Source organism: Megalops cyprinoides, chromosome 10 (genome assembly GCF_013368585.1).
Source record: "Megalops cyprinoides isolate fMegCyp1 chromosome 10, fMegCyp1.pri, whole genome shotgun sequence".
Classification (NCBI taxonomy): Eukaryota; Metazoa; Chordata; class Actinopteri; order Elopiformes; family Megalopidae; genus Megalops; species Megalops cyprinoides.
Genome location: NC_050592.1, coordinates 25,014,111 through 25,275,245, shown reverse-complemented (window position 1 = coordinate 25,275,245; position 261,135 = coordinate 25,014,111). Strand labels below are relative to the sequence as shown.

Genomic DNA, 261,135 nt, shown 5'->3' with positions numbered 1-261,135 from the left:
GACGTACGTGAAAAGTAAACCTTGAAGATCTGGAAACATCTAAGTAATTTGCATTCGTCATGACTGCAGTTCTCGACGGAGCCAGCAGACAAGAATGACCACATATTCCTCTCGTCCAACATCCCCCACCAGCACACACACCCCACCAACAAAAAAGAAAAAATAATAAAAATGCATTACAGTCTGTAATGTGCATTTGTTTCCCACATGATCAAATCATTGGAATGTATTAATGTGTCAAGGAGGAACCTACAAGTCAGAAAAGGAGGCATTATTGTCAGATGGGAAGAATGCAGGATGAAATGGCAATGTGCTCTCAGAGGTGAGGGTTAAATCACCACTCTGCAGGCCCACAGAGGATCCTGAATGTGTGCATAGCACAACATGGATAAAGACCCGGGGAGCGACAGGGAGAAAGACAGGGAGGCACAGACAGGATGAGAGAGACAGGTACAGACAAGTGAGACAGTGAGAGGCGGGTAGATAGAGAAACAAAGAGGCAGGTAGAGAAAGAGAGGGGAGATGAAAGAGTGAGCCACAGCCAGGAAGAGACAGAGCGAAGAGGCGGTGAGAAATCCGTCCCTGTTTTATTTTAACTGCAGCGCTGTTGGTCACATCTTAGCACCTAATGAAACACACCACTGTTCAATTACAAACCGATCATCGGTCACACTGCAAAGAGGTTGTGCTGTTCACACAAACCACAACTCAGACAATGCAAGCCACCCTTCATTCCTCAGACAGCCAAGTCAGAGAAGGAGAAAGATGGAAAGAGGGACAGACAGACACAGGGAGAGATGTTCAAATTAAGTTGCATGATCAGTTACCAGCTTTTGTTGTATGGTAATTCCGAATGCAACTGTTGTTATTACTGTATTATTGTTCATGCCATTTCTGCCGATGAATTGTAAACAGTGTGGTGTAGTGTAGGCAGCAGGATTCATGTATTAACTTCACCAGTGTGATTCTTGTGTGGTGCATTGCTCTTGTTACCTTTGGTACAAGCACATTTGTTTTAACAACTTACTAAGTTTAGCAAAGCTTTAACATGTAAAATCACACCAGAGGACAGGTGAGAGACATAGGGTCAGGGGCAGAAACTATGAGAAACAGGGTGACAGGCAGAGGTAGTGAGAGACAGAGAGACAGGCAAAGACAGGGAGAGAGAGAGACAGAGTGAGGCCGGGAGACGGACAGAGAGACAGCGAGGAAAGCTGGCCCCGTAGTGCCCTCACCTGGTTTGTTGGTGAATCCTGCCTCTCACAGGGCAGTTACCTTCCCATCCTGTGCCCAAACACTCACCTGACCCTCCACTTTCTGTCCTGGGCCAGCTGGGGGCAGACACCACACTGAATCGAAAAACTGGAACTCACGTCTGTGAAGCTGTGTGTGAGATGTGCAATACAGCCAGTGTCTCTGGGGTTGGGTGTCTTTGGTATCAGAGAGGGCTCTGAAGCACTTGGCAACTAAGAAACATAAGAACGGGTCAGCCATTGTGCAGTTGGGTTACTATGACCAGACTCTAGTCTTCAGCAGTTGTGTCTCTCAATCTAGGGTGGAGCATTCAGCTGTATGAATTTGAATGCAACATGTAAAATTGTAATTTGTCCTGCATAATGATGTCTACCGAGCAATTAAATAACGTAAGTCAATCGTAGCCCCATACCTGTGCAGTGAGCAGTCAAACGCACAGGAGTGTGAAATGGAAGTCAGAGCACTACGCTGAATCCCAGAGGGTTGTGGGTTTTAGAGCATGGTAGAACATAACTATGTTTCCCAGAATTCCTCCCATTAAAAGGCTATGCAAAAAGGCAGTATCTTAGATGGTGCATGTGAAGTGAACATTGGAACGCAGTCTGATTCCAGGAGTTCCGTCCAAACAAGCACACTGAAAGCAATAGAACCTTGCCTGCAAAAGGATGTTGACAGAAGAAGCTAACAGCTCAGCCTTTGCAATATGAACATGATAAGTACAAAGCACATCCATTTCTCTCTATCTGAAACATCACTGTGATTATAGAGAAGAAAATGGGTACTCCAAAGCAGCCAGGCCTGGTGCATTGTGGGTGATCATTTTTTGAGGCTGCTGTGTGAAGGCAGCAATCACAGAGGTGAATGATGCCATGCAAACCTTTCCCTTCACGTACTGCTGCTGGCCCGGCCTACTGTCCTCTCTGTGGTTGATGAGGCTGCTGGTGGTGGCAATGCTGTTATCGTTTAATCTGTTTCAGCATTCATCAAGAATGCAACCTTGGTGGTTCACTTCAACTAAACATGTTTTAAGTATGCATATATACACATACTATACATGTATGCAATGAAAAATGCAGCAAAAAAAAATCCTTTTCCTTATTTGTGGGGGACAATAAGCTGTGCTGCCAGTACTGCACATCTCAGGTCCTCTCCAAGGAAGGCAATATGCCTATGCCCCATGGGACAGGAAACTGAGGACTGGGAGGATGTGTCTCTTAATTCCCCTTAGTTTTAATGTAATAAAGTGCATTATTTTATATAGCACATTTTACAAGGTGTGTTTCTGTCTTGACCTCATATAAATTTCAGTGTGATCACAGCTGGACCCCGGGTCTATCTGTGCTGGCCCTTCCCTACTTCATCACTATTTGTACCTGCTGAAGATCTTTCACAGCTGACAGCTGATACTCCATGATTTTTAAGGGCCTAGTAGCACTCAGGTTTGCCTTAGTGCTATTTTGTGTGTGTGTTCCATTGGATGATGTCATTTTGTGGTAGTTGTTATTTAAACTGATGCAGATACTGTACTTAGTGCTCCGATGGCTGTTGCTTCAAGCTATGTAGCATCAGTGGGGATGAGTGTAGCTAGCCTCAGGACTAACCTGCAGACTTAAATACATATTCAAATTTATATGTGCTTTATTCACCAAAGTTGATCGTCAATTAAGGGTAATATACATTCATTTAAAACAAAAGAACAAAAACATGAATAATATAACAATCAATTCAGGTCGTCTACATACATAGACGTGTACACCGTATGTACATTGTGTTAGGGCGTCTACCCACTGGCCCTCACCCTGTGGCAGGCAGACACATATGTGATAGGTTACCACTATCATCATCTTTTGGGAGAAAGGTTTAGGAATTTATGGCAGTCTGGGAGGACATGCAATCGTGGCATCAGGTTCATGACATCATTCGTGTATGCCTCTCTGCATTTTGGGCAGGGAATCTGGAAGTGCAGCTGGTCCTTGTGAAGCTACAGTTCATAAGTCCTGCACAGGCATTTCTCATTGCGAATGGTTTTCATACGTCCTCAATTTTCTATTACTAGGCTGCGTGTACCTGATCTGCGCCTTGTTAAGTTTTACCTGTCCTTTGAGTTTCTCATTTTTAGACATTGCCAATTTAATGTTTCTGTTTAGGGCCTGATACGACCAAAGTTTGTTTGGGGATTTTGTTTCATTTGAGGTCAATTGTAAATATAGTTGTTCTCAAAATTGTTTTGTTATTGATTAAATTCTGAGGTCCAATGTGGTTTTGTGGTGTCAATGTGGTTTTGTCCAGTAAGCCTTTGAATCAATTGTCCCTCTAACTCCCTGTCTCTCTCTCTCTCTCTCTCTCTCTCTCTCTCTCTCTCTCTCTCTCTCTCTCTCTCTCTCTCTCTCCCCCTCTCACAATCAGCTTCAATGTGTTTTGTGCATAATATTTTGAGTGTGTGTGTTTTACCTAAAATGTCTCAGCTTTACAAACATTCCGATACAGCCTTGAAGTCATCATGGAGGCGTCACAACATTCACACAAAATACAGGTAGCTGTCCCCCATAATATGTATGATTACCACATACACAATACATCTCAGTAGTCTGGATTCATTCAACAAGTGCTTTCTGAATATGATCTTCTATTTCAATAATCACACTGTTGAGATTACAATCTAAAGAAAAGCTGCTTTTCTCTCAGTCTGAGTAATGTCATTCAAAATGGTGATGTCAGTGGTCATTTAACTACAGTTGCTCTGCTGAATATTGTGATATCACTGCAGCGCTCATTTAGATATTACAATCACTATTATTCTCACCTGAACATTGTGACAAATAGAATCTAATTGGAATGCAATAAATTTCAGATAAATCAAGTTTCTGTCTTTCTTGTCATGGGGAGCATGTGCCCATGCATTGCTTACATTTGAAAATGTCACCAGAAGCTGATATGGAATCACATTTTGACAAAATGGTATAATGTAGATGGATGAAACTATCCGAGCAGCAAACTTACTTTCATAAAACACAATGAAAGTACAGAAGTTTGTATAGACATAACATTCCTGCTAAACAGAGATTTAGATTGAGGCTATGAAATTGTTCCACAAACTCAGCATCTTTTATGGCTTTCATATGAATAAGCATCATTAATATTTCCCCGGGAACATCTGTCATCTATTGTGTGTCTGCAAAGAAAAATCTCTGACATTACTACTGTGATTTAGTACAAAAACAAGCAAATGGGATGTAACTATATTCTCAGCACTTGCTTGGAAAGGAGCAGATATTCTTAACATAAGGACCGTTAAGTGCCGTACTAATCAAATCAATTAATTGGCCATTTGGTGGTAAGGATGAGTGGAGCCCTTCTAGCTGTGAATCTTTGGAATTTGTTATAGCAGGCTGAACATAACATTTATAACTGAAAGATGCATGCTATGTAGTTGCTGGGGTTGTCATGCCAAGTGCTGTATATCACGCTATCTGTGTAATCAAAGCCAGTCGCACTTCACACAAATTGTGTATTCCTAAATCTTTGATGAGGCATGTATAATGCTTTATCTGACATGAAGTTACTTTTTTATAAATCATTTACAGGAAAAAGCAATGCTTCGTGAAGGACTGCATTCCTTGCGGTGTGTGAAACGCTATTCTGTAATGTGACATAACACATAAAAGCCACTTGACATACATAATTACTGCACAAATGCATATGAATGATTTATAAAGACGTTACGCTATGGTAATGAAGGCATTATGTATGCTTTATTAACACTTTAGGAATACATACTGGTAACCGTAAACTCCTGACCTTGACTTGTGAGAATGTATGCCTTTTTTGTAAGGCCTCGTTGCGCAGATGGAAACCCATCCTCTGTCTTTGTCTCTGTCGGTCTCTCTTTCTTGCCGTTTCTCCCCGATATTATACTGAAGACACAGCGGACACCTCTCCACATCCTAGCACAGCCACACCCAGATCAAAGTTAAGTTTTAATGGGTGTTAATTGCATTCTGCTGTTCTGAATCCTTTAAGAATATCAGAACGGAATAATATCAAGACGTTCCAATTAACACTGTGCACCCGGGAGTCAGCTTTCAAGGCCATTAAGGTAACTAGGAGGCCATAACACTGAGGAAAACTGAAAGGAGTAGATTGTGTCGAACGCAAGTTTATTATTCGTCCCTGCTCCTCTTATTTAAATGGAAACTGTGGAATGTAAACAGATGTGATTTCTATGAGTGTTCCCTGCCATTTTTTTTCAACATCAATCTTTGCAAATCTTGAAATGTTCCTGATTTATACAGTAAGTACTGTATATATGTATACAACCATATAAAAATATAGTTTTCATTTTGTAGTCTTTTGTTCGTGCCACTGCGAATGAATTCATCTTGACACAACTGGAACATTACCCAGCATCCTTACAGACAGCTGTGCTAAAAAGAAAAAAAAAAACCTGGGAACCTAAGCCTGACAACCTGGCAACCTCAAAAATGCCGGTAGGGATGCAAAGGATCTGGGTTTGCTGCCATGAAATTCCAGCACTGTGCTGAAAATTCACCGCCGCAGCTCCAGCACCTGTGAAGCAGCATTGGGTTAATGAAAGCTACATCATAATTCCATTTTTATTTGAGAAACAGTAGATGATCATTGCATGTCATTGAGTGCTTTCTGTTACTAGCTCTGTACGTGGTCTTTATCCTGCATTAACATAACCTCACAGTGCTAGAGTCATTTTATTTGGTGAATTTTATCATATTAGTATGACCTAGATGTTACATTTCATCTCAGCTGCTTCCATTTGACAATAATTGGTGGTAGCTAATTGTTTTTGAAAGCCAAACCCTGACAAAACAGCTATTAGTATATACCTCCCACATTCACACTTTATCAGATGTTAAAGTTCTAAAACACAAAGTGTGAAACTTGCAATTTAAACAAACAAAAAGCCTGTCTGTATCCCAAAGAGAAGCATTACTGCTACATTGTGTCCAAAATAAAACTTCAGTATGAAGTATGAATACCTCCTGACATTCAAAACACCCTGCTTTGTGCTCCGCTTACATTCTTTATAAATTCTTTAGATAGGTATTTTCACGGCTCTTTGGTGTTCCTGACGTATTCAGGTACAACTATTCATCCCTCAATAAGACTCTCATAATATCACTTCACACTTTGTCTTTGTCAGAGCCAGATCATCTGTTTAGTGTCTGTGTTGTTGCGGTGTCTTGTCTGACTAGGAAAGGATTGGCTTTCAACTCATCTCATCAATGCGTTTGTCATTATGACCCCCAGCTTCACCCTTTATGCTTTTGTAACTGGCCAAATGAGCAACAGGTAAATGTGTGCATATGACTGGATGTGTTGCCAGGAGTATGTTGTGGCAACCTCTAACCATACTCTGAGCGTGCACCCACGGAGGCAAGCTAGCTAGCTACTGCTGACCACGGAAACAAGGGGGTAGATATGGCGGTGTGTTTTATGTTTGATTTGAGTGCTACCCGAGGCTGTTGACTGAGCCCTTTGTCTCACGCGTACAGACACATACACACACTCACATACACAGTTACTACTGTGTTATGCATAAGGCGTTCTAACTCCAACACTGGCTGAACCAATGTTCTTTTCCCTACCGACACTCTCAACCCAATCCAAACCCCAGTTTAACAGCGCAGTAAAAATATACAGAATATTTGTCTCACCTTGTCAAATACCCAATGGCACTATCCTCCAAAAAAAAGAACATTGCTTATTTTGGTTGTTACACAAAAACAAGGCAGTCACCCTCAGATAATACAGATGGGGACAGAGATACAAATAGTTGCTATATGTCATAATAATTGTGGGCATTGGGCATTTTATGATAATAATCTCATACTGATCTTTCTAAGATATTGTCAAAGTGAATTTCTGGTACAAGGCTTAGCCTGCTCAATCATTTAGTTATACTATGGAATTATGGAGACGTTGGGTTTATGTTGTTGGCCATTTTTTTTTTTTTGGTCAAGACTAAGAACATATTCATATATTTAAATTGATAGGATGGGAGAGTTAAGATGCATTTTCAAGTTGACCAATATTTGTTAATATGACCCTCTAAAGTAGTCAAACTACAGAGGGTTTGTTTTGCCTAAACACTGGCACGTAGCAATGCAGTGAAGGATTGTTGGTAATGTCCCTCTGGTCAGGTGGTGTCCTGTCAAGGGGTCCTGCTAGTACAACAACCCTCGAAACAGGACCTTCTTGCCGGCTGGAACACAGCCTCCGCAGGTAGAGTGTCAGAGGATGTCCCAGGCTCAAAGCAGAGGAACACACTTGCTGTACATAATTAAAATGAACATGTCTGCCTACAGTTAAAAGCCACACAACAGACTGATGATGGACCACTACATTTAGTCACGTGGCTTTGAGCATTCCCAGGATGCATCTGTGCCTGTTCATTTCATCACATTACCACTCTGTCATCAACTCAGAAGGCCACCAACACAACCTGTCAGCTGTCATTTTCTCTGGCAGTAATAAGCATTGTTAGACACCCGCCATCAGTGGGGGAAAAAAACAGGATTATAGGGAGTGAAAGGGAAGGAAATTGCCTCAAAGAAAAAAAAGTTGAAAGGTTTCCCCTACCCTCCCTCTTCATATCCCCCCCAATAATTACAAGGAATTGCCAGTGGAGGAAAGTACACCTTGACCACTGATTGCAGACTGAGGCTTTGCAGAGTTTGTTTCTATGTAATTGCAGTTCCCTGAAGACTTTTATTCCAGTTTAATAATCACAACAACAAGAAGGTTTGGTAGACATTTAACCTCATGAATCACTACTCATAAATACTGTGTCAGACATAAACACAACAATGACAAACTAACACTTCCTCCACTGCCTGCGCTGGCATATGAAACAAGGGGAAGCTCCATGGCAACTAATGTGATAATTACATCGGTCACATTGCACACAGGGATAGACGTCAGCATTCCAGACAAGACCATAGCAGTGATAATCATTCGTTAAAATGACTTCTGATCTCTGGTTAGCGTACCTCCGGCATGGACATGTCTTTAAAGAGAGTGTCTCTCAAAATATTACTGTCCTCCTCGCCTTCAGAGTTGTGTCTCATCTGGTAAGGGCACCTTACCACATGAGACACCTGAGTAGCTCAGTAAGCAAGGTGCTTGTCTTGAGTGTGGGCTGACTCCTACAGACTGGTATACAGCTGGATACTTACTGAGGCAACTGTGGGTTAAGCACCTTGCCTGAGGGAACAACAGCAATGTGTCAGTAGGCATTGAAACCTGCGAACGTTTGTTTACAGGCCATGCTCCGTACCACTGTGCCACACTGCTTTGCTGGCTGGGTTGCTTGGTCACTGCACTCTCTGGCACCCTGTGAGTCATCAGGCACCTATGGGCCGCTTATATGAGCTCAGTGGAGCCACGCCTATCCTCCAACTTGTGCTTACTGCTGTGGGACTTACATTAAGAAAAGCATCTTTGGCGAGTGCATCAAAGGATTGCATTTGTCTTGCCTCAATGCCCCTGCACAAGTGCAGAGGTCACAGTGAGGAAAATCTAACATGGCGATTCCTCGAGTTGCAGTGGATTGAGTGGGGGGAAGAAGGAAGCAGTGGCATTCCCATTGGCCATGCAAACAACAGAAAAGCAGAGTGTAGATTAATGTTGATGAGATTGAGATTGATGGTGATGGTGATGGTGCTAGGCTGTACACTGAAAGCGTAGGCTTTGTCTTGCACTGCACCTCAACGACCTCAGACCTCTTAGCCGTGTGGGAGTGAGTTGGATGGCAGAATGAGCGACCCGCTTCCATCTATTGTGGTCAGGTCCTGCTCTTCACCACACCTTCAGGGTCTTTAAATTTCGCAGTCCGCTCACTCCTTACCATACCCTTGGGACGTTACAGTGGTACAGTCCGCTCATTCTTTATTGAACCCACAGAATTCTCTCTCTGATGATGACCTTTGCTCCCTCCATTCTGGCGCCAAAGGCCACTGGGGCCACGCAAGCAAACAAAGGTGCAGCGCTAGCCAATGAGAAGCCCAGTCGAGGAGGGGTGTTGGGGGTGGCATGACAAGGCAGGACAGGATTGGCCGCGCGTTCTCCGCCGGAAAAGCAAGCCCTCGGGCCACCCGGCTACAGCTCGCCTTTTGCGAAACAAATGAAAGAGGCCTAATTATTTAAAACATCCATGTGCGAGGGTGAAAATAAATGATGTGAGCCCTGGGCAGCTTTAATAAGTGTGTGCCGGCTGCGACTGAACAATAAAACAACAATTAACCTCCTGTTATTTACGACTTGTCATTGCCGTAAGTCTTCCATGGGAATATAAGCGGAGAGGTCACCGCAGACCGAGGCAGGGAACACTGTGTTTCTCTCGTATGGGGGTTCACTCTGAAAACAGACTTAATAATTCAATTTTCTGCAATAACTGCAACTTGTGCATGGTAATGATACTCTGGGAAACAAATCAGACATACCAGGCAATTCGCGGAGTAGTCAGACTTCATTACAAAACCGCGGGCTGCTTGATTGGGTCTTCAAATCCAATTGTGGGATGCGTTTTCTTCAGGGTCACCTCGCTCTCCTTGTTTCGTGAAGCCATTGAACCCAGAGATATACTTTGTTTGGACACATCATGCATTTTTTAATCAAAAGACATTTTAAATGTTTGTAGCACATTACAGTGCTGTTAAAATAACTGAGCCCCCCTGTGCTCCTGATTACCGATTACCGTATAGAATTGTTGCCAAAAACATGAGGATCATTGTATGTGCCACATTGCGTGTGAGAACGTTTTTTTTCCTCAGCTCTTCCTCTGGAGCAGGTCTTTAGGAAGGGGGCGACTCTTTGGTCCAGTCTAACCCCAGGCACTGCTGTGCCTCAGATGAGGAGTCTGGTTTGTTTTAATGAGAGCAAGGGCCGTGCCCCGAGGCTTTGACGTAATTTCTTTAAATACCAGCACAGATCAGCTGCAGGGCCACTGCCTCTGTCTCTGTCTGTGACAATAAATGAGAGCAGTCCACACAGAGCCCCCTCCCCTCCCCTCCCCTCTCTCTCTCCCCCTCTGTCTCTGTTATGTGAAATTAAAGGTTTCTTCACAGTCTATAATTAGTCGACCCTGACAGTAATTAGGATTGCTCTGCACAGTGCCACTTCAGATTAGAGCTGATGGAATATTTTCTTTAATATTGTGACTGTGTGGAGAGCTGAGCGATCGCCCAGCTGAACAACACGAGGGCGCTGTAAAGAGGTGCCAGGCGGGCACTCCTGGGCGAATTTGCCACAGAGAGATAATGAAGCAAACGCAATCCCCAGTAGCTATACGGGCACAGACAGGCTGAATAGAGAAACACACAGCCAGCAAATCACAACCTGAAACAGTGTAGGAAGTGGGGTCAAGGGTGTGGCTGAGGACTTCTCATCCACCCTTAAATATTGAGCTCCATTCCCTCATTCTGGGTGACGGAGAGCCACTTGCAACCAGAAAACGTCACATCCAACAGAAGCCTTGGAAGCTTCTTCTCATGAAAGAGATGAATAGTTACATACATGCATGGATAGATTGATGGATCGAAGGATGAAGGGATGGAAAGATGGATTAAAGTTTGCGTGCATGAGGAATGGATGGAGAGATGATGTGATGTATGGCTGCAGAGATATATTATTATATGGATGGATGCAAAAAGGGATGCAAGCTTGCATCCATGGAGGAATGAAACAATAAGAAGGGACAAGGACGAATGGGTGAACTAAAACATGGATGGATTACTGATTGACATGACAGGATAGAAAGTGTGTTGATGGACATAATCATAATTATACACACACAAAAAAGAAATATTTTTTAGTGGGAGTCATAGTAAACAGAATCAGGAAAATTCATACCAGACCACCAGAGCTCTTATAGCACTTTTAACAAGTTGTCCTGCAAGCATTGCTGTACCGACTTTGCTAACTATAAATGGGTGAACTTCAGAAAGCAAGCGTTCACCAGAAGGATTTTTTTTCCGAATGTGAAATGTATTTTTGGGTATAATATTCAAGGTCTTTTTCCTTTAACAATATCTATTTGAGTTAAATATGTTAACTCTGTTATCAACATGTCTCATAATGTGTCCTAATTTACGCACTGATCAAGGCTTCATGTCATGATTGCTGGTATGACTTTATGAAATATATTTAAAATGACCGATGGAATACATGGCTTTAATGCTTCCTCTGGCAGATTAGGCAGACTCTGACATATTGGTTAGTATCTGGCTTGATTCATCCCTAGCAATGACTTATGTGGGAAATAAATCATAACAAACCGTGCAATTGACTAAAAATAAGCTATGACAAGGTGGGCTGATGGCGGAGCACGCAGGCATCTCTGTATCGGCGCAGTATCATTTTCACTGGGAGCGCACGGAGAACCGTTGTTATACTGTTTATAGACTGTCTGGAGCTTGTGCCGAGGTAAGAAATATTGACTGAATTGGTGTTGAGACACCTGAGAAATGTTTCCCCAGAAACAATGGAGTCTGGCTAGTTTACTCCTAACAGCACGGAGCTGTAGACCACAGGGGAAGACACGGGACTCCGGGATTCGCAGATAAAACCATGAAGCCGTGCGCTAATCAGAATTTCATCCGTCGTCACATTTGTTTAAACTGATTTGTACAGAAATATGTAGTTGAAATCCCAACCTTTGGAGAATCTCAGAAAAAAAACCCACACAAAGGCATATTCATTAAGATTTGAGCTGACAGACAGAAACCTTTAAAAAGCTTCTTTTTATGTTATGTTGCACACTAATGCAGCCTGCACACACTTTACCTCTATGAAATTTTCAAATACAAATTTACTGAATTTTGTTACAGTTTGATCCTGCTGTGCTTATGTCACTGTCATTATTTTACATATAGCTCTAAATGAACATGACAGCCCTTTTATTTAGCTTTTGAAATGCACACATGCTAATAGGTTATTATCATAGATACTGGTAAAAAAAAGAAAAAGGTGTTTAAAGGAACAACAATGAGGGGGAAAAAGATGCTTCTGGGCCGACACTGCTGTTAACTGGGACACAAGGGATCGTGGCACATAATCATTAATGCAATCATAAAACTGTGATGGCTGTCTAGAAGAACAGACCGCTATCACTGCATGAAAGCCGTAGCGCATGTATGTCTGCTAATCAGTAAGTATTTTATGAAGCAGTACAAATAGCATCACACTTTCTGGAATTTGAACTTAGTAGACAATATCCACTCCATCAAACTGTAATATGCCTGTGCTGCAGTAGCCTAGCAACTCACGCAATGAAACCATACCTCTGTTCACATTCCTCAAACTGTACAGTTCTCCTGTTTGTTGATGGCTGTGTAAAATCTGATGATATCATTATGGCAGTCGAGCGTACCAAAAAGGATGAATGCATGTATTATGCACATTCTGACTAATTCATAAATTGTCCTTTATTGATTCCAAGCACAGCAAATATCTTGAACGAGATTTTATGTTTTTATATGCCAAATATTTCCGTGGCTAGCACATTTATTTAAAATCTAATCTTGTCTAATCCAAAGGATATCCATTTAATGTAAACCTTTATTTATGGCTGTTGTATTAAATGATACACTGTCCTGCATGAACTATCTTCCAGCTCCAATGTCAATGGGATTGTCTATATTTATTAATAATAATAATTAAATAATGAGCTTGAACAATAATGTGCTTGAGGCTAGCACCACAGCAAGAGTTTTGACAGCTGAGATCAGATATTTATAAGTCTCAAAACTTTAGAATATGGGAGGGGGGTTCTCAAGAAGAATCCTTTCCCGACAAGGAGAAAATTACACAGAATAGATGAGAGGAGAAGTCGCCAAAAAGGTATGAGGGAGTGGGGGGGAGGAGGGATGGGGCGGAGATTGAGAAAGAGAGAGAAAGTATTTAGCTGGACAAAATGAACAAGTAGAGAAGGAGTTGGGGGAGAGGTATTAAAAGGCTATCGATCGAGCTCGGCAATTGCTCTCACATTATATGAAGCCATGTTTAATTCAGGCCTACACAGTGGAGAGGTGGTGAGGGAGGGGGGAGAGACAGCTTGTCCTAATCTATCTCTGCACTGTATACATCTGGAGATCTCTTTCCCCTCCGCAGAACTCCACACACACCTCCTAACGCTATGATCTCCCATCTCTGTCGGAGGCTCCTTTACAAATCTCTTGCAGAGCATGCCTGCGGTTCCTGGGAAACACTTCAGGTTGTATAGCTTTATCATTTCAAAGGTTTCAAAAGGTGCCTATTGATCATGAACAGACTTGTGGAAAGTGACAGTAAATGGCAACGACCAACACAATATATTCTGAACATCCAAAGAAATGCACCACTCTATGCATGTTCAGACAACTTAAGTGTTATGACATGATTATGGTGAAATGCAGCTGGTGGTGAAAATCGTTCACGAAGATGGGGCATGGTGACATCTCAAATGTGACCAGGGGCTGTGACTTGTGGGCTCTCAGACCATGGCCTGCTGCATCATTGACTCTGTATAGCTGTAATGTCTTGAGAAGGAAGAAATTTCTGTTTTTGAACACCCCCAATGGCCAATAATGTAAGGGCTCAGGCAGGGACTCAGTCGCAGACCAAGAGAGCTCCAGGTTGCAGGTGGGATTATAAATGACGGCAGGAAAGTTGCAAAACAAAAGCAGGCAGGGTCGAAAAACCAGAAGGCAGTCCGTGGACAAAAACAGGGTCGAATAACAGAAGCAGGCAGGATCAGGAACCAGGCAGGCAAACGATCAGGCAAAGGGACAAAACGGCAGGCAGAAAACGAAGACGAAGGGCAGGCAGAGTCAGGCACGGAGAATACGGAAATCCAAAAAATTGCGGGAACGAAACAGGTACGAAAACACTGAGACGAACTGGCAAACAAGACAGGAACAAGCAGGGTAGAAATAGGGCTGGGCTGATGAAGAGATGAGATGCAGGTGGGCAGGCAGGCAGGTGAAGGTAATGGGGCAATCAGGTGGGCGGGGACCAGGCGGGGAGCGGGGCGGGGCTGGAACACAAGGAAAAACAAAAAGCACATGGACAGGGAAAAACAAAAACACCACAGCTAGGGGGGCGGAGCCCTGACAAATAAGTCCAGTCCTCAACACATTGATGACACAAAAAAGTTTTTTTTTTAAGAAGTGGGGTATATTTTCTGTGCCTTTTCTTTAGACTTTCTCCAAGCTTGATACTCAACAAGTTATATGGCCTGAGTCTAAACCTCGCTCAGTCAAGCAAGGTAATGGTTATACGACACTCAAAGTCATCCTACACTATACAATGTCCATCTGTCATATTCTTTACATAACCTATATTCCTTATTCTTCATACATGCATAAATAGAGCGATAAATTTGTTTTGATGCCCAGCATAAAATCAGCACAGTCTTAAATTCACGGGACATATGTCATACAGCAAAGTGTTGTGGATTTCGCTTTGATTAAAACTGCTGATTGAGCGTGGACGAAGAACGATGGGGTTGAGTTTGAAGAAGTGGATTTGTGGTCCACGCATGGCTTACCAAAGTGCCGCCGCAGTTGTGCCTGTGGTCGGGCCTCTGGTCAGAACAGATGACCCAATTGTCAAGTGTTGGCATTCGCCTGGGGCGAAGAATGCTGGCTCGCGCAAATCGGTCAGTTTTGTTTTTTGTGGTCCGGAGCCGGGTCTGCACGTCCTCATCGCTGTCTTGCAGATGTCACTGAGGACAGAGGCTGAACCGCTGGGGCAACGTGTAACCCAGACATTACTCATATTTGGAGACTTTCCTGACAGGGCCCTCTCACAAAGCTAGCCTGTATTTTAGCCCCAAACATCCCTCTACCCATCTCTGGGTCTTTCCATGATCTCATCTGCATTCACAATTCAACCAAAGAGCGCATTATTCAAGCCTATTTTACCTTGAGGGCCTGTTCATATAAAACTATTATTAAATAATTAAATAAATAAATAATTAAATAGTTGTAGCTCATTAAGTATTACTAACAAATCAAGCAAGCAAGCAAGTGGCCAATAGGTACTGTGAGTTCCGCTTTCATTTCAATTTCATTTCATTGTTAGAAAATTCCTAAGTATTTCATTTTAAATATCATGATCAGACCCTGACATTAATTCCAAATAACACATCTGAAAATACAAGATCTATTTCTATAAAGAAGCAATCTCAAAGTAATATTTGTTCACTCTTTTATCAATTTTATCACTACAGTGCCTTATCAGTTCACTCTATGTTAGCTCATCCTATCAAGCGGCATTGGAATAAAATATAAAGTGATCTTTGTGAAAGATTGACAGATTTGCCCAACCCTTTCAGTGAATACCGTTTAGATGGGTAATGTAAGAGGTGATTTGGAAAGCAACAGCGTAGAACAAAAAAAGAGCATGGCATTTGATGCATTCATTTACTAAAAGTAAGGGGGAAATCCACCGTGGTGCATTGTCCTTAACTTTGAGTAATACATCTGAGCAGGTGCTACATTTTCTCCAATTGCGCATCATCACAAGTTTGGAAGCCTCTGAGAGAAATGAAAAAATATTGGGTATTTAGGCATTGGTATTGGTAAAAATTGGGTATGATTGGGCATGAGCAAGTGTTTTCTTGCTTAAATGTGTTACTTTAGATTTAATAATGATCACACACCTGCTTGATTCAATGACCTCTGGCCCCAAAACTTTGGCACAGTGACTCTTCTGTTTCCTTCCTGTGGACACTGGAACCAAACATGCTGTGTGACTAAATGTGACGATGTGTGAGACCGTGCAATGTGCAGCTCTGTGCCCGTAGACAAACCAAACTTCAGTATGTATTATGCAGGCTGTCTGAGAAAGGCTCGAGTGACCCCCCTGGCTTTCCTTTGGTGGAGAAGTCTTCACGCCTCTCATTCGCTTCAGTGCCTTCACCAAGGGCCTCACAGCTGAAACTCTACTAATGTAATGTGGTGTCGTAAATTGGCTCAATTTGGATTCAATAAAACATTCATGCGGAATCAGCCATTTCAAGTGCAATATTAGTCTTTAGCCAAATGCGGTTCGCCACTGTGCATGTGAATAAAAAATTGAAGAAACCCTCACCCAAACGGCAAAACATTAATTTTTCTGTCAAAGGAGAAGGAAAAACAACAAACTGAGAGAGTATGAGCCGATGAGGTATTAGCCTATTAAAAAGAATGTTCGAAAAATGGTACTGACTATTATGTCTGTTATGACAGTTTCTATTTAATATTACACAAAAATAAATATCATTTAAAGTGTGTCAGATATCAAGATGGAGCGTTTTTATATGGATATGTGTTTGCATGGTTGTCCTTGTGCACATGTGAGTATATGTGTATAGTTTATATGTGCTCTGTTGCAGTTCCTGTTTACCTTCAGTCCACAATATTTTCTGAGACATCTCTTGGAGTGAAGGAATTCCAGTAAAATGACTAAATGGTACAAAATGATTTTGAACAGAAGTATCACAGCAAAGTTCTGGGAAGTGCTAATATATGTTAAACAAAATACAAAAAAAGGTTGAAGAAACTTTTCAATATTCTCACCCAAGAAAAAAAAGTCGATGTCATAACAGTAGCTTACGGGGAATAGCTCATAGTTTATTTGCTTAGTTGCATTCTGTTTACTGAAATGAAAACTTGCTGTGACAATTGGTGTGTGACAATTGCAATGCAAAACTTTATCAGCTTAAAATAAAGCAGGAAAATTGCTCGCACACACCGAGTCTTTTGAATATGTATGGATGCCTACAGTAATATTTCTATGAGTTCAGATATTGTTCTTTCCGAGCAATAAACAGACAGCGGGATTAAAGCACTTATGAAACAATGTCCAGAAAGAAAACATCATATCAGTTGTGTCAATCAGCAATGGCCGAAAAGTCATCAATAACTTCTAGGTGCGCATGCAAAATTGGAAGGAAAAATGATACTTTCAATGCTGCTGAAAGAAACTCATACTTTATTCTTAACAGGTTGTCAATGTTTTGGTCTCATAGCCTTGGTTCAAGTGAAGAGACAGTGTGCTGAGGTCCACTGTTTGTTCAGTCTGGGGCTGCATTATCTTTTTAACATGCCTGCAGCTCTCTTTACCAAGTATGCAAACACACATGAAGTGAACCTTGATGAGGTGTATAAACATACATGAAATTGCCTTTTACAAGGTAGGCAAATATTCCTGCAATCATTCCTGGGTAGGCAAAGCTCGCCTGAAATTAACATTTATGAAGTGCACAAACACACCTAAAATGAATTCCATCACATGCGTGAATGCATCCGAAACCAGCTATTACAGGGTGTGCCATCACACCCAATATTGTTAGATTAATTGATTAGGTATGCTTTGATTACATGTTGCCATTCAATGAACGTAAAAGTTATAGTCAACATGGACAAATTATAGTCCTTTATGGACAAATTTCACACGCTTAGCTATGGTTATACATAACTTGCACATTCACCAAATGTGTGTGTGTGTGACACCAACATGAAAGGATAAAGACTGCGCTCAGTGTTAAGGGATGCTTCAGCCATCATCATGGAAAGAAAGTGCACTCGCCTCTGTGCGCCAACAGGCCCCTGAGACAGGAAGTGGGACAGAGAAGAGTTCATTTCGCCGCACATGGTCATTTCTCCCGCCGCCAGGATATGAAGCGTTCTCTGTCCCTACAGGCGACTCTTACGACACAGGTGGCTAATTCTCATTTGAGGCGAGTCTTACTGTGTAGTCCCCAGTTTTTGAGTTGATGGAGTGATTCTCACCTGCGCCGCGCTTGAGAAGCTGTTGTTCCCGTGATGGATGGAGCTCCATAGAACAGTGGGTCTGGCTGCTGGAGGTTCAGATCAATCTGTTCATTTGTGTCTCAATGGATTGAGCGCCTGGAGCCGCAGGCAGGCCTTGTCCGGGGAGACGAGCTCCCCAAGGGCCCCTGGGCGCGTTTTCGCTAGCAGGTCTTTTCTGCCATTACAGTGAGAACCCAGCAAAGAAAGAACACCGTCTCAAAAGCATGAAATAGGCGGGTTTTGTAGTTTGCAGATACACACAGTGTGTCATCCTCAGCAGATTTTTCATGGCACCAACAAATGAATAAATATATAGCCTTAAGGTTGCAGCCACTCAGAGCACTTTCATGGCTGCCGACACTGAGCTGTGGTCATGGGTAAATCTAGAGAGAATGGGGTAAATACAAAAATATTTACTGTAATATTAAGCCTGACAGAAATGCTGATACTGCTATTAGCAGTGCATGAAAGGCACACACTTTGTAGACAGACATTGATCCAAATACCCCTATTTCTGATTTGTACATCATTAAATTGATGCATAAAGGGACACAGCAATAATATAGCAATTGAGCATCTAGTCATGCCTTGCTGTAATCTATGTTAGAAATGTGTTTGGAAGCCACATACACTGAGAAACATGACCAAAATAACTGGCTTTCAGCGATTCTAATTTGAAAGCGTAATGTGACAAAATTGGAAGGAACTGCTAGAAAGGCAATGCCTTCTCTGTGTGGATTAAACATGCTCTTACCCCGGGGACATCTCACGTCTGTCTGTCTATCATCCATGGTGCAGCACTGACTTCAGAGAGGGAGATTCTGATGAGTGAGACTTATCAGACATGTGACTGGTTGTGAGAAGAATGACCCTCAGGAATGTGTGTTGCTTTAAGCCTTTGAGCTGCTCCCAAAACACTCCCCTCTTATACACACACACACACCTTGGTGAGCATGCCTCTTGTGCATTTATGTGCATATGTGTGTGGTTATGTGCATCTTTGTACACATGTATGTGCATGTGTCCTAGTACGCATGTATGTGTGCACCTGTGTGGATGTGCTGTTGGTTTCAGAGGCAGATTTCATCCTGAGCTATTGGAGTAGCTGTTCTGGTCCAGTAATGGTGGCCACCTCAGATGCCTCTCCAGCCCCCTCCCCCCCCCCCCCCCCCCCCCCCAGGTCTCTTGCTGAAGGTTAATCTGTTTCAGCCCGGGTCATCCTCTGCGCTGATTGCGGCTGCTATCTGATGGAGAGGCAGCAGGTCTGTTAAATGGAATGTCAGGTGCTCTCCTGGCCACCCTCCCTCAACACCAAAATTACTCAGCGGTCACACAGAATCACCCAGTGTAGAATCAAACAGCATTTTATGAAAATCTCAATCTTTTCTGAAGTGCGGCCCGTAGAAGTGCAAGAGGTGTTCTTCTCTTCCTCCTCTGTTGGTAAAACTAGGTGAGAGTGGCAGACGTGCCTGGCACATGTGACCACAGAGGTAGATGTGTCTCTCATCAGCGTGGTGCTGTTAGACTTATCAATGTCTTATTATGGTCTACATGCACTTGAGAAGATGCGTTAAAAAAGATAAGTAAAAAAGTAGCCATACTCTCTATTGTTTCATTTTATCTATTTGTATATAAACATTTTCTGGTGTACATTGCCTGGCCATTTAGTGTGTGTGTGTGTGTGTTTCTTAATGCTTGAGTGTGAGTGAGTGTTTTTTTTTTTGGGAGGGGTGCTTTGTTTTTGTTTGTGCCCAAGAAGCGTCGGTCATTGACAGGGTGATCTTGATTTTCCTTATCAGCTCTGTCTGATGCTGTGTGCTTGATGACCGATGATAGGGACGGTCACTGTGTGATTTCTGGAATGAGAGGGACAATGTCACCCCAGCTCACTGTGGCCGAATAAGTGAAACCAATGGCCAACAACGAGGCCCAATATTTAGTTTGATTACATATTTCTAATATAATATTCAATTAAATAAACTTTGAAATGCACTCCACTCAGTGATTAAGGTGTAATGCTTGTATGCTTGGAATTGTTTTTATCAGCAAATAACACACATATTTTGTTTTTCTGAAATATTGTTCTTAGTCCAGAACTGTTTCATTCAGGAGCCAAATTTAAACGTAAATGAAAACGCTGAGGCTGTGAAATAAATAAAATAGATTAATAAATAAGATTAAAAAGGAAAAAAAAAATAAGATTGATTAGTCTCTTTCGAGAAAGGGCACCAGATATACAGGCGATGCGTGCAAGAAGATCTCAGTGTGTAAACCCGGGTTAGCGCTTTGTGCGGCCGTTTGAGAATACACTGGGATGCAGAGTGCAACACGTACAGTCTGCTAGAGCGCAAAAGGGGCAGATTGGATGCGGTTTTCGGAGGTGAGTTATTAAGATGTATCCGATCCCAGTTGGTCGGCCGGATAAGGCTTCGCCACGCAGTGTGCTTTACAATGTGAATAATTGGAACGAGTATTCGCCGCCGCGGAGATGGTTAGCGCAACGCATTCTGGAACCACATTAGCAGAGTTTCCAGCAGCATGTCGACACAAACAAATGACCCACCCGCTCTGCGCGGCTGATAGCAAAGTTCCACAGAGAACAGAGAGAATTCCATCTGTCAGCTCCTGCACAGGAGCGAGCCGGGAGTGCGCTGAATATTAACCAGTTATCATTCCATGTACAGAATGGTATGTTTTCCGTGGATAATGGGGTGGAATTCAAGTGTCAGTACACGAAAATGAAAAGAATAAAAACGATATTACACAGTGCACCGATGCTTTCTCTTTTCCCCAGAGCTATTTTAAGACCCATTGCAACTTGGATGATTAATTCTCATTACTGACGTTACGTTGAAAGCACAAACAAAACATAAAAAGAACGGGGGGATGGTACAGAATGTCCAATGTGTTGAAAATAGTGCCAGTGTGTTCACATTTAGGGCAACAGCCTCAGATCTGTTTCCTTGGATGTGCCTTGTGAAATATGTTTTGTCTTTGTATTACGAATTCAATGTCAATGCTGAATACAAGAAGGATATAAACTATATGGCCAAGATTATGTGGACACCCCTCCTAATTATTGAGGTCAGCCACGCCGATTGTTAACAAGTGCATAAAATCAAGCACATAGCCATGCAATCTCCATAGACAAACCTTAGAAGTAGAATGAGTCGTACTGGAGAGCTCAATGACTTTAAACGTGGCACTGTCATAGGATGCCATCTTTGCCACAATTCAGTTGTGAAAATTTCTGCCCTGCTAGATCTGCCCCAGTCAAAAGTGCTATTATTGGCAAGTGGAAGTGTCTATGAGCAACAACATCTCAGCCACGAAGCGGTAGACCTCGCAAACTTACAGAGCGGGGTCACCAAGTGCTGAAGCCCATAGCAAGTAAAAACTGCCTATCGTCTGTTGAATCACTCACTACAGAGTTCCAAACTGTCTCTGGCTGCAACATCAGCACAAGAACTGTGCGTCGGGAGCTTCATGAAATGGGTTTCCATGGCCGAGCAGCTTCACACAAGCCCAACATCACTATGTGCAATGCCAAGCGACGGCTGGAGTGGTGCAAAGCACGCTGCCACTCGACTCTGGAGCAGGACCAGCTCGCTTCACTATCTGGCAGTCTGATGGACGAATCTGGGTTTGGCGGATGCCAGGAGAGCACTACCTATTGGAATGCACAGTGCCTACTGTAAAGTTTGGTGGAGGAGGGATAATGGCCTGGGGCTGATTTTCAGGATTTGGGCTAGGCCCCTTAGCTCCAGTGAAGGGTAACATTAATGCTACAGCATACAAAGACATTTTAGACAATTGTACGTTTCCAACTTTGTGGCAATAGTTTGGGGAAGGACCTTTCCTGTTCCAGCATGACTATGCTCCTGTGCACAAAGCAACATCTATAAAGACATGGTTTGATGAGTTTGGTGTGGAGTAACTCCAGTGGCCTGCACCTCTGAGCCCTGACCTCAACCCCACTGAACACATTTGGGATGAATTAGAATGCCGATTGTGAGCCGGGCCTTGTCCAACATCAGTGCCTGACCTCACAAATGCTCTTTTGGCTGAATGGGCACAAATTCCCACAGACACGAAAGCCTTCCCAGAAAAGTGGAGGCTGTTATGGCTGTAAAAGAGGGGGGGGGGCAACTCCACATTAATGTCCATGGTTTTGGAATGGGATGTCCAATAAGCTCATATAGGTGAGATGATCAGGTGTACACATACTTTTGGCCATATAGCGTACAATTACATGCAACACCTAAATCTTGACAATACCAAAATCAGTGTCCAAGCCATCATTGAGCAAAAGGAAGTCTCCATACCGGAATCTTTTAGGTGAATGTTTATTCCAGTGTTAGTGATGTCCCTGGCACAATCAGCAAACACGAATATGTATCTAATCCCTTAAAATGTGGTGACAACCTAAAATTCTTATACAGGATGGCAGGAATTTTCAAGGGAAACAAATATTTACTAATAATTTACTAAAAGATATAGTGTAACGTATGATTTCAAGATATATTGTTTATTTCAAATAATTACTCATTGTTCTTTAATATGAAATCAGTGTCATTTTTTTTAGATAAGAGACCAATCGTTTTAACTGTATGTGCCAAATAGCTGGTAAAAGAGTGAAGAAATTTGCTGGGATAGTCCACCTGTGATCTAGCAAGCTAAGATGGCTGCAAAAACACCTTATAGCAATCCAGCAGATAGATGTCACAATCAGCTAAAAACTAATACAGTATTTGTTTTATGGCCTTATGTGTTTCCCTCCTGTTTCACTCACATAGACAGTCTCATTTGATTCCTCTGCAGAGTTTTTGGATACTTGTTTAGAAACCTAACAAAGTAACATAGCCTATTCTCACCCTCTCTCATAGTCTCATCAATGAAAGGCTCATATCGCTGAAGCTTTAAATAATGTAGTAGTATAGTGTACACAGTATATATAATATAGTAATAAACATACGTGATTTCTGTTGCATTGCCGGAGTATAGAATCTAGAAACTGTTACAAACTACAGTTATGCTTTGAATGCTTTGAAAAGTGCTATTGCTGGTTATGAGATCCTTTTGAGCAGCTGTTCATTGCATAATATGATTACACACATAAAATATGTCTATTTTAACCACTACAACTATTTAAATGTTTCTCACACATTCGTTGCACATGGTATTTCACTGCAAAGGGTACATTCTGTATTTTAGATGAAAACTGTATCAGTGTTTCTCACCTACTGAAAGGAAAATTATGTTTGCGATGATTATTTCCTCCTTTTTCAAGATGCTATTTAAAAAATTGCAGAACCTTTTTAGGTTTACAAAATGACGGGCCCTGTTGACAGGTTTTTTGAGTGGTTAATGAATAAAACATGATGTTTCATTGTAGTGGAGGAGGAAGTTGTCACAGAGTGCATTAAAGTTTTTTTTTGCCATCGGAATAAGGTCCATTGTGTGCCACCATGGAACACAGGATAAGTCATTTAAGAGCAAAAGCCCTTCATTGTGAGGGCTTCATTCATATTAAAATGATGATGGCAGGCTTTAGAGGATATAGACCACAGACAAGCATTTGCATAATAAAATATCAACAATTTAGACTAAATAAGATGAGCACTGAGTTAATTTAAGGCTGACGAGAACAATGTCAGCGCATCTGTACAGTGGCCAGCCTTTTCTCGGACACTGGGGGTGGGGGAAGTGCACTTCTGGAAGTGGGCAAGGGTTTTTTTTTCATTGAGTAAGGCCATGATTTTATGAAATGCCTTTTGTCCTTGTGGTACCTGTCCACTCTTAAGATATTGCACTGTGCAATGGGGACAAGGAACTGTCTGGGCCATGACAGTTGCCATTGAAATGCCGATTTGGCAGTTAGGATACCTTAGGCCAGCACCCAGAAAGCGCCTCAAACAGCAGATTTCACTCATAGGGTCCACTTTAATGAAGGGTTAGCTCTCAGCGGGCCTCCATTTAAGTGGGATTGAAGTCCACTCCTTTGTGCATTTTCAGGCCAAGTCAATGCTGTCCCAGGTTTTTTGAGTTACTCATGCTCACATACACACAGGTGTGTCTGACAGCTCAGCTGGATGAAACACGGGCAAAACTGGATCCACACTGACTGTGATTTCATACCACCAAACACAAGGGTTTGAACTGCACAAGAAAAGCAGGATGTGAACATGTGCTAATGTTGATTCAGCCAGACTGCATGCCACCTGCAAAATGCAACAGGGGCCTGATACCAAAAACAGTCTTGGGACCATACTGTCATCAGTAATTGCCATCTCTGCCCTGAATTTGGAATTGCACATAGTGAGGAATATTCAGCTATACTTCAAACGAATTTAAGAAAGCAAAAAAAAAAAAGAATATGACCTCAATCGCACTCTCAATAACATCAGTTGTACAGCTGACACAGAGATAGATAAGAGAACTGTACTGGATGACTCGGTATATTGTACTGGGTAGCACACTGAGCAGACAATCGGATCTCAGTATAATTTTTCTGTTATCCTCTCTTGACCTCATGCGTTTCTCTGAGCCAGACACCAGTACTTCACCACTCCCTTGCGCCAACCCCCTTCCACGCTTTTAAGCAAGATGATCCCAGGAGTTCCTAGGTGTCTTGGCAAAATTCCAAAACTGACGCTCAAGATGTGGTCATCAAGGTGCTGCGCCCTGGGGGCAGTTGAGGTGACTCACCCCACCCCATCCCCCACCCCTTCACCGCAAACTGCCTGGGGACCCATAGAATGTGCTGCACTAATGCAACCCATAATTATTATAGCCATCACTGAATGGAGACTTTATGCAGAGTTCACTGCTGCGACTGTTGCCACTATGACAACAGAAGCAGTAGCAATGACAGAGAAGTGAAGCTCAAGTGTGAAATTACTGAGAAGAGACTTGAAACAAAAAAAGGAAAAAAAAAAAAACAGCAACATTTTGCTCACAAGAACCACCAGAACAGCAACAGTAAAGAGCTGGACTGCTTATCTCATTTTTTTTTCAGCAAAACTGCGACAAGGACAAATACAGTGTGGCAACAGCATGTGACAACAATCCCTGCAGCCGTTATAACTATGTTTGTTTGTGCCATTCTTGTGCTGAGACTCGAATGAATCAGTTTTTTTTTTTTGCTCAGTGTAGTGTACGTATGGCCTTCCCTAGGACATCCTTTGTAACAGTCACAAACATCCTTATTGACAAAGAACAAGTCACCCTTCATTGTGATGAAGTCCATCTAAGGGCGCACATAAACAGCTTCCCAGCAGCCTGCCCTCTGAAATGCCAGTCTGAGGCTGGGGGAAATTGTCCGTTCCTTGAATTTGAATGACACTGCCTTTCTAGTCTGTCTGAGAAGTAATGAGCATGAGATTAGCTGGTCACGGCGGAGCATATTTCGTGTTTTCCAGGGTCACGGGCATTTCCGAATAAAGAACCCTCCTCCACCGGTGTCAAGCAGGGACGTGTCGTTCTCCGCGCCGCTTACAACACATCGCGGCGCTCAAAGTCACAGCCGAATTTGGCCTCCGAGACACGTGCTGCACGTCCACTCAAATGTCTGCATTTATTCCATTTGAGGTGTGACGTGTGCCACAGTCTGGCTCTCCCCTCTAGTGACATTTAAACCCCTCTTCAAATAAAGCTAATGTGAGTCAAAAGCTGCAACAGCTTTGTGTGTGGGGGGACGGTGTGGAGGGGGTGGGCAATCACAATGAAACCTTCACACAGCAACATCTGGGGAGACGGCAGTTTTAAATTAATGAGGAAGCGCTATTGCCAGGTTTTCATGTCTGGAGATAATTGTCATATTTTCAGAGTTCTTGAAATGGAACCCTTGGAAGCACCTTTTTGAAATGAGGTCTTTGAGATCTGGGACCACAAGGTCTCAGAGGGCAAAAGGTGTGTCCCTGCCAATTTTCTACCTGCCCCTCCCTCCATGCAAATCTAAAAATGCCCCCAAAATTAATAAAATGTGCACCGAAGTGATAAATTATTGAGGTACGTGTCATTTAGTCTGGACCGTCTCCTGGCTAAGCCTGAGATATCAGCACCCGGGTGATGGAAGGAGAGCTCTACCTCTATATTCCCTGTATTTCACAGCTTTGTTTTCACAGACACTGAGAGAGAGAGAGAGGGATTAGTTACCTCCCGCCAAAATGACTTTGCCTGTGGTAAAGTCGACGCCTCTGGCCCTCACTTAGAATTAGGTTAGCGTTAAAAACATGTGGATACGTACTGACATCCCTCACATAAGTTATTCTGCCATGAGAAGAAAATGCAAAAACATTCTAGAGTATGATTAGGTCTGAGCCATGCCCCTAACCTGGACCGAGGACATGCGCACGCACAGACACACACACAGACACACACACACACACACACACACACACACACACACATTTACAAACACACACACACACATATTCACAAACACACACACAAGCACAGCCACACGTGCACACACACACACACACACACACACACACACACACACACACACACTGTGTTTGTGTATAACGATGTGTTATAATACACAAAATGTATTTTTCCTTTTTCTGTTCATTTTTTCAAAACATTTCAAAAAATTACACTGTCTTAAAATCATTTAAGTAATTTTCTCCTTGGGTCATACAGTGCACAGTTAATTTGAACAGAACAGGTGATTGGCTATGGTGCCATCGTGCCTCTCTCTCACTCCCCCACTCTTTGTACAATTCTTTTTCTCTGTCTCATCAAATTTGTAATAGATTATACCAAAATGGCAATTTACAAAAAGCAGAAAGGATAAAAAGAAAGAAAGAGTGAAAATCTATTTACCTACAAGTGCGTAGAAAGGGATAAAATGTGTTGCTTCTCTATCCGCAAAGTGCTCATTTCCAGTGTTTTCTCGTGCTTTGTATTTATTATATACAACTTGCAATGGTCTTCCATGGTTTGACTAAATGAAATCACTTGAAAACAAACAAAACTTTGTCTCTGAGCTTCTTTCTGTCTTTCCCTTTCTCTCTCTGTCAGTACTCTTTCACTATCTCCTCAGCTTTCTTTTTCATGCTCTCTCTCTAATGTCAAACGTACAGGATGCACCCACCAACAATTTGACCTGAGGAATGGGTGACAACTCAGATAATGGTGAACGAATTGAATTTATGCCTGATACTTTTCATCCCCTTAATCCCCTCTAAAACAAACAACCCACACAAACGTCAACCGGTTTTGTTCTCTGCAAGTGTAATGTACCCGTGTCTCAAATTAATGCTAATTTTTGTTCCAATTTTCTCCTTGCAAGACTACTGAACAGCCCCATATTTTATAACTGGGTTAATGTATTGGCTGATCTCTGCCATATTCTCAAGGGGGAAGTATAGTGCTTACATGTATGCATATTAACTGGTAGAGTGTCATTAGGAACAGTTAAAGAACCACAGGAACCCTCCCTTATATTATGATTCCATGGTTGGGATTAGGATTAGCAGCAGCCTGGATTAGCCTGCAGTTTAGATCAAAGATCAATGGAGAGATTTAAATGTATGACGCCACTATACACCGTCCCCATCAGGCTTATTAATCTATCAGGGCCTGCCTTTCCATTACATTAAACACAGTTTAAGTACAATGTACTGTATATTAAAGAAACAGGGTGAAATTTAACCAGACCTGATTAAGAATATTTAAAATATAGAAAACACATAGAAAAAGGATAATACTGTGTAACTTGCATATGATTATCACACCATCATGCATCAGTCCACAAAGTTTGTGCCTAGACAGACAAGCGGTCACTGACTCCAGGAGTCTGAACTCAGCAGTTCAGTTTGGAACATTTTGGTCACAGATGGTCTCGGGCATAATGGTATTATATACCAACTGAACACCTCCAGATATGCCATGTGAATGATATCACATTTCATACAGTATTATTTAATAAATTCACACATTTCTCATTTCAAGAGCAGGACTGTAGTCACACAGCTGTACATTTTAGTGAGGACTTGGTCAGAGAAATATTTCTGGTGTCATTCGTACAGTTTTTAAACTCTGAAAAAAAAAGAATGTGCTGAATAAAACAGGCCATTTTGTAAATTACTCAAGTTATTTATTCCAATTCTTCTTTTTAAGTGAAATCAGCAGGCACAATAAGCACACCAGAAAAACTGACTCCTGTTTTAATGCCATAATAAGGATAGGAGAAGGATATTTCTTGATATTATTATCTAAAATATAGGCATGCTGTGCTTACTGATTCTTCTTGCTGTCAAGATTCATGTAAAGAAAGTCGTACTAGATTAATCTGGGTTTGTGTAGTGTTACATAAATGTGCAAATCTCCAGCACTGAGGTGCTATACTCTAAACTGACTCCAATATTTATATTTGCAAACAGTATGCCAAAACAGCACAAAGCAATGTAACACCAAGAGGCTGCAATTAGCCTTCTCCTTGTCCATGTGCATGACCTTCTTCCCAGCGTTCTTCAGTCTTCCTCTGAGATCTCAGTCAACATCATGGGGATTCCTTGAATAATAAAACCAAGAAATAGAGTCAGGACAAAGATCTGCAGGGCTGCAGGGTTGTTCATTTTATGGTTACATGCAAATCTTGTCTTTGGTTATGTTCTAGCCTTGCATCTATACCATCACTATAAGCATATGCAAGTGATTATTTACTGTGGTGAAATCCTGGAATTGCCACAGGAGAGAATGCATATGATCTTTTCTCAATCATTAATTCATGTTTTGTTTTGAAGTTTGCTTCTTTTTAAATTAAAAGGTGTTAAAATATTTCAATATTTATTTTAATTTGGTTTGCAAATATGTTCCTAAGAAAAGGAAAGCAAACACAAAATATAGAAGGCTTAATTACATGAAGGCTACCGTACATGTTGTAATTGAAATAAGTGACATTGACCCTTTGCTGCTTCACACAGTGACGCTAAATTATATTGTTCTGGTAAGTGTCATTACATTTACTTTAAAATATTTTATATGAATAAATAACATACAAACCCCTTATCTATGGCACTGAGTAAGATGATCGCCCTGCAGAGGTGAAACCCGTCACTCTTCAACGCCAACACATCTGAAGTGGTTAGCAGGAAAACATTTGCATAGGTCTTCATACGACTACTTACTAATATCTGTAACTGATACAAGGAACCAAAACTGTAGTTGAGATGTTTCGAAAATGCGCGCAGTTACTTGGATATCCAATTACCCCACTTTATGCGCATGACAGCCAAGTTTCGATAATCGATTAACATTGTCTTACACGTTTACCCGCACTCTTCCGCCTTCTTTCTTTTTTGCCTGGATAGTGTAGTCATTTTATGCATTTTGTGCAGTGTGGAAGCATGGTAGAGCTTCGGATAGAGAAATACAATTCCCATGCAGCCCGGGGTTGTCAGCCGCCTGTGTTTGGACTCATGAATTGCCACTGAGTGAATGCTGGGCTGACTGTGAGTTTCAATATAATAATGAAAACCACATTTTATGCTACTTTATCAATTTTATATATTACATTTATTGTTGTGCAAAGTATGCTAATGTCAGGAGAAAACGAGCCCGGGTAGTTTTAGTTTCTACGCTTCCATGGCAACTTTGACGAGCAGAGAAAAATGAAATCAGCTCTGCCTTGGCTAGTGCATTTCCCTGATGTTAGCTAGCTAGTTAGGTAATACTGTAATCACGCTATCTGTTGAACATAGCTAGCGCATCCCTGTCCGTATGAAACTTTGTATGATCTGTTATCGTTTTACAGATGTTGGTAGTTTTATGTGATTTCCTCAGCCGGAGGCCTCTACTGTATCATATCAGCGAAAGCACAACTATGTTTACTAGCTATCGAGTGGCTAACTAGCTACTGTTGTAACTTTGCTAACTAATCATGGCAGATTGCTCACCACTTTCATAAGATTTATCAAGAAATATGTCAAGCGTAAAGCAAAAGCTCGCCATCTAGCCAAGCAACTTGATATTTGAAAGACAACCAATTCTGTTTTATATTGTCTTATGTTATATGTCTCTTAGGTTGCTAACAGCTAGTGCTAGCCAGATAAGACATGCTGCCTGACTGACGTTTGCTAGCGACCAGTAGCGACCATGATGCGAATCAGTTACATATGCGCAAAACGTGTGATGTGGCAGGAAAAGTTACCGAGATTAATAGGCAGTTAAAACCCGTATTTAGTTAGTCTTGTGTTGGACTAGCTGTTTGCTCGTATTTGACTTTTTGCTGTTTTGAAACTTCTCGATGAAAGATGAATTGACAAAACACAGTTTGGCTGGCAAGCCACAATATCTTAGTCGTAAAGCTGTGAGCTTTGTGTTACTTTATAGCTAATGACGTGTAACTACCCGATCACTTAAAATCTGCTAGCTACTGCTGGGATTCAAATTGAGTTGCTCTTGCATTAGGTTTCATGTTCTAGCCATGAAACTGACAGGTGTTTCTCCCTATTTCAGATTCGGCTGACATTGGCGAAACACACGATTCTTCAAATCCTATGGATCACTGAGAGACGGACCAATGTCTCCACCCAGGCTCACCGGCGCGCTGCGCTCATTCTCAAATGTCAGCAAGCATGACGATTACACAGTAGATGTCTACGATTTAAAGGTGAGCACCACGTTATTAGCAAGTTATAACAATTATTTTGTGGAGTGAAACTGTAGAACAATAGGCTACGGTAAGATGTGTTGAGATTGAACTTGGGATAATGAATACAGTCGATTCACTTAAGGTAAAGGTCGTTCAAAATAATTAATGATGTCCTCATTTGATTTCATGAGTGCACAACGGTGATTTTATTAAGCCTGAAACTAAAGATCTGGGCCACTTGCCCGTACGCTCTCGAAAATTCATTCTCAGCACTTGATAAAGGTAACTAGGCCTACGTTGTTGCAAATTTGTCCAAAAGATTTTAAAATTTAAAAACATCAGACTAACAAGGATCGCCTTTATGTAATGCAGTGTTTAAGTTTATTCTCGATGATTGGTGATGTTCCTCTTTAGCCCCAAGCTGGCGCATGCTGCATGTACATAATGCATTTAGCAGATGCTCTCATCCAGAGAGACGTACAAAGCCAAAACAAACAGCAAAAAAGACAGTGCTTTGCAAGTCCTCTGTGGGATTTTGACTTGTCCCATCAGTTTTTCCACAGCTTCAGGTAGCCGTGTTGGCCAGTACCTCACCAGTCAAATCTTTTTCCCTTGAAAGGTGCTCTTGCATTGCCGTCCACTTTCTGGAGCTATGCTCTAGATATTGATATTGGTTTGTTGTCCAACCTGCACAAATGTCAGGCCATGTGAAAATCTCAAAAAAAAAATCTCAGCCCCTCTGTGCTTAGCTTCTACTCTGCCCATATACTTACATTTTCCTAACTCAAAGCTATTCTCTTTGCCTTAATTTTTTTTGCCGCCTCTGCAAGTGTTGCCAGTTTTGTCCAGGATCTATGAGGTTTTGCCATCACTTACGGCAGACAGAAATAGATCTGTCCGCTGCTTCCATTGTATATTGTATAGGGCAGTGTGAAAGCATGCTGTGATTCATTGCTGATGATGGTGCTCTTTCAGGTGCACATTCTCTAAAGGGACTGTAGTCTGCTTATGCTAGCAAAAGTGTCCTCATGGCCTCCAGTCACCTGTTACTCGTATTACACTGAGATGTGTTTATTTGTGATCCAGTCGCACTGTAACTATGAGTGTGTCGAGGCCTCTAGCAGAAACGTATCTTGAGAAAACCGCACCAGCGTGGATGTGTGTGGTTGCAGGTGATCATTGGGTGACTTGACTTGAATTCCAGGGAGTCCATCCTCTGTGCCACTTAGATGCTAACATGGTCTGAAAGCAGTTGGTCACAGCTGGCATCGGTGTGGCCAGAGCTCGAACACAATCCCAGCTGCTAGCTGTAAGGTGTCCCTAGAGACAACAAAATTGAGAGACGACGCTGACCACCTTGGTCCATTTCTGGCCTTCTAATCAGCCGAATTTATTGTGTGTCTGAAATGGTGCAGGAGAAGTCAGCATACTGAGTTCTGCAGGCAAACTCGCAGTGAATGTTTGTCTATATTCATTGATTCACTGTGGGATTAGAGACATTGATGACCGTGTAAATCACAAAGCCTTGTCTGCTTAAAAGCTTTCATAAAGTACACTGTAAATGCAGACTGATAATGTTACAAAACATTGTTAATTGGCTTAGGAAATGCTGATGCACAACGTGACTAACATAGCTTACAATTTAATGCCGCCCACATTTATATAACTTGATGTTCGCTGAAGTTGTTCAGGTTAATTACCATCTATTGCTCGCGGGCACAAAAGCATTGTCGCACCCAAGATTCAGATCAGCCTCGCTCTGGTCATGTGGCCAGTTTGCTATCCAACAGAAGGGTCCTCCTCAAAGTCTCCGATGTGGTGCCTTTTTTTCTTCCGTGCTTTTTTACCCTTTATGCAACTCAGTTTTTGGAATAACCAGTTGTACACTAGGCTCGGCTCACCACAGCCTTTGTAATTTCTCAGCAGCAGTGAAACGAGATGAATGCACAAGTCACACAGCACACTGCAGTGGGATGGGTGCTTATTTTTAGGATAGGAGCTCTCCGCTGACATTATCTGTGCAACTCGCAGGCGTCGAGTCACCAAGTGCCATGTCCGGCCTCGAACCCAGGCTATCAGGCCCAGCACAAGAGGCCGCAAATCCCTCTCTTTTTTTAAACACTTATCTTACATGTTTGATATGTGCATCCAAAGTTTCCAGTTGAAATGCCTAATTTGCTTCTAACGCCCTTTGGTGTTTGAGGCACTGCGGGTGTAAACCCATTGCTCACATTGTGATTGATTACTCATTTTCAGTAGTGCTTGTCAGTCAGTCAGCATTTCTGGTCTTGATGCTTTCGTGGGTCTGTAATTTGCTGTCCATTCATAACACAGTTTCTTTGCTTAGCTGTTTTTAGGGTGATGTGAAATGTTGATTTTTAATCCTGTGCATGCTGTGTGGGTGATTCCATTTCCTGAGATGCAGTGCTAATGTAACTATTGAGGTGAAGTTCACTGCTCAGTGGTACACTGCAGTGTTCCACATGACTTGAAGGTCCAAAGTCTAAGAGCTTTGATCTCTACACCACGGTAGTTAGGGCGCTGGAGCCTGTACCTGGGGATTGCAGTTTTAAATTTCAGGTGCAATACTATATGTTATACCCATGACACGTTGTCCTTTTTTCCTCGATTTTGTACAGATCCTATAGTTATGGGTTATGAATCATGTATAAAAGCGAGGAATGTGCATTCATGAATAAAAAAGCACAGAGAAGGGCAACAAGGTTAGTTCCTTGTGTGCCATTTTCTGCATCTAGATTACATATCAAGAAAAATTAGATGGATACTGTTGAGGCTCAGGCACAGGTGGAAATGAGCCGAGCGTAAATTTCCACTGAGGCGCTAACATAAATATTTCTTTGCGTGGATGGTAGAAGAGCATGGAATGAGCTGCTGAAATTTGTAGTGAAATCCGTGAACCGAGGGTTACCCAAGGCCAAACCGGACAACGGTGATAGATGTCGGCTTAGATGCTTAGGCGAAACGACAAACCCAAGATGAGCTGAATGGCCCGTTCTTGTCACCGCGTTTCGTTATTATGTTGTTCTGTTCTTAAAGCAGGATGTTGTTCTGGCCAAGGGCGTCTGCTAAGCAGATAAATAATGTACCGTAATGTGCAGCGGGGGGATAGGTAGGAGACAAATAAGATAAAGGAAGAGTTTCTTCCTTGAACTGTGGTGTCAGTTTTTCAATTAGCAGTGCAATTGTGGTTCAGTCACACCGAGCGCTCTGTGAAAAGTCGCGGAGAAAGGGAGGGAGTCTGAGCGAGGCAGGGAGCATTTTATTTTATTTTATTTTATTTATCTCTCTCGTCCTGTTACTGCTACAATGAGGTCAGGCCTGTTTCCCGATATAAAGCCAACACTCAATTTCTCTCCAGAGGTCTTCTCCTTCTACAACCTTGACAGCGTTCTCATAAATCACGCTTGCATACATTTCCGTCCTGTGTCCCGCTCCCCGAGCCGGAGCTGTCCTTCCACCCCCCCCCCCCCCGTGCTTACTCTGCACAGGTTGCTCCACTTCTGAGCCCCCGACGCACACTCAAAGTGTGGGTTCGTTCAGGCCTCTCCCAACTTTTGCAGAAAGTTTGGGGTTGCCTCATTAAAGCGGTTTAGACCCCCCCTCCCCCCAACACCTCCCAGCACCAACAGTTTAATCCTCCTATCAAAGATATTTCGCTGTTCAAAGGAAAAAAACGACCCTGTATTTTAACACTCTGAGTCAGATTAACCAGGCTTATTAAAAAATTTGCAAAGTTTATAGGAACGTGAAAAGCCCTGATTAAATTTAAGTACAGTTTTTAATATTGCTATGCCCTGTGTGGCCCTCCGACACTCTCTGAACTGTAGTCAATTGATATTCCTCTCAGAGGTGAGCAATGTGACTATGTTACTGTGTCTCCCTCCCTCCCTTCCTGCCTCAGATTTGTCAAAATCTTGCAGTCAGCTCCTTTGTGCTTTGCACTCAGTGAGCTGGAAAATAGAGATGAACAGGAGGAAAAGGATGCTCTTTTGTCCCCTCTGCGTGTGCGTATGTGCGCGTGTGTGTGTGTGTGTGTGTGTGTGTGTGTGTGTGTGTGTGTGTGTGTGTGTGAGTGAGAGGGATCCCATTTCAATTCCACGCACCCTGTAGGTGTTTCGGACCCTGCTTCCTGTCTTACTGAACTTTGCTTGGGAGTAAAGCGTCTCTCGGGAAAAAGGAGCTGTTCAAAAGCTGCTGAGGGTTTGCTTTCTGTGGAACAAATATTTGAGCGTACGCTAAATGTGAAGATGTCTGTGCATACATGAGTTTGTTTCCTTGTCAGGTCTGATTGTATTATTTTAACTCTTAAATCCTTTCTCCCTCTAGGCTAAAAGGTTGAAGAGACAGGAGCTGTTTTCCAAGGAGGGCCTGACATGGCAGAAAATCACGCAGTTTTTCAACCAGCACTTGGAGAAGGGAGAGCAACAGGCTGCTGCAGAAGAGCTGAAGAAGATCCTGCAGGCAGCCAAGCAAATAGGTAATCAACTACTTTTCCCTCAGACACTAACCAAATTCTCCAAGGCAGCCTGCCAAGTGACAGACATTTAGTTTCAGGTTGACGGCTCATCACTGTACTTCTGTCACGACCTTTGGAGCGGGGTTAAAGCTTCTTGAGTCCTTCCTGCACCTTTTCTAGCAGCTTTTTTTAAAACCATTGAACCTTATCAAAGTTAAAAGCATTTATACAACTGCTGATGGTTTTTAGCATTTCATACAATAGAGCAATGCCATGTGTCAGACCGCTTTAGCACAAAAGAGTTCAATTTAGTCATGCAGAGTCAGTCTTCAGTGTGCGCTGAGCTGGAAGTTAGCGCTGGATCTCGGAGCCCTCAGAGCAACTTTATTCAGTCTGTGATGATAGGTGGTTGACTCAGGCTCCTGGCGAAACAAGCAGCAGCTCTTCAAATCCCCTTGTCTGTAGTAGTTTGAAGGGCGTCCAGGCCATGAGTGGTGATGTTTGCTCAAACCAAACATGGCCTGGAAGCCAACTCGGAGGCTACTGTTACATCTCGGTGTTGAGCCCCCCTGAAGCCAAGCACAGAGCACGGAAACTGGACACGGGATGCCATTCTGTCAGGGTCGTCGTGCCAAACTTCACTGTCAGTTGCAAAGCAATGGGGTAGCATTCTTTGTCGCTGGAGATTGAACCTGCAGAGTGTCCAGGGAAACACTTCTGTTAAAGAAATCATTGGGTTGGCGTTTCTTGTGTGGAGTATAACATCAGAACTGACCTCTCAAACCGGAATTGTCTTAAACGACAAGATTTAGAAGAAAGGGGTCAGAGTCGAATGCATTTAGACGTTAAATATTGCGCATCTCAACTGAATCCCTGGTATGTTTCTCTTAGAATATTAGTGTGTTATGTCTCCCCAAGTGACTCAGTTGGTAAGGTACTCGTCTTGAGTGCAAACTGAGCCCTACAACCGAGGTTCAGAACAGGCTAAATCCTCTACCAACAGCGACACAGTGGCGGAGCGCTGTGGGTGCATAGGTGGGTCAGGGTTTCCTCATCTCCCTGCTCTCGCCTCCCTACGCTGGCTCGTCAGGTACACCCATCCTCCATTTAGAGCTCACCTCGCTGTGGTGCCCGGTGTGACCTCTAGTGCAAGAAATTACCCTGAACGTGACTGTATAGGAGGATTGCATTTGTCTGACCTCAGCCCTCCTGCACAAGAGCAAAAGTTGTCACGGTGAGATGAGCCTAACACGTTTACATTTACATTTATCTATTTAGCAGACGCTTTTATCCAAAGCGACGTACAAAAGTGCATACAGTAAGTATAGCGATAGTACGGGGTCTGGATGTGTACAGTTCCACAATGAGACGGTAGTTCTCAGCTGAGAGGAAAGTCTGTTTGAGGACACAGTACTAGCTAATTTATACAACTACAGGATATAGGGCAACTAACAAGATCCAACTTCAGAACAGCGCAATGAGTGCCAGAGTAAAGGCAGTAAAAACAGTAAAGCACTGATCCAGATGGGGAGCTGAAAGATGAAAGCAGGCAGGAGTGGGGGGGGGGGGTGGGGGGTAATTGTGTGATAGGTCAGTCCAGGTAGAGTCTGAAGAGACGTGGTCTTTAGACCACATCTGAAGGATTGAAGTGACAGAGCTGCCTGTAGCGGGACAGGGAGTTCGTTCCACCACTGGGGAGCGATGTAGGAGAAACATCGTTGCCTTGCAGAGCGAGAACCTCCCGCTTTGTCTGTGCAGGGAGCAAGACATCCAGTTGCTGCTGAGCGTAGGGGCTGGGCAGGTGTGTAGGGCTGGATCAGGTCTTGGAGGTAGGTAGGGGCTGTCCTGTTGACTGCAAAGAAGGAGAGGATCAGCGTTTTGAATCTGATCCTGGCTGTGACAGGAAGCCAGTGGAGGGATTTAAGCAGGGGAGTAACATGGGAGAATTTGGGGAGGTTGAAGATCACACACTTGGAGATTCCAGTAATAGGAAAAAGCAATTAAAAAAACACTACTGAACCTTCCCAACCCTGTTTTCAGGCATCCATTCAAATACATGGCATCCGTGTGTCACACTGAGGCAAACCTGATGACAAACCTGTCTCTCGCACAGAAGCGACAGCATAGTCCTGTGGTCCACCTCGTCAGAGCACGCGTCATTACACGCGTCTAGTGAGGTGACGACATCCGTCATCAGCACCCACCTCTGTGGCGCCACGCAGTTCTGACATGCCAAATGATTGGGATTGGCGTAAATCCCCCATAATGCAATGCCACTCATACACAGGCACAAGATAGACCCCTCTCAAGTGGAGCACTTGTTGGAATTGTAATTGTGTTATCGGGTGGTGGGCTGTTGGGCTGGGTGTGTGTGTGTGTATGTGTGTATCTGTGTGTGTGTGTGTGTGTTTGTGAGACAGCTGAAGTATCATGGTGTATAGCATGTGTGTTGGTGTGTGAGTGGGAGAAAGGAGAGCAGAGATCGTAAAGTGGCGGGATTCCTGACGCTGTGCATAATCTCCGCGCGTCCCGCACAGTGTCGCCGGCATCCTGCTCCCTGGGAAGGGGAGGGCGTAATGTGAGCGGAACAGTGATGGCGTAATGTGAGCGGAACAGTGATGGCGTAATGTGAGCGGAACAGTGATGCCTGGCGCCTCATCCAGGAGCCATGCACATGCTAGAACAAAGGCCACCGACGCAACGCGGGCCAATCTGATCTTTGCTGTCCTTTGTTAAACGCCGATGTCGATCGGCGGTGGCGCTCCGCTGGGCTGAACGTTGCAGCTTTTGGCTTTCAGCTTTCAGCTTTCGGCTTTCAGCTCTCACAGTGAGAAACATGAGTAAAGCTCACCCTCTCATGAGAGATGTGACCCTCAAGTACCATTTCATCTGTAAAGAAGTTTTAACGAAGTTCCTGCCGTTTCTACATTTCTACTAGGGGAATGTAGATCAAGTGAGTGTAAATAAATCCTCTTGTCCCCTAACTTGAAATCTGAGAACCGCTAAGAAAAAAATGAACATAAAATGTCATTTGCCTAAGAGGAGAAATTTGTAATGGTGATGTTTTCCTCGCTAGTTCATCCTTGGACGGATGCTTTTTCTCAGCGGAGATGCTGAGATTAACACGCATTCGCCAGAGCCTTCTTGTCTGACTCACTCTGCCCCATTCCCTGAATTCAGCAAAGTAGAAGCTTCGATTCAAACGCAATGAGATGTATCAAAATTAACCATCATGCCCCAACAAAGGCACCGCGGCGGAGACAAGCGGCGAGGAGCGAGATAGTTTCAGCCGATTTTAATTGGTTTAAATCCTTTTCATCTGTTTCTGCTTTCCCTTTACTTATCCTCTCTGTCTTTGACATTTTCTCCACTAATTGGACAATTAGCCCTGAGTCTCATTATTACGCTGCGTCAGTATTGGTAGTGGATGAAATATTGGCTAAATGAGCTACAGAGAGAACAAGTTTTTAATTTTTTTTCGTCGAAGAAAATGGTCATTTTGTTCGTGGTCTTCGTCACTGATGTCTGATGAGGATGGACATGGCCGTTTTGGCTGTCACTGTAGCAGAATGGCACAAGTTCTCTCAGGGAGTGTCTTCTGTGAGGGATGGTGACGTGGCAGCATTTTGGCTCTGTGTGCAGTGCGTCCATTCTGAGAAGCATGCACTTGTACTGTTCACCAGATATGATTTGGGAAATGCGCTGTGACCTTTGATGTGATGCCTGTGAAGCCTTTCTGATGGTCCCCTATCCTCTGGATTATATAGTGCAAATGGATAGGGAGTGAAGAAGATGCAGATTTTTAGGTACAGAGGACTTGGTTCTACCGCCTTTGTCATTTGTGTGTTTTTCCATAACAGTGACACACATGTGAAGAAGTGGTGATGGCTGGGAGATTGGGGCTTAACAAACCCCAGAATGGGTGGTGCTATCACGCGTAATGACGGACTCACTGATTTAAATTAATTATAGTAGCTATGGTGAAAAGAATCTTGTGATTCGCTCATACAAGGCAGAGATTGGCTGCACTGATTGGTAGCTTCATGAAGCCCCGCTCTCCCATTACTGGTAATTACAATACATTACATTACAGTCATTTAGCAGATACCCTTATAATTACATAGGTTACCCAGGTTACATTTTTTACATGTTATCCAATTATAACGCTGCGTATTTACTGAGGCAACTCTGGGTTAAGTACCTAACCCAAGAGTACAGCAGTGGTGCTCCAGTGGGGAATCGAACCGGCAACCTTTCAGTTACGAGCCCTGGTCCTTTCATTACATTACATTACATTCACTGGTAACTGTGTTGACCCTTAAACTGGCGACGGAAGCAGTCGTGAGCATGGCTGTTAACTCAATGTGTTCTCTCCTGCAGTCGGCACGGAGTTCGGACAGGCAGCAATCGAGAGCGCCGCCGTTTTCCTCTTCAGGACCTTCTACAACACAGACCAGGTGGGCCATGAGGAGACCCGCGCCATCAAGCACATGTTCGGGCCCTTCCCGTCCTCGGCGGCCGACACGTCCTGCGCCGCCGTGGGCCGGCTCGTGGCCCCCGTCGACGGCGACCAGGTGGAGGCCTTCGTCAGGGCCGAGAGCTCCCGCCGGCTCCCAGACCGCGGCACCGCCTTCGGCCGCAACATCGCCTTCTCCTTCGACGCCTACGCGCTGGACTACCTGGAGAGCCTGCCCTGGGGCGAGGAGGGCGTCCACTCGGGCTTCAGCCTGGACTACGACAAGTTCCTCAACAACCAGCAGGGACAGAAGGGGCAGAGGGGGGCTGCGGACGACAGCGCCCCCTGCAGGCCGGCCCAGAACACAGGCGACGGGGCACTGCTCAGAAACGAGGTGGAGCAGTACCTGTCCAACGGGAACATGGACTCATCCAGCGCGGAGGACCTCTGCACCTCCCTGTTCGAGATGCTGGCGTCCCACAAGAGCGACGACGAGCTGCAGAACGAGGTGAGCTTTGATTTATTCATTCATTTATTCAGTGTGCTTTATTATTTATTAATGTCTGTTTGGACCATAGATTTGAAGTAGCTGGTTTGTTGAATGGAGAAACAATAAACTCCCATGAGGTGAAATTACTGATGGCACTCAATATGAGTTCATAATCAGAAGAACCATGATGCTTTGCGTGGTTATTCCTTAATGCAAAACAGCCGTTTTGTTTCCTCCGAATTTCCTTCATTTTTTTTTTTGACAAGTCAGACTGACAGTGGAGGGTAGAGGTATTTACCACGGCTATGATTTTTCAGCTTTTCAGGTGAGCTCGCGCTATAATTTGGAGTCATGTCATGTCCTAATACTACCTGTACAACAGGCCTCTCTGACCTTACCTCCTTGCCAGCACCAGGCAGCCTGTGCTTTTATGTCATTGCAGAATGTTGACTAGCACCACGTCTCCCAGAGTATCATAGCCCTGACCTTTGGTGAAAACGGAGCATACTGTTGTATAATTCATACATCGCCGTCCCGCTGAAGGTGAATGACAGGGCGCAGCTCCGGAGCGCAAACGCCTCGATAGGATCTCCAGATGTCCACTTCGCTAAAGGGCGCCTATTGTTATCTGGAGGAGAGAAACGTGATACCCAGGGAAAGCGTTCGGTTGGACTTGCACGTTAGAGCCATCTACTTGGTGTCCACCCAGTCCTTTGATTCAGGCTGTGCTGGTGCTTAACAGTTTTTTCCTAGGGTTTCGTTTTCACGCAGTAATTAATTTCAGAAAAACCTAAACGCTCCCGTTTCAAAATCATGATTTTGTCTGTTGCTGACGTAGACAACGCTTATATGTAAGGAGCAATCAGAAAAAGAAGCCAAAAAGCCGTAGCACTTTAACTTCTTTGCTGAAAGCGTGTTGGGAGTTAGGTGAAATCTGTGGATGTGAGATTGAAATGCAAAGTATTGACAGTTTTTGAAGAACACCCAAGGTGCCCTCATGTAGGTAACGATTTAGTGCGCCGCGCATTATGATCCTGTGAGTGACAAAAAGTAGCAAGGCATTGATATTGATCTACAGGGCTGACAGAAAGATGGCCTTTTAACAGTCTTGCTTGGTGGAAGGCAAAAAAAAAAAAAACCCTCACTGTAAGTCGCGGCTGCCAAGATTCCGGGCAGAGGCGAGTCTCCTGATGACGGACCGGGCAAATCTCCCATCCGATATTCACAGGTACTTAATCCAGCCCGTCCCGCTACCACAGAGCCCCAAACCAAGGTTGCCGCGTCTCTTAATTAATATAATTTATAAAGAGCTGACTGTTTGTTCCCTCTATCCGGCGATTCCGGTGCAGTAAAGAAGAAAGATAGGTTTTGGAAAGCTGCAACGGTGCGGGTTTTTTGGGGTAAAGCGGTGGTCGGTGGGGCTGCTGTTCGTGACTCTCGCCTCTTCGGCGGGTTCTTGGCTTTCTGCCTGTCGGATGCTGACGGAGCCGTATGTGGTTGAAGTCGGGCTTTCAGTTTGAGCCTACTCCATGAGGTCACAGGATAGCCTGGCTGATCTCTTTTGTTGGGTCCCTTAATTTGGTCCCTGGTTCAGCCCGTGTTGCGACCGTGGGGGTGGGCGGTCACACTGCGGTCAATGCACAGTTTGTCTAGTCTGGAAATTTCCACATCTTTGTCCTGAAACCTGTATTGTTGGTGCGTCTGGCTGCCATTATCATTTACACTTATGAGCCCTCATGCCCTCATCACCATCACCACTGTTACCAACACTACCATCACCATCACCACTGTTACCAACACTACCAGCACCATCACCACCATCACAAGTGCAGCACTAGCACCTTGTTTAATTATTTCACCATTAAAGTAATTTGAAATAATTTGGATAAAAGGAACCTTGTTTGACACATCGGAATGGGCAAACATGTACAGCGTCATGCAGCTGTGTGGAGTGTAGGATTTTGATATTCGTGTGTTCATAAGCTGAAAGCCCTCTTCCCTGTCTTTCTCTGCTCCTCTCCCTTTCCTGGCTTCCTGTGTCTCCGGTTCCTCTCTCCCTCCATCCCTCCCCCCTCCTCCTCCCCTCGGAACGGGAATTGTAGCACCTGAGATACAGTGTGTTTTAATGTTCTTCACGTACTTGGCATTTGGAAGCGAACTCTCCCACTGACATCCTTAGATGTAGGATGCCCTTTGTGTGCCGCTCGCTACACGACTCTTCTAGCATGCGACTCCAAAGTCAACAGCAAAGTTTAAAGGTGCTCTACTTTTCTGACATCTCTGCCATTAAGCTTGACAAAAAAAGGGGTAAAAAAAACACAATCATTTTAATATTTCAGACTTTGTTCTCCAGGTATGATGACATTTGCTGCAATATCAAATGTCCACTGTAATTTTTCAGAAGCCACAGAGAGAGGGAGGCGGGAGAGATGGGGAGAGGGTGTAGCCTGATAATGTAACACACTGGAAGACAGCGCGGAACAGAATGTAATTTTAAATCATTTACAGGGGTTTGCCAAAAGGGAATTGTCTCTCTATTAAAGAACCCCTGATATCCTCGTACGAAAATACCTTGAATAATGTGTGTGACAAAATTTTTCTTTGGTAATAATTCAGACTTTGATACGCGCCGTGAGCGGTGTTTCACAAAACAGTTCCACGACACACCGTTCTACATTAAGTCAGTATGCAGTGTGTTAATGTAATAATCATGGCACTGACCCTTTTAGGCATGAACAGGAAACATATTGATGTAATCAAAGCATGGGTATGGCCGTGTTGTTGATTGAAAAACAAATGGTCCTTGGTGGTTAGCTCTGCCGCTCTGCTTTTCTTTCAGATTCAATCGATGACATGTAAGCCGCTACGCACAGTCCCCTTTCACCTGATTGATAGTTCAAAGCCTTTAACTTATTGTTTTATGACAACTGCTGTTTGTCAGAACGTATAGGTCCTGCATACGCCACTGCCACCGTTCCTGCGTTGGCAAAACGCTGTTAATGATCCATCGGGGAAGTCCCATTTCCTGTGTGTAATATGTTTTCTTGGTGTGTATTAGCGAGCAGTTCCGGTGTGTGGATTCCGGGTCCTTCGGAGAGAGGCTCACCGGCGCCCGCCGCCGTTTGGCTTTTTTTTGGCACGAGTTGCAAGCGCAGGTCAACAGCGCTTTCCTTTCTGATCGATTGAGATTGCGAGCCCCCCCACCCCCCCCCCCCCCCCCCGCACAGTGGGGTGTGTGTTGTTGTGAGCATGTGGCCTCAGGCGGGAGAAATCTGCACTCTCTCGCGCCAAGTTCAGCTTGGGGCGTGGGGGTGCACCAGTTGCCCCCACGCCCCCCCAACCACCCACCCACCCTTTGGCTTTCTGAATCAGTGGGGACTGAGAAACAAGAGTAAAACTGTTTCCTCTCATGAGATTCAAGCTGCATAAAAATAGGGCATGGGTTCACTAAGGGTTTCCTGTCTCTCCCACCCTCTTGCGCAAGAAAACCTTGGACTAACTTGTTCAGCTATGCATTTTGAATTTTAACAAGATGGTACAGTAAGTACATTCAGTAGCACTTAATTACAGACACCCAGGAGAGAGCCCATACAGTGTGGTATGTTAATGCGGAACAAAATATTCCCATGGAAGAAGCATGAAGAGCCATAACTCAGGGGAGAGGTTCAATTGATTGCCGCTGAAGAGCGCGCTCGCTGGAGCCGGTGTGCTGCGATTGGGAGTGTTTCAGTGTGGGGTGATATTTTAACGGCATGTATTTATTTTAGCTTCAGCTGCAGATGCACAGATTCATGCCTTTGTTCCGGCGTTAGGTGTGATTTCAGCCTACCTCAGGTGTGATGTCAGAGGGTTGATCATGCATACCTTTGTTCTGGCATTGGGAATTTTTTTTAGAGGTACTCTTTCTTTCTGGCGTGTAGGATATTATTTTAGAGTCGTACTTTTGTTCTGCTGTGGGCCATTACTTTAGAGGTGGACGTTCGTTGCAGGGCGGGGTATTATTTTAGAGATGTGCCTTTGTTCATGGGCAGGGAATTATTTTAGAGTTGTGCCTTTATTAAGGGGTGGGACATAATTTTAGAGGCGTTCCTGTTTTCAGGGGTAGGGCATTATTTTAGAGATGTGCCTTTATTTAGGGGTGGAGCATTATTTGAGAGGTGTTCCTGTTTTCAGGAGTAGGGCATTATTTTAGAGGTGTGTCTTTATTCAGGGGTGGGCCATTATTTTAGCGGCGTACCTTAATTCGGGGGTGGGGCACCTTTTTAGTATGGTGTGTTGACTGCTACTCTTCTTTGCTTCATCAGTGGGTGGTATTTTAATGACTTGTGTTTAGAGAATTGTTTCAATAAGTTAGAACCTTTCTTTTCCATTAGGCGTTGTCTTAATGACACTCGTAGCTGTAGCGCAGATAACGCGAGGTAACGCAGAGAGTTATTTTAATGATGTGCTCTTTTGTATCGGAGTAGTTTTTTTAATTTTTTTAATGATGCTTACCTTCGTTCCGGCACGAGGTGTCATTTTAACGACATGCGTCTTAGTTTCAGCGTGGCGGGCTGTTTTAATGACACACACCTTCATTACCAGCCCTTAGTGTCGCTTAAATGACACCCTTCTCCATTTTAGCACCGGTGTTATTTTAATGACTCACACCTTCTCTCCCAACAGCATGAGTTACTCTAATGACACCCTCCTCGCATGCGGCATGGGGTGTTATTTTAATGACTCACACCTTCATTCCAGCAGCACCGGTTACTCTAATGACACCTTCCCTATATTAAGCGTGGGGTGTTATTTTAATGATGGACCCCTTTGTTGTGGCACGAGGTGCAGTTTTTTTTTTTAACGTAGGGATGTGACAACACTCTTCCTGCTCCCTGACACCAACTGCTGTCGGACTTTGGTTACTTCACAGTGTTTTACCGGGACGCCAGGCGGGGAATTCATGCAGATGTCTTTCACCTGTTTGATCTCCTTAGCAACGCACAAAGACAGGCCCCTGTGAGATGATCTTATGTCAGAAGCATTGAGTGCCATCTTTCTGAGAAAGAGTTTGGCATCGAAAGAACTTATGCCATTGTTATTTATTTGCAAAGCCATCATTCAGAAAAGGATCTTGAATTCATCGTAGGTTCTCTGTCCACACAATACATTAACTGTGCCTTAGAGCATATTGTTTGTGCTGAAAGCAGAGAGAGGGGTATCTTGTTTTGGCAAGCTGGCTCTACCCCAGATTCATGTGCCAACTGGATACTGTGCCTCCTGGGTGTGGCTCTGAGTCTTGGTTTGTTATCATAACACTCCAGTTTGAACAATTTCATTCCAGATTGGAATAATGCATTTAGAGTACAATTATTACATGCGCAAGTAATGGTACTTAATTAAAATTTGTATATGTGTGGTGTTCTGTATGAGAAAGATAAATGACAAAATGCCCTCAGTGTACCTCTTAATTATCTTAATCAAAATGTCATTTTAACTCCCAAAATATGATATTTGATTAAGATGATTACGTGGCACAACAGTGTTTTATTTAAGTAAGTGATCTTTACAAGCCGACCTGTTCAAAGATGGAAGAATTCACAGTATATATAAGGGAAATATTTCAATAGAATAAAAAAGCTTAGCTTAAAACGTGTTTTTTTTTTGAGCACTTCTTTGCCTGCTCCCTATTTCTCCAATAAAAACTTGTGTATTGTGTATTGTTCATTCAAATGTGGGACGTAGCCCATTGAAATTGTATCAAGCTCATTGAATTTGGCTGCACATTTGTAGTTCTTATAAAGTCAGTTTGCTGCAAAATATTTGGACAATGACTTGGACAGCTTTGTTTCAACATAGGACGGAATTTTAGGACAGGACTTTTCAAAGGACAGAATTTTACAACCATCCTTGCAGCAGTGAAGAATGTCAAAAGTACATTTATTTATTATATTGTAAATATTACTGTAAGATCTAAAACAATTACACTACAAAATAATGAATACTGTAAATTTTAGTTAAATGTTGCTCATTTGACTTGAATGGATTCTTATGTTCTGTTGTGCTGGCAGTTGCTCTGGATAAGGCCGTCTGCTAAATGAACATAATGTTATGTAAAATTAAACATATGTATGTTACCTGTAAAGCATACTTTGCATTCTTCTGAATAAATACCACAGCTGGAAGCAGAACCTTCCGTATTGGGAATGCATCGTTACATTAAGCGGCTTTCGGCAGTTTTCGATAGGCCGGGTTTGTGTGTTGGCGATGACTGGCTTTGTTTACAGTGGAAAAATGAATGCGCATTTCCTTTTTAATTTCCCGCTTGGTCTGTATTGAGTGTCACTCATTACAGTTGATTGTTGTGCTGTCTGCTCACTCTTGCAAGTGCTTGCTTTGATGCATCCATTTTAATATTGACTCAGCTGACTGGTCACTTGTGACTCCTCTAACAGGTTCAACTGTCACACGCAAACTTTGAAGTAGTTTGTATCTGACACTCTACTGAACAGTATAAAGTTGTTCTTGATAATTATTTGATTAATGTAGGAGCTATCATGGGGGCAAAACTGGCAGATTTTCAGTGTGGCATTTTCGAGATATGTAGTTTAGCAACTTTCACAGAATGGCTTTGTTTTGCTCAGAACATTCTTGATTGCATTGTACAGCTTGTTACACTGATCTAGTTAACAAGTGAGACAATTTAAATTCCCAGCTGGCAAAGGTATGAAGATATACGTTCAAATTGTATTTTTCAACAAGGATGTAACTTTGTATATGCATGTGACACTAGTAATGATAATTTTATGTAACATTCAAATTTGTGTAAATTGCGATTGCTTCTTAAGGTGTTAAAACACTCTGCTGGTTGATATATCTAGAAATACCTTGATTTTCCAGCTGTATAATGAAATTGTCAGCTTTGTGGTCCAGCAGACAATACATTGAGTATGGTGCCGTACATCCATTATTACATGGATGTTTACAATTTAAAAATAGTTCCATGACTGTTTTTGGTGTACATGGCTAATCTGACACTTGGGAGTGGACACGGTGTTGCAGGAGTGTACTTTTTCCTCTGTGTCCTGTATTCCAGGGGTTATGTCCATCGCCTGCCTTTTAGGATGTTAAAGAAGTGTAAGCATGGGGAATTTTGCACCTGTATGTTTTTTGGATGAGAGTGCAGGTGAAGCCGGATGTCGGGCTGTTGTTTTTGTGACACTGTTGAATGCTGTATGTCTGAGCGTTTCTCCCAGAAAGGTGACGTGCGTGTGATGTGGCCCGTTCGTTTCAGCTGTTCGAGCTGCTGGGTCCCGAGGGCTTCGAGATGATCGAGAGGCTGCTGCAGCGGAGGGCCCGCATCGTCGACTCGCTCCTCGCCTCCGTGCCGGACCCCAGGCTCAGCTATCCGCCGGGTGAGTTTCGGGCGAGGCCGGGTAACGGGTGAGTCGCGTAGCAACCGGGTGAGCGGGTGAGCAGGTGAGCAGGTGAGCAGCGTGGCGGTGAGGCGGTGAGGTTGTGAGGGAGAGACGCAGGAAGCCCGAAGCGAGTTCAGCTCAATTACTGAAAAGTGGGCAGCGATTAGCAAAGCAGAACGCCGCTAACTCTGCTAGGCGGAAGCTTTGAGAAGGGTTTTTGGTTTCTTCCTGTTTGCTCATTCACCCTCCCACTTATGTAATTCAGTCGAATTTCAGCAGATGTAGAAATGCAAGGACACGTTTATCAGTGGAGTTGCCATCGGGGATGACAGGGTGACGAGGTGGGGATCAGATAAAGCTGCACGAGCTGCCAGGGGCGATGCCCGAGCAGGACGACCTCACACCCCCCGTTCCTGTCAGGCGCGACCGGGGGCGGCGTGGCTCCCCGCGGCCGCGTCACTGGGCGGGGCATGTGGACGTCGAGTGTCAGCTGCACTTTTCTTGGCAAACAAACCCAGCGCCTGTGACCTCACTAATGCATCTGAGACATTTTAATACAGTACAGTTGCATTTAAGGCACACGCCTACACCGCTTCCATCATTACGGCACACACCTGCATTGTGCTGTCGGCGCTGACACCCGGAACATGGGGTTTGGGGGGGTGATTCCAGCTCTCCGTCAACACAAACGGTCTTGCAGGAAAAATATGCAGACTTTATTAATAGCTCCCAGCTAACCCTGTTATGATTTGAGCGAAAATGACTAATGGCTTTAAGTCTAATTCCCATTTTTTGCTAAAGCGATCATCAAGTAATAATCTGCCAATTCACGGTATAATTTTGAGCATCATTACAAGGCAGATGGTGCGGATGCTGTCCTGCCTCTGTCGCCTCCGATGTTTTAGTACAAGCAGCACGTCCATTTTCTCTTTCTGGTGCTGTGACACTGTCATGCCATCGCAGTGATGTTGTGACAATGTTCGTTTTGTGATAGCAGGCTCGCAAAATCCACACGCGTATTGTGTAGACTTGTTTTGTGTAGAGGTGGAAAACCCTCTTGCTGCGTTGTGTATTTCACTCCACAACCACCCCCCACCCCCCCCACCCTCAGCAACCCGCAGCCGTTTGAGAATTCTGTCTTGTTTTCTTCATTATTGTCAAATGACTCAATACGTTGAAAGACCATTAAGAAAAGATGGTCTATTGGGTGCAGCTCAATTCTTCATTATCTCTCTAGTGCCAAAAAAAGGAGTGGAAAAAAAAAAGCTGGCGAGATTTGCAACTCATACCAAGTGGTCCAGGAAAACTGCATTAGCACTTTCCCACTTTTCTCTCCTTCCACTGTCTTAATCGAAATAACAGCAAAGCTAACAAAGTAAAACACACATTAAGTTCTGTGGTCGGGACAATTATAATGTAGTGCTCAATGATGCCATTGTGAGGTGCCCAGCAATTGAACCTGGTTTTATTATGGTGGTTTTGCTTTATATCCTCTGTAGCCTGGTGGCTGTGTTTATTATTATGGACACAGAGCCCCATGCTGTGCTCACAGTATCTGTCTCTGTCTCTCTTCTCTCCCTCTTTTGGAAATCACTTGCTTGAAGGCTGATTTTTACTCCTTAAATGTGAACGGAGCTGTGAAGAGTCAGAGATATCTTTGGAAAGATAAGGATGAATAATTTGTCATCGCTGGAGTCGGGCTTCATGCTTTTCTCTTCAGCGGTTATGAAAGGCTCAGAAAAAAAAGGAAAGTTTTTTTTAAAGTCCCCAGAAAAAGCCGTGTCTCGGAGACTCACTCCCCTTTTATGTTTATTGTTGAGATTCCAGCGTTTAGGTCACTTTGCGCCTGCTTTTCTTGGTAATTGCCTTCAGCATACCATACTGCTGTTTAGTCCGTTACGTGTGAAGTTTTTATATGGCATTTAGCTGCTCGCAGTTTTCTTTTGTTGGAAGTAAGTGTTTGCCATTTTTACTGTCAGTTTAAGCGTTTGCAATATTGGTGTCCCAAAAACGTAGAACTCCTCATCATTAACCAAAGAACAGATGTTTGCCTCTTCAAAAGTGTGCGTGGAATTGATTTGGCAAAATCGTGCGCTCGCGAAAGAGATCCGGTTTCACAGCGTAGCAGGCAGCTGCCGAATTTCGAGCTGCCAAATTTAAACCGGCGCTTGCCTGCGTTTTCCCATGCGCGCATCTGGGATCGGGTTCGCCGCGTTCCTATTCCTGCGCCGCCGCTGATTGTCTGATAGTGATATGCGGAGCCTCGGCTTACACTCTGCCCGACGGCTTTTAATGTAATCAATCAGTGTTAATAATAAATCAGTCCGTATCGATTTCCTCACGGATGGGATCAAGTGTGAGATCAACTGCGCCGAGGGCCGAGGAATTAAAAACCCAGCCAGGGAATCGACGATGCGGGCCCGACCTGCGTCAGAACTGAAGCTGGGGCGCCTCTCCTGTCTGGACGCTCCATGTGGTCCAGACCAGAATTTCAAACTGCTGTATGTTCTTTGTGCTTGGGGGTCAGATGCTTGTTGCTCAGAGGATAGCTCATTTATGATAATAAGTATCATTGTATCATTGTATCACTTGGCTTCCGTTGACTAGTCAGATTGCACAAGTTAACTTGAGGTAGGGCTTCAGTAGCGTTATGCTCACACTCACTGGTCTGGGAGTGTTGTTAGCCTGGTGTGACGCTGTTGCTCATTTAACTTGAATGGATACACTTCTGTTCTGTTGTGCTGGAAGTTGCTCTGGATAAGAGCATCTGCTAAATGAATGTGTTGTAATGTAATGATGGGGGAGGGTGGGGGTGGGGATGGAGATGCAGCTCACATCTGAGTTGTAAAACTCTGTAGCCTGGAACATTCCTTCATGTGCCATTTTCATGGACCACTTGACCAAAACGGCCCATGGTTTTAGAGTTTGCTGGACCCTGCTGCATTAAACAGTCAGCCTTGGTCTCTGCAGTTCTGATACCGAGTTCTCCCCAGGACAACTCACTGAGGTCACTTCCTTCTCCTAAAATGTAACAATGTTCAGGATTGATGAGCTGAAGGTTAATTGTTCATTTTTAAAGACTCTGAATTTCTGCAAGAAGGATGCTCTTGTTCTAGGGGCAGGGAGGGAGGGGTGGTCTGTAAAACTTTAAAGAGCTTAAGGGGTAATTGCCCTAGTTAAAGTACTTACACTTAACGTTGGTGTCTCAGCACAGCATAAGGAAAAAAGAAGTACTGGAAAAGTTTTTTTTTTTAATTGTAATTATCCAGGATGTCTTTCTCGTTGCTTCTGTCAATTCGCGGATCATGTTAGCGGGACTCGGGAAAGCGAAACGGCTCGCTCAGCAGTCTAAAAGTTCACCTGCCAGAAAGCTTTGAGATTAGGGTTACCATGGCAACCAGCAGAAGAGGTCAGGGATGGGGCTAAAAGCTGATGATTTAATTTCCCACTCTGCATTCAATGAAGATTAGAGCGGCGTTACTGGGGCGTATCTTCATATTGCCGACAACTTCACAGAGTGGTCGTTTTAACCTGCCTTGTTTGCGAATGCTAGTGTTTTTTTGCCTTCGGCTCCTCTGCCGCAGAGTCTTGAAACTTCCAGTGCTTTGAGGCCTTGGAGGGGCTTGTTGTGGGGGGTGAGACATTCTGATGCGCCATGTCTTACCAGGAAATGCACCGCGGATATTTTTGCGAAACGATGACCGTCAATAACAGCTAAAATTTCCCCTAGAAAAACAACCTGCAAACTACAAAGACTGTTATCTGAGATGCCCAGAGTGAATTGTATTGGTAGCCGTAAACAGTGCCCCCCCTGGCTGAACAGTATGATAAATTAATTCCTGTCGGAGCAAAGCGCGGTCTCGTCGAGAGGGAGATTTCATTGGAAGTTTTACTTTTCATGTCCTCGGCTTTGTCTCCCGGGATCGAAACGCGGGAGCCGGCCACTAGGCCTCTGATGCTATTTGCATTGCATGGAAAATAATTCATTGTGACAGAAATTCATTTGTTTTGGAGAGGAATCATCTCTGACAAAGTGAAAAGTGCCATCATGAGATTTCATTTGTTTTCCACAGACAGTGTGTTTTTTTTTTTTTCTTTTTAATCCACCACAACTCCGGAGGACTCTGGAGAGATAAAGAATAATAATAGAAACTTTTTGAGAATCCTTCAGAGTCTGCTAGCAGATTTGTTTCTGGATATATGCACCTTCGGTTGGCTGTTGTAAAGAGACTACCGTGAGAGAAACGGAGGCAGTGGAGACTGTTTCTCAGCGGGTTTTGTCAGAAGTCGGGGCTAAATCTCTTATCAAGTCATGACAGGTGAAATCTCATCGAGTCATCGTTGGCGAGTTCTCATTGAATCATGACAGGTGAATTCTCTGCTAGCTTTGATCTCAGAGTCACCCTTTGCAATGTATTTCAGACACCTATTCAACTACAGATTCACTGCAGCCTCTGGACTGAAGTCTTCTACAGGCTGCCCATGTGATGTTCTTTTCTGGTGAAAGCTGCAGATTATACGACTTAAAATTCATTGGAAAAAGTTTTCATTACCAAGTTCATTGGTGTGCATATACAGTATAATGGGTCCCACTGGAGGTGTGATGGCAGGATTATGACTTCGTTTATATTGATTATGGGGATATGTCTTAAGTAATAAACAAATTCATTGAATTAGAGTGTATTATGCAGATAAATTAAAACAAACTAACAAAATACTTTATGAGCCCACCATCCAATTTTTGTATTTATTTCAGTGTAGACTTGTGAGATAATAATTAATTTGGAATATGTTTGCTTTCACTAAAGAGTGAAATGTTGCAAGAAGTCCATTGAACAATTATTATTTATGAACTGCTGATTTTAGCGCTGGATGTTGTGCAGATATCTTGGGCTTTGCGTTTTTGACATTTTCACTTGTTACAGATGACAGGCGTCTGCTCCTCATGGGCCCATATCCACTCATATGAAGCGAGGAGCTGAATAAACTTTGGGCTTTTTGGGGTAACAGTGTGGAGCAGTGATTAGAGCAGCAGTGTGGAGCAGTGATCAGGGCAGCAGTGTGGAACAGTGGTCAGAGCAGCAGTGCGGAGCAGTGGTCAGGGCAGCAGTGTGGAGGAGTGGTCTGAGCAGCAGTGTGGAGCAGTGGTCAGGGCTGCAGTGTGGAGGAGTGGTCTGAGCAGCAGTATGGAGCAGTGATCTGAGCAGCAGCGTGGAGCAGTGGTCTGAGCAGCAGTGTGGAGGCAGTTGTCAGGGCAGCAGTGTGGAACAGTGGTCTGAGCAGCAGTTTGGAGCAGTGGTCTGAGCAGCAGTGTGGAGGCAGTTGTCAGGGCAGCCAGACTAAATAAATCATCATGGAAAATGCATTTTTCTGGAAAGGCATTCCTCTCTTTGCCCCCTTACAGCTCTGTAGATTATTATAATTACCATTTCACCTGATATGCTGGTATGTGTCTGTCTTGTGACAGCGGTTTCCACACATCAATACTTGAGGCACAAACTGCAGAAATGAGATATATGCTTCCTAGTAACAGGAAAAAATAGCATACAGATTTTGAACAAACAAATACATGTCCAACTGTGGGTAATAGAGGTGGAAGACCGCTATTGGTGAATTGTAAAGAAGTTCTGTGACACGTAAAATAAAAACTATGGTTGACAGACCTGTGGTTGGTGAGGTGAGAGACTCTGGTACTGAATGATGACTGCTATTGCACTCCAGAAACCAAGTAAGTTCTATTGCTACAATACCATTCACCAGGTGTCTGTCAGTGGATGCTTGGATATTCAGAACTGTCACTGTTTTTTTTTTCACCACACTTTGCTATTTGTTTGTTTTAGCCTCTGTGATCATGAATTAATCTTTTTCTTTTTTTGTGCAGCCTCTGTTTATACACGATAGCCAGTGAAAAATGTGCCTGGAGACAGACAGACAGCTTTTCCGAATTTGGCTGGCAGTCCACATAGTTTTCCGTGCAAAACACAGTGACAGTCGAAATCTGTGAGTGATGAGGCAACGGTATCAGGGTTAGGATCACCTCATTTCCGTCGAGCCGAAATGACTTGTTTATATTTGGTGTCCCGGGACTGACAAAGTTATCCTACTCTCTACTTGCAAATTCCATCAAAAAATATGGTCCTCCTTTATCACTCTCGGGTCGTTGATACAACGATAGATGTGACTAGTTCGCCGCATGCCGGAGCTTTTCCAGCGTGTGGTTACCATGGCTCCCAGTTCACACCCACCTCATGAACCCTGCAGTGCAGTGGCTGTTCTCATAGGACAACAAAATCCAAACTCTCTGCGAGCTCTCAGTGAAGTACCTCTGTGTACTCAAGAGCCGAGTTTGGTGTCGCATTTCTGAATGCCAGTGGTGGTCTCCAGGAAAACATATGCGGTTTCCTTTAGGGCTGGAGCTTATTGAACTTGTAATTGGAAAGGAAAGACATTCACAGAAGTCTTGTGTCTTGTAGCTGGAGACCCAAGTTTGAGTAATGGAGTGGCTGAATTCTCCATGCATGGCAACGGGAAAAAAAAGGAGCATAGGAGTGAAAAACAAATCAATGAACTCAAGCTATCAAAGTCTGGGTCTTGCCTCCACACCAGAAGAATAGTCAGACTATGAAACTGCATACAAAATGAAGCAAAACAAACAAACAAAAAAAAAAAATTCTGGTTTGAAGACCGAAAATCCAGACAGTGGCATTGTGGGTGTAATTTTTGGGCTCATACATTGATTTCAAACATAGAAACACAGCTTTAACACAGCTTTAACAAAAACACAACTAGCTCTCAAACCAGGATAAAATACAGTTCACACAGAGACACAAACAGCAGTTACATAGACAAAAAGACAACTGTCATACAGACACAAATACAAGCCTAGAAGAGACACAAACACAGCTCCTACAGGGTAACAGTCTCTTTTTTTAGCAGGTTTTGTGTTGGTGTGACAGAGTGTGTTTAATTGTTTGAGAAGTGTTCCACATATATTTACACAGCTTGTGAAAACACATTGTGTTTTTTTTTCCCCTCTATCTTCTTTCTGAACTGAATGGAGGGTAAAAAAAAAAAAATCACGGAGGTTTTTGAAATGCAGTGCAGCGTTGCGTCTGCGAAGCATCGTGAATGTTTTGTGTAAATAAGAGGATGACATCAATGCGGAGTGCGGGGTGGGAATATGTTATGGGAGGGGATGGTGTGCTTATGAAGTCCTTTTTTTTGAAGGGGGGATGACCATGTCTTGAAAATGCCGTGTCTCTTCTCCTTGCTGTGGAAAAGGCAAAGATGCCTTTGAGATGGAAATCACTGGAAAGACAGTGAGGGCGTGAGGCAGGATGAAAAATTCAAAAGAGCCTCTTCAGCTTTGGTGGGCAGTCGTGGGGAGTGAATTGATGGATGTATAAAAAAAACCATCAAAAGTTGAACAAATGCAAAGCAAGGCTTTTTTTTTTCAGGGAGAACCGATCAGAACCAGAGCGAGACCAGACAAAGACAAACTCAGTCATACACAGAGCAGTCGTCATTTGGAACATTAGCTGTTTATTGTAGTGGTAATGATGATAATAATAATAACTACAAAAAATAATATGAACAGCATTAATGACAGTAATTGAACTCTTGAACTGTTTGATGGAGAGTCTTGAAACTTGGCATTGGTGTTCTTCTGCTCAGCAGGAACAATTTTGCCACAAAAGCCCATAAATGCATTTATATTTTTAAAACACTTAAACATGAGCTCCTCACAAACCCTTCAGCCTATAATATGGTCGCTGTGTTCCCTGCACCCGGATAATCTAAATTACAGAGGAATCTTTGCTACATGGAAAGAAATGGCTGCCAGAAGATAGTCAATTTGTGACATTTACAAAGAAACATATTAATAACCTAATCTTATTCAACATTATGAAATTAACCATACATGCAAAGTGGATTGAACTCTAAGAGTCAGGGTTGGGGTGACTTCCATAAAATTCACTTCATTTCAATTCAATTCTCTCTCACATTCCATCAGTTCAGTTCTGATTCCGGGCCACTTCTTTTGATTCAGAGTCAGTTCAGTTCCTCCCAATTTACATTTTAAGTCAATTAAAATATCCTAATTGAAATAAATAAAAAATAAGTCAGTTAAAACAATTCCCAATTCAGTATTCTCCCACAACACTTTCCTCAACTCAGTTCCCCCTCTAGACTAATTAAATTCCTCGGTTTAATTTCCACCTCATCTCTTAACTTGAAGACAATCCCACAATGATTCCACAATCACTCACATTGCCTTTACATTACCATTACAAAAGTGATGAAAAATGGGCTGAATTAATCTCCTGTGTATGAAAATGTTCAACAGAACTCAGCCCTTAGCTCTTCATTGCAAAATTTAAAAAAAGTGACATGCAATAATGTATACATTTATGATTATGTATGTTATATTTGATGGAATAAAAAGGTTAAGAGTTGAAAGTCCCCTGTCCATAGCCAAGCAGTCAATAGTTTGGAATCCTCTAGAACACGTGGCATGTGACTTAAATATGTTGAAACTTCAACAGAGATGTCTTTGCTGGCCACATTCCTACACCTTCCACTAGAGTGGTCAGTCAGAACTGACTCACTGATTGTGTTTTATTTATTAAAACATTATTCATTATTAATCCCTGCTCAATTCAAAATTAGTCATCACCCAGTCTTAAATTGGGATGATTCCTTTTTTTGAATGTCAGGCTGATCACATTCCTAAACAAATGTTCACTCTCGCACACACGTTATAAGCCTAATCCATATTTACGCAGCACATATAACACCACTAGAAAATAACCTGATGCCTTTTCCATGTTGTCAGGTTCCACAGTTTTCCAGGAGTCAACCACCTTTTCCAAGGATCAGAAAATAACTGATACAATTTTTTTCCAGCTAGCGCTGGGTTTTCTTTTTTTTATTATTCTGTGTACGAAATGTGCTATGCTACGTAATCAGTGCTGTGTGATAGTTTTGACTGTAAAATATGTTCTCTAAATAAAATTGGATTCAATGATTGAAATGCATCTACATGCATTGAGCAGGTGTTAAGAAATGACCATATTAGGACACATTTAGATGAAGTAAATTGTCACTGAATCTGCTAAGTAATACCAAAAGTTTTGCTTGATTATAACTAGTGTATACTGTGCGTGTAATATCATTTCAGGTAGCCCAGGTAAAATGTATGCAGTTTATGCAATTTTAAATGGAAACTGCTTTAATTCCATTCAACTGGAAATGTATACAGTATGCACAGTTCTAATTCAGTTCAAGTTCTGATGTATATGACATGATGATCATGATAATTCCTTCTTTTGCTGTATGTCTGTTTCATGTAAAAATTGGAGCATAGGATCTTTGGGATCCAGTCAAGGACTTGTCGGGAGCCAAGAAAAAATGGATTCTTCCAAAAACATAGCCGCCCTTGGGCAAGCAGTATGAAGCATTGATATGCATTGTAAACCATGTTTTAATTTGGTAAAAAAATGCATGATGTTGTCATGCAAAATTTGGTGGATACTGTTTACATTTCTTACAGAAGCAAATTAGGTATGTGTAGGTAATGATAGTGGCAAGACCTGTTTTACTCATTACACTTACAGTTTATTACCAGTTATAACTGGAGGTCATTTTCTGCTTGGCCTTCATGCATTACTACTTGCTGTTGTATTTATAGAAATAGCAATTGTTATAAAGAAGATTAATTCTGTTATTAACTAATATAGGAGATGTGTCACCCACATACAGGGCCTACTCAAAAACAAATGTATGCTAGTTAGCCTGACATCTAAAAAAGATAATATTTTACTGGTAAACCAATACCTACACAGTTCATTTTTTTGTATTATTCATAATTTTGATATTTGGTTGCAACGAGAACTATATTTCAAGCATTTAGCTTAGTAGATCCCTGGCTTTCATTTTAGATATGTATCAATTTATGCAGCTCAAACAATTTAAGTGAAGCACCTTCCTCGACAATACAACTGCAGTGCCACGCTGGGGAGTTGAACCTGCATCCCCGTGTTTTCAAGCACAGCTCCCTAACCATCCTGCCACACTGCCGCAGGAGCCATCCTCTCTGTCATGCTCGCTAGACGCGGAGAAAGGGCCGGGGCAGAATGGGAGGGTGTCACCTCTCGCCGAGCGCGATCTCGGCTCGGTGAGGCTTGGTACACGAGGCGGAATTTGCATCTCGGAGAAAGGTTTCGCTTCTCCCCCTCCAATGGGGCGTCTCGCCCGGGCGGCGAGAGGAGCGCTCGATATCTCAATTGAAATGTCATCGACAGCGGGGATGGGCCAGAGTCTCGCCTGACTCCGCCGTGCGTGACCGCGGCGTGATTGGGAGGAACGATATCGGGAGCATGCCTTGAACGGCTTCCTCCCTCCCCTCCCTGCTTTGGCTGTTTATTTATCTGCTGGAAAGGAGGAGGAGGCTGTTGGGGAGCATGGGGGAATGAAGAGGAAGAGAATGAAGGAGGAAAAACGAGGGAGAGAGAAAGGAAAGGTAGCAGCAGTTGAACCGCGATTGTGACCGAGTGCGAAAGTACCGAAGAATGGGGAGCGTGACAGCTAATTAGCAAAGGAGCTACCTTGTTCTTGCAAAAGGGAACATTCATTGGACATTAAAATAGCACAGGGCTTCACAAAGCTATTATCAAGTCCTCACATACCGGTCACAGAACAATACAGAATAGCTTATGTCTGTACTCAGTTGTGAGTAGTGTGGTACAACATTGGCCTTTCTCATGTAGCATTAAAAGCTAATGTAGGAACATGTCGCACGCACCTTATGCGGATGTAAGCCATTTTGCTCTGCTGTCTGAATTGCTTTAAGTGCTTTGTTTCAGCTCACTGAGGCTCAGTGCCGTACGTGTGTGTGAAACAAGGAAGGTTCTCTCCTCTGTGTATGATGGGCAGCAGAGTAGCATAGTGGTAAGGAGCAGGGCTCGTAACTGAAAGGTTGCAAGTTCGATTCGCTGGGGCACTGCTGGTGTATTCTTGGGCGTGGTATTTAAGCCATAACTGCCTCAGTAAATATACAGCCATATAATTGAACAGCATGTTAAAACTGTAACCTATGCAGGTCGCCTCGGATAAGAGCGTCTGCTAAACGACAGTGATGTAATGTAATGATAGTTTTGGAGTTTGGTGCTTGCATGCATGCTGTGTCGTTGGACCAGTGGCGGCGTGTACAGGAAGCCTCTGCTGCGAGGTCTCCACATGGGTTTTTTTGTACACCGTGTAATTTTGGATAGGGGTTCCACGCAGTGTCCACAGCTCCTCAGCTTTCGGGTCCCCAGGCCTTTCAATCAGCCAGCGCCTTTCAGCTTCAGAGGACCTGATAGGGCCTGATAACACGCGCTGTGTTACACACCTCGCGCGGGGCGCCGTGACGCACGGACGGCGGTAAGAAGATGAAAGCATTTTCACTTTTGTTTAATTTTATTACAAGTGAGTTAAAAACGCCCGCTCTCTCTCACTCATGCTAATTTCTCTGGAATATGTCAGGCGGCTGTCGTCAGTGTCTCTTCGGGGAGACGATAGGGAGCACAGCTTTTCCTCGCTAATGGATTTTTTAGGACGTTAAATACGGGGGGGATGATTACAGGAGAGGAAGCGCACGGCTCCATTTGCGTCCGAGGCCTCCGCATCCCTCTGTTCCCTCCTCTCGGAAGAACACACACATCTGCTGTTTATCTCTCCCTCTCTCCCTCGCTCTTTCCCTCTTCCCCTCTTTGTGTGGCTGCCGTCTCTTTCCCCTCTCGCTCTCTCTCGCTGTCTCCCTCTCCTATCTTGCCCTGGCATTCTTTCTCTCATACTCGTGCTGTTTCTCCTCCGCAGTAAAGAAGTGCAGATAATTAGCATTTTCGCTGCTTAATTTGGGATTGGGGCACAGGTCAGTTTTGGCTGTCCGTTGCGGGCCTGAGCCCGCCTGCCTTCCCCCCTCGTGAAGCCCGCGCCGGCCCCTGCACTCTGCTCCGACGTGGCAGGCAGTTTAACCTCCGGCGGTGTGGGTGTCAATGCGATTAAGGATTAGAAATCCTGTCCATTTCCAAGATTTTCCACAGTTCAGAACATCCATCCCTGCCCCCAGCCCCCCCCCCCCCAACACACACACACACAGCTTCTCCAAAGTGAGAGTGTCAGCACATCCGGCAAGTATTTTTTCTTTTTTTTTTTTTAACTAATTTAGGGGCAGGAAAAAAAAGTAGAAATGAGATTGGGTTTAACACCTGTGAGTCCATTTAATTTCACACTTGTATCTGCTCTCTCCTGTTATATTGGATTAATTTATACTCCATGCTAACATATATGGTAAACATCTGAATATCTGTTTGTGTGTGTGTGTGTCAGTTTTGGTGATGTTGCATGCACGTGAGTTTTGGCTTGTAAGTGCATAGCTCCTGTTCCTCCTCTATTAAAATGGCCAAGTGTGGGGTTCCAGGTTCCTCTAATTCACCAGCACGTTCATCTCCCTTCCTTTTGTTGTATTTCAGGTGAGATTAAAGCAGCTGACACAGCTCCGTGTGTGTGACAGCATCAGGGCAAAGAGACCAGTGTTTAGCGGGGGTCCGCGGTGTCCTCTCTCTCGGTGCGGGTGCAGGGGGGGCGGGAAGATCAGCCAGTCAGGGGGGCGCAGGTGCCAATTAAGTGTGCCCCCTGCATAATTAACTGGGACGCTTTTGTACCTCTGATAACGAGGAAATCGCTAATTAGTTCCTTCCAGATCGGCCCGGTAATAACGCGGTGGGGCGGGGGAAGCCGAGCTTGCGTCGCGTAACCCGAGACGTCTGCAGCGGGCGGCGGGCCGCCAGGGCTAGCCTACAGGCGCGACTCACCCAGCGTGATGCTACTCCCCGCATCCTAGCTTTGCCCTGCTGCCTCTTGCTCAGATACGGGATCCTGGGTGTAACAGGAAACCGTGGACAGTTAGCTCTCACCCCTGACCTGCGCTAGGCATGTGTCAGCAGCCAGCAGGGGTTGGTATTTCAAGTGATATAAGTTTATGGCCTGTAACAAGGGCTTTTCCCTCTAAATAATGGGGAGAAGAAACGGCAAGAAGATTGAAGAAATGAGCACTGGATCTGAACTGCTGTTTCATGTCCCTATTATTTAGAGGAAAAGCCCTTGTTATAAGCCATAAACATGTCACTTAAAATTCCATATGAGGATCAATGTGTCGAGGCAGGTTTTGAGGTGTAGCTGTTTTAATAAATTGTGCTTTACTTAGTGATTTAACCATTCATTTATTAAGAGAGAACCAAATAAATAAAACATTTTTTGTATAAATGCATATTTTACATTTTATCTTGATTTAATAACAACACTTTTTCCTCGGAGCATCCTGTTGATAGAGAGGAATATGTAGTCGAAAGAAGGCAATCTTTTAAATGGTGTGTGCAAGATGGCTGGGCTGGGAACATCTGCAGTCCTTTTAGAGAGAAGGGCGAGATCGCTGATCTCCTGGTTCACCTGTTTGGGCTTTAATTGATCTGTTGTATTGGCTGCTGGGGTTGAGGGGGCGGGGGGGGGGGGGGGTGGACTGCGTGCAGGACCAGGCCCGGAGCGTCTGATGGGTTTATTCAGCGCCAGCCTGTCAGTCAGGGAGGAGGAGACGGGGGGAGGGTGGGGGAGAGGATGGGGGGGCGAGGAGTCACGGCGGGTTAGACCTTTTAGGAGAGATAAAAAAGAAGTCATTCAGACAGTCAGGGGAGGCCTTGGTGCAATCATCAGATCTCATCTGTTTTCAAGAGCAATTCTGCTCTTTATTGAGCTGTGGAGGCTAAGACGGGGAGACGGGTTAACCCCTGCTGTTCTGCACTCTCCGCCGCGGTCTGCGGAAGAGATGCCCTGGCTCTGCTTTTGCTTTCTGGCTCTCTGGGATTAAATCTGAGAGGCTTTAGTGAATAATTCAGGCTAGTCAGTTTTGTATCCAATTTGTGCTTTTTCAGAGGGCCCCTAGGGCCACACTGCCCTGCCAGTTTTGTAGAGAGAGTGTTTGGATGGAACTACCAGCCAAACATGCCTCTGCTTACAGAGATTATGTCTGGTGTTATATTACATATGTGCACGTTAAAAGATAATAGTGTCATCAACCATTGGGAATGTGTTATTTTCAAGACAGAAAAGGTTCCAAGGTCGTATTTTATTAGGTCTTTTTTTATTAACCGCTGTAGCTTGGGGTCAGTCCTGTTCTGTCCTTGCTGAGAGTTTATCAGCGGCATCATTATGGTTTTAATTATTAATGTATGCCTGCGTTTATTCCGCCACAGAGGGGACCCGCAAGGGGAGCGGGGATGCCAACAAGCCGGCTTACGGCTGCCAGGTGACCATCCAGTCGGAGCAGGAGAAGCAGCTGATGAAGCAGTACCGGCGGGAGGAGAAGCGTGAGAGGAAGAGGGAGAGGCGCGGCGAAGACAGCGAGCCCTCCTCCTCCGACGCCTCCTTCCTCTTCGACCCTAAGGAGCTGCGCCTGCAAAGGTAACGTGAGGGGGAGATGGTGAGGAGCCCCTTCGCCGGCTCCCACCCGCTGAGCTCCTCTCATCGGAGGAGGGGAGCTCAGCGGGTTATCGTGGGTCCCTCCCTCCCCAGTCCTCCCACCAGTAAATAGGGGGGTTAAAAAAAAAAAAAAAAAAAACTTTTTCTGGAAAGAAAAAAGATCTATCAAGCATCTGGTCACGTTTTTTAAATTTATTATTTAATTTTTTATTAAAGGATTTTCTCTCCGAAAGTTTAATTTCGCGGGATAAAAAAAGCGCAGCGATCTGTTTAATTAAAATTTGCTTGGTTAAATCCGTCAGGGCGAGTGGAAGAGATTAGGGAGGAGGTGAGCCGCGCTCTCGGGGAGCGAGCATCGTATTCGTCCCCCCCCCCACACTCATTTACAGCCTCAACAGCGCCCCCCCTCCACCTCTCCGCTCCCGAGGGCAGCTGACCTTTATCTCCCCTGTGAATCTGCGGCCCGCTCTGGCGGCAGCGGGTCGCCAGCGCAGGCCGTTCTACACAGCGCAAAACCCGCTGCCCCTGCCACACCCCACCGCTCTAGGGAGGGTAATATTAATGGCGCACCTGCAAAAGCATCCTTACCTGGGGTGTGGTGTCATTTGTTACCTCTTAATTGGTTGGCAAATAGCGGAGGGAGAGGGCTCGGTTTCCTGCTGTCTTCCCCCGGCGTGAAAAATCACGCGCTTGGTATAAGGTGCGTGCGCATGTGGTGCGCGTGGTGACGGATTCGCGGATTCGCGGATTCACCACGCCGTTTGTGTTCCTTGCCTCCCTTTCCGCTAGCCTCGTCGACAGGGCCCGCTGATGAATTTGGCATCCTTTAAGGGATCTCTCTCTCTCCCTCTCTCTCTCTCTCTCTCTCTGTCTTCCCGCTTCCTAAAGACGTAATGAAGCCGGCGAGAGGGAACGGAGAACCTCAGACCCCCGCAACCGTGGAGAATTACAGAGCCGTATCTAATTGCATCTGGTTTAGAGTTCTGTCAAGGACCTCTACCTTCTAATGAAACGGAAGAGGGGGGGGAAGCATCCGGCAGTCGTTTTTAATTGGTCCGGGGATCTCGCTGAGGTTTTGACGTGGTGGAGGGCCGCACCGTTGCACATCCATACCTCTGAAATAAAACAAACCCAGGAAAAAAAACAACTTGGAGAAATAGCCCTACTCTACCTGTGTGGCTCCACAGCTGATAATGTACTGTTCCCAAGATGGGGGCAAATGCTGAATGTTGAACATGGTAGAGCTGCATTAGAACTGAGGACATCTGTAATATAGGATTTGCACTGTCAGTATACAACCAGAATTGAAATGAACGTCAAATAAGAACCCATCAATAAACGAGTTATTTTGGACCTGATGATCAAAGTGGCCTTTTATTTATGAAGAGGCTTTTTGGCATTTGCTTCTGTGTATGAAGTGATGTTGCGTTAAAAATGCTGTTCGTGTTTGAATCTGACCCAGCCTGTTCATCTTTGAATCAGATGTAATCTGATGTCCTCGTGATGACTGTGTGCCAGCTGCTACTCTGTGTTCTCAGTGTGATGGTCCTGCTGCACATACTGGTTGTGACTCCTGTGATGTCTTTGTGGAATTCTGGGAGTAATTGTGATAATAATGTAATTGATTTGTTAATCGGCCACAGAGAGCAGGCTCTCCTGACGGCTCGGCGGTCACCGGTGCTGGGGCGGCAGCGGGAATACGAGCGGATCCGATACCCACACGTGTACGACGCCTACGCCGAGGCCACCAAGACCTCTGCCTTCGTGGGCGGAGCCAAGGTCAGGCGCGTGGGCGTGTGTGTGAGTGTGTGTGTGTGTGTGTGTGTGTGTGTGTGTGTGTGTGTGTATGCGTGTGTATGCACACGTGAAACTGTTCTCTCTCACCACCTCTTCATCCTTTTCCCTGCCATTTTGAAGAGCTGTATAAGCGGATATTCCAGCTTGTCTTTCTCCTTCCTGCCTGTAATGAATGCATTATGGGTAATTTTGTTTGGGCATTGAGAGTGTCTCCCAGCTGGCGGAGAGGGCACTTCAGAGTGTAAGGCAACACAGCATTCAGCTTTGTTCCGTGCGGAACACCTGCACAATAATAATAATGATTAGGCTATATGTATGCATATATATATCACTGTAAATGGTGAATTTTACCCTGCACACGCATTTTTCTCAGTCCTTTTCTCCAAAATATCATAACAACGAGAGTAAATTGTTTATGAAACAATTTTTCTTCATAGCAAGGGGAGGTCTCACCTTCTTGCTGTTGTCTTTATAACAAACGTTCTGGTGTAAAATAAAAGAGTTTGACTAGTGACACCGTTTCTTGAGCCTTACGAGGCTGTGTAGCACAAGCAGGAAGAGCACGCCCTGGAGTTAAACTGGAGGCCAGTTCAGAAAGTGGACCGCTTTATTCACTGAAACCCATGTTAGTCTGCTCCATCCTCACCGTTGCTCCAGAGATTTCAAAGCTTTTGTTTTTAATCCAATTTTTATGATATCTTAATTTTTTTAATCCCGGCGCTGTGTGTGTGTGTGTACACGCGTGTGTATTCTGCTTGAGGTTGATTTGCATAAACTCATTTAGGTTGTTTTTCGTGTGCTTTCCTGCAGGAAGCAGGTGGATTAGCAGAAGCAGTGGCGCTCCGATCAGCCCCCACTCTGTTTGTTGATGTTTACTGAATCTCCCTCCCAGTTCAGGAAATGGCGTCTGCCGCCGTAGTTGCCAAGTTGTCGATGTGGTTTTATTTGCCGATTATTCCTCGTAATTTCTTGAAAGGCTTTGCGAAGGGTCCCGTAATGGGAGGCCGTGTGGCGTAGCGGTTAAGAGGCAAGGCTTGTCAACGAAGTGTCAAAGGTTAACTCCCCTGGTATGGCACTGTCGTATTAGCAATGATGTTGATAGTGTTGGTGAAGATGACAATGACAGTGAAAGGTGTAACGGCCTTTGTGAATGTGATTTTTTTTGTGTGTCGAATTAAAAAATGACAGTGCTTAATTCATGAAAACCCATCCCAAATGTCTGCCTGGACCAAATTAAACTGAAACAGCAGTCCAGACAGTCAGTGGGCAGAATAGAGGGCTGGGGCAGTTTTGGACTTGTCCTGGATGCTTAATCCTCAAGTAACGTACAAAACTGATGAGCTGTAATTCAAATGTTCTCATGATGTGCTTATAGAGTAATGTGTAAGGAAACATCAGTACTCACAAGTACTCATTTCTAAGAAAGAAAACGTATACACAGACCAGCCCTGCCACTTAAATTGCTCTGATTTCGTTTAATAGTTGTAAAAGCCGTTTGTGAGAATTGTGGCAGAGCTGGCATCAGATGCGGAAATTAAGCTGCGTTTTAAGTTATTGTTATTGACTCTCCAACGTTTCTACTCTTGGCCAAAGATGCTGCTCCCAGAGGGAATCAAGCGAGAAAACAACAAGATGTTTGAGGAGGTGGTGATCCCGCCCAACGAACCCATGCCCATCGGCTTTGAGGAGAAACCTGTCTACATCGCCGAGCTGGACGAGGTCAGTGTCCCTCGCAGAGCTGACTCTGACATCTCTCTGGCAGTATCTGCAATGGAGGACAAAGAGCCAGCGATTTCCCCTCTCTCTCTGCTGTTACTCTCTCTCTTCCTTTCTTCAACTCTCTGTCTCTCTCCCCTTCCCCATCAGTCTCACTACCCCTCCTCTCTTCTTTCTCTCTCTCCTCCCTCCCTGACTTCCTGTCTTTTTCTCTGATTGGTCAGAACGTTTTGGGCGTGTCTCGCTAGGTCAGGTCTGAGCAGCGCTAGCGCTACAAGAAAGCCTTTTATGTTGGTTGTCTTTGATGCCATTGCGTGTGACGTGCTAGCATGGAAGAAAGCTAATGATATTGTTTTCCTCCGCCTGGACCAGCACTGTGTCTGTGCGTATGTTTCTGCTTTAGCATATTTTTTTCCCCTGTTGCACGCAGCAGGGCTTTGTCTCTCCTGGCGGAAAAAGGCTGGGATTCACCCTAGAGAAATTAGGCACAATTATAATAACAATAATAATAATAATAATGATACAGTTTATATAAAATGTTTGTATAGTGCCTTTCAAGCGTATCAAAGTGCTTTATTGTGACTGAGCCGCCACTGATGTGTAGCGCCGGCCTGGGTGAGGCAGAGCAGCCTCACCGCACAGAGGGACCTGGATCTACCCCAATTAATCCACTGTAGCTGAGTCTCTGCTGTCACGGTGCCAGGCCCCGGTGCCTCACTGCCACAAAGCTGCATTGTCCTGGAGGAGTGACAGCCTCTCAGGCACTGCACTTCCAGGTGGAGCGGAGACACCGAGGTTGCAGAGACTTTGTGTGTGTGTGTGCGTGTGTGTGTGCGCGTGTGTGTGCGCGTGTGTGTGCGCGTGTGTGTGCGCGTGTGTGTGTGTGTGTGTGCGTGTGTGTGTGTGTGTGTGTGTGCGTGTGTGTGCGCCCGGCGTGGAGTTGACAGTGTTTCAGATCGTTCTTTGGGCTGGGCTTGCTCAGAACAAAACCACCTCCATCTCTCCTTATATGCCCCTTTACTGGGTGTTCCCTCTGATTTGCTGTACCTTCTTTAGTTACGTTGTGTCTGACTGCGGTGTCACGGAGTGTTGGGTTCCCTCCTTTTGTGATGTTAGCAGACTAGGATCTCTCTCTGGGTGATATCAATGTTTTGACTTCTCCCCCCGCGCTGTATCATATTTTTCACACCTGTAATGTCGCGGTGTATCGAGTTCTCTGCTTCTGTGGTGGCAATTTTTTTTTTACTTCACTGCTCATTATTGGAAATGAACCTGTAGCCTCGACTACTAGCCTTCTTTCAGGCCTGACAACACAACAGGTGTCACCTGTGCTGTAAACTAGTCTATAAACAAAGGCTGAGCTATCGAAATCAGCGGGTGTAGCCCCTGCTCTGTTGGCACACAGATAGCATTTCTCATGACATAATTGACAGATGGGTAAACAAGCAACATTCTTCCCTTGTGGTCCATGCGCACTCCCCTCAGTTAAGGACAGTGTTGTCACCAGATGTTTGTGGAGCCGACTGAAGCATGCAAATGTGGCTAGAGGGTCCAAACTGACTTCTTAATTTTATGTAATTGAACTAAAAGGCGTAATATTGGTTTGAATGATCAGGCTTGATTTGATTGGCTTGGTACTGGCTGGAATTAGATCAATAGTCACTTTTCCTCAAGGGCGCAATGTGGTTATTTATTTGTTCAAATGCCAGTTTTAATCTTACAAATAGGCTGTGGTATTACGTGATGATGTGTGCATATGCACATTCCAGATATTTTTTTGGGGGGCAGCAGACTGAAAGGAGTAGACATTCATGGGGTCCTGGCTGCATGGTGCACCAGTGGAAACCTGTTCCTTCACCTGCCTCTGCCATCTGATTCAGAAGCGCTTGCTTCCATTGTAATTCAATGAGCAACTCGCTAATGGGCCCTTTCGGAGCAGCCCGTACTGTAATGTGGGTACATTAGCACATATTTCCTCTGTTCTCCTCTGAGATGTTTTGAGTGCTCTGCTAAATGCATCCCCCCCCCCGCTCCCCTGTTGAATATCTGATGTCTGTCTTTGCTACATGTCAGACAATATCTTGTTGAAATTCCTGATCTCCTGTGATGTGAGGGCAGAGCTAGGCAGCAGTGGAAATAGACACGTAACCCGGAGGTTGCCAGCTCTGCTCCTCTGTGGGGGCACTGCTCTTGTACCCTTGGACAAGGTACTTAACCCACATTGTCTCAGTAAATATCCATCTGTGCAGAAAAAGCGGAAAAAAATCGCAAGCTGTTTAAAGTCCGGATGAAAGCATCTGCATAGCAATTGTAATGCGGTGTAACTTCCAGGGCACTGCGCGTGCAAATGTGTCCTGTGCTCTCCACAGAGCTCCCAAAGCCCCCTGGATAACATCCGCCAGTCCCAACTGGAAAAGGCTTAGGCCAGCCAGCGGCCAGGTGCTGCACTATGAGACCATATGCTCAGTGCCCGTGGCCTTTGTGTTTTGCATTCGGCCAGGGCCGTCCGCCTTAAATGAGCTCCTCTCCACATGTCGATGTGGTCGAAACATCACCTAAGCTGAAATTGATTTCTGCACCGTGGCTGATGAATGCTTATTGAATATTTTTGAGTGTAATGCTTGAGACGATGATGACGGCTACATTACTGGGGCTTAAGGAGTTTGTACTCTCTCATTGTTTTAGGTCTCCGTCAAAAGGATGGGGGCAATCAATGTGGTTGCCAGGGTGGAAGGCAGAGGGCAATAAATGAGATCTTTAATTATGAGAAGAAACACAATTTAATTAATAAAACCGCGAATGGCCATGGGCATTAAACACTACCTCTCACCCTGCCAAAATTTACAAAAATAATGATTAAGTGACTTCACTATAAACAGAAAGAAACTGTGGGACTTTGCAGTCTGAAAGCCTAAAGCTGGCTGTAATGCTTAGCTACCATAAGGTGCACTAAATCTGACAGTAGTGCTATCATCCTAAATTGGCTAACCACCTAAACTCCACTCCCCCACCCTGAAACATGTCCACACATATTTTACCCACAATCCTCCAACAATTAAAAACATTTGAATACAACTCCAGAGGTGGCATGCACAAATGTTACGTAGATACTATTTTCCATAAATAATAAGAGAAACCATCTAATGTAACACCTACGTCATAACTGTAAACTGGCATACTCTGTTGCAAAAATTAAACAGAGGGAACTTTGGATTGAAATTTGCCTGAAATTGAAATTTAATGGCACTTAATTAAATTTAATTTACTCTGGAACATCCAGTTGTCCCCATACGGAATAATTCTGCACAAGACATCTATTTTTCACATAGCAGTGAATGTGAAGATTCCTGTCAATAACAATCCAAGGATTTAACTCAAAAGGTTACCACTTGCCACACCTGAAGCACTGCATACATGCACATGTATGTGGGTTAACGGCCAGGCGACGTTAAAATGTGTTTTATTTTGCTCCTGCCCCTCTCTCTCCTAATTTTCTACTTACCAGCATTAACCACGTTGGAAACCCTGTGCTTTTGGCCCGTCATTCAAACATGTAATGTGGAACGTTATCACGGTGTTCATATAATGTTGTCAAGCATTTTAAATGTCCTCCTGGGCATTGTCAATTTGATTAAAAGAAAAGAAAAAAGGTACCAGCCTGCTATGAGTAGCACTGTGGTAGTTTAAGTTCGGACCGGGATTGAAGCTTGGGAAGTAGTAATGGCTTATGTACTTCGTCTTCATTGTGGTTCGCCCTGTAACATGTAATGGACAGAAGAGATTGTCTGCTACCGTCTGTGTGCTGATGCATTTTTCTCTAAACACTTTCTCTTAACACTTATCCTCAACAGAATAGCTTGATATCATATGCCATGTTAGTGGGGAATAACAGAGGAAGTAGCCATGAGTTTGTATCGCGACCTCCTTATAGCACTGTTTTACATGTGTATCTAATTGAAACTTGGTTTAATTCAATTTCTCCCTGGATACAAAAGTGAGCAAGTATTTATTGGCGAAACCCAAGCATAACTGGACATATTAATCACTCTGGGGAAGTGGCCTTTCGTAAGACTGTTTTAAACGTGCTTTGGTTTGTCCGTCTCTGGGTTTGATGTTTTCAGAGCATTTCGTGTGTGTTACCTACAGCAGGCAACGGTCATGGAAGAACTCTGTCAAATCAATGGCCTATAACACATGCTGTGCTGACATTTTTGCATGATTATTATTGATTTGTATAAGTATTTGTTTAGCACGCACCCTCAGTGAGGGTGACGTGTGCCTCTGCCTTTGCGTGTTGTCAATGCCGTTTTGAGCTGAGGCTGCAGGTTGTGCGTGTTGACACGTTTCCTCGAGGTGACCGTGTAATCGCGGATCTCTGTGGTTCTTTTATCACACGGCAGACCGGCCCCGGGGGCGGCCCCCGTGCCACGCTTGCACCGGCGATCCGAGGGGGGAGAACGGATTGATCGGTGACGTCTGCGCGCAGGGAGGATCGATTGGTCACGCCTTGCGCCGTCGTTCCGCCGCGTGTCGGGCGGGGGGCTCAGCTGTGCGCGCGCGCAGAGGGGACGAGGGGGTCGACATGCTGCCTGTCAGCCTGGATCTAGCTCTACGCCGACCCTGCCACGGCGTTCACCCGGAGTCCCCCGTCCCCCCCCCCCCACCCCCCGCATCAGGCTCTACCATATGCACTCTGTCGCACGGAGATTTCCGAGGTGCAGCTTCATAAAATTAGATCCGCATTAGATCCTGCCTTATCCCTCATTTGCCGTACTTCATTAAATTTCTCCCTCTCTCCCACCTGTTTCTGGAAACACCTCCCTCGCTCCTCAGTCAGTCTCGTTGACATTGAAAGAATTGTTATGATGCTTTGGCTAAACATGACCCCGTCCCCACTTTGCCGGCAGTTCGTTTGACCCACAAAGTTGCCGGTAATGATGGGCTGCAGTACTTCTGTTTGGTCCCAACCCGCACGGGCCTTTCAGTATTTCAGCTGCCCTAATTCTTAGCTAAGCAGTCCCAGAACACATGGAGCTGAACTCCAGATGGGTGCTTACCTGGAAGCAGTGGCTTTTAGGGCCTGACACATGCTTCAAAGGTAATAACAGTGTTCTGGAGCAGGGAAGCGGTGTGCGGAGTTCGGGTGCCACAGTGCCTGATGGCGTAATAGATTGTTTTTTCCTTTGGGACACATTGACTTCAGAGGGAAGTTTTTTGCCACTCCGTGGACAGGGCAGACGTACGTTACAGGGCAGCGGGCCCTTCTTTGGTTCAAGGGCAATCCCAGGCTTTTTTTTCTGGGTGCTAAAAGGCATCGTGGGTATTCCTCTAAGCACCCCACTACTGTAACCACTCATCGCACGCTGGAACATCTAAGCGGAGCTTAGCACAAGAGGGGCTTAGATGGAGAAATTCCTTGTAGTGAACCTGGAAATAAAAGGGCGTTTGAGATCCTCGATCTTCAAATTGACTAATGGGCGCTTCGTGCGCCTCTGGAGGAGGCAGGGAGGATTTATTTGTCTTTTGTAAGTCTCATTTCCTGTTTTTTCTTCTTCTTTTTTTTTAACAGAAAGCAATTAATTACCCCTGCTTTTGGACAGGGGGTTTGCCCAGCACCAGCCTAAGGAGTGAGTGTGAAATCAATGAAACCTTGTTTCCTTTTCATTTTTTGTTTTTGTTCAGTATTTTTTTTTGCCATTTTCATTCCATGTGTCCTCTATGATTATAAAAAAAGGAAAAAAATCAGAAATGGGGCCAGACATTAAATCCACGCAATTTCCTCAGTTCGTTTTTTTTTCCCCCCTCCGTTTTAAAAGCTTTATCATTTCGCCTCCGTATTTCCGCCCGCAGCCAGAGCAAATCCTTCCCCTTTTGAAACTCTTTGTGACAGAAATAGATTGATATCGAGCTACTTTATCTGAGTGATGCGAATTAGCCGAAGTAGCGGCTCTATTCATTAGGTAAAGCTTCTGGAATTCTAAAACAAAGTGCCTCCCTCTTATAAAACAGCGGAGTGTAACGGCTAATAAGTCTTTACGCACTGTTAGGGGGGTTTGGAAAGGCAAGCGAAAAAGCCTGCCTGCTTTTTTTAATGCACAAATTGTCATTTATTGAAAGCTGTAATGGGCAACAAGGACATGCTGGCTGGCGTGCCTTTAATAGCTTTGTGAAACATTAAAAGTGGGGAATTTATTAGCGACCCTTTTAACTAATGAATCACAAGGCTTGTGTCCTGCGTTATTCTTGCTGGTAAAAGCCTTCTTAATCCCTCAGTGTATACACACACACACACACACACTCTCACACACACACACACACACACACACACTGAGACACACACAGTCAGACTCATATATAGGAGCTACAGTGAAACTCTTTATAACAGTCAGCACCTCAAAGCCTAACCTGAAGTAAATTATCAAAATCTAGAGCTCTTCCCCCCCCGTCCCTGGCAGCCATTACTGCTACTCTCGTGCTCCCTTTTTCTGTTAATTGCACATTACAGGTGAACCCCATTCGTCTGAGCCGCATTACGGCCGAACCTGTGAGAAATGTGTGTGGCGTGCGTTGTACGTCACATCCCAGAAGGTTTTCGCAGGTCCGAGGCTTGGGTGAGATAGCAGCTGTTGTACCCTTGGGTGAAGTACTTCACCTCAGTCGCTCTGGTAAAAAAAGAGCAAGAGCTGTCCAAGTAGTCTGTGGTAAAAGTAAAATGAAAGTCAGAGGCAACTGATGAAACTGTCAGGTGCGGAAATAATTTATAATTGATATCTACACCGGTTTGATCACAGCTCCTCCAAGAGTTCCAGGAAGGCCAAGGTGGTCGACCACCTGCAGGTGCAGCCACAGCCTGTCGCCCTCTTGTGGTGAGACTCCTGTAATTGCCATTCTGATTTTCTGTACATCACTCCATGCCTCACTTTTGGTTGTAGTCCACTCCTCTCGTATGTTTGTGGATACAAGAGGAAAGCCCAGTGCAAACGATGCATCAGATACCATGTTTATAAGACCCCCCTGTTTTAGATAACAGATTGAGGAAAAAAATGCAATGAAATGTACTAAGATGTGTTATTCCATCCTGCCTTTGTAGATTCACGCTTAAGATGATAGAGCACATTACATTTCTGGTTTAGCAGTCATTATATTCATATTATTTTTAATTTTCTTCTTTTTCAAAAGTAATCATGCTGGAACAGAGTTAAACAGCTAAATGCTCAGGTTAGCTCATTTCTGGTCCCAAAAGGTTTGGGGGTCCTTTGTACTGCCTGCTTAAACGCTAAGCAAGTCATCAGGAACATCCTATGTCGGTGCTAGTATAGGGCTGACTGTGGGGCAGGTGGACTGTAAGACCAGGTATCTGGCTGTCCGTGGGGTAAAAGGCTTGTAGGACTAGGCATGGGGCTGTCTGTAGGGCCATTGGACAGTAGGGCCAGATGTGGGGCTGTTCATGGGGGTGCTGGACAGCTGAACCAACTGAGGTCACCCTGAATCGCGTTACTATCTGAGCTGCGCCCATTCGCTCGTGTAATCATTGAGGACAAAGGACCAGGTCATTGAACCTGAAGCAAAGTTAACAAGTTTGAAACAAGTCCTTGGCCTGACATTACACTACACGAACGGGCAACAGTGCAGGAAAGTGGATAGCGAATTTATTTATTTTTTTTACCAGGACGGTTGCGGTACTGATCACAGATGAAGCTCTCTGATGGCACCACTGGGTTAAGTACTTAAACTGGATTCTTTCTGCGAATGTCCAGCTATATACATTGACTGCTTGGAATTAAGTTATGCCTGCTAAGAAAGCACTCCATCCCACAAAGCAGAGGCCTGCACAGGCCCCCCAGGTGTTGTATTTGACTCCTCAGCGTGACAGCTGAGGTACGTGGCGTCGGATTGGTCGGTGGGATTAAGAGCAGGTTTAACCGCAGGACTCAGATAATAGTGTTGACTCTGACTGCCTTTCTCCCCAAACACCATGCCCACCTGTGCCCCCCCCATTCCTCCTTGGACCTGAGGGGCCACTTCCTGCTAAGTGGAAGATGTATTTGCCCCCCCCCCACCTTACGATTGGATATCGAATACTTATCTCTTTGATTAATTTTGCATAATGACGTTCCCAAGGCAGGCTAGGTTTGATTGACGGGTTACTTTCCTGTGCGCAGGTTGTCGTGGAGATGGAGTTATATTGACACAGGTGTTGGAGTAGAAGGCTGGCCTTTTCTGTTCCTCCACCTGGGCTGCCTCTGTTCATTACATTATATTACATAATGGGCATTTAGTAGATGCTCTTATCCAGAGCGATTTACATAGGTTACAGTTTTTATGCTATCCATTTATAGAGCTGGATATTTACTGAGGCAGCTCTGGGTTAGGCACCTTGCCTAAAGGTAAAGCAGCAGTGCCGCAGCGCGGAATTGAACCAGCAGCCTTTTGGTTACAAGCCCTGCTCCTTATCGCTATGCTACACTACCACCCTGACAGTGTAGCAAGTTCGGGGTCTCACCTGTCAACAGCATCGTCTGTGATGGCATCACCAGTCTTGTGTTTTACGTGAAGTTACTGAAAGATTTGTCTGTGTGGTACACAAGTGGCTAGACTGAAAGATTGACAGGAAGGAAGCGTTAGCGTAATGAAGAGAGAGCTTTATTGTTGCGCACCTGCGTGAGCGCGTCTGAGGGTGTGTGTTTGTGCGCGTGTGCGTTTGCGTCCCTGCACGCACGCGCATCTGCGTGTCATCTGGACCCATGTGCACGCCCCGAAGTGCGGAAACCTGCCCCGGTAATCCGCCGAATCATATCTCCGCTCCGTGACGGCGGTCCGGAGCAGTTTCGGGAAGGGGTTATCTGCACCTCTCACCTGTCAGACGTCAGGAGGACGGGGACGGAACGGGGCTCTGCTGCGCACACGTGCCTTAACAAGCGCCGGGGCGCTAACGAGGCTTCAGCGAAGCGCGCATCCATCCATAATTAATCCTCCCTGATTGAGTTTTCTAATCCTGTTTATGTTTGCCTTTTTTTTAATTTATACAGTTTTCAAATTTAAAAAAATGTGTTTGTGGTGTGTTTGTTTAGACTTGCAAAGCAGGTGTGGGGAGGTGACAGAAAGAGCACTTACATGAAGGGATTTGTTTTTTTCTTTTTTGCTCGGCGAAGGAAGTCAGATGCTTAAGTTGAAAGAAGTCATTGTGAATTAAAGTGTTTGGATGACATTTCTGACATCGTCGTCAGGTTTTAACCGTGCAGCCTGTTCACTCCCCTTCTCCAGTCTATGTGTGATACACACAGAGGGAGGAAGCAGGGTACATGTGTGTCAGAGGAGGATGTAGATGCAATCTGGCCCCAGGCGCTGATCCCTGCATCCACATTTATTTTCCAGAATTGTTTCTGGCGAGGATTAAGGCAAGGTAAGATGATACCGGGTGTTCTGTTTTAAAATAAAACACCCAGAGGCAGGGTAGAGCAGTGTGATGCTGGAGCAGAGGAAGCAGAAGAGAGACCAGGAAGAGGTGGGAGGAGTTTGAGTTATAGGGGTGGAAGGGGTAGAGAGGAGTTTGAGTTATAGGGGTGGAAGGGGTAGAGAGGAGTTTGAGGTGGGGAGAAGGAAAAAAAGGAGTTAGAGGTTCAGAGCAGGAGAAAGAGGAGGTGTGATGGGGTATGGAGGAGAAGGACAGAAGGATACAGAATGGAGAAGGAAGAGGCAGGAGGAATCAGAGCTATGGAGGAGGAGGAGGAGGAAGATAAGGGTTGCTGGCTTATGGAGGAGAGAGGAGTTAGAGGAATGTAGGAGGAAAATAGGAAGGAGAAGTTAGACGTGTGGAAGAAGAGGAGGGAGGAGTTAGAGTTATAGAGGAGGAGGTGGAGGAGGGGTGATGGCTATGAAGGAGGAGGTGGCGGAGGAGGTGGAGGAGGGGTGATAGGGTATGGAGGAGGTGGAGGAGGAGGGATTATTGGGTATAGAGGAAGAGGTGGAGGAGGGGTCGACTGGGTATGGAGGGGGCGGCGGAGAACAGGTGATTGGGTGTTGAGGAGGAGGTGGAGGAGGGGTGATCGGGTATGGATGAAGAGGAGGAGCAGGGCTGACTGGGTATGGGGTGAACGGAGCGGCAGGGCTCCCTGCACTCGGCGGGGTCCCCTCGCTCCCAGACAGATGCCTTGGGGCGTGTGATGTATTACCCCTCTTCCCCTCCACACCCCGGAGATCTCTCTGTCCGCCATGCGGGAAATTAATGGGCTTCCTGTGCTGCATCTGCATTTCTCTCTCAGTCAGACTCCATTATACATCTGGTGTCTGTACACAAGCGCACACACACACTCAATAGTATGCAGAGCCTAAAGAGAGTGAAATGGGGAAGAAGAGAAGGAGAGAAAGTGGGAGGCGGTGGGAGAAAGGTGGATGAGAGAGAGTGGGAGGGAGGGGGAGTGAGGAAAGAAAAAGGGAGAAAAGGAGAGTGGGGAGAGAGTTTTTAGCTGTGTGGCTGCTGCGTCAATTGAACTATTGTCTTCCATGCCGCCTGCCCTTGGTAACACAAAAACTATGAAGGGAGCAGGGGAAAAAAACTCCACCTACATCACTGTAGTGACAGCCAGTAGGTAGAAAGTATGAAACACCAGCCTAACATGTTTCATTTCAGGTGTGATGATATTATTGATGACAAATTATTTTCTGCCTTAAGAAAGTCTATATTTGGTGCAATGTCATAGAAGATGTGTCATATTACAGCTAAGGGAAAAAAAGGGGAAAAAAGCGTTATGTTCTGTAAGTGTGTCTCCGTTCTCTGAAGAGTGTGTGCTGGGAACATAGCAGAAAAATGTGATAGCACAATGAAACCAGCCCGGGGGGAAGGGATGGAGTGTTTATTTCTGAGTGGAGCAGCGGCACTTAATGGACTTAATGGATGAATCTAGGCCAGGGAGCTGGCTGAGTTGGATGTTCTGATTTGCATGTGTGGATCTGATGAATGACTGGCCCTCCCCTGAGGTTCTGGTGGGGGGTTATGAATTGGGCTATCTGCAGGGCTGAGGGGTGACAGGACGCTTCCCTAATAATCGTGAGACAAAGACTGGATGGAGCAGCTGGAACTTATGGGTCCCGTCTAAACACGCCCATTTTACCTGTGCCCCATAAACACACACCTTCCTCGACTGTCTCCCATAAACACAACGCACTCACCTGTCTTCCCTAAAATTACTCTTCTCACCTGTCTCACTGAACTGCTCTCATTCATTTGACCAAACACACCGGTCTCACCTTTCTGCCCTCAAGTACACCCCTCTTACCCTTCACCGAAACTTTTCTCTCTTAACTGTCCCCTGTAAACACTCCCCTCCTCTGTGCCCTCCTACCCTACTCTCACATTTCCCCTAAACACATCCCTTTCACTCTCCCTTAAAAAAAAACAGTCTCACATTTCCCCTAAACACATCCCTTTCACTCTCCCTCAAAGCAAACCAATCTCACTTTTCCCCTAAACACATCCCTTTCACTCTCCATTAAAGCAAACCAATCTCACTTTTCCCCTAAATACATCCCTTTCACTCTCCCTTAAAGCAAACCAGTCTCACTTTTCCCCTAAACACATCCCTTTCACTCTCCATTAAAGCAAACCAATCTCACTTTCCCCCTAAACACATCCCTTTCACTCTCCCTCAAAGCAAACCAATCTCACTTTTCCCCTAAACACATCCCTTTCACTCTCCCTCAAAGCAAACCAATCTCACTTTTCCCCTAAACACATCCCTTTCACTCTCCATTAAAGAAAACCAGTCTCACATTTCCCCTAAACACATCTCTCTCTGTCCCAGGAAATCTTTTCCTCCAGCGATCTTGCCTTTCTTGCGGTAACTACTGACTTAAAACTAAATTAAATTAAACTTTTTCCTTTAATGTGGAAAGTAGAAGTGTATCTCTGGGCTTTGATGCAGTATATGTGTGTTAGCACACATCTGTTTGTGTTTATGAACGTCTGTGTGAATTTTTTTGGCCAGGTCATTTTCTGTATTGCCAGCTTGGAGCTGACAGATAAGCTGTGAACTTAAGCTCGCAATTAAATTGATCAAGCCGTCAATTCAAACGGAATGAAATGGAACCGAAAAGTAATTAAAACGATACCACACAAACGACAGCAATTATATCTTTTAGTTTTCTATTACCAATGCAGAGAATTTAATTAGCGTGGTACAGTTTTTCCCTTTTTTTCCAGCCCACAGTCAGGACACACATCCTGGGTATCATTTTTCTGCAGCGTGTTTGGATTGCGCGGAGATTTACCCGCTTTAAATTTCAGGGGGGGATGCGCAGGACAGAAATGCAAATTGGTGGAGGCGCTCTCAGTATTTAAATGTTGTTTTAAACACTCCCAGAGTCAAACCATTAAACAAATCCATGTGGGTCCAATTAGCATGTGTTGTGTTGCTTGCGGATTCGCATGTATACCCCTCTGTATCCCCCCGGCCGGCGCATATGGCCATCGACTCGGTGCCCGTCGCGTTAATTAGCCTTTCAGTTGCAATTACAGTCAGAGAGGGCAGCCTGGATTGGGGGCAGGAGTAAGATGGACCCTCCCTCCGCACGGCAGGTCCGCTTTTGGTCTGGACAGGTCTCGCGGCAGTACAGCTGCGGCTGTTGGCGGGGGGTGGGTGGGGGGTGGGTTGGCGTTTGCTGTGGAAGGATTCAGCATCATTTACAGGAGTTTAGGATCTCCTGTCATGCTGCTACTTTGAGGGTTTAACGAAGGCTGGGAGCCGTCTTTGGCTTGCTTCATCCTGCCAGAATCTCGTTTTTAGTCTGATGACGTGCGGAGCATTGTAGGATGTTTCAAGTCTGAGACAGTACTGAAGGTGGTGGTGGTGATGATGATGATATTGAAGAATCCTGAAACTGAGATTGGAAGAGGTGTCAGTTTGTAGTGAAGTCGTGAGGATCAAGGAGCAGATTAGCTTGTTAGCAGAGGTTAGCAGAGTTAGTTTTCATGCATGGGTGTGGTTAACCTGGCCGCATGGGTGTGGTTCGCCAGGCTGGTGCAGTGGATGTGAGCTGACTGAAAGACCTGCCAACACATTGCGTGCACCACGCATGTCTCTTTAGGTCAAAATACGAGGATATGAGAATCAGCACATAATGGCAGATGCCATAGGTTAGATGAGCAATTGAAAGAACTGTTTGCTCATGTCTTCCCTGTAATGAACACGGACTGGCCATCTCATGTTACAGCGTACTGGAGAGGAAAATCCTTTTATCTTTTGAGTTTTGTTTGTACCTGCTTTCTTAATTAGCATTGCCACTAGCGACTCCCTGGCTGTTAAAAATGAATAGAAATGCTACTTTCTACCCGTTACATCAGATCTAAGCTCACTTGCCCACCCTAATCCTTACCGCATCCACTAAGGGCAAAAAGGTGGATGCAGTGTTAAGATTAGTTGCTAGAGTTTTCTATATCAGTGGTCAATATGGCGGTGGTTTGAAATCTTATTGTTAGCAGTTCTCAATAAAAATGGCGCTAGTGGCACAAGCATAAGGTTTGCTTCTGTGTCTGTGGGTTACTACCTGTCCAGCTATTCCGTTATCTGCAGTAATTGCTTTCCAAGAGAAACCAGCTTCCTTGTTTGAAGAAGAAATCGGTGTCAGCCAGTTAATAAATGGCTCCCTCGTTAACAATGGAGAAAACAACAAGAAGCTACTGAGGGTGCTGCTGGGTGGTGTGTGCCGTTTGTCGTTCTTGGTGTGATAGGAGCCCACGAACAGCGCCTCTCAAAGTCTGTGTTCTGAGGGGACCTCAGATGTAGGGGACAGTTTGATTAGCTGTCTGAGGATATGCCTGCATATATTTGCATGACAAGTAGAGGAACAAGTTTTTTTAAAAAAAAAGACGCTAAACAAAACTGTGAGATTGTTAAATGATGGCAACTTCATATTTATAACATGTATGCATTACCTCAAGGTGAATATTGGGGCATGCATACATCTGCATTTATTTGCATGCTTAATGAGCGCGGGGACACCGGCGCCTCGTTATAAAACGACAAAGTCCATAAATCACGATGAGAGGAAAAACCGGCGAAAGTGAACGCGGCGGTTTTTGTCGCCACGACGACAGAGCAAAGCACCCGCGCGGAAGGAGAGAGGGGTTGAAACTACTTCTGCCTCTAATTTGGAAATGAATATTTATAAGTTTGTGCTCTCAGGATTTAAGGGGAAGCAATCCTAAAAGCTTTGCCTTGAGGGAAATAATTGGGTCTGCATGCAGAGCCCTACACACTCAGCATGGCTAAGGAAGTGCAGAGAATTCAGCGCCGCACTCATTTACTGAAAAGAAGAAGAAGGGGAAAACGCATTTCTAATATTTCTTTAAATGCTGTTTTAGAAACGTGAAAAATGACACTGGCATAGTCTAAATTAAGCATTTATCTTTTTTGGTTGTCAAGGCTTTTTAATCCTTTTACAAACAACACTGCCGACGGAAATTCATAATTCGGTTCTCCCTATGTGTACGCACGCACGCATGCACGTACGAACACACACACACACACACACACACACGCTTTGCTTGCTATTGTGCATAATAACACTACTGAAGGGCAGTCGAGTCAGGATATCATATAAAATATGACCCTCATGCAGTTTTCCCAAACAGACAATTAAGTCATAATAGACTTTCAGCAATTAACTTGAAAGTGGAAGCATAAATTGCACACCACCATGGTGTAGCATGGTGAAAATATTTGAGTGTTAAATGAAAACAAATTGATATTGATGAGCACGGTTGCACCAAGCAAACTATCCATCTAACAGATTAGCTTGTCAGCTGACTACTCTGCTAGCTAAGGAGGTAGTTGGTTGTTTGGGTGTGGCTCACTTGAACGCCCCCAGCTTCCCTGCTTTCACCGACAGAGGCGTGGACACAGCACAGGAAGCAGTGGGATCAGAGTGCGCTGTGAGTGTGGCTTTCCCGCCGGACTCTGAGAAACGCCGTGGATCTACAGCCCTTCTCCGCTCTCTGTCCAGTCTGCAACAGGGCGTGTGACCGCCCGCCTGCCTGGTACACGCCCATACGGTGTCACATCCCCTCGGCCCCCTGCCACCTTCCACGCGGAACAGCGGAACCGAGCCCTTTCCACACCGTTCGCTCATCGCTAGGCTCACGCCACCGCTGACAGGACTGGAAGACCCACTCCGGTAGTTCTGCAGCCAGCGTGAGAAGTCCATCTCTCCCCGCACCCCCCCGCCCTCCTTCCCGGGGCCGTTCTGTCGATAGCTGATGTGTTTGGGAGATTTGGGACAGCGCGTGTCGAGTGGTGCATTGATTTTCTGCAGATATTTCAGAGCACCTCTCCTGCTCCGGTCTCAGGGAACAGGAGTAATCCCCTCAGTGCTGCTGTCCTCTGTGGCCCCAGCACACAGCACGGCCAAAGGGACAGGGTGCGCTAGTGTAACTCTCTCCGTTCACTGCAGCTCACCTTCAACCTTGTGTTTGAGTCAGAATGACGTGTTGACATAAATGGGTGCACGCATCATCTCTCGCACATGACAGCACATATCCTCAATCCGATGCTCACATAAATCTGACACACACACACAACATTACATTACATTACATTATTGGCATTTAGCAGATGGGTTTATCCACAGCAACTTATTTATAGGTTACAATTTTTCAAAGCTGTCCATTCATACAGCTGGATATTTGCTGAGGCAATTCTGCGTTAAGAGCCTTGCCCAAGGGTACAACAGCAGCGCCCCGGTGGGGAATGGAACTAGCAACCTTTCGGTTACAAGCCCTGCTCCTTACCACTATGCTACACTGCCGCCCCACACAGATACACACATACACAAACACACGCACGCACACACACATTCTCTGACACAATGTCACCCAGACGGACATTTTTACCCACATGTTCTCTCACACAAACGCACTCACTCGCTCGCTCACACACACTTCTTGCCCAGACTCAGGTTGGCTTCAATTACTAACAATTGCCTGTCATCCGGTCTCACTCTGTCATTTACTGCGCTGCTAAAATCGCCCGTGTCCTTCAACTTCGCCAGCTTAAGTGGACTCTAATAAACCTGCTCTGCGATGCATTAATAACCTTCCATCCGCTCCTCATTTCTGCCTTTCATTTCTGAGGTGCAAACTGCCGTCTGAAAGTGGCCAGTGCAGTTCACCTCCCCGGGTAAAAAGTATACAGTTTGACTCTTTGATTTTTCATAATAGCCTGGGCAAAGTAGAGACTTGTAGAGGAGTCCTTCTGAATTATTCCTGAGCTTCAAAAGTAAACAGGATTCTGGCAGCCTCTTTCTGTTTGGCTCAGTTTGTCTCTTTCTCAGTGGCTCTTTCTCTCAGAGGCAGAGTCTCTTCACGACCCTTCCTGCAGCAGTTAGCAGGGGGTTTCCTCAGGCTATGCTAATGATGGTATAGTGTGTGCAGTCCTGCAAAGTCCTGCTGGTTCTCTCCATCCTTCTCAGTGCAGGAGTCGGGGTTGATACAGAACGTAGTAGACAGAAGTTGAGGGCGAGGCGAGGGGGTGGGGTTTATGCAGGAGGCGGGGCTTAGGAGGTGAGCTTTAATCAGGACGCAGGCTGAAGCAGGGTTTGCTGGTAGGAAGAGACTGCGTTCTGTAGCCTGAGCCAAAGACTATTATCATTGATGGCACACAGATAATCACTGAGCCAGACAGCTGCTGGCCTTATAACATTAAATGAGAGCGCACTTTTCATTGTGACGCCTGTGTGACTTTGGTTGATTTATTCACTAATGTCATTTTGCGTTGCCTGATTTGCTTTATTGAGAGTAAAAGGGGGGGAAAAAAGAAACACAGCTGCATGCATTAAAAAGAAGAAAACCTTGCTTGAAATTAATGGCAGAGAGAGAGAGAGAGAGAGGGAGAGAGAGGGAGGGAGAGAGTGTATAAAGGTGCCTTTTTTCCAGGTGGGAGGTTGCCAGTTACTGGTGTTAAACCCCCTGGACTAAGAGCAAGAGTGAGAGCTGTAATGCCACCGTGTGACTACCTGTAATGATGATGATGGTGATGCTGGCCGTATGGGTGGGATGGGTGGAAACATGTCAATGCCCTGTCATGTTACCCATGACCCACAGCCGCTGTGTGTTCGGGGGAGTTTCAGTTTCCGGGGGGGATATGTATTTTCTCTACTGTCAGCAGATCATTTTGAGCAGGCCTGGGGAGAACAGCAGAGCCGATACTGCAGTCACAGGTGAACCCCTAAACTGCCACCTCTTTTAAATGGACCCTTTTGAATCGGTTCTTCTGTTTTTTTTCTCTCTCTCTTTGAGATCACATGACATGTAGGTGTAAATGTGGAAAGAAAGTCTGGTAACACCGGAGCCCAGACATGGCTGATACTGTATGTCCTGCCACCAACATGACGTTACAGTGCAGCAGTTTGCACCGGCTCCGCTTCAACCGCGGAGGGCTGTCGGAACAATCCGACGGGCGCGAGCGCCTGCTTGAGCATTCTGCGTCTGTCGTAGTGAAATTACCCACCCCTTCTGCCGCGGCGGCGGCGTGTAATCTCCTCATCTGATGAGCAATGCCAGACATTTTCCAGGTGCGGAGCTGCGCCATCGATCCTGGGCGGAAATTCCTGTAACGACTCCCGCCGCGTGGCGGCTGATTACTTCCGAGCTACGTGACGAGCCGCCGGGAAGCGGCGGCGTGATCCGACAGGCATCCGGCATCTTTTTTTGGGACGCCCCCGAGTTTGGGTCTTCCTGGATTGCAGTTTGCCAAAGTAGAGCGCGAGATACCGGTGAACTAGAATGACTTAGTTACTTTTTTAGTGGTAGCTGAGCCGCGGCTCCTACACATGCAGGTTATTTCTGCCCTGCAGCGTAGCCAGTGGTGGGAACACTGCGCCGGCAAGTGTTCCATCTCATCCAGCTCCAGACCTCCCCGTCCCTCGCCGTTGCACCTCGACATCTTTGTTCCGAACCGGCTGCTTCCCCCCTCAGGCCCGGGATGAGGCGAGGAACACGGTTCTACACTTAGACCCCCCCCCCCCAGAAGGACTTACTGAATATTCAACTTTGGGGAGGCTTCACAAACTTAAAAATGCCCCCCACCCATAATGCAGTCTGAGTGACACAGTAGAGTGTTCACTGGATGGTGGCAGAAATTATTTTTGGATAGTGGAGTGGAGGCGATGGGCGCAGTGAATTTGTGTGTCATGAGCGGACGTTCGGGAAAGCTTTGTTTTCTCGGTTAGGTGTTTCAGGTCAGCGTGAACGACCACTAAAGCTGCCCACACAGGCGGTCGGGAACGCTGTCAGTCACTGAAACATGCAGTGCCTTTTTAAAGGCTTTGTGATTAGAGTGCCCTGACACCAGGGAGTGAAGTATTATTATGGAGCCCTGGCATATCAGTTTCTTTTCCTGTAAATCCCAGAAAATAGGTATCACACAGACTTTTAGTAAGAAGGTTTAATTTCAAGCGTAGGATTGTGCTGTCTGTAAGTGCCTCTCTCTCCCTCCTCTTCCCTCTCCTCTGTACTCTGTTCCTTTCTCTCTCTCACCCTCTCTTTCCCTGTGTCTCGTTCTTTCTCTCTCACCCCTCCCTCCCCCCCAGATCGGACAGCTGGTGTTTACAGGAATGAAGCGTCTGAACAGGATCCAGTCCATCGTGTTTGAGACGGCCTACAACACCAACGAGAACATGCTGATCTGCGCCCCCACGGGGGCCGGCAAGACCAACATCGCCATGCTGACCGTCCTGCACGAGATCCGCCAGCACCTGCAGCCGGGGGGCGTCATCCGCAAGGACGAGTTCAAGGTACGGGGTCCTTGACGACGGGTCGACGACCAACACGACCGAGTCGGAATTCGCTCCGAGCTCACAGCAGCACATAATGCCTTTAACGGCCTCTACAGCACACAGAGGCCAGTGCAGACACAGGTCGTATCTGCACATGTGAGCTGCATTGCCAGGGTGGGCTCAGCACAGCTCTGGCCGGTGGCTGAATCCTAAGGAATCTGCAGAGGTGAACTTTGCGAGGTGCGCAGCTGTGCGGGGATGGTATAGAGCCGGAAAACCAGCACCGCTTTAAACCAGTTCTGTCACCTCCACCTGTCAGCGTTCCTGCCCAAGGTGCTGCCCTGTGCCATGCCACCTCTGTCTCCCCTGCACCTGATTGGCAGATTAGTTTGCTCAAGTGAAGCAAATGAGTCAAACCAAGAGGAAGAAGGGGAGCAGCTCTGACACGTGCTGATTTACTGCGCCCCGAGTCTTTTTCTGTTCAGAGGTGTAAACAAATCCATTGTCCTTTAAACCCCCCTCCCTCGACTCCGCACATCTCCAACCCCATTGCAGCCAACGATGATAACCACTTTTCATACATCACCATTAAACTTTTTCATTCTAAGTGGCCTCCTTCATATTTCACAATAAATTGTGATTTGTACTGGTTGCCAGGGAACAAATGACACTATGGTGTTTACTCATTTATCATGTCTGTGTCCTCTCTCCTTCTCTCCCCCCCCTTCACTCTCCTGCTCTCTCTCTCACACTCCGTCTTTTTCTCCCCCCACCCTCTCTTTACCTGTCTCTCTGTGTTTTCCTTCTCCCTCTCTCTACTGTTCCTCTTTGTCACCATGTGTGCCTCTCTTTCTCTCCTCCTCTGATATTCCCTTTTTCTCCTTCCTCTTGCTGTACCCGTCTCTCTATTTTTCTTTCTCCCTCTTTCCCTTTTTTTCTCTACACACACCCTCCATATCTGTTTTTCTCTCTTCCTGTTATTCTCTTTTCCTTCCTCTCTCTCTCTCTCTCCCCCCCCCCCCCTTTTGCTCTTTCTCTCTACCCTTCCCCTTTCTCTCCATGTCTCCCTCCCTTTCTCTCTCTTGCTCTCTGTCATCCTTTGCAGATTGTGTACGTTGCCCCCATGAAGGCCCTGGCTGCTGAAATGACAAATTACTTCAGCAAGCGGCTGGAACCGCTGGGCATCGTCGTCAGGGAGCTGACGGGGGACATGCAGCTGACCAAGGGCGAGATCCTCCGGACACAGGTATGACACTTTCACACACACACACACACACACACACACACACACACACACAGAGGTAGTTACAGAGAAACATACCAGCAGACACACCCAAGCACAGTTTTAAGTGCAGGTAAAGAGGAGCCTTTAAAGTGGAGTGTGTACTGAGGTCACTGGTTAAAAATGAGGCCACAGTGTTAACACATGTACAGGTAAGTTACCTCTCTTTAAATGAAGTTCTCACTGTGGTGTCTTTAAGGGCCTATCCAGCACACAGGGCAGTGCAGACACAGGTGATATCTGCACACGTGAGCTGCATTGCCACGTTGCAGCAATTGCAGAAGGGAACTTCGTGAGGTGCACAGCTGGGCAGAGATGAGATGGAGCTGCTTTAAACCAGTTCTGTCATCTCCACCAATCACCATTCACTGTGCAGCAAACCCATCTGAGATTACAGCAAGATACCCCTGCGTGCACATGCGTACACCTGCACACTCGCACATCGCCCTCCCAGTCTTGTTCTCCTGAGGGGAGCGACGAGTGTACGTCACCCAGTGCGGACTCCCTCCCAGCGGAGCCTGTTTGATCTTGCAGCCAGCTTGTGCTCTCAGAGTGGGGGATTCTGGGAAGCGCACTGTGGACTTTGCCATCTCTTCTGTGTTACAAAGCGGGGAGACAAAAAAAGAAATGTCGTTTTGAATGACAGGGCCAAATAACCTAATGAAACAAAACTCTTGTAATCATCGATGCTGGGATGCACCTTTGGGTGTGGCTGCTCAGTCCCTCGCTCCCTCTTCGGCCTCGCAAACCCCCCCCCCCCCCACACCACTGCCCCCCACCCCCCATTGCAGCTCCATCAGGCTCAGCACCGGTCCGTAATGAAGCCGCGGGGTGAGCGACACGGGGCAGATGAGAGAAGACAGCGAGCTCTCCGCCTGGTGAAGAGATCGCTTACGACTCAATTGCAGCTGTGATGAGGCCTGTGATTCTCCTTCAGTAATGGGAACCTGGCCAGCTCCCCCAAACCTGGCTTTCCTGAAGTTCAGAAGTACCCCCCCCCCCCCCAGCTCCACCCCAATTGGACAAAAAGCAGTTCAGATGCAAGGTGGGAGGATTTAAGTGGAAGTCAGAGTGTTTTCGAGTTGCTTCCAAAGCGGGGGCTCTGTGGGGAGCCAGGCCTGTCTCTCAGAATAGAAGTGTTTCACTGCGAAAATCAGCAGGGAGATGATACACAGATATATTATTTTTTGAATAGATATCCGGCCCGTTGTTATTAACATTGACAATTATGTCTTTATGATTAGTGAAGCTAAAAGCTTCAGAGAGAGAAGCACTCAAGCCCTGATTTGTTATTTTGTTATGAATGTTCATTGCAAAGACGGACTGTCCACAGGTGGCACACAAACACATAGAGCACCTGTGGAGAATACAGACAAGTTGACAACTACAAATTGACAGTTAACAATTAAGCAATTAAACAATTAACCTGTTTTGCACTTCAGTTGGTTGCCAAGAGCTCAGTTATTGACAAGGCTGACAATTGAAAGATGCTCAAGCACATTTAAACAGCTGCAGAATTATACATTTGACAAAACAGTCAGTACTGGGGACAGGTGGAGGGTCTCCTTCACAGCACGGCCTAGAATCTCCTAAATTAGGGAGGACAGAAGCAACACGGAAGCGGTCATGTATCTGGTGACAGGACAGGAATTGTGTTTATTTTATTGTTTGAACAAGGACTCTCTCTTTTGAATTGTTCTGCAGACTTTGAGACAACAGAGTAACACAATATGATGTTGCACAATGATACAATACTGGTGGGTAAATGAGCACGTCAAACTTCTGGCCAATCAGACGGGCGCAACCCCACCTGGTAGATGCTCAAACCAATCAGCCGGCCGGGAAAAGCACCCTCGCCAATCAGGCTCCGGATCAGTCCTTGAGAGTGGAGTAAGGGATCTCATTGCCACGGTTACTGTCTCTTTGAAGCTAGGTGCTGCTCTCCTCGTCGCCCGTTGTATCCGGAGGCCGTTTAATTAGTCATTAGAGTAGAGGCCACTGTGCTCCTGTGGACCGCCGGCTTTGTGCTGGGGGGACGAGTCCCGCCTAGAGAATTTCCTTGACATTTTTGTGAATGACAGAAGGAATCTCAACAAAAGGCCGTACAAAGGCCTCGGCTCCCGCGGCGCCGGCCTGCGCAGCGGTCGGCTGTCTGTTCCTCTCCCTCCTCCTTTCTCGCCCCGCGTTTCTCGTTGTTGTGTGAAACATGAAGAATGCTAACAAGAGGCAGACATGGCATTCAGAGGGGCCTTTCTGTGTCCAGGCTTATGTTCTTCTTCTTTTTCCTTGGTTTTGTTTTGTTTTGTTATTTTTTTTTTTTCACCGAAATGAGTTGTCAGCTTTAATGCGCTTTTTTCCCCTGGAGGTGCAGCATTTCCCGTTTGCCGGGCGCCACTTACCTGAGGCAAGCGCGAGCGGGCGTGAATGTTAAGATGCCCTGGCGGGAATGGGACGCTGGCGAGGCCCGCAGTAAACTGCAAGGCGGGGGACGCCGGACGCAATAAATCACAGGGCTACGTTCCGGATATTATCAGCTTTTATAAATTGTGAGAAGAAAGCAAAAAAAAAAGTAATAAGAGGCGGAGTGTGGCTGCGTGATAAGGAGTGTTGACATGCGGGGAGGGAGCGTGTCAGAGAGGAGATACTGCTGCGCCGACCTGCACCGCATGCTGGGGACCGGTGAACGAGCCTACAACACCGTGCTCAGTCAGGAAAAGCAATCTATAGCGGAGAGAGGGAGAGAGAGAGCATGAGAGGGAGTGTGTTGAACTGTCTGCCATTATTTCCTACGTCCTTCTTCAAAAAAAAAAAAACAAATAAAGAAAAGGGGTTGAGACTTTGCCTATACTCAGAGCACTTTAAAAGGTGGGAGAGACAGAACTAGATGGATAGACAGAGAGAGAGAGAGAGAGAGAGAGAGAGCTGGTTCTCCCAAAGAAAGACTGTCATGGAGCCCAGAGGCGTAGATCAAATTGGTTAATGGAGGAAATCGATAGAGTCGTCCTCCTCCCTTCCTCTCTGACTGCTTCGAGGCTTAAGTAACACCAAGCCACGGTTGCTCTGTGAGGCACGCTCCGGTGATCTGCCACACCGTCGCACTGGAGTATTACACACTGTGTGGACTTCAGATGCCCAATACTGAAGCAGGTAACACTCATCTATGAGGTGTAATGCAGTCATACGCTCCGATGGCCATTTTATTTCACTCAGTAAGTGAAATTCTGCTTGTTGGCAGGAAGGAAACTGCAGTTTTACTTTAAAGAGCATGGAGGGCTAATGTACAAAAAAACAGGTAATAATAACAAAAAGAAGAAAGGGAGTTATGAAATGGCTGTGCAGCCGCTCGGCAGGAAAGCCGAAGGGGGTGGATGGAGGGAAGGTAATGGGAGAGGAGGAGAGGAGGAGAGTGACGTGAGCAGAGGGCTTCGGGGCCTCCTCGCGATAGAGGGCCGATCGGATAGGCAGGGCCGGCTAATTAAGAGCGCCGCTGAGGACGGGGGTTTTTTTTAGGCAGGGCCTTTGCGGCGGGGCTCTTTGATCAGGTGAATCTAACCCTGGCTCTTTCTCTCTCTCTCTCACTCTCCTCTCGCTGCACACACACACACACACACACACACACACACACACACACTCTCGCAGAACGCTCACAGAATAGTTTTTCCTCTGCCTCCTACCTCACAGGGCGAAGAAATCCAGCGCCTGATGTGGTAATTATGGGAGCTGTTATTCGCAGGACAGATAATGCAGGTTCTTATCTCGCCAACACCCCCCCCCCCCACCCTCAACGCCACCCTCCCCACCACACACACGCACACACTCACACTCCTCTCTCCCCCCCTCTCTCTCTCTGTGCTGTCTTTGCGTTGACAGCCCAGGCTGGGGCGGATAGAGAAAGCATCCTGCCCTTATAAAAGCGAAATGAAATATGGCTGTTTTTCCACCCGCGGCTAATGCCCACCTCCACTGCGGCGTGCTTCCCCCGGCATCGGCTTCCATCTTCATCTCGCCGTGATTTCATCCTCTTGTAAATAGTAGCGCTTTATGATGGTGCCGCACAGAGCGATACAGAAATACGGTCAGCGCGGGACCGGGCCCCCCAACCCCCGCCCACCCGCCCGCGCGCATAATGGGGCGGACAGATTTGATCCGGAGCGCAAGATTGGACACGGAGGCGTGTGAAAACGTGTTGCTTGACTTCCATCGCCCGTTGTGGATTGGTGCGACTCGCCCAGGCGGAAAGCACCGTTTTCATCTTTCACCCTGTCTTAGACCGGCGTGTGGCTCGGAGCCTGTCAGCAGTCTGTGCCCCCCCCCCCCCCCCAAATTCGCGTGGCCAAAATTACCCACAATGCACGGAGGCACCGAGTATGATATTGTCACGACTCGGCGGAGGATCGAACCCGCGACCACCTGGTGTCAGGGCGGCCCTCCCCAACCAGAGAAGTAAGCACGAGTGGGCACCAAAGAGTGCGGCGGAAAGGCGCCGTGATTATCGCACGAGGGCTGTGCGGATTATAAACTTAAAAAGCCAGGCATGGAGCGTTTGCAATGCTTAATTACCCAGAAGGGCATCTCTCCATCATCTCAATCTCCGGGTGTCATCTTATCAAAGCCCGCAAGATGTGCGTTATCTGTTGATCAGCAGACATTCCTCTAGGAATGATCACAGGCCGCAGCGGTTGCGGAGCGGAGGGGCCGAGTTGCGGCCCGTCCCCCCCCCTCGATCGTGTCTGCCCCCCTCTCCCTCCCTCCCTCCCTCCCTCCCGCTGGCAAAGCCTCCCGCTTATCTCCATCGCTCTCTGAGCGCTCTGCCGGCACCGGCTGCTTGCCAGGCCCGCGGTTCTCCTCCCTTATTTGTAGTTGCCGTGGCAACCGCTGTTACGCCGTAGTGTGCCGGCGTGTTGAATGCATTCCTTTACAAAACGCTGTTTATTGTGCGCCACGTTGAAGATGTCGAAAGCGTTGTCTGTATTTAAATGGAGAGGGAGGGAGAGAGAAAAGGAACGAGGGAGGGAGAGAGGGAGGGAGGGAGGGAGGGAGTGTGGGCTTGAGTGCGGATTTACAATACAGGGCTTTTTTTAGCCTGTGAATGTAGTACTGTAGTACTACTATTGGATATATGTCGCACAGCACTGTCCAATGAGATTGCTCAGTTTGCTAAAGTATACCTCTTTATAGGAATGGCCAGAAAGTTGTGATTTTTACCCCCTTCATTCACTTAACTAATCTCAGTTTAACCTATTAAAAGGATCAAATGGTGACATTATTGACAAGGCGTGGTGCTGTAACACACTGAATGAATAAAGGCTGACACATGCCCTTGCAGTTTATCCCTTTCTGAAGCTATTACAGCTAAGTGCAGCATTTACACTTTCAGCTCCATTCGTGCACAGTGTAAAGGGGGTTAAAGTTGTGTTGCACCTAGTCTCAGCGAACATCAGGTTTTCTTCGTTTGAAACTTCCTTTGAGAAGCTCCTTAGTTACTTTAAATTTTGGTCGCAGTCTTCGGTTACCTCAGTCAGCATCCTAGAGTAGTATGTGATTATAAAATTATTAAATGTCCCTCAATCTATATTTATTAGATATCTGTGCTTAGGACCTATTTATGTTGTTAGAAACCCTACTGTTCTAAATATTAAACAAGCATTGATAAGCTAGTTAATGTGTCATAAGCACTCAATTGATATTTGCAATTAAATACAAATTTAGTCACTTCCTAAGAAAAGCGGTATGCCTGTAACCAAACTAGAAATCTTATTACACAATGACAACAAATTTACTCTGTTTGAATGTTAAAAAAAAAAATAATAATAATTCAAATTTAAGTAGTGACACATTTTCTAACGGTGTAAACAGGCCCTTAAACTGAAGTGTGGTGAGTGGATTCAGTAATTTTGTCAAGCGGCAATTTCTGGTGCCGATTAAATAGTTGGAACGGGCTGTGCGCCCTGGCGCTCACACGCCTCTCTGTGATTTCAAGCTCACAGAGTCTCCCATGGGGATGTTTATGAAGGAGGCAGCCGAGAGCCCCTCCCCTCAGCGCAAGGCCATTCCAAGGTAGCACTGTGCTTTAGTGTTAAGCAGTAGTGCTTGTAAGCCCAACGGGTCACTGGTCCAATTCTCTGCATATCTAGCTGACAGTTCTTCAGTTATCTGGCTGTGTAAAATAGATCAAATGTAAGCTACTTATCCAGCTGTATAAATGGACCATATGTAAAATTGTAACCTTATGTAAGTCGCTCTGGATAAGAGCATCTGCTTAATGACAGTGACGTAAATGTAAATACTTAGACACAGAGGTCTCCGAAGCAAATAGTATAATGTGTAACTCACCAGTTCATAATTACTTTTGATTTTAAAACATAATTTAAAATCAAAAATAAAGATTGCTGACCCTGTCCCGTTCAGCAAATTACACATAGCTTTGACCTTATATTATATAGCCTTCTCCTTTCTCATCGACTGTTTGAATTCTTCTTTTTTTTTTTTTACTTTTTTACTTACTTTTGTGTTGTTACATGCATTTAGTTTAAAAATATCCCCCATGGAAAATTTTGGGACTGCTTGTTATTTTTTCAGGCTTTATTTTGCTTAAGATGTCTTTTTGAAATAAGCGTCCAGCTCAATCCACCCTCCCTGGGGCAGGCGTGGTGCCGGATGCATATTTAATGTTCAGCCCCTGAATAAATGATACCTGGGAAAGTTCACCAAGGCCCAGGAGTCACCAGGTGAGTCACTCCTGCTCCTCGGCATCCCTCCCCTCCTTTCCGGCAACCTGCGTGACATTTGATGGTTGACGGTTGAATGAATCGAAAACCTTGGCTGTTGTCTAAATGGATTTCATAATTTGCATTTCTGGCTGGCTGTCACGCCAAGTGCTGTAATACAAATACTAATTTTTTATTTGTGAAAGGAGTGTTGTGATTCAATGGCTGTGACCTCACTGCTCTCCACGCCAGAGAACTGCTGTGATTGGAGGGTGTTTCCAGTTAGAATTGTGAGGCGTTTTGAGTCTGGATGGGAGGGTGTTTCCAGCCTGGCGAGTCCCGGGGCGCTTTGAGTCTGAACTGGCAGATGTTATCAGTCAGAAGTTACCAGGGAGGTGGTGTCAGCCAGAAAAGTGTTTTTGGTTTGAATGGTGAGGTGTTTTTAGCGAGAGTCTGGTTTTGGCGATTCTAAAGTGATTTGTTAAAGTTTTATTTAGAGTTTATTTAGAGCATTTGAATTGGATGGTGTCTCCGATTCTAGAACTGGGGGTGGTTTTATAAATCCAGATATGTTTTGAGTCTTGATTTAATTGGAGGGAGTGTATTGAGACTTAATCAGGAGCTTTTCCCAGCTTTTGTGTGTGTGTGTGTGTGTGTGTGTGTGTGTGTGTGTGTGTGGCGGGGGATTACTTTTCGGTATTCCTGGGAGAGAGGAGGAATTCTCGATGCTCCGGACTTGTGTGCTGCTTGGTCTTCTCCGATTCTGAAGCTCGGCGGACCCTGTGCTTCATGACGTGGAGAAGATTACACTTGATTAATGGGGCTGGCGACGATAGAGCCAAGGCTTGAATGTGCGCGACTGTGTGTGTGTGTGAGTGTGTGTGTGTGTGTGTGAGTGTGTGTGTGAGTGTGTGTGTGTGTGTGAGTGTGAGTGTGAGTGTGAGAGCGTGTGTGTGTGAGTGTGAGTGTGTGAGTGTGAGTGTGAGTGTGTGAGCGTGTGTGTGAGCGTGAGAGTGAGTGTGTGTGTGAGAGTGAGTGTGTGTGTGAGAGCGTGTGTGTGTGTGTGTGAGTGTGTGAGTGTGTGAGTGTGTGAGAGTGAGTGTGTGTGTGAGAGCGTGTGTGTGTGTGTGTGAGTGTGTGAGAGTGTGTGTGAGAGTGTGTGTGAGAGTGTGAGTGTGAGTGTGTGTGAGCGTGAGTGTGTGTGAGTGTGAGTGTGAGCGTGAGAGTGTGTGTGTGTGTGTGTGTGCGTGTGAGCGTGTGAGCGTGTGTGTGTGAGAGCGTGTGTGTGAGTGTGTGAGTGTGTGCGCGTGTGAGTGTGTGTGTGTGTGTGTGTGTGTGTGTGAGTGTGTGAGTGTGCGTGCGTGTGTGTGTGTGTGTGTGAGTGTGCGTGCGTGTGTGTGTGTGTGTGTGGTGGGAGGGGCCCGGTGGTAAGGCAGTCGGAGCAGGCCCTCGCACTTGCGAGGGAGAGGAAGAGCGCTATCTCTGGGAGATACAGATGAAAGCGCTGATGGATTGTGTCAGCTGATGGACTCTGAGGAGGAGGAGAGCAGTGTGGCGGCTGGACTCTGCGCCTGCCAAACTCACTCCACTCTGCAGTGGGGGTTGATCCGTTTCCCATTCACTGTATTTTCAGAAGGACTCCCCTCTCTCGCTCTCTCTCTCTCTCTCTCTGAGGGAGGTGTACAGTACAGTGAGTGTGAGGGAGAGACCTGGCCTGGTTTTCTCTCCCCCCAGTACACAGTGCCAAGGTGACAAAGAACAAGAATAGAATACAGATAATTACTTTTGCATTAAAAACACACTGAATAATTAACAGTAATAATAAGAACTGTGAGTTCCTCACCCTGTAAAATGGATGATTTGTCCATTTCTGATGTGACCAAAGATAGAAAAACATTTTTGTTTTGCTTCTTTTTTGTCCCAAATACATGTGCCTTTACAGCAGTGCAGAGGAGAATGCCCCTCTGTCTCACAGTGGCTGCTCTCCGTCTCAGTTCAGTTTAAATTTGCTTTTTGTGTAATCAATTACATACATTGGCAAATTTTGCCAAAGCATATAATATGAACACACACACACATATGTATATGTACATATTAATGTGTGTGTATGTGTGTGTTTTTCCTTTCACAATACATAAAAAAGAAAAGAACAGGAAATAAAGAGGGGGGGGGAACAAAAACATTAATAATGGCTGCAAATTGGAAGTAATGAATATATAATGATTAAACTGGTTGTAGTTAAATATACATTAGTCTCACAGGAGGTCTGTGTGCCTTTTTCTCTCTGATCAGATCAGTAGCGCCCTGTGTGCAAACTCCGGGCTCCCCAGAGGCCAGACTGAGCACGGAGCAACCGTGTGGCACAGAGTGTGCAAAACTGCACCTCTGGCTCAGATGGCGGGGTCTAAACCGCCACTGCTGTGTGCCTGAGCTCCCAACTGCGCGTGGCATTCAGGGTGGGAAAGCAGCGGCTTTGGAGGCTGTGGTTATAAGTTTTTATTCGTTTTTTTGTGATGCGGCAAAAAGCAACAACGACTTCATTCTCGCATCATTCAAGACCATTGGCGTGCCTCACCTTTAGCGCCGCGGCTGAGTCGGTTGTGTCAGTTTTCGGGTAAGCTTTTTATAAAACTTCTACGGCCCGGCGCGGGGCGGCCTTGCCGTAATGGCTGCCGGCGGCTGCCCCGCGCTCGGGTCACTCTCTCAAGCCGCTCCGCGGCCCACGCCCGGCTCCCCGTTCTCCCTGGCGTTCGTCAGATGCATTATCCCGCCGTAAACGGGGGACTTTGCATAATTCGGCTCGAAGGAGCGTGTGATTTATCTCGCTTCGGAAAGGGGGCTATCTTATCGCCGCTGCCCGTTAGCTTCCCAGCTCTGCGGCTCGGGCGCGAGGGCAGTTATAAGCCACTTAGTGGAGTCAGGGTAATTCACACCCTCTGAAAAAGCCACACAAATGTTACTTTAACGTTCATAGGTGTCAAATGGCAGGATATTAGAGGGTTAGGAATACAGAGTACCCTGTGAAAAAGCTCCACATACTGTGTGACGGACTTGTGTGGTCAGTGATGTAGTGTATCCAAACTAGCTTTCTGTTGTTTGAATATGCGTCAGTAGAGGCATGTTGGCATGAGATAGGGGAGGTTAAAACGCAGCGTTAAACTGAAACTGCAACTGTCCAGAAACTGCATATAATTGTTTTTCCGTACTTAAGAGCTTATGGAAGAATCTCATCTCATCCCATCCACAGCTGTTTCCTCTCTATTTAATCAAATATCATGACATTTGTACTCTTCACTTCAGGAGAACATTTCGTAACATAAACTTGGGAGTTCAAGACCAGTCTTTTTTTAAACTAAAATGATTTAGTGTAACAAATTATTTTGTAATGGTATGTAATATTAAGCACACACGTAGTGCTAGTGAAGGAAATATAAAAATATCTCCCAATCTCTGACCGGAACATAAGTGCAACCTTACTGAAGCATTCGCTGGTGTCCTCCCATGAATTCTGAACAAAGCCCATGTTTGTGTTTTACATATTCATAACAGAAAGAATAGCTGTGGGTGGAGAGAGAGGGAGAGAGGGAGAGAGAGAGAGAGAGAGAGAGAGAGAGAGAGAGAGAGAGAGAGAGAGAGAGGGGGGGGGGGAGGGAGGGAGAGAGAGAGGGAGAGAGAGAGAGAGAGAGAGGGGGGGAGGGAGGGAGAGAGAGAGAGAGAGAGAGAGAGAGTGGTGTGGAGAGGGAGAGGGAGAGGGAGGTAGGGATGGGGAGAGAAAGAGAGAGAGATTTGAAATGAGGCCAACCTCAGGTAATCTTGAAAGAGGTGTATTAAAATGTAAATTTTATCAGGTATGAGGGGAGGAGGGGGGGAAGGGGGTTGAAAAAAGAAAGAAAGAAAGAAAGAAAAGAAATGAAAATCATTTTCTGACAGACTATTTTTTACAATAAGAATACGAAATGATACAGTCTTTTTCTCTGTGAGCGCTATTCTGCGCATGGAGAATGGGTTCTAATTAGTTTCAAAGAGAACCTCCCGCACGTAACCTTTGCTTACTTTTTGTTTCACGCTCCCCCTTTCATCTGCGGCCCCTGCTGTTGTCTCCTGCTGTATGTCTGTGGGGAAGATTGTTAAGCGCCCCCAGACTGATTTTCCCAACAACAAAGGCAGGCGAGCATAATCTCCCCTCCCCCGCCACGCCATGAGTGTGTGTTTCTGATCACACCTGCAAGGTTAGCGTGGCTGTGTCACTCATCCGCTGCCGGCAGAAGAGGGGGGGGGGGGGGGGGGGTGGCGGGGCAGGGCCAGACCCTGGACTCTGCTTAAAAACATGCCAGAGAACTACACGATTTGCTGAGTCAACCCGTACGGGGAAATGTAGCTACTGCAAGATTTTTCATCGCGTATTGGAGGGAAAAATAAGCTCCATGTGAACTTTCCTGGTAATCCGTGAATGGACTTCGCATCTGTCCTCGAACACCGCAGTTTGCCTCTCTGCATCATTATCAACGGATGGAAACATCTTTTCAGTTCATTTTTCATGATTTCCCTGAATGTGATTTTCTGTATCTTCTAACCAGGAAAACAGTCTTTTTATATTTTTTACTTTTAAGTACCAACTTTGTTATTTTGATGTCTTATTCCTATTATCGGATAAGATCCACCTTATGAAGGGAGGAGCTTTGAAAGTGGAGGGGTGCGGGGGTGTATTTTGGTGCGCCTGCATTTTCAGGGCCTACTAACAGGATATTTAATGGCTGTTGTGTCACTGAGTTTATGTTGCATCTTGGGATATTTTTGCAAGGAGCGGACGGGGCTGTGAATCTGATTGGCTGAGCGGTGTTTCGCTGCTTCTGCTTCGGATTTGGGGCTTGTTTAGAAACACTCTCCTGAGTCTCTCCTCGGATGTTAGTGGCGTCAGTAATCTCACTTCAAAGCCGCTTGCCTCGTGGTGTTCGAGTCCTCTGTCTGACTCTGCTTCACACAAACGGACCCTCTGTTGGAGGTTTAAAGACTCTTAACGAGCCCAATGAGTTTTTCTACATATATAAATATATATAAATATATATATATATATATATATATATCTTTCATGTTTCTTTTTCTTCCAGATTAGGCTAGCTCTCCTGCAGCTTTGTCAAAGTCGAGCTCTTTTAGGTGAACGTGAGAAGTGAGAAGCCCGAAGCAGGTGCTCACCTAAAATGCAGAGACTCTTGCAACCTGAGCTGAAACAGCATGATGGAGGTTTTAGACAGAAACCCACCCCCAGCCCCCAACCCCCTTGCAAAAAACCTCCTGAGCTGCCAACACTGAGCTGCCGCCTTGAGAGCTTTTCATCCTTCGTACATCCATCACAGCTGTAAAAGAAAGAGCGTGTGTGCGTGTGTGTGTGTGTGTGTGTTCGTGTGTGTGGATATGTGTTTGTAGTGGAATCGCAGTGTACCAAACGCTGGACCGCTGCAGACTGCAAGGCCTGAGATTATGGGGAAAAAAAGAAAATAAACATCAACAGTGTTGGGATTTCTCTGTGGAGGTTCGCCATCTCCATCCTGTTCATAGCTTTCTTATTTTCTTGGATCACGTATGTTATGCATATGTGTTAAGTATTCAGTGCATTTCAATGCACAGCTCACTCATTGCAGGAAAAAAAAAATCTTTCTTAGGCTCTCTGCTGAGATGAAGCAGTCTTTAGTGTGCATGTGCAGCTGTGTGTTATGATCCAGCATAGTTCAAATGGAAGCTGCTGCAGAGTGGAACCGTGGAGCAAGAATCACCCCCTTGCTCATCAGCGGCATTCAAGGAACGGAGATGGATATTATAATTTATAATCATTCAAATTTATTGTAATTTTTTTCCGCTGAGGCTACGGTCGAGTCATGGCCCGCGTTGCAGTGTCGGTCTCATCCTTGTGGATCAGTGAGTCGTTTGAATGCCATGTGCTGGTCGGGTTGAGTCCGGAGTCCTGGGAGAGATCCGACGTTTTCCCGAACCCGTTTCCTCGGCTGGATGTCTCCAGCGTTTCTCGGGGTGTCTCGCTACCTTGAGTTAACCAGCTCTCCCCACAGCAACCCCCAGGTGCTCCACCGAGACTGGGGGGGGGGGGGGTCACGTGGGGCATCAAGAGGGGTGGAGAATGAACGAAAATAGTCAGGAGTAAAATTAGGATTCCTGCCTTCAAAATAAAAAAAGGGGAGAGGAAGGAAGAAAAGTGTGGTGAAAATGAGAAAAAGCGATTTTAAAGGCAGATTGCAGGGCTTAATGAGCTGAGAAAGGGCTGTAATTTATGTTGCTGGGAGCTAATTTTCCTTATCTGGAATTTGACTTTAAACATAAAGTTACAGGAACTTTAAATGACGTGGATGGCAGGGGGAACCATTTTATACTTCAACTCAAGGGCGAAATGTAAGAGCTGTTAAATGAAGCCATTTGGTTTATTGTTGGATTAGTTACTCTGAAGCTTGCATTCCAGATATATTTGTTTAATTAGAAGTTAAATTTTAATTCTGAAAATTTTCTCTTCCTTTTTTTTTTAAAGTTTTATTTTCTGTTATGGCTTGCAATTATGAGAAATGTTTAACATTTTGTTGAAAAATTAAATTATGCAGGTTTTCCTTGAATCCAGGTTTTGATATATTATAAAATATGGTGTTGATGAAAAATTAAATCTGGAAGTTGGGGCGGAGTGAGTAAGTTCTGAGTCTCTGAGTCTCTGAGAAGAAAAATTTCTCAAGAAATTTAACCTCATGTGCTCTTACTTTTTTCCCCTATATTTTTCTTGTTTTGTTTAAAACGTCCATAAACTGCATACGGTGCAACTTTCAGTCATCCAAAACCGTGTTTGGCAAAGAGCAGGCTGCAGATGCTCCTGTGCACGGACTCATTTGCTTCTGGAAAACCAAACTGGGCACGCGCTCGACGAAGCTCTCCTCCGGGCACTGCCAGCGAGCCATTAATTGGGTTTCCTCGTCAGCAACCGAAAGCGTTGACCTGCACGAGCTCTCAGTTTATGACGGATATTTATGGACGCGAGCAGCGGAACCGTTCACAGAACCCGCTGGCAGGTGTTTCTGACACCTGAACCCTTCCTGGGTTTTTTTTTCCCCCCCTCCAGGTTGTGGTAAAGGGAAACGAGAGGACAGATGCCGGAGTGGTTATTGGGCGTGAGAGCGAGGGCTGGCGTTCAAACTGGGCCCCCTGTCCTTCCAGCCTCACTACCCAAGCACGTCCTCTAGTTTGTATTTCCGCAAATAGCTGCACTCAGACTGGCACGGGGCCTAATAATAATTCCTGTTGTACTGCCAAAAAATCCCATTTACTCTGCAGGAGGCTTGTGGGGTGGGGTGGGGGGAATAGGGGGGAGCGGGGGGAGGGGGGGGGGCGAGGATGGCTCTGCAGTTAACCCATTTGAGCCTCTCCGCCTGGTGATGGCGCTGGCAGATTGGAGCTCCCCCGCGCAAGCTTCAATCTATTAAGCAAATGTGACATTTTGTTTTGCCAAACAATTCTTTTGTGGCGAGCGGCGGGGATTGGGAAAATTGCAGAGCAAATGAAAATGTACGCTCCAGCGTAATGCAGTCTCTGTTTCAGGTGGGGGGGGGTGGAGAGGGAAACATATTTCGCTGAAGTCTCTTTTTTTTCGCGTGCGCGCTTGCCGAACTTTTTTTGTTGAGCAGATGGAGGGAGATCTGTCGTATCAGCATGGCCGCTTTGACAGCCTGAAGGCCGATTTGTAAATACAACTCTTCTCCCTGATTCTAATACCGCGAGGTGCCTCTTATCCAATAAAAGCCTGAAAATCTGTCTCTCTCTGACACCTCTCTGACTGAAAAATGCCAAGAATGAGAATAAGAATAAGACTGCAAAAAAAAACGGTTTGTTGAGATTTTTTTTGCTTTGAAAAAGTGTTCTGGGAATTTGCCCGGATCCTCGTTCTCCTGTATGCAGGCATGGGAAACTTTGTTGAGTGTGGGCGCGGGTCCGTCGTGTTAAAACTCAGTCTTTGTGATTAACATTTGACTGTGGTGATTGGTAGCATTGGGAATGTAAGGCTTCACAAACGCTGTGATGGGCAGGGCAATCCCTGACCCATATGAACCAACCAGAGGGCTTTGTTCTCCATAGCAAAAAAATGTTATAATTGGATTAGACTGGTCACTGATAACATAAGGTTTCACCATTTACATGGGGGTGGAGGAAGCCTAACCCCCATCACTTGCTGATTGCATTGCATGTGATGATGCATCTGAAACTTTGGGTTTTTTACTGCGATGAGCTCCCCTGCCTTTTGCTCTGCATCGTTGAAGGTGATGTTCCGGCTAAGGGTGTGTGCACAGAACATCGTCTTCTTTGAATCGCAGCTTGGATGTGTAGCGATTTTGTTGCAAAATCACCTCTCCTCTCACCACGCTCTGGTACTATAAGTTTGATAAAAAAAGAACCTTAACTCTAGCTGTGATCCCTGTCAAGCATTAACACTGTGGCTCAGTGGTAAGGAGCAGGGCTTGTAAACAAAAGGTTGCCGGTTCAATTCCCAACTGGGACACTGCTGTGGTACCCTTGGGTACTTAACCCACAATTGTCTCAGTACATATCCAGCTATATAAATGGATAAAATTGTAAATAACTCTGGATAAGAGCTAAATGACAATAATATTATGTAATGTAATAATCACAACACGTCTTTTGAAAGCTATGAATGAAGCTTACATAAATATGTGTGTATATGCATTGGTTCATCATCTCTTTTTGCATCTGTTCCCATGATGCATTAGGTGACTGGAGAAGCCTTAGGTTCTTTGGAAGCTGTGTTGGCACATGCTTATTTATTGTGTTTCTGTCTCTCTTTTGTTCTCACCTCACAAGCGAATTAAGATGTTAGTTTAGTGAGGTAGCCTAGACACCTGTGTAAAAATAACTGGTCTTCATTTGCATCCGGATTAAGTCCAGTCGTAATTTCTGGTTTACTCTGTTGTACCCTGGAAAATGTTACAGGAAGAACAGTATTGTTCTCTGCTTTCATGAAATTTATTGGAATGCTTCTCCCTTTAACATCTGGGTATGTGCACACACACAAACACACACACACACACACACACACACACACACACACACACACACACACACACACACGCATACATACACAGGAAAAGTTTGGATCGTGGGTTTGCATTCCTCGGCGTTGTCTTGACAAGCCATCACTCAGATGCCTCTCAGAATTCAGCGAGCGCTCTCCGTGGCGACGATAGTAACCATGGCGACCGGCGACAAGCTCCTGCTAGTGAGAGAGACACGGCGTTGACAGCATTGCGATGATGCTTCACAAGACATCCAAGTTTTTTTTTTTTTCTTTTTCTTCCTCTGGAAAGTCAGTAAATATTTGCTTATTTAGCGAAGGAAAAAAGCGACTGCCCCCACCCATGACGCCGCCTTCGGAGCACACAGTGGCGTAGTAATTACGCGATAAGTTATGGTGCGGGGGAGACCTTGGCGGAACCCGGTCATTAAGGTTTTTGTGAAGCGTTCCGCACGGTAGCGCACGTTGCGGCCTCCGCTCTGGTGAGAGTTTTCCCCGCAGAGCGTTGTCAACCTGCTTTCCCTCGCGGAAGAAAGCGGAAACGAGAAGTAGTCCTGGTTATCTGCATAGCGTGTTTCTGCCTCCAAAAACGGTGCTGATGAGTTTTCAAGCCCCCCCCCCCCCCCCCGCCCCAAAAAAAAAATCTTCCTGGTAGGCATGCATCCTCTTAGTGTTTTATTTTCCACAGAATGCTGGTTTGTTCTTCATTGCAATTGCTTCAGTGATCAAATAGATCATAAAACGACTCAAAAACCTACATTAGACATGACCAGAAATTGTGTTTACTAATAATTTTAAAGTAACAGATTCAGTTTTTTTTTTTTTTTTTTTTGTTCAGTAATTAAAGAAAGCACTTTGGCCGGCCACCAGAAAGGCAGAACTTCCATTTAGATTACCAGCCGTCTAATTAACACCACACGCTTATTTTCTGTAAAAGTGCTGGTCTCTAATGGCGCTGTAGATTGATTTAAATGCAAACTAGAGAGGATTTAATGAACTGCTTTTACAGAAAGTGTTTAACAGGAATTTCCCCGCTCACAGACAGGTTGGGAAACAGCACTCAGACCATTCATTATTCATTGTTGTATTTTCTCTCCAAACGGGTGCCTAATTGCTTTAAAACATCTAAAGAGGAGCCCATAAGCAGCAGGCACATCGTTGCAGAAGTGGGAACAGGTGAGGTAGAGCACTGAGAGCAGATACTTGTGAGGTAGAGGAGTATGAACAGAAGCAGATGAAGTAGAAGACTGTGAATAGATACAGGTAAGGCAGAGGCCTGTGAACAGATACAGGTGAGGCAGAAGACTGTGAACAGATATAGGTGAGGCACTTCCTCTCTCTGTGGTGAGGACTGATAGCCTGTGTTTGGTAGTGAAGCCTCTGTGTGTGCTCACTTGTACACCCTCGGTTCACTGCCGTTCTGTCAGGATTCAGCAGTTTGCCTTCACTCTTGTTCTTGTCTATGTCCAGTATTGCCAGCTCTCACAGGGACTGTGTTCAGTGCATGCTTACTGGCATTCAGGGACTGTTCAGTAGCGTGGACTAGCCGCCTCTCTGTCTGTGTTAGGTTGTGTGGGCTCACTGCCTCTCTGTCTGTGTTAGGTTGTGTGGGCTCACTGCCCCTCTGTCTGTGTTAGGTTGTGTGGGCTCACTGCCCCTCTGTCTGTGTTAGGTTGTGTGGGCTCACTGCCTCTCTGTGTTAGGTTGTGTGGGCTCACTGCCTCTCTGTGTTAGGTTGTGTGGGCTCACTGCCTCTCTGTGTTAGGTTGTGTGGGCTCACTGCCCCTCTGTCTGTGTTAGGTTGTGTGGGCTCACTGCCTCTCTGTCTGTGTTAGGTTGTGTGGGCTCACTGCCTCTCTGTCTGTGTTAGGTTGTGTGGGCTCACTGCCTCTCTGTGTTAGGTTGTGTGGGCTCACTGCCTCTCTGTCTGTGTTAGGTTGTGTGGGCTCACTGCCTCTCTGTGTTAGGTTGTGTGGGCTCACTGCCTCTCTGTGTTAGGTTGTGTGGGCTCACTGCCTCTCTGTCTGTGTTAGGTTGTGTGGGCTCACTGCCTCTCTGTCTGTGTTAGGTTGTGTGGGCTCACTGCCTCTCTGTGTTAGGTTGTGTGGGCTCACTGCCTCTCTGTCTGTGTTAGGTTGTGTGGGCTCACTGCCTCTCTGTGTTAGGTTGTGTGGGCTCACTGCCTCTCTGTGTTAGGTTGTGTGGGCTCACTGCCTCTCTGTGTTAGGTTGTGTGGGCTCACTGCCTCTCTGTGTTAGGTAGGCTGGATTCACTGCCTCTCTGTGTTAGGTAGGCTGGATTCACTGCCTCTCTGTGTTAGGTAGGCTGGATTCACTGCCTCTCTGTGTTAGGTAGGCTGGATTCACTGCCTCTATCTGTGTTCTGTAGTGTGCGTTTATATGTTCAGTAATCGAAACACTCAGAAACTGAACCCAGTGCAGAAACTGAACCCAGTCCGAGAACAAGTGACAGTCCTGTGTAGAGCTCCCTCTCCTCTCTTTATTTACACAAAAACTCACTACTTTATCCAGAGCCCAGCCAAGACGCAAACCACAGTCTCCCCTCTTTTATACATATACTCACCACATCTTGTGCATTTTGCACTGTAAAACTCTGTCTCTCATCTCTCTCGATGTGTCTCTGTGTGTGTGTGCTTTGCTGTTTCATTTCATAGTAGTGTCACATACTAAACTAACATTAAGACTATATAAATAATACTCTCCCCCTGGCTGTTGAATTACCCACTCACCCATGTTCTCAGTGGAGCATAGCAGCAAATAAACAAACCACATTCACAGACCTCCTCTGCATGGTTACATACAAACCACATTCACAGACCTCCTCTGCATGGTTATATACAAACCACATTCACAGACCTCCTCTGCATGGTTATATACAAACCACATTCACAGACCTCCTCTGCATGGTTATATACAAACCACATTCACAGACCTCCTCCACATGGTTACATACAAACCACATTCACAGACCTCCTCCACATGGTTACATACAAACCACATTCACAGACCTCCTCCACATGGTTACATACAAACCACAATCACAAACCTCCACATGGTTACATACAAACCACATTCACAGACCTCCTCTGCATGGATATATACAAACCACAATCACAAACCTCCTCCACATGGTTATATACAATCCACATTCACAGACCTCTGTCACAGACTTTATTGAAAGCTCCTGCTACAGTTTTCACACAAACCATATCCATATCTTAACACGGAAACCACGTTCACACAGAGCTCATTCCCTGGTACAACACAAACATCCTCTGTGCAGTCATAGCCAGTCTGAATTGTTCATATTTACATTTTGCCTGGGTTTCCATTCCGCTCATGTGGGCTTCAGTGTGATGAACGTAATTTTTCACCAGCGCGGTGATGCAGCTCCCCCAAATTCCTCCAGCCACCCCCAAGCCCCACCCTTGCAGTCTAAATGACCCCCCCCCCCGATTAAATGAGCCTTTGGTACTGAACATGTCCTTGCCTATGTGTATGCACATTGTGTACATGCGTGTATAGGTCATTGTGCGTGCACATTCGTGGGGGTGTACGTGCTTTGTGCGCACGCCTTAAAGGTCTGCAGGTACCGCGCCATCACCGTCGATTGATTCCGCGGCACCGGGGCTGTTAACGCTGCTCTCGGAGCAGCTCTGCAGAAGCCGCGCGGATTCAATCAGCCGGGGGGCCCCTCGAGAAGAATTTCCATGCTAATGCCACGAGCCAATCCTATCTGCAGAGCCCTGCTTTTTCATCAACACAGAGATGAACCCCCCCCCCCCTCGCCGCGCCACTGCCGTATTGATCTCATCGAGAGCCGTAGTGATCAAAGTGTGAATAAATACATCTATAAGGACGGCTGTGTGGAAGCGGCGCCGGTGCCGGCGAAGCAGGTGCTGAGCGGGACAGAGCCCCGTGCGGCGGTGAGGTGTGGTGGAGCTAGCGGGCCGCTCAGCCTGGATGGAGAGCGGTAATGCGGTTAGCAGGAGCGCGTTAGTGAGAGCTAGCACTGCCGCTAGCTTTACGCTTCAGAATGGTGGACCCTCTGTGGGTGGCACGGGATCTGCGGAGGGCAGGGTGCCTCGTATCGGTGCATGTCACAGCCAGATCCGCCCTGGGTCACCCTCAACACGGTCACCCGTCCCCCCCAAAGGGCATCATTTCCACTCGCCTGCTAAAGTTCACATTCACCTGTTTTCCTGGGAAATTGCAATCAATTTCAAGCTCCAAGAGTACGTTTGTACCCATCATATTTTACAGATTGTAGTTCATTATATCGGGACAATCTGAATTTTCTCTGTAAAATGCTATCAAGAAATATAACATAAAAAAGCAGAAAAAGGATATAGTATGGAAATTGTTTCTTTTATAGCACTTTTCTCGCTCCTGTTTTGCCAGGAGTTTGAATGAACATTGAAGGCATTATGGGTGTGTGTGTGTGTGTGTGTGTGGGTGTGTGTGTGTGTGTGTGTGTGGGGGGGGTTGTGCTTTAATGGCAATGCATGGCATTGTTAAAACAGATTCACTTTCCCCAACACACCCTAGAGAGCTGTGTCTCTCCAATCACAGGACGGATGAAATTTCACACAAACGCTGCAGTCACATAGTGTCCGGGGAATTACTTACAGTGGTGCTCGAGTTGTCCTGGTAATGAATTGTTTCGCAAGATGAAACGCGGGAAATAAATCGCTAACGTCCAAAAGGAGAATTTGTGCCGGCGCTGTGCAATTTGAAATTGATTTCATTGTCTGCCGTACTTACATGTAGAGTAATTTTCAGCACATTTTAAAAGTAGCAGTCTTTGTCAGGGCCTACGGATTTAGTAATCCCAGTTGTTGATGCGTTTTCAGTGCTTGTACTACATCTTGCAAAGTACTGATGCCGCTTGCTGTTTGATAGATTGTCCATCCCTTTGTGTGGCTGTCAGTGTGGAGATGAACTGAATGATCAGGCTATTTTCGGTGCCTGATCCTCTCAATGACTCTTGCCGAAATCATTCCAGACGCCCCACACAACACTCTGAACTGCCTCCTCTGACTTTGTGAAAGGCCTTAGTCTCCGTCTATCGGTTTGGCTGTCCAAGCATTTGTGACCCTCTGATTGACCTCTCTGACACTTACGCTGAACCCTTTCCCCTTCTGCCCCCCCCCTTTCTTTGCAGATGCTGGTCACCACCCCGGAGAAGTGGGATGTGGTGACCCGGAAGAGCGTGGGGGATGTGGCGCTGTCCCAGATAGTGCGTCTGCTGATCCTGGACGAGGTGCACCTCCTTCACGAGGACCGAGGGCCCGTCCTGGAGAGCCTGGTGGCCAGGACGCTACGTCAGGTCAGTCACCTGGGGCAGCCCCTTTCATACACTCTGTACCACCATCATCAAGCACGTCACATGGGCCACGTCATTCATAGCACTTTTATGCATATACAGGTACACATGCACTCTGCAGATATAAATATCTCACAGTTCAATTTCTGGAAGGAAATAGCTGAACTATAACTATGTTTCGCAGAGTGTGGTACTTAATAAACCACCCCTCCCTCCTCCCGTAGTCTGTTCTGTGTTCATTTCTAGAAACTTCTCAGCTGTTGCCGGTGTGTGTGTGGGGGGAGCGGCGTGATTGCGGAGTTTGGTTGGGATCTCTTCCGCGAGCGGAAATCTCCTGTTTAGCATGCGGCGGCGGGGACAATTACGGCGAGGCACGGCTGCCGGAGGCAGCATGCCCCTGATGAGGATTGGCAGCCGCCCCTCGCCGGAATCAGCCGGGGCATTTCGGATATTAGTGTGATTATGCAAATCCCGCCGCCACGCCGAGTGATCGGAGCCCGCCGCCTCCCCGAGAATCCCCGCGTACCTGTTAGCCGCGGTGACGAGTCGCAGTCAGCTGTCAGTCACGCAAAGCGAGGAAAAAAAATGAGGAAAATTGAATTGCATTGAGGGAAAGATGCACGTTCGAAGCGTGACCGATATAGGTTGGATCTGCAGTGTCCTAAGCAGTGGCGATTTTTTTTGTTTTGTTATTTGTGTTCATCTCGCATCTCACATCCCGCACACACACACGCACACACACACGGACACACACTCTCTGCCCTTGGTAATGGCATGCGCTGGCACTCCGGCTGGCCAGCTGCAGATGCCCCTTTTTCACAGCTGTCATAATGAATATAGTGAAGAGTGATGAGCTTTTAGAGCGGCCGTTTGTGCACATTGTTATTCATCACAGGCAGTGGGAATTATGGACAGCGGTAACTGCGCATTAAAGGCTTCTGATGCTTTTCGGCGCCCGGCTTCACCTCCTAACCTTGGCGTTCAGGTCTCTCTGTGTTTTTTTTTCCGAAAACTGCGGCCGACCGAGCTAAGAGGACGACAGGGATGTCGGATCGCGGCCGGCTGAATGCAGCGGCGGCCGCGTGTTTCATGTAGCTTTGTTCTGGGTTGGAAGCTTTTGAAACGCGAGTTCACGCCGCAAATGTTACTCACGGTGGAGAGGGCATCTTGCCGTGGAGCGGCGGCCCTCGAAAAGCCCAACTGAAAGCCGGCACGCGAAACGGAACAAGTGTCAACAGCGTTCCGTAGGCGAGGCTCCAGAGGTGTTTCGCGCTGCATTCATCAGCATGGTAGGGAAAAGAGGAGGAGTGAATAAAATATAGACGGGGAGGAAAAAGAGGGGACAGGTGGTCGACGAGGGCAGTTCTTTTCTGAGGCACGCGGCCCTTTCCCAAGGGTTAACCAAGCGGTAATTGAAAAGCGGTCTCAACGTGTGACCGCTGTTTACTTGGTTCACAGCCTATTTGTGTGGAGCCTTAACTGATATCTTTTCAAAAAAAAAAAAAAAAGAGTCGAGGCCTCTCCAACCCCACAGAGAGAGAGAGAGACAGACAGAGGGAGATGCACTCCCTGTTATCCTGCTGAAAAACCACAAGTGCAAGAGAGTTTTTTCTTTTTTTTCTTTTTTCCCTGTGAATTTGAGGTCTGGGTAGCCTAATTTAATGCCTTCTCGGAGTACGTTCACATCCCCAGCCTTCTGTTAGCGGCTGGACTGAAGGAACTCCTGGCAGCTGGGTATGGTTCTGCCTGCCACGGCCTAAGCACCAGAGGTTAGACATCCCGAAGCTACACCACCAACATCCCTGTCTGGATATTCTGTTCCTTATTTCATTTTTTTTTATTTTCAGTATTTTCCTTCTATTTTTTTCTGTTTTTTAATCAGGTAATCATCGTTCTTAAACTACAGTTTATATAGTATACTATATAATGTAGTATAATACAGCAGTTTGTTCCCTCTGTTTTTTTTCTTTTTTTTTTTATTCAGGTAGTTATTGTTCTTGCACTAATATTTATGTAGTTTAGTATATAGTATAGTATGATATAGCAGTAAACTGTTCTTGCAATTTTTGTAGCGATTATTGCATCCTAAATTTCACATCTGTAAACCTGCCTCGGCATTAGTGTGGGCCACATTAAGCCGTGCTGATAAAGCACAATTTAAATTTGGAGATGAGAGAGAGGGAGACAGGAAAAGACAGAGTATGCCCTCATTTAAGCATTCTGTTCAGCAGCTTTCAGATTGATCTAGAATAAGCAAATGCTTGTTTTATTCTCCCCCCCCCCCAGCCATGTGAATGGATCCTCGCTGCCGCTGATGTCGTTGTTCCCCTGTCTTTGCGTTGTCACCCTGGCCACCAGCTAGCTGCCCCCTGTGACCTAGTTTCTATCCGCAGGGTAGAGCACAACTGTAGGCATATCGTCAGCTTCATTAAGTTCTGCCGTCTCTTAAATTGTCTCTCGCCGGATTATTTTTAAGTATGAGCATCCTGTCTGTTTTTCTTCCTCTGCTGATTTGCGCGTAATCTGAATGTGCCGCTTTGGGGGATGAACGGTGTGCGGTACTGCAGGGGCCGATGCACCAAAACAGAGACTGACCTGGAGCGTCCGTGCTACTGCTGGTGGATACACTTGCAGAGAATTTCCTTTCTCGTCTTTCAGAGGCAGAGGACTCCCGCCCTACAGGGGTGAGGGGCAGAAGAAGAAAAAAGGGGAGAAAATGGGCTCAGTGCGTTTCAAGGTTGCATCAGGCCTCGGCCATCACCGCAGTGCACAACAGCAAAACACCACAAAAAAAATCTGTTAAATGGACTTAAGAAATGGCCATGAGGCTTGCTCTGTTGTGCCGCTTGAGGTGGAGACAGCGTGTGCTGTCCCGGAATGGCTGCGCTCAAATCGCAGTTTTTGCTTTTTCCTCTGCCCTTTGCCTTTTTCACCGAAACATGCGTGTTTCTTCATATGTGGCACACGCCTCCACTAAAAAAAAAGCCTGAAAAAGCCTCTTTAAGAATGGATTTGCTGGGTTCATTGAATAGTGCTTTTCTTTGATCTGGGAAGTTTGGCTGCAGGAGCCGCAGGGAGAGGGCCAGGGTGCATGGGCCTCCCCAGGAAGGTCCTCCTTTGTGTCTTTCTGCTGTCTGTATGAAAAATATGTGCAAAAATAAGATATCAAACGTATGAAGAACTGGGAAATAGAATTTTTATATATATAAATAAAATATGTATGGTTGCCACCTGTGTGCAGTTCTGTGAGATGTACTATTGCAGTATATTCGTCCATATATGGTGACACTTTGGCGATAATGTATGTTTTAGTAAATAGCGTTAAACGTGTTGAATATGGGTTCATGTAGAGTGATGGCGGCAAAAAGAGCACAGCGTGGAGGGAACTTCTAAATTCAGTGGATAACATGAAGAAAGTTGCTTGTCTTCCCCCTCAGAGGAAAACAGCTAAAGCACTTCTTTACTTAAAGCCTGAGAACAACAGCAAAGCAGAAATGGCTTTCCTATGTTCTCCAGTTTAATTAAGGTGCATATGCAAAGTAGCGGGTCAGACAGCCACACTTTTTTTTTTTTAGGTTTTCATGCCTTTAAAAGAGTTTGCATTATTGATTGGCGCACAGTAAGCAAGAATGCAACCTCTGGAGGTCGAGGGAAAAAAAAACAACAACCTAAAAACCATGGAAGTCATCAATAAAATATGGAGTTAATGCTGGAGGAGAGCTGTTCCTGAAGGGAAACATTTTCCCTCATAATACAAACCCAGTGCAAGCTCCCTCACACCAGCCAAAATAAATTAGTTGATTAATGTTGTCTTGTTATTTTAATTAATCAGTGTGAACACTCCTGTATTTGATTGGCGGTATTAAAACTGTAATCTAACTGATGCATTTAAATACATTGTTTAAATAATAACTGATGGACTGTTTAATGCAATCCACATAATAGCCAAGGTAAGGGGTCTGAAGCACTCAAGTCTGTCAACGTGGAACCATCAGTGCAGGGGCCTGAAAGTTTGCTTTTGTGCCAATTGTACCGTTCAGTTTCCGGCAGCGTGCTGCTAGCCTCAGGAAAAAGGTGCTTTGCAGGTAGATTATGCTCCAAGACTCATCTTACCCCCCAGGAAGTCAAAATAAAGGATTTGGCATTCAAACTAGTGGAAAAAATTGTATTAAAGAAGTTTTTTTTTTCCTTTACCTGCAGGGATGTAAAAAACAGGCTTCGGGTTGCACTGTTTCACAGCAGAGCAGAGCATTTTGCAGTTTTAACAATGAGCAGCTGCACACCTATTCATCTGAATAGAGGCGCACACACTGTCCCCCCTGAGATGCGCAGTGCGCGGCGGCATTGTGGTTGATCTGCAGATCTCCACGGCAACTGCGGTGCCATCAGAGAGGAGTGCGGCGCGGCCCGGATGCGGCAGGGAGAATGAGGCTCTGCTCGGCAGGTCCGGCGCTTTGGATTGGCATGAGTGAAGCCGCTCCTGGAGATTCGCTTCCGTGCTGTTGTATTTACACCGTTCCCGTCAGGGGGAGAGGAGAGTGGATTTGGCGTTGGCGTGAATCACGTCTCACAGATGATGGGCGTGACTCACTTTGTGTTTATTATTCATAAATATTAATACTTACCTGAAACCCAGAATGCGTTACAAATTTCCTTTAATCTAAATGTAGTGATATAGCTGTAAGATTGATCATAGGAGCCGAGCAACAATCAAAGCAGCATGTACTGTTACGCCCTACCCTCTGCACTGTTACGCCCTGTACTCTGACATGTTACGCCCTACCCTCTGCACTGTTACGCCCTGTACTCTGACAGGTTACACACTGCCCTCTGCACTGTTACGCCCTGTACTCTGACATGTTACGCCCTACCCTCTGCACTGTTACGCCCTGTACTCTGACAGGTTACACACTGCCCTCTGCACTGTTACGCCCTGTACTCTGATAGGTTACACACTGCCCTCTGCCCTGTTACGCCCTGTACTCTGACAGGTTACACACTGCCCTCTGCACTGTTACGCCCTGTACTCTGATAGGTTACACACTGCCCTCTGCCCTGTTACGCACTGCACTCTGCACTGTTACGCACTGCAGTCTGCCCTGTTACGCCCTGTACTCTGACATGTTACGCACTGCCCTCAGCACTGTTACGCCCTGCCCTCTGCACTGGTACGCCCTGTCCTCTGCCCTGTTACGCACTGCAGTCTGCCCTGTTACGCCCTGTACTCTGACATGTTACGCACTGCCCTCAGCACTGTTACGCCCTGCCCTCTGCACTGGTACGCCCTGTCCTCTGCCCTGTTACGCACTGCCCTCTGCACTGTTACGCACTGCCCTCTGCCCTGTTACGCACTGCCCTCTGCCCTGTTACGCACTGCCCTCTGCCCTGTTACGCACTGCCCTCTGCACTGTTACACACTGCACCCTGCACCGTTACGCACTACTTTGGGCCATGTTATGCTTCACAGTATTATTGGCTACAGTCTGATGCTGCATGGCTGCGTTCTGACTCACTGCAGTGACCTGCACTGCACTGTTACGCACTGCACTCCACACTAATATGCCCTGCGGCATTACAGGACGCTTTCTGACGCACCGCGTTGCGACGGGGCGCGGTCTCAACTGCCGCGGCGCTCTGACGCCCCTCGACAGCACCGGTTGCGCGCACAGCGAACGTTTTGGGGTAAGTGCTCTCCCCAGATCCGCAGCGCTCCGTCCAGCGGCTGTTTATAGATCTCTAATTAAGACAACAGCTCAATTACCGTGACGGGCCGGGCTAGCGGAGGGGTTCATTAGGAGAGTGGGGCTGCGAGCTCGCCCCGGCACGGCGGATCCTCCCGGGCTGATGTTTCCACAGTACCTCATCCTTCCCATGCCTCAGTGACTCCTTTCTCCTCCGGCGTCTGTTCCGAAAAAGCAGAAGCTGTTCTGCTGCCCACACACTTGACCTAATCACAGTAATGACGCACATTTGTCGGGGTTAAACTGCACGGCAGACCAAAGAAGAGCCCGCGTCTACCGGCCCGCGTCTCGGGGATGAACCGGTGACGGGTTTGTTTTGACAATTCTGACAGCGCGGCTGCATCGGCAGCACACGCGCGCACAGTCTTAATTGGCTGAGTTCATGTCTGAGGAGAGGCAGCGTTTCTGTTTAAAACGCAATATTGACTTCTTGTTTAAATAATAGATTGGTTTCGCTTTTATCTTTTGAGGTAGAGAGCTTGAGAGACCAAACATTGCAGCAATATGCATATGTTTGTGTGTGAGTGTGTGCGTGTGTCTGTCTGTCTGTCTGTGGTGCCAGAGCAGGCTGAACTAAGGTACGTTTGAGCAGTGTAAAAAGTGCTCCACACTACACACACCCCCACCGTTTCAATCACATGAAGAGCAACGTCTGCCACAGTCAGTATTAGCAGGCAGAGTGTAAGCACTGCTTCCTGCTCAGTGAAAACTAGTAATCATAACAAATAGAACAACCATGGATAACAAAAATAAAACAGGACACGATGCTTCATAATTGCTCCTATTTATTTCAATGGAAATACAGATTGAAAAAAAAAATACTAGCTTCATTTGATTTTGCCGAATCAGTTCACAGCAGATTTTTGGAGCAACAGATGTGTACAGTTTTGGTTATGGCACTGTTGGTAACTGATGATAAATTAATAGGTTTTACTGCCTGATGATTACGATCACTTTTATTAGCTGTAAAAATGGCAAACATTACTCGGCAGTCTTCATTGGTGGTTTCGAAATATCCCAGCATGCTCTGGGAAGGAGACAGGTAAAAAACAAAGTAAAAAAAACAAAAAAAAAAAAAAAAAGTGGTTACGAAAGCGCCATGTTCCCGCTGCATGTACCTGGGTGGATGAATGCATGGTCCATAAAATAAATGGTGAATGAGGCTGGGGGGAAGGGGGGAAGGGGGGAGGGGGGTTGTACAGGCCATTTTTAAATGGCACTAAGAAATGGACAGGATTAGGTGCTTCCACCCAGTGATAATTACTGGTTCCTTTCAGCTGTAAAAGTGCACTCAGTGTAAATGAGTGCACTTAAAGAAGACGGGCAGTAAAAGATGCCTACGCCTTGGACCACTCTCAGGTGTGCTGGATGATGCTGTCCCCCCCTTTAAACAAAAACGGGGGGGGCGGATACAGAGAACAAAGAGGTGTCAGGATAACCATGCCCGTTCTTTATTTTATTCACCATTAACTATATCTGTGGTAATCGCTGCCATTACCCAGAGAAGAAATAAGAAGCAGGAAAAAAGCAAGGTGTAAAAAGATAACTGTTGAAGGCTTGTAGGCTTGGGATGAATGCACGTGGTCATTTTTTAATATTATACAGAAATCAGATTATGCTCGCTGCAGAGAAGGTGGCTTTGGGGGGGGAGGGGTAAGAAATCAGCCATGTGCCTGGCGTTTATGGGCTGTCCCATTAATTCTCATTAAGCTTGTCAGTCCCTGGTATCTGCACTCTGCTAAACATGATGCGCACCTTTGCGTGCGTGTTAAACCCTCTGTTTACCCACAATGCACCTGGAGGAACAGAGGCCCCGGTCCCAAGTTCCAGCCTGTTTCCCCGCTCCCCCTCCCAATTACAGATATACTTGACAGATCGGCTTAATTAACACGCGGAGGGGGATTATGAGTCGCGCCCCTAACGAGGATGTCTTAAGTTTAAATCTTTAGCATTTGAATATGGAAATTAACGTTCTCTTCATAAAGTGGTTGCAGTAAATTATTTACTTTTTTAATTTACGTTTTGCATCGAAGTGCCGTTTTTTTCCCCCCTCTTTTTTCTTATGGCTGAATTGTTTTGACGAGTTTAATACAAGCAATGCATCATATTTAAGGGTAAACATTTATTTATGAGCATTTAAAGACTGTTGATTGCACGGAGCTGTTCTCAGCCTGGGGTGCTGCTCTTTGCCTGACTGGTAGCTGTAAGTGCAGCTGACATGCTGGTGTGGAGAAAGGCACCCTGATTTGAGACCAGCAATGAGGGGAGTGGTGGGAATTCGGAACGCCAAGACATACTCCTGAACATTCTTTTTCTCACTGGTTGAATGGATGAGACTGTCAAGTCTCTGAAAGTTGATTGGTTCTAGGGTTGGGGGCGGGGATCTCTCCTGCTGTTGACAGTGGGTGGAATGGCCTGATTGGTTAAGAGGGATCATCTGTGCAAGTTGCAAGGGCCTGTGATCTCACATTAAGCGTAATCTTTCTCCTAAAAAGGCTTTACTGTCCCTATGAGTGTAGTGCCCTTTCAGAATCACCAGGATAGCAACACAGACCAATCAGTGAAAATCCTATTTCAAATGTCAAATCAGGGGAATGATGTTGTCCTGGAGAGGTTTGTCATAGAAATAGATAGGAAGTGTATCTGTTATTTAAAATATAAAATCCCGTTGAAAAATGTGCTATAAAACAGTTAAAATCGATTGCCTCGTTGGCTACCTACCTTTTACTACTAGTACTAGGTACTAGTCCTAGTACCAGTATACTGGATGCAATACTGGACTCATAATTGCCCAATATGCCTTAAAGGATTTGGCTTCATAGGTTGGCCTCAGCTGCCTCCCGGTGCTGTTAGATTACCATCCGTTCCCTCAAAGTGATGCAGGAACGGTTAGCTAGCTCCGGGAGAGACAGCTGTGAACAATGTGTCCCCAAACACTGTACATCTTGCCATCATTTAACGGTTGCAGTCATGAAGTTGTTTAGCAATCAAACTGCCTGTGTGCAACATGTTTGTATTCCAGTTTTTACTTTGTTTAATACTACTTGTTAAATACTTAGTACACCATGGTCAAACACGTTTGTTTCCAATATTAGCAGGCTAAGTAAGTTCTATAGGTAGCCTTAACTGGCACATGACTGTGGCTGTTGCAGATTTTGTTCCGTTGATAAATGTTACATAGAGACACGGAAAAGCAAGAGATGTGTCTTAAGAGAAGGAAACGTTGTTATGTAGAGAACAGCTTGTTTTTATTCAAATGAACTTTAATTGTGGTAAATTCTCTCCTTCATCTAGAAGTAATAATAAAATGCAAATCTTGTGTTGGCAGGTAAAAGCTCGGTACATTTATAATTCATGCCGAACTCATGATTCAAATCTTCAAATAGTCCTAAGCTGAAAAATCAGTCATTAACATGCTAATGGAAAATGTGTTTCTGTTCAAGCCCAAATAAATAATCAAGTGTGTGTGTGTATATATATATATAGTAGTTACTTTTTTAGTAAATGATGTCGTATCTCAAAAATCAAAGTATGGTCACGTTTTGACTTTATTATGAACATTTTCAAGCCAGAAAAGGCACCAGAATTTAGTCAGATTTCTAAATAAAAAAATGTAGAAACTTTCCATCGTCAGGAGGCTTCAACACAGTGAAACTCCCCCTTCAGCCATAAGGCTTGACTGTCTGAGTGAAGGACAGTGCAGACAGGCTCTCCTGGCAGGGTGAAATGACACCTGCCACAGCCAAATCACATCTTCAAGGGGAGAGGAAGCTCCGTCCCGCACACCATCCCCTCCCTCCCTCCCTCTGCCGTCTCCTGCCATCTCCCATCTTCCCTCCTCGGAGCCCGGGCTCCGGTCCGGCAGACTGCCTCCATAAACGGCGGGCTCATAAAGAATTCGATGCAGGTGTCCCTTTTACACGCGGTGTCATCATCACCTTGCCTGGTTTACAGTGCGGGCGCGCTGCCCCTGCTTGTTTACGGCGCCTTAAAGAAAGAGATTGCTAGCGCTCGGGATACGCTAGCGTTCCTCCGGACGCTCACTCTCACTCCCATAAGGAGGTGTTTGTGTCGACTCGCGGTTCCACGCGGTTTCACTTCACGATCCCCTCCTGTGTAAATTGATGGGGAGAGGAACGTCATAACAGCAAGTACATCTCTGGGACACACTGCCACTTTTTTTTACTAGAATTCACTCCGTTTTTGCCTTGCCCCCCTGTAACCCGCCTCCATTCTTCACCCGGCAGGCGTTTTCTGTGTGTCCTTTTCTTAAGATGGTGTCACCTCGGTGATGTCAGAGACGACAGCAGGACTCAGCCCGTTTTGAGCGCTCACTGCTTGATTCACAGCTTGCTCTATAGCCGCTGGCATGAAAGCAGGTTCCTTTTTTTTTTCTTCAGGAAAGGAACTTCGGTAGAGGGAAGAAAGAACAGTCAGCAGCTAAATATTGTAGAATTAATGTGGCCCACCTTTCAAATGGACAGCTGGAGTTCACATCTCTCACCAGCAGATGAGCACACATTCAGAGAATATTCACAGGGAAAACAGCAAAAAAAAAAAAAAAAAACCTAACAGGAAAGGGAAAAAAACAACACTAAGAGTATATACTGATCTATTTATACAGCATTAAGTAGGGCACTTGGTATTCCACACCTGCTGGAGCTATTAGCAATGCTGTTTCAAGCTTTCAGGTGTAATTACAGTCAATTGATCTGCCGTTTCGTTTGAAAAACTTTTTTCTGTAGCCTGTGTTGCGGTGGTGGGGATTTGTGGTCTGGCTGCATGCATTTAAATCAGATATGAAATGATTGCGAGATTACGCAGACATGCATTGTGGCCCCTTCCCTGTTTTTCTTCATTTGAGACGGAACCGGGTTTATAAATGTCGCGTTGGCATGCCGCTTTCTTTCCTGGATTTGAGCAGTTTATTTTTTTCGTGTAGAAAATGGAAAGATATTCTTGTCATCGTTTCTCGGAAGGAATTTGGTCCGCATTATTGCATTTTGTCAAAATCCAAGAGCTTTAGAGCTAAACTGCTCCGGAAACAAACAGATTCTTTTTCTGGATCCTCTCTTCAAGCTGATCTTCGATTGGTCGAGTGCCATGGCTGAGGTCGATGGGGGTGCTCTCCATTCAGTTGTTGTGTATTGTCAGAAAGAATTCTTTTTATATAAATGATCACAGTCAGTAATTTTTTTTAGTATTACTGAATTTCATTTAGAAAAACAACCCGCGTTCAGTATCTCTCCCAGCCAGCAGCCGTGTAAGTGTAAAACAAGGGCTCGCAATTCACTTCGATTTACGATGATAAAGGGGAGATGGAAGGAGGGAGGGAGGGATGGGGAAGGGAAGTCAGGGAGAAGGAGGAGGAGAGGGTGAGTGAGAGGACAGGGGTTGGAAGGATATCTGCGTTCCTCTCACAGGTGTGGCCAGCTCAGGTCTCTCATTTGAATGCTAAGTGCCCTTTGGAGACCTGTCTGTATCTATGTGCCCCTGTTCACCATCTTAGACAAGTGTCATACGAGCCCCTGCTGTTTGTCAGTCGTTTTCAGCAAAATTAGACAGAGTGGAATGGCCTGTGAGCAATAGCAGGGGCGATTATGGTCAGCTATGGTCAGATTATGTCTGTGTATATGTGTTAATAGCAGCTTGTATTGCTACTCTGGGTGTGTTAAACCCATACTCAGCATGGCTCCTTACTTGCACTGCCTCAGCTGTGAAGCACAGAAGGCTTCCTTGTGCAAGCACATCTTTGCACACAAAGCAAAGAATGAATATTAATACTGAAATAAATGTTGAACAGAAGAGTCATGCTAATGCTGCCTTCAAGCACTTTAATTAGTGTGGTCATTACCATGAAATGGTAAAGTTTTTCTGACTGCTGGTGATTACAGTGACTGCAGGTCATTGCAAACAATGAGGGGGCACCATCCCAGTGCATCATGGGAGTAGAATACCAGTCACAGGGCAGCTTCTCTCGGCTAGTTTTCTCTTTCCCGACCGGATGTACTAATGATGTCGCGTGTGTCCCTAAGCAGGCCCTGTGGGTTTTCTTTTTTTTTATTTATTCGCTCTGGTCATTATCAGCTCGGCCAGTTTCAGGTAAAAAGGCGGCTTTCCCCTTCACAGTCTGCCAGGGCTCTGTTTGCAGTGTGCAGTTTATTTATTTTTCATGGTTCAGACAGGTCGGCAGGTGTACAGGCAAGGCGAGCTGGCAGGCAGGCGGGCATTCTCGGGCGCCCTTCGGGCCAACAGATGACCGGTGTGAGATCGCCTAGAGGAAGGACACGCCCCCTGTCAGCTCTCCCAAAACTTGCAGATCGCCTGGCGCATTGACTGGGTTTCGGCGGACTCCCTGAGGGCAAATTACGGGGCCTATTTTTTTTTTTTTTGCACCCCCCTTTATACAGCCCTAATTTGGAATCACTAATTTTACACTAGGCTTGTCTCACCACAACAGCATTCGCACAAAAGCACTGAGGTGAGACAAATGCAGTCCTCCAGTATACTTGCCTGCATAACTGTAACAGAAAAATGATACACAAAGCAGGAAATGAAATGTGTTGGACTGATCATTTTATACAAGGTAAACTGTACGTAAAATAATAATATTTAATAATACATAAAATAACAGACAAAAATATAATTGGTGTTTACTGAAAATATTTATGACAATTGTATATAACAAATTGGCCTACAGTATTTATGCCATTAAACCTATCTGAACTATTTAGATCCCCCCATTCTTGCAATGTAGAGTGCTCCCTTTGTACCTCAGGCTGTATATCATATCAGATCACTGCGGGCCTCTCTCCTAGCACGACTGACATGTTTTCTTCAGCATGTTTGCGAAAAGGAGAGGGCAGCTATCTTTTTCAAGAATATTTCCCTTCGTCTGGGAGTGAGTGAATCTCTGGCCCCACCTATCCTGTTTCGCACTGATCACAGAGCCTGCCGTCTCTGGCTTTCCAGGTTTGCCTGTGCCGGCCCTTTTTAACAGTCGAGCGGTCATCTCTGAGGTGATATTTGGTCAGAACCCGCCGTTTTTGTGTTTTAGACAGCAGTCTGGCTTTCTGCCAGTGTGTGCTTTCTGCGTAGGGCCCGATAGCCGTCCATTTTGTTTTGTTTTTTAGCGTTTATGTCCCAGCGGTGCTGATAAGAGTGTTTGAGATGTTTTATAATTTGGCTTGCTCTGACAGAAAGTGTATTTGCAGTGTTTGGAGGCTGACTGATGGTGATTCTCTGCTCAGGGAGCTTCTGGGCTCAGGTCTCGGTGTTGCAGGGCTTTATGGTGGAATGAGTTTGGATTGCTGTGTTTCAGCTGAATCCAGAATTTCAGTGCTCTTTTCTGCGTGTTAATATTTAATGGCTGAAGGTCCTGCATTCCTGCATTTAAAAAAAAAAAAGTTTTCAGCAGAACTCTACAAGCAGGGCGTCGATGGGGTGCTCGTCCTTTTGTGTGGAACCCTTGTTTGCGACAGGACCCCACAAAGCAGTAATTCTCTCCCTCTTGCTCTGTCTTTACATGAAAATATGGAAATAATTGGGACATTTGTGTGTGCTGGAGCTGGAAATGTATGTCTAGCAGAGTCACAGTCTTGTCATCCAAATAGTTTGTCCTGATATACTTAAAATATGGCTGGTGCTGGTGACATCTTCATGTCTTCCCAGCTTCTCTTAAGCACTTCTGAGCGGGTGCCTCCTATCGTTTGTGACAATGCTGTTTGAGGAAAAACAAAAAACAGAAAATGCAAAAAAAAAAAAAAAACCAAGGAGGGACACGTGAATCTCAGCGTGAGCAGGGAGAAAGGCTTCTTTCCCTCTGACAGTGACTGAACTCTCCTTATATGTGTCTTGTCAAGCAGCTCATTTTGAATGGACTCCCATTCATCAAAAGCAGCACATTAATAATCCAGGAGAATACTGCGCGGTGGCCCTGAGACGCGGGGGGGGAACCGAGGGGGAGCGACGTGCCACGCCGCCGCACAATAACGAGGCGGCGGCCTGTTGTCGTCCCCTATTAATGATGTAATGGGCGCCCTCGGCTGCTATTGTGCGGGTTTACAACCTGTCGCGCGGGGCGAGACAAAGGAGGTGTCACGCCGAATGAGAGTCGGCGGCGGGAACATGCTGTCGACGTCTCTCTCTCTGTCTGTGCAGAGCGGGAAGAATCGTGCGCTTCACCTACACGCACTTCGGGACCTGTGGCACGGAGACGGAACAAGGCTGGGTGCCAGGCGCCACCTTCTGTAGGCGCGTGCTACACGGAGGGAGGGAGAGAGAGAGAGGAGGAGGGAGGGGGTACAGAGGGAGGTGTATATAGAGAAATGTATCGAGAAGAGAGAGTTATAGAGAGAGAGAAATAGAGGAAAAGAGAAAGAGGGATACAGATACAGGCAGAGAGGTATTATACGTAGAGAAATGTACAGAGAAGGGGAGAGTTACAGTGACAGAGATACTGATAGAGGGAGAGAGAAAGAGAGGGGGACAGAGAGAGATGTATATAGAGAGGGTCACTGAAACGGGGGGGGGGGGGGGGGGTAGAAAGAAGGAGAGAGGTATTATATGTAGAGAAAGGGACAGAGATGGAGAGAGTTACAGGGACAGAGAGATAGTGATGGAGGGAGAGAGAGAGGGAGAGGGAGATTCCAGGAACTGAGCCCAAAGAAGAGCCTGTCCTTTAGGCTCACAGCACCGTCAGCTACCCACACTAATCAGCCTCCAGACAGTAGAACAGGACAGCAGAAACTTATCAGACAGCTGCATCGCTGGTTGGAAAGTTCTAACTAAATTCCAAAGTGAAACCGCATGCTACCATATCTGGCCCTAAAAATCGCACCACGACGGACCACCTGACCATGGTAATTAAAAAAAAAAACTGCAATTAAAAGACCATTGAGGAGAGAGGGAGCTGGTGGGCAAAGCCTTGCTACAGAGGGGTTTCCATTATGTGCACTTGCTTCAGTAACCTTCGAGCTGTATAAGTATATAATTTGTAAATCCTGGTCTGCGAAAGGCCTCCTGGAGGGCCGGTGGGGGTGGAGGAATCGACTATTAAAACAGGCCACTACTTTTAATGAACCTTGCGCACATTATTAGTATAATCACCCTCTTTCGCATTCAGTGCCTAATGGCAACTTTTTTAAATGGGTTGTGTGGCCCCCGCACCCCCCTCTCAGCGGTAATCGCGGTGAGGTGTGGAGGTAGTGCGTGCGCAAACGGTGCGCTGCATCACGTTAAAGGCCTTACCAATCTTTGCTGTCAGCGCGGCTGCAGGATGTGCGGAGATAGTCCTGTCTAATGCCCGTGACACTTCCCGGAGCGTCGAGCTCAGATGCGGTGTGTGCTTTAGAGGGGGTACGTTTTAATCCCGAAAAGGGCAACAACAAAAATAGATTAGAGGAAGTGGATTTTGTTTGGAGCTCCTGGTCAAAATTTTGGACACACCTACTCATAGAAGGGTTTTTCTTCATTATTCCTATTTTCCACATTTTAGAATAATAGTAAAGACATCAGAACTATGAAATACCACAAAAGGAATTAAGCAGTGACCGAAATATTGTTGAACAAATAAAAAACACATTTATGCACACATATTTTAGACTCTTCAAAATGGCCAAAAATAGTTTTTAAAAATATATTTTTTGGATAGAAATTCATACATAGGCATCAACCTTCACTGTTTATATTTGTTTAAGAAACAAATTTCAAAGCATACGTGTTTAGATCAAAATGTCTTTGAATGCATGTTACCCATTATCTTAATCAGGTGTGTCCAGACTTATGGCTAATACTGTGTTTCTTAAGATGCAGATGACTGGTTAGCAGGTCTCAGCTAAGCAAGCTGTAGGGCAGGCAGGCAGGACTGGCACATGGTTAAAAGCAAGGCCGCAGTCTGCTCTGCTCACAGTCGCCTGTGACGGCGGTGTGGTGAGCTGTGAGGTAACGCCAGGGTGTGATTTCACCGCTCTCCTGCAGGTGGAGTCCACACAGAGCATGATCCGAATCCTGGGCCTCTCCGCCACGCTGCCCAACTACCTGGATGTGGCATCCTTCCTGCACGTCAACCCCTACATCGGCCTCTTCTACTTCGACAGCCGCTTCCGCCCCGTGCCCCTGGGCCAGAGCTTCGTGGGCGTCAAGACCACCAACAAGGTGAGTCTGACCGCTCAAGGACAGCGCACCAGCTGACCACAGGTGGGGTTAGTCGTGGTGTCCACAGACAAGGTGAGTCTGACCGCTCAATGACCACACACTAGCTGACCATAGTTGGGGTTAGTCGTAGTATCCACAGACAAGGTGAGTCTGACCGCTCAGTGACCACACACTAGCTGACCATAGTTGGGGTTAGTCGTAGTATCCGCAGACAAGGTGAGTCTGACTGCTCAGCGACCACACATTAGCTGACCATAGTTGGGGTTAGTCGTAGTATCCGCAGACAAGGTGAGTCTGACTGCTCAGCGACCACACACCAGCCAACCGTGGGGTTAGTCTGCGTGCTCACAGAGAAGGTGAGTCTGAGGCCTTCCCATACCTCCAGGTGTTTTATTTTAATGTAAATGTAACTCATATAAATAATTGCATGAGGTCATTAATTGTAATATTATAATATTATGATAGTCATGGTCATAATTCATAGTGCAATGATTATTATTGGAACATGTAGCGACGCTGATCATCACACTGTTATGAATTCTAATCATGACCTGCACAGAAGTGTGTTGTGATGAAGAGTATAATACCAGCGGCAGTTTAGCCGAAGCACTGACACTGCCGATGGTCCCTTTTCATCCGGATTTACATACCGCTATTGGCGAACCGCGCATGGGCTCGCCGACAAGGAAACTCTCGAGCGAGGCCATCTTCCAACGTGTGTCAGCAGTGGCATGTTTTTTTCCCTCCCTTCCAAAGAGGACCTTGTATCACAACCTTCGGCTGAGAATAAAGACCCACTCCCAAGGCTACTGCAGAACGCGCTGTAGAACAACGAATAGCAATGTGCCGCCCTCTGAAAAGCGACTCGGAGGAACATTAAGGGGTTTGTTTTGTTGTGCAAATACCTTGTAGTGCCGCTCCTGCTACTTTATGCCCGCACAATAGTCCAGTCAAGGCTGCGGGTCCGCGGTCATTGAGAAATAAAATCGCTCTTTTTCCCTCGTATTTAGAAGATTACTTTTTCCTACTGCAGTTATTACCTGCGGTACTATGGTGGCTAAAATGAAAAAGGGCTAGCTGCGTGCTGAGAGCAGATTTAGTATTGCTTCTTTTATTTGAGAAATGCCTGCCATTATTATCCTCTGCTCACTGGAGCAGTGCTGCTTTCCCCCCTAGACGAATATATGCTGCTCAAAGCCGTTGTGCTTCAAGGGCGGTGGTCGCTAAAAAGGTAGAAATTAAACAGGAGGACAGCGTTTGGTTGACCGTACAGAGCGCACGTCCAGAGGGTGGCCCTTACCAGGCTGATCGATACTTGCTTGTCTCGTCCAGCCTGGCCCTCTCCTTGGTTTTGTTTCCTTATCAGCGCCCGTTTCCAGAAGCTGCGTGCACGCATGTGCACGCACTGCCAGTCGGTGGTTTCTCGTCGCCCTGCTGCCAGTCCTGTCCCTTGTGTTTCGGGCGGTTAATGATTATTGATCGCCGACGTGCTGTCGTTACCGAGGGAAAGGCAGGCAAAACGATCAGAGGGAGCTCAGGGTTACCTCAGCTACAGAAACAGGAACCGCACACCGTTTCATACTAAGCACATCACCTGGCATAAAGCACGCAATACCACACAGGCTACATGCGTTACCTCACGTTCCGCAAGCATTGCCGTATCATCTATTATTGCCTCACATGCTGCATACATTACTGCACATATACACTACTGCACACAGTAGGACTGCATACTTGCACAGCTAAACTTACCTCACATGATTCTATGCAAGACTTAACTACGCAGTATTTGGACATCTGCATTGTTAAACCCTTGCCAGCAGTCAGCTTTGTTATTCTCATTGCTTCAAAGAAGCAAACTGCAATGAGTGAGTGAAATGAGCTTTGTAACCGGAATGGAGTGCTTTGCTACAGGGTCAGGAGCCCTTTGTGAAGCAGTGGCTGCAGGTTTCTGGTCATTAACCACACTCTTCTCCTCTTTTGTAACGGCCCTCTAGGTCCAGCAGCTGCACGACATGGAGGAGGTCTGCTACGAGAAGGTGCTGGAGCAGATCCGAGCCGGACACCAGGTATAACCTCCCAAACGCTGCGGATCCGGGGCGGGCGGGGAGCTCACTGGGTGGCTGGTGGGGGAAGGTTTGTTGCTTGCTGTCTGTTGAATTATTCGGCGGACATAAAGAGAGGGCCTTCAGACGTGTGCGCGGCGAGGGACTGAACATGGGACGGATGAAAGGGGTGTCACCTCATTAGATATGGCTGTTTATTCCCACAGTCCCCCAGCCTCCGCTCCCAGGTTTTACCCCCGCACATGGCAGCGTTGATGAAAACACAAACAGAGGGTGTCCTCCCTCCCTTCATCTCCACAAGAAACAAATTATTTTTGAAGAACAAATCCGTTTCCCCTTGTTTTGTTTAGTTATGCATTTTTTTCGTTTTTTTTAATGTTATTGTTTTGCAGACTTACGCTTTCGTCTCCCGTCTGGGGACATCGTCGGCACGCCTCACTGAGAGAGAGAGGGAGAGAGACGTCTCTGCCAAATTGAAACGATCTCTTCATAGCAGACAAAACAAGGTCTCGCGGATCAAAAATTCATATGCGCGTCTTCCTTTCCACCCTCTGATAACCCTAATGAGCGAGTTTGTTCTTCCCGGCTGCGAATGCGCTGGTGAAAGTGCCGGTAAAGATGGTTGCCATATCAGCAAGCGACGGGGTCCCACGTGGTTTCCTGTGACTGTCATTTTCAGAAGGAATGCTTCTGTGTGACGCTGACAGCTATATTCTTACACTACTTGCTTTGCCTAAATGCAGTCATTTTGTAAGTGCCTCTGGAATGCCTCGCTGTGTGCATCATGGGATATTTGCACCGGCTATAAACACCCCGGCTGTCCTCCGCCCGCTCGGGGTGTTTAAACATGGATTTTACCCCTCGAAAGCCTGATGCAACAGAACTTAAAGTGAAAATATCAGTATGCCTGTATTGTTACAAACGCTTCTAATGAATCCACCAGCCAGAGTACACTTTATCTCCTTAGCCAAGGAAACCTAAAAACTCTGCTGGCTTAGTGAAGTCTATAGTGTAGTGTAGTGTGAAGGCTTAACGTACATGTATGTTGTGGGTAAATGGCCAAAAAAATTTTGCTTCAAGAAGAGTTGTATGGAGAAGATCGGTGTTGCCTTCAAGGGGAGAGGCAGGTGTTTTCAGTCAGAGACCAATCCGGCAAACAGAGTATGGTCAACATGTGGCTGGAGTAATGGGTTAATGAGTTGGTCTCAAACAATACGATACACACAGTTGCCGTAAGTTGCCACTGAATTCTCTCTCAAGTGCAAATTCACTGCTGTACATATTGTCCTCTTTTTCTAGTGGAAGAGTCCACTTTTATCACCAGGGGGGAGTGGAGGGGAGGGGGGTCTTAATAGGTGATGATATGAGCAGCACATGCCAACTCAGAGAAACAAATAGATAAACCAAACCAAAAAGAACATGCGCAAAGTGTGTGTAGTCCTAATCCTCAAACACTGTCCATATAAGGAAGCTGATAGTTGAGTTTGTAGGTATACATAAGGCACCTAGTCTATACCACTAGGTAATTTAGTGGTTGAAAGCTTTTTAGAGATTATTCTCCAAAATTGTGGAACAGCAGGTGCTTCCAGTTACCCTCCATTACGCAGCTCCGCTTAGCTAATCGAGAGCCGAGTGGGACCGGAGCCTGGAAACGCATGGCGCCGTGCTGGATACGGCTCGCCTGATTGTTGACATTTTAAAAGTGCTGCTTAAGTGGGCTCCTGAGTGGAGCAGTCAGGGAGCCGCTCGTCTTGAGTGCTCTGTGGCCCGGGTTCAACCGCAGCCGTGTCATCAGCTGGCAGATACCCCCCGAGGGTTAGGTGTGTGGCCGCGGTGTCCTCGTCTCACCGCTCTCAGGCACCCCGCGGTTCACCGGGCGTCTGCAAGGTGCTTGGGTGACATAGAAGCAGAGTGGCGCGTGTCCTTATCGGTGCCTGCTGCACTGCAGGGGTCTTCCTATGAAAAACAGCTGCTGGCTGTGTGCTCGAGTGTTGAAGGATTGCGTTCGTCTTTGCTTAATAGCACTCCTGCACGACCGCGGTGAGGTGAGCCTAATTAGCAATTGGCGATTTCAAAATAGGGGTTGCACAGAGGGAAAAAAAGAATAAAAAATACAAATAAAAAAGACTTCCAGTGGATAAACCATCCCGCTGTCTCAGAGGACAAAGAGAGTGCACTTGGACAGCCTGCAGGAGATTCCCCTTCGTGGAGCAGTTTCTGTAAATGCTCTTGTGTTGTTATTTCATAACAGTCCTTTCGCTAATACCCTGGCCTTAGAGTCTAGTGCGCGTTGTGACATCGCTGCGAGCCGGCTTTCATCCAAAAAGGCCGTGCTTAATGCGTGGGGCCCAGCACTTCTGGGCCAAAACAGCGTGGAAATGGCAACAGAGTGGTTATGCGAGGTCAGGACCGCGTAGGCCGTATCAAGTCTGCATGTATTTATAGGATACGCGGAAAACTGTTAAAGATTATGCCCCCCCCCCCCCCCCCCCCCACCCCCGGTCACCACAGAGGGAATGAAGCAGAACTTAATCCTCAGCGGGCGTATGGCCTCCTAAAGCCCCCCGGGGACAGGCGCGCGGTAGCGTGGAAGCGCCACTCAGACACCGCCGAGACAGAGGCCCGTCTCGCGCCGCCGACAGCTACAGTCACCCGATGCTGCTTTGCATCGGGAGAAATACAATTAAGCACTCGAGGCCATGCGCCGGCTTAAATATAACACAGCGCTCTCCCGTGGCACTGGGAAACTCAGCAGAATGAAAGTTTTAACTAAAAAAAGTACCGCCAGAGTTGCAGCGGGGTGACGGTGACTTGGTTATTTGTGCGCTTCTGAATATCGCGCGGAGAGGTTTTGTATTAAGGGAAAGAAATAGTACTGTGGACGAGGGGGGGGGTGGGGGCGCCGGGATCTGAAGCGTCTCCGTTGGAGGTTCACGGGTCAGAATGGGATATTAATCAGAACAAAGTTTCCGCTTTATTTCAAGTTGTGGAATTCGCGCCGGTGAAGGTCAGCTCTGCCTCCTCGCCACCGTAGCAATTTGTGCCGCCGACGCTCTCCCCTGAACTCAATTTCCAAATCCCATAAATCATAAAACAACACCACAATAAATACCGAACCCGTGCTCAGCAGAGAGAGATTTCTGCGATACGCTTCCCGCCGCTGCGCCTTCCCGCTTCCCTCCCGCCCTCGTCGCGCGCGCTGCTCGGTCCGGCCAATCACTGTAGCGGCCACAGCTAAAAGCGGCCGAAAGTTAAAGGCGGTTGGTTTGACTGACAGGGTCACGTCGACTGTTGGGGAACTCGGTGAAGAGTTCCTGTGTCAGTCAGACTTAATGTTTTCTGTTATTATTTTCTTTGTTTGTCTGTTTAAACTATAGTAGTGCTCACAGCAGGACACAGAGCTACTTTCTGGAGAGCAGCACGGAGTTGATTACCGGGACCGAGTCTCGGCTGCGATTGAGCTGCTGATTGTCAAATGTGGGAAATCTCTCTAACTCCACTGGTGATCTCGTGGTGAGGTCGGAAACACACGGAAGTTGTCCCATTTAATGGCTGGATCAGGTAGCTGTCATTATCAGCAGAGGGGGTGGGAACGACCGATGGGATATTGGACATTTGTCGGCCCCCCCAGGGGAGGCAGAGGGTGGAGGGGCTGTGAGTAATTTGGGGTTAACGCTGACAGTCAGGTTCGCGGGTTGGAGACCAGTGAGCGGGACAAGCGGGTTAAACGGTGGAAGCTGGAGGAGAGACTCATAAATTATGGCGGTGATTGTAATGTTTGTAACCATAAATAATGCACAGTTTATTTGACTCAGGGTACTCGAGTCCTCCAAAGATGGGCACTCCCTCCCCCCCCCCCCCCCCCCCGCTGCTTCCTTACTGATTCCAGGGCAGTGCTTCTGCGGATAACGTTTGCGCGCAGCCTCATGTGGATACGCTGAAGGAGTATCAACCCTCGTGGTGAGGCCCCCACAGACGCCGGTGAGCGGGTTCCAGGGAGCGTGCTTCAGGAGAAATGAGTTATTTAGCCGTGTCTTAACAAGATGAATGTTTATTCTAACCTATTAAGCCTGGAACGTTGGAAGGCGAGAAAAAAATACGTCCTCAGCACAACAAAAAAAAAAGGGTACTAAAGTGCTGAGAGTTTGGGTTTGCGTGTTTGTGTGTGCGTGTGTGCGCGTGTGTGTGTGTGTGTTTCGAGTGGGGGGTGGGTTCCTACTTATGGCTGAGGGGTTGGGGGAGTGAATATCTCAGCCTCAGGATCTGGGTGTTTTATGTTAGTTTTAACCTTGAGCGGAGTCTCCGGGCCTCGGCTCCGATCACGCGGCCGAAATGAGCTGTCAGATGCCTCCCCAGCGCCACGCCTCTGTCCCGCACAGATGGGCATGATAGGAGTGCGGCTTTGCAGGCTTTTGAGGGCGCGGGTGGGATGGGGGGGGGGGGGGGGTTGGCTTAGGCCTGCTCACCATCCCTGTGTCAGAACGAGCAACACCGCTCCTATAAGCAGGGCAAGTCCTTGCATACTTATCTCGGTCAAACACACAGTTGCCACTGGACACTTTTGAGGGCAGCAGTGTAGCATAGAGGGAAGCGGCACGACTCATAACTGAAAGGTTGCTGGTTTGATTCCCTGCTGGGGCGCTGCTGTTATACCCTTGGGCAAGGTACTTAACCCAGAAATGCCTTATTAAATAATCAGCTGTATAAATGGGTAACGTAAAAAAAATTGTAACCTATGTAAGTTGCTCTGGATAAGAGCTTCTACTAAATACCAATAATATAATGTAACATAGCAAGGCTGACTTGTATTTTGGGGGGGGGGGGTAAAGGAAGTAATAGGTAGGGGGGGAAGTGGGCCTGAGGGGATCCAGTGGGGGCACTCAGAAAAGTGGGGTTGATGTAGAAATGGAGGAGTTTGGGGTTGAGTATAGATGGAGAAGAGAGAAGGGGAGAGACAGAGGAAAGAGTAGGGGGGGTAAGATGGAGGGAAATGATTTAGGGGGCGGGGAGGAAGGTGAAGGCGGAGGGTGTACTAGGCGGTGGTCGGGGAGGGGGGGGGGGGGGGTTTGCTGTGAGATGAAGGGTGAGATTCTTCTCAGCGGGTTTAATAGATAACCCCCTGTAGCTGAAGCACGCGGAGCATGAACAACAGCGGGGGTCACGTGATCCAAACAGCATGCATTATGCATGGGCATCACTGTCTGCGCTGAGAGGCTGACAGCCGCTTTAATCGCTCCTGATTCTAATCTGCCTACTTGTGAAGGAAGAGCCAGCGTGTACAAACGCGGGATGCTTGTGTTCTGTGTGCTCTGTGTGTGTGTGTGTGAGCGCGTGTGCATCTCTGTGTCTGGGCGCCTGTGTGTGTTTGTGTGCATGTGTGCGTCTGCGTTTCTGTGTGTGCGTGTTTGTGCGCGTGTGCCCTGTATGTGGGCTTGTGTCTTGTGTGAGCATGTGTGTTTGTGCACTGGTGTGTCGTCGCATGTGTGTGAGTATGTGTGCGCGCCTATGTTCTGTTCTGCAGTTGTGTGTTCCGGTTAGCGAGCGTGCTCTGTTGGCCCGAGAGGAGTGTGGGAGAGAGGGGAGATTGGAACAGACAGCGGCGATGCTTTATTTGCATACCTTCCTTAGCTTTTCATTTTGCCGCAGATTTGTCGGTTTTCCCTCCTCTCGCCCGAGACCCGTGCTTGATTTCATTCGCCGCTCACGCGTGTATTACAGGCCTGATCAGTAGTGATCAGTGCCCGGCCTCTTTGCCGACACGCGGGGCCGAGGAAACGGTGGACGCGAAGGCAGGTGACACGCCGTCTCCAAAGCCTCCATGCGCATTACAGTGCGTTTCATTATTTCACAGCCAGTAAGCCCGTGTAGCGCAGTTAGCGCGTGAAGCCGCAGAGGCCGGGCCAGAACACGGCCGCTCTCCGAGCTGCAGCATTTTTTTGCTCGGTTGACGCTCTCATCCAGGGTGACTTTCAAAGCTGGTAATTTTACGCATCACTCACTTGCACAAAATGGATATTTACCAAAGCAAGTCTGAGAGGGTTTTTGTTGTGGGGGGTGGATTTTCTGGCTGAATAAGGGGATATCTATAAAATGCCGCCCCTGGCGAGACGTGGGGTCGACCGAGGGCAGTTGTGGGTACAGAGCACTGCTCGGATGGACGTCTGCCTTAGCGCTTTAGAAGCAGACCGGAGATGTGGCCAGTGAGAAGCCGGGAGATGTCTGTGTGTTTTCGGCTTGACTGCGGCCGTTTCCCGTCTGTCAGTCAGGAGGGCGAGCCGGACCATACGCTGGTTCACACGGGCGGCGTGCACCCGGCTGCGGAGCCAGGTTTTTCGGCAGGGGCCGACAGATGGAGGAGGTCCACCTCCTGCGCGGGCGCCCTCGACACCCCCACACCGCTCCTCCCCGAACCGCTCGGACTTCTGGGAAATTTAAAGTTGGTGATTCATCCCTTTAGATTGTGGATCCATCTGTTCGAGCTAATGAGCTCAAAATGCCTGCCTCCGTACTCTGCTTAAAGTGAACAGCGAAGAGCCCATTCTGGAGCCCCCCCCCCCCCCCCCCCCCCCAGAATATGGACAAACCCCTGGATGTGATCCTCATTCCGATCTCACCCCCCTCACCCAACAGAGGGAGACAAGTTCCGGCAAGGTCCTAAGTAAATGATATAACTCGGCTAATGGAGTAAACCCTGACTTCAGCTCTCTGTCTGTCCCCATCCCTCTCTCTCTCTCTCTCTCTCTCTTGTTACTTTACTTCATTACTTTCCATTTACTGTATTTGCATAGCAGCTGCCCTCATTCAGATTGTTACAAAATGAGTGTTAATACAGCTGGGTAGCTACTGCGGCTGTTCAATAATTGGCTTAATAACCCTGGTAGAGGGGTGAAGGGTAGAGCATCGGTGCACAGCTCCACTGCCCCACCCAGGGTTGGATCATGCATTTACAAATGCACTCCCCTCTGCTGCTGTAAGCATCTCTCCCTCTCTGTCTGTCTGTCTATCTCCCTTTCATTATTTCCCTCCCTCCCTCTCTCTCTCCTTCCCTCCCTCCCTCCCTCCCTCCCTCTCTCTCCCTCCCTCCCTCTCTCTCCCTCCCTCCCTCTCTCTCTCTCCTTCCCTCTCTCTCTCTCCTTCCCTCCCTCTCTCTCCTTCCCTCCCTCTCTCTCTCTCCTTCCCTCTCTCTCTCTCCCTCCCTCCCTCCCTCCCTTTCTCTCTCCCTCCCTCCCTCTCTCTCTCCTTCCATCCCTCTCTCTCCCTCTCTCTCTCCTTCCCTCCCTCTCTCTCCCGCCTGCTCCGAGCTGAGCAGGATGAGAATGCAGACGGCTTTGTTCATTGGAGTGGCAGATGATGAGAGAGAAGCAGGCTGGACGGCAGATCCTGTGGATCTGCATCGCTGATGGGAGCGGCTGGCCGGTCGGAAACGTCGCCGTCCGAGCGCGAGCGAATAAACGGCGAGAGGCCGAGTCTCCGCCGACCCCAGGAAATGCCTGGGTCGAGGGTCGCGTCCCACTTAGCTGTCCCTGTTTGCTTTTCGCTCACACCGTGAAGAGGACGCCTGGCTGTGTGAAGGGCCATTACATTATCTTACATTATCGCCATTTAGCAGACGCTCATATCCAGAGCGACTTGCATGGGTTTCAGTTTTTAACTTGTTATCCATTTATACAGCGGGCTATTTATTGAGGCAGTTGTGGGTTAGGTAGCTTTCCCAAGGGTTACAACAGCAGTGCCCCGGCGGGGAACCGAACCAGCAACCTGTCAGTTACAAGCCCCGCTTCTTACCACTACGCTACACATTAGATATATTCACTGCGTAATGTTACCAGTGGGACCCAGCAGAACCATACTGCTGGGAAAAAAAGAACTGTTTGTCTCTAATCACCATGCCTGTGCATGCTCTCGGCCCTCACTCACAGTTTTGTAGATGTCAGTATTTGTCTGTATTAATGTTATTTAATATGAGTATTCCTCGTGTGCTGGTTGGTGGCGAGTAGGCGGGTGTTGTCAGGTGATGCGCCTGTTACACACACACACACACACGCACACACACACGTGCGCGCAATTGCACACGCAGTAACAAAGCGCACAGCAGAGGCATTACAGCGGGGATCCTTCTCTCAGAGCGCAATATTAAATTGTCAGAAGTGGCTCTGACAGATATTAATTTCATCTGCGATTTTGATGGATGGAATCCCTTTATGACCCGCCCCCCCCCCCCCCCCCCCCCCCCAACACACACACACACACACACACACACACACACACACACCTCAGCTGGGTCTCAGGATGGCAGGCAGAAGGCAGACGGAACTTTAATAAGCTTAGGAGCCAGCGGTAACCGTCGACAGCGCTTTCCGCCGCGGCGTTCTCTCTCTCCCTCAGATAAAAACGATTTAATAAATAACATTTGCTGGGGAAGTCTCGGCGGGTCCTTGTGGAGAGAGAGAGGAGAGAATAGCGCGCTTCATAACTCCGGGCTGTGTAATCTGCAGTCCGGAGTCGCACGGCGCAGCACTTCCTGGTTTCCAGACATTTATCACGCTACTTGGCGCCCGGGGCAACAGAGGGAGGGGGCGGGGGGGGGAACGAATTAATTAATTAATAGCAAATCACCACATTTTTTTCTTTTTTTGTCCCTTTCTCTTCTTTTGAATCGGGCACTGCGGGAAGTGACCAGAGCAGGGTGGCGGCGGGTGCTTGTACGGGGAGGGGGGGGGGAGTATCACACGCCTCTCAGCGGAGGTTCTTTGGGCCTGCTCGCGTGTCAGCCCAGGGGCTGTTCTTCACGGAGGCGAGCTCAGCCCGTTTTTGATCCTTCTACAAGCAGCGCCGCTTATCCCCAGCGGACGGCGAGCATGCCAAGAGGCTGCAAACGTAGGAAACGCTTCCACCGCCATATTTCCACGCGGGTGCGAGTCCGCTCGGAGAGGTCACGTCCGTTTCTCCTAATTCCAGTGCGCCCCTGTTCGATCTGTTTATAGATTTTTTTTGTTTGTTTGTTGGTTTTTACGCAACCTGGCTGCGTTTTGCTTGGTGAAATTCACAGTGGAAATGTGGTGTAGCTCCACGTTAGACTCCGGGGATTAGCCGTTTGGAGGTCTCACTTGCGCGGCTTGCCCCACATCCTTCAGAGGGCTGGCTGTGCGCTGGAGTTTCTGTCGCTGTGTTCGACGTTGTGGTCCTCTGTGATGAATGAGCGGGTGGCCGCACGTGCCATCCCTTGAGCGTATGGGACCCCCCATGGCTTCACCCGCTGTGCAATTAAACGCGCTCCGTTTCGAGCACCAAAGGTGAAGCTGATACATGTTCTCCAGACCTGTCCAGGGCACGACCCTGGCCTGACCTCTCTCACCCTGCACTAAGTGACCATTAGGCCACATGTCATTGTTATCGTTACACACTTTACATTGCAGTGCATTTACCTTGCACTGGTATGCGTGTAATTAATTATTGTGCAAATACTACTTAAGCGCACCTTTGAAGTTGCAATGTGCTGTGAGTTTTTCATATAGTAAGTGATGTGTATCACAGTGTACATTTACATACGTTATTGTAAAGATTCTCATCCATTGTAATGTAAACTGTTACGAAAGCCAAACTCTCTCATCCTGCTCTTTTCCTTTGACAGGTTGTACTCACATGTGTTTGGAATTCATGGGACTTCATATAATTATACTGCTGTTGATGTTACCAGGCTGCACACGTGACCTTCCTCCAAGGCTCCTGTTACCCTCCTGTAGACTTACTACACTAGTATTAGTATTCCTGTCCAGTTGTTATCTTATTGACAAGATTATGTAAGTAGACTGAAGTACCTTCATTTATATTTGAATTGACAGAACTGGCATTATTTGGTTAATTATTTTAAATAGTTCGGCTTGCTTTTAATTAGTCTGCTGTTAATTGGTAATTAGGAAGAGGCGCATACATATGTGGTGCATTGCTGCAAAAGAGCTGGTAAAGGAGGAGTGCCGATTGCGCGGGCCGGGGCTCCTTCCCCTCTGTGCGCAGACATGTAGAGGTGCGGTTGCTTGGACGCGCTGATGCGCAGACGTGCAGACACGAACGTCGGCTCTGTTACACACGAAGCCGCGGCATGCGGGCCTTGTCAGCAGAGGGAGGCACTGGTTTTGCCTCAGCAACGCAGGAGAACATGTTTCAATTTGAAACGGAAACAGAGAAAGAGAGAGAGAGATGAGCGTGTACGTTCACATGTATATTCACCTTTGTATTTCACACATAATACTCTCACAACACTACAAGTGATTCCTGCCCTGCTAAAACATTCAATCTGAGAGGACAAGGAGAGAAACAGAAATAAAGAGAGAGACATAGGGGTGTGTTTTGAGAGCTGTGACAACATTTGAGAGCCGATCTGGCCGTCATGCGTTCGTGGGATCTCTGACGCTCGATCGATGCCACGCTCGTCCCCAGGGGACGGGTTGGGAAGAGGGGTTGAGATGGCCTTTCAGTTAGATGTGAGAGTAGCCCCCTCCTCATGACTCAGGGGCCACTGCTGTGTGTCAGACCCTTTATGCTATATCTCACTCAGTGTAAGAGGTGTTCCAGTAGGACATCGGGTTCATTATACTTCGGGGATTCCATTTCTGCCGGCTTGGGTGATTTTTATTCTGCTCCTACAGCGTCGTCGCTATTTCTCTCATTTACATCTGTTGTAAATGGAGTTGTTTCATGCTACAGCTACATGTGGCATTCTGTGCTACACGTTTGTGGTGCTTGAGGTGAGCCGCCCTCCCCCTCTTCAGTCTAAAGCGCTTTGAGATTCTTGAAAGGGGGATGAAAGACTGTGTACACAGCTAATTCCTCGAAAGGCACATTTTCATTGGCTATTCCAACCCAGCTGTCTCTGCGTTTTGTGGAGATACGAGTCTCTGTGGATCGGAGCACCTGCGATCCCCCCCCCCCACGAAGGGTATATCATTTGATGTTTGACCTGACGGTTACCGTGCTGCTTCACTGTACGCTTTTGATTCACCTGTGGTGATGAAATATTCTCATTCATTCCCATATAGACAGGTGGGTGGCAGCCTCTAGTGACTCACACCACTAAGGATAACTGCAACAATAAATAGAAGGATAAAATGCGCTAATTGAAGTCGGAATGGACCGAGCCAGTCAGACCACAATGATGTGTATAAAAAACGACTTTGAACGATAACTGTGGCAATCATTTGGATCTCTTTCACAAGGTTTTTTTTTGTATACATCATTCCAATGAAAAGGCTTTGGCCTAGTCATTGCATTAATAAAAAACAGAAATGGATTACTTGAAAGTTGTGATTGACAGACATTGAAGGAAAAACTTTATCTTGTTTTGGTTTATAGCAACATGGTTGTGGTTATGGTTTGTGGTTAACGATGTACACGTGACTGGGTGTTAACTCCTGGCTGTACAGTACAGCTCGTGCACCTGTTGCTGAGAGATCGCTGCTGGTGTGTTTCCTGCAGGGGGCAGCCTGGGACACAGAAGGGGAACAGGGGGAGAGGCAGCCGCCTCATGGCAGGCCGTAGTAACTGAGGAGAAATGCGTGTGGTCGGGCGTGAGGGAGAACGTGCCAACAGTCAGTGTGAGAGTATGTAAATCATAACCAAACCCTGCTGGTGTGCACATGCTGGGTGAGAATAACCCGAGAGAGCAGGGAGACAGGCATTGAGTCAAAGTGCCACTATTGCTCATTGGAATAATGTTGCCATATCGATCGCAGGGGGGGTAATTATGGACAGAACTCATCAGGTCAGAGTGCTGGTGTGGGGGGGGTGTTGGGCGTCCGATTTTGAGTCGCTGTCGAGAGCTGGAGAGTGGTGCATTCGCACGTGACGGATCGCCTCCAGAATTCTCTCCTCTGATTCTTGAACTAACAAGGGAGGCTATTATCCATCAGTAGCCGCCACCCCCCCCCCCCCCCCCCCCCCCCCCCCCCCCCCCCCCCCCCCCCCACCCCCCACCCCCCACCAGAAGGAGATAGCGGTCGCAGATTTAGCCCTCGAACTCCAGAAAGCAAACCGCAGATTCATTCACTCCCATGCAGATAAGCACCTCTCAACAAAAACTCCATTTAGACAAATAAATTCCTGTATGGCTGTTTATCGATCGGGCGGAGGCGGCCCTCTCCTGGCGCGATGGATGGGCTGTTGTGTTTTCACTCGGTGATGGATAGATCTGTGGCGCCGCCGAGCGTGATCGGGGTTTCTCACTTTTCTGTGATCTGATCTGATTCACGAATAAAACCGAAAAAGCAATCGTGTAAACCTGTACTGTTACCTGTCGACACAAACAATGAAGCGGAAAAATAACTTCACCTGTGCAATTTGTGGCCGTAATTGTTTGACTGTGGGTGTAGTCAGTCCAGTGGCCGTCTCCAGACGCAGTTTTTGTGACCACTTTGCTAAATTAATGATATATTTTAAGTGGCAGATTTGGTCTGAGGTGGGAGCCACACTGCAAAAATTGAACAGGCAGTTCTGTACTGGTCTGTGTAGTCAGTGAAATGTTTTCATGGTGGTGATTTCCTAGAGGCCTGTGTTGAAAATATGGGTTCTGCCCAGCTGAACAGGCATTCACAGGTACCAGTCAAAAGCACCCCACCATTGAAAATAGCATTGAGGTATAGCTGACCAATTACGATTGGTTGGTTGGTTTATTGATTGATTGATTGATTGATTGATTGATTGAGTGATTGATTTTTTTATTGATTGAGTGATTGATTTTTTTTAATTTAGCTATCTTGCACACCATGGTATCAGCCCACAGGGGTTTATAAGACGCTATTAATCTGAAGTGCATTCATTAGGACATTAGGATACTCTGGATACTAAAAAATGCAGCTCTGGTAACAGCGGATAGAAGCATCTCTCCGGCATTGAGTGAGCTGATGAAATGAACTGCCAGCTCCTGTAGTCTCACTGGCGAGGTGGTTGCTGTGAAACCGCAGCTCTGATTAATGCGGTGTTGGAAATGGGTTTGCTATTTATACGGTCAGCAGGATGAGAGATGCTGTTATTTGTGCGGGTCGGAAACAGGTTTGGTTCCGGTGCGGTCAGAGCAGGGTCAGGAGTACGGCCCCGGCTGTTAGGCCAGAGACAGCGAGCTAATGGGTGGCAGATGAGGCTGAAGAGGTAGCAGATGTTTACCCAAACGGGGTGAGCACACCCCCCCCCCCCCCTGCCAACCCTCATGGAGCTGTAGTGGACTGCACAGCTGGCTTCAGGACTGAGGTTCGCCCCCCCAACCCAAATAACCTCAACTCACCACAGATGTTCATTAAAGCGTTTGCCATCGAATCTGTGCGTATGTCTCGAACCTGCTTCCAGGGAATGACGGCCAAGCCAGCATCCCGATCCCAGCCAGAGTGTTGCGTGGCTACTGTTCAGGGAACAAACCCAGGCTGACAGACTGGGCCAGACACTCCTCCCGCTCATTAACAGAAAGGAACAGAAAAGCACTCTTTCCCCCTCTGCATCTTCTTTTACTTCCTCTAGCACCACACAGTGTGGTTTGGGAGTTATCTCAGGCTCCGCAAGCTGACTGGGCCTCCTTTCTGTTGAGGGTGTTTCTTAATTTCTTTTAATTGCGACTGGTTCATATTCCTAGTGCTCTGTGGGTCTTTTGCATTGGAGCTGGTGTCTTGTGTGTGTGTATGTATGTGTGTGGTGAGTGCGTGCGTGTATGCACGTATGGATGTTTAGACCGTGTAGACCCTACGTGTGTGTGTGTATGTGTGCGCGTGTGCGTGTATGTGTGTGTGGTGTGCTGTGCTGTGATGTGGTGTGCGTGTGTGCTGTACTTGTGTGTGTCGTGCGTGTGCATGTGCGTGTGTGTGGTGTGCGTGCATGCTGTAGTTGTGCGTTTCGTGTGTCTGTCTGAGGGTTCAGCTTGCGTGCGTGCGTGCGTGCGTGTGTGTATTTGGGGGGCGGTAGGTGTTGCGCCTGGCCCCGCAGCAGTATTATAAACTCAGTGTTTGAGATGCAGAGACGAGCTCTAATTACACAGCCTGTGAGTGTGGAACCTCTTCTCCCGATTCCAAATGACTTTCTCCTTTCTCATCTGCATAATTTAACATGCATAGGTGGGCCGCTGAAATACACGACTCCACCACAGTGCAAATTAACCCTCTTAAGACTGATCAGCTCCCGCGCGCTCGGCCACCAGCACGCTAATTGCCTCCTGGATTTGTCTAATGAAAAATAACACACTTTGCCCAGTTTAGAGGCATGACCTTTCATCAAAGGCCCCTATTTCTCCCTTCATACGAGGCTATTTGCAATCTTCGGTCACATCGGATATTAATTGCGTGGCGTTCAGCTCGCCTTATTCTAATAGAAATGGGCTGATCCCGGGTCCTTGTTATCTACTGGACAATAACGGAGGGGGAATGGCGTTTGTCACTCCTTCTACATAAGGCTTTGTTTCATTGCCGTCTCTGTATGATTTGCAGCCTGATTGAATGTTCATGTTATACGCACTGCTATGCTGCTGTGTGTGTGCGTGCATGCATGCATGTGTGTGAATATGCATGCATGTGAGTGTGTGTGTGTGTGTGTGTGTGTGTGTGTGTGTGTGTATGCATGCGCACCTGCATGGGTTTATACTGCTGAAACTCCTTCCCTGAAAGCATTAGTGAGATAATGAGCATTTGCGATGAAGCACAGGTATTCAGAACTCTTTCGGCAAACATGCCTCGTCCCATCAGGCCAGAGCGGCGCTTGCATCATCCCACCTGCCATCTGCATGGAGGAAATGAAGTTCTGTGGTAAGCAGTGAAAAGGGACACATCTGCACCCACCTCGCGGAACAAACAGCTATTGGCGGGCGGAGCAGGTTTTTGTGGATACCTGAAGTTAAGCACAGGTCCCTCCCCCACAAAGCTGCTGCGTGCGGGTACACGATTATGAGGCCAAGAAACAGGCCTCATCCGCCAGGACTGCTGTCAGCAGTCAGTGACATCATCAGTGCCCGACCCCTGACGGTCCCGCTGCGGCTGGCGGGGCGCAGCGCAGTTCTTCCTTTTCGGGAACGAGGCCGCGGTTACCCCTTCCTGGTTTCACTCCACCACATTTCCTATAATGGAAGTGCAGGAGGCGCCAACAGCCTGGATCTGCAGAGCACAAGGCAGCTGTGAGAGATTCTCCCGCAGAATCGGCGAGAGTTTCTCGTCCCTGATTCACAGGGAGACCCAGACCGCCGCTGTCACCTCGGTTAGACCCTGCTGGCAGACACTCAAGGACGCGTGCGTTTTTCAAGGCTGTCTCCAGACTCACAGCCATGAATTAATTAGCCACTAATTATCTGTGGACCCGAAACGATTGTGATAAACGCCTCTAGTTATTGTGTTTCTAGGTAACAACAGAAGAGACAAAACAAAACAAAACATCAGACCTTTTTTTCCCCCAGATTAGCAGTTTGCAAAATCATGTGAATGTAGCAAATCTGAGGATTAAGCTCCTGGGACTAATCCCTGCTCACCAGGGGGTTGTGTGTTTTATCGCCCCTGACTAGAGGGGTTACCCTGACACCCTGTTGGTGAGCTTCTACGCTTCGATTGATCCAGAGAGCGAGTGCAGTCGTATGCATCGGGCCCAGAAGTCGGACGTGTTTTGATGCCGTAGCTGACATTATTGCGTAGGGGATGTGAGGTTTTATTGATTGTCTACCATCTCTCTGATGTGTACATGTTGTCTTCCCACTCTTTCACTCTGTGCCTAGTGTGGGTCATTGATTGATGCAGAGCTGGAGGAGTCTGCATTGTCTGGTGTTTCATCTCGTGCGTTAATATAAATGTTATGAAATCTGCGTTGATATATAGTACAGCATGAGTGGAACGTTTCCTGGGTCACACATTATGCATGTTGTTTCTTAACCTTCGGAAGGATCTCATTTTTTAAGTCTTGGCACTGAGCAAATGAAACTATCAAGTTGCTGTTGGCAAAAAAAAAAAAAATAAAAAAAATCGTGAATCCTTAAAAATTGAGCTGCAAACAAATTGCTGAACCGTTGCATTTTTTGTGCAATTGTTTTTTGTTTTTTTTTTTTAATTTATTGTGACAGGTTGAGGCACCAGGTTTAGCAATTTGATATATTAACACCATATATGATTAAGTATGTGAAGAACATTTAACTGCACAGATCTGGAGCCAGTAGATCTAGGCCCATTCTGTGTGTGGCTACTTTGTAGATCTGGAGTCAGTCCAGGCTGACTCACAATTGCGTGTAAGAGTGCAGGGCTCCTCAACGAGCTAGTTCTCGCACGCCCGCTCGCCCACGCGCACAGCGCGCGTAATTTTTAAAGCCCTGACCTTTCGCCATCAGATGATATTAATCTCATTGAACTCTCCATATCCCTGTTAAATCCCTATTAATTTCCAGGGCCGTGCCTCATCAGTTATCCAGAGCCGCACTGATTATTACAAACCTGTGTAAACCATGATAAATGTGTGCGATTGCGCCCGTCCACATGCTCCCGTAATACAGGGATTCGTCCTCCTCGGCTTCATCTGCGCTCAGCCAGCATCAAACCTGCAAACACAACCAGGAGCTGGGACAAGTGAGCTGTTAAAAGATGCATCTACACGCTGAATTCAGCTCTTGCATTTTCTTTTTACATTATTACATTACATTATTGTCATTTAGCAGACGCTGTTACCCAGAGCGACTTCCAGAGCAATAGAACTTAAGTGTATCCATTCAAGATGAATGAGCAACAGTGTCAGACCAGGCTAACAACGCTCCCAGTCCAGTGAGTGTGAGGATAACACTATTAAAGCTCTAACACAAGTTAATTTGTGTGTTAACAACCTGACTAGACAAGGGAAGCCAAGTATACCACCATACATAGTCTACCATAGTTCCTAGATCATTGAATCCAAAACACATTGCAATGCTGCACATAAAATAAACAGCAGGTACTACAAGCAGCAGGTGTTGGGGGGCAGGGATGGAGGTGGAAACCGAGAAGCAGTCTGAAGAGGTGGGTCTTCAGTCTGTGTCGGAAGATGGCCAGTGATTCCGCTTTTTAGGCTTCCTCTCCTCCGTGACGGAGCCCGTAAGCGTGTGAGCGAGCGATTCTGTTTTTATTTGTGTCTTTTTATCGAGCGGGATCAGCAGGTGGGGTTAGCAGGTGACGCACTGCGAGAGGCGGTTTTTAGGCTCCGCGGTGCAGGGAAGCACAGAGAACAGTGCCGGGGGGGAGGCGGCGGCTGCTCTCTCTCCCACAAAATAAACGCAATCAATTGTGGCACGTCGGCCGTTTGCAAAGTGCCCTCTGTGCCTACCACAAAGGTTGAAGGAGAGAGGGAGAGAGAGAGAGAGACAACCTGAGGGAACATGTGACCGCATGCAGGACCCCTCTCTTTTGCGTTGGTCTCTCCCTCTCTATCTATCTCTCTCCCTCTCTCTCCCCACGCCCCCGCTGTCTGTACAATTACCTTACAGCACTTAGATAGGACGAGAGAGAGAGAGGGAGAGCTCCTTTTCTTTCATCTCATAACTGTCTTATATTTCTGCTATCGATTGTTTTTGTCTGAGTATTGACTGTTTTGCAAGGTCGGCCTTGCCTCGCTGTAATAGGAAAATTGCTCCCCTTTCTAGCACGAATCCTCTATCAGATTTGCACTGGAGGGCCTGCAGTGACCTTCCGCAGTGATGACAGGAGGGAATTAGCCACCAGGGGGTGGGGGCCTATTATGTTAAGGAAGGGTGTGGGTAACCAGAAGCTCTGAGGGTCAGATCCCCTAGGGGGCCGCCAGCGTTGTGCTGTCGAGCAATGTGCTCAACTGGAATCGTTTCATTAAATATACTCAGCTGTATGAATGGGCACAGTGTAAAACAGGCTGTGGGAAAGGGCATTTGGTAAAAGGCTGAGTACTTGGTATCTGCTCAGTGTGACAGGCAGTGGTGTTTGAGTGTTTAATATTCGCATGGTTCTGCTGATGATGGTATCCCTCACTGGGATGATCAGGTGATGTTTGCTCCTTGCTGAGTGTTCGGTATCCCCCCCCGTGTTGCAGGTGATGGTGTTTGTGCATGCCCGCAATTCCACGGTGAGGACCGCCATGAGCCTGATCGAGATGGCCAAGAACCGTGGAGAGTCAATGCTCTTCCTGCCGGACCAGGGCCCCGACTATGGCCAGTGTGAGAAGCAGGTAAGGACGAGCTGCGTGCTTTGAATGCTCGTGTGTGCTGGACATTTCAGCTGCAGCTGGAAAGTGCTGGGGGCAGGTGTGTTCAGTCACAGATAGTATAGTATAATATAGACAGATTATAGACAGGTATGTTCAGTCACAAGTAGAATGTGTAATATAGATGGGTGTGTATCGTCAGGAGTGATAAGGTAGTACGTCTTATGTTAGATGCCGTTTCCTTTGAATATGATAGGTATGTACACACCTGGGTCCATAATTCAGTCCCTTAGTTGTTAGGTAGAGGGCTCGTAGGCGAATAGCACATGTTTCTGTCTGTAATGTTACAGTAATGGGGATTGAACCTCGTGACATATCAGCATTCCTTCACTACCAGCCAGTTCACTGAACCATGCCTCAGCGTGAAGACCACACTGACGGGGGAGACTCCGATGGTAACACACCAGCCCTCTCCGCAGACTGAATTTTTTTCCACGAGGTTTGCGCAGAACGCTAACTTAATATCGTGTCTTAATATCATAGGGCACGTCGCCGCGGAGCCTTTCGCCTCTCGATCCCGCAAACCCACGCCCCCCCGCGCACCCCGGCTCCGGGGCAGCCACGCGGCATTATTTAGGAGCGTTTATTCATGAGATTTAAAGGAGAGGGAAGGCAGAGAAATTGAGGTCAGTCACCTTCTTAAAGCCCGTTCCTCGGGGGAGCCGGTAAACAAAGTGAGGAAGCGCGGGGGCCAGGCCCGCCGAGGAGAGACACACACCGCAGGAAATTACAGACCTAAGTATCGGACCAACTCCCCGCCAGCTTCCGCGGCTGGCGGGTAAAATATTATCGACCATCTCCGAGCAATTATAAATGCTCGACGTCAATGAGCAATATAGTGTTTTCTTTTTTTTAACCTTGCTTTTCATCCTCAGGGACAATGCTCTCGTTCACATACCAGAAACCGGAGTGTTCCTACGCATCCGGACAGAGCTAATGGGTGCTGTCTGGTGTGTCCCTGCTAGCGCTAACGGTTATCTTTCACCATAACCGGCATTGAGCTCTTTGGGTTGGAAATGACCGCCATACCTTTGAGCAGGGGTCCTTGCTCATTTTACTGCGGTGAAACCAGTGCCCGACGCTGCTCTTTTCCCAGCGGGAAGTGTGTGTTAGCGGTAAAAAAAGTGGGATTTAAATGAATAATAATAGGTGAGGACAGCGGACTGGCGGCGCTGCCTGTAGTGATATCCGTCGGCTGTCACAACAGAGCGGCGGCACAGCACTGTTGGACCAGCACACTCGCGCTCTCTCTGTCTGCATCATTAGCCATCGGCTTCAAGTCTGTAAGCAGAGCCGTGACACTTTACATCACACTGAGCGCAAAATCACCCTCTAACAGGGACGCATCTTCTAGCTCAGCAGACGGCGATTTTTTAAAGTCTCGCTAAACCAGTGAAACCGTTCTTGTCGTTTGGGCCATTTTGCCTGTCTGTCGTAGCCTAGAAGGAGTATCCCGGTAAGCTGAGAAACGCCTTGGGATGCATTTTGTTTGGAAGGGGTAGCTGCGGATTTGAGCCCCACATGTGGCCGTCCTTCGTTCCATTGACCGGGTTCTGAAACCTCTGAGTTGTTTGTGTAATGCTGGACCCTTTGCCCAATCATGGTGAGTATGACCTCCAAAGAAAGAGTGGGCGTCTGGTCCATCCGCCGGTCCGGTCTGGTCCGGTCCGCTCTGGCCTAAATGCAGCTCGTTAGTTACTGTCCAACCTAGCGGCGCGTGACACCTCCGTCGCCGGTCAATACAGCTGGATGATTGATATTATTTATCCGTACATGATACTCTGAGACGGGGATCGATAACGAGCCTCAGAGACACGTCTGAGGCTTGCTCTGTCGTCCCACTGTCCTTTGTGAAATCCCCCCCCCCCACCCCATGAGGTCATTACCGCGCGGCGAAGCCTTCTGCCGTATTCGGCGGCCGCTCATTAACAGCCTGACAGCCCTCCGCTCCTCATCTTCCTCAACCCTAACATCGAGGCCCCCGCGAGCGTGTCAATGTGTGCTCGCATTTGTCTGTCCTTTCTTCCTCTTCCTGCCCTGTCTTCCGTCTTTCCCTGCCTTCGTTCTTCCTCTTCTTCCTTCCAAACCTTCTACCCCCCCCCCCCCCATCCGCCCCCCACTCCCTCCCCAGCTCTCGCTCCTTCCATCCTTTCTTTTACCTATAGCCTTTCATCTCGCGTGAGCGGCTCCTAGTAGAGGAGTTGCATCAGCCGGCGTTCAAAGCCCGTTGTTACCCGCTGTCACTGCCGGCGTCTTGATCATCGGCAGCGCTCGTGAGTGACACCTCGAGTGAAGATTGCCGGAAAGTTGCGGGGCTTTAAAGGGGGACGCTGTGTCGGTGGAGGAAGGGTGGCGTGTCGGTGGACAGCGCGCGAGAGCGCGGAGAATGGGCCTCCTCAGTATTCCGCCCGACACTCGACGTGATTGAGAGGTACTTCACACGTAATTACGAGTTGTCAGCTCGCGATCTCGTCAACAGGCAGATCAAAGGAACGTGTCGTCTGAGAGATGAGCATTACTTAGGCTACATTAATATCTGCAAAGCAGCCGGATCTCTGTCACAAAACGAATTGAATGTAATCAAAATAGTATTTGAAATGCATCTCTGTTTCAGATCTTTCAAAGTTTTCCTGTAGAGAGGTGGGGAAGGAGGAAAAAAAATCTTCAAACAGAAACACTCCAACAGGGACAGAGTAGTGCTCTTTAAATGATGTTTTCTGCTAATGTGGGATGTGCAGTGTACAAAATCGCAAATTCTTTGATGCAGCCTTCTCTGTTTTTTATTAAAAGAACACTTCATGCGGGAAAAATAATCTTTCCCAGAATTCCATCCGACAGATTCTTTCTGTTTGATCCCAGAATTTGATTCCCCAGGTTCTTTGTTAGTCTTTTTTTTGTCCTCCCAGAATCCCCTTTTCTGGGTTCTACACATTTTATCCTCCAATTACATTCAGGTTCAAGGTGTTTGGTTCTCAGAATCCCTCTAACTAACAGTCAGCATGAGCAAAGCCGATTTGAAAAGCCGAATGAAAGCTGAGGTGACCAGGCCTTCAACCCTTTATTGTCATTGCTGTGTTGCTTCATAACTGAGCTTTAACGCACGGAACATGAGACACAGGTTATGCCCCGCAGGGTCGACCAGCTCTATCCATAAAGCCTTGCTCTTGGCCTGCCCCTTCACTCGGGGTCATTCCGGCTCCATGTTACCATGGCAAAATTTAAATGCTCAGTCCTTTTACATACTCTTTCTGTTGTTTTTGTTGCTGTTTTTTTTTTTTTTGGTTGTTGTTTTTTTTTTTTCCTTCAGGCTAGTCAGTAAGTTTGACTCCCAAATACAGTGAATTTCTTCCCTAGCTGTAGAAAACATAAATTGAATTTGTTTTATGTTGCTAGACACCGTAACCTCACTCGCACTGATATGCTTGCAGGGATGATAACAGGCACTGTTCTCAAACATGGTCAAATAAATTCTGAAGCAAAGGGGGTAGTGAAACTCTTTTAAAAAAAATCAGTATGAAGTTTTAAATCCATAGAGAAATAAAGCTGTGTGTATATATTTATTTAGGAATGATGTATAAATTGAAATGTATTTTTGTAGCAGCTTGCACAGTGTAATAATGCTGAGAGTGAACTTGAGTGTGTGCAAGTGTGGGGTGCACAGTTTCAGAACATGAGGTGCTTTATTGACCTAGGGAGTAGGTGGGTTTGGGAGATGCGTGGGTCTCTGTCTATTTTGAGTTCTATTTCCATATTTAAATTTCGCCAACAGCTTGATTTTGATAAATTTAGTAACCTTTCAGCACTATTCCCTGGTGCACTGCCAAGATTAATGCCTGCCTCGGTGCCCTCCGTAATCTTATTCTATTTATGAGAGATTTATATAAATATAAAGATCAATTCATTCTCTCCACTTTAAAAAGCAAAGACAGAAAAAAAAAGAAATGCGCACAAGAGATTATGCTGCATCTAAAAATAATATTACGTTTGGGTCTCCAGAGGAAAAGGGAGGCAATAAATAAATGAACAAATGCTGGTGCGCCAGTCAAATGACCTGCATGTCAGTTGATGGGGGCTTGCGTCACCGAGGCGGTGATTGACAGGTCGTGACACTGTCCAGCACCACACTCTTCATTCAGTAATTTTCCACTGGGACTTGCCATCTACTTCTGACTTCATCCGTCTGCTGTAGGAGGACATATGGGGGCATATGCAATATGTATATGTACATGTGTGTATTATGCTGCGCACAGAGAAAGGCATTAAAGCCGGAATGCATCTGGGTAGCAATGTTGACGGAAGAAAAATGAAGCTATTGAAAGAATACAAAAATAATTCAAATGTTGCGCAATGACTGATTTGCGGATGACTTGGACCGTACCATGCAATTTCATGTTAATTCTTCATAGAAGTCTGTGTGACATCTTTTTCTTGTTTATGGTATTCTGAAGACACAATATCTGATATATATATATATATATATAGATATTTTATATTTAAATAATCAAACCGCATACTCTGTGCATGTACAGTAGTCATCTGAAATGACCTTCGGTGTACTAATGAATATATGGTTGTATGCCAAATCTTTGAAAAGGTAATAAAATGCAATCAATTTGTCACATTTCATTCACGGGTTTGAAGGCCCCAGAGTCATTTAGGAGACATGATTTCACAAGAGCCAGTGTATGCTATAACACAGTGATTAGGTCCGTAATTGAATGGAAATGCAGTTTGATGATAAAAGCCGAAAGTGTACTTTTAACTTTAAATGAGTGTCAGTAGCTTTCTTACAATATGTGGATTAGACTTTTCTTCAAACGGATGTGCTGTTTGGATCTGAAGAACAAGCATTCTTCCATTTCACATGCTTTCGCTGTAAAAATCCATCTAGAAGCACCAAATCATCCAAAGCATTAGATCTAATAATCACTTTTCAGTCATCATTACGGAGATGATGATGATGATGGTGGTGGTGGTGATGATGGTGATGATGAAGGTAAAAGAAAATTGGGCTTATTTGTTGGTTCATTGTCATGAATCGTGGTTTAGTGATAGTCGTTTCAGTGTGCCTCGACAAATTTCATTGTATATTATCTATATTATATCCAGTATGAGATATGAAATATGTGCCATTGTATATTAAATGACAGATGAAAAAGATAATAAAAGCAAAATAGGAGAAGCAGGCATATCTTGTAAGTATTGTTTGTACACTAATACTATGGAAATACCAGTGAAATACAAAGAACTTTTGGAACTGCATTACTAACTGTCATGCCTCTGAGTTTCCCTCTGTCTCTTAATGTGAGTTCTTTCAGCCTTTGATTTGTTGGAGGAGCACTGATCATTTCCTCTGTGATATTCGACAGGTTGGGATATGAGTGAGGAGAACATCTTTTGAGGCTGTCAAATTGAATCTTTCAGGTGCATGTTACGCCATATCGCTTTCACTTTGTACTCTTGGACACAGAAAGGGAGTTTCTTCCAACTCAGATACATTTTTATGTACATTTTTGGGCGGCAAGGTAGCATAGTGGTTAGGAGCAGGGCTTATAACTGAAAGGTTGCCAGTTCAGGTCCCTGCTGGGGCACTGCTGTTGTACCCGTGGGAAAGATACTTAACCCGGAGTTGCCTCAGGATAAATTGCTCTGGATAAGATTGTCTGCTAAATGACAATAAGGTAATGTAATTTTTTTTCTGTTACTTCATCGGCTAAGAACAGCATTCCATGGTTTGGTCGTCAAGTGACAGCATTGTCATTCCACTGGCTTGCACGCCACATTGCGTGTTTTTTCACATTATTAGGAACTGTAGGACTTTCCCATTTCCATGGCAGACAAATTAAAGTGACACCACGCAACAGGTGTGAAAGGGTCTCATACATCACAGCCATCACGGGCGTACTGGCGTTATTGCAGTGCAGACGCAAAGCCGACGAACATCACCATACACCTGCGCTCTCAAAGACAGCTCCGTTTAAAAAAAAAAAAAAAAAGTTTCAAAGTTGTTATTAAAAAGCCCTTGATTGATGTGACGGAGCGGATTAGCGGAGGTTTTTTTCTCTTTTTTTTTTTTTTCTTTCGGTCCTAATTATCCCGCTGCTTTCCTGCTGCGCCGGGGTGGGCACGGATGAAAGGGCCTCTCACCTCTCCCTGTTTGTTTGTTTCTCTCTCTCTCTCTCTCCATCCCCCCGTCGTGGCTTTCGGAGCGGAGGCGCTGTACTGCGGAGGCGCCGGCCGCGAACCTCCCTCCAGCCCAGAGATCACCACCCACCGCCTACGGAGAACGATAATGCATCGCTCATTTGTGTATGGAAATTGCCGGCACATTAATATTTATGGCCGTTTTAATCTCCCTTTCGCATATGTACTGAATTGCGGCACCTATAAGGTCAATTATATAATTTAGCATTATTTATCCTACTTAGAAGTCACAAGTGATTCCTCTACACAATTTTTTGCCGATAATCGCTAATATGTTTTACCTCTCGTTTTTTGAAGCGGCTGTCCATCAAGCTCGCATATCATAATGCACCCCATTTGAATAATTGACAGTGAAAAATAACAAGAGCAACGCGTGTTTATTAATCTCTTATCCTCTTCAGCTTTAGATGAATTGCGCCGGCTTGCAGAAGTGTCCGTCCACCGAAAGGTTTGAAATGTAAGATAAGTGGCGAGCCGCGTGAGCTTTCTGATTGCTATCGATTGTTTCTAGGTTTTTTTAGCGCTGCGTGTCAGATGGCGTTTTGCGTTTACCTGCGGCTTGTACAGATTGGGGCGTTTGTAACTTTGACGAGGTGTCGGTGACGGGTTTTTTGGGTAGTTTTGGGCCGTTTTTGGCGCAGCTTTGTTCAGAATGTTTACTTTTTGAAAAGGGGCTGTTTGGGTTGTGTTGAATGTTTGTGTATGGTATTTCAGCGTGAGTATATAGAGTTGAGGGAGTGTTTGTGTTGTGTCCAGGTGTTTGTGTGGGTGCTGATTAAGGGTTGTTTGTCTGTGTAGGGATCAAGCCGGGGCACCTGACAGGTGATTTGAGGGGTGTGAGGTCATATCCCAGCAGGGATCCAATTTAAAATTGATGTGGTTATGAATAAAATGTTTTCCCCTCTATTACAGTAAAAAAAGAAACCACAGTCAAAATGGCTTTGTGAATGAGTTTGCAATTTTGAGCTGAGTGCCGTGATATTTTTAGAGTTTTCCCTCAATATGTTCCTCACAGAAATGGCAGGAATTGGCAATGTGTTGAGCCTCATTACACCGTGGTTTGGGAGGAGGTCAGAGGTCAGATCCACCCTGTTGCTGGATCATTGCTGTCGTGTCGAGGCCCTGTCTGAAACATTCAGGGCTGATTGCTTGGCCTGGCCGTTATTGTATTGCCTACAGTATAATGATGTTCTTAATGACCGTTTTTGAATGTAGAACAGGAAGCTGGCTTGCGTAGTTTAGATTCCAGGTAGGTTTCCATTATCCTTTTTTTTGTTACTCTGACGTGTGTGCTCAGTTACAAGGGCTGATCGACTTACATGCAAGCCCACACACTGTCAGTGTTGCTGAAGAGTGAGCAGCAAAAAAAAAAAAAAAATGGAAAGAAAAAAGTGTGAAAGGAGTACATGCCATCTCCGAAAACGGTGAACAACCAGCCTTACTTTTTTATTTCACATTCTTGGGGGGGAAACCAAAAGTTAATGGCAAGCGAACTAAGTCCAAATAAAATTTGCAGTATGAAACTGAGATTTCCACTCTGCATCTCGTAGCAAGTGGACTATAGAAATGAATTTGAATTTACTGAAGTTGTTGGAAGAGGAGGTGGCTGCTTGTTGCTGTGAGCTTAATCACTTATGCAGATACACACACTCACATGAGCATATACACCCGGGCATGCATGCATAGCCACCGATAAAGTAGGATATGTTCTATGATCGCCTGCACAGGAGTTATATCACTGTCAAGGGATGCCTGTTATAGGTGTGTTACCTTGAAAACTGGCTGCAGCCAGGGGAAGGGATTCAATTGGGAACTGGGTTAGACAGGAAGAAAGGAAGAAAGAAAAGAAAGAGAACAGAAGAGTGCACAGTATACAGAAGAGGGCGTATAGAGGAGAGTGAGGTAGTCTTGTAGCAGCACAAGCAATTACGAATGAGAGAGCAAGTGATTCATATTAATTACGCATATTTATTTGTTTTTACTTTTTGCAGACATCTATACAAAGGGCAGAAAAGTGGAGTAAAAGCCACATTTGTGAGAGCGGGTTTGTTCGGTAGAGCCCTGAAGCGGGTGAGTGGGCGACCAGAATCCCCATCATCCCCCGGTCCGCTCGAGCTCAGGCCCCAGTTCCCTGCTCCCCTGACGCCGGGCTCCGCTGCCCAGCGAGCATGCAGGAAGAGAGCTCTCTCCCATTCTCCCTCTCTCCCACTCTCTTCCTAGCACTCTGGCTCTCTGTCTCTCTCAAGAGAGAGTGGGAGGAAGCAAGGGAGGGAGAGAGAGGGACAGTGAGAGTGTGAAAGAGTGGGAGCGGGGGAGTGACGGGGCAAGCGAGAGAGGAAGAGCTTTCGGGGGGCGCACGGTGAAACAGTCGGAGGGTTATTGCGGGAGAAGGGAAATGGGATCAGTGTATGGGTGATGGATGGATGGATGGATTAATAACTGAATACAGGACAGTCTTACACGGTGTTGCTATTTAAGGGGACTGTGTGCTCTCTGTCCAAGGTTGAACGGCTCCATCGTTTTTGTTTTACATAAATGTGTGTGTGTATGTGTGTGTGTGGGTGTGTGTGCTTGTGTGTGTGTGCTTGTGTGTGTGTGTGTATTTGTATGCATGTGTGAGTGATGAGAGGACTGCGGTGTATATATCATGAAAAGGGCTCCACAGACATGGAGCACTCACACAGACAGTCTCATCTCAGTCTGCTGTTGGACGCATGCTCTTGGCCAGCAGCCTGTGATTCTCACATGTAAAACACTGAGATAATGCCAGTTACTATGCCAGCAGACATGTCAGTGACCTGGTATTCTCCTTCTACCCTCCATTTTTCCCTTCCTTCTTTCTCTCTGAGCTCTCTCTCTCTTTCTTTTTGAACTGTGCCTGCTTGGGGTGCATTCTGCCAAACCTTTTAGCCACAGATGACCCCTCCCACCGGGGTGTGTCCGTCCCAGGCATCCCTACAGCGTTGCCTAACCTGGACGTCTGTCCCTCCAAACGGCTTTGATAAATACCCAAGACCTGCCATCGTGCAATTTTACCTTGGATGGATTTCAAGAGCTGCACCTCGCAGTGGAGATAACTTACTGCTTTCACTGGTCTACAGAGGAGAAGAACATCCCTCCTTTTCAGCAGAATACCTGTCCGCGCTCTGAAATCTCACCGTCTTTTCATCTTGTTTTTAATCTCTTCTGCATCTGAGCTTTGTGACCGAACGCACTATGGTGGACTTGAAGAGACACCCAGTGGTGAGGGTGGTGTACTGCAGATGGTGTGCCGTTGGACCGAAGTAACGCAGTAGTGTTACTCCATGCTTCTCGGTATTTTATAACGGCCATGTCCCTTTCAGTTGCCTGGTTTGTTGTGCGTACCACCTCAATAACAAAAGGCATCCTTGTGAAAATATACCAGCTGACTTGTGAAAGACATTCTTATGCAAAGGAATAAATGATTTGCCTTTATTTGGAAAGCACACATGAAAAATGTAGGTGTGCAGCAGCGCCTGAATTGTGACGTGAACTGTTGCGTGCAGGAGACACACCGAGCATGCTCAGAGAGGAGCTGCATGGGCACAGTGATCCCAGGTGCCTCATTTTAAAAGTGAAAAGGAAGAAAAACAAAACACATACACATTGTTTGTCTGAGAGGAACAACACCCCAAAGAGAAGCCCTTTAGCTGGGCTTTAACACCAGAGTGACAACACACCAAAGGCCTTTTAATCAGCCCACGATTATACGACATCTCCCACCCCTACAGCATACACACTGCTCTGCTGCAAAAGGGTCCTTCTCACACACACACACACAGATCTGCACGCCCCACAGACGCACACACACATACACACACATGTATCCGCACACCCCACAGAAGCTCTCTCACACACACACACACACACACACACACACACACACACACACAAACACACACGCACACGCACACACATATATCTGCACACCCCACAGAAGCTCTCACACACACACACACACACACACACATATATCTGCACACCCCACAGAAGCACACACACACGCACACACAGACACAGACACACACACAATAAATGCATGAGCAGTCTGTCGTACCGTGAGCGTGTTTGCACTGTGGGTCTGCACCCGCCTCAGTATGACGGTAAATGAACTGTTTCTGTCAGAGAGATGGGATTCAGTGGAAGACTCAGACATACGCCAGCACTTCAAAAGCTCCGGGGAGCACTTTTCAATAAGGCAGCTCATTTGGATTTATTAAGTGCTGTGTATATTTTGGACAGGATTTTGCATTATATTCAGAAATGCCCCAAAGGCTCTGTAAAGCACGTGTGACAATCTTTAGGTTGTCTGTCTGCAAGGTCTTTTTTGGCCATAAGGGGCATTTTATACAATTACTGACATCTGTAAGCAGAATTCAGATAGCCAGATACTGAAGCCCTGTGAAGCTTTTTTTTATTTTTTTTTTGCAAATGGAAATAGTGTGGGCTTTCTGGGATTATAGGGGGCAGTAATCACTGGGGATGCTATTTCAACACAAGTCATTTCATTAATTCCATATTCATTTTAATATATTTTGCATTTCTGAGGGAGCCATCGAGAGTCGATACTCACACATTCCCATCTGAGTGGGGTGACGTACTCATGCTTTTGAGAATGAAAACTCTTATACACACACACACACACACGCATACGGGCACGCACATGCTCATGCCTGCATGCAGAATACTGTACATATACACTCATATATGTGCGCACACACATCAGCACCGAGATGAACCTTGTATTTGTCATGTGTCTAATGCATAATTCAGCCGCGGTCCTTTGTGTGGCTAAAGGGAAGGATTTTACATTTTACTCTATTAGTCATACCTGCATGCATCATTTACTGCTTTTAATTGCTGCATCATCAACTTTGGAAAATAGCTGACTTTACCAAGCTTTTCCCTCCCACCCACATCCTGCCCTGAGAGCAGGAATCATGGGAATTCAGCTCTGTCTTCCTTTCATCTCTTCTATCCCCTACACCCCCCCCATCGCCTTCAGCACACGCATATTCACACATATACATTCAAACAACGGGGAATATCATATTGGCACAAACATTTTTTTTGTCCCAGAATATACATTCAGAAATGTTTTCCCTGTACTTGCAGACTAATCAAAATCGCTAAGGCTAATGCCACAAAGTCTTTGAACGGAGAGTGCATCCCGTACTTTTTTTCCCCTTTCCCCGTATTCATCCCGACTTTGAAACTGCTAAGCGAGCATTAAGCTCTCCGCACGGTGACACCTTCTCGCGCCCGCACACGGAAGCACTGAAGCGAAGTGCGTGTCAATATGAATCCACCTGTGCGCTCGCCCGCGGCCAAGCGCTACCGCACACGCTGCACCTTCCTCCGGGGAGACACAGACAGCTCTTACTCACCATGCAAGGTGTCAGAAATCCAGTATAGCTTGTGTTTGTAATCCGGTTAACAACGTTTGAGATTCAATATGCCGCCAAACACGATTCCAGTTTTGCAAAAGCAAAGCAAAAAAAAAAAAAATTGTATCAGCTGTAAAAATCACTGCAACATTGATTGTCAGAATAATCTTTGTCAAGCTCCTGTGAGCTGCTAAGTTGTCAGGAAGGGAAGCACCAAAACTTCCAATTGGCATCGGTTCTACTGTAGCGCACTGTGGGACTTGGGTAGTGTATGAAATAGCCAGTGGCTGCTGGCAAGAAGTGTATCAGAGAATTGCAAGAGCCTTGCTTCCCATGAAGTGAAGGAGAACAAGTTTTTCCCCTCTCCATTGGTGCTGAAGTTACTTACTGTACTGTGCTGTGCTGTGCACTGGTTTAAGCTGGTTCTGGTTGTGATTGTCAGAGTCAACAGTGTATGTGGAAACGTGTTTTACAGTGCCATACCTTTGTACTATACTGTGTGTGTGTGTGTTTGCTCATGGCCTGTCAGAATTCAAGGATATAGATGTCTTCCAAACAATTAAACATGCGTGAAAAAAAGATCTCAAAAGGTTTTGACATATTGAAGAAGGATCTTCATGAAGTTCGTGTGGAATCAGGTATATGTTTTGTGTGCTTTGTAGATTTTGTGAGGGCACATTGTGTGTAGTGTATATGTAGTTGCATTGTATCTGAGCGTGCACTCAAAGTTCCAGCATTTTTTCCTTTTTTTGTTTTTTTTTTTGTTTACGTTTGATTATCAGAATGTCAGTGTGGAAAATGTATTGTTTATATTGTGCCCGGAGGCTGTACCAAACCATTGATGGTAAGGTCACCTGGGAAGAAACCGCTTTATGAGGGTGCATTGGGACGCTGCCAGCTCATGTACTCTGGTGATCCACTGTTCAGAACTGTCATGGAGGGTGGAGGACTCCAAACGAGAAAAAAGATCAGGCGGAATGTTAGGCTTTATGGTGAACTTCCTGTTGGGCCATAATGGAGAGAGGGAGCCAATGTGTGCGCGTGTGTGTGTGTGTGTGTGTGTGTGTGTGTGTGTGTGTGTGGGCTGGCATTTGACATCCACTCACTCTCCCAGCGGACTGCACAGTGCGCAGGGAAAATACTGTGACAGTGAGGCATTTTGAGATGAAGTTTTGTTTGTGGGATGAAAGAATCAGTAGCATTTTCTACATCTCACATCCTTGTTGTTTAATAGAGAGATTCACCAAAACCCACTTTTTTCAGGGGATCTACGAACAGTGTAGTGTGTCAGGTTCAAAAAGAGGGTGGGGCCAGTGTGAAATCACCGCAGGGGAGGGCTACGCGGTGGGTGTGGAAGAGGGCGGAGCACGTGCTGGGGAGCAGGCGGGTCGAGAGTGAAGCTGACAGCAGACAGACACAAGAGAGAGGGACCTGATTATGGAAATTGAAGCGCTAGAGATGACCCACCCTGAGATAATGAAGTTCCTGCCCCCCCGTCTCACATTACCGGCCGCGCAGAGCGGAATTGTGGGATAGGTGAGGGGGTTTTTAATCTGAATATTAAGATGGTTGATTTGGGAGGGTAAACACAGATCTGCAGAAACAGCTTTTGAGAGACACGAGAGGGAGATTGATATGCAGAGCACATTCAGAGACAAACCTCTGGACTCTGATAAACGAATACACTTGCGCACATGGAAACGTGACCACACGCGCATACACACACACACAAATACACACATACACATACTGACTCTCACTGACTCTCACAAACACATCATCATTCATGGAGAGAATTTCATGTCAAAAGAACTGGTTTTCAAAAAAATCACGATTTGTACTCATAAATCATACTTGCTCCGAAAAGAAATATTAGCACCAGTAAGTAACAAATTGTACCCGTAAAATACTAGTCTGGAATTGTAAAATGGACACAGATCTAGGGTGCTTGGATGTCATAGCGTCACGCCTGACTGCGTAAGAGCACATTTCTTCATCAGTTAAAATGATTTCATAATTTCTGATTACATTTCTTGTTGGCACAGAAGTGGCCTAGATGATTAGGTCTTTCTAATCCCGTCATGACACAACCCAGGACCTGAACTGGCTTTGGCAAGACACTATTTCCTCTTGTCTTCTGTGTGAAAATGAGCAGGGTTTTTTTTTTTTCGTCATTTCTGTTTGGTCAAATCAGATTGATATGCTCCGAAATTGTTTAGAGTTCCTTTGTCTGTGTCAGTATTACCATTTTAATTTTGGAAATTTATGGTTGACAAACTGTGCTCCTATTTATCCAGGCTTGACCAAATTAAAATCCAATAACCCTGCATCTGTCTGTGTCACATGGGTAGAATTTACAATTTACAAATACAAGTATTTATTTTAGGACTGTAAATTAAGATTTACACACACAAACAAGCATACACGCAAGATGTACTCACATACTTAAAATGAGACATGCCCAAACAGACACACACACACACACGCCTACCCCCAAACGGACTCACTCAAGTACTCTCACATGCCCGCACCGATAACACACAGAGACTTGCTCAAGTACACATGCACACGCATGGATAAATACTCGAATGCTCATAAGAACACGCTGTTTTACTCTGATGCGTGCACTGTAGCTCTCTCTCTCTCACACACATACACACACACACACACACACACGCACACGGCTCTCTCTCTCTCTGTCAGACAGCTGGCGTGCCACTGTGTGATTATGGGAGCTGGTGTCTGCTCTGCTTAAGAGCGCAGTGGAGTGGTATGCAGGGCCTGGCGCCCCGCGCGCATTAGCAGTCCGCGGGAGTGCGGAGGAAATGGCCTCACCGCCGCTCCGCCTAATCTGGGCCGCTAAGAGCCACAATGCGCTGCCACCTTAAATACAGATAGAGACGTGAAGGCCCCGTGGCCGCCTCGCTTTAAATTACACTGTGAAAGAGCCGCTTTAACACATAATGACAGCTCAAAGCAAACCTTATCTTTAGCATTTCAATTAGCCCCCTGATCATATATCACCTCCGTGCTCCGGAGCGCCGATACTGCACTGCAGGGGGATCTCTCTCCGGCGCGTGCACACGCTCGAACAAACCGCATGCATGCAAACACACAGACACACGCACGCACGTACGCACGCACACACACACACACATGCACGCACACAGCCGCATGGCCCCGAAGACTGAACTGGGGTTGTGCCTTGTGCTGGAATATCTCATTTGTTTGTTACTGTGTGTCCATTCGGTGATTGCAATGAGGCCATGCTGCAGTGGCTCAGTGCTGAACCCTGGGGCTTGGGTTCGCGGGCTGCCACTTCCGGGGCAGAGCAGCACCATGAGGAGGCCCCTCTCACCTCGGAGCGGAGGGCGTATTTTAACAAACACAAGAAGCTGATGTTGCAGGTGATTGTTGGCTATTGTCATGGCAACTGTGGCTGGTGTGAGCAGTTTGGGTCCCTGTAAAAGGCTGTGTCTCAGACTGATGGATTTCTGACACACAAACAGTTACATAGAACCCAATCCTAATATTGTATAACACAGCCACATAAAGTGTTACACAATTTCAGGATCACAAGTGTGAATACCATCTGCATATTCCATCTAACACCCGTGCAGTCACTCTCACAAAGCGTGCACACACACGCACTCACACACACATGCATACTCTCTTTTCACCTCTGTGGGGGTGAGGACTGTAAGGTTCACACTATTGCAGATACCACAGGGCTGAATCAGGGTCCTAACGAGCTTAATTAGCTGATTATTAGATTCCCAGAGCGAAGAGGTGCACACAGCAGAGCCATGCCGTATGAGGACGGAGCTCGTTAAGAAACGAGGGGAGGACAGAGCTCGTTAAGAAACGGGAGAGGACAGCGCTCGTTAAAGACTGGGGGACGGGACAGAGCTCGTTAAGAGGAGATCTGGGATTTTCCTGTGTGTACATGCATGCGTGAGCGCTGGAGAGACCAATAGCTGCAGCGGTTTTATTAGGTCGCTCGGAGGCCAGGCAGTCGTGGTAACTAAATATGGACGCAGCCGATTCCAGCATGGCACATCACACTCCGACTACTTCCAGAATGATTGGCAGGATTCCAGCTCAGGCACGTTGTCTGTGTGCTCTCCTGTCCCCGAAGGCCTGCGAGTTGAACAGCTTTTTCCCTTCCTGTCTGAGGTCATCAAAAAGAGCGGTATTGTCACGCAGGCTGATCGTGACGCCCGCCGTAGCAGAGACTCAGCGCGCCATTAAACCGCACACTTCCTACACTGCTCTTTTTCTTTGCCTGTGCCTCGTCACATGACCAGTGTGACATAGGTCAAATGCACATGCCGCTAATATCGTCACTATTGCTCTGTCTTGTATTCACTCAGCCGTTCATTCAGCCATTATTTATGATTATTTATTATTGCTTAGGATTTCCCAGGTTGATTTGCTAGGGTGACTGGCTTTACTTACATTTTACCTACCTATTTTATCTACTGGACACCACAGTATCAAGACCGGTGTGGTATCTATGTTTTTAACCTCTCTCGGCAAGATAGACATAAAAGTTATTAATCAAGAAAAAAAATTAGTCTGGTTTAGTACCCTGCAACAGCACTGCTGCAAGATTTGAACCAGCAAACCTGTGATTGTGTTTCACAGCACTTCAAATAAAAAAGCATTTAGAAGCATAAGTTGGACCGTAGAGACCAAGGCTGCTTTGCAGGTCTGGCTGTGAGGAAGAATAATAGTCACACCTGTCAGAGATACTTGTGCTTTTGTGTGTGTCCTACCACTGCGCCTGCATTTGCATGTGCATGTCTGTATGTGTGAGTGTGTCTGCATCCAGGCGAGTATATGTACGCCTGTGTGAGTGTGGCACGAATGTGTGTTAGGAGGAGGTGTCTTAGTTTTGTCCGCGATCAGGTATCGGTGCCGTCTTGGGACGGGAGAAGGAAACCACTTGGTTTCATCCTGCGTGGCTATATTTCACATCACAGGGCCCAGGCTGTGAGGGCTGTCAGGGGACAGTTCAGATGCTCGTGTGAAGATCGTTCGTTTAGGTGTCAAAGGGAATGAGTGTGAGGTCAGAGGTGAGGGGTCAAACATCCATCACTCTCCCCTCTTCTGTGTCCCAGCCGTTTCTTCCCTTCGAAATGACTTCAGGATGTTTAGAGCCCTTTTCCTATGTCTTATTTGCCTCCAGCTTTCCAGGAGCTTTTCAGATTCAGAGTTGGCTTTGCTTTATTTGGGTCCATGATGCCATTTTTCATGTCTTTCATGCTGACGTTCTTACTACCTTTATTGTGACAATTTATATTATCTTCTATTGCACACTACGAAAGGAGCAGCAACACCGCAGGCATGGTACTGTGACATATGTATGACAGCTCAGCTCACCATAAGTTAAATGTTAGACTCCCTCAGATTCCGTTAGCCATCCCTTATTTTAGCTATTGCTTATTTTAACTAACTAACCAGCCAGCTAGCTATGTATTTGGGTGTCAGGTTCATGTTAGCTATCAACATTACTTTGTTGTAATAACGACTATTGTTTAAAAGAAGTGGCTTGGCCCGCCCACTGTAAAAGGAACCACTCGTGTGATATTTCTTACATACCACACGACCTCTGTGTCAAGGGCCGACATACTGTAGGATACATACACACACACATATATATATATATATAGTAGACAACAGTGATCATGCTTGAATAAAAAGACACAAGACATTTGAAGAAGAGGGTGCCATGTTCATACAACAGCACAACATAGCTATGAACAGCATGGAACACCATGTTGAAACATGGAAGTATGCACATATATGACTAATTATTAAGTATGCAGAGGGATGCAAAGAAGGCAAGGATCCTGGCAGAGCCACGCATGTATTAAAATTCTGTTTGCGCTGTGATGTTATAGAGGATGTATTAAAATGTTGTTTGATTATGTTGTGATTTCATAGAGGGAAGCCAAATGTATTAAGTGCAGTGTGATTGTGTTGCGATGTCACAGATTGTAGTAAAAAGCGGCGAGATTGGGTTCTGATGTCCTATAGGATGGCGCTCCCTGCAGTGTCTCTGTGTGTAGTTCATTACCCCCCGGAGAGGGTCTCTCTCTCTGCATTGGTATTCCGGAGCCGGTCTGGCCCTGAACAGGGGACAGGGAGGGACCCCCCGCTGACCTCCGCTCACGGGGAGAGGAGGGGGAAATAAAACGCTCTAATGGCGTAGTGATTATTGCCTGGGCAGGTCACGACCCCCCCGCCACCCGCCCACCGCACGTGCGTTTCAATCGGCGCTCTCTCACTGATCCAGCGCTGCGGTGTGCCTCTGTATGTGTGAGCATGCATGTGTGCAAAGATCCAGCTGTATCAATTGATAATATGCAAAACTGTAACCTGTGTAAGTCTCTCTGGGTAAGAGCATTGGCTAAGTGACAGTAATGTAAATGTGAATGTAAATGTGTGTGTGAGCCATGCCGCATATGCAGACAGGCTCTGTCAGTCTCTCTCACGCATATATGAATACACAGACACACACATATGCAGCTGCTCACAAATAATGTTTCTGTGTGTATTAGTGTTTGAGGTGTCACGTGCACGTGTGTGCACTTGTGTGTGAGAGACCATATGGCATGTTTAAAAAAGTGAAACTGCAAGCATGTATGTGCGTGTCTGTGCGCGCGTGTTGTGCATTTTGTGTATGTATGTGTGCGTGCGTGTTGTGTGTGTGTGTCAGTCTATCTGTGTCTGTTGTGCATGTATGTGTGTGTGTGTGTGTGTGAGTGAGAGAGAGAGAGAGCATGTGTGCTTGTGTGCATGTGTGTGTGTGTGTGTATATGTGTATTTTGAGTGTGTATGTGCGCATATATATGCGTGTGTGTGCACGTGCTTGTGTTTGTGTTTGTGTGTGTGTGTGTGTGTGTGTGTGTGTGTGAGAGAGAGAGAAAGAAAGAGTGTGTGCGTGTGTGTATATGTGTATTTGAGTGTGTGTATGTGCATATGTGTATGTGTGTGTGTGCACGTGTGCGCGTGTGTGTATGTGCATGTGTATGTGTGCACATGCTTGTGTTTGTGTGTGCATGCGTGCGAGCGCGCGCACGTGTGTGTGTATGCATTGTGTGTGTGTGCATTTGCCTGCGTGCAGAGAGACGGCTGAGCAGCAGCAGGAGAGCATCTCCCTTCGTTAGCGCCGGTGCTCGTCTCTCCCCTCTCTCCTGAAGGAGAGAGCGGGGGCAGCGCTCGGCTCCCGCCGCCACGCTCCGCTCCCTCTCAAAGGCAGGCCGCCGCACGCTCCCCTAAACTGTTCCGAGATCTGTGACGGGGGCTTTGAACAGGTCTCCTCTGATCAGGGCTGAGCGCGCCCCCTCGTCTCGCCCTCTCTGAGGCGCGCTCAAACGGAGGGGAGGTGTGCGGAGAAGAAAGGGGAGCGCGATAAACGCCTGACAGGAGATCACGGGAAGGAGGGAAAGGTTGCCAGGGAACCGCAGGGGTGCGCGAGAGGGGTTGAGCTCACAATGACAACCTGTATCTAGAGAGTTTTTGAATTCCCTATGGTTGTAACGAAGTTAACTGTTTTTATTAGCCTGCAGGAGCTAGCCCCCCCCACTTCCCCATGCTAATGATTAGGTCCTTCCCTTCCCAGTGAGAGCTCAGAGAAACATTGCTTTGAGGAGAGCCTTACTGTATATTTTCATTTCCCAGACGGGATCACGCCTTTTTTCCATATTACTGTGTTTAGTATGAGAAAGGGAGGTGTGACAGTGTTTGTGGCAAATGGATTATTTACATGATGAAAAGACTGTGAGTGCTTGTGTGCATTTGTGCTGTTGCTCGCTTCTGCATGTTTGCATATGGATCTTGTTCTAAAAAACAGGTTTGTCCTGATGGCACCATGCTTAAGGAGCTGCCTCTGTGAACGGCCAGAAGGTTGCAGGTTCAAAACCAGAGTCTGTGTTCCTTCTTTACATACGCTGGGCTTCTGTAGAAAGCTGAATACATTGGCGATGTCTCAGATAAAGGCAGTGTTTTCTGGACCCTGAATGGGTCATTCTGTCTTGGTTGTTGAGCTTGAGCGTGTGAGGGAATGTAGTTACCTGCGGATGGTCTTCCCTTCGGGCCCGCACAGAGGGAACAGGGTATGCGGTTTTCTGATCTTGACAGGGGGTGGTGGGGGGGGGGTGTCTTGAATGCACAGTTGAGGTGCGGGGGTGGCTTTCTTCTTTGATCCTCTCCTACCCCCCTCTGTAGAGATTATGGAGGGAGCCATGTGAGGCACATCCTCTGTTCCCATCTCCTCCCACTGCTTCAGCTGCTCCCATCTCCTCCCACCGGTGTGGCTGTTTCCATTCCCTCCCACCACTGTGGCTGTTCCCATAACCTCCCAACTGCCTCAGCTGTTCCCATGTCCTCCCCCAGAACTGTTCCATCTCCCCCCTTAGCACCAGCTGTTGCTCTCATCTGCTTCCACTATCTGTTATTTCCAGTAATATTTCCAGTAACAATGGAGTTTCTTTTAAAGAGTTTGGAATCAACATTCTGAAGCAAAAATGTTTCTCAAGGCTACACACTTCCTGTTTCTCAAGGCTACACATGTGGATCTACAGGCAAACCTTCTCATTGCTCTTATTGGCCAAGAAGTGAAGGCCTTCTGCACATTAAAGTGACCTTTGTTTTTGCCATTATGTGTGCTGTGCATAAATGTGCTTGCCTTCTACAATATAAAAATGCATAGCAAATCAAAAATGTTCTTTGCATCTCTGAAAAGACAACTCTACAAAGAAAACTGCATTCAACTGCAATATATATTGATGACAATAATAATAATAATAATAATAATAATAATGATAATGAATATTTATTTTCCTTCCATTTAATGGCAAAACGCAATACAACAGTACGTATATGTACCCACAACACAAGTGAATGCTTTTTAATCCTGTTCTTGGGTATATGAAAGCAACCTCTCAGAAGAACTACCTCAGATTTGCTGCACTGGGCAGTGTTCATTACTGTTGAGCATGTCTGAAGGATCTAAGACGCCTCAAAAGTCCAAGATATGTTGCTGACCTTTCGAGAACATTTCAGTGATTCATCTCCACTGAAGATTTTTGCCAGCCACTACACCCAAGTATATGGACTGCTTAAATACCTGTATTTGTTGTCCTTTGGGTCAGTTCATCTCAAATCACAGAGATATGACACAGTAAGAGTGGATGAAAGAAAGCCAATCAAATGCTGAGAAGTGATAGATGTGAGGGAATTAGGATTTTTAAAATGCCCTCTCCCCTTAATGCGACCCTATTTTGAGTACCCTATTTTAAAAGTACACAATCAGGATCACTGCAACAACCTCTGCATTCAGCCAGCAACACTGAAACAACATGAATGCAGTCTTCCAATGTGCTCGCATGCAACCAATGGCTATTGAGTGTGACACAACGCACTGCGGTGGAGTAGGTGCTTGTTGGAGGATGGGCACTTCTCCGCTGACGTCATCAAAGCAACTTAAAAATGCCTAGTGAGAGTTGAAGGGCACTTAGGAGCAGTGAGATGAGGAGACCCTCGGCCAGCTTACCCACTCCTATCCCCTGCTGAACGAAGCAGGTTTGTTCCGTTGCCCTCGTCAGGTGGTGCAGGGTTTTGCTGTTGTTTTTTTATAATAGGTACACTACCTATGGACTTTATAACCCATCAGCACCTGTAGGAAAGGAAGTGTGTTGTATTTAGACTTGTTTGCCTGTTACTTGAGTGTAGCACAATGGTAAGGAGCAGGACTCATATCCAAAAGGTTGCCAATTTGATTCCCTGCTGGGGCACTGCTGTTGTACCTCTGGGAAGGTACTTAACACAGCATTGCCTCAGAAATATCCAGCTGTATAAATGTATAACATGTAAAAAATTGTAAGATCCTATCACATGAAGAAATGTTGTCTTTTTATTGTATGTGTAGGAGGTACCTAATAAATAGCAACATCTGGTACCAAAACTGAAGTCTTTTCTGCATTTCCTCAATGCTACATGTGTTTTCCCCTGCACCAATCAGAAGTAAAAGGTGTGTCTCTTTGCTCCGCCCTCAGGTCCAGCGCTCCCGGAACAAGCAGCTGCAGGAGATGTTCCCCAGCGGCTTCGGGATCCACCACGCCGGGATGCTGCGCTCGGACCGCAACCTGATGGAGAACCTCTTCTCCCGGGGTTACCTGAAGGTCCTGGTGTGCACCGCCACGCTGGCCTGGGGGGTCAACCTGCCCGCCCACGCCGTCATCATCAAGGTGAGATTCTGTACTGTATTTATCAGTACGTCATGTAATTAGTGCAGTACTTCAGTTTTATGCTTACACATATGAATGCATGGTACCTGCATTTTTTTTTAATTGTTTTATTGTTTTATGTTTTGTGCTTCTGTTTTCCCATGTGGCTGACTGTTGGCAAAGCAGTTTACTTTTTGGATTAATAAAGTACTGTTTTATCTTATCTCTTATCTTACTGTATATGGCGTTTTGAAACCTGGTGTCACTTCAGAAAGGAGTTGGCAGTTTGGCCTCTAATGACGTTGCCATGTGTGTCCGTTAACAGGGCACGCAGATCTACGACGCCAAGCGGGGCACCCTGGTGGACCTGGGTATCCTGGACGTGATGCAGATTTTCGGGCGTGCCGGGCGCCCGCAGTTCGACAAGTACGGCGAGGGCACCATCATCACCACCCACGACAAGCTGAGCCACTACCTGACCCTGCTGACGCAGCAGAACCCCATCGAGAGCCAGTTCCTGGAGAGCCTGGCCGACAACCTCAACGCCGAGGTGCGGAAACTGCGCCGTTAAAAACACTGCTGTCCAACCACATGCGGTCACGATAAACTGCTGTCCAATCACATGCAGTCATGATAAACCGCTGTCCAATCACATGTGGTCATGAGACACTGCTGTCCAGTCATGTTCAGCAGTTGTCACTGCTGTCCAGTCATGTAAAACACACCCCACTCATGTAGGTTGCCTGTACACTGTCACCCAATCATGTGTACTCATATCACATTGCTGTCTGGTGATGTACCATCAGAATACACTGCAATCCAATTAGAACCAGTCCTACCAAACTTTTCTTCCGACAGGCTGTTACCGGCTGTCCACAGGGATCTGAAGGTGGTGTATACTCATAAAGTAAACCATATGAATAGGACAGGTGTTGCATAATTGAAAATTTGCAAAAATGAGAGTGTGAGATTGATTTTTTGAACTCCTCATAGCTCTGTTTGATTTCACATAGGTTATAGCATGGGTTATAGTGGATATATAGACGCTTGTAGAAAATTGTATTTTTTCTTGCTGTATTTTTTCTTTTTCGTCACAAGATGGCAGCAGCATCATGTGGACCTAACAGTAAGAATGGAATTATGAGGGAGATAAACCTCCACTAGATGTTGCCAAAATCCTAGAAATGAGTCGGGCTCAGAAAAGCCGCTCCCAGAGAGCTTTGAGATGGTTACATCTTAAACACAAACAGGCCTTTTGTGGTTTCGCTCTGGTTTCTATTTTAAGATGCAGTGGAAGAGTCTGCCTTTTGACTTCAAAGTTGTGTTTTTTTAATATTCATTTGTATGCACTGGTGTGAATCACTGCTTGCCAGCATTGCACTGCTTTGCTTTAATAGAGAATAATATGGTCAATTTTAAATAGTTTATAATGTAAATAATAACAGGCTGCTGGTTGAGTGTGTGTGTGTGTGTGTGTGTGTGTGTGTGTGTGTGTGTTAAGGCTGTTACTATAGTAGGATCCTCAGTTAGGGTGAGCAGTGGAGATATTAGAGATGGACATCACGTCCTCAGCGCTGGTCTCTCACCGATCTCAGAGAAAGAGGGGGGAGATGAGAAAAGAGATGGGGAGAAGGAAAAAGAAGACCGGGGGGGAGAGGGAGGGAAGGAGAATGAGAGAGGGTGAGGGCGAGCAGGAGCACGGGTGGGGGAGGGGAAGAGAGAGGGATCGGGAGAGATGAAAAGAGACTGATGTAAGAAACAGACAGACTGTAGGTATTTGTATTGTGTGTTTGCAGATTATACCCAAACGGGTGGCGATTCCATTCAGCGTCTCTGCTGTAATGTGAACAGACAGCTGTCCATCCTCACATCGATTCATATATGCTGCGCACCGCCGTAGCCTAGAGGGAAATGTAAACAGTCAGTCAGGTCCCTTCCACATGGAAATCGAAGGTGCGGACTAAATGACTAAAAGAGCAGGTGTTCACATCACACTCACAGCTAGATGGCAGCTTTTTTTGTGGCTGTACGGCAAAACACTGCGGACATTTAGAAGCATCATTACAACGCCGTCACTTCCACTGTCACAGATAGACTTAAAGACTGAAGGAGGTGGGAAGGAAAAGAACGGGAAGCGAGGATTACAGAATCAACATCTTTGTGAAAAAAAACCCGAGGATGGAACAGCACATGAGGCAAAAATGGAAGCCTCAGGATGTGCCATAAGGCCAAACACTAGGGGGTAATCATCTCCAGGCACAACGCGGACATCCAAGCACAGACCAGTTGCACAGCTTTCATCCCCCTTGCAGCCTCTGTGGGGAGGACAAAAGTGAGGCGCGGTTGCACCTCGCAGCCAGAGGGGGCAGTGTGTACCAGCAGGAGACGTCCCCGCTTCATTTCCCCTCTGGCTAAAGAGAAGGGATGTGGGAGAATGTGCTCGGGAAAAGACGGAGGGATCCCAAACCTGAGTAAACATGGAAGCTCGAAGATTTTATTTTGTTTGTGTTACGCGCTCGCTCGCCAAAAAAGGACCCCCCCCCCACATCTCCCCCCACCCTCGCCCCATGCGTCCTCATCCACCTCAAACAAGCTTCCGAAAGGAAAGCTCGCTCTCCTTTTTGGCTGAGAACCTTTGGTAGCCAGCCCCCTGGCGCTTTCTCGTTCTGCAACAGCCACTTGTGGTCGCAAAGTTTCGCTGCGAATCTTGGCCCTTTCCTGTTTGCTCGATGCTTTCTGGTTAATTCATGTGGAATATGAATTGGCTCGCCTTCCGCAGCGTCGGACAGTGTACCGACGTCGCTTCCTGGCCAAAAATATAAATAACATAATGCGGTGTTTTCATATAAAATGCCATACAAACATTTACGCAGTCTTGTTCTGTATGGACACTGTGTCTTGTTTGTCATTTCCTAAATGCTGACACAGTAGTTAAACAGTGGTTAACACAGTACTAAATCCTTTTAGTATTCTTGTTATGATTTCATGTTATGTTAGCAGTGTACCTGCGCTGATGCTGTAGGTAGTGGTGTTAATCAGTGGCATGCTCGCCCACTCCAGCTGTATTCATTCTGTACTTTTCAAAAGGAAATTTAAACGAGCCTTTGAGAAATCAGAACCAAAGGCCTCGTATTAACAGCCAGCTAAGAGGCCAGTTTAATTGCTACAGCATGGGGCCCGTGCGTTACCTGTTTCTCCGCAGAATCTAGAGGTGTCGTTTCGTGTTCAGCTGACGATCGGCAGCTGAGGAAACGGCCACGTGGGTCCCGGCAGCGAGGCGTCGCGCGTCGACTTTCGCGGCGAAAAGAATGGCGCGGGATTGGTCCCGGCCCGAGGCGCACGTGATGTTTTCGTTTCGCCGTTTCGCCCCCGCCTTCTGTTTTTACCCGTGCGTTTTCTGTTTTGTATTGGTTTTTTTTTTTGTCTTCCGTTACATCCAGCGCATTTTTGCGTTTTTTAATGTATGCCGGCGCCCCGCCTCGGTCTTTATTGGCAGGAAGTCGTCGTTTCCGCTGCCATGACCTCTCTTAAATATGTGCATATTTTCCAGCCGGGCAGAGGCGTACATAAAGACGCTTCCAGCGCGGTCATACCTATCCTTAATGGATGGATCTGAAGGAAAATATCGTCCTGGACGTCTTCCGTGCATTAATAAAACATTAACCCTTTCCGCTGTCCATACTTAGAATTGAGCTGGTGGGGGGATGGTTCACAGTGTACGCAGTGTTTCATTAGCATAGCGTTGAGGAGCAGAGTAATAGCAAAATATGCATTGTGCTGGTGTGTGAGCTCGGGTGTTTCTATGACTGTAACGTTGTTCTAATCTCCCCCCCCCACCCCCCCTCCACAGGAAGTGTATCATAGTGGACGTAGAGACAGGTAGAGAGAGGTAGAGAGAGGAAGAGGTAGAGAGAGGAAAGCTATGGCCAAAGCATTGTTAACAGTGATTAATGAATAGTACCCACCATCATGGCAAACAGGCATATATGGCATACCATGAAAGATACTGAATAAAAATTGAACATCCTACATCTTCACACTCGCATAGCTGGGGTTAAGGCGTCAGGTGAAGTGTGTTCAGTTATTTGGGTTTGTTTCTGGGTGCCACCCTGCAGACTAATACCCAGTGTACCCAGCAATGCACTGTATGCGTGACACAGAAGGCGAGTCCTGGGTTTCAGGTTTAAATGTGTGAATGGAGTACAAATTTTTAAAGATCTCAGCACAGTATTGGTTCACTTACCTTTTGTCACGCATCATGATATGATGGTTGTCAGGTGTTTCTTGAATGTGATATGAATTTGTAATGGAACGGTCTGCCCCCCCCCCCCCCCCCTCTCTCTCTCTCTCTCCCTCTTTCCCGCCACCCCACAGGTGGCGTTAGGAACGGTCACCAATGTGGAAGAGGCCGTGAAGTGGCTGAGCTACACCTACCTGTACGTGCGCATGAGGGCCAACCCTTTGGCCTACGGCATCAACCACAAGGCCTACCAGGTACAGCGCACCTTTCTGCTTCACGAGATGCCAGACAGGGCCCACTCTGACAGCACACCTCTGACTTAACCTCTCATTAACCTTACGGCCTGCCAGGTAGGAAACACCTGTCACCTGTAACGCTTACCCTCCGAGCACCAGGACTGAATGCTGCTAGTCTCTCAGGGGCACCCGGCCACGCTTGGCCAACCACATCTCTCACTTTCCACCTTCTCGTACCCGCGAGGTACAGCAGTCGCAGGGCGTCATTCACCTTTGACCTTTCACGCGTCGTCACCTGGCAGCTTCCCGCCCATGCCCCTGCCTCTCCACCCCCCGAGGAGTACAAATATTTATCCTGTCGCTCTCTCCCCTCCCGGAGTCGCGGGCCCCTTGACTTTGTGGAGGAAGGCTGACCCAACAAGGAAACGGGTTGCCATTGTCCCTTCAGACTCTCCCCTGCTGCTTTAATTTATTATCTTTCTGTCCGTCTCTCGCTCGTAGATTTATTGTCTTTCTGACAACCGTGTGCACCCCCTCCCCCTCCCCCACCCCCTCTTCACGAACTGAGGGAAAGTTTTTCAGGCTCCCAGACGCTATTTAGGGCCCTCATTGCTTTGCTTCCTAATATGGACATACAGTGTAGTACTGTAGTGCTACTGCTGCCGTCTGCTGGGAAGGAGTCCTTCACCTAATCTTCTCTTTCCTCCAACAGGTGTTGATAGGAGGCTAACAGCAGTATTAGTCTGTTTTAGCAGTAGCTTTGAGTGCACCTTGAATCTAAACAGGAATGTGTCTATAAGAATCCAGAAGACTGAGCAGAGGAATTCGGCGCAGCGTGATGGCTCTGGGTAACTCTGCCGTTGTGCTCTGCTTCAAACCCAGATGGACCCGGGTCTGGAGCTGTACCGGAAGGAGCTGGTGGTGGAGTCGGGCCGCAAGCTGGACAAGGCCCGCATGATCCGCTTCGAGGAGCGGACCGGATACTTCTCCTCCACAGACCTGGGCAGAACCGCCAGCCACTTCTACATCAGATACAACACTATAGAGGTATGATACACACCCCAGTCAGACCTGTCGGGATGTCATAGGTCATGCACAGCACTATATGGATGGGTTAATACACCTGTATCAAAGACAACATAACAGGGTACAGTATGTACCCCTCTGTAGGAGAAACAACACTGTCGAGGTATGATATACACCTCAGTCAGCTACCAAGATGTGATATATCACACATAAAATTATGTAGGTATATTTATACACCTCTATCAAACACAATGCAATAGATTACAATATATAAATGTCTATATCAGATACAACACAGTAGTGTTATGATCAGTAGTCACTGTTGTTTTCTCTGCCAACCTCCCACCAACAATGAAGACATTCAACGAGCTGTTCGACGCCCAGAAGACGGAGGCAGACATCCTGAGCATTGTGTCCAAGGCGGAGGAGTTCGAGCAGGTCAAGGTGAGAGGCCACTGCTGATGACTGGCAGCTGAGAACCCCTGCTCTGAGAGTCAGCTCTGAAACACCCCACCCCACCCTTCCCCGCTGAAATAGATAATAAGCATGTTCTCATGCGTGTGTGTGTGTGTGTGTGTCAGGTTATAATCGCACACTGCTGCATGCAGTACACTATCCACACCTCGTCTCTGTTTTATAAACTTTGAATTAACTCACGGATCCGTCTATTTTACTCTCATCCACAATATCAGATTAAACATTAAAATCTCATTAACTTCGGTGCTGAAAGGGGGGCTGTTAACCCGTTATGGGGACGGTCGGACTGTTAGACAGCCGGCTCTCAACACACCACAACCACTCTCATCTCTGAATTCTCATCTCTGCGATTTGACACATCGCAGCTGAGAGTGTTTTGGTGTATTTATTGCTCTGATTACTGGTCATTCAGTTTCTGTTTTGAAAGTGTGGATGGTTTATTAAACAAAATGCACTATGCATTCATAAAAATATTCAGATTTGATAGAGGAAAGGTACTTATTGCTGCAATCTCATTACTTAGTCCATCTGCTCAGATGAGGTCTGTATCATCCATTGTAGTTCATTGAATGTATAAATATGTCAGTTGTTAGTCAGATGCTGTAACTGATGTATTGATAAAAGGTATTTGATGTTGATCACTTCTGATTATGATTGTTGACCATGATTGAATTTACTCAGGGTATTTGATCACAGTGCATTATTTATTTTCCTGGCAAACAGAATAGCTTTAGTAATATATATTATCCATTAGTACGGGTAGGCATTTGTTATAAATGTGTCTTATAATTGCTGAGAATTTTTGAATGTGGTTGGCTGTGACAGTTTGACCAGGATGTTTGGCCTGACGTTGTTGATGAATGCGCTGTGTGTCAGTAATTGTGATTGACAGGTGCGCTGTCACTGCGCTGATTAGTGTAATGGCCGGTGTGTGATTGACGTGTCGGCAGGTGCGTGAGGAGGAGATGGAGGAGCTGGAGCAGCTGCTGCACAGCTACTGCGAGCTGCCCGTGGCGGGAGGCGTGGAGAACGGCTACGGCAAGATCAACATCCTGCTGCAGTCCTACATCGGCCGCGGGGAGGTGGACAGCTTCTCGCTGATCTCCGACCTGTCCTACGTGGCTCAGGTGAGACGCCACCTGGGGCTGTTGGAGCAGGTGATTTAGCAGGGCTTGTGTGAAAGGCATGTGACTCCTGCACAGCGTCCCTAAGCATTGCTGAGGACGAGTAGCCTGAATGCGCTTTACGGTAGTGTGTGTGTGCATGTAGATGCGCATGTGCGTGTGCATGTGTGTGCGCGCGCGCGTGCGTGCGTGCGTGCATGCGTGTGTGTGTGTGAGAGAGTGTGTGTGTGTCTGTGTCTGTGTGAGTATATGTGTGTGTGTGTGTGTGCGTGTGTGTGTGTGTGTGTGTGTGTGTGTGTGTGTGTGTGAGTGCGTGAGTGTGTGAGTATATGTGTGTGTGTGTGAGTGTGTGTGTGTGTGTGTGAGTGTGAGTGAGTGTGTGTGTGTGAGTATGTGTGTGTGTGTGTGTGTGTGTGTGTGTGTGTGTGAGTGAGTGTGTGTGTGTGTGTCTGTGTGAGTATATGTGAGCATGTGTGTGAGTATATGTGTGTGTGCACGTACGCGTGCATGCATGCGTGCGTGTGTGTGTGTGAGAGAGAGAGAGGCACTGAATGCTCTCTCTGAAGGCTGCCTTGATGAGCAGAGTCGCTCAGAGCTCTCATCAGGGTGTCGTGGTTACAGCAGGTCTGTGCTCCTCTGGAGCTCCCGGCCTGTCCGTCACCCGACAGCCTGACCCGGCAGCTCCGCGAGCTCTCCTCCGCTGACCGTACGCAGGTGCGCCCCCATCAGGTTGCACAGGGAGGCGCGCCGGTGGCCGAGGCGTCTGCAGCCTCGCACACGCAGCCGGGCCGGTCCGAGCCCCAGGTGAACCCTGGCTTCAGAGGGGACGTCCTTCCTGCAGCGTGTCTCAGCACGGTTCACGCATAGAGTAAGCTACGGCACAGTTCAAACGGGTGCTTTTGGCAAGAGCCCATTTTGCCGTAGTTTATTTGTAGTTTGCGTGATCTGTTTCCCTCTATGTCTCTCTTTGTGTCTGTCTCCCATTTTAACTCATCCCAGACACGGGTCCCTCAGCACCCCACTTTCACACAGTGAAAGACCGCTTTTTCCCAGTCATCAGACTGATCCCAAGTCAGTAATGTTTGTTTGAGGGGATCCAGACATCATGTACTCAGGTTACCCCTGACAAAAGGGGTGGGTAGAGTATAAAGCCCATCAAAAACAGATAAATGATAAATGACATAAAATATAAATACATAATTATATATATTTATGTACATGTATACACACACACACACACACACACACATACATTCATACATACGTACATACATATAGCCCTCCTAAGGCAGGACATGTGGTATGCATCTCAATACAGAATTTTAAAACAATGGGCATTATTTATTATAGATTTATAATTATGTTATAACAGATGATATCATAGATATCATTCTTCTTTTGTAAATCTTTTTTCCCCCCTTTTTTCCCCACAAATGGATTTTGTTCACTGCTGTAATTGATCTCTTATGACCATCAATTCATATTCTGTGGATTTATGTTTATTAAAATCAAATTATACGGTAAGTCCAGATATTTCGATTTTAGATGGTACATATTTTACATTAGCTGAGAGCCAGGATTCCTCTGTGTACGTTTTTTTTTTTTTCCTCTCCTCTGCCATATCATTTCCCATCCTCTGGTCAACCTATTTATCCCTGATTTCCCGCAGTAACCGGTTCCATGTGTTTAAATATTTGAAATAGTTCTGACAAATTCCCTCTTTGCTCCTAATGCGCCTGATTTCAGATGTGTCCCAGGGACTCTGAAGCTGTTGCCATTGTGGAAAAAAAGAATATATACATGCATCTGATTCCAAATCCAGACTCGCAGGCCTTCCCCTCCCCCTGACCGCGACCGCAAGCCGTCCGAGCTCTCCGACCGCAACCACAGTGCTCGGAGCCCCTTGTACTTTTCAAACGGTTTAACAACTGTCCGAGGGGCTGTCCGTGCCACCACCCCCCCACTGCCTTTGAACAAAGCGGCCTGAAAGAAAAAGATGAAGCAGCTGAAAGCTGGAGGGTAAAATATGACCGAGTTCAGAGGTTCGCCGTTGGTTTCGTGTTCGTTCCTGTGACCGTCGTTACCACAGGGACTGGTGTTGAATCGCTGCGGTGAAGAACGTTTGATATTTAGCTCTGGTTTGCCAGGTTGTTTTCATAAGGAACTGTAACTCTGCTCCACATACTGTCACCCCGCGTGTCCACCCCCTCCCCCGTGAAGAATATCAGGCAGGGACCCCCCCCCCCGCCACATACACACAAACACACACAAACACGTGGGAGCTTGTTCTGCATGTGACCAGGACCTAGCTCCACATTACATGCAATTAAACCAAGACCTGACTACAGCGCATTAACTTTTTTAAAGTTTGTGTGTGTTAACGGCACTGTTGCAAGGTGCATGTGATCTACTCACCAGCTGCCCTGAGAAATTGAACACAGGTATGCTGCCAACACGTACTGCGGTTAACCTTTCAGGACCTGGCAGAATTCTAGAATTCTTAAGTCTTTTCAAGGGACGTAGGTATGTTAGTAAAAGAACAATATCTCAAGAACAAAGCAACATTTATAATTGGAAGATGTATGTTTTGAACAGGGAGCAATTACTCATTTAGTTCAGTCATTTTACTTGGATACCATTCTAGCCACAGATCTTATCAACAAATCTGAGTTATTGTGATGATCGAGTTTTGCAGTGAGGATGATCTGAGAAGGTGACATTATCAGCTTGGTAGTTAAGCCACTAAAGCAGTTCACTAGCACTATCAAACACCTTTTTTTTTACTTGTTTGCCCTTATCATTTCCCTTTTGTGCCGTGATTTGTGAATACAGAAGTTCCCATCATCCTCCTCAGTCTGTGGCTGGCCACAGCCGTTACGGAATTCTCTGGGGCGATCTTAAACACGCGGCTTGCAAAGACTTTGTTGTTTTTTTCGTGGCTGCACAGGTGGCCCCCAGTGTGGAAAATAACATGGGTGAGAGGTAAGGACAGCTGTGGCGAGAGCTTTTTCCTGGAGATGCAGTCCTTTCCTTGACACACAGTTGAGCCTGAAATTGCCTTGTGATTGAGGTTCCATCTCCGATCAATGACGGCCTCGCGCCCCCCATCTCCCACAGATCTCCCCGCTAAGACCTTACTAATCGATAAGACCCGATCAATCTATCGCAGCTGACCCTCACCGCATCTGCTCCCTTTTTTCTCCCCCCCCTCCCGCAGAACGCCGCCCGGATCGTGCGGGCGCTCTTCGAGATCGCCCTGCGGAAGCGGTGGCCCGCCATGACGTACCGGCTGCTGAACCTGTGCAAGGTGATTGACAAGCGGCTCTGGGGCTGGGCCAACCCCCTGCGGCAGTTCTCCGTCCTGCCCGGCTCGGTGCTGTCCAAGCTGGAGGAGAGGAAGCTGACCATCGACAAGCTGAAGGACATGAGGAAGGACGAGATAGGTGTGTGTGTGTGTGGGAGAAACCAGACATAACCAATACACCGCTATATGTCTGAGGTGATGAGTCTCTGAGTTTGTCTCAAAACCAGAGGAGTGATTGTTCTGCACTGGTGGAAGCAATACAGTCTGCCTATTAAGATGTGAATTTGTTTCTTTATCGTTTCCAGCAGCCGTAAGATGCAGCCATAATGCATGCACATGAAACAAATCAGTGTTTATGTTTTCTGATGTGTGTGTTTCGTACTGCAGCGCTCATAACAATTTTTCAACACCACCAGATTTTGTAAAAGTCCAACAATGCCTTAAATCAGTGACCAACAAAGTCACCTCACAGTGGACATTTTGAATGTGTTCTGTGGTTTAGTACAGGTGTAGAGATTCTGAGGATTTATGCCGATGTCGTCCGATGCAGGTCACATGCTGCACCACGTGAACATCGGGTTAAAGGTCAAGCAGTGCGTCCACCAGATTCCTTCCATCCTGATGGAGGCCAGCATCCAGCCAATCACGCGCACCGTCCTGCGGGTGCGGCTCACTGTCATGCCGGACTTCAGGTGGAACGACCAGGTAATCCCCCTCACTGTGACTTCCCGAGGCGATCGTGTCCCAGAATGTCACTGCAGGCTGGGCCGTGGTGCCTCAAGGGGAAGGGGCGTGGCACTCTGTCCTGTGGCGGGCGCTCTGCCCAGGTCACTCCATGTGGCTGACGGTTCGAGGAAGCAGGAAGGCCTGCTTTTGCTCATAGACAAGGGTCATAAAGAAGAACCTTTACCCCCCTCCCCTCTGTACAACAGAATCTGTGCAGGGTGGGGGCAGCGGTGGTTGGTGATTTGGGAGGGGGCACAGTGAGACCCCCCCCCTCCCCCCATCATGGGACCAGGGGCTTTGTGTTTCAGGGGATAAGTGGGGGGGGGGGGGGGGGGTGCTTCAGGAGGATTCTCTCCGACCTGGATAGATCTGAAGCGGCAGCAGATGGGTAAGAGCCATTGACCTGCTGCTGTCTGTCCTGATCTGTCCCTCACTCATGCATACTAACACACGCATACGCGTGCGGGCGCACACTCCCCGGCCTTCTGCTCCTCTTGTCTCCACGCCGTCTCTACATGGTGGTCTTTGAGGCTCCTAAAGGCTTAATCTGCCCGGTCCCGCCCCCCTTTTTAAGAGCACAAAGGCGGCTCACCCCACAGGGGTAAGGCATTCCTCAGCGTGTTCGGGGATGTGGGAGGGGGATTGTCATTGCATGGAGGAGTGTTGGGATGGCACAGCATCTGTGTATTCTTTCTTTTGTGCTTCCTTTTGATCAGGAGATATAAGGGTTTGCTTTCAATAACAGCACACAGGAATTATATTGATGTGTAGAAGACCCAGTCGTTTGGTCGCCAGTGTACCACGTTTCTCATACACTAGGCACCATATGTGTCTTTTGTGGGGTGTTTTTTGTTGTTGTTTGCCGATGAAGTTACAACAGTTTGGTATTGGTTTAATTATGCTCATGTCATCAGTTTAGTCAAGGAGCTGTGAAGGTCATGGACAAAATTTTTATGGAACCATAGTACATGCTTTGAGGCATCCTTCAGGCTGAAAAATTCTTTCTAATGTCTGAATCCAATCTCCCCCCCAAACCCACATAGTCACACACACACACACACACACACACATTCACATGGGCGTGCACACACACACACACACACACACACACACACACACACACACACACATTCACATGGGCGTGCACACACACACACACACACACACACACACACACACATTCACATGGGTGCACACACACACACACACACACACATTCACATGGGCGTGCACACACACACACACACACACACACACACATTCACATGGGTGCACACACACACACACACACATTCACATGGGCGCGCACACACACACACACACACACACACACACACATTCACATGGGTGCACACACACACACACACACACACATTCACATGGGCGCGCACACACACACACATTCACATGGGTACACACACATTCACATGGGCACGCACACACACACGCACACACACGGACACACACGGACACACATTCACATGGGCGCGCACACACACACACACACATTCACATGGGCGCGCACACACACGCACACACACGGACACACACGGACACACACGCTGCGGTGCAATAACCCAAAAACCTTACCCAGCAGCCAAGCATACATAGCCTAGAACAGCCCATTTATGATTTGAAAACACAGCATGTCAAATAGGTTGAGCAGATCTGCAGTCTGACTGCTTGTGGTTGCAGAGAATCACAACACAACCAGTGTTCCCCCAGCACTGCAATAGCATAATGCGCAACGCCCACTGACCGACACACAGTGACGGAATTAATACGATCTAGTTGTGTGTGTATGAATGAATACACAGGTGTGACTGAGAGAAATAAATGTTTGTGTGCATGTCTGCTTGTGCATGTGTGTGAATACAATACATTATGTTTGAATTTTGTGTTTAATTTAATTTTGTGGTATATTTAGTTTATATGTGTAAGTATGTATCTGTATATTTAGGTTTGTCTGTGTCACTCTGTGTGTGTGTGTGTGTGTGTGTGTGTGTGTGTGTGAGAGAGAGTGTGTGTAGGTCTGTCTCTGCACAGTAACTGTCAGTGTTTGTGTAAGTATACAGCGGCAGGTCTGTCTGTGTTACTGTGCCTCGTATGACCGGGCTCCGGAGGCCAGGAGAACGATGACGCTCAGGGTCCTGTTTGCTTTGGCTGGGCTTGGGGACAGCGCCCGGGGGTCCGCGTTAGTGGGCGCGCAAAACACACACACAGACGCGGGATTAGAGGACAGGCCTGGCGCGACGTGAATCCCGGAGAGGAAACTGCGCTGTGTTTGAAAATAAACCATGCGCCGGTGCCTCCTTGCAGGGCCCACGCCGTCTGAGGAGAGGGGGAGCGGGAGAGCGAGAGGGAGAGGTGGAGAGCGAGAGGGAGAGGGGGAGAGCGAGAGGGAGAGGGAGAGCGAGAGGGAGCAGGAGAGGGAGAGGGAGAGAGAGAGATATAGAGAGAGAGACAGAGAGACTTCCTTCCCTCTGTTTTTACACACCGCCTCATCTGTTTACGGTTCCCACACCGGCCAATTACAGCCTGATAAACATGGCAGGGGAGCGCTTAACTAAGCTCCTTAAATATCTCTGCTGAAAATTCATGAATGTGCCGCAGTTCCTCGCCGCGGTTATAGCTCGGTGTTATGACTCTGTTATTGTTATTGCTGGAATGATTAAAAGTAGACTTTATTAATCTTTCGGAACGGGAGCTGATGACCTGTCAGCTCTTAATAGTTGCGAAAATGGCAGGAGTTACAGCATCGTCCCGTACGGAGGGCTATTCCTGATATTCGAACGGAATCCCGCCTATAGGAGCCCCATTGTTGCTGGTGTGAGCGACGATGTTGAACACGAAGATAAATGTTTGTGTCCGATTAGTAATGCATGTTCTATTCATGGGAGAGAGGAAACGCAATACTCTCAGCTTACCAGCAACGGCACACAATGTGACACACACACACACACACACACACACACACACACAGCATAAAAATGAAATGTTGCATTATTGCAGGGGCTGACAGTGTGGTCACTCTCAAATAAAACACTTTTTCTTAATTAGAATAATGTGTCATATTTAATGACATTATTGCTTCTTCACCAACAGTACTTTTATCCTCACCCCAGTGCGCTTCATTGCACAGTAATAGGTCATGCATGCAGTTAATTGCAGTTCTTTACTGTCCGGTTGTATCATATGATTGATTCTGAGAATAAAAGGGATGTTACTTTTTTATGGCGTTGCATTTTTTTGGTATTTACTGTCCAGAGGAGACTCTGTGGTGAGTGCATATCGAGAACACACCTGGGTTTCTTTCCTTTTCCCCCTAAGCAGAGATGCATTTTTGATATATGAGAGGAGAAGAGATGTATTTTTAAGACATTATTCGGTGTTTGTGGAAACTCCAAGTCCCATAAAAGCGTCTCACCCGGTTACCCGGTCGCTGCGCAGACGGCAGCTCGGAAAGTCATTACGGCCGCCCCGGCGGAGCGGGCCCGAGGCCCACGCTTCCTCTTCCCGGACGGCGGCTGTGTAGTTCAGCCAGCCCAGAATCTCACAACGAGACAGGCCTGGGCTCCCGAAAAAGGCAGCGGGACGAGGCTGTGTGGGATGGGGTTGGGGGGATGCCGTTGGGTGAAGGGTGAAGGCCGCCGCCCACTTGGCCTTCTGGGATAGGAAGGGAACGTGTTGGCTTTTATTATCCCTCGTCAGAGTTTTGATGGGTAGCTGCCTGTCCGGGGGAGTGTCACAGTGCTCCTGAGCGAATTGGGGCCTGCCCCCCTCCCCAACAATCGCCACTACCCCCCACATTTCAGCTTTTCGAGATGGAATAATCCACGTCGCACATTCCCCATCCAGCTCTCAAGATGGAGTAATCCACATTACACATTCCCCAACCGGAGAATCTGAATTCCTGACATTTTCTCCAGGCTCGCATGTGCAGGTCTTGCCAGGATTGAAGAACCAAACACAGCTCCAAGCACAAACACAGGGCTGGCTCCAAATGGCGTAGCCTGTGTACTGTTGGCACAAGTGCTGAGTTAGCTGAATTTTCATGTAAGCTGAAACTAAACCGATGGCCTGTGAGTCGGAAGTGCTGATGGATTTTTGGAGGTGGCTTTGGCTACTCTGTTAATATCAGCATTCAGTTCATCCATGCATCTTCTGCATGTCAGTAATGTCTCTCCCTCTCTTTTTTCCCTTTCACCCCCCTTTCTGTGTGTCCCATTACCATTTGTACCTTCAAAGTCTCGGGCCGCAGTGTAGCGTAATGGTAAGGAGCAGGACTCATTACCGAAAGGTTGCGGGTTCAATTTCCAGCTGGGGCACTGCTATTGTACCCTTGGGCAAGGTACTTAACCCAGAATTGCCTCAGTAAATATCCAGCTGTATAAATGGGTAACGTAAAAAAAAAAAAAAAAATGTAACCTATGTAAGTCGCTCTGGATAAGAGCGTGTTAAATGCCAATAATGTAATGTAATGTCCCCGTCTGTTCCTCTGTCCTCTCAGGTCCATGGGTCAGTAGGAGAGCCCTGGTGGCTCTGGGTTGAAGACCCCATCAACGACCACATCTACCACTCCGAGTACTTCCTGCTGCAGAAGAAACAGGTGCGCCGCCGAAAGCGCCGTCCGGTTTTCCTCGTGCCTTCCTCCTCGCTGTCGTTTCACCCGCCGCTCTCTGGCTCCCCCAGGTGGTGGCGGGCGAGCCGCAGCAGGTGGTCTTCACCATCCCCATCTTCGAGCCCATGCCCTCTCAGTACTACATCCGCGCTGTGTCTGACCGCTGGCTCGGCTCCGAGGCCGTCTGCATCATCAACTTCCAGCACCTGATACTGCCGGAGAGGCACCCGCCGCACACAGGTAGGGCGGCTCCCTCCGCGCGCCCGGGCCGTCCGCTCTACACCCACTCCCCCGTCTCACACAAGAAAAGCACCTCATGTCCGAGTCCTGCTCCATAACTCAAACCGGTACAGCACACCTGCAATACGCTCATCTCCTACAGGTAAAGCACACCCTTGACACGCACCTTAACCCCGCTTCACTCAAGCAAAGCACACTGCTACACCTGTTCCTCATCTGGCAGAAGCAGTACCTCCTGCCACTCAGCTGATGCCCTCCTGTCACACACATCAGACACCTGCTCCTTAACTCACACAGGTACAGCACACCTTTCCCTCAGCTGTCACGAATAAAGCGCACCCTTCACGCACCCTCTGTTACTGGAATGACTAACACTTGCTGCTCACATGTAACTCAACACATCCCCATCACACAGCCTGACACCCTATGTACCAACAGCGTGTACGCTCGTCATACCTGCCGCAAAACACTCTTTCAGCTCTTGATCACCGCACACGCGCACACACCTCCTTGAAAGGTCAAAGCTCACACATCGCTTATTCATAACATGCATATTTCGCACTGTATATGTCACGAACAACTTTTACAACCAGCAATCTCTGCTCACACCTCTCTAGCACCTTTGGCAAAGGAGTCACCCGCCATACACAGGTCCTACTCTACCCAATCCCTAAATGACCTTAAACCTGCCCCATGTCCCTAAATATCTGTGTCAAACACAGCGGGCTGATTGAAAGGCACACAAACAGCTAATTAGAAAGTGCTAACAACGCCAAAGGGAGAAATCCAGGACACATTAACTCCTGCTTTTCCATTAGCATCTAAACAGCTACTAGAATATCCTGAATGGGACTTTTCCACTCTGATTATACAGCTGTGTGTGTGTGTGAATTAGGGCTCAGAATTCATTTTCCCATCCCGTAACAACCTTCCATTACCATTACAGGTGTGTAAAGGGGTGTTAAAACCCTTCCTGTGACTTTCCCCTGCCCTTTCAGAGTTGGTCTTACATTCTGTATTGTATTGCCCAAACATTTTCAAGCAGTTTTGTCTTAACGGTCTCACTGACGTTGCTCCGACGTTGTCCCGACGTTTCTGTTACGTCGCCAGAGCTGCTGGACCTGCAGCCGCTGCCCGTGACGGCCCTTGGGAACCGGGAGTACGAGAGCCTGTACAAGTTCACCCACTTCAACCCCATCCAGACGCAGATCTTCCACACGCTCTACCACACCGACACCAACGTCCTGCTGGGGGCGCCCACGGGCTCCGGCAAGACCGTCGCCGCGGAGATGGCCATCTTCCGCGTCTTCAACACATACCCCGGCGCCAAGGTGGCCGCACAACCCCCTGTAGTCGCCTCTGTAGTACAGCTCACCACACATCTGAAGCATTAAGCTTACTAGTCCTGTGTTTTTGTTTTGACTCCATACTATTTTTATATGGAATCTTAATATTTGTGTTCCCTTTACGTCAGTCCTGATTGAATTAAGAGAGTCTCTTATGATGTTGATGTTGGGGTACCTGGTAGGTGTGACTGGTAGTGCACTTACTGTGCTGGTCTCCACGTTGACCATCATTTCTGTCTTCCAAAAGTGATTTTAGACTAGATAAGTACATCTGTGAATATATTTCCTAAAATACAATAGTATTCACAGTGCAGAATTGATCCTTAAGGCGGAGATCTGCCACATTTTGTGGACAGTTATATTTGGACTCACACACTCTGATTGGCAGGTGGTGTATATCGCCCCTCTGAAAGCACTGGTCCGAGAGCGAATCGAGGACTGGAAGATCAGGATCGAAGAGAAGCTCGGGAAGAAGTGAGTCCCACGCCGTGTGTGTGTGTATGTGTGTGTATGTGTGTGTGTGTGTGTGTGTGTGTGTGTGTGTGTGTGTGTGTGTGTGTGTGTGTGTGTGTGTGTATGTATGTTTGTGTGTGTGTGTGTGTGTGTGTGTGTGTGTGTGTGTGTGTGTGTGAGTGTGTGTGTGTGTGTGTGTGCATGCCTATCTGTGTGTGTGTGTGTGTGTGTGTGTGTGTGTGTGAGAGAGAGTGATTGCATGGCTGTCTGTGTGAGATTTTTTTAAACACATGCACAAATGCATCAACTCCAGAAAATGTGTGTGCGCCTGCATGGGGCCCTATTTGAAATTACACACTGTGGGCTCTCCCAGGGTGGTGGAGCTGACGGGCGACGTCACCCCAGACATGCGGGCGATCGGCCAGGCCGACCTCATCGTGACCACACCGGAGAAGTGGGACGGGGTCAGCCGCAGCTGGCAGAACCGCAGCTACGTCCAGAAAGTGGCCATCCTCATCATCGACGAGATTCACCTGCTGGGTAGGACCCACTTAAAATGTGTCTCTGTGTGTGTGTGTGTGTGTGTGTGTGTGTGTGTGTGTGTGTGTGTGTGTGTGTGTGTGTATTAATGTCAAGGCCCGACCCGATGCCTGACTTGATTGGGCTGTCTCCATAGGGGAAGACAGAGGTCCGGTTCTAGAAGTGATCGTGTCCAGGACCAACTTCATCTCCTCTCACACCAATAAGAGTGTGCGTGTGGTGGGCCTGTCCACCGCTCTGGCCAATGCCCGCGACCTGGCTGACTGGCTGGGCATCGGACAGGTGAGATCGCCATGGCAACAGGCACACACCCACAATGCCCACGTGAGAGAGGTGCGAAGAGGGGTTAGCTTTCTTTCTGCGTGCTGTTAAACATTATACACCTGAACACCTGGCCCTGATCATTGGCCTTGGGCATAACTGACTTTTAGCCTTCATGCGGTTTGTTTCCAAAGAGATTCACCCCCTCAAAACATTAAATATGTTTCCTCTTCCATCTTTCCTGCTTATATTTACAGTAAATGCATGTGGACGGCTCTTTCACTCATGGAATATCTGTCAGCTATCCATCCATAAAATGTTAGAGCTGAACTTGCACTCGGTGGTTTGTTTTTCTTTGCCTTTCGTCGGTTGCTTTACCCTCTCATGCTTTCAGTCGATGGAGAGAGCATAAAGGAAGGAGTTATTAGGCGAAATTGGTGTGTTGTCCAGGGAATTTACGTTTTCGCTAATGGGCAGAGTCGTGTTTCAGAGGAAACGCGCTCGGCCGGTTTCCACAGCCATCAGAAATCCTCCCGACGTGGAGCGGAACGACTGCACGGTCTCATCAGAGTACAGCGGAGAAAAGAGCCCTCCCTCTCTGTTTTTTTATATGAATTTATCTGCTCTCTCCATCACTCTGGAAATAGTAGCCATGGGTACACTGTGTTTTGTTTGCAGAGGACGAGAAGGCTCAACGATATATCATTCCGGACAGAAGTGACTTTGACTAGTCGTGGAGAGCCTGTTTGTAGGGATGAAACGCTGAAATCTCTCGTCTGTCTGCCTGTGTCTTACTGTCAGTCAGTGTGCATATCCAGATATCTGTCTGTGTCTGGATAGAACATCCAGAAAATCTCCCTCAGAGAGACTGTGCCTTTGTGGGCTTGGCTGTTGTACAGTTTTTTTTTTCCCCAGCAAACCACATATTTATTAGAGCTTTCTAATAGAGCTTTTTAAATGTGGTGATACTGCTCTGCTTTAAGTAAAGTTATGGGGATGGGGGTTTTCTAGATCCTTCTTTTCTGTGTAGTCCTATTGTAGTCTGTCCGCTGCTCGAGTATTCCCAGCACCAAAGCAGCTGTATTGTACATACATGCCGTCAGACTGTAGGATGAGGTCTGTGGTGGAGATGAGGTCCATGGAAGGTCCTCCAGCACAAGCACAGAACCCATTGACAGGGGAGTGGGGTAGCCAGTGCTGCAAGTGTTATCAGTGGGAGAGAGGAGCCCATGTTTAAAGGCCCCGATGCTCCAGAGCTACAGGTCCAGCCACCTGTAAACCGTGTACAGTACCAGTCAGAAGTGGACACGACTTTTACTCTTTTACTATTTTCCACATTTTTGCATAATAGCAAGGACATCAAAACTATGAAGTTACACAAATTGAATTATGCAGTGACCAAAAAAGTGTTCAACAAATCAAAACTATCTTATAATTTAGTTTCTTCAAAGTAGCCAAAAAATATTTTTTTTAAATACATTTTTTAGGAAAGAAATTCATACATAGGCATCAGCTTCGCTACAATTATATATTATATAGTTGTCTAAAAACAAATTTCAAGCATTTAAGTATAATTCTTTAGATGAAAATGCCTTTGAATGCATGTTTCCCATTATCCTAGTCAGGTGTGTCCAAACTTCTGACTAGTACTGTACTGGATTTGCTTGGTTGTAACTGCAACGAGGCCTTTTCAGGAATGGAGAGGAAGTGTGTCTGCACACTTTAGAGCATTACAGTCGAGTCACCATGTGCGTTTATAGGAAAATGGATTTCTATTTCTGTAAAAGAATAGTAGAAGGGACATGAAACATGGAACTTAATGTACATGTATCATAGATTTGCAGTGTTGGAAAGGTTTAAAAATGAGTTATGAAATAATATATATCGTGTGTGTGTGTCTGTGTGTCTATGTATGTGTGTGGGTGTGGGGGTCTGTGTGCGCGCGTGAGTGTGGGGGTGTGCGGGCGTGACTGTGGGGGTGTGCGCGCGTGAGTGTGGGGGTGTGTGCGCGCGCGCGCGTGTGTGTGTGTGTGTGTGTGTGTGTGTGTGTGTGGGTGTGTGTGTTTGTGTCTGTGTATGTGTGTCTATGTATGTATGGGTGTGTGTGTGTGTGTATGTGTGTGTGTTTGTGTCTGTGTATGTGTGTCTATGTATGTATGTGTGTGGGTGTGGGGGTCTGTGTGCGTGCGTGTGTGTGGGGGTGGGGGTGTGTGTGTGTGTGTGTGTGTGTGTGTGTGTGTGTGTGGGTGTGTGTGTCTGCGTCTGTGTATGTGTGTCTATGTATGTATGTGTGTGTGTGGGGGTGTGTGTGTGTGTGTGTGTAATGCACACAGTCTTCCATCATTCCATCCTCTTACGTAATGTTTCATTGGTGATGGGTGTGCAAACGTTGCATTGCTGTTGTTGAGACGTCTCCCCCGGCAGACAGATAGGTCCAGCCTGTTCCCCTGCGCAGGGGCTGAGGGATTGCGGTGGGGGGGGTTATGGTGCGTTGACGAGCACTCTCCATAAATCTGTGCAGTGCTGTTTGTACTGGGATGTGGCGTTAGCCGCGCGATCCATTATCCAGGCCTTTAAATATGTACACTCACGCGCGGATGGACCGGCAGTACCGCGCCGGAGCGGGACAATAACAGCCTGTAATTACCCCCAGATGGGGCCTGTGCTGTCAACGGCGGGGGTCTCCTGGTCACCCTGTCCCTCTCTCCTTTCCTTCTCCGGTAATCTCTCCTTCCCCATGCGCCTGGCGGAGAACAGGGGACTCGGGTTTTAGACAGATTTTCTGGTAGCAGAGCTTCTGTGCACCTGAGTGGGTGCATGCTTATTTTTGTACTGCTGCGCAGTTTCCTCCCTCGCTTAAAACCTTACCCCCCATCACCCCTCACACCCATAACGTCACCTCCCCACACCCATAACCACACCCTCACCCCCCATCACCCCTCACACCCATAACCGCATCCTCACCACCCATCGCCCCTCACACCCATAACGTCACCCCCCCTTACCTCCCCACACCCATAACCGCACCCTCACCCCCCATCACCCCTCACACCCATAACGTCACCCCCCCCACCTCCCCACACCCATAACTGCACCCTCACCCCCCATCACCCCTCACACCCATAACCTTACCGCTCATCACCCCGACACCCCCCACCTCTCACACCCATAACCGTACCCCCCACCCACCCACACCCATAACTGCACCCCGCCACCCACCCACACCTATAACCATATATATATATATAAAACCGTATCGTCCCTCACCCTCACCCCATTATGCCAGTAACCTCACCCCCTCACGTCTGCCCCCCATCCAGCCCCCCTCCCGCCCCTCTCATCCTCCCCCTCTCACCCTGCCCCTCTCATCCTCCCCCCTCACCCTGCCCCTCTTCCATCCTCCTTACCTGTTCCAGAGTAGGTTAGCCTCCTCTGTCCTCCCCCAGGTAGGCGTGTTCATCTCTCTCTCTCTCTCTCTCTCTCTCTCTCTCTCTCTCTCTCTCTCTCTCTCTCTCTCTCTCTCTCTCTCCCTCTCTCTCTCTCTCTCCCTCTCACTCAGTGTAAGCCCATTGTAAATGTATGAGATGAATGCGTGTCACTGGCTGCCCCCCCCCCAGGCTGTGGCAGGCAGCCTCATACTGAGCTGTCTGTGCTGAGCACCTCTGTTCCCCCCTCAGGAGGGTGGGGAGTCTATCCGCGTCCTGCCGGGCAGGGAATTGTGGGTCGATTTGTGTTATTTTAGGAAGGCAAGTGCCTACTATTTTGCTATACTTTGTTCATTTGTTCATCTGTGTTTTTTTCTGGTTCCTGATTCCCTGTCTGCTGTTCTGAGTGCCCGGGCTATGGTCACTGACTCTGGACTCTCTCCGTCTACCTGTATCATCATAGTGTGGGAATATTCATAAAAGCTGGAGTCATGTGTTAGAGTCAGATGAAAATCAACTGTGTTTCTTCCTCTTTCTTTCCAGCAAATAGTTCCTCTTCTTTCTCACGCCCTCACTCTGCACCATTGACATGACATAATCATATTTCTGCTGCCAAAGCACAACTACATTTACAGCAAGAGCACATTCAAAAGTGAAATTGACAAGTAATGCTACACAAACAGGCTGGAAATTTTTGGGTAAATTAGCAAGCTGGTTGGTTACATCAACAGATGTATCTGTCGAACGACAACCCCCCCCTCCCTCTCATCACAGGTGGGCCTGTTTAATTTCCGGCCGTCGGTGCGACCCGTCCCGCTGGAGGTGCACATCCAGGGTTTCCCAGGACAGCACTACTGCCCCCGCATGGCCAGCATGAATAAGCCTGTGTTCCAAGGTAAGGGGCCGGCCCAGCCAGCCGGGTCTCCCTCTCTCCTGCACCACCCTCTCATTCTGTTACTTTGCTCTTTACGCTTGTCTGACCTTCACAGCCTTGACTTCTTTCTTTATTGCTGCTATCGAAAGTAATAATGTCCTTAAAATGGGAACACAATAGGTTGTTTACCATGTGTTCTGTATTTGGACAAAAAACTGTACATATATATATATATAATGTGTGTGTGTGTGTCATGTATGCATTGTATATACATATTACACATATTATACACATTCTTTATTTACTTATTTACTTATATTTATGTGTACTTTTCTTAGTATTTTTTTCCTCAAAGAGAAAGATACCATCCACAGCGGATCAGCTGTGATAATTTTCTCTGTCTGAGTTATGCTTGCGGATGTCGGATAGAGCGCTGCTGTGTCCGGGTCAGCAGTCAGTGGCGGGGATTGATAGCGCCGCGAGGGCGATATAAAACGCGGGGGCGCGTGCGTTTGGGGACAGGCCGCGCCGCTCCGGCAGACGTGACCGAGACTGATGCCCGTGTGCTTGGCCCGGTCATTAGCAGTTAATCCTGGCACTCTCCATCGATCGGCCCGCCGGCCGCGGTGAGTAACGGCCTGCAGGTCCCTGCGCCTCTTGCCAAGCGGCCGCCGACCCATAAATCTTCAGAGGACGGGGCGGTCGGCCACCGGCAACGCGGCCTGAACACTGGTGTCTCTGAGCACGCTACAGCCTGAACGCGGGTAGCCCTGAGCACACTACAGCCTGAACACAGGTGGTTCTGAGCACACTACGGCCTGAATGCATCCATCTGTGTGAATACACGAGCCTGTGGGAACTCGCAACCCATTGAACCTCTACAGAATTGAAATGTATTGCAGTATATTGAGAAGTATGTTCACAATACGTTGCATATACAATTAAAATATATTACTGGAAATCAGAACTAAAAGATAGAATTTTGTGGGAACACAAACAGAGCCCTGAACACACACCCAGCTCTAAAAACATGCACACAAAGAAGCACTCACACACACATACACAGATGTGTGCATACACACAGACAGACAGACACACGCACACACACACACACACGCACACGCATACACATACATTGAGGCTGAGCTCTGCTCCTCTCTCCCCCAGCCATCCGCAGTCACTCTCCTGCCAAGCCCGTGCTGATCTTCGTGTCGTCGAGGAGGCAGACCCGCCTTACCGCACTGGACCTCATTGCCTTCCTGGCCACAGAGGACGACCCCAAGCAGTGGCTGCACCAGGACGAGAGAGAGGTGAGGAGGCAGTGGTGTTGTATCTTGGTCAGAGCAGCAGTGTGGAGCAGCGGTCAGGGCAGTAGTGTGGAGCAGCGGTCAGAGCAGCAGTGTGGAGCAGTGGTCAGCACACAGACCAGCAGTGTGGAGCAGTGGTCAGCACACACAGCAGCAGTGTGGAGCAGTGGTCAGAGCAGCAGTGTGGAGCAGGAGTTAGAGCAGCAGTATGGAGCAGTGGTCAGGGCACTAGACTGACAACCAGAGGGACATGGGTTCCCATCCCTAGCGGAACACCACTATAATGCCCTCGAGTATTAACCCGCCGTGGTTGCACAGATAAAGACAGACGCGACCAAAACAGACAGCCTGGTCCGAAGTGGAGACCAGAGGGAGGGATCGCTTTGGAAAGAGAAAAGAAATCTCCAGGGGGACGTGGCTGTCATCCATCACTGTCCCGCTCATCTCCCCTCCTCCCCTTCGTCAGAATCAATCAAGCCGACGTCCCTCATCTGCCGTAATCACCCGTCTTTACTGTAATTACAGAGAGAACTCGACAGGCCTCTCCAGGAAAAGCCAGTGTCATTTCTCATTATATTATTCTGCATACTTTTGGATTATTTCAAGATGTGCGGAAATCTTTTTGGGTATAAATTTCGGAGTATGCTAATATTTTTACAGTGCTCAACAGCAGAGACTCTGAAAAATGACAGAATATGTAATTACCCTCCATTAGCGTCCACTTTCAACAAAAAAAGGGAAGGGAGAAATCCTGTCTTCTGTGTACAGCGAATTCTCTTCGCATGAACTTTAGCAGACCCAAACAGACATCGTTCGGCCATCTTTCTGGCAGGGAGACCGGATTCATCAGATTCTTTCTGGCTTGTAGCTTCTCAGTGACCCGCAGAGCCAGTGATCCAACAATGAGAGCCCCCCACCTCCCTGCTGGACAGGGTGTACAGAGCATATTCCCACCCCTGCATCTCCAACATGAAGCTTCCTCTCCCTGTCTCTGAACGCTCTGATGCATAGAGACTTCACACAGGTGGACCATGTGGACCTGCATCTCTGACACGCCTTGCACGTCATCCTGTACATATTACAGCCATGTACGTGTGCATGTTCATGCATCTGGGTGCATGTCAGCGTCTATAGGGATGCTATGGTGTCTGAACACTTTTTACTAGGTTATGCACCAAAAACAACAGATTTTCCTCTCTGTCTCTCTCCAATACTCTCACCTTTCTACAGAAGTCTTTTTGGTAAATGTTTGGTCCAATCTGTGCCGGCATGGTCACGCTGTGGTCAGGCCAAATGTGGCCTCGTAACCGCTGGGCTGGACTCACAGTTAATTGGTTGGCGTCACGGTCTGGCCACTGGTGACTTGTGGTCACTGGGCTCTACGATACAGCTGTAGTTGCGCTGTCTGGCAGCTCCGTTCCGTCGGCCATCAGGCGGGCACATCATTGCCTGGAGTTTGCTGCGGCACGGTCACGTATCATCTTAACAACTTGTAAATGAGTTGCATGACAGTTGTCTGATGTGTCTTACAATCCGTCCGTGATGTTTTGTCTGTTTTGTTGATTTGTTCATTTTTGAATTTTCCCCTTGCCCCCCGTCTCACTACGGTACCAAACATATTAAAGCCAAATTTAATCTGCTAATTATGAGTGTTAAATATGCAGCATTGTGAGGCTCCCAGAAACTGTTTTATGTTTTCTTGTTCCTTTTTTTTATTTTTTTCGGCAAGACATAGAAGATCACCCTGTATTTTGACAGCATTTGCAAATTCCTTTTTCCGAGACTGTCTTCTGTGCCTTCGGTGGTCTTTTGTCATTTTGCGATGAACCTGTGACGTTCTTTCCAAACATCCTCAGAGGAAAATGACAAGCCATCCCACCCCGCGTTTTCAGAATTAGGCTTTCTGCCACATTCATCAGGAGACGGCTTTGCTTGTCTATGATAGGGGCGCATTTACGAGCCATAACTTGTCCCCCATTTGATGCCGGCAGTCTATATTTCCTTCAGTATACAGAGACGGTGGAAAAGGCCGCCAGACCTATAAATCACGGGCATAATCATCTTTTATAAGGCCACATTCTGTCGTGGCTTTTAAAAGCACTAACAGGATTTATGCAGCAGGCGCAAATTCACCAGGCAGAATATGACTCTCGTCCACACAGAAACGTTTTTTCCGTCGTTGCACTACGTACGTATCGCTGCAGATGATTGTCCTGTCAGCGCTTGCGATGGACAGTTTGTTCTCACGTGAGTGTGGCTGTCAGTGAGTTCCTTCAGTGACTTTTTTTTCTGTCAGAATTGGAATCGGATCATAAGGGTACCATAAGTTAACCTTAATACGAGAAAAGAAAAGTTAAAGTGTTTGTACATGTGGCTTGCACACCGGTAATGCTGTGAGTCATACTCCAGTTACAGGAGAAACTAAAAATCAGGAGGCTTTTATGACATGATGTTATGATGTTTGTGCTGACATGTTCAGAACTGCTTATTTCATTTGATGGTACATGTACGTGTTAGTGTTGCGTCCTGGGTGGACCTTCACAGCAGAGTGCGGTGACCGTCAGAACTCAGACTGTGCTGATTATGTCTTTCATTTGTGGTGAATGAATCTCCACTGTTCCTGTGCTGTACATGAGACACACTGCTCGGTGTTCTTCTTCCAGTTTTACTGTTACAAACTAGGGGTCCGGCTCAAGTGTTTTACTGTACCACAGATTTATAGCAGTAGTGTATAGCTGCAATATGCGGCTGTAGCAGGTCTTTCTTTGGTGTAGAGCTGTCTTTCTTTGGTATAGAGCTGTAGCAGTTCTTTCTGTGGTGTAGAGCTGTAGCAGGTAGGTTTGTGGTATAGAGCTGTAGCAGGTAGGTTTGTGGTGTAGAGCTGTAGCAGGTAGGTTTGTGGTGTAGAGCTGTAGCAGATCTGCATCTGGTATGGAGCTGTAGCAGGCCTGCCTCTGGTATAGAGCTGTAGCAGGCCTGCCTCTGGTATAGAGCTGTAGCAGGCCTGCCTCTGGTATAGAGCTGTAGCAGGCCTGTGTCCGTATCTGGTACAGGGCTCTGCAGGCCAGCTTGGCTGTGTGTGTTCCAGTGATTTATGCGCTTTCTCTGCAGTGGGCTGTGCACAGGCTGGAGTCCCTGCTGTTAGAGTGACAGTCGGCTGGCGCGAGCTGTCCGTCTCTCGGCAGGGGTCCCCCCCGAGCTGCCAGCGTGCCCCTCCCTGCTCCCTGCCTCCCCCTCTCTCTATTTTTCCTCTTTCCACTGGGCCGCTGCCCTGTGCCTCTTCTCTGCCTTCTCTCTTTTTCTTCTCCTCTTCCTGTCTTTGCCTAGGTTCTTCCCACTCACTGTTTTCTCTCCCTTTACACTCTCCTTTGCATTCTTTCTCTCTCTTTCACTCTTTTTCGCCCTCTCTCTCTCTCTCTCTCTCTCTCTCTCTGGCTCTCTATTCTGTTCCCCCTCTCTCTCTCTTTCATGGTTGATATAGGAGGTGTGGAATAGAAGTAAAGAGAACTCGCAGCTCTGCTACAGCTCTGTCAATCCTGCAACACACCGCTCACCAGCCTGTTGCTAGTGATGAGACATAGGCCTCCAGAATCCTATAATGGGTGGAGCTGCCCCGTACCGTCAGTCACTGACATATTAACCAGACAGAAGATTTAACTGTCTGTTGTAAAAGAGTCAGTTGCCCATAGCGTGTGGTAGCATCCCCCCGTTTCAGGCTTCCAGAGGCCTCACTCTCCCATCACTGATTGTAGGGCGTTCTGCCAACGGCAGGTCAGATGTCACAGGTGTGAGTGCAGGCACCTCTTTCGGGTATGGATAGCCCGATAGGCCGCCAGCCTCATTCAGCTGGTGACAGCGATCGGATAGCATCTGCCTTTGTTTTCAGTAAAGGGAGATTAGATCTGGTTGTCTCGAGCAGCAGTGACAGCAAGCTTACCGGATTTCCAAGGCTGAGCCTACCTGTTGAGAGAGAGATTTTCCATGGGAATTACGCAGAAGCAGAAAGTCCCATTCGACGGGGTGTAAAGACCATGAATCGATATGAATATATATGAGTCCTCTGAGCTGGGAGGTTTTGTTTACCCTCAATGTGAGCATCGCTGCATCCTGCAACAAGGACTCTTATCTGTCTCATTATAAAAAGCATTATTTATTAGCTAAAAAGACTCTTATCTAGGGCAGCTTACATAGCTCACATTTTATATTCTATCAATTTATACAGGTGGGTGTTTGCAGAAGCCTGTAGGAGTGAAACGCTCTTTGTATGATGAGTCCCAGGTTAAGCAGACCCTCGTCTTGCTTCCTCTCGCCCCTTGTGGGCGGGGTCGTGGGCGCCGGGGCTGATTGGCTGTGTCGTAAACCCTTCCTCTCCCAGATGACGGACATCATCGCCACCGTGCGGGAGTCGAACCTGAAGCTGACGCTGGCCTTCGGGATCGGCATGCACCACGCCGGCCTGCACGAGAGGGACAGGAAGACCGTGGAGGAGCTCTTCGTTAACTGCAAGATCCAGGTACGACGGGCAGCAGCTGGTCAGGCGAACGCAAGTCAGTGCTCTAGTCAGATGCAGGACTGGAGGTGGGAAAACCATACAATTAGCGCTGTAACAGGTAGACATATGTCAGACATTATAATCAATTATAATCCAACACCAAGACGGGGGACGCGTAGACAGTGTTGAGGCATTTGACAGGAGGTAGGTGAGACACGTGACAAGCGTTGTTGGCATTATGCAACCATAAAACTTCCTTTTCCAATATATTTCATGGTATGTCTGCTATAGCTTGTGTTTCTCTGTAATGCAGTTTGATTATTCTGTTTTTTAGAGCACTACTGTAAGTAAGAATTAGATGGATGTGTTTGTGCATCTCTGCTCCTAGGTCCTGATTGCCACCAGCACTCTGGCCTGGGGTGTCAACTTCCCCGCCCACTTGGTGATAGTGAAGGGCACTGAGTACTATGATGGGAAGACCAGGCGCTACGTGGACTACCCCATCACCGGTGTGTATCGCACCTCCAGAACTGGAGGGGTATTTAGAGGCCTGCCCTTCAGGTGCCTGCGGTTTATGGCAGATTCATATCAATAGCCTGGTAGAATGGTTGTGGAGCTGGGTTTGCAAGCTGAATGTCACATGCTTCATTCCCAGATGAGACAATTCCATGAGCGGTTGACCCTAGTCTTGGCTCTGTTGGATTGTACGTGGTTGACGTCAGTCTTGGTTCTGTCACATTGTCCAGGGTTGATCCTAATATTGAAATCTATGTAAGTTGCTCTGGATAAGAGCATCTGCTAAATGCAAGTAATATAATGTAATTTAGTATTGGATCTATCAATTGCAGTGTTGGCCCTGGTCTTGGCTCAGGTGAATTGTCGGTATTTGACGGTAGCGGTACTGTTTGCAGACGTCCTCCAGATGATGGGCCGTGCTGGAAGGCCTCAGTTTGATGACCAGGGCAAAGCGGTCATCCTCGTGCATGACATCAAGAAGGACTTCTACAAGAAGTTCCTGTACGAACCTTTCCCAGTCGAGTCCAGGTGAGTTTGAGCCGTAAGACTCTTCAAGGCAGGTGTTTTCCAGAGAGCAGGATTGATCCGCTTTGTGTGTGTGTGTGTGTGTGTGTGTGTGTGTGTGTATGTAACATTCCCTGTTGCACTGATGCCTTTCAGTCTATTGGGCGTGCTGTCAGACCACTTGAATGCCGAGATCGCCGCGGGAACCATCACCTCAAAGCAGGATGCCATGGACTACATCACCTGGACGTACTTCTTCCGCCGCCTTGTCATGAACCCCAGGTAACAGGTGCCAGCCTTCTGTCGAGATTAGCATGAGGGAGTGAGCACAACTCAGATACCAGGAAATACTGTGTACATACCTGGGGTCTGTGTGTGTGCATCTTTAAAATATAACATGTCTCAGTCTAGTGTAATTAATTGTGATTTAGTTGTGTTTAAAACAGTGTACATCTGTGTGAGGGTGTGCTTGTTTTTGAAAAAAGTGGCTCTCAAGTCATTTTAAACAGGATGTGTCTGTGTCTTGGTGTGCCTCGTTGGTTTCTGTGTGTTTAAAATGGTGTGTTTACAGTATGTGACTGTGTGTCATTGTGTTTTAAACTGTGTGTGTGTCAGCGTGTCCGTCAGAGTGACCGTGGAAGCGCAGACAGACGTGTGTGTGTGTGTGTGTGTGTGTGTGTGTGTGTGTGTGTGTGCGTTGTAGCTCACCCCAGTTATACCTGCTGACACGCTGAAATGCAGGACGCGTGTTTGTAACGAGACAGGGAGAGATCACCGCCGGATCCCTTTTTAAAGTTCAGCTCCCTCCGAGAATAGCTCGCCCCGCTAGCGCTACCGCTGGCAGCTGTCTCCTCCGACAACAACCACAACAAACTAAAAATACGAGAATTGGCAAGTGCGTTTTTTGTCGTGGTGGGATGGAATGTAATGACTGTGTTTACAGGAAGCGTGTTTCTGCACACAGCACGTGTTCTTTTACGATTCACGGTATGTCCAACTTCCTGGTTACAGTCTGTTTTATTCAGTGGCTACAGTGTACTAATTTTAGTACCCTAGTGTACTAACTTTACCAATGTCATTTAACACGCATGCACACAGCCACATTAACACTCACACGCACACTCTCACAGGTAATAGCTGGAGATTAAAGTGAATAATTCACTGTACATTAAGGGAAAGTATTACACCAAGCACATACCTCACAATTCTGATTTACAAACATTTAGTCTGTTCAGACAACACTTTCCCTGGATTTAGTATCTTTTAAGCCTCAGATGCCCATGGAACACAATGTGTTTGACCACAGGCCCTACCCCCCAGCCAGAGAATCACCATGACGACTGTTTGGTCCTGAGACCCCCGCCCACCTGTCACCTTAAGCTGTGTAAGAGTTCGCACACAAACGTTGCCGGAGAGATGTGGTAACGCCGTGGTAATATCACATAAGTTGTCGTAAATGTCGTATGCTATCTTTTATAAATGTATGTAATATTAATAAATGTGTGGGATATATGTGTTTTTATGGCCCTGTCTGGGTGTTCTTTTTAGTTTGTTTTGAAGGCCTTTCTAACCGCTGTTATTCCTTTGATTCATGCCACCTCCCATTAAAGAGAGATTTATGCTTTCTGGTCTCATGTCAGAGTATGCAGTGATGTCATTCCCCTCAACACGTTCACGTACTGTGGAGACACACACACACACACACGAGAGAAAAAAAAGCACACGCACTGCAGCGGAGAGGCCGTTGGAGCTAACCAGACATCTGCCTTGGGGTCAGAGAACATTCCAGTGGGCACCACAGCTCCACGCCTATCAGTTCACATTTAACACTTCTGCCCCGTCCTGCTACGAGCAGGAGCTCCTAGCGTCACCGGCGACACACGGTCAGTGCCGCCGCCTCGCCCTGGGCGGCGTCCCCTGTGAGCGTGTCCTCAGAGAATTAGCAAGCACGTCCGTCCTTCCATCCACGCGCCCGCCCGTCTGTCCGTCCATCCTGAGAGCTTCAGAGAGTGCTGCACCAGAACGGTCACCTTGACACCGGCAGTAATTCGCCTGGTTTTGCTTGCTCGTTTGAACAGGGCCGCCGGCACTTTTCGCGAGACCACCCCCCAAACCCCAGAGGAGCCGTAACGCATTAGAGCTGAATGTCAATACCATAAGGGCCGTAATATGCATAATGATAACAGAGGGACCGCTACCGGAGCGTGAGGGATGTTCTCACGCCCCCCCTCCTTTAAGGCTGTCCATTCATCTCTGAGAGAAACTGTTACTCCCAGCCTTTATTTTTCCCTCCTTTTCCATAAGCCATTACTACCTTTTTTCCAAGCCATTACAGCCGCGCAGGAAATGTTCAGCGTGGACATTTTGAGCAGTGATGATTCGCAACTGCTTAACATAATTTAACATGTAGACCGCTTGGCGAAAACTGCTCCCCCTGCGCAGTTTACATAAATGGCTTTTTCAGATTTTTCCTCCTCCCGTCCTTCGCCCAACGAAGCTGCTTCAGTCCTCACAAAGGGTAACGGCGACGCCACCGGCTGGAGCTGTGAACCATTACTCAGGCGGCCCCCTTTGTGCCAGGGCCCCCCCCCCCCCCCCCGGGGGCCCGTTAATGACCGGCTCCTCCGGGCCCGTCGAGGGCGTTTAGCGGCCTCTCGCCCCAGCGGCGACGGGCATTAGCCTGGGACGGCCTTCTGAGGCAGAGCCCCCCCCCCCCCCCCCCCCCTCCCCGGGGATGTGTAATTGCTGTGTTCCAACAGCCTCGTGCTGGAACAACACCACCCCCCACCCCCCCTCTCCGAGCGCTTGTGCCGTGGGACCATTACCGCCATTAAACAACTCGCCACCTGTTAACTGCCTTGTAAATATGCGGTCCCGCTTATAAGGAGGCTGCACCCCAGCGCCTGGCCCACCACCGCCAGCCCAGTAAATTAGGAGCCCTGACAAGCCCATCTGTGTGGAACAGCGGCCCCACAGCTGTAAACAAGCACATTGTTGTAAGGTATTGAAAGGAAGAGGGATTCTCTATTGATAGAAAGGAGAGAGGGGCAGCAGGGAGAGGTGGTGGGGGGGGGGGGTGCGGGGATGAATAAGATGGCATAGAGATGAAACGTCGGCCTGAAACGGAAGACAGCTGGATTCTTTGAACTGTGACTCCCTTCACGATCATTTCTAAAAGTGTCTGTGAAAAGCACTTTGGTTGTTGCGACTTAACAACCACTAGGTGGCACGGCAGTTATGTCATTGTTCCTGTGTGTTGGTCTGTCTGTCTGTGTTTCTGTCTTGAGTCTGAACTGGACAACCGATACCAGAAGGTACCAGAAACTTGGTGAAATGAATGTGTGTGGGGCAAGGATAAATGGCTACAGTAACTGTTAAGGGCAGCGTACATCTGTATGTGGTAGAGCTGTAGGTCTGAGTGCTGTCTGTGTGTGTGGATGAAGCTGTAGGTCTGAGCACTCTGTGTGTGGATGAAGCTGTAGTTCTGAGGACTCTGTGTGTGGATGAAGCTGTAGGTCTGAGTGCTGTGTCTGTATATGGATGAAGCTGTAGTTCTGAGTGCTGTGTCTGTGGGTAAAGCTGTAGATCTGTGAACTGTGTCTGTGAATTAAGCTGTAGGTCTGTTAGCTGTGTTAGTATGTGGATAAAGCTGTAGGACTGTTAGCTATGTCTGTGTGTGGATGAAGCTGAAGGTCTGAGGGCTGTGCCTTTGGATGAAGCTGTAGGTCTGCAAGCTGTGTCTGTGTGTGTGGATGAAGCTGTAGGTCTGCAAGCTGTGTCTGTGTGTGTGGATGAAGCTGTAGATTGTGTTGTGTGCACTGTGATATTCAGCTCTGCCGAAGAGAGAAAAATGTTCTTTAAAGACTTCCAGGTGTTCGCATGTTTCCTAAACCAGCCAATGGGAAAAATGGATGGCATTCTAAGTACATGTTCTTACCGAAGCCGTCTCCACAAACAACAAGCTAGCCCCTGTTATTTTTCTTCATTGCTTAAAAATGTATTTACTTTCTTTTACCAGTTTCTCAGATTGCATTGTGCTTGCGGTCAATATCATAAAGCCCCAATAATTGTTGAGTTCCTCGATGTGCCATTGTTGGAACGGCATTTTGATTTGTTCCATGTGTGTTTCAAAGGACGGGCATTTTCTCTGAAGATGCCTTTAAAACGGGAAAAGTAACAACACAGTGCTTTGAGGACACTTCGGAGAGACCCCCTTACCCCCTGTCCGCAAACGAAATGAGAAATCTATTGTTAGGGCTTAATAAAGCGCATATTTCTCCCCAGTTATGCACCCCCCAACCCCCCCATGTGGTAGCTCTTACTGGGGGTCAGCTCTGCATGGAAGCGATTTCTTCACCGCGGCATGTCAACTCGCTTAATACCGGCTGAAATCTGGGAGTAATTTTGTGATAACATTTAGTCTCCCGCTGGAGGTTGGAGGTGCGTTACAAACCGCAAGCCTCCTCCCACGGATCAGGGGGTTTTGACAGGGGCGCGCGGGTACCCTTCCAAAGGAGGCCGCTCGAACCCTTCCCCAAAATCCTCATCCCTCCGGCTCTTGTGTTATGCTTTTCCAAGGGCGTACAGTTAAGGGGGAAATCATTTGTGAATCTTCTAGTGGTTCCTGTACGATGAAAGAAGAGTTTAGGCAGCAGGCATCAGTTCTTGGTACAGCTACTTGCAGGTGGGTGCAGTTCGGTAACAATTTGATGCCATATGAATAGCTTTGAGCAGATCATACGCTTTGGCCAAGTGGTCAGTCTTTTCCTTTGCGCAGCAAAATCTTAGCCCCATCGAAATTCAGATTTTGATAACTTCCTATAGTGGCATATAGTGAAGCATAACACCTTAGCTTTTTTGTTTGTTTTCTGTTTTTAAACCCGTTATATCATTGTAAACTTGTACCGAGGTAGCGATTAGCTGTGGCTTTATAAAAGAAAAAAAATAACTTTTTCCCAGTTTGCCTCTGTGGGTATAATGCGTCAGCATTGAGTAAGTGTTGTATGATAGCATTCCCTCTGTGTGACTGTCACACGGTCCTTCTTTCTCTGTATGAACGCCGGACCTGCCTGTGCTACTGTATCTCAAGCCGTCTAGACATGGCGGACACCCAACACCGTCGGACATAGACATTTTTACTGCCTGCCCTTCCTCCAGGAGGTCTCCGGTCAATACCGCTATCGTTAGTTAGGGAATAAAATTAATGACCTGAGACAGTGGCCAGTTTAGAGGTTATTTGTAAATCAATATTGCGTAAAATGTGCATATTTTATATGTTCTAAAAGTCTCCGTCTTGTGTTTTACAGCTGTGACTTACTGCCTGCTCTTAAACATGGTCTCATTTCATTTTTGTTTTTCGCAGTGGTGGAGACAAGTTCTCGGGGAGCGTTGTAGCTTTACAGGGAGAAAGTATTGGCAGGATTCTAAAAATCTGAAAGAGTCTGTTATTCATGACGGGAGATTGCCATATCCATTGATTTCTGGTTTAGTGTTTGAGTGTGCTGTTTGTATTGGTATTTTGCGGCTTTAAATGTTTTGTCTCCTTTTGATACAGCTATTACAATCTGGAGGACATCAGCCACGATTCCATCAACAAGTACCTGTCTAACCTGGTAGAGAGAAGCCTGAGGGACCTGGAGTGCTCCTACTGTATGGAGATACAAGAAGTGAGTGTGCGTGCGTGCGTGTGTCTGTGTGTGTGTGTGTGTGTGTGTGTGTGTGTGTGTGTGTGTGTGTGTGTGTGTGTGTGTGTGTGTGTGTGTGTCTGTGTGCTATTGTGCGTCCTATTTCTTTTCATTGCTATGCATCAGTGGTAAACAGATATATGTACATAGATGTAGAGATGTAGAGGTAAGTCGTGCTGTGAAAAGGCACATGCCCACACACAGACAGACAGACGCACGTGCGCACACACACACACACACACACACACACACACAAACCTTTCTGCTTCACTGTCATTATTCACCCAGGTAACTGTCATTTGCAGGGGAAGTCACAGCGTTGGGTCCGTAATAACTCCTCTGTTGGTTAGATGAGAGTGGAGTCGTGTGTTTGATGTGGGCCCCTGTGATCTGAAGTGGCTGTGGAGCGTATTGGGCCGAACCCGAGTGCGCATCAGCGTGCGCTCTCTCTCCCTGTCTTTCTCACACACGCACACACACACACTCTCACTCATTCTCTCGTCTGCCTCGTACTCAGCACCTTAACAGCACTCCACAACCGGTATTATTCACAAGAGCTCCTCTCTCCCTCCTAAGGAGACCTCGTGGCATGAATCTCACAATTCAATCCTGAATATGTGCTGTTATCATTACTGAGGGAGAGATGCAAACAGCCTTTTTTGTTTTATTTTTTTTCCTTTTATTTTTTCTGCCGCACAGAAGGCTGTAGCTAGCTTGTGGCATTGCAGGTTAGGAAGAGTAAAGACTTAGTTAACAATCTTTATTCATACAATTATTCATACAATTATGTCAGATTAGACTTTTACTGAAATGAAAAGTAGATATTATTTGTGCTTAGTTGTTCTGCAGATACTCCTGTTACATTATTGTCCTTTATTAGACGCTCTTATCCAGAGTGACTTACATGCTTTATAATTTTTACATGTTATCTATTTATACAGCTGGATAGTCACTGAGGCAGTTGTGGGTTAAATACCTTGTCCAAGGGTACAGCAACAGTGCCCTGTCCTTCCCACTATGCTACGCTGTCACCCGCATGCAGGCCATCTTCAGTAGTTTACATGTTTACTTCATGTAATTGGGCCGATTTAACCAGTCCACCCTCCTGCTGTCACACTGAATGGAAAGAGTTGGACAGACCAACAGACAGAAAGACGCCAACAGTAACTGGGCTTCGTTATACGGACATTATGCAGCGGCGGCCTTCGTCATCATGGTGACCAGTCATGTGCTTCCTCTCCCGTCTCCAGGACAACCGCACCATCGATCCCCTGACGTACGGCCGCATCGCCTCCTACTACTACTTGAAGCACCAGACCATCCGCATGTTCCGGGAGAGGCTGAAGGCGGAGTGCTCCCTGCAGGACCTGCTGCTCGTCCTCACGGTCAGTGCGCCTGAACGCCGCCTCTGTGGTCGCAAACCCCACTCATCCTCACGGGCACATTCAGTGAAACACCTTCTCTTTCTCATGGTCAGTGTGCTGAACTGCATCCTCTTTGTTCAGAACCCCACTCATCCTCACATGCTCAAACACCTCATCTTCGACTACTAAATGCGCCCTGTATATTGCTGAGAGCCCCCATGCCCACACCCTCCATGCAGTTAGATCTGTGCAGATGGAGCTCATTGTAGCCTTTAGGTCCTCAAGTATATAATTGCAAATCCCATCCTGGGATTTAAACCCACAGCTGTGTGGTTATAGAACTCTGCATGGATTACTCCATAAGCAATATCAGGACAGGGGATCGTGCTCTGCTGAAGGACAGGGCGTGATAATCTGCAGGAGATTGACAACTAATCAGTGACAGATTACACATCAGTCAAAAATTAGGATCAACCAAGTATGCTGTCTTCATTCGATAGATAAAATGGAATATCTTCTCCCTGCAGCCCTTTCTGCAAAATGCTGGTAATCATCTTCTACATAGTTAAATTTAGAAACATTGACCCAGATGAATGACAGGTCTGAAGTCAAGGTCAGTAATTATGAAATTAATCGGTAGTGTTTTAAATGACAATAAATAAATGTGAGTCTTTTCTTTTTTTTTGTTGTTATGCAACTCATCAATTATGAATCCCTTAGTATCCAGATGGGTGATTTCAGACAGATTTCTTGGCAAAGCAGTTAATTATATGGGCAGATTAGAGAGGGAGGCGAGTGTCTTTTCTTTGTTTTCTCCCCCTCAGACAATGTGATGTGTGGAAACTGTAAATCTCTCTGCTGGTAGGATGCAGGCACACTCTAACCAGGGATGTCTCTTTGTGCCTCTCTGTCATTCATTTCTTTCTGTTTCATTTAGCAGCTGTGTCCTTGTAGTGATTAATTTAAAAGAACTTCCTTTCGATTACATGGCCAACAGTGCTTCAGAATGTAAGTCCAAGGGGTGAGGCTTCTAAAGGATGCTGCTGAAGGAGACGCACACACAAGCACGCACACACACACACACACACACATTCGCATGCAGTCATTCACAAGAGGCACTGCTCTGACATTCTGCATGTTTTCTGTTCTTCTGTTGTATCCTCTGGATCCCCACAGAAAGGGGTGTCGGGGGTAATTAGGACACACAGTTCTCACACCTCAGTGGAACTCTGGCAATATTGCATCTGCCTCAGATGATGAAAGGACCCCAACCCCCTGTACCACCCCCACCCCCCCCCCCAAAACACCAAAAGATTGTTACAGAAGCCAAGACACGCCCAGACATACGTTTAGAGGTGGTAGGGCACTCTCATTAGCCAAAACTGTCTGGAAATAACCTCTTACATCCAGCGCGCAAATATAATCAAGGAACGTTCAGCTGCTATGGAAATGTATCGCTCCAAGGTCACACCTGTGAAATCATTCCTACCCCACCCCAGTTCAGCAAACTTTTCACTTTGTTCCTGCTCTACGCCTAGAGAATGACCAGAACTCACCCAGCAGATTTCACAATAAGAGTTTTTTTTTTTTTGTGGTAGTAAGTGATTTCTTGATCCACTAAGTGCAGTACGCTCAAAAATGCAGAGGTTGCTGTCACTGTTGTGAAACTATCACAGCGGTGCAGGCCTCCCTCAGCACAGATCTGTGTCTGCAAAGTTTGGCCCGGAGAGAGCGCGAACGCAGGAGGTCTGTGGACGTGACGTGGTCCTGATCTCAGATCAGCTAAGAGCCGTCAGCCGCCTCACAGGGACGGGACGAGCGGACCCTTTAATTCGGCCGCAAGGTCCTACAAACCGCCTCAATAAAAAGATGATAAATGGGTTCATCGGAAAAGCCCGGACACATGCTTCCCGTCTGAAGGGGCCTTTGTTCTGCGCTGCTGTTCTGTAATGGAACTCCTGCCCTTTTGTGGCAGGGTGGGTGGGGTGGGCTTTTCTCTCAGAACAGATGGGAGGTCTGGACAGCAGAATAATCCAGGAGGTGGAGGGGGGGTGCACAACATTTTAATACACTTCATGGTCCAGCGTCGAATGCGTTTTTTTATTTCTTAAATTGCAGTGGGGCTCCACGGCTATGATACCACTCTTAGGTGTAATCGAATCTTTACTCTGTGTAACGGTGTGCACTTCCTGGGTGGCTTTCATGAAATTGTGAGTGTACATTGCAGTGTTAATACGTTTTATTAACCATATTATGTTCACTTGATCTTGGGCTTTGAAGTAAAGTGGTAAGTGCCGTTTCTTTTAGAGCGCAATATTTCACAAATAGGTTACAGGCAGGCTATTATTTTTTTCTGTCTTAGCCAGAATTGTAGAAGAAAAAGGGATTATGTTCCAAATCAGAGCTCCAGAGAAACAGCACAGTCAGAGAGACGAGAGAAAATTCCTTACTTTGCTATTCCACATTAAAAAAGTAGAAAGGACTCTGAATGTTCACAAGAGTCCGATTGTTCATACAAAAGACAGGGATTTAAAACTATATTGTAAGCTAGTTCTTTTTTTCTTTACTTTACTTAACTTTCTAAACTTTCTTTACTTAACTTTTTAAATGAGCTACAGTTCATATGTGTGTTCATAGTGCTAATTGATTGATTTATTTGTCTTTATTATCAAAGTAATTTGTGAAAACAGCCTTATTTGTCACATTCCTCTGATATAAATAAACTAGGGGAAAGTGCCAGTTCTCTTTCAAGAAGTGTATTTCTATTTATCTTAAATATTATTCATTAATCTTAGTTTTATGGTCTCTGTTTTTACAAAATTACACTTCTCTGTAGCTGTCCCTAATACATTTTTTCAAATGTTTTTATATATGCCAAAATGCCTGTTGAGTTTAAATGAAAGTTTCTTAGGGTTTTTTTTTCTCCTGTGGACATTATAACATAATCAGTACATTAGTTTTGTACCATTCTGAAAGAGTGGCGTGTTCTTCTGGCTGGCTCGCCATTTTCTCTCCTTTATTTCCTTCATTGAAAAGGGGTTGTGTGCATTCACGGTAATATTCCTGAATGCTTTTAAACTACCTTTCAGTATCACATCTTCTACCCTCGCTCTTATATTTGCTCTACTAAATTAACTGAGGAGGAAAAATAAATAATGGCTTCCGCGGTCACATTGCTCGCAACGTACACTTAAGAAGTCTTCCTCATCCATCGCCGATGACGAACGGTTCTCCGAGGACGCGACAAAATCTGCCTCTCGAGAAGCGTTTTGAACAGTTATGAATTTTAAGTTTGGAATAATCGCTGAGATCAGCTGCGCAGAAAGGTGTTTGTTCGTGCGGCATTCGCTCAACGTCATAGCTTGGCCCGTCACAGGGCTGCACGGTGTTAAAAAAGACTGTGTGTCCCCGGGCGGCTGAGTGTTCATCTTTTTAAAACATATGAATAATGCAAATGATGTGGGGGAAACATGTTGTTAAATCTCATTTGCCAGGTGAGTGAGTGCACTCCAAGCCTTTGTAGGAAATTGTAAAATGATAGCTTTCCCTGCACAGGCAATAAAACATAGAGAGATTATTACCGTGTGAGTTTGCATGTCCTTAATCAATTAACGATCTTGGTAGTAAAAACATGCAGTTTGTTCTCGGATGAAACAGAAGGGGTTGACACTTACGTATCAGATTACAATGGAAAAAGGGCTGGAGACAGAATGAGGCATGATTTTCATTGAGTGTCCAGTACATGAGAAGATCCTGAATATGGTTCCTACTGGGTAAATGTACATCCTTTACGAAGGGCCTGAGAGTGTACAGTGTTACCTCAAGAGGCACACAGGCAAAATAACACAGACATCCGTTCTGACAAACACCACACACATGCACACACACACATATACACACCCTTAATGTAAAATCAAGATGATAATAAGAAAGTGACTATTGGTGTGAAGCTCCGTTGAAAGTAAGGCTTTATACAGTAATATACAGTAGCATGGCACTGAAGGACAGACACACTGCTTGTGTGTGTGTGTGTGTGTGCGTGTGCGTGCGTGCGCGCGTGTGTGTGTCTGTTTGAGTGTCGGTGTCTGTGGGCGGAGGTGGCGTTGTATATGGTAGCTGTAAAGCCATGACCTCTGCGTGACCCTGCCACCGATCCGAGAGGGTTGGCGGGAGTATGTGTGTTCTAGAGAGAGTCTGATCAGTGACCCTGTTCATTAGGAAAGCCATCAACAAACGTCGTGCGGGGACGTAAAAATTAGAATGAGTAACCCGAGCACTCCCACCACCCAAGGTTACCCGGCCCCCTCCCCCTTATTAGTTTACCATGCTCTACTATGGGAAAAGCTTCTGTCTGGAGACTGATCGTGTGCTAAATTATATTAGCATATGGAGGATGACAGAGTGGGCAAAGCTGTTTGTTTTTGTTTTTTTGTGTGTTCTTTTGTGTTTTTTTTCAGTACATATTGAAACTATTCAATACAGGTTGAAGTGTACTCTGTACAGTTGGAACAAAGCACAAACTGGTCAGCAGTGTAGCATTGTGGTAAGGAGCAAGACTCGTACATGAAAGGTTGCTGCTTCTATCCACTGCTGGGGCACTGCTCCTGTACCCTTGGGCAAGGTATTTAACCCAGGATTGCTTCTGTAAATATGCAGCTATATAAATGGGTAACATGAGGGAAAATTGTAACCTATGTAAGTCGCTCTGGGTAAGATTGTCTGCCACATGCCAATAATGTAATGTAAATATAACCACCACAAAAGGAGAAAAAGAGTTTACGACCTGGACTTGTGTGTTTAAGAACTCTTTAACACACTATCAGTTTGTTCATATTATTGTTATGTTATCGAAACCAAATAGACAGAGCACTGCTTCTCATTTGCCATTGTTCCTTTCCATTCTCATTCTTAATACTGTGGCAGAGGTTGCTTGCAGTTGAACTCTGCCACTGCATAACAGCAGTGTTGGGAGAAATTTATGTTGGCCGGGATTGTCTTCAGTTCCAGGAAGCGTCTCTCCGTCTGTCTTTAAACCGTACCAGTTAACGCATAAATTCTCCGTAACGCAGATCACGCTGTTGAAGTGTCACAGCGGTGCAGGGGTAATGTTATGCGTTAACGTGTTCTCGGCCCTGCAGGTTTTCCCATAACCTTAGTAGGGTTATGTATTGGATGGAAAGAAAAACAATGCCCCTCTCACTTAAACAAAACTGAACCGTAATTTTGATGACAGTTTTCAGTTACGATTCGCCTCTATTTGTTGCTGCACAAGACTGCACTTTGTTACTGACACAATTCTAATTCCGTATTAATATGGTTTAGTCCTATTGATTTTGCCCAGTAGGTGCAATTAAGTATTTGTCCATTACATCTGAACAGCACTGAACCTTGTTCCCAGCCTCACAGTCCAAGAAGGTCCGGTTATCACATGACAACGAGGTGTTGCCTCATCAATAAAGTTGCAAGTCAGTGTTAAACTTACACACACACACACACACACACATACACACAGACTCACAAGACAGCTTATCCCAGCCACTGAGAAACAAACAGCAGGCAGACATTCACTCAGCCCCCCCCCCACCAATTGCATCACAATGGAAGCAACCAACCCCTCCTCTCCCCACTTCACTCCCCTTTGACTGGGCACAAAGGACCTACAGCTACTCAATTTCCCCTAATTACTGTGGTGTGGCTGGTAATGAAGCACACTGCCTCCCCCTCCTCCTCCCCCCGCCTCCCATCCTCTGCCCCTCCCAACCCTCTCTTCTCACCCTATCTCCTCTCTCTATCACTGTCCCGGGCCTTTCTCCCCCTCACCTGGGCGTCCCTCCAAACTGTATCTCTCCCCTCATCTCTCTCTCCTGGTCTGTCTTTCTCGCTCTCGTCACTCGGTCCCAAAACGCTTCTCTTTAATCCCTTCCACACACACTTCATCAGCACAACTTCAGAGGCGGCACAAAAGTGTATCCGTCCCCCTGGAGTTTGCATGTATGGTGGCATCCATCTGTTGCTTCTTTTTCAGATGACATCTTGTTTTACAGGGACGTTTGCATTCAGGTTTTAATAGGATTCTGACACAGCCTCACGAGTTTTGAGGGGGGGGGGGGGCTCACCAAAGTTAATGACAATTGTCTAAAAATAAGACAAAAACATTTTACGACCCATCCGAGTTTTCTGTGTGTTCGACAAAACAGACGTTGACCCCTGGCGGCAGCGAGAGATTAAAGTGTAACCTCCTCCCCGCCTCTTCTGGCCAGGGTCACGGAATACACGTCCCGTGGTCACCATGGCAACTGCATGCCCGAAAATTTTGGCAAAACCCGCCGCCGCATTGTCACCCATATCCCCCCGCTGCAAGGACAGAAGAATGACTTTAAGCCCTCCTTCTCCCAATCCTGATATAAAACCTGAAAAGCTAACCGTGGGGCAGTTGAACATTACAGGAGCCTACCAGGAAACTGCTGTAAAGTGTGTGGTAATTCCAGGTTAAACGCTATGATAAATACTGTGCTGTGATAGCTCTCTGTGCCATCTTGCCATAAAGTGTTTCATCCTTAATTACAAATTTAAATAATTCTTTCAACAGAATCTTTAATATGGTGTAAAACACTCATGTCCTCTGCTGCTGTCATGTAAGAAGACAGCTGAGAATGGAATACGTACTTGACCCTGTAATTCAAAATTAAGCACATAGCACATACATAGCTGCAGGTTGCATCTGCCTCCTAATCAGGGTTGTAGTGAACATGAAGCTGATGTTCTTACGTGTTTATTCTTTGGTCTGAAACTAGCAGATGAGGTAGCCCCAAACCCCCCCCTCCCCACCCCAATTTTCTACGCTCCGGTCCTGCTGCCTCTCCTGTCCTGTTTCCCATTCAACCTGCACTCCCCTCTCTCCTTTTTTCCTTTCCTCCTCTTCTTCAAGCCTCCCTATCCCTATACCCCTAAGCGTCTGTCCCACATCACTACTGCAGTGTCAAGCGTTTCTGTCCGCAAGACTGAAGGCTGCAGTTCCCCGAGGATCCGGAATCTTCAGGAGAATGGGGAGCGGACCTCCTCGCAGCGTGGATGTGGGTGGGGTGACATGGCAGGAACAGGCGAGGGCTCCTTTCCCATTCCGTTCGGTTCCGTCCAGATCTCTTAATCCTCCGGAGAGGAGCGATCTCCCCGCGGTGACATTCTCCCTGAGTAAATGTCAGTAGAAGCCACAGAAGCTGGCGGAGTTATGGGTTTAGCTTATAGATCAACAAGCTCTCTTTATCTTCTCTAGATCTGCATGCAGAGATAGTGATAGCACCAAACATGCCAGAGAAGATTTTTTCATCATTACCGTTTTTCCATGTGTCTGTTCTCGTTTCATCTCCCGTTTTTTACTTTTTTTTTTTTGGACTGAAACTGACTCTTTGGGCTTCACTCCTCCTGCTTTGTCTCCAGCCTAACAGCCAGACCCATCAGGTGGTGTCTGGCTGATTCCCACTGTACAGACGATGTCAGACATGATGTGTTTCCGTGCATCTGTTACACTGTAAAGAATGAATAACTAGAATTCACGGGACCAGGGGAGCACAGGTTAACATACATGGGTGTGTGTGTGTGTGTGAGTGTGTGAGCATGTGTGTTGTTATTTCTGTGAGAATAAAGGCAGGGTTTTCTTTTACAAGACAAAAGTCATGCAAGTGTAAAAGGAAGTATTAGGAAAACATTATGTGGAATAATTTAGTTAATCTTTTACATATAAACACTTTTAATAAAATTACACACACACAAAGGAATGAGACAGCAATAGGGGCCTGGAACATGACAAGCAAGTGATGTTCAAAGAAGAAAACTCATTGAAAATGTCCATACTTAAACAGCTCATTCAATTGGTCAAGTATGTCATTTTGCGCTCATAACAAAAGAATTAACTCAGATGACATCGCATTGCATAGAAACAATATATGCAGTGTTCTGTAGGAACATTTCACATTGTATACAGTTTACTGTAAGACATTACTAGAAAAATACCACACAATAAAAACAACATGAAAGGTGAGAATGGGGAGTGAAAGGTGTGCTCAGGTTCTTTGAGTGACAGATTGGTGAAGCATCTTCTCTGAACTGATGCCTAGGACTGATCGGTGAAGCCAAGGTTTTAGCTTAGCCTTTTGTGAATTGGGCGGCAGTGTAGCATAGTGGTAAGGAGCAGGGCTTGTAACCAACAGGTTGCTGGTTCAATTCCCCACTAGGACACTGCTGTTGCTCCCTAAGTCAAGGTACTTAACCCAGAATTGCCTTAGTAAATATCCAACAGTATAAATGGGTAACATTTACTGTAACCTATGTAAGCTTCTCTGGATAAGTGAGTCTGCTGAATGACAAGAATGTACTGTAATGTATGCAGTCTGTTCTACAAAAGGGAAAAAGTGGGACTTGGTGCAGCACTGCAGACTCTTCTATCCTGAGATGGTATAGATTATAGTCCCAGCACACCTGTACTTCGGGGAAGCGGGAAAACAGGGAGAGAGCAGAAACTGGATCACTTCCTCAGGCAGCAGCTGAGTCGTGTTTTTCCTCTCCATGAATGAGCTTGAAAGGGGAGAGCCCCCTCGCACGGGGGACTTCGGGTCCCCGTCTCCCGCCTTTGATCCTCCCCTTCTCCTTCCTGTTTCCCGCGGCCAGGACGCGGAGGAGTACGCCGAGCTGCCGGTCAGGCACAACGAGGACCAGCTGAACAGCGAGCTGGCTCGCCGGCTCCCCCTGGAGGTGAACCCCCACTCCTACGACAGCGCCCACACCAAGACGCACCTGCTGCTGCAGGCGCACTTCAGCCGGGCTGCCCTGCCCTGCAGCGACTACGGCACCGACACCAAGACCGTGCTGGACAACGCCATCCGCATCTGCCAGGTGAGCGTGCGCGCGTGTGTGTGTGTGCGCGTGCGCGTGCGTGCGTGCGTGTTCTGTCCCTACAGATGTCCATGTACCTGCTTATTGTTATTGTTATAAGTTAGTGGTGGAGTGGGCGTGACACTTCCCGCCCACATAGATACACCTCCCCTTTCCCTCCTCCTCCTCCTCCTCCTCCTCCTCATCTCTCTCCTCATATGGCATGCTGAATCAACCTGCCATTATACCTCTACAACTCTTCTGCTGAAAGCCTTCATTGTCATCCAAGCCAAATACTATGCTTTCATCCATCATAAAAGCTGTTCTCAGCCTGGCGATGAGTAAATTTCCATGTGCAAGAGAAAGGGGGGGGGAAGAGAGAGAGAGATCTCGCATGTCTCCTTTGGAAAAACCATCCTCCCCCAATGGAAAACCTGCTTGAAGTGATTACAGGGGAGGGCTGGGAAATCTGTGGAAGTACCTATGGATCAGACTGTCCTTGGTCCTAAACAGTGTATGAGTGCTTGTGTGTATATGTGTTTTGAGAGAGTTTGTCTGCCTCTGACCCTGAATGTGGTTGTGATCTGTACACAGTACTGCGTGAGCAGCAGCAGTGATGTCTGTGGTTGCAGGTCTTTGTGGGAGCAGGGAGCGAAGATGGCAAAACGTGCAGCCGGCTTTCTTATTGTGAAGTAGCTTGTTAGTGTTCCTCCAGTGTGCTTCAGTAGTTTATTTAAAGTAAACGATCGAAGTGGCCCAGTGGTTAAGGCACTCGCCTAGAGTTCAGGCTGAGCCCTTCAGTTGGGTCTGATCCATGGCGAGTTATCTGTTGAGCACTGTGTGACTTAGGTTGACTTGGTGTGAAATCTGCGGATTGCATTCAGCTTATTTCAGCGCTCCCACACGACTGCAGAAATTGTAGATGTGAGACAAGCCTATGGAGAATTCCAAATTAAGGATGCCTCAAGGGGGGGAAAAGTGTTTAAAAAGCAAAGCATCATTGATACAACTTTCATCCTGCCTTATCAGCAAGACTAGGAGTAAGGATGCCAAATGGCATCTCATATTACTTTGACAGTGTGTCACTCGTCATTGACAGAGAAATGAAAGCACTCTCTCTCTCGTAGTCATCAGTTTAGAGAAGATGCTGCAGAATCACTTATTCCTGTATCAACATATGCCTACAGGCAGCCCATGCAAAGATTAGTGTATCCGTGCTAGTACTGCTGTCCCAACAGCAACTGTGTGAAGTGGAGGAATAGTAGAAGGTGTTGTGTTCCTCAGCTATAGGTAGAGGATGCTCTCTACCAGGAGACCTGCACACGTGTGCTGTCTGTTAACGTCGATGAGCTGAAAATCTGGAACGCATCCGCAGAGACGTGGGGACAATGAGATCATCGATGTAAATCGTCCCTCTCGGTGGAGCTTAAGAGCCGAGCTGGTGGACCAATAGGTCTCTGTCTTGGAGCGTCACATGATCACGAGTCGAAGTTACTCATCCTGGCCCCAGAAGCGGCTCTTAACTGTCAGAACTGTTTCAGTCTCCGTGCTCTGTTTACGAGGGATTTATCCGGCCGCGTAACCTTCAGATCTGAGATTTAGTCCTGACTTCCAGAGCTCCCCCTGTCTAAACCTGGGTCCACATCAAACGGGCGCATAACGTCAGCATTGTCCGTTTCGTAAAGAATGAAGATGAACCTGCCATTTCCTCTCTCGTTCCGCAGGCCTGCCCCCTTCATAACCTTGTTAACGTTATTCAGACAGACCTGTCTCATGATGCGTGCAAGCACGGCATGGCATCACTGACACCGCCACAGCCTTCCTGTCTGCCTCCGTTTAGATTCTGCAGAATTACGACAACGGCGCAGAGGAAATTAGAGACACGGACGTGCTCATTGGCTTTTTTAAACCGCAGGCTTCTGCACTAAACAGACGCTCGTAGTATCCCAACCTGCACGATATTTATAATTCTGTCTCCCCAGCAGGGGGGGAATGTTAACAGCCTTCCGCTGTATCTCTGGCTCAGATCATTCCTAGTCCACGAACACAGTGTGATCTTTCCCAGCAGAAATTCACTTTCTGGAGGGCTTTACTTTGCAAATAATAATAATAATTATGGTGATGAATTGAGCATTTGCATAGCCCCTTTCGTATAGCCTCTTACATAGGGAGGTGAAGGGCTCACCCCACCAAATGCGTAGCCTCCTGTTGCTCCAATAGACTGGGATGGAGAACCAGGTAAACTGGGGCATAATTAGTAAGGTGCAGAAATCTGATAATATTGCCCAGGCACCAGGGAACAGCTCTTAAAATCATGGTGAACCAAAACTCCAGCGTAATGTCTCACCTGAAAGACCTTGTTACATGTCATCAGGTTCCAGTACATGAGAGTTCTCCACTTTTGAAATGTTCAGAGCTACAGCCCCCCTCCACACACATTCACACTCACACTCACACTCACACTCACACTCACACTCTCACTCACTCACTCACTCACTCACTCACTCACACTCACACTCACACTCACACTCACACTCTCACTCACTCACTCACTCACACTCACACTCACACTCACACTCACACTCACACACACACACACACACATACACACACACACATCAAAGAAAGGGGTGCAAAATGGGGTGAAAATGAGGTAAATGATTGGTGCTATAGGGATGCATTGGAAAGCGGGCTTCCTTTACCTAGGGTGTAAAATGATAGTGCAGTCTGAGCCAGAGCAGTCTTCAGTCGGAGGTGCAATTCAGCGAGGCCACGACTGGGGGCGAGGCCTTGCTAAAGAGCACCGTGCACCTCGTCATAAGCCGTGGAGGCCTGCTGCTCATATGGAGCATAGGCCAGTGAATCTGTTAGCGATTGTCCATGCCTGACGGTGCACCACCGATTCGCCATGCCTGCTTATGTTTTAGTAGTTGTCCTCGCCTGAGGATCTGTCAGCGATTGTCCATGCCTTAGGGTATGCCATCGATTATCCATGCCCTCTGTATCTGTTAGTGATTGTCCATGCCTGTCCATGTGGCTACTTTTGCAAGCTCCTGCAGCGCCAGGCTGCAGAAATACTGTCGTTCTCCTCTCCTGTGTGCACTGCGGTCACAGTGCAACGCAAACGCGCATACACAACACACGCGCACACACATTACATTACATTACATCCATTTAGCAGACGCTCTAATCCAGAGCAACTTCCAGCACAATAGATCACAAATGTATCCATTCAAGTTGAGTGAGCAACAGTGTCAGACCAGGCTAACACACATATTAACACACACAGACTCTGTACTACATATACTGCATACACACACACACACACACACACACACGCAAAAACACACACAGATGCTATATACACAGGCACAAACACACAGGCAGGCGAGCAGCAGGTGAATAACAAGCAGAACACCCTTCTCCTTTCAGGGGCCTCTCACGGCCGGCCATCTTGCGGGCTCTAACAGCAATATTTGTGCTGCTACCCTCCCCTGCTCTCTCAGGGCCGGCGGGGAGAGAGGTGTGGGCAGTTTGGGGGGCGCGACGCGGCCGAGGTGCCGCGCGGCGGGGGAGCAGAGGACATGAGTAATGCCTAACCCATTTGTGTGATCAATTTGCTCAAGCAGCTACTGTGAAATGTTAATCACAACTTTAATTTGTACTGCATTAGCATTTTGATTAACTTGTGGGCTTGCCGGCGCACTTGAGGCGCTTTTTAGTCATAGTTACAGGGAGGAAATGACTTTTTGATTAATTAAGTTTGTTAGAGCGCAGCTGAGCTCCGCAAGTGCTAACCTTTTGAGGAAAAGGGTTCTAGAAGGTTCAGGGGAGAGAGCGGGAGAGAGAGAGAGGGAGAAAGAATGAGAGGGAGGGAGAGGAAAGAGAGGGGGGCAAAAGGAGAGAGAGAGACAGGAGGAGAGAGAGAGAGAGAGAGAGAGAGAGAGGAGGGAGGGGGAGAGATGGTAACTGTTGCTTAGGAGACGGGACCAGATGAGGCTAAGCCACATGCTACCAGCATTCATCAATCAGTGCAGGGTGTCACTGTGATCCTCTCCATTCTATGTGTCTTTAATGGTATTGAGGCAAAGGCAGGCTTGCAGCATTTTTTCCATGTAATGCTAAATTTTAACCCTTATTATATCATAACATATGTATATCATTGCTCATTATATTATTTTATTATTGGAGGCAGGGCATTTCAGAGACTAATAAGATAAAATGTGTTTATATAAATACACACATACACACAAGGTGGCCCTAACATCCATTTCTGTGAAAAAATTATTTCACATGTTCAGGAATGAGCTCAAAAATGTTTGTTGTTGCTTTGTTAGTTTGTTTTAAGTGTAATTCCACATGGGCACCTACCGTATCAAAACATAATTTCCGCGGACAATTTGCCAGAGAACAGTATAACGGGTGATATTATTAACAGAGGCACAGATATGAAATCTGTGCCATTTTGAACATCTACTCTGTAAATTTAGGGCTTAATATACCCACGTGCAAAAAAAGGCTGGGGATCGTGGGGAATTTCAACATAAGACCTTCCCTGCCAACACAAGGTCACCATCTCACTTCTGTCCTGGATAGTCAGCATCTTGGGTTACACCTGACACTGCAGTAGGTAGAGTATTCACACATATGCATCATTCTGAAACAATTCTTAAGTTTTTCCAGCCTAATAGGTTGGGGCTTCCTGACTACCCTGTGTGTATGCATGTATATTTGTATATTGTTTTTAAGGGGTGTCATTACTGGGAGCTAAACCCAGAACCCTTTGGTTACGACGCAAGTGATGTAATGCCGCTGAACGCCACAGGCCTCCGTCTCAGTGCCGGCAGCCATCAACGTGGCTGTGAAGTGGAGAGTCCGGTAAAGGACGGTGGGCCAGTTTATTTGGCCTCTGCACTGCCAGAGGCCACACTGACCAGAAAATCCTCTCCAGATACGCTCCATACCCACACGAGAGGGACTACGGCATCCAAAACGCACGGACTGACTCTCGAAATTTGGCTCCTGTTGCTCCGTCTCTCTTCGTCCTCAGAATTCCAGTTTTTATATAGGTTTTTTTTTTTTTTCCTCAGATATTTCTCTCAGTTTTGACAGACTAAATTGGTGTCTACCAAAGCGTGCGGCTCGAGTTGTTTGCAGACAGCGGGAGCAGGGTGAGCATGTGGCCTGTTGGTTTGGTGCTGCAGAGGGAGAGCCTGTTATGAGCCCACGTTTCCCGGCTGATTGGACGGGAATGTCAGGGTGACCCTTGCTCTTCCCGGACCCGCGGTCCTCTCTGCCGCGCTGATTGTTTCAGGGCGCTGAGATTACCATGGAAACCGGGCTCGGCGGCTGGACGCAGCGTGTGTGTATGTGGGTGTGTTTTTGCACACGCGCGTGTGTGTGTAAGTGTGTGAGGGAGGGGGTATGCACACACGTGCGCTGGTGTGTCTAAGTCTGCGTGCTTGAATGTGTGTGCATGTACGCGCTATGTAAACTCCATGCACGCGTACGTAACGCTGCCCTCTCTCCCTTCTCCTTCCTGCAGGCCATGCTGGACTTGGCAGCGAATGAGGGCTGGCTGGTCACCGCTCTCAGTGTGTGTAACCTGGTGCAGATGATCGTGCAGGGGAGGTGGCTGCACGACTCCTCCCTGCTGACCCTGCCGCACATGGAACAGCACCACCTCTACCTGTTCAGGTATGCACTGACACACATGCAGACGCTCAACAACAGTTGCTCAGGTAAACTCCCCATGCCAATTTCTCCTGTTCTCTTAACTAGTCATTTCACTTCTTCAGGTAAAGTACTCACATGCACCATACTTCTTGCTGAGCTCATGAAATGAACTGTGCCAGGTAAACTCAAACTTGTTGTATAGCACACGCAAGTACGCACATATGGATCTGTGCATACATGAACTCAGACATATATGTGTGCATTATACCTTGTCAGATGAAATTACAAACCATAGGATGTCAGTATTACACTGAAAATACAAAAAAAGTGCACATCTTTGTTTCACCCGTTTGAAGTGTAAAGACATCTGGCCAAGGCTGGTTTGTTGTAAGAGTTCTGGGTATCCATGGCTTGTTTTGAGAGATCTGGGCATGACTGGTCTATTTGGTGAGATATGGGTCCAGTTGGCTTATTTGGAGGGATCTGGGTGTAATTGGCTTGTTCAAGGAGATCTGGTTGTGGTTGGCTTGTGTGGAGGAATCTGGGTGTAACTGGGTAGTTCAGTGAAATCTGGGTGTGGTTGGCTTGATTTTGGGGGGAGTGGCCGTTAGATGTATGTAAGTGAAGCCTGTATGTTTATCATTTAGCAGAGGCTGCCACCAGCACTTTCAAACTCTGACACTGCAGCTCTGCTTCCCTCTGTAGTCCGCCGGGTACGATTCCAGTCACAGAGACGTTTACGCATCCTGTCGCCGAGTTCCCCTCGTCTCGCGTCTCCGTGCCTGACTCAGAGGCTCACCTCGCTCTCTGCGGCTGATACCCCGTTTACCTGCTTGTTTGCCATGAAACCTGGCAGGTTTATCAGAAAAAACCCCATACGTGTCCGCCGTCGTAATTTACTTTGAGGGGGTGAAAGCATGTCCTCCATTTGCATTCTGGTGTTTCACCCACCACCACCGTGGCGGATTCAGGCTGTCGGGTTATTATGCCCCCCCCCCCATCCGCTCCATGTTCTGACATGGCTACAGAGAAGAAATCAGCTATTAATCCTTTCTCAGGCTCTTTTGAAACTCTGCAAACATGATTAGCATCGCTTAACAGACGTGACTTTGGGAGGCGGCCTTCAAACGGCCTGCCCCCCCCCCATACACACACACACACACACACACACACACACACACACACAGCGTCCCCCATCCTTCCCTTCAAGTCACATGGAAGATGAGAGTCCGCTTCTTAAACATCGGATCTTTTCATGCGCATAATGTGAATTTCAAGCATGGCTTCCTGTAGTGACACCTAATTTGTCGAACACAATAAAAATGGAAAGAGGGGATGAGGGAGGCGAGCTGCCCCGCAGCGCCAGCCCACAGCAGGGCCAGCAGCGGAATTAGCGGGATTTCCAGCAGCGGCTCGCCGGCATGACCGCGTGTCTCTCTCTCTGTCTCTCTCCTTCCCCCGGCAGGAAGTGGAACCCCAGGCGGGGCGGGGGCGGGGCCGGGACGTGGGGGTACCAGGGTCCCATTGAGGGGCTCCCTGAGCTGATCGCAGCCTGCGACGGGCGGGAGAGCAACTTCGCCACCATCGTGGGGGAGGAGCTACAGCCTTCCCAGGTTACCCAGGTAATGCGGGAAGTTGTTGGTTTTCTGCTTCTTTTGAAGGTCTCCAAGAAGAAAAGTACACTGAGAGACATTTCTCCCTGTGTGTATTCACAACTGCTTTATACTTTATACTACTTTATACTACACACACACACACGTATTTATTTTATTGCTCCTGCGGAAGTTGTGATGATTGTTTGATAAAGTAAATATAAAGCAGCGGAGAGGTGAGGACGACTTCAACCATAAGCTGATAATCAAAAACAGCAGGACGTTCAGTCTATAGTGGAAAATGTTATTTGTCTGGCTTCTTCAGTTGAGCAAATATTTTCTCGCTCCAGAAAACTCAAAACATATGAACAGAGTTTTCAAGTCTTCTCTTGAAGTTGTAATAGACGTTGTCTGTTGACTGTTTTTTTTTGAACCTCTATGTTCCAGTTTCAGATGTTTACTCTCAGAGAGATGTTGCAAACAGGGTTGCCAGGTATGCCAGTCCGGTTTATAGCTGGCAGTGTGGTAAATGGATAGTTTCAGAGGATTTAAGAGTGCACTCTTTGAATGACAGATTACTTTGTTAGTAGAAACGCCACTCCATCAAGGATAGCAGGTCGTTTAGGCAGGAGCTGTCCCACCCATGCTGTTGAGAACATGAACATCGATGAGGCAGGCCCGGTGTTAGTGAAGACACCACAACCACCAATACCCGCTGACCTTCGCACATGAACTCTGACCCCGCGGGTGTCAGACCAGGCAGGTTACAAATTGTCCCAGGAAATTACGGGGAATCCGTCACGGGGAAGTTGGAGGGGGGGGAGACAAGACGGGACTGCGAGGGCAGGAACAAGCATGGGTCAGCCTGTTCAAAAGGTCCCAGATGGTTGGGGTTAAGCACCACATCACCGCAGAGGCTCTGCCTGCAGACATCAGTCACCCAGGCGGACACTTTCATCCAGAGTCATCGCTCAGGTCTGGAGCTCATTTACACGGTGGAGCTGTCCAGGTAACGCGCCTGACGGAGGTTTGATTAAGCAGCCGCCATTGAAACCCGCCGCCCATGCGCATTCCCCCAGCTCCGCCGAGCCCTGAACCTTCTGTCACACTCTGCGTTTCTGTCATGGGCATCATCATTCAACGGCAACTTTTAGCACAGTTTTACACAGAACCAACATGTACAACTGGGTACTTACCACACCAGAACAGTCTGTGCTCTGACTCTGTGCTCAAGGATAGAGCAGCGCTATATCCATGTGGAATTAGAACCTACATCCTTCTGGTCGCAGTGCCAGTTCCCAAAGCATTCTGTAGTTGCAGGCTGTGTGTAGAATTCGTTTGACCTCTTTTCACTGCAGAGCTGGTGTGTGGACAGTGAGCTGGATCCGAAGCCGGCCGGCAGAGTGTAGCACTGTCCGAGGCTGAGACTCCGTATGTACAGTACCAGTCAAAAGTTTGGACACACCTGATTAAGATAAGGGAGGAAACATGCATTCAAAGACATTGCAATCAAAAGACTTAAGCTTAAATGGTTGAAATTTGTTTCTTAGACAAATATAAGTAAAGTGAAGTTGATGCCTCTGTATGAATTTCTTTCCAAAAAAAACTTTTTATTTTCAAAAAATATCGTTTGGCCATTTTGAATCTAAAACATAAGATCGTTTTGATTTGTTGAACAAATTTTTCGGTCACTGCGTAATTACATTTGTGTTATTTCATAGTTGTGATGTCTTTACTATTATTCTACAATGTGGAAAATGGTGAAAATAACGAAAGAAAAGTGTGTCCAGACTTTTGACTGGTACTGTACTTCTGCCTGCCTCTCATCGCTCGCTGTGATGGGAGACGGCCGCGTGCCTGTCCATCCCTTTCTGTGTGTTATCTCCTGCATTTTTAGCACAGGTACAGAGGGAAGCGGAGCTCCTTCCTCTCCGACATCCTCAGGGGAATGGTTTATCTTTTCCCATGTTTCTCTGCTCCTCCTCATATCCCTTTGTACACTAGTGTAGAGTAGGGATTACAGTGTGCTATGCAGATCAATTCAGTAGGTGTTTTCATCATTTCAAAGCATTACCAGAGGTGCGGCAGACTGTATCTCCAGCGATACGGCGAGTAGCATTTTACAAAGAGAATATTTGGAGATGTCAGATCACTGGTTTGTTTAACCCTGTGCACAATCCAGCATCTGCACTCTTTTTCATAAATCTATCATTTTTATAAAAGTAGAATTATTTTAATATACTTTCAGTATTCAGAGGCTCATATTCCAGGTAGATCACTTTGTGATATGCAGAAAAAAACACACTCGCACATACACACAAACACCTCCCCAGCTTCTTTGTTTGAATTGTTGCCTGCACCCCCACACACACACACGCACACGCACACACACACATGCACACACACACACGCACACACACACACACCCCCACCCCAGCCCGCCCCGATGGCCTCCGTTTCAGCCAGCAATCTGTCGCTGCGCTGTGGCAAGAGGCTCTCAGGTAACTCCAGGATCCCCAATTACTGCAGAAATTAGAGGGTTTACAGCGCCAATCTAAGTGCTAATTGCGGCGGTAATGAGCTCTGGCGGGCGCCGTGGCGAGAGCCCGCATCAGTATTCCGGCCGCGCCCCCCTCCCCGCCCACTCCCCACCGGAGCCGCGGCCCCGCTAATTAAATAAGTACATGCGCCGGGGCATTCTCATCTCATTCACTCCGGGTGGACTAATCCTCACATAAATATGTTTGGCTGCGTGATGCCCGGGGTTTCTAATACCGACGTGGCCCCGCCACAGCGACCAGCGGCCAAAACGCCGGACTCTCCTGTCCTCTCCTCTCCTCTCTTCTCCTCCTCTTCCTCCTCCCCTCCTCCCCTCCTCCTCTCTTTCCTTTTCTCTTTTTTTTGCGCCTCTTGTCCTTTTCTTCCGAAACGAAAAAGTGGCCGGCATCGCGGGAGAGATTAGAGGGGCCGTGAAACAGACATGGCGAAGTGAGAGAGGGATGAGATGAGAGAGGTGTGGACATACAGCCCGGATTCCTGCAAGCAGCAGCTCGGCAGCTCTGTGTGGTGGGGCTGTATGGTGGGCCCCCCCCCCCCCCCCCCCATAAATACATAGACACACACACACGTGTATGCCCTGGCACACGCACAAACACGTCTACAGAACCACACATACAAGCAAACATGCGTGCACACACACACACACACACACACACACTCACGCATGCACGCACGTGCACACAGACTCACAAATCAATCACATACACTCGCATACTCTTGTGCTCTGTCACACAGGAATGCTTATGCGCAAACATGTACGCACTTACATCCACACATGCTCGTTTTCCCATTTTGCCAACAAACGCATCCCTGAAAGTGATGCAAAAATAGTTTTTCACTTTATCGTGTTGTCAGTGCATCACCAACCATGAGATGTGAAGATTTGTACCTGTCTTGCGGTTGCGTTGCAGTCTTTTTCCCCCTTAGATCGTGTTCACATCTGCTCTTGCGCCTCAACAGGAACTTTGATTCGTTTTTCATCTTCTGAACTCTTTGGCATGTGTGATCCACCATTCGCTTTGAAGGGAAATTGGCTTTGATGCAAATTGCGGTTTACAATTTGATCAAAACCACGGCACCCCCACCCCCCCACCCCCGCCATCGACTTGACAAATGATTTAGGTCCCATGTTCTGATGAGTCGAGCAGCGCGAGCACTGTGATTGTTTGTTGTTGTTAAAGAAGATGGATGGAATTAACGCTGCCCGCGTTTCATGCTATTTATGTCCCCTGTCGAGCAGTGAAATACCCAACAGTCAGCTCGAGCCCGCGGCGCATGATATTGGCTTATGTGACTGCCTGTGTGCAAATTCTCAGACATTTAATAAATTGTAGCTATACGGTCACTCATCACAGTGATTGAATTTTTTACTGAGCTACTGCTTACCTCATGGATTCTGGAGGTAATGTGGTACACCCTGACATAAATGACGTAAGGAACATACGCTAGAGACATTAGCCAGGATTAAGCTTGATTTTTAATGCACACAGATCTGAAGAGCGCACAGAGGTGCTACGTCTGAGTTAGCCATGTCAGCCTTGACTTGCCTTTGTGAACATTCCCTCACTTACCCCCTTCTATCTCCCTCTCTGTCTGTCTCTCTCTGTCACTCTCTTACTTCTCTCCCTCCCTCAATTGTTGATTTTTTTTTCTCACCTTCCCCTTCTCTTTGTCCCTCTCTGTCTCTGTACCCTGGGTGGGCGCTGCAGGTGAGATTGAACAGTGGGAGATAGCCACTGCCAAATACCTCCTGAGGGGAGTTAGTGCAGAGACCAGGAGGCTGCTGGTAGCATTTGGGCCTCAGGCTGATAAGAGGCTCCTGTTCTCCCTAGACCTCAGCTGGGGCCGCACAGTCCCCTGTTCGGGGGCAGCTGGTAGGAGTGGTCCCCTCACACACGGAGAGGTGATCCCAGAGCTCTGCATCCACCTGCTGAGAGCTGGGGGGGCGGGGGGGGGGGGGGGGGGGGCTTCACAGCTGTGTGCTCAGAGTGAAGTGGGAGGGAGGGGCTGGGAGTAGATATGCTGTCCCTCTCTCCCCGTGAGAGGGTCTGTGATCAGGGACAAGGTAGCACACTCGCCCTGGCAGGGCTAGCTACACCCGGGCCCGGCGCTATGGGGGTGCTTAGGGGTGCGTTGCAACCCTAGCCGGACCTCAGCGCACCCCCAGTTACCTCCTTTTCTCCCGATGTCTACATAGTGTTATGTTTTTTTAGATGACCTCTTGTCGTCTAAAACGCCACATACAGAGCTCCTGTCTCGTCCCTCCCCAGGCGTGGGCCTTCCTGAGCCACCTGCCCGTGGTGGAGGTGGGGATGAGCGTGAAGGGCTGGTGGGAGGACAGCCAGGAGCAGAGCGAGCGGCCGCTGCCCTCCGCCGTCTCCAACATCCGCGACGACAAGAGCTGGCTGACGGTGCACGCCGACCAGGAGTACGTCCTACAGGTCACCATGCGCCGCATCAACATGGGCGGCCAGAAGGTGAGAGCGCACCTGCCCATAAACACCCACGGCCAGCTTACACACTTTTTCACACCGCTGTACATACCTGCACAGCTTTATTTCTACATGCTTGTACACTAATATACGTACATACACTAATATACATGCTTTTCCCAGACGCTCTTCGACCTCCAGCACAATAGAACAGAAGTGAATCCATTCAAGTTGAATGAGCAAGAGTGTCAGACCAGGCTAACAGCACTCTCACACAAGTGAGTGTGAGCATAACACTATTCTAGCCCATGCCTGTAAGCCTGTAAGCCTGAACATATCTGCGTACAACTATATATACCTATATACAGCACATCCATATTTATCTTTACATAGCTGTACACAACTATAAATACCAAAACATTATCCATGTACATATCTGTACTATGTCCTTTAGCATACTTTTACACATACATACAGATCTGAACATACCTGTGTATATTGATGTGTACCTGTACATACCTGCGTAGGCATGTACTTCATACATAAATACCAATGTATTGGAGGCCATTTGCATCTTATGGAGCTCTTTTTCTGTGTATTTTCTTGTCATCACCTGTGTCTGTTTTTACCATTCTGGTTTTTTTTATCTACCTGATTATCCACTGTGCTCTTCGCCATCACTGTGCGCCTTGCTGCACAGAACCTGTCTGCAGCAGTGCTGTTGCAGTATTAAAATACACTGCTGTGCAGAGTAAAATCTGATTGGCCGATTGATTGATTGATTGATTGATTGATTGCCTGACCCGCCCGTGCCCCCCCCCCCCCCCCCCCCCCCGGCAGAGGAGGCAGGACAGCAGGGCGGCGGCCCCGCGCTTCCCCAAGCTGAAGGACGAGGGCTGGTTCCTGGTGCTGGGGGAGGTGGAGAAGCGCGAGCTGCTGGCCGTAAAGAGGGTGGGCTACATGCGGAGCCGCAACACCGTGTCCATCGCGTTCTTCACCCCGGAGAAGACCGGCAGGTGAGGGCACCCACCAGGGTTCAGGGTTCGAGCCCTTTGGGGGGGGGTTTTGGAGCATGCTGGAAAGGCGGCTTAATCTGTCTAGTGCAGAGTTATGAGTGAGTGTGTTAGTCAGTTAAACCACAATTGCCTCAGTAAATATCCAGCTGTATAAATGGATAAATATGTAAAAATTGTAACCTGTGTAAGTCACTCCGGATGAGAGCGCCTGCTACATGCCAATAATGTAATGTAATGTAAGTTATAGTAGTGCCATGTGGTAGTGAGGCATCCAGTGACTGTCTGTGTGAGATTGCTGAATGTAACCATCCTCTCCAGGTGTATCTACACACTGTACCTGATGAGTGACAGCTACCTGGGCCTGGACCAGCAGTACGACATCCACCTGAACGTGGCGCCAGCCAGCATCCGCGCTCAAGTGAACAGCGAGGTGGCCGACGCCGTCGGCGCCCTGGCCTTGGAATGACCTCTCTCGGGGCAGATGGTTCGCGCAGAGATGACGTCACCGGGACGGGCCTGTGGTGACGATTTCGCATCAGTGTCGAAAGGGAAGCTTGGCCTCCAATGGGAATGACTTGAAATTTGCTCTGGCAGACATCTTGTCTGACTGAGCTCAGATGGGCAGGGTGGTTTGGCAGGGCTGCTGGTGAAGGAAGGGGTGAGCTCTCTGCCCCATAGGGGGAGGAAGGGGACCAGGAGGAGGACGGGGAGGACAGTGCCTGCTGGAACACCAGAACCTTACATCTCACTGCTTTCCAACCAATGCTAGTGACACCGCTCAGCCAAACTCAAAGCACGGACATGCAGGCACTCCACATCCCACAATGCAGTGAGGGTGTGCGAGCCAACACAAGAGTCACCAAACGCACAGGAAATAAACTTGAACTTCGCCTGAGTGATGAGCCAAAGGGCTTATATTTGTGGATGGAGGAGTGTTTGGAGTTCGGTTTTCAGCACTGATTGATGGATAGGAAGGTTTGCTCTGAGGTTTGCAGGTTTTTTCTGCTGCTCCCACATTATAGCTGGTAAAGGTGTCCCTTTTTCCGACAGTGCTCTTCGCTTGCATTCGTTCCATTCTTAGAATTGCATACCTGATTTCTGTCATTTGATTTTCACATTCAAAAATTCTGAACCTGCAAAGTTAAGAGGTGCCGTGTTTCATTTTGTAATTTACTGTTGTTTCCTGGTTTTCAGTCTGAATATAACTGCATTTCATGTACAATTATTAACTTTTCGTTTTTGACCAGCAAGAAAAAAAACGTAAAATTGGTTTAATTGATTTGGGATCTGTCTAGAATTTGGATATGAATTATTGTAAACATTGGATTCTCAGCTCATTGGATTCAAGACTGCATTAGCTGTGCTTAAATATTGAATCTTGAACACACATAGGAGTCAAGTAGTTTGCCAAATTTCCAAATTTGCAAACCAGAGTTACACTGAGGGAATTTATAGTGTTGCTGCACCGCACTGAACGTGAACAAGCTGGATGCATTTATGCAACATGGAGTCTAGGAATGTGGTGCAGGTGTGTGGAACATGCTTTGCTCCGTGTGCCAAACTATGACATCTGTTTTGAAGACTATTCGCCGGTTCTCCAGAGTCCATATTGTTATTGACCCAGAATCCCACAGTGCAGTAGCCCTATTCTTTTAGAATAACTCTGCAAATGGCTTGTGGTGTCCTTGCTCAAGCAGCTGTAATTACATGATGCCAAAATACTGAAAATGCGAAATCCCACTGTGCCCTCTGGTTAAAAATTGCACGCAGACACAGACACACACACACATGCACAATAATGTGTATGTACACACACACACACACACACACACACACACACACACACACACACATATGTGTGCACGTATGTATACATTTTGGAAATCACTCTTTCAGTGAAAATTTCAAAATCATTTGCTCATGAATTTCTGTATGCCATTTCTGTTTACATTTTGAAATAAAGTTTAATTTCAAAGCAGCACAACAACTTGCAAGTGGTTACTTAAATAATCAAGCACTATTATCAAACTTTCAAGCTGTGAAGTGAAAGTGACTTTTTTATCTGCCTTTTTTTTCAGAATCCACATAATTCGGGCCATTTATTTAATGGAAATGATGGCAATGTTAAATAAAAGATGAGCACTTTAGTCAGTTAGGGTCCGAGTCATGTTCCCACATCATGCGGACTGAAATTATTTAAAGTGCTCGACGAACGGTCTCTGAATCGAAGTCTCTGCTGCATCTAGCCAGTTGAGGACAGGATGAGTTAAGCTTGGGTTTCCACACAGCCAAAGGAAGTTCAGTTTTGAACTCTGAGGCAGTTTATTTTCTTTCACTATCCATATCAAAGTGATCCATTGTGTTTTAACAAACTAGTTATAAGTTTTCCAGGGAAGACGCTTCTTGGTTTCACAGTTGTAGTAAATATCTGTTCAATAATATGATCCCATCAACCTCACTACAAAGAGCTACACAGTAGTTCTGTAGGTCAGTTCTGCCACTGTGAGTTATTTTGCAGTGATTTGCAAGTAGCCGTTACTCTCACTGTGCTGCAGTAGTGATCCTAATTTTCCTAATAATTAGTCTAATTTTAAAGTGGTGTTTAAAGATGTTTGTGATTTTTAAAAATTCATATAATGTCATTGTGCTATGCTGAAGATCCATTTAATATGGCATCAATTTACTAAAGATCCATTTTGTTTTAATGCCCTCTGGTAAAGATCCAGTTTTAATCTGCAACAAGGATAAGTTGAATTTTAATTTGTTGTGAAATTATCCATTTAATTGTGTTACTCACTAGTAAAGATCCAGTTGGTATTACAACATTGTAATAAAGGTCCATTTAATTTCACTGTATTTTGTAAAGATCCATTTAATTTCACTGTACTTTGTAAAGATCCATTTAATTTCACTGTACTTTGTAAAGATCCATTTAATATCACTGTACTTTGTAAAGGTTCATTTAAAATTCATTGTACTTTGTAAAGATCCATTTAATTCCAGTGCACTTTGTAAAGATCTTATTCATTCCAACAGGCTGCTGTAATGACCTTTACATTTTAGTGTGCTGTGGTAAAGAGCTATTCAGTTAAGTATGCTGTAGGAAAGGTTCCCGGAAGCCAAAGTAACACTGATTATTGTGTTAAATATATATGGCCACTCTCCCTTGCTGTGCATGTGATCTTAACGTACAATTCATCTCAGTTAAACAGTAATGAGGTCAGTGTTGAGTGTACAGTAGTTAACTCATCTCAAATACTTTAACTTCGGGGCAGGAATCGCACAGCCTGTAAAGAAAATTCCAAATAACAATAATGCATCCATTTTGCCATATTGTTCTTAATTTGGAAGAGAATGTAATGTCTCGCCCTGGAAAAGTGTCTGTGAAATAATTACCCCTGGTCACTGGTTGCGTTCAGCGGATTCACCATTTGTCTTCCTAATTACCGTTTTATGAAAGGAGAGTGCCCGTTTTATGTAATGTGCACACTAATTTATCTGCACACTAATTTAGCTGCCAGCAACACGTGGAGCTTTTAACACACCTGTGCAAATATTTTTCCCCTTTGTCCTTTTTATTAATTTCAGTTGAAAGTTTCCCGTTGTGTGTTTATATGTGTATTTACAAACATGTAAAAGGAGGCTGACTCCTGTGACTCCTCTTTGACGGTGGCAGCGCTGACCCATGTCGTCCTTGTCTGGCCGTGGTATGTTGGCTTTTTGGGGCCCACAGAGCAGCGGTAATGTGCAAAGCAGCGTGCATACAGGCCTCATTAGAACACCTGACTGGTGCACACATGCCTCCTGCTCTGCCTGCTTTCGGCTGGGTGTACGCCGAGAATAACGGTGGGAGGAGAAATAAAACCTTTCCCGGCAAACCGCTTCGACCGGGAGCCAGAATCCTGACCACGCTCCACAAAGCAGGACGGAATGTTTGGTCACCGCGGGTCCTGGGTGAGTACTGGAGGAGGTGTTTGGGGGGGAGGGGGGGGGGCTGTGAACATTACATTAAGCTGTCTGGAGAGAGGCGTGTGTGTGTGTGTGTGTGTGTGTGTGTGTGTGTGTTGGAAAGGGGGGGGGGGGGGGGGGGTGTTCAAGCATGTGTGGCCTTAAGGTCAAAGGTTGTCAGGGTAGAAGGCTCACCTGTGTGGGTTTACTGCCCTCAGGGCTCCACCTCTGTACAGTTGTGTCAATGCAGTGGATCTCATCGGTCTCCCACAAGTCTGCAGTTATTCTCAGATCTTTCAATGGCGTGTTATAAGAGCTATCGAGTCAGAGAATTCCTTATCTGAACGGAATTTTCGTCATCAGTCTGAAAGCATATACATCAAGAAAACATTTTCCCTTGTCATAAAGGGATTGTATATGTGTTGCATCTACTATCATTACATCGCTAGAAAGCATAATTTCAGTACAACCAAATACCTGATCATCAGTATCCCACCTTTTTAACACCATTTGGAAGCGTGAAGCGGAGGCTGATGGATCAACTTACCGATCAAATGACACTTGCTTTGAACCGCTTCGCTCACCTTTGCAGCTCTGCCTCCGACACAGCTGCAACGCCGCACAAAACACGGTGCTCGTGCGCTTCTCAGCTCCAATGTAATTTTTTTTTATTATTATTTGAGACTAACAACACTAAGCAGATTATTGCAATACTTCAATATTTCAGTACAACTGTCTAACGTGTCGATTATTGTTTGCTATTTAGAACATTACCTTCACAAGGGTAGAAAGTCGTCACAAGTCGGAGATCTAAAGCTGAGTTATCGCGTTAGGACCGTGTTGACATACTCCTGTGAGGAATCAAAATGCACTGTCATGCCCCAACGAGTTCGAGCACATTTGGAGCGCATGTTAAAAACTCGTGAAAACGATTTTGCACATACCCTACAAGTCTAAACTACAGTTACCTCTCAGGCGACAGACCATACCCCCAACAGATCATTCTGGGGCCCAGCTTTCATGATATTGAATTCTTCTTAACAAAATGAACAGTATCGTTACTAATCGCTAAAATCACCCGCCGCTCTGACGTGAGAAGTATTTCAAATTAGCTGCTACTTTGTCATTTTCTCGTTGCAATCAAGTTTCCCGTGTAGCAATTTTAAAGCGAAAGCAGTGAAGTATTGGCTATTAGCCTAGTAGTAATTTAGAATATGATAGCAAAGATGGGCTGCAGGTAGTTAATTGCGTGCCTTGTCTAATGGAAATAACATTTTATTACGGCGATATTTTAAGTCCTTCCTGGAGACTTCATGATCTGGAGTATTTTCAATTGTCCCCCCTTTCAACAGACGCTGTTTAATTAGCAGCAAATTCGGGCTTTACTAAAAGGTTAAACCGGCGTCAACCGCTCCGTGCACGTACTGCAGACGGGCTTATTTTGCGCTTTCAGGCTCGCTGCAGGTGGATTTCATATTAAAGGGGGCATCCGTGTCTGAAGCTTTAGAGATTGAGGTACACCGATGAAAAAAAGAGAAAGGGGGAAAATAATCTTGATTCCATTGAAATAAACAGACACGCGAATTACAATCTGTGTGTGCGTGTGTGTTATTCTAAACTGAAGCCGTGTCCAAGCCCGCGTGCAGAAGACAAATAAAAGTCTTACGACAATAATGTCACAAGTTTGTGGAATTGTTGTCGTTTTAAACGTGTCATTTATTTAGTAATAATACACGCATCGTAAACTGCCCCCAAAGTAAATGATTGAATAATTACTACTACATATAACGGACGCCTACGGAATTGTTACCACGAGGGTATCCCCATAATTTAATAGTTACTCATTTATTCCTGTTTCACATTATCCTGCTTCAGCTTTTGCATTTGACTTTTATAGAAAATAGAATGAAATGAACTCCATAAGAAATGCTGTTTAGTGCTTCCAGTGTCCGTTGATAATGAAAATTAATTTCACATTGACTTGAATTCTCACTCGCTATATTCGGTTGTGCCCTGTTGTTGAAATCACTGGAATACTTACATAAAATATTTATTTGTATGTTTGACTTAAATATTTTTTATTTAAAGTGTTAAATACATTAGCCTGATTGATGCAATATATACATTCACATTTAGCACTAACTTACTGTTCTATTTTTTCAATCCCCTTAATTTTCTGTCTGTCTGTAAATAGTAACCACTCGTTATTGATTTTAAATACCACTGTATCGTTCTTCCAAATCCGTTTAAAAAGTAAAAATGTTTAGCACGTGTGTGCCTATGCAATTTAAAGCACACACTGTTGCATCACGACTTCGGTGTACATTAATGTTGCTGTTGACGCTCTGCGTGTTGATAGCTCATTTAAAATTAATAGCATCGAGTCTGAATTGTGTATTTTGAGGAACGAATGCTAATTCATAAATGAACAAAATAAGTTTTAGTTTTAGTCTATATTTATAATCGTTTTTTACTATCAAATCAAGTTAGCTAAATCATGGTGCACTGGACACCGCAGAGTGCAGACCTGTACGGTATACAGAACATGGATTTGAAATTAGCTGAAGCCACTGTTGACCATTTTACATGGACAAAGATAGCAGAATTTGTGTTATTGTTAACACGAGAAATGTTAGCCCAGAGTCGCCGATTAATTGTAACGACTCAACTAAATCTCATCCGTCGTCCCCAGCTTTGGTAAAAAGAAGCCTGAATTAACAGTATACACGTAGGGGTATAGCAGCCAAAAGTGGATTGTCGATCCATAATTTCCTCCAGGTTGGATTCTATCGGGGTCAGAGGTTAGCATTTCCAACAAATCCCGGTTTCACTTCAAGCGCCGATACGTTTATATTAAGAATGCCCAATAGGGATATCGACCTCAACCCTTACGGGCCAATAAGAGCGGGGGCGACGGGGAAAATAATGGAGGTGGGCCGTACTTGGAAAGAACGAGAGAGATTGAGAGTTTGTAGGAGAAGGAGGGGTGAAAACTAGTTTAGAATCTCACATCCCTAAATTAGCGATGTGCATTCAATAAACGGCTCTTCCTGCCATTTCAGGTGGAATTCGGCGAGGCGTTGTGAGTAAAATACCGGCTGCGAGGAGCGAACTCGGTCAAAGAAAGGTTAAATCTCCGCGGACCGCGTGAAAATGAAAGTTACATTTCTCTCGGCAATCTGAGGTGAGTGAAGTGAGGAGAATGTTTCTGTGTCTGTTTGGCTAAATATAACGGGCGTTACTCTTCTGTGTTAATGCTATTTAATGAAGATTGTTTAAAATAAGTAGATGATACTATTTTGAATTCTTTTTTTCCCTGAACAATTTTATGAGGAAAAAGGATATGCAATATTTTTTGTATCGTGATCGATGTGTAGATTTTACTTATCTACTGTACCGTGTATGTGCATTCAAGTTATTTATTAAAACAAAACAACAACAAAAAATTTTTTGAACCCTTAAATGTGTCATGATGAATGATTCCGGAATAATTGTTGACTATTTTTGTATTTTGCTTTCGTATGTATTTTAATATTCCGTATACTTTGCATAGCCTAGTTTAAGGAGATTAATGCATGTGTATACGCATTATTTTCGCTTTTTTTCCAGCTGGACCTGTTGTTTGTGGTTTCCAATAACGCTGTGGAGGACTCCAGTGCTGGCAATACAGTTTGAAGATGTCGGGCCCGTTGTGATGTAAAATAAATCGGAATATGGCAATGCAAAACTCACACTGTTTTCGAGAATGAGCGCATGATGAAGCTAACCCAATTCCACCATCGGCCTGGGAGTGACCTCGGACCTATTTTGACCCGATCTGGAATTAGTTTAAAAGTGTAAACTACGACGGCAGCTTCACCCCTGCTTGCACTGCAGGTTCAGCGCGTGAGAAACACATGCATCCTACAGGCATTTTTTGCCAGCGTTAAATAGAATAGACGCAAGAGGTTTTTTGTGTGTGTGAAAATGAGCTAAAAGCAAAAATCTGTATTTGCACATCTTTTGGTGGCGGACCTCTTAGTGCAATATTAGCACGGGGAAGGAAAAACGTAACACACTAAAAACAAAAAGACATCAACAATGAAAGAAAAATCTAAGAATGCCGCCCGGACTAGACGGGAAAAAGAAAATAGTGAATTCTACGAGCTGGCCAAACTGTTACCACTGCCCTCGGCCATCACGTCTCAGCTCGACAAAGCTTCCATCATACGACTGACAACCAGTTACTTGAAAATGAGAATTGTCTTTCCTGAAGGTGAGTTAAAACTTTACGCCACAAGTGTTACAAAACATAATGCACATGTTGTAAAAGTGTGCGAACACTTTTGAAAATCTCCAGAATTAAATATTGGAATTGTTAATAACGACATTGGCAACAACAACAACGAAGCAATTATTGTTATGATGTGGATGATCATGATTATGATAGTATATATGATAGTATAATATTTGATAAAGAACCATATTATACTTTATTATTATTATTATTGTTGTTGTTATTATTATTATTATTATTATTATTATTATTATTATTATTATTATTATTATTGTGGTGGTGTGGTTGTTGTTGCTGTCGCTGTTGTTATTGTTGTAACTGTCAGGTGTAATGTGATTACCTCCCGCTTATCTCATACACTGACGTTGTGATTATGGATGTCGACACCTGTAAAGAGTGTTAAAACGCTACATGCTTAACTTCACTTTATTCGTTGGTATTTATCTATCTATCTGTATCTATATTGCTGTAAAGCTTCATAATGATGCGTGCATTGCTGATTCTGATTATTGTCTCTGTGATATTGTGCTAGGCCCCTGCTTCCACTTGATCCACGATTACTCTTTAGGGAACAGTTTCACCAACTGCAGCCTTTGAGTTCCAGGGAAAAAACAAAACACACTAAATTCGGAAGTTGTTACACCGCACTGACACGATTGATTTAAGAACTGTTTCCGTGTTATCCCGTTAACAGAATTGAATGGATTTTCTTTCATTATGTTATATCTGATAAGACGTGTGTATGCTTGGAGAATATTAATTTATACATGCTTAATTCCGAAGCAACGGGAAAGTGTTGTCAATACTGTAATGAAATTATTTTCCCACCCAGCCCCTGTTAATTTTCCTGGACTATCAACAATCTGTAAATACTGTAATGAAATTATTTTCCCCACCCAGCCCCTGTTAAATTTCCTGGACTATCAACAATCACTTTTATGGAAGAATATTTGTTTCGCTGAGCAATGTCATCTGTTGTGGGGTGTGGGGGTTATGAATGAACCAAATAACCGTTTCTAGTTTACAAGAGCATTTTCTTTTCATTATCTGCAGTGCTTTATTTCCCCCCTGATGAAAATGAAATGCCACCCAAACAATCAAATCCAGTCTGAAACGTATACGCTTGTGAACAGATTTACAACAGACTTTTGCCAGTGTGCCAGTGCACAGAAAAAGAATGTATGCGCATACATGCGGTCCTTTTACAGAGTCAGACAGCCACCATGCTCCGGGAAGACGATTAGCCGTCATTTGCCACCTTCTCTGCAGTCTCAATGGGCTACTTTTCTGCGTGACTGCGAGGGAGCCTCGCCAATTAGCGCAGCCCGCGTGGCACACTGTCCGATCAGCCGGAGCATATGGAGCCCCCTTGTAAGACAGAGAGGAGGCTTGATGGAGGAAGAATAGCTGCCCTAAGTAGGCGGTAAAGGAAGAAAAACGGAGAGGGAGCGAGGAAAAAAAATCAGAATGCACAGGGGGTAGCATTATAATCAGGGAATGATTTATTTTTTTTTTTCAGCCAACTATTCCTGATTCTTAATACATTTTTCCTTCAACTTACCCGCGATGCAGAAGCTGAATGTCATATTTTTAAGGCCCACTCTTAATTTTCAAATAACCAGAACTGCATATGGCAATTTTAAATTAATTGCTGCATTTCGACCGACAAGAAAATACTTGCGTTCAATGTAAATGGGAGGGTTATCGAAAAAAAAAAAAAATCGAAAAAGTATTCTGTGGAGCTGACCTGTTATCTCTGTTATCTAGTATAGGCTCGGAGACTTGGGGGCCTGTCTCCCGTAATATGCATAATTGCAAAATGAGATGTACATGTTACATGAAAGACTACAGAATGCATTCAATATAATCACGAAACGCGCACATTGCGCACATGTCCCGGACAACAGGTTTCACGGTTTGGGGAAGCGTTTTCCCACCGCTTCTGGCACACCGGGTGTGTTATTTTACGGAAAGGCATGGGCGGTTGTGCGGTTTACGCATTTTCCCACGTGCGCCTGTGCTGTGGTGGTGTTTTCTTTGCGATGTCCAGCGTGATTGAGCACGGTGTCTCATTGTTTATTTTCTCCTTCCGTAAGCATTCTTTACTCTGTCCCCGTCTCGCGACAGCCATGTCCCATGTCCCCAAGCCAACGCGCATACAGTGCATGTCTACACTCTGATCACTTGAAAACAGAATGATAATATCATGGTACACATAAAAACGCATCCATCGGACTTAGCTTTGCCATTGTGCCTAGTGTGTTGCATTGCTTTATTAGGGGGGATAAGTTAAAAACTGCATGGCAGGATTCTGACAGTGTCTAATCACGAGCTTATATGTTTTGGCTACAACTACAGTATGCGAGTAATTCTAGTTAAATCGAAAGATTAACTAAATTTATTTCCTCAAGATATTGTAAAATAAACATTTACCTAGATTAAAAAACCCTCAATTTTATTCTTAATAATTCCTTTTCATTCCGTAAATATGAGCATGTGTATTAAAGGTGCTCTATATATACGCCCTTAAGGCTTTCTAGGTTTCAAATACATATTCAAAAATGTTTTCTCTACCATATACGTGGAGAAAAAAATCCCCGGTTGCATAGATTTATAAAATACCCACAAGCGTCGCTGTAAAGGGAGCATATGGAAAAATAAACTTATGAATAATTGAAGATACAGTCGCGTGTGTGGAAGGGCTCGCCGCATTCGCGCATTAGGAGGGTCCCATTAGAGCACTGTTTTACGAGGCATGCTATTGAGAACCGTGTGGTCTCTTCATTAAATCATTTCTGTTGTTTTAGACTCAGTCTGTAGCCTCCCTGACACACAGATCGTTTTAGACCGAATATCGGATTCGTGTTATTTATTTTACAATCTTTACTGCAAAGAAAACGTTTAGATGATTTAGCCAATAAAAAAAAGAATTGTCTTAAAACATACGACGAAAATGGCGTTTTTACGGTCAATTTTGATTTATATTTTAACGCGCTGTTTGAACATTAACCTTTGCACTAGTTTTTTTTTTTTTTTTACCTCTGTCAGAAGGGTTGTTCTCTGAACTGTTAACCTAAATCTGGTAAAATGGCGGTGGATTTTTTTTTATAAATTAATCTTGCAGTCTCTGTACCTCAGTTAAATATTGTTGGGAACCTGCATTTTATTTATTTGTTCTTGTTACTTTGTTTTTTAATAGCATCCTTATCGAGACCCAGCGCCTTGGAATAACTGTCCGTTGCATGAAAGTAATGAGCGAATCTATATGGCCAATTTAAACTGAATATGTACACATTATTTAAAATGTTAAAGTGTACGTAGGCAGTGCGTTCGTGCAGATACGGAAAATTGAGATTATATTCGACGTTTACATTCATGTGCTTTTTGTTTTACTTTTACCATCGTATCTTTTTATTAGAAGAAAAACGTGGAAGATGCTCGTTATGGTAACTCATGAAATAAAAACATCATCACAACACTGCTAACATTTACAGTATGTTTCATCAGTATGCATATCAACGCATTTAGTTTTTATTATACGTATATGCATTTCCATAGCATACGCCTGCTATTTCGCTTGAGTGCTAAGGCGTAAATGATTGCATTTTCGCGTAAGCCATCTGTTTTAAACCTGTACTAACCATGGATCCTGTGAACGTGCTAACAATTTCAGGTAATTGGTTGATTTTAAATAACTGGAACTTTTCCAGGTTTAATGTTGAAAGACGGGTGTCGGTCTCCTATCCTGTAAGCAATTGAAAGATTCCTTCGGGGGATAAGAGTGGCGGAATTAATCTTTTACTTTATTCAACCACCTCTTTTGTTTGAAAACCACTTCGTTCGGTTTAGATCTCCTTACAAGCTCGTGGCGTATCTATAGGTAGTTTTCCTAATCTCATAAGCTTCAAGGCAGTGGTAATTTTGTGATTATTTAAGCAGAATGGTGTTGGGGCGTTCATTTCCCCATGCGGTAGGTCAAGTGCGAAAACTCTGAACTCAGATAGAGCTCTCACACAGATTAGCACGGAACAGACGGGCCGACCTGCCCGAGCGCACCGTGTACGCCAGTGTTCGCACGTAATGGTCAGCGTTAATTAAACCATTTGACTGAGACCCACAGAGAGAATGCTTACAGAATCAAGTCTGAAATCTCACGACACTTTACTTTAACACCACTACAATGTGAGCGTTTTATAAAGGATGTTGACAGACAACCTGTATTTGTAAATATTATGCAGTACACACACACACACACACACACACACACACACACACACACACATATATATATATATATATATATATATATATATAATATAGTGCGTGTGTGTGTGTGTGTGTGTGCATTGACATTTTAGTCAGACGCAGACGCAAGGCATCTTTCATGATATTATTGAATGGAATATTAGAATCATTCAATATATTAATTCCTAACTACACGTTTTACCTGTCACACGGGGAGAAATTACAATGAAGCGACTGTACGTACTCACACACACACATATATATACCTAGTAAATTGTAGTAATAATAACAGATTAACAGATTTTGTGTGTGTGTATATATATATATATATATATATATATACACGCACACACAAAATTTCTTAAAGTACAATATCTATAAAATACGTCAATTTAAACTGGCCTATTTACCTCGATTTAAAAGGCCTGTGTTGTACAGTTGCGGGTAATAGATATTGCTCCCTCCCCGATCATCATTTTGACAAGAGTGGCTTGTTTTCATTCCAAGGCTATTCTGTAAAGTGGTTTACTATTTATTAATGTATTACTTTGTGAGGATCGCCGCATCTTGCGTGCTGAAGAGGCTGGATATTTGAGTTGTGGTTAAGGAATAATTTGGTTGTTTCTGTTATGTAAACGTAAAGTGCATATTTGGTTAATATTAAAATGGGGAATGGGGTTGACTCTGATCTTTGCTCAGCGTATGTTTGTTTTTGAACGATTTGCATTTCAATTGGGACTGCATAGGCTTCGGGAGGAAAGCAACTCTTATTTGCCTTATCGAGTTTTGTTATTTCCTTCGGGTGTGTTCTGTAAAGACGCGACTTCTGTTCTCAATACCTTCACCACTATGTTTGCAGTGCCTATGCCACAGACCTCCTCTCACGCCGTTTCTACGAAAGAATGTTTTATTTCAAATTGTTTATATTCTTCTTCTTCGTTTTCTTATCATTAATGACGCATTTCAATAATTTAAATCATTATTATAATGCTATTATAATATGTTTATTCTGTTATAATACTACTACTACACTGGTTCAAATAAATCATCATATTAAAATTATTCTCGCAAGTAAAGAGGAATAATATAATAATGTATATAATATAACTCAACTAAAATTATTTTCTCATTTGAGGTCTCGGGGAATCCTGGGGTCACGTGAGCAGAACCAGCTCTCTGGATAATGTTGGTCGCGAGTTGGGGTCCCACCTACTTCAGGTGACTACTATCTGGCATGCTGCTATTAAATATATATATATATCTTTATTAGCAGAAAAAAACAACTGTGTTGTTTATTTCTGTGTGAAGTAAAAATATTAATTTGGTGTAATGAATCATTCCAATGTATACAGTATTCATGTAATAATGATGCAGTGAACACTGATCCTTCAGAATTTAAAATGTTCTCACTTCTGTTAGAAATATCATCCTACGATATAATTGTTATTAATGAAGTTTACCTGTGCAGAGTCATTTTAGAAATTTTGATAAAGTATGTCATTATCATTGTTATTACGAGTAGTATTAGTAGTATTGTTGTTGCTTTTGGTGGTGGTGGTATTGTAATTGTTATAGTAATCGTCAAAGTTGTTTTTGTTAGCAATTGCGACTCTAAACGTTTCATCTCGAGGAGACTGAGTCTGCTTCGGTTTTCATGCTTTTTTATTGAACAGAATGTACATTTGTTTGTCGGCACGATTTCCTTTATTTTAATTGATACAGCCGATGTTAGAGAACTTTAAATTCAAACGGCGCCCCTGGGTCGCGTGATGTGATGTGTTCCCTTTAACATATTAAAAGCCAATTATTTTAAGAATCGGTACCTCATTAGGACAGAGTCTGACGCGTTAGTTTGATATAATGATATTAACAGTTATTAAATAGCTGTTGTGAACACACGCAGAGGCTGCTAAGTATCCCATGCGATGACTCTGTGGAGCTGGCAAGTCAAGCAGACATCATTAGTGTATGTGTAACCACTTGTGAAATTCGAGGGAGGTTACGCAGCGTAACACCGACGTGTCTGAATCCACCACGGATCAATGCGCAATACCTGTGGTGTGGCCGTGAATGCACCGGACCACACTGTGCGCTTCCTTGTTTGCCGGTTTTCCGATGGCCCTTTACGGCTCGATTCTGCCTTGAAAATTAAACAAAATAATAATATTTCCCGTCTACTCGTTATTAATTTAGTAAATGGCATTGGTTTACACAAGAATGTGTTACCGGTCACATTTGAAATAAACAAGGACAGAAATGCATTGAAATTCCGACCAGTTTAATAAAAAAAAAGGTATGGACAATTTCGACAACTGGAAAATGATATATGTTCTTCACCCTCATCCAATTCCGACAACCCGCTGTTTTTATTTATTCGTTTGTGTTCAGTTGTTTTGAGTTCACCCATTATCTGCATTTGAACGTGAAAATTGTATTTACTTACGTGTGTTTTTTAATTTCTCTCTCAGACATTAGACGGGTTTATTTTTGTGGTGGCGCCGGATGGAAAAATTATGTACATCTCAGAGACTGCTTCGGTACATTTGGGCCTGTCACAGGTACTGCACGCACCTTCAAGAGGTGCATTTCTATTCTAACGACGGGTTTGTGCACGTGTATTTTGTGCAATTGAAACAAACTGTGTTCTCATGTTCGAGATAGATTTTTTCTTAGGCCTATTGGATTAAAACCAAGGCCGACACCTCATATCAAAAAAAAAAAAAAAAAAATCATACAACCTTGTATCCCTGACGAATTTAAATTTTAACAGGTAGAGCTTACTGGAAACAGCATTTACGAATACATCCATCCCGCCGACCACGACGAAATGACGGCGGTGCTAACGGCGCATCAGCCGTATCATTCGCACTTCGTCCAAGGTATGGCGCATGACATCACGATGAAACGCCTGCTTTCTTACGTGACATTTAGCTAATAATGTTACTGTCTCTCCCCCTCTCTTAAGAATATGAAATGGAGCGTTCTTTCTTCTTGAGAATGAAATGTGTACTGGCGAAAAGGAACGCCGGTTTGACCTGCGGCGGATACAAGGTATAAAAAACGACTAAAATAGCGCTTGTCGGGTTTTTTTTTCTTTATTTGAAATTCTTAATAATACAGCACGAGGCCATTTTCTGTTTAACTGTCATATATAGCATTACCATTTCACATAAACTGTTTACGGTCATTAGGGATTGGGCGACGATGGGAGTATTTTTATTGGTATGATTTAGATAATTTTCTTTAATTAGATCATTTTCTCAAAATCATTTTTACATTTTTACAGTTATTACAATAACTGGTCCATTACTAGAAACAGCGAGCACCCAGCGTCATCAAGTTATGTCTGCTGGGAAAACAGAAAAAAACGGCACGCTGTGAGAACAGAAAGACGCTAAACGAACGGTTCAGACTCAGGCTTTGAGCGCGAATAATATGTGAATCAGCCGCTGTTAACCTCACCATCTGCCGCGCAGGTGATCCACTGCAGCGGCTACCTGAAGATCCGGCAGTACAGCCTGGACATGTCGCCCTTCGACGGGTGCTACCAGAACGTGGGGCTCGTGGCCGTGGGGCACTCGCTGCCACCGAGCGCGGTCACGGAGATCAAACTGCACAGCAACATGTTCATGTTCAGAGCCAGCCTGGACATGAAGCTCATCTTCTTAGACTCCAGGTCGGCATAATTATTATTATTATTATTATTATTATAGTATAATAATACATTTATTAAATGTTTCCCAGTATTTTCATGCAATGCACAACATGTACACAGCAGGCTGTTCTCTAACCTTTGAAATCCAAATTTAATGATAATAAAAATAGTAAGCATAATTATAATTAGTTCATATTAGAGCATATATTACTTACATTTCTTTAATTAAAGTTAACTTAACAGCAAGTTCCAATATGTCACAGCAGTCACCAGCACATACGAGTAAGTAATTATGAGAAACAAGAAACGATAATTATATGTGTGCTTAGCAGACATGCCCATCCGTGGTGACTTGCAGAAACACATTTTACAAATTTAATATACAATATACAGCTGGCCATATCCTGAAGCGTTTCAGGTTAAGTTCCTTGCTCAAAGGGTACAATGACAGTGGCTAGTCACAGGATTTGAACCTGTGACCTTCCGATTCATGGTCCCCTCAGCATTATAACCACTGAATCAGTCTCTCTTTCTCCCTGGTGTCCCTCAGGGTGGCGGAGCTGACGGGGTACGAGCCCCAGGACCTGATAGAGAAGACCCTGTACCACCACGTCCACAGCTGCGACTCGTTTCACCTGCGGTGCGCGCACCACTTGTGTGAGTTAGGTTTGTCCTGCACTCATACAGCGTCACACTTTTCAGACGCGGCCCACTGGGACACAAGGATGAAGGGATGGATTGCATTCTGTAGAGTATTGCATCCCTTTCAGTGCTTAACAGTGATTGGGTGGTGTGGTTCCCCCCCCCTCCAACCCTCTACCACCAACAGTGTGTAGCACTCACCTGAGTAGCGCACAGCAGCCATTTTGCAACCGAAAAGCTCACTGCACTTCAGATTATGTGTAGAGAGAAGGAACTTACTTAGCCTGCATTGTGTTATTAAAAACACGCATGCTCTCCGCTGCTTTCTGAGTTGCAAAAATGACAATGTGTATGCCGAGAGATAAAAACACTCTTTTTATAGGCACCTCTGTGGCTACAGGAATATATTCAATAAAGATTTGTGTAACTGCAGAACATAAACAGGTGGGGTGGTTCCAATTGTGGAGTACTATTGTCAAGTCCTTAACTGGGTTAATGTGGCCTTGTAATTATTTAGTGGTACATTGAAAATAAATCACTCTCAATCCAACTTACTGGAACAAATTAATTACCGATCTTGCACAGTGCACAACAGCAACAAATGTGGATGTACAGTAATACAGAATGATGGAAAATATAATTAAATGAGTTCCTTAGCTCCCTCGAATGCTTGCAGTCAGATGTTTCAGTTAGCTTGTACTTCTCACATTGAAATAGGAGAAATGGATTGCTGTCTGGTTTCTTGTCTGTTTTTTTGTTTTTTCTCTGTGCATTTGCATAGGGAATAAGTGGAAATGGCTGAAGTCTGTTTTGGTTATGACAAATATGTCCCTACTCTTTAAAGATAAAAGCTTGTGTCTTATGCCCTTAGGAGCTGGCTGAATGTTGCACATGCAGACAGACACGCTAACACGCATGCATGCACACACACACAGACACTGGCATTATAGCTTTCCTCACACAGCCAATGTATACACACATTCACACAGAGTGCCACAACCGCAGAAAACCACAATCTGCCTGACATCACTTATAAATTGTGAAATTAAATGCAGCACAAACAGAAGTAGATACATTTAGTTAAGCACTTTTTAGAGGCACTTTTCAAAATGATTCTTCAAAGAACCAGAGTTTACAGAATCCATCTGTCTTACATTTCATCTTTCTATATAAACGCTAACCATTTTATTCATTCCCCTCTCTCTCCCTCCCAATTCAGTTTAATCCAACCTGCACTGGTAACATGACAAAGATTATGTTTGTATTGCAAAAGGATTTTTAACAGCGTAAACAGACCAAAAACATACACATACACAAACAGATACATATATACGTGTGCGTGTGTCTGTGTGTGTCTACATATGTCATATGTGTGTATACTATAAATATATAGATATACAGTTTGTTGTCCCTTTTGTTTATGTTTCTGATATGGAATAGAATGAAACAAAATGTGACTCACATTTCCCTCATCCTGTGGTAGGCTATATGTTGTGCTGGCACATTTTCCTCCCTCTCCTCAGAGGACACTTCGTTTTGGATGTCTGGGGGCTTTGGCAGTACTGGGCAGATCTTATTTGTTTTGGGGAAAATTGTTTTGTCTCATCTCACGGTATTTCTCTCTCCCTCTCCCCGCCTTTGTCTTTGCAGTGCTGGTGAAGGGTCAGGTCACCACCAAGTACTACCGCTTTCTGGCCAAGCAGGGCGGCTGGGTGTGGGTGCAGAGCTACGCCACCATCGTGCACAACAGCCGGTCGTCCAGGCCTCACTGCATTGTGAGCGTCAACTATGTCCTGACGTAAGTAACGGGTTGGCTTACTTCGTCCCCGGGTCTGATGCGGTGTGTAGCGTGTTTCCTGTTCAACTCACACGCTCTCTCTGGCTGCAGCCATAAGACACTCTGTCAGGTCTGCCGTGTGGGTCTGCTCCTCTCCAAAGCACAGAGCAGTGCTGTTTTTCTGAGTTTATTGTCTCGGAAAAAGGCGTGGAAAGAGCCGGACGAGCAGGATTTTATCGTAAACGGGACATAAAAATAGAGCGTACACAGCGATGTGTGTCGGGGATATGAGGGTCTTTCTCGGGGTTAATTACCAGAGCCGGAGACTCAGGCAACACCATGTTCTGGATTTGATTGAGTATCAAACCCGGCGCAGGTGCACATGAAATGGTCACATCTGCGCTCCACTCTGCAAGTCTCTCCAGCAGTGGCAAACCTCTCTCACTCTCTCTGTCTCTCATTGAATTTCCCCTCCCGTCCGTGCAAAGCAAATTTCCCTCCAGGTTTTTTTGGCACCACAGCTGACTGCTGCTTCCAAAGTTTTTTTTTTCTTTAAGGTTTTTTTTACTTATGATCATAACCATGCAATTGTGTGTATGGTCTGTTGCTTTGTGGCTAAGTCATTAAGGAAGGTTAATTGAGGTTCATTTTTTTTCGCCTCTATATTATCTTGATTCACTCTATGAGTCAGATGGCATTTTTGTTTTGTTGTGAATTGTAATTATAAATCTAAGCTGTTAAAAATAATTTTGCTTTTGAGAGTATAAAATTTTATACATGATATGTATAGATGCATATGCATAATTATATATCTATATAATATAAAATAAGCCTTTTAGTAAAAACATCAGTGACATGGTTACCTCGATAATTTTATACAACCATCACTTCAAAGATTAATTAACAAATTCATTTGTATAATATTCCATAGTTTAAATCAAAGAAATTCAAGGTGTGAGGTGTTAGAGGAAGTTAAGAAATACTGTGTTAAATGACAGATGGTCATCAAAAATCCTAACACAGAATCCTTCCCGCACTTACACTGTTTAAAAACTCTGCTTGTAAGAATCAGACATCTGTTTATGAAGGTGAGTTTGGCTGCAGTCATATGTACTCATGTAATATACTATTCACTAGAGTGCAATAGTGCATACTTAGTGAAAAATCCCCTTAATATTAATATTTGACAAAAGTGTATCTATTAGTCTGCACCAATTACCAAAGCACCTGTACAATGTTTTTTATTTTAATTCTTCTGGAGTGCAGTTTTTCCTTTTGACATTGGCAGGAATAAGCAAGACACAAGGTGAAAACAGGCCTCCTTAAGTCTTATGGTAGCCCTAAGATTAAAGAAAGCCATATAGATGAGAAACAGGACATTCAGCAGAATGTGCAAGAATGTCTGTTTCTAAGATGAACGAAGGGTGAAGTCATCACCATTTGTGTGAAAACAAATGTGAACCGGCAAGGAACCACATCACAAATTATCATAGAGACACTCAAAATAATTAACGGCAGTCAAATTATGATTTTATGCTTTACTTAAGATGAAGACATTGTGCTGCGGCATTGTAGTTCGCAAAGCTCAGACAATTTGCACAATGACATTCAAATAATCAATGCAAGGAATGTTATTTATATTTGATTTTATAAATGATTGTATTAAAATACTGAACGCTTTAAATATTTTTATTTCATGAACTTAGCTAAAGACATTTCTCAATTAATGAAAAGAAAATCATTGAAAGCATAATTGTACATTTTATCCCTTCATTAGGAACTTTGCTTTCAAGAATTACCCACTTATAAGAATCAAATGAAGTGTGATTCTTGTAAGTGGAGTATGCAGTAAATGAATACTGTATTTTCAGAAATACATACATATACCCAGTTGGCCTTTTAAAACTGAAATAAATAGTTTTTTTTTTTCAAATTACATAATGTTACCATGTTATTGTTATTATTATTATTATTATTATTATTAGTAGTAGTAGTAGTAGTAGTAGCAGTAGTAGTACTAGTAGTAATGGTTATAGTAGTAATAGTAACATTACTACTGTTGTTATAATGTAGGTTTACTGTTAAATAAAAGTAAAGACTTGTTTTGGGTTTATGAAGTGAAAACAAGGAAATGGCAGAATTCAAAAAGGTGTAACTGGAAGTCTCCTTTTCATCATGAAGATCTTGTGGTTTGCTGTGGTCTTGCTGCTCCTGTGTGCGCTTTCTTTAGCCTTATGATTCTCACGGGGTCCCAAGGAGACAGGCAGAGGAAGGTCGGAAGGGCGAGACAGCTCTAGTCTGCGAAAGACGTGCCTTTCAGGAGAGCTGTTGCGGGTGTTAATACCTGTGGCCTGTGAGAAAATAATTATGCCACATTCGTGTGTTTATCTGGAAGGTCTGAGTGCCAGCCGTGCAGCCAATATGCAGAATGTGCGTATTTTATCTGTTGCTGAGTTGTTTTCGGCTGATGAACAAATAGCAGTATGGATCCTTTGAAAGGAAAGGTCTGTGGCCATTTGTTTCAAGCCATTCGCGTCGGGTCAGAGTTGAGCCTTCCTTGCTTCCGAAAACTGAAAAGGATCTGGTCCATCATCTGTGAGCAACAGTACAATTATTGACTAGGACATGATGACCCTGGCAGGAACCAAACCCTCCCCTAAAAACAAACAAACAAACAAAAACAAAAACCCTCTGATGGAAACTCCACTTCTGCCGTGAACCATATATTTTGTGGAATTTATTCTGCCAGTATTGTTGCAGATGTACAACTCCAGCAGCAATCCAACAGGTCTCATAAAACGGCCCATTAACCAGGAGAGCCAGCTCTCGGAGTGAAATTATCCCAGAGGCAATTAAGCCCTACACACAGGAAATACGGTGCAACAAGTACCCCCCCCCCCCAAATCCACAAAAAATGTGTTTAATATCTTTAATTGATAGGTTATAAAGATAATGAGAAACCCAACCACATTCGTGGCTGCCAGCCTTTTGGAAGTGTGTCAATGAATCAAGTTCCTTTTTTTTTGGTTTGTCATGGCTTGTTGAATTATTTTATCGTCTGAGCGACATGTGGATCTGCCATTTTTATCCAAGGAGATGTGCAGATGGGTCAGGCTGTGTGATACGAAGGCACTCCAGCGCAGTGAAGAGACTGCTGGTCTCCTGGTGTCTGGATGTCAGGGCTGGCGGTTCAAATCGCCATGCTGGGAAAAGAAATTAACCTCACATACAACATCCTGTAAGCATCTTGCTGTTTTAATGGGTTACAGAACAATAACGCTTTTACGCTGTTGCCATTTGAAGTCGCCTGGGTAATTGCGTGGCTTAAAATACAACAGTAATCTACAACAAGACAACAACTATGGCGATGACCACGATAACAGGCAGGTGCCTAAAGACTCTCACTCGGACAGGCGTTAATACAGCTTGTGCTCTACCACGCATGGTGCAGTCACACAGTAAATATTCAGTCCCTTGTCAGAGAGGATTCGGCGTAGTCAGAAGCTTTGGATATGGTGATTCACACCTCACCCTGTGCGCTGAATTAACACGTGATCTAGCTGCCACCGGACGGTTTGCCATTTCTTCTTCAGTGAGTTGTAAGGGTGATTTATAAAGCAGTGATTTCTCATGAATGGCTTTATGAGTGTGCTGGAACGGGAGTCACAGCGATACAGTCCGCGGCTTGTGCAACCTCTCACTCTCTTCGCAAATATGTGTTGAAAATCAAATATGATTTCATCTAGGAATAGATTGATATGTCTGGCTCGTGTTATTAATGTCTTTATCAAAAGTCTACATGGTGTTCAGGCAGCATGGGGGGCTAGGAGTTCACGTCTGTTTACACAGCTATTGTATAACGGCTATCAGAATAAGCTGCTGCATCACACTTCTTTTGTATCCATCTCTTCCATTCAGATGCTTATCTGAGCTAATAAGGACGTTTACAGAGAGACTGAAACTGCCTCCAGACAGACAGAAAGTGTGTGGTCAAAGTTTTTCTTTTTTTGTGAGTGTTTTATGAGACAGATAAGATGGGGGGGGGGGGGTAGCAGCTCAATACATCTGTGTTTGGCTAAAATAGGCTTATCAGGGGTCCTTTATTTCAGAGCTGAATCATTGAGAGGAACAAAATCTATACCGCGCTTTACTGGAAATCAATTCCTATCTACCAGTTATGCTGCACTGGGGAATGTCGTGTGGGGTTTGACTTAGCCAGACATAGCCCTTAATCTCACTGTGTATTTGAACTGACTGCCTCCCCTCTGGTGTGTATTTATAAAAGCCTTGTACAATCCTCCACGAGCAACAAACACTCCCAGATGAAACTCCTCGACAAGCAAATCGGCTCTCGTGTATTTGTAGGCCTCGTTTGTTTCAAATACGCAATTGCGTCTTACTTGCTAAGCAAATGCTTATGGTTATTGAATAAAAACAGGGAAACACAAAACCAAAAGAAATAAAGAGTCTGTATACATATATTTTTATATTTATTATGTCTTTCCTTCTTTTTCCACCATAGAATTAGAAGAGCTTGTCATGTGTAAGTTGCAACATAAGTTTGGTCTGAACAGGGTTCAAGGTTGTGTGTCTTTTAAATGTGATTTAAATGTGTATGCTGTTTATAAGACACTTAAGCAGTGAGAAATGAACAATGCTAGATCATAACATTATCAGGTAGCGTACATATCTCGTTGCAGCTGAAGGTTATTTTGAAGCCTTGTGTGAAAAGCAACGGGAAAATCTGACTCAGAGACAGAGTTTTGATGGACAGACCCTGCTTGGTGCCCTTTGGCCTGTGATTTCCTTGTGTGTGTGAGTGGCAGCTGCGGTCATGTTTGGTGTGATGCTGAGAAGATGTTTAGAAGGAATAGACACATAGGGTTGAACTACAGCCTGGCAGGGCAGCAGTGTTTTTGTACATAGCAACTCATAATAAATATAAGGGCAACGTATGATTGAACCGCACACTGCCCATTTAAACAGAGCTTTTAATCTAAGTGGAGGTGTTAGGAATTGACACTACTGTGCAGAGGGGAGAGACTGGGGAAAGAGGCCAAACAGGTTCAGGTGACTGAGATATGGCTGACTTGCTGCAGGCTATGGTTACACTGCAGTGCTGTTTGTACAGTAACCAAGATGTCTGTGAATGATTAACTCCCCCTGTGAAATCTCTGTCTCCCTCTCTCACACACAAGCACACACACACACACTCTCTCTCAAAATATCCCTCTGTCTTTCTGCTTCTCTCCTCTCCTTTCCTTTCCTTTACTTCCTCCCTCTCTCTCACACAGACATAATACACACACTTATGCTGGTGATTTACTGTCCAAACTCAGAATGAGGGCTGACTCTGTCTTGGCCCGTTGCCTTGTCCTCATACACGTTCCTCTCAGCATGAGGTGATGATATGCAGTGTTAATTTTCTTTTCTCTTTGCTAAAAATTAAGGCATAGTAATGGATATAGATGCTTTAGGATCTGTTTATGTATGGTTTATGGTGGATAAGGGTGGGTAACTAGGTGTTTTAGATCAAGGGTCTGTGTAAATGACTGACTGTTCACACCTCTGTTTTTTCAATCTAAAATGTGAAGCTTGGTTTCTGAAATCACACATTTTAGATCACATTATTGGTTTTGGAGTCAGTGTGCTTTGGCAGTTATAAATGTGTGCAATTCTGCATGTGTAATACTGTTTAAGTATTAAAAATAATGTTTATATAATGTGTAATATTGTATAAAATTTGACTGAAAATATTTCCAATGTTAAGGACAGAAAGGATGATATTTTTTCATGTTTGTGTGTGTGCAGGGACACTGAATATAAGGGACTACAGCTGTCCCTGGACCAGGTGACGTCCAGCAAGCCCTCATTCTCCTACAGCAGCACCGCCACCACCATCGCTGACAGCCGGAAGGGGGGCAAGTCCCGCGTGGCCCGCTCCAAAGCCAAGGCTCGTCTGTCCCCCTACCCGCAGGTGGGCAGCTGCGTGCCCCTGTGACTCTCTGAGTCCCCACTGCCTCTGCTCATCACACACGCGTCGAGCGAGACACAGAGCTACCAGCCACATGCAGCACCAGTCTAAAGTTTGGACACAACTGGTTAAGATAACGGGAAACATGTGTCATATGCAAGACATTTTGATCTAAAGACACTTAAATGCTTGAAATTTGTTTCTTAACCAAATATAAATAGTGAGGTTGATGCCTATATACGAATTTTTTTTCCAAAAAAATTGAAGAATCTAAAATATAAGATTTTATTTTTTATAATATATATTTATAATATAACAAGTCTTGATTTGTTAAACACTTTCTTGGTCACTGCATAATTCAGTTGGTGTTATTTCATAATTTTAATGTCTTTACTATTATTGTGATCTGTGAAAAATAGTAAAAATAAAGATTAAAAGTTGTGTCCAAACTTTTGACTGGTACTGTAGATGGGCTCCATCATGTGTGTAAACTCCAAGCTCTAATGCCAGTCTAATGTGCTCCTTACAGAACCACAATCATTTCCTTTCTTCTCGAATAACGTAAAAAACATGGCTGGTGTTCCCACAGTACCCCGGCTTCCACACCGAGCGGTCGGAGTCAGACCAGGACAGCCCGTGGGGCGGGAGCCCGCTGACAGACTCCGCCTCCCCGCAGCTGTTGGACCACGGTGAGGGTCCCGAAGCATCCTGCGCCTACAGGCAGTACCCGGAGCCTGGCCCCCTCTGCTACGGCCTGCCCCTCACCGACGAGCGCCACGCCCACGGTCACGCCCACTCCCAGGCCTGCGACCGGGGCCGCTGCGACGCCGGGCGCTACTTCCTGGGCACGCCCCAGCCCGGGCGGGACGGCTGGTGGGGCGCGGCCCGCTCCGTCCTGCCCATCCCCAAATCCTCGCCCGAGAACGGCGAGGGATACGAGGCCGGCATGCCTCACATCGCTTCCATTCACAGTCTGCACGGTGAGTCCTGCAGCTGCATGAAACTTTCTAACAACGGTCTAAACAGGTAGACTGATCCAATTAGGGCTCACATTTTCACTGCCAAATGCAGCAATTGAGTGGAAACGCTTGTAAATTTGATCACTGGCTGGCTACCTTACAAGTTTCTTAATAAGGTTAAAATTGAGAATGCAAGGTAGCTGCAAGCTTTGTCAGCCAGCCTCATAGTTAGGTATGTACAGTACCTTGCTATCAGGTTTATAGGCTAATCTTGCTAATTTTTACTTATTTGCATAGCAGCTACAGCCTTTATACTCTAAGCTTATCACTATCTTTATACCACTTTTGAGACAGCATGGAAGCTGGCTATAAAAATTTGGTGTGGATGGCTTGATGCCAGCTTGGTTTTTGGTGACACGTTATGTGAGGGCAGTGTGAAACATATGGTGTTGCTGGCCCAAAGGCAGCTCGCTCTGCAAGGTCAAAGGGCTTATGGCTCAGAACACCAGAAGCTTCTGCGCAGTACACCCTCCTCGCACGGTGTGGCCGCATGAACACAGCGTGTTCCACTTAGGCTCTGGCAGCGACTCTTCCCTGACATGCATGGCTTTACTTATCGATGCGTTGAGTAACTCCATGAAATCTGGCGTTGTCAGTATTTTGGCTGTGCTGAGGGTGACCACTAAACACAGGCAACAAATGAAACAAATGCAATTTTAAATTAAAATATGAAAGTTTTGCAGGATGGCTACTAAACAGGTGTAATTTGTATGTCAGTGGATTTGTCCATTTGATTTGTGCTTTCAATGACCGATGACCCTTGACCCCCCAACAGTGAGGGGCCACTGGGATGAGGACAGTGTGGTCAGCTCGCCAGATGGGGGCTCAGCCAGCGACTCTGGGGACCGTTACCGAAGCGACCACTTCCGGGCGAGCCCCCAGGAGCCCAGCAAAATCGAGACGCTGATCCGGGCGACCCAGCAGATGATCAAGGAGGAAGAGAGCCTCTTGCAGCTGCGAAAGGGACCCACAGATCCCCTGGGGACGGCCAACGGCCTCTCCAAGGCCCACACCCCCTGCTTCGGCGGCGACTTCCCCCAGGGGGCGCTGCAGGGCGTGGTGTGCCGCGGGCCCGGGGTGGCACTCACCTGCGAGCACCTCCAGCACCGCGATGGCAAGATGATCAGTCCCCACGGCAACGAGCACGACGCCAGCCCCGCCCCTCTCTCGCGCATCAACAGCCCGAGCTCCGATAGGCTCCCCAAATCCAAGGACTACCTGCAGACAGACCTGTCACCCCACCAGCCCCGGGGCAACCACTGCACCCCGTCCCCCACCTTCTACCCCTCCCACCACCGCCAGTACCTGGACAAGCATGCGGCGTACTCGCTCACGGGCTACGCGCTGGAGCACCTGTATGATACCGAGAGTCTCAGGAGCTACTCCCTCAGCTGCCCGGGCGCCCACTACGACGTCACATCACACCTGCGCATGCAGCCGGACGCAGCCGGAGGTCACAAAGGCACGTCCGTCATCATTACCAACGGGAGCTGACGCCCGTGAGGAGAGAACAGAGCAAAGCAAACGAGCCCCCTCCCCCCCACCTCAAAAAAAAATTAAAACACTGTCCGCTGGATCGTTCCTTTTTCTACGGTCTTTCCCGTTCCCCTCATCGTCGGTATTGCTCCTGCACTAGAACAATTTGCGAAACGATTTGAACTGAAATTGACACATCACGGGCGTTCACGTTGTGATGCTCGGGGAGAGGATACGTTGGAAATGCACTTTTGCAGCGTTCTGGATGTCTTTCAGAGTGTCTTGTTAACCTTTAGTGATTTTTTTTTTCCATTTTTTTTTTTCACTGCTCAGATGAATACGAGATAAGAGAGTTTTTGAAAGTTTTCTGCACCGATGCACACACATAAGCTGCGTTTGCACGCAGCGGAAAGAGCAAATGAATTCATGCTAACATGAGTTGGGCAGAGTTTCAGATTTGGCCTACAAATCGGGGGTGTAGCAGTGGGAGATGGAGCGGGGGGGGGAGTTTGGCTCAGTTTTTAGCTGTCTTCTTAGCTGTCTTTTCACAGGGCAATAGAGAATATGCAATTTTATTGTATCCGCAGTTTTACACCTTTAAACACGTGCCGCAAGAAACAGACGCAAGCTCGTTTTTTTCAATGCACGGGAAAAGGGGCTGGACACGGCGCAAACATGTCACATGTAAACGAGTCGTGGCTGGATCCTTTGTTTATGTCTGTGTGCGTTTTGGGGTGGAATGTGTCAGATCCCTCAGGCTGGATAAACGTTCCCTCCCAATACACCAGTGAATGACCTTTCAGTTTGCTTTTATGCAGTCAGTGGTAGGCCTTACGGGATGTGAGAATGTAGATACAATTTGTACTTTTTAATTCTTTTGTTTTTCTCCCCTTTATATTTAAATGTAGGAGACTGTTTGGTTTGGCTGCCTGTGTTTCCTCACACTGTGTAAAGTGGTTATTCTCTAGATTTATTTATGATGTAAATATGCTCGGATAAGGACTTTTGAGGTACAGGTGCAAAAATGTATTTATTATGTGAATGATAATGTTTTCTTTTGGTTTTGAAATATAGTTGCAATCAAGCAAAGCTACTCACGTGTGTGTTTTTTTCATTAGCAACAACCACAAAAAAGAGGGGGAACGCATGCTTCATCTTTCAATCTTGGATTTATTCATTTTTGAAAGGGTGATGTTTCACTTGCAAGGTACCTTGAAGTGTTTAATTGGCTATATGACAACAGAACGTCTCACCATTAAGGGTTGTTTGGATGCGGTAGGTTGAAGATGAAAAATATGCAAATTTACTGTTGGCTCACTGTTAGTGATATTGAGTGGTGTAAAATCCCTTGCTCTGAGGTTATTAGAACCTTATTAGAATGTGTGCATCCTCTCCATTTTTCAGGGTAGTCTCAAGTTAGCATGGATGTTGGCTCTTTTGTACAAATAATTTCCAGTAGTAGAAAAATATATATATATATTTTTTATTTAAGTTGAAATTGAAATTTTAGTTGTGTCAGTTATTTAAAATGTAATGTTCTGCATTTAATATAATCCTAATCCAATTCTGATTCTAAAGAGTGAAACTAAAATATCAAATTACAAATGTTAATGCAAATGCTTCAGTATTATTGATTTAAACACTATATTTAGCCTCTTACATTTTAGTTGCAAATACCCTGCATTTCCCTATATATATATTACACACTCACACACATATATATATATATATATATATATATATATATATATATATATATATATATATATATATATATATATATATATATATATATAATATGTATGGCTGTTTGTCAAATAAAGGAACTGCTGATGAAAATCGATATAGGAGAGATCTCCAATTAAGCGAGATGATTCCTAGGTTCGTGGAGGTCAATGAAGAGAGGGTGATTTTCGCTGCCCCTCTCTGCTGGCTGAGATGTTTACTGTTTGCCTAAGTGATTTCACTGGCTTCGAGACATGAATTTCCTGATTCCTTCAATACTGCCATTACAAAGACCTTAATAACACTTTAATCTTTGCTGTTATTTTTGAAGCAGTTTCTGTCTCTGAAATTAAAATATAAAATGAACATATCCCTCCTACAACACAGCTAAAAATGCAACGAATGAAAATGCTTTGTTTTCTCCTGAAGTTTTATGCTTTGTGCAAAAAAGTGTATTATTAAAAAAAAATAATACCATCTCAAATTTAGAAATTGATTTTTACAACCAAAAACTGGAGAAAACGAAAAATGTTACCCTGTGTTCCCCATGCTCCATTGCTTGTAAAAATAGGACTTATTTGCTATTTCCTTCAACATGTCCTGCTTTTTGGAGGACATGAGGTCTTGTTGTTAAAGATACACTGAAAAAAACAGAGTAGATTTTTAAATGCACAAAAACTCTTTTTTTAATTATATCAGTAAATCTAATGTCATTTTCAACTGAAGTTAAAGGACATGGGAAAAAAGTAAAATGACCCTGGCAATGAATGCCTTTTTTACCACTGGAGATTTTGACTTTTTTCCCTAGCAGATACCTGGATAATGGCGCACAAACCTTGGTTTATATATTCGGTTCGTACATCAGGATTTCTAATGATGGCGCTGATAAATTGCCCCTCTCAAGGGAACGAAGGCAGACTCCAGAACTTTTTTTTTGTTTTAAGAGAACTAGGAACTGGAGTTGTATTTCTGCTTTGGATAGATCAAGCTCTGTTCAATACAATGACATCAATTCAGTTTAATGAGTTCCTGATACAAGCAGGTAAACTAGTAATGGGAGAATCAGGCTTTAAAACCTCCATGATAGGTGGAGCTACCATGTGCTGTCAATCACTGATTTGTGAACCAATCAAAAAGAATTTCCCTCTCCACAACAAAAAAATATGGTTGGTTCAAATCCATTGGTCACTGATAGCACTGATAGCCTCCCAAATAGGCATTCAATTTTTAACCTAACAAACTAAAACTGAGTTGCTGCTGATTTTTAATCCAGCTGATCTGAAAACTTCCTTTGAAGCCGTGAAATTACAGGTATTTGGAAGACATTTTTTTATTAAAAAAAAAAAAAATGATGGTCACAAGCTCCCATTCATGCACTTCAAAATGTGGTATGTGTTGTTATTGACCAACTCATTTGAAAGAACTTGAATGAAAGCTTTCTCGTTGATCCATATGGGTCGTGACAGATAGCTTATGCTAGTTTCAGCCATGAGCGAAGTTTGTGAAGCCTCACTCCCCTGAATTGGTTTCTACTGCAGCTGTGCAGACTACTGATATAAATGTGAAGGAAAAGGGGATGGGGACAGACACTGCCACCATGGTGGCACGGGGCCTGGAGATTCTCTGGGCTTTTACCAGCACCGGGCCAGCCGCCCACACCGCCAGCCAGTGGGACAAAGCTGCACATGGCCAGTGCTGCCTGCAGCCGTGAGCAGGTGTGCAAAACCAATCTCCTCGATCCTCTCCCAAAATTCCAACAGAGTGCGGGATGGGATGACAGAGAGGGAGAGGAAGTGATGTAGAGGTGAGGGAGGGTAGGTTTAGGGGTGAAACCAGAGGAATATCTCATTGATGAGAGGAAGCACAGAAATGGGATTTAGTATCCATCTTATATCAGCAACCCACTTGACTACCATTAGTGAGTAATGATTGTACTGACTGCATTACTACCTACCTATTAGGCTTTTACTGCATTATTACCACTCCGTTAACAGCACTTTAGAAATGTTATAAGGAACTGGAAGTGCAGTATGTAAGTAATAGTATATTGCGAAACTTTTTATCTGTTTACACTTAATCACACTATCTTCTCTACATGTACAATATGATTGTAACTGGAAAATTGCAGATAAAAAATCTCCATCCATTATAGACAAATATGTGTGCAAGGGAATCATTTTTAAGGTGTGATTTCTCTGATATGGAGAAACGGACATTGGAGGCTCAACATAAGGGCAGGGGGTGATGGGAAACCTGGAAATGAAAAAGTACTGCGATGTGTGACATACGCAGTGAGAGCTCTGTAGATTTTTAATTTTTGTTTTTAAAGGAGGCCCAGCGTTGGTCATGTGCCTTCCCCCTGTAGTCTCGGCCAGGTCCTCTGCCTCAGCTCCCCTCTCCCTGTTGTTTCTGTGGTTTTCCCGGATTTCCGCTCACCGGGCCGGGCTGCGCGTCGACAGGTTTACGGGTGGAACACAGCGGGGGTCCGGCGCGGCTCCTGGGAGCGCCTCGTCGAGCGCTGCGGCTGACAGACCGGTCTCTCCTCGCGCTGGGCCGCAGGGCGGGGGTCAGCCTCGCCGAGTATTCATGCATTTCAGGAGGTGGTTTAGCCTCTTTTTGAGAACACATCAAAGAATTTTACTGTTTCAAAACATCAACAGCAATGGAGAACATGATGCAACATTAAAAACATACTATCCAAAGGCCTTGAAACTTTGATAAGTTGATAAGTTGATAAACTGGTCCTACTCAACTGCTGGCATTTGAGTCCTACTTTTTTTGTTACCAGGAATCAATTTCTGATACTTACTGATAATACTGATAATTTAATAATCAGTTATCCACCAATATTCACTGGAAATTAAATTTCTCTTATGAAATCTGGATATACTCTTCAAAACACTGAAATTAATCTCCAAAAATGTAGTTGAACACTCATTGAATTTTGACAATAAAGAATTGCAATGCTGCCATCTTTACTCAAAAACTAGCTGAATTTAATTTACATTAGCACTGTTTGTGATTAAACTGCCACAGAGCACTTCACAGAGAAGTAAACCAAAACCAAAATAATTATAAAATGAAGGCAATTTAGCAATTTCGAAAATAAGCACAATAACATTGAATAACAGGAAAAAACATCTTCCTAAAAAGGAACAAAAAGTGAGCAACAATCCACTGGCAAGAACTTAGACTATGTGCTCTTTATGTGTCACATTCAAGAAAAAAAATGAAAAATAAAAACAGAGGCCATACATGTATTTTGCATCACTTCAATATCTTGTGATCAGTTTATTATATGCTGAAATTTCCAGTATTTTTTTTTTTAATTTTTTTTTTTATGAGCCGTTTGTGATGCAATCTGGAAAAGGACCTAGGCCAGAACCGGAAACTTGGATCAGGATACAGCAAGCCCAGACGGAGCAAGTCAGACTGTGGTTCCACCCTGACATGTCTGGGTAACGACTTGATTGATTTCAGGGCTGAAGACAAATGCATTGCATATTCATGGCTCAATTAAAGAGCTGCCCCCGGGACACAGCTTTTCCACAATTTGACCTGGCATCCGCTGTAAAGGCATATACCTGTATGTATGCATACGTAAAACACACGCACCCACACACACAAAAAATATATATATACAGAGTCTGTGTGTGTGTGTTTTTTCAATGCATTACATTCTGGTCCTTTTGTTACCGGTTACAATTGGTCGGTTACTTTTGTAACAAAAAGAAGAGAATGTGTCATCGTTGCCATTTCACAAACAAAAATATCAAGCAATTAACTGTTCATTACAAGCTGACCTGATTGCAGTGGTATGATGACGTTTTCACTGAAAAGCTGACAGCCTTAGGGGGGGGAAAAAACATGTCTTTCTGATGCCAGTTTTTCTTTTGCCAGATTTTTCTCCATTGGGCTTGGCCACAGTGATGGGAGAGAGTACGGTTTGGCTTTTACTCATTGAAGAGATCTGATTGGCTTTGACAAATCTCACACCATACATTCCAGAATTCTGGAATCCAGTGGGCATGGGTTTATTCTGAGTCTTCCTTGGAGAGACAGCCCCTCAGAGGATACTTATTCTTGGTTTGTCTCAGAGTTTCTTGTCAGGGCTAGTGATTTGAAGAATTGTGTTTTTATTTTACAAGGAGCGCTGATTCACATGCTAAACTTTATTTAGTTGTTTCTGGCCCTGTCTGTTACCATAAGACATCATCCTTATTTTCAGAGGTTTCTTAGGACAATAGATACACCTATCATAAGCAACAGTGGAAGAAACGAAAGCCGTGGGCTGACAATTTCAGCACTTGTTTCTGAAGGGTAGAGAAAGAGGAAGTGAACAGGACTGAACTCAGGGCATCTGGAGAGAGGAACAATTACCCGAGAGGAAAAGTCCGCGGGACCTCTGTGCTCGTCTGTGTAATGGTTGGTGGGCGGTACCTGTTCGGTACCGGCACCCCTTTAGATGTTCTGATTGGATTAACCGGGAGATTGAGGTCAGGAGCATTAAGATCTGGTGGACACGGGGAGGAAATGAGGTCTCTGAGAGGACGGCATTCCTGCGGAGTGAGCAGCAGTGTGTGACGGTGTCCCACAAAGTAACCTCAGCTCTCTGCCATTTTTATTTCCTCCATCAGTTGGCTCTGTTCCATTTGAGGAGGGAGCAGTTGTAGCTTAGTCATGAGTCACCTGTGAAACCTCCAAGGAGTAATCATTAACAGGGCGAGCTTTTCATGCATGATCCCGTTCATAGTGTTTCCAGCACCCCGAAAAAGATTCTTTGTTTGTCAGTTGAAGCCAGCAACATTGCATTCCTCAGCCGCGACACTGTACATTCACGTTTCGAAAGACAGGCAAACGTATCTGACTTCGAGCACTGTGCGCTGTGCTTCAGTGCGGTTCATTCTTATGGTTTACATACAGGCCATGCCCAAACATATGTTTAACTTAAGTGAGGTGGTGCCATTTTCCTCATTACTGATTGGTTTCCTCCTTGCTAAACTCCTCCCCGTTGGTTCGGCTCCAGTTGGCAGCCAATGGTGCATCAGATCTTTTCCCAAAGTGAAAAAGCCATTGTTTTCATTGGATCTGTCTTTCTCCTGTCATTATTAAACACAAAAATTACACATTTCCCTCAGCAAACCTCTGACCCACAATAAAGCTGGCTGTCGTTGAATGGCAGGAACCCTCAATTATCATTAAATAAGAGTAACAAGTAAAAGACTTTTTTTTCCTTCTTAAGTGTTCATTTAAATGATCTTTAATAGAGTAATTTCCAGGAAAACTGTACAATCATGTGCAGAGCTGCTATTGTTAAATTATTACTTAATTAGTTGTGGTTATGTTTTTTAAAATGTCTTTATCATCACAAGTACCAACACAAATTAGCGCAATGCATGCCTTTTGAAATGCTCCATTAAGCAGACATGTTGAATAATGTCACTCTTGGCTGTCACAAATCAAAAGAACAATAGCTGGAACTGTATATATACAGTAGCAGTCAAAAGTTTGGACCCACCTGATTAAGATAACGGGAAACATGCATTCAAAGACATTTTGATCTAAAGCCTTATGTTTAAATGCTTGAAATTTGTTTCTTACACAAATATAAACAGTAAAATATATAAAATCAGATATTACATATTTTCCCCCTGCTTAAGGTATCCTTGCTGACTGTGAAGTCCTCATGTCTCACTTCCATAGAGCAAGGATAACACAAGGATGACAGGGTAACAGCAGATCCAAGTTCTGCTATGATCCCTTTTCATTGAATAAGACCAGGTCATCTGCATAAAACATAAACTAGCATTGTGAGACCAGGAGCTGCAGCTTTCTCCATTAACATGGCTAAATCATTCATATAGATACTAAGCAAACCTGGACTCAAACTTCAGCCATTGCATTCCCCTGTGTGAAACTTTATATTCTTTTTTTTTTCAGTTTTATCCCACCCCTGGGATAAATGTACATCACAATATACAAGCATATTAATCATAAATTATATCATAAATTTTATTCTCTACACAGCTTTGCAGAATGTTCTAATGCAGGCTTTCCTGCCAGATTAAATCAAATGTTTTGTTGAAGCCAAAGACACATAAAAACTCTTTGCATTTTGGTAATTGAGGTGTGTAGGTTATAAATGTGTTTGGCAGTGCTGTGCTGTTTTTGAAGAAAGCTAGTCTGACTCTTTCAATAGATATTTTGTAATATCTATAGATTATGGCTCACACAGATGCTTTGGTAGTTAGTAGTGGTCAAATTTGTCTCTAGTTTTGTAAATTTGGGACGCAAGCCCTTGGTTCCAGAAGAGGCATGATTCCTGCCCCCCGCTCTCTGTTGCTGTCTGTTGGTTTCCAGAAGTGGAACCATGATGTATTGCCCCAGTTGCCAACGGTCAGATAATATGCACAGCGGAAGGTGAGCACATTTTCATGCCGTCACCCCCTCCTAGAAAGAGAAGGCGCAAATTCAGGTTGGCTAATCCTCTGCTGTTTACTGCTGGCTTTAGCATGTGCCAAGCACAGAAACCAGAGCTCCTCGTTGTGTCGGACCCAGGGCCAGGCAAACAGGTGAGGCTAGGGGGGCGTTGTCCGTCGTCGCCTTGAGGAATGTGCCTATAGATGGAACGGCGCTGTTTGGTGGCACTTTGACTGGTGTTCCACCTCGGACATTAAAATAAGCCCAGCACCCCCTCCTTTTGGCAGCCTGCTGATGCTGCCCAGCTCTAGCTTTTTTGCCCCCCACGTCCTCGGGCAAAGCCACAGGCACGCAGGCGCTAGGGTACTAGGGTGCGGCCCTTTCCCCGGATCCTGACGGATTTAACACGTCTCAAAATGCCCTCTGTGTTTCTGAAACACGTGGATGAGAGGGGCAGCTGTGGCCCCCTGCTCTCACCCTTGGAGTGTGGAAACAGAAACCACACAGATACACTTTTCAAAACACACACATACAAGCGCACACACACACACACATACAGGCACACATATGCATGTGCACATAATCATGAACACCAGTCTAGACCACACAAGAAACAAAGGACCTCACTCTATGTTTTTATCTAACTACACATTTTGTGTATAAATGTGGATATCTGAAAATAATTTAAAGGAATTTCCCAAAAGAATTCAATGTTGTTCATCAGCTTGGATCCCAGAGGCCCACAAGCCACCAGGTTTCCCAGCTGTGTTTAAATCACTAATACTCTCAGAACCTGGGTAGGAAGGTAAATTGTCTAGATAAAAACGATGATCAGTTGGCTCAGATGGTTGAGTGTCTGGCTGGAACTAATGCCCGCAGACTCCACGGCCCTCCAGAAATGGGGCTGCGTGGTTATGACTCATTAGCTAAACAGGCACTTCTACCTCAGAGGATTTGACAAATATTACCTGATCCTTCTTTTGTAGGAAGGCCCCAGATAGGAGGGTTACGGCTGGAGGCTCAGGTCCAGAGCCCACAGGTTCATAGAATATCCACCCTGCCATTCCTGGGCCTTCTTCTGCATTGTTTGGGCCACAAAGCTTTTGTCAGACTGTGCAATTGTCATCTTCCTGAAACGTCTTTTAGATCACAGGCAAGAAGATAAATACAATAATGCAACTACAGCTAGTCATATCCAACTGGCATCACTGTTCCCAATCTCTCCTTTTTAAAGAGAGCAGAAGAAAGTTGCACTTCACGTTGTTTAACTGTTTTTTTTAGCCTTAATGTCATTTATTGACTCCTTCGTCAACAGCCCTGTGAGCTGTGTGCTGCTCAAATGCATGTTTACCTCATGTCCACTCTCTTGTGGAGCTCCGGTTCTGACAGTGAAAAGACCACCTTGTCTAAAGTATTGATCTTCATTGCTCAAGCGAAGCTGTAAGTATTTGTTTTTGGGATTATCCTGATTGTTTTCAAGATTTAATATTCCTCTTTCAAAAGTGTGATCTGTGTGCTCAAATGTCAGAAAATGCCACTGTGAATAACACCTTAGTATTAAATATTGTCCAGAGGAAAAAAAGGTTACATGCACAAGCAAACTGGCATGCAAGAGATTCTTAGCTCCATTCAGTAAAGTGTGAAACTTGATGACAGACTGAATATAAGTATAATTAAGAAACGAAATCTGTCATATCCTTAGAGGAGAAGCCTCTTGGGTATGTTAAAATGTTTCACAGTCAATTGAATTTCCCCACACTGAATCAGGGAAAAAGGGCAAGGTTGAAGGTTTAATGAATATTAGGAAGCATGGTGCCTAACAAGTCTTTCCACAGAGTGTACTCAAGCAGTACATTAACCACACCATAACTACTGTTATTAACTACTATTAAATTTGGTTAGAAACCGTATCTGCAGATCTGCCCTCCCCCCACAAAGATGTCTCATGGAATTTAAAGTCAGTTAGAATTTTAACATTCGTTTTATTTCATATGTTAAGATTCATCCTCGTTGACTTATTGGCTGGAAGAAATAGGCTATTGTTTAATGACTTCTTTAGTTATTGTTTTCACTTTGTGGCAAACATATTCATTCTTGAATATTTACTGCAGCCTTTTGTGGTTTTCCCAGTTTTACTGTGTGGTTACACCCCTTCTTTTTACTGGCTGGTGTCTTACAACCTCACAATCTGAAGTCGATGAATTCGCCCTGCAGCGCCGGTCGGCAACAGATTTTCAATGAACGGCCCTTTTATCATGCTTGAGTCGCCTCACTCGGTTTGAATCCCTCTTTGCCCTATCAAATGTTTATGGGGTCATGCTCAATGAACAGACCTGGCGCTCCCCCCGATCCTTGCGCCCCCTTTCCTCCCCCCGA

The 261,135-nt window shown here is 45.9% G+C and overlaps 2 protein-coding genes across 3 annotated transcripts; both read left to right on the top strand.

The window, feature by feature from the left end:
- Positions 1-29,458: 29,458 nt before the first annotated feature.
- ascc3 (activating signal cointegrator 1 complex subunit 3) lies at positions 29,459-225,385 on the top strand. Its single transcript, XM_036538487.1, has 42 exons — positions 29,459-29,527; positions 30,534-30,687; positions 35,017-35,167; positions 39,527-40,110; positions 47,366-47,486; positions 61,781-61,988; positions 63,650-63,785; positions 65,397-65,522; positions 84,102-84,305; positions 85,393-85,533; positions 106,531-106,695; positions 122,412-122,588; positions 124,586-124,657; positions 142,682-142,816; positions 164,529-164,720; positions 165,025-165,249; positions 169,074-169,193; positions 170,058-170,222; positions 170,559-170,645; positions 171,629-171,805; positions 175,020-175,245; positions 175,657-175,811; positions 180,343-180,441; positions 180,525-180,693; positions 181,804-182,024; positions 182,428-182,513; positions 182,866-183,032; positions 183,169-183,314; positions 187,493-187,613; positions 188,760-188,902; positions 193,275-193,412; positions 193,780-193,900; positions 194,303-194,435; positions 194,568-194,693; positions 199,966-200,077; positions 201,346-201,480; positions 210,124-210,348; positions 215,873-216,024; positions 217,469-217,625; positions 222,425-222,631; positions 223,427-223,602; positions 223,921-225,385. Exons 2-42 carry the CDS (start codon positions 30,598-30,600, stop codon positions 224,066-224,068), a joined length of 6,639 nt encoding a protein of 2,212 aa, XP_036394380.1. The 5' UTR covers positions 29,459-29,527; positions 30,534-30,597; the 3' UTR covers positions 224,069-225,385.
- A 6,245-nt stretch (positions 225,386-231,630) lies between these two features.
- On the top strand, positions 231,631-250,632 carry sim1a (SIM bHLH transcription factor 1a). Of its 2 annotated transcripts, none has more exons than XM_036539614.1 (11): positions 231,631-231,805; positions 237,207-237,289; positions 238,540-238,629; positions 238,842-238,950; positions 239,037-239,122; positions 239,548-239,747; positions 240,277-240,383; positions 242,019-242,166; positions 247,957-248,122; positions 248,709-249,099; positions 249,914-250,632. In XM_036539614.1, the coding sequence occupies exons 1-11, from the start codon at positions 231,631-231,633 to the stop codon at positions 250,630-250,632; spliced, it is 2,274 nt and encodes a 757-aa protein (XP_036395507.1). The 2 variants fall into 2 exon arrangements, with proteins under 2 accessions (XP_036395507.1, XP_036395508.1); XM_036539615.1 differs by having other exon boundaries at positions 248,709-249,103; positions 249,918-250,632.
- The last annotated feature ends 10,503 nt before the right edge of the window (positions 250,633-261,135 follow it).

Bases quoted from the DNA above. Each gene is read 5' to 3' on its own strand.
- ascc3 (XM_036538487.1), top strand. From the start codon at position 30,598: ATGTCTCCACCCAGGCTCACCGGCGCGCTGCGCTCATTCTCAAATGTC. The intron at 84,306-85,392 runs GTACGGGGTCCT...CATCCTTTGCAG, and splicing joins TCCGCAAGGACGAGTTCAAG to ATTGTGTACGTTGCCCCCAT. The intron at 164,721-165,024 runs GTGAGATTCTGT...GTCCGTTAACAG, and splicing joins CCCACGCCGTCATCATCAAG to GGCACGCAGATCTACGACGC.
- sim1a (XM_036539614.1), top strand. From the start codon at position 231,631: ATGAAAGAAAAATCTAAGAATGCCGCCCGGACTAGACGGGAAAAAGAA. The intron at 242,167-247,956 runs GTAAGTAACGGG...GTGTGTGTGCAG, and splicing joins AGCGTCAACTATGTCCTGAC to GGACACTGAATATAAGGGAC. The intron at 248,123-248,708 runs GTGGGCAGCTGC...GTGTTCCCACAG, and splicing joins GTCTGTCCCCCTACCCGCAG to TACCCCGGCTTCCACACCGA.